Source organism: Triturus cristatus, chromosome 6 (assembly GCF_964204655.1).
Source record: "Triturus cristatus chromosome 6, aTriCri1.1, whole genome shotgun sequence".
NCBI lineage: Eukaryota > Metazoa > Chordata > Amphibia > Caudata > Salamandridae > Triturus > Triturus cristatus.
In genome coordinates, this window is record NC_140589.1 from 322,090,355 (window position 1) to 322,348,801 (window position 258,447).

General features: G+C 44.8%; 1 protein-coding gene across 4 annotated transcripts; it reads left to right on the top strand.

Annotated features, from left to right (window-relative positions):
- Window positions 1-9,053: 9,053 nt before the first annotated feature.
- E2F6 (E2F transcription factor 6) lies at window positions 9,054-237,460 on the top strand. 4 transcript variants are annotated; one of them, XM_085610688.1, is made up of 8 exons: window positions 9,134-9,240; window positions 71,947-72,001; window positions 101,060-101,163; window positions 128,849-129,065; window positions 167,988-168,140; window positions 168,398-168,512; window positions 208,686-209,130; window positions 236,683-237,460. In XM_085610688.1, exons 3-8 carry the CDS (start codon window positions 101,145-101,147, stop codon window positions 236,685-236,687), a joined length of 954 nt encoding a protein of 317 aa, XP_085466814.1. In that variant the 5' UTR covers window positions 9,134-9,240; window positions 71,947-72,001; window positions 101,060-101,144; the 3' UTR covers window positions 236,688-237,460. The 4 variants fall into 4 exon arrangements, with proteins under 4 accessions (XP_085466817.1, XP_085466816.1, XP_085466814.1 ...); XM_085610689.1 differs by having other exon boundaries at window positions 9,218-9,289; XM_085610691.1 differs by lacking the exon at window positions 101,060-101,163 and having other exon boundaries at window positions 9,054-9,240.
- Window positions 237,461-258,447: the final 20,987 nt, after the last annotated feature.

Here is a 258,447-nt window from a genome sequence, read left to right on the forward strand (position 1 = left end):
ATATACTAGACTAGAGAGGGTTCCATCCCATTGCGTTTTGCGTTTTGCTTTCTTTCCAAACCTGCGTTGGTGAGGATCGATGCTGAGAGGACGGTGACTTGGGAGATTTCTACTGAGAGACTTGTCCTGATGACCCATTCTGACATTTAGCTAGAATAGGTAATTATGAGAAAATGATTTATTCTGATTAATTTCTTTTGACTAATTTTAGATAACGAATCATAATTTTAAATACGGTGTTGGTGATTATTTCTTGTCAATTATTGAGTACTCTATTTGATTATTGATGTATAGATTGTTTAGATTATGACAATTGCAATAGCTAGGTCTTATCGGCCTCGGTGTAGATGTGGGGTTTAGGAGTTTAGGAGTTTTCTTTCCACAGGATCAATGCTGGTAGAGTATTTGAGTGTATGTTAGTGAAATGGGCCCTAGTGTATGGTGAGTGTATGTGCGTGTAACTGTGAAATTACTCTATCCGTGGAAGTAGGGAGATTTTGTACACCCCAATCTGCATCACCAGCACCACTCCCTGCACCCCAATCCACGTCAGTGCCAGGAGAGGAGCTCTTACCTTAACTGTCTTTAACTTCGAGTTGACTTCAACTCAACCTCGATGAAACAGTGCACCAATGCCACAGCGGCGCAGTTTATAACCAATCCTTCATAGTTGGAAACCTAAAACGGGGCAAAGCTCATACATTAAATCAGCTCTTTGGATCTGATTCTGATAATAATGACTATGATGAATGGGACGAATTTGCATCTCAATACAATGAGAATCAGAATGGCAAACTACAGGATTCCAGTGACTGGAGCACCACTTCAGGCACTGAACTTGTCTCTCCTCCTGGTACTGCCCCTGAGGAGATTGCCTCTCTTGCTGGGGTCATGAGGCAGGCTTCTAAAGCCTTTGACCTGCAGCCCACTACAATGAAAGTCAGAACTAATGTCTTTGCTGAGGTTCTTCAGCCTGTCCAAGCACTTATTGAACCTGTCTTGCCCTTCAGTGAGGCCTAAACAGCTCGTCTCTTAGGCACTTGGGTAAAGCCATGTTCTGCCCTCCCTCCCCTGATAATAGACAGGGAGTCCATCACCATAGACAGCACCAGGCGATCCTGACTCCTTGACACAATACCCTATGTTTGAGAGCTTGGTGGTCCAGACATCCACTAGCGCAGTCAAACCCAATGCCTTTCCCATGACTCCTCCTGCAAACTTTTGGCAAGTGCATGTTTTCATCAGCTAGTCTTGCTTTGCGCTCGGTTAAAGCCTTCTGCCTTCTAGGCTGCTACGGTCATGTCTTATGGGATGCAGTTGGTCAAATTTGTCGGCAGTCCCATAGGGTCTACATGCACCTTTAGCCCAAACTATACATAATGGCTGGGATGTGGCAACATTTATTATATGGCCTGGATTTTATATAACTGCTCAAGTCAAGCTACGGACACAAGTGGGGTGCTTCGGTATTACGCCTTGATGTGGTCTAAAGGCTTCTGTGGGGATGTCTAGTCAACTTTGATGAACATACCATTTGATGGCTCTCGTCTTTTTGGTGAGAAATTGAACTCATCCAGCGCTTGTGCCACTGTGCATTCCTTGGGTCTTTCTACCCCTACCAGACAATTTCCTCTGCAGTTTTGCCCCTTTCATGGCTACACTAGGAGTTTTCAATACCACCATCACTGGACCCTGCCGCTGGCACAAAAGCCTGCTCAAACATTTTGTGCCTGAGGCTCCAGCCCCGAGAGACAACATTCAGGGCATCAGGGCCAATATACAGCTCAGTCTCTCCCCCTCCCACAAACACCAACACAAAACCACATTAGTGTGCCCTCTTCAATACACACCTGCCCTGTAAGAGGCAGGATCAGACATTTCCATGGCCTGCAAGACGCATGTGTCTTCCAACTTGTCAAACAGAGCGTAGCCCTTCCATTCCTTTATACTACTCTGCACTTGCCGCCCTCATCAACGTGGCTGATGGAGGAAGATGCCTATTTTGCAATAGGCAGTCTCTTTGCGTAGGAAAGTAGGATCTTTCTGGCATAGATACCCCCACTTCTTGCCTAGTGTCAGTGTGTTTTGACTATAGTTCACTGGGATCCTGCTAACCAGGACCCCAGTGACAGAGCTCTCTCCTCTAAATTCCATGGTAAGTACTTTGTACACTGCACCATTGGCATACTGGGGTACCATTATAAGTCCCTAGCATATGTGTAGGAAAGTAGGATCTGCTTTTATGGTTACCCCCACTTTTTGCCTGGTGCAATGCTGTTTTTGACTAGTCTGACTGGGATCCTGTTAACCAAGATCCCAGTCTCTGTGCTTTCTCCCCTACATTGGTTCTGGTAAGTACTTAGGTACATCCCAGATTGGATTCTGGTGCACCCTTATAAGTCATTAGTATATGGTACTGAGGTACCCTGGGCATAGGTACACCAGGGGTCCCCCATGGGCTGAAGCATGCATTATGCCAACCATGGGAGACCACTCAAACTGAAGCTACAGGCCTGCCATTGCAGCCTATGTAAGTTGGTGCTAGCACCACTCACGACAGATATAGTTTTCCCTATATCTAAGGTCACTGCACTTAAAACCTATACGTCACCCCTAAAGCAAGCCTTTCAGTCCCTAAAGGCAGGGTGCTTGGTTCTAAGTGTGAGGGTGCCCCTGCATGAGCAGGACACCCCTACAATGTTCGGAGTCCATTCTCCCGGGTTGTAAGTGCATCAGCCAGTACGATACATAGAGTGACCATGCGTTATTACGCTATGACCATCTCTAAACTGGTTGGAATGAACCCTGTCATGTTTGATACCAAACATGTTGGAATCATACCCCCTCAGTGCTCCTGGTACCAGTCTTCTAGACCCGGACAGCACAACATGGCTGCTGCCCACCAGAGACTTGATTCTGCCCTCCTGCTCTGAGCCAAGCTCGAGCAGAGGAAGGCAGGACAGTAGGTATCCTGTCGGTTCCCAGACTCATGGAAAGGCTCGATCTTATGCCCAATTTTTAAGAAAGGAGATCCCTCCCTTCCAGCTAATTACCGACTCATTGCCTTATTAGATTTTTAGGCTAAGGTATATGCCCGGTGTCTTCTTAGGTCGCTAGAAAAATAGGTAGCGGAAAATAACATTTTACCATACTTTCAATCTGGGTTCCGATCTTCGGCCTCCACAATAGACAATATCACCGCCCTAGCCATCCTGAGTCAACAAGCAGCGCAAAAAAATCAACTCCCCCTCTATTGCTGCTTTATAGACTGCAGCGCCGCCTTCGACAACGTGTCATATAACACTTTATGGAGGAAATTTGACAAGTGGGGGATTCTACAGAGTCTGCTAGGAGCCCTTATCTCCTTGCATAATGACACATGGGTACGAGTCAGAACTGGCCCAACGATAGTCTCTGCAAAAATTCCAACTTCAGACGGCCTAAAGCAAGGATGAGTTCTTGCTCGCCTCTTGTTCAACCTTTACACCGCCGACCCGGGGAGATTTCTGGAGAAAAGCAGTCCCCTTCCGCCAAAACTGGGCCTCGCAAAAATGAATCTGCACATTCTGCAATACGCTGATGATATTGTTATAATGGACCAGGCAAAATCTGGCCTCCAAAGAGCCTTGGGTATGCTCCACAAATACAACACTGCTAACGCTCTAAAAATTAACCAGGATAAGTCCAAGGTCTTGATTTTCAGCCGTAGCAAGAAAAAGAAAAGTTTAACATAGAACATTGGGCCCGCAAAGATCAAAACAACATCAAAATACAATTACCTGGGGGTCTGGTTTAGCGAGTCTTCCAGATCATCAGTCCACTTGGCCGCCTTGAAAAAGAGAGCTGGAGCAACTACATACAGCCTGACTCGACTCAACCATTCCCTGAGTAGTCCTTCTGCCGAACCCATTCTGAAGGTGATTAAAGCCACTTTTCTCCCTGCCTTAAGTTATGGGCACCAGGCCTTCTCTGGCGCATGCTCGGCCAGTCTCGACCACACCCAGGTTTCCATTTATAAAAAAATGTTCCATCTCCCGAATTACATCCACAGGGCAAAACTACGACTGGAACTAGGCCTTCAAAGACAATTGATTTTCTGTGAGACTGAAACCCTGAAATACTATATAAGGACATTAAAAGCAGCAGATAACATGCTTAAAACCCGGTTAAGAGAAACTTCTGCCAGCTCTGGGAATTCATGGAACCGACAACATGTAAAAGCCATAAGAATGCTACATATTGACGAATCATTACTAACTACTGACTATATTCCATACACAGTTTGGAAAAGGGTTATCAATAAGCAGGTTAGACAAATTTCCTACTAGATGGACATTCAGATCCTAAAAACAACAATTATCCTGCTTCTCTTGAATGACTCATACCTCCCTGGGGTACCTCAACCTTACCTTCTGGGTAGTCTGAACGCAGTGGCCCGTAAAAATATAATGTTCATGCGTCTCCTAGGTTTGCGCTCCACTGCCTTCAACTGATGGGCTCCAACAAGTGAGGAGGGGGCTTGCAGACTGTGCAACTACAGGTCTGAATCATGCTATGTTATGTTATGTTATTGAGTTTTATAATGCCCACAGCTACTCCTGGGAGTGTCCCGGTACGAGCCTGAGAGGTGCAGGTGGAGGAAGCGATTATAAAAGAAAAGATTTGAGCTTTTTCTTAAGCTGCCTCAGATCCCGGATGCTACGCAGAGAAAAGGGCAGAGAATTCCAAGCCGTGGCTGCCCTAACGGCCAGGGACCATCCCCACATTCTTTATAGGCGCACACGGGGTATCTATGCAAGCAGCTGAGATGCGGACCTCAAGTGTCTGGCAGGTGTGTAAAAAGCAAAGCGCTTCCTAAGGTATTCGGGCCCATCAGCATGCAAAGCACGATGCGCTATGACCAGGGCCTTGAACTTAACACGTTTCGCGACAGGTAGCCAGTGCAGATGTTGCTTGACGCTCTTTCTAATGGGAATATTGAGCACAAGCCTAGCTGCCGCATTCTGGACCACCTGCAGTTTTCTGAGAGTATAATCAGGAAGGCCCATATACAAACCATTAGCATAGTCGACGCGAGAAAGGATCAGTGCCCGGGTCACTGTTTCCTTCGCTGTTCTCGGAAGCAGTGGAAGGAATTTCTTAAGGGACTTTAATACCCCAAAACAGCTCCTGGCCAATTTTTTTATTTGGGTCGAGAAGGACAACTGCTCGTCGAACCAAACACCCAGATTTTTTACTGGAAGGCCAGAGGATGATGGCATAGGATAGTCAGGTGGCCATAGAGATTCTCTGAACCGGGGAGTGGGGGGGGGGGAACTTTCCGTAGAGAAGGATTTCTGACTTATCCTCATTACATTTGAGCTGAGCATCACAAAGCCATTGAAAAATAGCTATCAGACACTCTTTCGCCTTCACAGTAGAGAACTCCGATTTACCCCAGGTGAACAAAAGACGGGTATCGTCGGTATCATGGTTGCATCTTCTGTGCTATTGTCCCACCCTCCCAGAAGACTTCTTTAAAACCCTTATATTTAAAAAGGGGCATCAGTACATGTTGGGAGGCATCTGCTCTCTGCTTTACTTCCCCAGATATTCAAGTGCTTGCAAGGTCTGGAAAATATGTGAGACTCTTAGACAATCTGCTTTCACCCTCTCCTGCCCCTGCCCTACCGGTTTACCATAAAAACTTATCACAGACTTTTTTTGCACTTTTCCCTAGCGTCTCTGTACCAAATTATTTTATCCTTGGTTTTGGAAACCTGTCACATGATTACAATAGTACCTACAAGACTGCCACATCATGTGTATGAATTTAAATTTGATGGTTTGCTTCGTTTTTGCTTTTTAACGTGGTAACAGCGCTATGATGACATTTTATTGCAATGGTTCTAATTAACTGTGCTAATTTAATGAACTAAACTTAACTTCACAGGAAAGGGAGGGGGGGTTGCCAGCGCCACTCATTCTGCTTGAGTGGCACATTTGGTACCCTCCTTGCATAGTCCAGTTAAAACCAGCTAAGGGAGCTGTTGACTCCTACTCTGGCTCGAAACTGAACGAAGGACATGGGAGTATCCTCCCCACTGTCCAACCCTGGGAGGTAACCCTGAATCGTCCCGACCCTTTCTTTAGGGTACTTAAGGGCTTACCTGCAGTTGGGTCCCTAGATTTGTCGTGGGATTCTATTCAGCTCCAACTCTAACTTTGACCATCTGAACATTCTAGCTGAGTCATGCTGACTGAGCCATCCATTACTTTGGGACTGAGACTGCAACTGAGAAGACTCCGTCTGCTCCTGCCCTCGTTATTCTGCATACTGCTGCACCATCAGTGCCGAAGCTCCATACAGGTTCCGTCCTGAGCCTGTGGACATCTAAAGACATCCAAAGGAATCTGCCTTGGAGGGAAGGAGTCACTCCCCTGCATCTTCAGGCTCCGCAACAAGATCGACTGGTGTGCCGAACCTGGGCTCCCACGGACTCCAAAAGGCTCGGCAACACAGGTGGTGGCTCACATTCCCTCGAGGCCTGAGTTGTTCTTAAGTCGCGTTGAGACCAGCATTCCTCGTAGAACATCCTGAAACCAAACCCATGTGTACCGCGTCACAGCATTGCTTAATCACACGCTAACTGCATTAGTTACCTCGACCAACTCGTATCAACAGAGTTGGACGCATCAAGAGGTTCTGTCGATGAGTCTGTCCCTGCTATAACTGACCCATGCCGACGCGGTTGGTTGGACAGACGGACTGTGTTGTCTTCAGCATCACGGTGGCTTGGGCTGAGCTACCGATTTGGTGTGCACGTACTTGAAGCCTCTTCATCAACTGACCTGTTTCACTGAACTTGAGTGGAATTCGTCTTCCATGCTTCCTGGATATCCTGGTGTGGCATAGACTCTGTACCCTCTGCTTTCAGGTACTTTTTGACACAAACCTGCGTCCGAGTTCCAACAGACTCTTTCATCCTTCTGCAACAGCGGTTTCGTCCTGAAGTCCTCGACAGTGGTTGTCGGTATCCTGAATCCGAGGGTTTCCCGGTGGGGTGGCTCCTCAACCTCCTGTCTTCCACGGGGTCTGTTCGGAGTCCACTGTGTCTGCAGAGCTACCATTGCAGTCTGCGTAAAATGATGCTTGCACCTTTCACTTTAGATATAAGGTTCTCCTTATATCCTGGTCACTCAACTTTTAACCTAAAAGCCACCCTTATGATAGGTCCTTCAGTCCAAGGGCAGGGTGCATGATTTTAAGTGTGTGGGTACCCCTGCACAAGCAGAGGTGCCCCTACAAATCCTGGACTCCATTCTCCGGGCTTTGTAAGTGTGGGGAAGCCATAATGAGGTATGTAGTGGACACTGGCAAGTTGAGATGTCCAACTACTTAATGGCTGCTCCAAACCTGGTCATGTTTGGTATCAAACATGTTGGAATCATGTAACTACGCCGATTCCAGTGTTAGTTGCATGATACCATGTACTGGGGGGCTCCTTAGATGACCATCCCAATACCTACCTGTGTAGCCTTACAGGGTCTGCCTGCCAGCCTGCGCTGCCAACCCTAGACAGTGTCCGCACCCCCGCTGATGAGCTTAACTCAGGTAGGAGAAGCTGAACAAAGGATTTCCTGTGAATGAGGTGCGACCACCTCTCCTTCAGAATTAGGTGAGGTGGGCGCACTTCCGAGCGCCACCAGACTGCACTGAAGGGCACATTTGGTGCCCTCCTTGCATAAATCAGTTTAGCCCAGTTCAGTAGCCCTTGGCTCCCGCTATGGCGCAAAACTACCCAAAGGGCAGCGGAGTGTCACCCCACTGTCCAGTTCCTCCCTAGGGATGTGCCCAGAGCTCCTTCAGCTGGCTTCTTGATTCTGACATGTTGAATCTTGGCTCTTTGGAGTTTCTGACTGGCTAGGCAAGCTGAGTAGCATCCTTGACCCCCTTCTGATAGATGGGTCACCAGAGAAGAGGTCCTTTCCGTGGCATAGCTAGGATTTTGTCGCCCGAGGCTCCTTTATTTAAATAAAGTAACTTCAATTTTAAGAAACCCTTTTGTGCCTCTCTGCCTCATTCTGTCAAGGTGACCCACCTCTTCATGCTCTCCATTTTTGCCCTCACCCCCAGGGTGAAAAAACAATCTTAACTCTGCAGTAGTACCACCGTTCACTATTACTTTTGAGGTAACTTCAAAGAGATTTATTATAGTTCTTTCCGTCTCATCGTTTCAGAATCGAAGTATTTTCAATATTATACACTACAAAGCCAAAGTTGTTGCCTATTTATCTTATGCATATAAAAACAACCATTGGCAAATCGAATAGTCCTGGCTTGTACGTGTAACATTACTTTTTGTATTATATATGAGGATGCAATGATAGAAGCAGCAACATACCAGACTTTTAGTATAGCTGTTGTAGTCCACGCCCTTAATTACATCGGCCACGCCCCTTTGAGAGACCACTCCGGAAGTTGTTTATCCCACTTAAAGCCCTGGTTACCAACAATTCTTCGGGGGTGAAACCATGAATTTTCCATCGTCGCCAAATTGTAGTGTAGAAAGAAGTATAGTCGCAAGCAACAGAAGTAGAACTCAACAGGTTTATTTGTATGGTCGAGATTATTTGTCAATTAACAACGCCCAAGAAAAGCAAGCAGTAGCATCTGGAAACGCTGCTGTCCAAGCCGATCATCCAGTTGGAATGTCACCACACCAGGGAACAAAATACACAACCAAAAGTAAACATGTATGATGACAGGTGCACTTAAGGAACGCGTGCATATGAATAATAAAAAAAAAAGCCCCAATAAAACACAGGGATAGATAGTACATGACTCCAAACCCAAAGATGTTAATGGCGGGCTCTCTCGTTGTTGTTGTATCTTATCTATTAGAAAAGGGTGCGATACGAGTGCGTGTTTTGTTGTTAAAACGTTAGGCTGCAGCAAGGGGGTGTAGACCGGCACTGGCCGCACCCCATAATCGCCCCGTAATAACTTTGCTGCTCCTAACATGGCTGCCCTTAGGCTCAGCTTTTGAGTCGAGTGACGCGCGCTCCAGTGCCTGGTGGTTCCCTGACAGGGACTGTAAAAGAGTCTGCCTGTTAGTTGTCCTATGTCTATTTTGGCGTCGTGCAGCTGCGTGCCGAGTGTTTCTATCTACGCCAGGGCAGGCGTGGGGGAAAGTGCGCGGGAGACCCTGGTGCTCTGTGGCCATGTCCTCCTCCAGGACCCATCCAGAGAAGTTCCGGGTGAGTGCGCTGCTCAGCCTGCGGTCAGACATAAGGCCCTTCACGTGGGGTGAGCTTCTTATGTCTACTACCGGTGCCGCTACTAGTACACTTAGGAGGGGTATAGCAATCCAGCAGGAAAATAAACCACTGTAGTCGAGCTCCCTGCAGCATGAGGTGCTCCGCTACCCAGCAGCGCTCATTGCTTTACATGTTGCTAGTAGTTCCATTATTTTTGCCCATAGGTTAGTAAAGTCAAAATGATAACTCTGAAATGTAATGCACCAGTGAGGAATAAACTACAAAGTTAAAGGAAGTGGACAAACTGCACAGTCCGCAAATCAGTCTAAAAGTTGTTGTGATGATGTGTGATTCTTACATTTGTAACGAGGGGGGCTCTGACTGACATACAGCTGCGATAGATTGAAATTAATGTCTTTTTTTTTTTAATTTTTTTTTTTAAATACTGGTTACGTCGCAAAGCCAGTTACCATGCAATAACACCTAGCAGGCCATCCCAGCGCCCTTAAGCTTACCAGTGAGTTCAAGTTTTACAGATTTTAAACCTTGCAGGAGAATACTTAAAATATATAGGATTTTTATTCAATTTCAATTATTTTTATTATGATTTGAAACCGTGAAGATTTCCGCATAAAAACATATATCCAGTTTATCAATTTACCCATCACTTAAAAGGGGAAAATTCTAATTACATATAAAGGACAGTTCGACAGTATATGATAATTAGACAAAGTGGAACAGTAGGAACAAAAAATTAATTTCAAGATCCGTTCAAATGGGGGGGCATGGTCAACTGCCGATGGGAATGGCCGCATGCTGCTGCCGCCCAAGGTGCGGACAACATTTGGGGTCAATTGCAGGTTCTAGTGGAGAACCGTTCCAGACACCGTCTCCACCAGACGCGGCCACGCCGGCAGGAAGTGTCGCTGTGCGGCGTAGGAGCGCAATGTGACACCGCGCATGAGGCCTGGCCTGCAAGAGTTTCGGAGGGGACGATCGAGCGGCCCCCTCACCCTGAACGGAGTGCGACGATCCAACGCCTATCAATGAAGCACTACGGCGGGTTCGTGAATGCAGCGGTGGAGGAAATAACCAGACTCTGACTTTTGCTGCCCCTTTTGTGCTGCCGCATATCCAGAGAGCCGTAAGGCCACCGACCCGGGCAAGACCTTCCCCGCAGCCTCCCAGTGCCCGAAAAGACTCCTGTCCTGCAAACCACAGCACATTTGGGGGCGATCTGGTGGGTGGTCGTCACCTTCTGCGAGGAGGCCTGCTCCAGCACTGACAAAGCCCCAGAGTATTGCAAGGCCGCTCTGAATCACGCGATACCCCGCATGCAGCACTGGGCTCCCGGTGGGGTCCCGCCGATCTACTAGCTGCTTGTTGAGTGTTGTGGCCTAATAGTGAATCACCGGTGGGGCCCATGGGCGTCTGTGATCTGGCAAGGGGTTAAAGGAGCTACGCAAGCAACCATTGTATAACACAAGGGGGAAGGTGTGCAGTACTATCCTGGCTGGTGCATTGCCCTGAGACTGGAACACTTGTGGATTCCCTTGGGCTTGAAGGACAGAGGGTTATTGGCCCAGTGAGCCGCATATCGCAACCGAGTTCCCCCGAACAGGGCCTCGTGGTGAGTGACCTGTGCCCCCGGTTGCGACTGAGGGGTGCTTACCAGTGCTTCAGCGGCGCGGGGCTGAGGAGCCAGTTGCCAAATCCGACCGGCCAAGTGGGGGACACCACGGCATGCGTCGGTGAGTAGCTGTTGCTTCCTAGCCTTGCATCGTCACCCCTCCCACGGAGCTGGTATGGCGACGGGCCGCAGTGGGCGAACTGCAACGCAGGCTTAGCTGGAAAAGTTTGCATGGCAAAAGACTCAGGAGGAAAGACCAGGCAATGTCGTTGCCCATGGCGAGGACTCAGAGCTTTCCAACTAAGATCTCCTAGCGGCGATTACCACCGTGCGGACCTCTCTTGAGAACCGAATTGACACTGTCGCCACGGAAGTGGCCCAAATGAGGGAAGACAGGAGAAAAATGGCTGATCATGTGAATACTATTGAGAGCACAACTACAGAACTGGTAACTGATACAACCCTCCTTAAAAAGCAGGTTACCGACCTGCGCCCTTCCCATGAGGCGATGGCCATACAACTCGACGAGTACGAAGGCAGAATGAGGCGCAATAATGTCTGAATCCTAGGCATTCCGGAACGGGCGGAGGGGCCAGCTGCTGATCTTTGTCGAGGAGCTCATCCTGCAGCGTCTCCAGCCAAGAGGCCTCTCCAAGTGCTTTTCCATTGAGCGAGCCCATCGTGTGCCAGGGGGTAGGCTGAAACCGGGAGCCCCCCCGTCCGCTTCTTGCCAGAGTATTTAATTATCGCGACGTGATCCTGCAAACTGTGAGAGCGGCCCCCCCCACCCCATTGGCAGTTGAAAACAGTAAAGTATCATTCTTCTCGGACTTCACCTTAAGGTTCCAGAAACAATGCCGGAGTTTCCTGGAGGTGAAACGAACTCTCCGAGACCAAGAGATCAAATATGCCATGTTATTCCCAGCGAACTCCGAATTGAATCGGATGGTAAATTGTGGTTTTTCACTAGACCTGAGGATGCCTGGGATTGGCTTGACGGCTGGCATGTAGTTGGCAAGAAATCACACAAATCGACGCCAATAGCCTGAGGTACTAATGAGTGGTGTCAGCAACGACGGTCCCCGCCTCCCTCTGAGTCGGGTTCCCAAAGCCCTACGGGATGATAACGAGCAATTGACCTCTGAGGAGGTCTGAATGGTGCTTTTTTTTTCTGTCTCTCATGGCCTGTTAGGGCTAAGTGTTGTATTCCTGCTATGGTTCCTTTTTTGGGTTGCCTGATGGATATACTGGTATGTCTTTGATCTTCTGATGTCCCGGCGATATCTGGCGTTCAGGCCTTAAGTTGCTTATTCTATGTATTTTGAACTTCACTGAAGTAGGTTTCACCCTCGGGGGTGTTTGGGCCGGGGCTAGCTTTCTGACCTATTATTTTATGCCCTAGGGAGTGGGGTTGTACACGTTCCCGAAGTTGATAAGGGTGGGCGACAGGCACTCTGCAAGTTGGGGGTGGCGGGTGGTTCCATGCTCGTTATGCAGGGAGGCAGGGTGGGGGGATGCAGGTTCGTTCCGGGAAGGGAGGGGGGGGGTTGTTAATTATGTTTCTTTTGTGTTCTATATCTCTACAATGCGGGGTTCTCCATTCTCACAATTGGTTTTGATGTTATTAGTACATATAACATCCAATTAAGCGTCTTCTGGTCCTCTACAATACTCTATTCTGTGGCGGAGGGGGGCCCCGGGGACCCTCTGACAAGCGAGTTCAACTGGCTTTACTTTTTTTTCCACTGACTTGACTTGATGACTCCTGGCTTAACTCAATTTGTCCACGTGGAATGTTAATGGCATTGGGGACAAGATTAAGAGGGGTATTGTATTACAATATATTAAGCGACATGAGCTCGACATGGTGATGCTGCAGGAGACGCACTTAGTTAGAAACTCCTGTAGGGCCCTGAATAGAAAAGGTTACTGAATGGTGGTTCACTCCTGATTCACCTCGGGCTCCAGGGGGGTGAGGAATCTTCTCCGGAAGGGCTGCCGTTATGTCATTCATAACACCTGGACTGACGCTCAGGGTAGGTACTCAGCAGCCATGGGCTCCTGGGAGGGATGGGTCCTTAATGTTGTCTCTGTATATGCCCCCCCAGGGTTACAACGACTGACGTTCTGTGACATAGGTACCCTACTGTTGGAATAGCCATTGGGGGTGTTAGTGTTGGGAGGAGATTTTAACCTTACAATGGATGGTTCTCAGGACCGTCTCCCACCCTGGGAGGACCTGCTGAGAAGCTCGCATCTATATGAGTTCGCTAACGCCTTAGGGATTGTGGACATTTGGAGGTGGTTTACCCCGCTGCACACACGTTTCCCATTTCAATCAGGGGCACATGGTAGCCAATCTCGACGAGACTACATATTCACACACGCCCAGGATATCCATGCCTTCACAAGCTCCAATTGCCTGGCTCGTGGGAACTCCGACCACTCCCCCATCCTTACGACTTTTGGCGTACAACGGGCAAGGTGCCCTGGTACCATTACTATACAGCCATGGGCGTTAAAAATACCGCATATCAAAGAAGCTTTCCGTAAGGATACTGAATATTATTTTGCCGAAAATGTGGGCTCCGTTGACTTGGCAGTCAAACTATGGGGAGCTTTTGGACCAGTCATAATGGGCAGGGTATTGTCATTAATGGTGGGACAAGGGGCTGAACGATCTACGAGGGTGGCTGAGCTGGAAGCGGATATATCGGATCTGGAGGAGTCGGTTGCACGAGACCCCAACCACGCTGCTCAGCATAGCCTTACGATCAAGAGGCAGGATTATAGACAGCTTCTTTTGGAGGAGGCCACAACGCGTTCTCTGTCTTCCCGACATAGGATCTATGAGCAGGGTGAGCGAACAGGCAAGCTCCTGGCATGTCTGGAACGCAAGGAGCAGGCTACCAGATGGGTACACACGATAGCCAGCCCAGAAGGTACGCTTCTCACTGACCCTCAACTAATTACTGACACCTTTGCGGCCTATTTTGAGGAGGTTTACACAAGTTCGCAGACATCTCAAGCCCCGATGTCGGCCGATCTCCTAGCCACTATTGATGTGGTCAGCATCTCCCCACAGGACAGGGAGGCCACAGAGGTGGTCATCACGGGGACGGAGATTCAAAAGGCCATACAAGATGTCCGATCGATGGGTCCCAATGGGCTTCCCGTAGAGCTTTTTAAACCCATGACAACATTATTAGCGCCTCATTTGTTGAATCTATATAATGAATGTTTTGCGTCGGGACTCCTCTAGGCAGATATCCGTACGGCTGCTATAGTAGTCATTCATAAACCAAACCAGCCGGTTGAAGGTTGTATATTTATACCGCCACATCTTCCTCCTGACGGTCGAGGCTAAGATCCTGGCCAATCAACTCCTCCCTTATATTACCGACTTGTTTTATCCGGATCAGTCCGGATTCATGCCAGAGAGAAACACGGCCCGGAGTCTGCGACGGGTGCACGGGGCCCTCGGTGGGATTAATACCAAAGAGGAAGATGCGATCCTACTATCTTAGATGCCTCCATGGCGTTTGATACCATAGAATGGGACTTTCTCTTCTCCGTGTTGGCACGCATGGGGTTCGGACCGCTGGATATGCTGGATTAGGCTACTGTATACATAACCCTCCGCGCATGTCGTCGTTCATAATCATCGCTCTGCCACTTTCATCCTCCGCCGTGGCATGAGACAGGGTTGTCCTTTGTCTCAATTACTCTTCGCCCTAGTCTTGGAGCCACTGGCCGTTTGGGTCTGGGGATACGGGGGCTCAAATGGACAGCGGACCACGAGGACCGCATCTCGTTATACGCTGATGATATTCTCCTATATCTGGCCTCTCCAGCGCGATCTCTGCGACGGGTGCTCCATTTCTTTCATATTTTAGGTTCCCACTCTGGATACAGTATAAACTGGTCCAAGCCCAGATGTATGTGTTATGGGGCGATTTCCCCCATCGAGTCCTCTGGGTTACGAGATACCGGTGGCTCCCCGTGGCTTTCTTTACCTAGGCATTTTTATCACCCCAGATGTTGATCTCTTTTTCGAACAAAACTTGCTTGGGTCTCTATAACGTCTCAAATCTGATACCCTACACTGGCGATCTCTCCCTCTCCTGAGACGTGCGTCCCTGTTTAGGATACTCGTACTTCCACGCTTTCTTTATGCATTGCAAAACACCCCCAACCCTATCCCAGATTCTTATTTTTCCCAAATCGATGGTGTATTGCGGGGCTTATTGTGGGAAGACCGTATGCCGCGGATTGCAATGAACAAGCTCACTATGGGATGGTATGACGGGGGCATAGGATTACCAGATTTACGACTTTATTATCAAGCGTCCCAGCTTACTGCAGTCAATAGATGGGTGTTCGGCCCCCACGATAAGCCCAATTTTCGAACAGACCATTGGCCTATGGGACGGGGCGGCTATAACGGGGCGCTTTACACCAATCCCCGTAAACTTAATTTAACCGGCCCCACAGCCCATACGGCTGAGACTTGGCACGAGGTCACCAGAAAATTGGGTTGGCATAAACGTCTGACAAAGGCGACTCCACTTTGGGAGCCTGATATCCTGGGCCACCTCAGTCAATGCCCGGGGTTTCACAAGTGGGATAAAATTGGGATATCCAAGGTTGGGTACATGTGGGTGAGAGGGAAATTGGCCACAATTGCTGACCTCCAGACAAAATATCAATTGGCACAATCCGAGACCTTTAGATATTTGCAGATTAGTCATGCTATTTCACCGCTCTCGGACTCTTTCCCCCCCCCCCCCCCCCCCCCCCCCCGAGGACCGTTTTGTTATTGGACCCCATGAACCACAAGGCCATCTCACTTACTTATAAGAAACTGGTGAATAACCATGCAGATCCGATGCAGAAATTGAGGGTTGGCTGGGAGAAAGACCTGGGAAGTATAGAGGAAGAGGACTGGCGAGACGCACTGGCCTCCCCTAGGGAAGTGGCCATTCCCATGCGTATGCGGCTCCTCCAGCTGAAAATGCTCCATCGGGTCTACTTTGACGCTAAGCTCCTGTTTAAACTAGGTAGACGTCTGGACCCAGTCTGTCTCCAGCGATATAATCAAGTCCACATATAACCTTTGTCCACATAAGGGAATGCCCACAAATCCAGTGTTATTGGGAAAAGATTACCTGCCAACTTGAGAGGACATGTGACAAACCCCTAAAGCTGTCTCCCCAACTCTGCCTGCTTAATATTTGCGGGGCGACTGACCTCTCCCAGGCTGAACAGGCTTAGGCCTCGATGGGCTTCACCATCGTGAAGTGCAACATTGCATAGAAATGGGGGGTGGACACGGTCCTGTTCTTGGGTGATTGGGCAAAGGACATGAATACTGCAATGATTGCAGAGAAGACAGTGTTTAAGGGACGAGGATGCCACAGGAAATGGGACCATAAATGGGGAAAATGTAATAAGTACAGAGGGGACATCTGCATCTCCCCTACGGTGGAGCTGCGGAGAGAAAGGCGAACACTGATTGCTCAGTTGACAGCAGAGGTGGTGTCTTCTCCTCCTCCCGATTAGCAGATATACGGCCACCAGGCCTCCATCATTTATTGTACCATGATCTGTAGCTTTTCAGATAGCAATGTATCTTTGTGGTTGGTTGGACACTGAATGGAGGCAGTGAACTGCAAGGATCCTTGCTTAATTTATATGTGGATATAAAAGTGAAAAGCAATGTATTGGAGAAGCTACTATGGTAAAGATGTATGATTTGTACCGCTACCTTGTTGTTGAAAATAAAAAGTTGTACAAAAAAAAAGCCGTTCAAATACAAATATTTCGGGGCTAGGCAGATCAGATTAAGCACTTTGGTTTTTAGACGACTTCAACTGTGCATTTGCTAAAATATGTTTATAAAGAGATTGCTATACAAATTTTAAAAAACGTAGTATATGTGCAATAACTAGCAGCAACAAAGAAAAGGAGTAAAGTGCAAATGCTCAAGTATCAAAATATTACACTAGTAAATGATTGGTTGTGCAAAAAGCATTCGTAGCAGCATGTGGGGAGACAAAAGTACAAATACAAGGTTATTATAAAATTCTAAATATGCATAATATATATACAATAACTAGCAGCAGACCCAGCTTAACACAGAGAAAACTAATAAATTGCAAGTGCTCAAGTATCAACATCTTAGGATAATAACTAATCAGTTGTGAAAAACGGCAATCATAGCAGCATATGAGGGGACAAAAGGTCAGATACAGAGCTATAGCATTAGCATCAAAAGACCTTGTTAAAATGCGACCGTAGCATAGATAGAAACAAGCATAAACAGTACAATAACATTTTTGTGGTTGTAGCCTACCAATAATGCTACCCAAGAATATTCATGAAAAATCCATTAAGTACAATACTAATGGTGCCCATCCAGCCTATTGAAAATATGCGGGGCAACCAAGCACTTCTCTAAAATGTATTCAGGAATTGTTTAAAAAGCTAAAGATTTTAAAACAAACAGTTTCAGAGGGAGGGGCCAAAAGACATTTACGGGCCTCCTCACCTGTGTCGATATTGTACTTTAGAAAAAAAGGTCTCCTATATCTATGTCGTAATGGTTGTAATACAGGACAGACAAAACATGATTTAAGTCTTGTACACATGTGCCACATAAGTGACAAAGTCTTTACAGCTTCGGGAGACCCTCCCTAGCGCCCGTTACTCTGATTGAATTTACTCCGTTTAAGAATTGTAACAAAATTACTCTACGTACTCCATGTTGAAGATTCCATAAGACGTAGGGTTGTGGTCTTTTATAAATACTGCTCCCCACTGTGAGATCATTATTCGGACGCTGTGCACCCAATGCTGAATCTCTTTTTTGGGATACGCCATAGATTGTTTTCTTAATTCTGATTTTCAAGACTTGTTTGGGGAGAGCACCTGAACAGACCCTTTCAAGATCAAATAACTTTACCGCTTTCTGGTAATTCCTAAAAAGGATGCTCTTCCCTTCAAGTTATTAAAAATGTCTTCACACATTGCTACCTGCAGTGGGTTCTCAAGGCTGTTCAATAATGTATTACCCCAACTTAGGCACGCAGCCATTGAGAACACATAAGTGGAGAGTAACCCAAAATCAAGCCGAATCGCTGCTATAGGTGCTGCAGAAAAATATATAGGAGAATAACTATCTGGCCCCATATGATGCTCTCTTCACTTTAGATAGTAACGTTACGAAACATCTATGGGCGGCTTTAAAAGAAACATTTTATTTATTTGTTTACTGGTATTGGCAATATTCTTTCTTTTAAAATGGAAAACAGTATACACAATTTACAAATGAGAATGACATTGACTAAATAACTAGTGCCAGTTCTCTCTTCTGTTCTTTGCTACGTTCTTAGTACTTTACGTTAAGTATTTTTGTATATAATTATGAGTAGTGATTATATATAATGTATGAACTGTGACTTGTGGGAAAAATGACACACAGACAATGAAAAGTCATACTATGAAAAAGATGATCTACAGTTAAAATCTAGGTAGCGGTGTGATTTAGGGTGGTTTACATTCACGTTAGGTAGGTGTGGGATGACGTCTGCACAGATAACCTCGTAGGGTGGACTAAATCAGTTAAAAGATACATTTTCTCCCTGATGAAGCTGGACAATTTCGATGGTATATAAATGGCACACTCTGTTCAACCATTGAGAATGTTATGGTACCTTCTGTTTTCCTTAAGGCAGTGATTTTGCTGTAAGAGAAGCTAAGCAGAAGGTTCTTGAGTTTCATTTGGTGAGGTGTGAGAGTGTCAGGTTAGTGAGAGCAAGTACTCCCAAAAGGAAGAAATTCCAGATAAGGGAAGATCTAAAGAATAGAGGAGTGTTGGGACTCAGCTATGGACTGTTGTGTGTTAACATAGTTTAGGAATGTTAAGAAAATGTAGAATCTTAAGAAAGGCTGTTGAATTGGGAGGTGGTGGTGGTGCAGTTCAGAACACAAAATCTCCTCCTGCTTCCACGGACGGAATGATTCCTCAGTCACACACACATACACACATCACACGCTTGTGGGGCCCATAACACCAACATTCATTCACATCAAACTATCCGTGCCTTACAGAGGAGAGAGATCCTGATCCCGAACTACAGCTATTCACTTTGGATAGAGGAAACACATCTATTGACTTACTCTAACAGCACCTCCATCCGGAGGTCAAATAGATCATTTAGTTGGTTTGGAATTTGATGGAAACACTTTAACTCTCATATTAATCAATGAAATATTACAAGAAATAATCACCCGACACAGTTCTTCAAATAATGATTTTCTTTATCTAATTAATTTCCAAGTTAAATCCTAACAATGCCATATTATCTTTTGTCATATTTACCTATTCTGGCTATTTGTCGTTTTCTAAGTCGGCACCAGTCCTCAGAAAGATCATCAGTATTCTAACGTCCCGTCCTCTTATGTCAGCATGGGGTGTCGCATAGAGTAGCATCGATCAGGGTGCGTCTCAAGCTCCAGGGATGGTGACCATTTCCCTCTCTAGACTACTAATATTTATACCAAAATTTACATATAATAGTATCATTTTCTTTATTTCCAGGCCGCTGATTGGCTGAATTCAGCCCCGTCCCAATACTTTAAGAAACATTCTCAAAATTTCACACACGGATGATGAATAAACTAGGCGTATGGGAAAGGCTGTTCCCAGGTCAGGAAAGTATCAGTCTGTTGTGAATAGGTGGCTTTTTGGTTCCCAAATGGCAACGATTCTTCCATGTTCAGGGACATTGGCATCTCGCCCAGAGTAGTCTTCATGGACATGATTCGAAAGTTCATGGAAAGGCCACGATGAAGTCAGTGCAGGCGCCTTCCTCCATTGCTTAATGTATGAAGTCATGTACTTTAGTGAGGATTCAGTCGGCAGCCATCTTTTAGTAGGCCAAAATAGTCAACTTAAGTAAAAGAAACACAAAATCGTAATTAATACATAGAAATGACTTAAACAGTGTTATTCCCTTACTAATACCCTTATGTGTATGCATTTATCTAGCCATATGCAACATTTAAAGCCGTTAATGCTGGTTTATTTAAGCACAAATCACGTTAACACGACTTAAGCCGAACATATAAATTTAATATGCGTACAAACTTAGTTTACTTATTATTTTAGCCATGCAAATGCATTCCCACGTGTATTCTCTTGGTTAATAGAGTTGATTAATTCAATAACACCCCACTCAATTATTCATTAGTATTAGTATTATTCATTTTAGTATGACTTATATAAATGGATTGGGTATACTAAATTTTTTTTATTTTACCCGCTCCATCAATCCCCCCTTTGGTGATTTTATCACCACAAAACCCACAAAATTTCAATTTTCCCCTTTAACAGAAATTTGAAATGTCTTCTTGCTTAATTAAAATTCTGTTTCCCTTTCGTCTGCTCTCTTAGTTTTGTCATACATACTCTCCTTCCATTCTTCCAATTCTATTCCTTTCCCTCTTTTTGTAAATTTCTCGTTTTACCTTCTTTTTATTTCTTCTATATCTACAACACATACATCCTAATCTAAGTATTAATAATATGAAAATCACACAAATTAATGGAAATATTTTCCCTAAAATAGTACTACCTAATTTACCTAAATAAGCTTTAATAGCAGCCATTTTATTACTAATTCTAGTAATACACCTCCAGTAGTTTTATTTCATCATGCAATTCTGTAATATTCTTTATATAGACTTTTTAGATCTCTGCTTTCGTCAGGAATGTAAGTGCAACAATGTTGAACTTTCAGCATTCCACAGACTCCACCCTCTTTGGCCAATAAGATATCAAGGGCAAGTCGATTTTGCATAATCATAGCATGCATGGCAACCAGCTCAGTGTTAACCAAAAGAAATCCACCAGCGGTGCTTGTTGACAAGCGATCCACTATGGTTGACAATTTCCGAATATTATTTGCATTCCAAGATACTCCCACTGCTGGTATCAAGGCTCCAAAAATATCACCTACAATTTCTAACCAGGTTTCTCTTCTGCTACGCATTAGTAGGATATTTGGTCAACTATTTTCTACTCTATCCATGTGAAAAATCTTTGGAAAGACCAGGCCGACATAACATGTGCCATACCAATGGTCGGGCAACCTGTAGTAAGCCTTGTTCCCACAAATATAGTACAGTCCAGGGAAAACTGGATCTTCTCCACCTCTAAATCCCCATCCGGATGCAATGAAATATGTATCATGACACTCACTTGTCCCTATATAAACATAATCATATTGGGATCTTTCCCTCATGATGCATAATTTGCCTTTCTGGGGTGAGTCTATAGCTATTGTCGGTTTAACTCCACCCGGTGTCTCCTTTTTCCCATCTATTTCCCAAATGTTTTCCTCCTCTTTATGTCCCTTATTCTTGTGTATTTTCAATCTTCTTTCTTCAACCATATCCAAAAATGTTTTCTCTTCTGTTTTCAAACTGCAAGTTAAATTGTTCTTAAAAATATATTCTAGAGTTAGTCCTTTAGTTTCTATAAAAATTTCTACTAATACATTAGCATCTTTCGCTGGATTTAATTCTTTATTCATGGGCAATCGTCCAAGAATATTATCTATATTAGACAAATTATACTCTTAATTTCCCTACTTGATAAAATATACTAGTTAAGACGCTACATGTTATTCCTTAAGTTGCTGGGAGGTGATGATAATTCACCCCTTCTGAAACAGATGTAGGTAATTGCATACATGCGTAGCAATCCCTTACGTCCATTGTTTTTACATATTCATACAATAATTTTTAAAACACATTACTAGAAAAATCAGTTATTGACCTATCTTGATGCACATGCTCTGTGCTTGTTCTAACCGGTATTACCTTTTGTGAGTTTTTCACTATATTAGTCATATTCTCAGTATGCCCTGCTAGTGTATCTAAAGTTACTTTGAAAGAGATCAAAAGAGCGAGTTCGCTCCAAAGAAGCATTAATAGTCCTGTACAACAGCAACATGTCTTGCACCATCTTCTCATGAAGGTACATCTACTCTTGTTCTCATCTATGTTAGCCATCTTGTTAGAATTAAGTGTCTTTTGACCTAGCCTCTTCTACTCCTCCTCTTGTAGCTTTCCTACAAGATCTAAGGTTTTATCAGGTGATCCAAATACTTCAATTTCTTATTCAATCCTGTGTATTCCTACAAGGATCGATTTAAATTACTCAGCTCGGCCTTTCGTCGTTTTTCACTTCTTTCTCGTCATCCACATGCAGGATTTCCTGATCTTCTGCTTCTTCTCCGATGTCGGATAAGATAACTCTCAGGATTTCCCCTGTTTCTTCTTCTTTTATCAATCTCAGCAAAGTCTCCTCTGGATTTCCTTGATTATCTGCCTCTTCCCTTGTTCAGGCAGTGCCACATATGTCCATTCAGGTGACTTCTACTTCTGGTTTGGTTTTCTTGCTCGTTTGTTTGCTTCTGACACTTCTGTTTCTCCCTCTTTCTCTGGATGCTGACTGGTTACTTCATTCACTTGTTCAGCCTCTGAGGGTTTAACTCGTGTCAATCGATATCTCAGCTTCTTAATTTTGTTTGGCCAAAGATCACCTTTAGCATTTCTTCTTGGTTTGCCGTTTCTTTCCTCAATCCAAGTTCTCTTTCTCAGAACTCGACCCTCTGGTATTTCAGTTTCACTGTCCTCCGATTCTGTCTCATTTGATTTTTCTTTTTCAGAAGTCTCCTTTTCCACCTCTTGGGTTGGCCCTACTTCTGTCCCTCCTTGGGTCGCCGACACGCAATCTCCCTGCTGACTACTTGTCCCTTCACCTAGCTGGGTGTTGCAGTTCCCTACACCTCCTCTGGGTTTTTCCGCAATCTGTCCCTCTCTTTCTGTGACTGTCCCTTCTTCTTCTTCCAGTATTTTCTCAGGTGGAACTTCTTCTACTCTCTCATTTGGTGTAAATGTTACTTCTGACTGGACATTCTTTTCTTTTCTTCTTTCTGTGTTCACCACTGGCGTTTTGCTCATCTCCAGAATCTGAAGTATCTGAAATCTGCAATCTTTTCCTCAGAATTTCTTCTCTGGGGGTCTGAACTAGTCTTGGCTCATTTTCCCCCCTTTCAGGATTTTCTTTTGACTTTATATTCTCATTGCTTGACTCATCACTTGATTCTGATTCGTCAAAGTATTCTTTTCCAATGCCGTCTGCTAGATTTGGAACTCTCAAAGTGTGACTTGCATGTATCCAGTTTTTCAGTCCAGCACACTTCACAGCAGTTGTTGTGGTCAAGATGACCTGTCTTGGCCTTCCCCACCTTGGAACCAGGCAATTTCTTCTTCTGTGGACTTTTATCCTCACCCAGTCCCCTGGGCTCAAATCATGGGCTGGTTTCTTGTCAAGTGTGGTGGCATCCGCTCCAACTTGGTGAAACACAGAATGAACTGCGTCAGCCAGGCCTTTACAGTAATCCAAAATCATGTCATCAGTTATACTCATCAGCTTGTTGACTGGTACAAACACGTGTCTCATGGCGCGTCCCATGATGATCTTGTGTGGACTCAAACCTGTGGTTCTGTCTGGAGTAGACCTAATGGTCATCAAAACCAGAGGCAAGACATCGGGCCATTTCAAACCTGTGGCTAAACACATTTTCCCTATTCTGTTTTTGATAGTACCATTCATTTGCTCGACCACACCAGAAGCCTCTGGTCGGTAGGCACAATGCAGTTTCTGTTGTACACCCAATGCTTCACAAATAAATTTCATGATCTCATTGTAGAAATGTCCTCCTCTGTCTGATTCTATGGTTATTGGGAACCCGTACCTTGGGGTGAATTTCCTCAACAATAGCTTGGCCACTGTGATTCCATCATTTCTTCTGGTCGGGTATGCTTCCACCCACCTAGAGAACAGACAAACTACCACCAACACATACCTTAGTTTGTTAAAAGGGGGCATTTCAATGAAATCCACTTGCATTCTGGTGAAAGGTCCTCCCTCCCGGCCTATGGTGCCTAGACTCACCACAGTTTTCCTTCCAGGGTTGTACTGCTGACATGTCAGGCATCTCTGACAGAGACTTTCTGCTATCAACCTGAATTTTGGATTGTACCAGGTCTGCTTAAAAGCCCTTATCATGGCATCCCTTCCCAGATGTCCTTGGCCATGATACATCCGTGCCATGGTTGACATCATGCCATCAGGCATTTCTGGTCTTCCATCCCGATAGACCCACACATGATCCTTTTCCCTGGGTGCACATCCTGCTTTTACCCACTGCCTCATCCTGCAACTGCCTCACTTCATCCCATGTTCCCACAACGTTAGTAAACATTATGGAGCAAGAAGACATTTCCCTTTCTTTTGACCGATTAATTGAGTATTTGTTTCGGGCACAATACTGAGCCATGTCATTGGCAAAACGGTTTCCGGTAGTGATGTAATCACTACCTTGTCCATGAGCAGCACATTTTACCACAGCCAATTCTTTGGGCATTTGTATTGCCTCAAGCCATTTTCCAACCACTTCTGCATTCCTTATGGGAGTTCCACTTGAGGTCAGGAAACCTCTTTGCAGCCATAATTGGCTGAAGTCGTGGACAACTCCGAAGCCATACTGGCTATCCGTCATCACAGTCACTCTCGCATTTCTCCCAATTTTGCATGCCTTGATTAATGCCATTATTTCTGCTACTTGAGCGGATTTAACTCCTTTCAAGGGTGATGCTTCTATAACTGCTGAAACTGTGCATACTGCATAGGCTGCGCTCAACACTCCTTCATCCGTTCTTAAACAGGATCCATCCACAAAAAACACATAATCCCTTTCTGGCAGTGGCAGATCTCTTATATCAGGTCGAGGTTTTGTGCAATAATCAAGCACATCCAGACAATCATGATCAACCTCTTCTCTTATCTCCACTCTCTCTGCATCAGGCAAAAGTGCAGCTGGATTCACATTCACACATCTTTCCAGACTCACATTGTTTGCACCTAGAATGACCTTTTCATACTTAGTCAGCCGACTATGTGACGTGAACTGTGTTCGACTCCTTGTCAAAAGGATCGCCACACTATGGGGTACAAACACTCTTACTGGATACCCCATCACGATTCCCTCACTCTGCTCTAGGCTTCGGCATGTGGCCGCTACTGCTTTCAGACATCCTGGCAGACCTATCGCCACTGGATCTAACATTGACGAGAAATATGCCACTGGTCTCCTTTGCCTTCCATGTTTCTGTATTAACACTGAAAGTGCGCATCCATTTCGCTCACTACAGTATAGCTCAAACTCCTTTTCTTAGTCTGGCATACCCAGCGCAGGGGCTTCACAAAGACTGTTCTTCAACTGTTTAAATGCTGCCAATTCTTCTTTGTTCAGTTCAAGGGGGTCTTTTACCTCACTTTTTGTCAATTTCACCAATGGTTTGGCAATCAGGGAAAAATTACTTATCCACTGACGACAGTAACCAACCATTCCTAGGAACATCCTCACCTCTCTTTGGGTAATTGGAGCTCTCATTCCTCTAATGATTCTGATTCTGTCTATGGTTACTTTTCTCAGGCCTTTTTCAATATTATGACCCAAGTATGTTACTTCCTTCTTACAATATTGCAATTTGGTTGGAGATACCTTCAGCCCTCCATCTGCCAAATGATTTAACAAAGCTATGGTGTCTGTTTCACAGGCCTCACGTGTCTTTGACGCCACCAATAGGTCGTCAATGTACTGGACTAAAACTGAACTTTCAAGTATAGTAAGACTTTCCAGGGAATTCTTTAACAACTGATTGAAAATGGAGGGGCTCTCTGTGTACCCCTGTGGGATTCGGCATCATGCCAAAATACGGTTTCCAAACCGAAATGCAAAAAGCGGCTGGCTGTCATGATGCAACGGAATGGAAAAGAAAGCATGACACAAATCAATTACTGTGTACCATTCTGCATCATGTGGAATCTGATACAAAATTACTGAGGGATTTGGAACAATTGGACAACATGAGACGACAATCTTGTTAATCTTTCTCAAATCTTGCACAATCCTGAATTTCCCACTTGGCTTTTTCAGTCCCATGATAGGCGAATTACATGGACTGCTCATTATCTCCCTCAACACTCCTTGCTGGATCATTACTCAATCAAAGGGGTTACTCCTGCTATTATTTCAGGTGTCAGTCTGTACTGTGGAATGTTTGGGTAAACGGCTCCTTCCTTTACAGCAATTCTCACTGGGTCTACATTTCTCATCAAGCCTACATCTTTCCCAGTGAAATCCCAACTTGCTGCTTTTACTGTCTGTTTCAATTCTGGGGGCAATTCATCTGGATTGAATACTGCATAGGTTCCAGCAACCTCACACTCTCGATTAGCTATGGTCATTTTGTGCAGAACATCTTCATCTGGTGTTTCAAAGGCTACTCCGTCTGGTGTACAGAATATGGTGCAATTCATCTTGCACAACAAATCCCTTCCTAATAGATTCACAGGACCGGTGCAACACACCACAAATTGATGCATGTCTGAAAATTTCCCAATTCTGACCTTTACAGGATCAGTAAGGTACGTTTTAATCTGGGTGTTAGACACACCAACTACTTGGATTGTTTCATCCAAAAGAGGAAGATTTTTCACATCTGCTGATCTGACAGTGGATCGTGTAGCTCCAGTGTCTACTAGAAAAGTAATGTTTTCATCATTAACTTTCCCATCCACAAATGGTCCTGTCTGATCAATTTCTAGAGATGCGCCAAGTACGCACTCTGCTTCCTCTTTTCGGCACCGTCAATAAATCTCTTCTGGCTCACTTTCGTCATTTTGCAGCCAATACTGTGACACAGCGCTCGCGCGTTGCGGTTTGTTTACCTGTTCTTCATTGTAGAATCCTGTTTCTTTGCTATACTAATGTGTGCTCCGGCTCTGTGGTAAGGGCGGTTTTGGCACTTGATTCTGTGGATTAACAGCCTTCTGCTGTTGCGGTGGTGGGCCACTGCCCTCACACTGCACCTGTGGATTCAATGACGGATTTTCATCATTAGTACCTGGTGGATATTTACACTCGGATTTCCAGTACCCTAATCTTCCGTAATTGTGACAAGGGAACCTTTTCTTGGCTTCTTCTATATTACCTTTTCCCTTTCCTGGACCAAATTTTGATTTAATGCCTGGATTATTAGCTTGTTCTATCAGCTGAGCTTCCTGTCTCTCCGCCACCTTCACTTGACCCCACATTGCCTTTTCTTTTAGTTTTCGCTGCTTTGCCTCAATCTCATCACTAAAGTATTTAGCATGCCTCAGGATCTCATCTATTTTCTTGCTCTGCCAGTCCACGGTGTGCTGCTTAATCATATCCCCAATCTCGGGACGCAGACCATACACAAATCTGTACACAAAATGACTCCGGTCCTTCTCTCCCAGACTCATCCCCACTAAACTGTGTGAAAGCCAAAATTAGCCTCTCATAGTATGCGTGGACTGACTCTTTCGCTTCCTGATGTGTTCGCTCTATTTTAACCCAGTCTGTTTCTTTTGGAGGCACTTTGTTTTTCAAGAATGCCATGACCTGTTCGTATTTCTTCATTACCTCTGAGTCTGGGGCTCCTGTTTTGGGATCTCTCGGGTATTCTTTGGTGGGCCAATCTATGACTATCTTACATTCTGCCCACAAGTCTGCTGGCACTATTATATCAAACAGACTATTCAAATCAATCCATTGCACCTTTGACAATTTCACAAATCTGTCTACCTGTCTGTACCACTCGACTGGTTTTTCCCGTAATCGAGGGAAGTCATTTGTAAATGACAAAATGTCCTGTCTGGTCCATGGCACATATCCCCCTCCTGGAATCTCTCTCATAGGGAACTCCATCACCACCTTCTCCTTTTCTCTCACAGGAAACGCTGGATATGTTCTGTCTGAGGTGTCATCACGCTTCCTATACCACCTGCTTTTCCATTTGTCCACGTCTCCCCATTTCCTCAATACCGTGATTATGTCCCTAATCTGCCCTATCCGTCCTGCAGCGTTCAGATTCTCTGTCTTTTTCTGTGAAATCCACTCGGTATGGCTTCTGTAAAGCTTTTACCTTGTCCATGTCCATTCCCATTTCACTCGCTATTTCTGCTAGCCTGTCATGTAAATTCTTCGCTCTCCAAGTGACACTTTTACAGAGGAACAGCAGTTCCTCATCTTGGTAATTTTTCAGCTTTTCTGTGGGGATGGTCCCTACAATCAACTCTTCCAATACCATCCGTAATTTTGCCACATCAACGGTATGAGATTCTTTTTCTTTATCCTGCAAGCCTTTCAGCCATTCATTCAATTCTTAAGTAGTTATGCTCACTGATTTCTCTACATTCCCTGGTTCTGTCAATCTCTGTGGTTCTAATATTGATCCTCCTACCATTCTGCTTCTCCCGGCAGTATCAGAACAATACAATGGGTTCTTTGACACATGCAATTCACCTTTACCCATAGTATGTCCCCAGGAATTCTCTTTTGCTCTCATCAGGGGCTGTTCTTCCTGTCTATTGTTCACATACGGGACCGTTAGTCCGTGCTCACTGTCTTTCTGCTTCTCAAAAATAGGCATAACAGGACCTATGGTCACAGGAACTGTAACTGCTTCTAGATTTTTCGTCAATTCTCTTATTTTCTCTGTCAGCTCTAAAGTGGTTTTTGCTAATTCCCTAGAATTTTCACTCTCGGCCCTATTTCCCTTCTCTTTAAGTGAATTTCTTCTCTTTACTTCTGGGGTCACAACTTCTGTTTTAATGATTCTCAGAGTTTCCCTCACTGGTGTACCTGCGGTTGGCGTTTCCGGTTCCTGCCTGTATGGAGGTGGACTTTTGTAAAACATATCATCTAGGACATCGTAGTCCGTTTCGTTAGCCCCATACCTCCGGGTTTCTACATGGATTTTTCTTTTCTAGGCATTTCCTTCTTCCACTTTCTCCTTTGTTCTAACGGGAAACAATCCTTCAGTCATACTAGCATCTCGCCACCTTCTCATTCGGTCACAATGAGTTTCACGATCGTTTGGCCGTCCTACTGCCATTTCTCTGTTTCTCTCGCTCATGCATCTCATCTTCCCACTCTGTCAATGCCTCAAACTGCGTAGGCCTAGGTCGCGGATCTAAGCTCATCATCCTCTCTCGTAAGTTCCTCAATATTGCCAAATTAAAGGACCCATCCTCTGGAAATGCTAAAACTCCGTCTTCCTTTGTATACTTTGCCCAATTGTCTAACCAGATGCAAGTATGGTACCCATATTTCGCAACCATTAAGGATGCGGGGGTTTTCGCTGGGGGAAGTAACTGTCCTTCCCTAGTCACAATCTCTTTGTCTTTCACAAACCAATTCGGCATTTTACTAAATAATGATTTTTTTCTTCTTTTCGGGTGAATGATAATACATTTTCCTTTCTTTCATGAACCCTTTTAATCCTCCCTACCACAGTACAATCCTTAGTCCAATAGCAATGCGACTCTCACTCCTGCACCAATCCTGGCGCGTCTACGTCACTGTCACAATTTCCAATCCTTGCGCGACTCACACTAACGCACCAATCCTGGAGCGTCTACGTCACTGACTAACTGTCCAATGCCAGCGCGGTCCACTTGACGTCAACAGTCGCTGCAGCAGCTCCTGCTCCTGTCTACAGTCTACCACTCCTTTACAAGACTACTCGGTAGACTTTGTTTCGATTTTACAATACTTGTTAGTTACAACATACAAACATCTCCATTGTCTGCTTCGCTAACCACAGAATAGCAAAAGACCTTTCCCACGAGAATTCTGTCTTCCCGAGAGCAGCGCTTACCTCTGCCCTACTACAGAATAATTACGTCCGTTAGCAAAGTAGCGCATCCCTCTACTTCACCCTTCTATCAAGCATCAATTAACTGTTTTCCTCCGGAATTAAAACATAGGTGGAAACGCAATGCTCCTGAGAAATAAAACCAGAGTTCCGCAATCAATCCGAATGCTATTTTATTCACGCACTTTTACACAAGAAAATACCGTTCATTCACACAGAATCCTGCTTTCCCGAGAACAGCGAACAGTCTGTCCTACTACAGAATTATAACATACGTTAACAAAGCAGCGCTTACCTCTACTCTGTCCTTCTAACAAGCTCAGAGAACACCTGCTACCTTTCAGTAATAAGCGTTATCGGCATACCAATTGGTTTCCTGGTACTTAAGACCAATATTTCACAGGTAACCCTTTGCTATCATACGCACTTCTCTCACACAGAAATTGTCTCTAATGGCAACACACAGCGATGTCACCGAATCGAACCCAGACAATGCGACGCGCAACTTCAATTGTCACACGTTTTCCCCGTATACCTACGGGCAACCACAATCCCGTTTTTCCCGAGAGCAGCACTTACCTCTGCCCTACTACGGAACTGTCACCGACTTCTTGCATCCCAGAAGCCATACAGACTACATAAACTCAATACGACTTCAACATATAGTGTTAATACATACATCAATACCAATCAATAATCGATAAGCTATATATATATATATATATATTCACTGAAAAAACCATGGGTTTCACACACGTTATAGTTAGGAATTAGCATTTAAAAAACCTTTGAAATTCAGTGAAAAAACCATAGGTTTCACACACGTTATAGTTAGGAATTAGCATTTAAAAAACCTTAGAAATTCAGTGAAAAAACCATAGGTTTCACACATGTTATAGTTAGCTGGACATTTTACTCGTAAAAAACCAATGAAATTGCCCCGTTATAGTTAGTTCAGCTAACTATAACTCGCGCGCCCGCAATGCACTGCTGATGACGTCACATATTACATCACTCATGACATGGTCAGTGACATCACTCATGACATCACTGATGACATCTCAAATGACATCACTGATGACATCATCCAGTGAATGTGGGTTTTTCTGAAAATTAAATATGTTTTATATATGTATATCTCAAGGTCAATGGAAGAATAAATGGGTATATAAGTGTCTAAATGGATGATTTGTTTTTGAAAAATTGATTGTTTAACTGACTGATTAAGTGTATCATAGTGAATACATGTTTTAGTGAGTAATGTTTAAATATGTATATATCTGTATCAGTCTCTCACTTTGTGTATAAGTGGCTGCATGGGTTGGTGAGTAGATACATGGGTGTCTATATAGGTTATTAGTTGGTTTTTTGAGTATCAGTCTGAGTGTCTGCATGGTTCGGTGGGGGGTATTACGTAGTGCATAGGTGTATGAATGAGTGACTCACTGTTTGTATGTGTTGAACACAGCATGTGTGCAGGACTGTATGGGTGGATGAGTGTGTGCATGGATGTGTTATTGAGTGAATGACTGTCTCAATAGTGTCTTTATGAGTAACTACATATGTTTTAAACTAGTATATGTGACTATTGGTGTATATATGTGAGTATATGTGAGAGTGAGAGATTGAAAGAGTTCTTGTATGAATAAGTATGTGTTTCTATAAGTGATTGTTTAAAAGACTAAGTATGTGTAAGTTTCCGTAGAAGTAAGTGTGGTGGTGTGTGTATAACTGTATATGCAAGTAAATGTATGTTTGATTCTTTGTTAGCATGAGTGACTATGTGTGTGAGTAACTCTATGGATGAGTGGCATTGTGTAACAGGATGTATAGGTGTATGAGTACATATGATGAGTGAGTACATGTATGAGTGACTGAATTGGACTGTTGGTGAATGAGTGGATGTGTATGTGGATCTTAGAATTACTGAAAAGGTTGTTTTAACTGGTATTGGTATGTCCATTGTTTTGAACATTGTAGTTTCTATTTTTGAATGTGTGTGTCAAAGGTTATATTAGGGGAAGAGGAGGTCTGCCACTCTATCACAAGGATGATGTCATCAGTGATGTCATCAGTGATGTCATTTGAGATGTCATCAGTGATGTCATGAGTGATGTCACTGACCATGTCATGAGTGATGTAATATGTGACGTCATCAGCAGTGCATTGCGGGCGCGCGAGTTATAGTTAGCTGAACTAACTATAACGGGGCAATTTCATTGGTTTTTTACGAGTAAAATGTCCAGCTAACTATAACATGTGTGAAACCTATGGTTTTTTCACTGAATTTCTAAGGTTTTTTAAATGCTAATTCCTAACTATAACGTGTGTGAAACCTATGGTTTTTTCACTGAATTTCAAAGGTTTTTTAAATGCTAATTCCTAACTATAACGTGTGTGAAACCCATGGTTTTTTCAGTGAATTTGCAAGGTTTTTTAAATGCTAATTTTTTTTTTATTCTTCAATTTTTTCAAACATATTTTTAATTTAATTTACTTACCTTTTATAAAGACTATGCTTTAATTTTTAAAATCCTTAAATATTTTTTTTTAATATATTTTTTAAAATAAACATGTAAAATTTATTTCCAGTTCTTTTTTTTTTTTTTTTTATTTTTTTTTGGTACGCGTACCGTAAGCTCACGGTAAGCGTACGGTTTACGCAACGTCCGTAATCTATCTACGCTGCTTGCGTATACTTACGCACTTTGCGTAGCCGCGCGTACTGCGCGTGGGACGCCTGCGCGCTTACGCCACACGCGCACGTTACGCGGAAGTGCCGGGGAGTGACTGTTATGCGCATGCGCGCAAGCGCGTGTCTTTTTTACGCGCACGCGTACTTTTTGCCGTAAGCGTACCGTAAGCGTACGGTAGGTCATGTGATCTTGAAACACAACTTTTGATTGGTTGAAACTACTTTCAGTTCTAGAACTCTCCTACACCACACCCATTCCCCTCATTTCTGCTTGTGATCCCTTGGGAGAAGGAGCTGGTTTGTCTTTGGGATACGATGGCAGAACAGCAGAGCTCTTCTGAGAGTGAGGCTAGCACTAGCAGCACTGTCTTGAGGCAGAGATCGAGGAAACAAAAGCCTTCTTATGTTTGGGATTATTTTACTTTTCCAGAAGGCCAGCAAAAGGTGAATGCACCCTTAGTTACTTGCAAGCTGTGTCAGCGTGTACTTTCTAGAGGTAATCCTAACAGGAAGTATTCCTTTGGGAATCACACCATGAAGAGACACCTCCAGGATGTACACAGAAGGACACATGGTCATCTTTTTGGAGGTAACTCTTCAGAAAGACGAGCCAGTACATCCACAGCAGCTCAGCCTGGACCATCACCTGCAGGGCTTACTCCTTCTTCTGCAGGTCAGGTGAGCCCTTCATCTGTGGGGGGAGAATCTCCTTTTGCTGGCCCTCTGGAAATGAACCCTCGATTTCGGAAGGTTGATATTCATTGCACATTTTGTAAAGATCTAATTTGCCATAGGGAGACCAGTGTTTCCCTAGTGAACAACAAAATAGATCAGCACATTTGTCGCTTTGAATAATTTTCCCATGCTTCCTTTCCTCTGTCCCTGCATGAACACAACGGTTCTTTTAAGAGCCAACCTTATCTTTCATCTTTTTTTTACATATGTTTTTAAAAACTTTTTTTTTTTTTTTTTACCGTACGCGTACGGTGCGCGTACTTTTTTTTTATTTTTTAAAAAAAACACTAAAAATCATTTATCACATTACATTGTCCTTGAGAGACTACAATTATTATTATTGACTTACCATACTCACTGAAAAAATATTTATTCATTTCTTTTTTTAAAAAATAGTTTTAAAAATGTTTGTAGTTTTCGAAAATTTTCTATATCTATCTGGAAAAAAAGAAAAAAGTATTAATATTTTTTAAACATTTTATAATACAGTACACATATTTACATTTTTTACCAAAAAATCTTTTTGCCTTATTTTTGCTGTTTTCAGAATATATTGCATTTCACTATAAATTGTGAAAGCAATTGCATTCATCATTTTACAGCGGGCAAAAAAAAATACCAATCACAAAGATTGTATTAAAAAAGCCCTGATTCTTTTTTTAATTAAACTTAACATTATAGAAATGCATAATATTGTAAAAAAATATCATCTAATACCAATACTTATTTCTTTAAAATACCGTCTGATATGTTTGTTTCAGAACTATAATCACAATATTATATCTCAAATAACTCCAAAATACATCTGATTTCATTTCCTTTAGGCCAAATAGTAATTTTAATTTTTTTTTTGGAATAAATTTCCAACGGAAATCCAATAAAATTCTAAAGTTTAATTTGTCCAGATCTCACCGATTCTCTGTAACATTTTGGTTCACGAAAATTTTTTGAATAGTTTATTTAGTCCACAATAGAATTGGTTACTTTTCCACATGGCCAAATAGTAATTTTTTAAATCATTTTTGAAAAAATTTCCAATGGCAGTCCAATAACATTCCAAAATTTAAAATGTGCAGAAGTTACCGATAATCTCTAAATTATTGGTTTTTCAAAATTGCATTAAAAATTAAAAAAGTCCACATTACAATTGGTTATCTTTCCATTAGGCCAAATGATAATTTTAAAAATCTTTTTTTTACAAAATTGCAATGGTAATCCAGTAAAATGGTAAAATTATTTTGTCCAGATCTTGCCAAGTCTCTCTAAAATTTAGGTTTCAGGAAGATTAGATAGGAATTTGCTAAATCAAAAGGCAAACGTTGTTTGAAAATCAATTGGGAATCATTACACAGTGTCCAGCCTTTTTCACATTTTAGATAAACTGTGTAATGTCCAGAAGTAACAGTAGGTCCATCATGGAAAATTATTACAACAGTTACAAAAGTTTTTCCTGAAATTGATAATTGCTGTCCTGTAAACTTCTGTATTAAAGTATCCAATTTTGAACCATCAGCTCTACATCGTTGCATCATTAAAATTACATACTGTCCGTATTCCTTTAAAATTAATGTTGAAAACATGTCAGAATTACACTCACCACATTTCATGCTATGATTAGCATCTTTAACTAATTTTGCAAAAGTGACTGTTTTACTCTCTGGCAATGTCAAATAAATAAACCTTTCATTATCAACAATAGAGCCACATATATTATAACAATTATCACAACTATGTTCCCATTTATAAGAGAGACCAAAAAAAATGTCAATGGGAACTCCTTCTTCTTCCACTACCTGAAGAAAATACATCAAAAATTCATGTGCATCTTGCTGTTCATTTTGAGAAAACTGTGTTCGTCCTGAACATACATCTAAAAGTTTTCTAATGTCAGTAGCACTTTCTATTTGAGTTTTATCTTTACTCAACTTTTGAAAAAGGAGACTCAGCTCTGAACAGAATCTTTTTCCCTGATTTACTATTATCTGCTCTTGCAAACTTTCCAGATAAAATGCAACATTCAGCACTACATTTGCGTAGCAGTTGACACCAGAGCTATTTTCAAAATGACATCCTACAACCTGTTCTTCATTTTCCTTTTTCTTTTTGCTTGCAATTACATCACTCCTCTTTTTTTTCCTCTTCTCTACATCTTCACTACAGATATTCTCATTTTTTCTTTTACGAGAAACTACACGTTTCTCCAACACAGGATACTGACCTAAATGAGGAGCATAGCTTCTTCTTAATCTATTATACTCCTTTACACAATTTGTATCAGCACTAACTTTTGATTCTTCAAAGTCTATCATGAATAAACCTGATAATGTTTTGACTCGTGACAAAGCAACATATGCCATACCTTCTTTGAACACAGTTGAACCAATGTTCACAAATGCACAATCTACAGTCAATCCTTGAGACTTGTGAATAGTTACAGCATATGCTAGAGAAAACGGAAACTGCTTCCTACGTACATATAAGTCTTTCACAAGCATAAAACGAACTGTACAACGACAAATATCTTTAACTTCATCTATCTGATCAAATTTTATTTTTAAACATTCAATTCCTTCTTTTTTCTGATAATTAATAAAACCCACAACTCTTCCCATCGCTCCATTAACTAAACCTTTCTCAACATCCAAATTTCTCCTTAAAAACACTCTACAGTTCATGCAAACATATAGATTTTTTTCTAATCCAGCTGTTTTGGAGATGTTCTTCTCTAGTGAGTCCAATTTATTTTTCAGTTTGCCTGTTACTGTGACAGTAATTCTTCCATCCTCAATTTTGTCCACTGCTTCCAATTTCCTGATCTCTTCCTTTTCCAATTTCAAAAGCTCCTCATTGAATATTGAGCATTCACGTAGAGTAGGCATTAAGCAGATGACACTTTTGTTTTCTGCAATGTTCTTGTATATCTTCTCTGCAACTATTTCTTCCTTTGGAAATAAATTATGTAGCAGCCGAGTCTGTAATGCTTTTTTGCCAGCTTCTGTGAGTAGTCCAATCCTGATATCTTTCAGAATACTTCCATATTCTTCATCGTTTGCTTGCCTCATATTAGTTGTAAGTTCCTTGTACTCAAAGAAGGACCAAATATTTGTATTACCGATACTTCCCAATGACTTCTTCGTGTCTTCATGTGTGACAGTATTAAACACTGGTTGTCCTTTAACTGGAGTAAGTTGCAAAAGATCTCCAAAAACTATGACGTGTTTTCCACCAAATAACACATCATAGTCTGTCTTCAAAATTTGCTGCATTCTTAAATGCACAAAGGCAAGCATTAAGTTTGATACCATGCTCACCTCATCAATAATGAGAACTTGCATCTTCTTCAATACTCGTGAAACTTCCAAGGATGCTTCTCCAGTTAGCTTGTTGAATTGTATTTTGTTCTCATGCTCCACTGGTAACATTAGCAAACGATGTAAGGTGATTCCTTTTATGTTATATGCTGCTAACCCAGTTGGAGCAGTAACCACACAAGACAAAGTAGAATCCGTTTTTTGCTTTAGGTAGCTTCTGATGACTTTAATTAGGAAACTTTTTCCAGTGCCAGCTTGTCCGCTTACATACATCCTGATTGGATGAAATGATGTGCATGAGCACTCTTTTTTTACATGTAGAAATCCGTGATCAATTTTGTTTTTGATCTCTTCATAAATTTGTTGCTGCTCTTGATTCAGTTGTCTTTCCAAATTTTCTAAGTCTATAAATTCTTCTTGAGCTTGATTCATAGCTGTTTCCACTTCATTCATGGCTATTGATGCTTCATTTTCAACGATTGGTTGTCCTAGGGGATCTTGACTGTGTGTTCCTGAACTTTGGCTGTCCTGAGAACTGTCTCTAGCTATTTCTGCTGCAATTGTAGTTTCCTGTTCAATTTCTTCATTTAACATTTGCAGATAAGTTGTGAATGTATTGCATTGTATGCTGTCTTTGCAAGCATTAAATGAATCCTCATAGCTTTGAAATTCTCCCAGTAGTTCATCCTCTGTACGCCATGGTTTAAACAACTGTAAAAGAGCCAAGTAGTAAAATTCTTTCTTGTCGGTAGTGTCGCAACTCAGCTTCCGGTGATTTATCAAACTTCCTTTGGTTTGCTTCACCAAACATCCTTCTTCACCAACAACTTTATATTTTCCATTATTAATGTCTTCTGCAGCTTTCCGTGAATAAATGTAGTTCTGCAACACTTCATAGAGACACATGTTCTCCAGATGATGACTTCTCTTGGGATAATATGTGTCCAACATGTTTGTTTTCAATATATCTGTACTTTCTGGGTCATTCTCGGCCAAATATTCAATTTCTCCAACAGATTTCAGTACCCGATTTCTCATTGCTGCAAGGCCTAAACTTGCCCAAATTATTCTTCTTGACTTCGAGTAGAGACTTGCAGAAGATAACCTATCTGAACATTCGTAGGATCCAATTTCTCGATGCGATAACATCTTCAAACTGAAACTGTACAGCTTCTTACTGACAGTCTTCTCGTGAGAAATCTCTTCCCACATTTCCTTCAATTCTGTTTTTTCTGATTTCGTAATGTAAGACGTTACATATCGTGCAACAGCAATGGAATTGTCAGCTACATACTGTATATCCATGTTAGCGTTCCACATGGATAAAATGACTGGGTTGTAGTCATTTATATTTTTTGATTCTTCTTTTCTTTTAAGGTTGTAGGTATTCTTAGGTGATTTTCTTGTGATAGTATGTCTCACAGCTGACATAAAACTGTTTACTCTTCCATTTGAAAGAACAAGTCTAGGAAATCCAAATCGACATTTAGTGTAGTATTTTTCTTTGCTCTTGTATTTCCGTCGACAGTATTTTCCACACCGATGACTTTGGAAACGTAAAACTTGCTCCTTTAACTTGTTCTCTTCTGTGCTTTTTGGTATACCACATGTTGCATATTCTTCAATGTAAGATAACACTGCTTCATCAGTATCTGTTCCAAACTTTGGGGCATCCTTGATCCACAACAGCATATGAATATGAGGAGCACCTCTTGCCTGGTACTCTTTTCTCCAAAAGAAATCCACTACTTCTCCAAGGGGTGGATTTTTTTAATTGCAGATGAAGGACATCATAGCCTCAAATCTATGATTGAAATATCTGCAAACATTAACCGGATCCAATGAGCACAGTTCTCCTGCTGTCTTGTATTCAATGTTTTTAATGTTTGAATTGGCCTCTCGTAGAAAATCCAGTAAATCATCCCAAGCGTACTCGGCACAGCTTAGGGTAAGGAACCATGTTGGTGTTCCTAAATTGCGTAACATGCATTTTAGTTCACCATGGCGTCGGTACCAATATTCATTTGTCCCACGCTGACAAGCCATCAGATTGATCAGTTGTGTTTCCAAATGATCATCTCGGTGCTGCACTTTCTCCATAAAATCCTTAGCAGACACATTTTGTAAATGTACTCCACTTTTTAAAATGTGATTTACTGCATAAGACAGTGCAGACAAGTCGCTTTCAAATAAAAGATGAAACAAATAAGGAATACTTTGTCGAAATCTGGGATCTTCAGCATATAGTCTTGTAGTCCGATACTCTGAAGCTGGAATCTGTTCTGGACGTTCATCGTATCGTCCTCCTTTTCCCGTAGGAAACAGCTGGGGAAAACATCGAGCTTCCAAGCTCTCCTCCCATACACTCACGGGAGTTCCTTTTGCTTTCTTCATCTGAAAGAGATCAATATTGTCTCCCATAACTTCTTTCGAATGAAGAGGATGTATGCTAAAATGTTCATAAATTTCTTCTTCCTTTGTCTTGTCCACTTTTTCAATTTGTCCAGTTGGTGTTTCTGTGTCTTCTTGAAAATCTTCGTCTTCTTCTTCTTCTTCTATATAAATTGATTCATACCATTTGTTATTTTTTTTCAAATACAAATTTGCTCTTTGTACTTTCCGCACATCTACCAGCTCCTGCCAAATCTTCTTATTCTTTGTAGGTACACCATTAACCAGAATAATTAATGGTTCAGTTTCCAAAGTATCCGCATCAATAGTTTCCATATTTTTTTTCAAATCCAAGGGCAAATACACCACTCTACCTTTTAAACCTCTCAGTAAATCTGAAGGAGGTAATTTACCAGTTTTGGGCTCCATACGTACTATGGTCTGGAACGGATGAACACATTGAATGAGTATAGACTCATATGTATTTAATTCAGAAAGTTCAGCAGGAATAGCATCCAATTCTAAATTATTATGTACAGCTCTGGTCGGCATTCTATTTTCCTCTAACTTGTTGTAACAGTATTTACAAATACGCTGATCTTCACCCAATTCAAAACAATTTTCAAGAAATATATATGTGGCAAAATCCATCCACTTATAATTATCTTCATTTTCACTCTTTCTGTAGAGATCAACATTCCTAGTTTGTTTTCTATAATGAGTTCTGCGGCAACAAATACAAGTAACATTTGGTCTTTCATTAGAGACTATTGCAAATTTTGTTATGTGATGATTAAATGTCTTACTTACAGAAGGTTCTACATTCTCTTCCACTTCTTCCTCATTTACTGTGTCCTTCTCTGCACTGTTTTGTTCAGGACCAAAGTAACAAAACTGAATTTCATCAACAACCTTCTCTACATCTGATACCGTTCCTCGGAACAGAGCCCTATTCAATTCATTTAACTTTATTGCTGGACTTTTGGCAAAATACAACCGTCTCACAAACTTTCTCATTTCAGTATGATGAACAGCCAGCATCCTAAAATGATGGAAAACACTATTGCACACTTTTCTAGATAGACAAGCCAGAGAATGACCCTGCAAACCAGTATTCTCTCTCACTCTGCATGGATCCAGACTTTGAAGCACCTTAATCTTCTGTTTTACACTTTTTTTACTATATTCTCTTAGAAACTCTCGAAATCTGTCAATAGATTCCTGACGCACAGTGCAAATACTACTACAATTCCAAGTGTACACTGGGGCTTTAGGACGTCTCCCCATTGCCTCATCTGCCATCACTTGTACCTCATCTCTTGGAACCATTATCTCCTTCTCCATTATGCAACCATTTTTTACTTCGTATGAACGACCTCTGGTGTCAACTGCATGCAGCAAACTATTACTTTGAAAATAGCTCTCTTCATTAAAAAAAGGTTCACTACTTGAACTATGCATCCACTTTCCTAAAAACACTTTACAAAAGTTTGTTCTGTTCACTACTCTTTTGCTTTTGCTTTGTGATTTCAGTACATTAACCATTTTATCTAATGTACGCATCCTATTCAAAATTAATATGAATAGTTTCCTTTTTAATTCTAATGCTTTTGCTGCAATGGCTTCAATTTCTTTTTTTCTCTTGTAATATTTTGCCTTTTGCTTATATTTCTTCACATCCTTTATCAAATTGGACATAACTCTTCTCTGAAACATTTTTCTACGTATCTCTTTAAACGCTGTTTTTCTGTTTATGTAAAACTTTTCAGTTGCAGAAGGTATATTTGCATTAACTAAATTCTCAATTTTTTGCTGTTCTCTTCGTTTTGTTACATTCTTCCCAGGACAGACATTTTGTACATTTTTCTTTGTTTTGAATATTTTTTTAAGAAATTCTTTTTTCTGCTTACCAGAAGATTTTTTCTTTTTCCCAACATGAGCATCTTCTACTAACTTTGGTCCTCCAGTTGTCTTCAAATATAGTTTTTTTTTTAGCGTTTTTTGAACTCGAGATTTTGTAGGCATCTTAAATTTTGTTCACTGTTCTTCAGCAATACCTGAAAAAAACTAAAAAAAAATCCTTTATTGTATTTAAATATATTACTACATTTCTTTTCACAATAGTCACAAAACAAAATTTCTTTGCCAATTAGAATGCACACAAACTGCTCTTTTTTTTGGGCAAGTGAAAATCTCTTTTACAAACTGTCACATTATGAATCCACTTTTCAGATTTTTTAAAAAGCCCATGTCCAGAGTGCTACACTCCAGCAAGGGCAACCAGCCTTAGTGAAGCTCAATGTATTTGCATTACAGACTGAAACCTGAAAACCCCACTCGCTTCTAAATACTGTGCATGACTATACACGGCAAGCACATGGGTGTGTGCTAAGACTCTGCTTCTTCCCCCAAAAATTCACTCCCTCTTTCCATCTAATGCAACTGTGAAATCACCAGAGCAAGACGCAATAAATCTCTGCCTATAATTCCTCTATGCACACAGAGTCATGTTTTCACATTAGTCCCAAAACGAAATTTCTTTGCCATTTTTAAAGCACACTTACTGCTCTTTTTTTTTTCGGGGCAAGTGAAAATCACTTTTACAGACTGACACATTATGAAACCTTTTTTTTTAATTTATTTAATTGCACTTGTCCAAGCTGTTTTTTTCAGACCACCACCATGTGTATTCGCGGTGACTGCCTACACTCCAGCAAGGGCAACCAGCCTTAGTGATGCTGAATGTATTTGCATTACAGACTTAAACCTGAAAACCCCACTCGCTTGTAAATACTGTGCATGACTATACATGGCAAGCACATGGGTGTGTGCTAAGACTCTGCTTCTTCCCCCAAAAATTCGCTCCCCCTTTCCATCTAATGCAACTGTGAAATCACCAGAGCAAGACGCAATAAATCTCTGCCTATAATTCCTCTATACACACAGAGTCATTTTTTCACATTAGTCCCAAAACGAAATTTCTTTGCCATTTTGAAAGCACACTTACTGCTCTTTTTTTTTTCGGGCCAAGTGAAAATCACTTTTTACAATTGGAAATCACTTTTACAGACTGACACATTATAAAACCACTTTTTTTGATTTATTTAAATGCACATGTCCAAGCTGTTTTTTCAGACCACCACCATGTGTATTCTCTGTGACTGCCTACACTCCAGCAAGGGCAACCAGCCTTAGTGATGCTGAATGTATTTGCATTACAGACTTAAACCTGAAAACCCCACTCGCTTCTAAATACTGTGCATGACTATACATGGCAAGCACATGGGTGTGTGCTAAGACTCTGCTTCTTCCCCCAAAAATTCGCTCCCCCTTTCCATCTAATGCAACTGTGAAATCACCAGAGCAAGACGCAATAAATCTCTGCCTATAATTCTTCTATGCACACAGAGTCATGTTTTCACATTAGTCCCAAAACGAAATTTCTTTGCCAATTTGAAAGCACACTTACTGCTCTTTTTTTTTTCGGGGCAAGTGTAAATCACTTTTACAGACTGACACATTATGAAACCACCATGTGTAACTACAACAAAAACAATTCCCATTTCTATTATTCATTTCTTAAGTTACCACATACATCCCCTCTCAAACTGTAAACTCACCTTTAAAATTAGTTAGTTGTGAAAGAAATGTGACACTCAAACAGCAGATTATCAGAGCCAGGATCTCTGTTGTGTTCACCTCTCTCCTCTCAGCAGAACCAGATAATGGCAAACTTTCCCTCTATTTTTCCACACATATACATGTAAGTTTCAAATCTCAGTGCTTCCCCCTTTTTTTCAAATGTAATCACACATTTCTATTGGTTGAAAACCAACCCTTTTCCAAAAGTACCCTTCCCCCAACTTGACTTCTGCCTAGTACCCTTCCCCCAACTTGACTTCTGCCTGCTACCATAGCAACAGCTCATGGAACACTGCTGTGTAGAGTTAGGTCAGAAGTTCGACACACAATGTTTCAATTCCACAGAGCAAGAGTGCTTGACTTTTCAAACCTTACAGCAAATCCATAGTACTGTTCTTTGGTTACACATTTTTTTGTACCAATACAAAACATGCTTCTATTAATTTACACATACAGCCTAGTTTTTATTCTAGAATGGTATGAAACAGCCAATCAGTTCTTTTTGTTTTGAAAAAAATATGTATGCCTCCATTTCCAAACTGTCTTTCTTTTCATATTGCCATTCTACTGAAAGACACCTCCTGAGTGCATCCAGTTCTCCTTTGAAGATGTTCACAGTGTTTATTGTAGGGCACAGCTATGTCTTCTGGAGTGAAAAGTTTGCAGAGAAAACAGGTATGGTGAGAGACCTTGCTTTGCCAAATGTAGACATTAAATGGATTGGTCAGAGAGGGTTAAAGTGGCACCAATTGATGCCATTGGTGAAATCCTTCATTCAAATCCAACACCCTGACCTCATAATAGTGCACTGTGGTGGCAATGACCTAGGCACTTTGACTGGGGTAGGTCTGGAAATGCTTATGAAGGACACCTTTGCACAACTGTTTACACTTTTCCCTAAAACTGCCTTTGTGTTTTCCAACATATGCCAAAGGCAAAAATGGAACTGGTCCAATCATTTCTGTCCGCAGATTGACAAAGCAAGAAAGCACGTCAACAAATCTGTTTCTGCTTTCCTCCGTGACTATGGTATGGGTGCCATTTACCACAACAACTTGCGTTATGACATGCAAGACATTTATAGAGGAGATGGTGTGCACTTCAATGATGAAGGGAACAGAGTCTTCCTCTTGAACCTTAGACTCTGCATCGGTACTTACTTGTAGGTACCACTAAAAAAATGACTTCATAAACACAACAGCTCTTTTTAGAGCTCCCTAATTTCTAAACTCTTAAATCTGCTTTTCATTTATTTATTTTTATTTTTTTTACCGTACGCTTACCGTAAGCTTACGGTACGCGTACCCCGTGATTTTTTTTAAAATCAATAAATGTTTTTTTTGTACTTTTCTGTCCTTCTTTGACCCCCTTACAAATGTTAGGGGGTCTGTAACTCTCCTCATTGCCCCCTTTCTTTGTTTTCTCTGTTTTTTTTCTGAGTGAAACACACAAAATGGCGGCCGCCGCTTCCTGGTTTCGGCCGATTCGAATGTTTACTAAGATCTATGGGCCAATCAGAATCTCCTTCGCGCACGCCATGTTTCTTCCGTACGCTTACCGTAAGCTTACCGTACGCGTACCCCGTGATTTTTTTTAAAAATCAATAAATGTTTGTTTTGTACTTTACAGTCCTTCTTTGACCCCCTCACAAATGTAAGGGGGTCTGTAACTCTCCTCATTGCCCCCTTTTCTTGTTTTCACTCTTTTTTTTTCAGAGTGAAACACAGAAAATGGCGGCCGCCGCTTCCTGGTTTCGGCCGATTCTAATGTTTACTAAGATCTAAGAGCCAATCAGAATCGCGCTCGCGCACGCCACCGTACGCTTACCGTAAGCGTACGGTAAGCGTACCGTAAGCGGGCTCAGATATATATATTGATTTAAAGGCTATTTTCTCAGAATCTACTGAACAGATTTACACCAAACCTACAAAAGGCACTTCCTTGACCTAGGGACTACCTCTCTGCCAAATTTTGAGTAATTCTGTTCAGCCGTTCGGGCTGTAGCTCGTTCTAAAGGTCCTATGGAAAAATGCATGGGAAAAACGCGTTTTGGGACCCCCCTTTTATCTCAGCCCCCGCTTGACGGATCCCCCCGAGACTTTCAGGGTAGGAGCGGAGCGTAGCGCCCCACCTATTTTGAGAAATTCGCGAGGATTCGTCGACCGGCGCCAAAGTTATTCAAAATAGAATGTTGAGGTTTTCCTATGGAAACGTGGTCCTCACTATAACTACCTACTGGCGACCGCCAGTAGGTAATATATATATATATATATATATATATATTACCTACTGGCGGTCGCCAGTAGGTAGTTATAGTTAGGACCCTGTTTCCATAGGAAATCCGCAACATTCTATTTGGAATAACTTTGGCGCCGGTCGACGAATCCTCGCGAAATTTTCAAAATAGGTGGGGCGCTACGCTCCGCTCCTACCCTGAAAGTCTCGGGGGGATTCGTCAAGCAGGGGCCGAGAAAAAAGGGGGGTCCCAAAACGCGTTTTCCCCATGCATTTTTCCATAGGACCTTTAGACACAGCTACAGCCCGAACGGCTGAACAGAATTACTTGAAATTTGGCAGAGAGGTAGCCATAAGGTCAAGGAAGTGCCTTTTGCAGGTCTGGTGTAAATCTGTTCAGTATTTCCTGAGAAAATAGCATTTAAAAGCATATATATATGTGGGCGGAGCCTAACCACACATCTCATCCTGAGATCTGATTGGCTGTCAGCACTTCATCCAAGAAGTGTTGGCAGCCATCTTGGGACCAATATACATGATAGCACCTCATTAAAAAGCATTGCAGTTAATAGAAGGTTTTAAGACTTTAGTTACATTATAAATCATTTGTTGATGGTACCATACTCATTTTAGGAATTGTGGTATGTTCTAAGGTGATTTCACCATGTGAAAAAGCCTTCTGCTGGGATATCATGATTGAGAGAAAAATATTTTCTCATGCTTTTACCACAGAGGTTTGGAAGGTGATCTATAGGCTAAACTGAGAGCTTATTTTCTGTAAATTCACATTATCTTTCTCAGTCATGTGAGAATGAAGTCTGACATTCTCAGTAAAACATGTACATCCAACAAGGGCAGAGACTGTCAGTTGATTCCTTTGTGTTCTACTGCAGCTTCCCAGAGTGTTCCAAAGAACTACTAGAGCGCTAACAGTCCTACTTATGATAAACGTATGGCACACCTGAAGCCATCTTGCTTGGATTAAAGTGGTAACTCTTAAAACATTTAATTTAAAAGGAACAAAATGAGGGGGTTCATTTTTCCATAAAAAGTATGATTAGTGCTGCAGAAAGAAAAATTAGGGCACATTTTGAGTGACTTCTCAAATCCTCTTCTATTTGATTAAAAAATTCTGACATGCAGACTGAAACATGCACTTTCAATACCAGCAGCAGTTTTCCCTGGTGAGCAGTAGCTTTACTACAGTGATCTAATGAGCAAAAAGAGTGCTAACATTCTGAATTTATGGCAAATGTGTGACACATCTGAATGCCTTCTTGATGGAATCAAAGTAAAAATCTGAAAGTATTTCCTACTGAGGAGACTGCAGTAAATAAGGAAATTAGGAAACTTCATAACAAATAAGTCTCCCAAGATGGCCACCAGAGACAAAAGAGCCCAAATGTAGCCCAAATATCACCCAGATGTAGCCCAAGTATAGCCCAATGACAGAATGTCCCAGAATGTTCTTAAAAACAACTAGAGCGCTTACTGTCTTCATTATGACAAAAGTATGGCACACCTGAAGCCATCTTGATTGGAATAAACTGGTAACACTTAAAACATTTAATTTAAAAAGGAACACAATGAGGAGGTTCATTTTGCCATAGAAATTATGATTAATGCTGAAGAAAGAAAATGAGGGCACATTTTGAGTGACTTCTCAAATCCTCTTCTATTTCATTAAAACATTCTGACATGCAGACTGAAACATGCACTTTTAATACCAGGAGCAGACTTCCATGGTGCAGTAGTTTTACTACAGTGATCTAATGAGCAACTAGAGTGCTAACATTCAGAATTTATGGCAAATGTGTGACATATCTGGATACCTTCATGATGGAATCAAAGTAAAAAACTGAAAGCATTTCCTACTGAGGAGACTGCAGTACATGAGGAAATTAGGAAACTTCATAACAAATAAATCTCCCAAGATGGCCACCGGAGACAAAAGAGCCCAAATGTAGCCCAAAATCACCCAGATGTAGCCCAAATATAGCCCAATGACAGAAGTGTGCAAAACACTTATTATTTTGTGTTTTTGCAGTGTTATATAGTGCAGACTTGTCAGGTATTGGAGTGCTTTACATGAGCATTGGTTACATCACACAAGAACAAATTCATTTTGGTTGTAGACATGGGGAGACTAAGTGATTTGACCAGAATCACAGAATGTCGAGCTGAAGCAGAAACTTCAACCTGGTTCCCCAGTTGCAAAGTCTGCAGTTCTGGAAGTAACACCACATCCTCTCCCCTAAGTGCAACATTTAATCAAGTGGTCAACTGGATAAAAAAACATAAAGATAACAAATAATTTAAAAGTGCTTTGTCGCTATTTGAAAACTCAGAAAATATGTCCTTATTTTAGTCTTTTAGAGCACTAACCATAATTTTGATGCCAATAAGACCCTCTCATATATGTAATTTCTAAAGGAAATGCTCTAGGTATTACAGTTTTGATTACATCAAGATGATGTCAGGCGTTCCACACTTTTGTAATAAATATAGAATGTTAGCAATCTAGTTGTTCATTAGGATACTGTTGAGAGGCAGAGGCCAGGGGCACGGACTCTGAAAATTGAAGGCAGGTAGGAGGGTGCAAAGGCAACAATTTAACCACACTGAGCAGGCAGGAAGGGCCGTGGAAGCACAACAGACTATGGAGGGCAGTGGAAAGGGGGGCAGGGGCAACAAACCAACAATACAGGACTTGCAAGAGAGGCTGTTGGAGGGAAGATCTATTACGGGTCAAGGAAGCTAGGGGCGGTCCCCAGATCCCCGGGAGCCACCACAGAACTGAGCAGGAGAGTGAGTCAGGGACAAAAGGGGCACCTTAATTTGAGCCGGGGTGCCTAGGAACGCTTGCTCCAAAAATGAAGAAAACAGACATATGAGACATGGAATTGGAGGCAGAATACAATGGCAGTTTAATGAGAAGATGCAACTTCAAAGAAACCGCAGAATAGAGACATAAAGTACAAAATACAGAATCCAGATAATCATACAGCTGTCATAATATTCTCTGTATCTCAATTAATGTACTGACAGAGAGAGAGAGAAAACACATCTATAAATGCATCATGAGAAACAAGTTACACCAAGGAAAATGTTACCTAGGAACACTCACGTTTACTCTTAGAGCAAGCATTCCTGCAATTACAATACAAAATCTTTTAAATGCAAAAGTAAAGAGAACAATGGTTAACCCCTTCAGTGCCCCGCCCTTTCCCCGCCCTGTGCCGGGCGTTACATTAGCGGGCGGGGTTCATGACGAGACTATCTCGTCATGGGCACTGAAGAGGTTAAACATAACATGACATTTCATATAGGTAAAATAGAATAAGATACTTCAAGCAAAGCAGAGCAAGACATTTTAAGCAAAGGAAGACAAGAGCTCCCAGCTCTTGGGGAAAACCTGCACTGCCTGTTAACCTACATACAGACGGCGAGGTAGTCCGTCGATATCTGTGGGTGCTCCCTTTTTATATCATTTTGTGGGCTCCTTTGCACGCTACATCTACCTACGTATGCTACCCAAAAGCTTCGTCTGCAGATTTTACCAGACATTTCGTCATTTACCCACTTAATGCTGACAATGGACTGGGTGAAAAGGTCAGTCTCTCAGGCCAATCGCTTATCGTAAGTTCCATAGAGCAAGCAGAAAATAATGGGTATTGTACGGGAATTCAATATATTCATGTATAAAATCTCCTCAGTTCTCCTAACTTGACGCTCTGCGGTTGCCACTTCCTTAAAAGCGGGAAACCTGCCCAGGAAGCAAGTACCAGTCCAGGATGCAGCCTACTGTATGTCGACAGCTTCAGGGGGATGTTGAACTTTGATACCGAGCACGGAGCACTCGGGTAGGGTGGGGGCTACTAGTTTGGATCAGAAGGCCTCGCAGACCTGCCTTCAGACTGCTATACACTAAAATTGCAGAGCTATGGTCAATTTAACAAAGAGGCCTACATATTGAACAGAAGGGCCTACACAGGGGTTTTATGCTGGCTGAGTGGTAAGGATGTCTCAGGATAATTCTATAGCAACACAGGACCCGCTGGTCAATTTAATACGGCCTACAAATGCAGCTGGCAGGGCAAGGACAAGGGTCTCATACTTCAGGTGTGGACAGAACGGGCCAGGGGCCCCCTGTGATACAAAATCTACCCTCCTTCAAGGCTGTGGCAATGTAATAGACCATTGTGGGCAGAAGGAAGAGGCAATGGTAGTACAACCATACATGCCAACAGACCCGATTCAGCCAGGAAACGTCCAATGTTTTTAAGCTCAAATGGGCTTTATTTGATCTGTCTCCTGTCTACAATATCCTCTTTTTCAATGTAACTCAAAGGGGAAAATCAATACCCCAGTTTTTTTTCAAAATCTCCCTCTTACCAAGTTCAAAATGTTCGCAAGTATGGTACATTGGATCATGGAAGGAAATGGGATAGGGACATGGACTTGGATAACAGAGGACAGGAGGGACATGGAGAGGTGCACCAAACTGACCCTGCAGGGCAGGCATCAGGGTTTGCAGCAGCACAATACACCACACAGGGCATGCAGGACGGGAGTGCAGCACAACAATCCATAGAAAGCAAGAGGGAGGGGACAGGACCATGCACATGGACAACAGAGAACAGAGGGGCAAGAGGCAATGGTAGCTAGCTGACCATAATGGACAGACAGGAGAGAAAGCTGCAGCATAACAGACCATAAAGGGCAGGAGGGACGGATCAGGGGCATTACAATGGAACAGACAAGCCAGGAGGGAGGGAGTAGGGCTGGGGGCAAGGGGGCAGGGCAGGAGCAGCAAGATAGCCATGGAGGTCAGGCAGGATGGGCACTAGAAGCAAGACACACCATGAAGAGCAACAGTGAGACTGTGATGGCATACACACAGACCATGGAGGGAAGGTGGGAGGGGGTCAGGGGCAGCTAACTGACCACACAGGGAAGGTGGGAGGGGCCATGGCAGCACAGAAGACCATGCATGGCAAGTGGGAGGGTTAGTGGCAGCACAATGGCTATGATGGGCAAGAAGGAGGGTGGAGGGGCATGCACAAAGGACGATGGAGGATAGAAGGGAGGGTCAGGACCTGTGCACAGACAAGAAAGTTCAGGGGAAGGGACCTTCACAACAGACCACACGGGGCAGGCAGGAGGAGCAGTTGCAGCACAACAGACCAGGGAGGGCAGAAGGGTGTGGCAGTACAATGGACCATGTAGGACAGGAGGAAGAGGATAGGGGCATGGCATGTGGACAGGCAGGGTGGAGGTGGCAGGGACAGGTTACAGTTATCTGACAATGCTAGGCAGGTGGGAGGGGAGTGGCAGCTCAACAGAACACTCAGAGTAGATAGGAGTGGCAGGTCCATGGGACATGGTGGGCAAAAAGGATGGAGCAGGGGCATGCACAAAGACATCGGAGGGCAGGGGGAAGGAGAATAGGGGCAGCAAGCTAAGCACAGAGTTTAAGCAGGAGGTCAATGATGGGGCATAGAATTGGGCAATGGAGGGCAGGAGGAGTGGACTGGTACATCATACTAAATTGAGGGCAGTGGCAGCACATCAGACCATGCATGGCAGGAGGGAGGAGGCTAGTCCATGGATTCACACAACAGAGGATAGGGAGGAAGGGGATGGGGCAGCAAGCTAACTGTTCAGAGAAGGCGGGTATTAGGAACTTTATTGTTTTTAAAACATTGTGTCTGTGCGAACTACTTAAAATATGAACAAGTATGCAGCATAATCTCACTTTTATTCAGGAAGAAGAGGACGTTTGTGACTGTGACTCCGGGCTCACTTGGCAGAAACACCCCCTGACCCTCCACCCCCTATCGCAAAATGTAATGCCCGTGAAAAGGGTAGGTGAACACAGTGTTATATAGAACATAGTCCTGAGAGCACGATTGAAAATGAAAACTAGATATAGTGTATGGTATAAACTATGCACCAAAAAGTGTGATATAAGATGAACCGGGCGTGAAATATAATATGCAATACATTGTGCGCAATGACAGATTCATTGGAGAGCGCGAGATAGCACAGGCACTAGCGTGTGCTATGCGATATGCGCCTTGGAGTGTAATATGCACAGGGCAGTGTTGTGTAACCTAACTAGTCTCTAAAGTTGTAATATAAAATATGTGCTGGGGAGTGTAACGTTGCATATGCACTGTGACAAAGATATGGATCCCAGATTGTAATATGTATGGCATAGCACTGTGCGTTATAACATAGGCATCGAGAAAGGCACGTTAGATGGGGCAATATAACCCGTGCAAAGACAAGTGTGGCATGACATATTCACGGGGTGGTGTTACAGTGCACATGGGCTAGAGAGTGTCATAGCATATGCACTAGCTAGTGGAATACAACACAGAGGTGTGTGGCACTCGGCAGGCAATGGTGGGTGTAACACAGCATTGGGCTCTGTCAGGAGCACGCTGTGACTCTCAAGTGATGTTCGTCCCCTTTCCAGAGAGTAAAACAAAAAGTATTACACATCCGGCAGTGGATGTGTGTTTTATTAACCGTGAGGGGGGTTTCTTGCATAGTTTTGGTCGAATTTTTGTCGAATCCCCTTTGAATGGCTTGGTGTGCATGTGTATTAAATGTGCCCGTCAATAGCTACCCATGTTTGTATAAATAAACGACAAGGGTGTCTACCAGGATTAGGCACGGTAGGGCATCAGACATGTCAGAGCTTCACTAGTGGTGTAAATACATTCCACGTGGATTCATTGCATGCATAGTCGCCTTTTAATGAATATCACGCAAATCGTCATGGTGATAGGTACGTACGGTTTGTCCAGCATGTCCTAGGTGTTTCTATAAATATATATTTTTAAAAAATAATAAAAAACAGTGGCCGGCCCTGGAGATTGGGGTCAAAAAAATATAATTAGGAGACTGGCCCTGGGGGATGGGGTCATCAGGGCCAATAAATTAGAATAAGAAGGGGAACCAAACAGCCCCCCTTCTTAAAAAACTAAAATAAATAAAAGACTGGCATCGTGCCGGAGGCCATGCCCCCTCCGTGCAGCACTCTGCAAACGCGCCCCCAACAGGCATCTCCAGTATGCGCCAGGGAGCTGCGCTGCAGCCAGGTGTTCTGAGGCCAAGCCCCTTTTTACACCTCTCTGCAACGCAGCTCTGTGGCGCTTACTGGAGGTACCTAGTGGTCTAGTTTGACCCTAGGGACCCTTAGGATTCAAGGGGACTTAATCTCTCAACTTAGAACAGCCACAGGGCGCGTTTACACAGTGGTGAAGGGAGGGGACGGGGCCTGAGGTGACGTGTGCAAACACGCACTATGGCACGTTTTAAATTGGGGATATAATTTCCCTTCAATACTGAGGGCCCCTGGGGGCTAACTAGCCCACCAAGTGCTTCCAGTAAGCGCCACTGAGCTGCATTGCAGAGAGGTGGTCCAGGCCGTGCCACTTTTTACACCTCTCTGCAACGCAGCTCTGTGGCACTTACTGGAGGTACCTAGTGGGCTAGTTGGACCCTAGGGACCCTCAGGATTCAAATGAACTTAATCTCCCAACTAAAAATGGACACAGGGCGTGTTTACACAGTGGTGAATGGAGGGGACGGGGCCTGAGTTAACGTGTGCAAAAATGCCCTGTGGCCTGTTTTAAGAGGTAGTTTTAATCCCCATGCCCTATTATATACTAGGGGCTTACAGAGGAGGTCATGCTAATCACAGGGGGACCCCAACGCATAATGTTCCCTAGTGTATGTAGGTGTTTTCACTGTATTCTAAGTGTCTTTTAACATAGCACTGGCTCTAGGACTGGTTAGTCAGACTCAGTTACCACCAGTATCCGTCTGAAAAAGTTGAGGGTACAGGATGAATTTGCAACAAGGCTTCTTTCTGCTCTTCTTTTTGTTCTTTCTGCACGTTATCCTTCTTCCTGCACTTATCTTCGTATTTGAGGACTTCTGTTGCTTCTTTCTGCACTTCTTTTGTTTCTTTCTGTGCATTTTTTCTTCTTTCTTCACATGTCCTATCTCTGTAGGCATAGTTAGAAATTAGCATTTAAAAAACCTTTGAAATTCACAGAAAAAAACCATAGGTTTCAGGCACGTTATAGTTAGGAATTAGCATTTAAAAAACCTCAGAAATTCACTGAAAAAACCATAGGTTTCAGGGGTGTTATAGTTAGCTGGACTTTTCACTTGTACAAAACCATTGAAATTCCCCCGTTATAGTTAGTTCAGCTAACTATAACTCGCGCGCCCGCAATGCACTGCTGATGACGTCACATATTACATCACTCATGACATGGTCAGTGACATCACTCATGACATCACTGATGACATCTCAAATGACATCACTGATGACATCACTGATGACATCATCCTTGTGATAGAGTGGCAGACCTCCTCTCACCCTAATATAACCTTTGATACACACATTCAAAAATAGAGACTAAAATTTTCAAAACAATGGACATACCAATACCAGTTACAACAACCTCTTCAGTAATTCTAAGATCCACATACACATCCACTCATTCACCAACAGTCCTATACAGTCACTCATACATGTACTCACTCATCATATGTACTCATACACCTATACATCCTGTTACACAATGCCACTCATCCATAGAGTTACTCACACACATAGTCACTCATGCTAATAAAGAATCAAACATACATTTCCTTGCATATACAGTTATACACACACCACCATACTTACTTCTACGGAAACTTACACATACTTAGTCTTTTAAACAATCACTTATAGAAACACATACTTATTCATACAGGAACTCTTTCAATCTCTCACTCTCACATAGACACATATATACACCAATAGTCACATATACTAGTTTAAAACATATGTAGTTACTCATAAAGACACTATTGAGACAGTCATTCACTCACTAACACACCCATACACACACTCATCCACCCATACAGTCCTGCACACATGCTGTGTTCAACCCATACAAACAGTGAGTCACTCATTCATGCACCTATGCACTACGTAATACCCCCCACCGAACCATGCAGACACTCAGACTGATACTCAAAAAACCAACTAATAACCTATATAGACACCCATGTAGCTACTCACCAACCCATGCAGCCACTTATACACAAAGTGAGAGACTGATACAGATATTTACATATTTAAACATTACTCACTAAGCCATGTATTCACTATGATACACTTAATCAGTCAGTTACACAATCAATTTTTCAAAAACAAATCATCCATTTAGACACATATACCCATTTATTCTTCCATCGACCTTGAGATATACATATATAAAACATATTTAATTTTCAGAAAAACACACATTCACTGGATGATGTCATCAGTGATGTCATCAGTGATGTCATTTGAGATGTCATCAGTGATGTCATGAGTGATGTCACTGACCATGTCATGAGTGATGTAATATGTGACGTCATCAGCAGTGCATTGCGGGCGCGCGAGTTATAGTTAGCTGAACTAACTATAACGGGGGAATTTCAATGGTTTTGTACAAGTGAAAAGTCCAGCTAACTATAACACCCCTGAAACCTATGGTTTTTTCAGTGAATATATATATATATAATGCCAAAAATCATCAAACCAAAACAATAAAAACCATCATCTCTCTACCAGAAATACTGGTGCAGTTCAGAACACAAAATCTCCTCCTGCTTCCACGGACGAGATGATTCCTCAGTCACACACACATACACACATCACACGCTGGTGGGGCCCATAACACCAACATTCATTCACATCAAACTATCCGTGCCTTACAGAGGAGAGATATCCTGATCCCGAACTACAGCTATTCACTTTGGATAGAGGAAACACATCTATTGACTTACTCTAACAGCACCTCCATCCGGAGGTCGAATAGATCATTTAGTTGGTTTGGAATTTGATGGAAACACTTTAACTCTCATATTAATCAATGAAATATTACAAGAAATAATCACCCGACACAGTTCTTCAAATAATGATTTTCTTTATCTAATTAATTTGCAAGTTAAATCCTAACAATGCCATATTATCTTTTGTCATATTTACCTATTCTGGCTATTTGTCGTTTTCTAAGTCAGCACCAGTCCTCAGAAAGATCATCAGTATTCTAACGTCCCGTCCTCTTCTGTCAGCATGGGGTGTCGCATAGAGTAGCATCGATCAGGGTGCGTCTCAAGCTCCAGGGGTGGTGACCATTTCCCTCTCTAGACTACTAATATTTATACCAACATTTACATATAAAATAGTATCATTTTCTTTATTTCCAGGCCGCTGATTGGCTGAATTCAGCCCCGTCCCAATACTTTAAGAAACATTCTCAAAATTTCACACACGGATGATGAATAAACTAGGCGTATGGGAAAGGCTGTTCCCAGGTCAGGAAAGTATCAGTCTATTGTGAATAGGTGGCTTTTTGGTTCCCAAATGGCAACAATTCTTCCATGTTCAGGGACATTGGCATGTCGCCCAGAGTAGTCTTCATGGACATGGTTCGAAAGTTCATGGAAAGGCCACGACTAAGTCAGTGCAGGCGCCTTCCTCCATTGTTTAATGTATGAAGTCATGTACTTTAGTGAGGATTCAGTCGGCAGCCATCTTTTAGTAGGCCGAAATAGTCAACTTAAGTAAAGAAACAAAATCGTAATTAATACATAGAATTGAATTAAACAGTGTTATTCCCTTACTAATACCCTTATGTGTATGCATTTATCTAGCCATATGCAACATTTAGAGCCGTTAATGCTGGTTTATTTAGGCACAAATCACGTTAACACGACTTCCGAACATATACATTTAATATGCGTACAAACTTAGTTTACTTATTATTTTAGCCATGCAAATGCATTCCCACGTGTATTCACTTGGTTAATAGGGTTGATTAATTCAATAACACCCCACTCAATTATTCATTAGTATTAGTATTATTCATTTTAGTATGACTTATATAAATGGATTGGGTATACTAAAATTTTTTATTTTACCCGCTCCATCAGTGGTTGCAGCATGTATTGAGAAGTCCTGCTGTTTACTGTATTCTGTAACTTGAATAAACTCTAACCTGTTGATCTCCGACTTTATATTGGCAACAAGTTGTTAACTCAGCAGGATGAGCAAGAGATCCATGCGTGATTCCTATATCCGGTTTAATTAATCTCAGTACCAGTCAGAGAATCCCCTGCAGCTCTGTTCTTAGTAGAGCGCCTAAGGCAGTGTTCATCTATTGCCACCGAGACCCTGGGGCTCTCAAAAGTGTGCAAATATGCCAGAAAAACGTACTGTAATTAAAGCACTTCTCTCTAACTAAGGTTCGAGGCATTCTTCGCGCCCTGAACTCGAGTGAGGTGTTTATGGCATTCAATGCTACATGCAGCCTATATTTATGACATCGTGCTTCATGTCCCAATGTTGTATGCAGAACATGCCGCTGCCATCCTTAATTGGGGCATGCAGAAAGAACTGGAAAATACTGCTTATCGACCTACGATAGAAACGCCTCTTTTTCGGCTATATTAAGTGTTGCGCACGTTCACGCCACATCAAAGTGCCCCTGCCATATTTAATTCGGTACCATGCATGCTAAAGCTTTTTATGGTTTAATTCAAACAACCTGGCTCAGTTCTGGGCTGCGCAGAGCCCGGTTATAAAATCAAAGCATTGAGCTGATAAATTGACGAACACAACTCCCAGCTTGCCCACCCTTCCTCCATTTAACCCTGTTCTGAACTTGGAAAGTTTTTAGAATCGCTATTCACCATTGCTACTCCGAGGCCCATGGTACCCCGTCTTCTGGTAACGGTAGCAAGAGCAAATATCTGGGGTACTTAAGCTCACGGAACTCGTGTGTCAATAGGGACAGAATGGAAGCTAGACCTCGCGAAAGTATGCACCTTTTCTGGCAAGTGTAAATTTTATTTTTTTCCATTCCCAGGATGTGCCATAAACGAGTTAACCAGCCCGTGTGTGGGGGTATTTGGTGGGTTCCCCAATGTGCAAGGGTGTTTTGCATGGCGGAACCCAAAGCTGTCAGACGCCCTCTCCTAGACTTCAGTTGGTAGGCACATGGATCTGGTACTCCCAACAAAATATGTGCAGGAAATCCAAGTAATTGAGTCTCAAGATGATGGTCGATTTCATCAAGTACTTGGGTCCAGTAGTTCTGAATTTGGGGACATTCCCACAGTAGGTGTACCAGTGTACCTCTTACCACAGTTTCTCCAGCAATCTATGCTAGCTGATGGGTTGATCTTGTGCATTCTCTCCGGCGTGTAGTACCAGTGAGTTTCAACTTTCGTGAGCGTGTCTGTCAGGGCCATATTACTAGGAGTGTGGCGTGCTCTGTGACAGATGCCTTCTGACTCCTTATTGCTTAGGGATCTCCCTATGTCCTTTTCTCATCTACCCCGTCCTGCTTTATATGTGTGTTTTGTGTGTTCGGCAACATATGTAAGTCGGAGATCATTTCCTTGTCTGAGGACTTTGACAGAAGCCATCTCTCATAGAGAGTGAGGTCATTGTGCGGCATCTTTTTTTTTTTTTTCTTTTTTTTGTGGCTTCATGACCCAATGTCTAAGTTGTAAGTACCTTAAACAAACTGTTTCTGGAATGCCGTAGTCTGTTTTGATTTGTTGGAACAAGAGTATCCCCTCAACATTAAAAAAGTGACACATGGCGCGACACTCGGTGTGACGCCACAATATAAACTTGGTATCCCCTACTCCTGGCTCGAAGTCCGGGTTGTCAAATAGTGGGGTTACAGGCGAACGTAACGTCGTAAGGTTGTGTTTAATGTTGGTCTGGTCCCACGCCGTCATTGTTGTCTTTGTGATGCCAGATAAGTAAAGGCTCCGTGGTCTGTGGGCTTTCTTTAAAAAGGGGATTTTCATCAATGATATACCCGCCACCGCCCTATCTTGGTATAGCCAATGGTTCTCTGATTTTGTTCGATTCCATTCCACTAAATGCCTTAACTGTGCTCCTTGATAGTACAGCTGGAGATCGGAGATTGCCAGCCCACCCTCGCCAGTTGATAGAAAGCTAAGGCTCTCTTTCATTCATGTTTATGACCCTGCCATATGAACTGCCTGATCTCAGTTTGTAGTTTGGGAATCATGCCCGGTGGTGGGAGCAGTGGAAGTGTCTGGAACAAATAATAAAGAATTTTGGGTAGGGTTATCATCTTAATAACTGCTATTCTGCCCAGGCAAGAGATTGGATGGTGTTTCCATCTACGTATATTGGTACGAACTTGCCTGAGTAGGTTGGTATAATTAGTGGTGGCGGTAGTGTGTGTAGACGCGGCTGTTTGAATTCCCAGGTAAGGAATTGTGACGTGTGACCATTGAAATGGGTGTTTTCCCCTAAGTTGTTCAACCATCTGAGGGGGGACAGAGATGTTAAGAGCCACAGATTTCCCTACATTGACTTTAAATCCGGATGCCCTGCCAAAATGTTCTAATTTTATGAGAAAGGCCCCTAGTGATGTATCCGGTTTGTTAAGGGTCTCTAAAACGTTGTCCACATAAAGACTTATGGTATGTTCATCCCACCCAAACTGGACTCTAAAAATCTGTGGATGTGTCCGCACTCTGTACGCCCAAGGCTCCATGTATAGTGCAAATATCAGGGGTGACGAGAACATCCCTGTCTTGTACCTTGGGCAATCTGGAGTGGGGCTGAACTATGACTATTGACTATCACATTCGCTGTGGGAAAGCGATCTCAGTTTAGAATCCGAGTGCGAAATCATTCCCCAAGGCCAAAATGGGACAAGACTTGTTCCAGATAGGGCCAGTGTACTCTGTCTATTGCTTTTTCAGCATCTATTGTCAGCATCATATAACTGTCTGGTAATCTGAAAACCTTATCTACTATGTGAAGGACCCTCCCCGTGTTATCACTGGTCTGTCTCTGGGGTTTGAAGCCAGCCTGATCGGGGTCGACTAAGGCTGTGTGCCAATATACCTGTATATAGCTTTAGGTCTATATTGAGCAACTCGATGGGCTGGTACGAACTGCAGTGTGTTTTATCTTTCCCTGGTTTGAGAACGACCGTTTTAACAGCCTCAAGCATGGAAGGTGGAATAGCACCTGGTGTAGAGAATGAATTAAAAAGCCTGGTCAATATAGGAGCAATCCCTGGTCAGAAGGTTTTTATAAAAGGCCGCAGTGAAGCCATCCAAGCCTGGTGAGTTGGCCAGCTTTAGCCGGGATATTGCTGAATTCACTACCTCAATTTAGATTTCCTCCTCGATTGCGATTTATCCCCCCCACATAAAGAGTTGCGCAGTCGGAGGGCTGCGTGTTCAACTCTGTCCAAGTCTAATGCCACTACAGGGATGTGCAATTCCTATAGCCTGACGCCCTGGACATATTGCTTGGGGTCAAGAGCAACACGTTTTCATGTGTATTTTGCCTTAGGGGCAAGTAGGCCCAACCCCCTGCAGCACAAAACCCTTTGGCTGCCAGTTTGCAGTACCACATTATGGATCATGGAAGGGCACTGTCTGCAGTAAAGGTAATATTTTTGTCCATATTAATGCTGTTCAAACTTGTATTTATGATTCATTAACCCCTTCCATGCTCATGACGGAACGGTTCCGTCATGAGCATCGGTTGAGCTGTGCTCATGACGGAACCGTTCCGTCATGGCCCCGCCCGCGCTCGAACCCTTCAGCACCGCGGAGGAATCCGCGCAGCGCTGAAGGGGTTAATTGAAAGCCTTTATTATTAGGGTGTGCACTCTAAGTAAATATAAGCTCAGACTGCACTACTGACAGTGGTTCCAGTATAAAAATGTATACACACATTTTCAAAGTTTAGCAATATGAGTCTATGTATAATGCTCCCAGAATTCTTTCTCATTTGCAGAAGCTTGGAAGCAAGATTGATTATTTATTTGCTTTCAAAATAAAATGTTAATTAAAAAAAATGAAAGCAGGAAAAAAATACATTTTGCTAAACTACTGTAAAATTTCAGGTACCATTTCTTTGCAGCATCATTAGTAACATCTGTTGATGCATGCTAGTAGTTTCCAAAAGTCTGTGTAACCAGTTTCAATAAGATTATGGGAAACAAAAATAAACGAGCATTGGCAAAGCCAGTAGGTCTGAAATTGGTGGTCAGCTTTTTAGTTTTGTCAATGTGTGACTTGTGGTGGCATGGTTTTTGTAATACCTTATTGGTGTGGGAGCTGCTGGGCCCTCACCATTATAACAAACATTGGCAAAAGCAACAATTGTTTTTGGTCTCAAAAAGTACACACTGCCACAGTAGTTACTGGCACTGAACAAAATTACTTTGAGTGCCGATATGCTCCTTGTGAAAGAGCAGAATGCGGTCACTCGCAGTGAAGCCAGCTGATACAGGGAGAGACTCAGCATTTTAATAAACGCAAAAGGTCATGCTCCATTCCGGACCAAATTAGGGGAGGAATTATTAAAGAACGTCTCAAAAGTGCACCAATGGTATATGTCCTTGCATTAAGTGCAGCTATACGGCTTTCTTGAATTCCCAAGAATTTGCAGAAGTAGGACAAGAAATAGTACTCCTAAAAAATATTTGTGAACTGCGTTTTAGCATGAGCAAATATGCATGTGTAGATTTGCTCATGTGAAAATCTGAGTGTTTGCGAGTTCACTTTCCCTCCAACCGTTTTTTTCCCAACTCTGGAAGAAGGTTTTCGTCAGCCATTGTCAGGAGTACATTTCCAACATTTCTCAGTATGAGAAAAGATTAGACGAGTTGTTGAAAACCCTTTAAACATGCAAGGTAGTAGGTTTGCACAGACTCAAAAGGGCATTCTAACCCTGGAACTATTGCTTCCCACTATCTTCAGCCCTAGTATGTAGATCTGCAGAAACGTGGCAACATAAGGGGATTGCAAGTATTCAAACACTATGGTTTGAGCTCTGGCATAATCAGAGAGGCTGTATCGGAGCTCTTATACAATGAGATTACTGCCATAATTTGTCAACTCCCTACATGGCACCAAAGGGACAAGTGGATTTTGTTACAAGACAAGTAGATTTATGAAGCAATCTGCCCCATGTACAAGTAGCTATATTATTAAATTCCACACCCCTGCGCTAACTGTTTGCATAATGCTGAGAGTTATCACCATACCCTGGGAGCCCCAGTCCTCTGATGTATGCTTTCTAGTTCCCTGACTTGTAGGGATAAGCTCTCTCTCTCTTCTCCCTCCTCACCTTATTGTCTGCCGCCGATATCGCTATAAATTCGCCGCGTACCACCGTTTGAGTGCCCCCCTCAGGATGGATATTTCGGTCTCTGGGGTATCATTGTAAGAAAAGTAGTCGTCCAATGTACGTTTAATTTGATCCACTACCTCTTTGCACTGGAGTAAAGTCTCTCAGTCGCCACTGTCTGCAGGAGTGAGTCTGGGGCGGAAGCGACACCACTGTCTCCACCGCCGCATGATCTGAAACAGTAGCTGTAAGTATTTCCATGTGAGCTGCTAAAGTGTATACTTCTCTAGTTCCCAGTAGATAGTCCAGCCTGGCATATGTTTTGTGGGCATTGGAATAGTAGGAGTATTCCTTTGCATGGGGGTGAGATGCCCTCCAGAGGTCAATTAGCCCTCGTTCCCACAGTCAAACATGCCCCTCCTTGGACATTGCACCTACTTGCCCTTGTCGTGGTGCTGATCTATCTGCTGTGTTATTGAATACTAAGTTAAGGTCCCCCCCCAGTAGTATGTTATGCTGGTCTGTGGCAAAGACCTCTGATAGTGCGGTTTGTAAGAAACCCCCGACCCTCGTTAGGGGCATAAATCGTGCCCACTATTAATCTCTGGCCTCCAACTATAAAGCAGTAAGTAAGCAGTCTGCCTTTGATCTCGGCTGCTTTCTGAACCACCCTACCTTTTTGAAGGGCCGCGAAACCAAGACGGCCACCCCGCCATTTTAGTTACCTGGAGGAGAACAACTGGATGGGGAATGCCCTTGCTTTGAGCCTGTAACAGTCCTTGACTAAAACGTGAGTTTCCTGTAACAGGCAGATATCTGCCTTCGTCTCTTCCTGATATGATAGCACTGCACAGCGTTTAATCGGGTTATTGAGTCCCCTCACATTAAGTGAGAGAGTTTTGAACTTGGAGGATTACATACTCCATGTTCAAACGTGCCCTTAGCCTGCACCTTCTTTTCCCCACAAGTTTCTACTGGGCTACCACCATATCACTCGTAATCTCAAGTGCGTGTGTAGTGTGCTTTGTAATTGGGTTGCAAGATGAATGGAGGCCTCCTAACGTTGCCCCCAAAATAAAAAGAAAATAATAACGGAGAACAAAATAAATATCCCATAATAACATGAACTAATTTACCCAACTTGAAGCTCGAGATCAGCCCAGTGGCCATACAAGGCCACTCTGTAAAGGATATGGGGTCCATGTTGTAGCCAAGTTTTCGCAGCTGTCCCTGCCACTCGTTAAGAAAAACTCCATGGTGAACCCCCACTAGATGTGCTTAGTTGTCCTCCGCTTTCGCCAATGCAGACGGGATAAATTCTAGGGTCGCTTGCTGCCTCTTTGCGATTTTTGCTGGGTCTGGTTTGTTCGGGTTCTGACGACGACCTTGTCTCCGCCAGCATGATTGCTGTTCCCCCACGAGCCGAAGACACCCGATCTCTGTCCCCATGTTCACCAGGTGGTTCCAGTCCCAGCAGCCGGCACGCCTCCATCAGCGAACGCTGCTGCCGGAGTCTACCCTCCCAATGGAAGATAATTCTAAAGGGGTGGCCCCAGGAATATGCAATGTTCTGGTTCCGCAGGTAAGTAGTCACTGGGTGAAAGTCTCTCCGCTTTAGTTTGAAAATCATACATGCAGACTAGAATAACTGCCGGAGAAGCTTTGTCAAAGCGGTGAGCTCCCACCCTATGTGCTCTTTCCATTTTGAGAACAGTGTCGTGCGGGTTACCCAGTATGTGGTTGAAATGGTCTCTCACAAACTCAAAGAGATCACTTCCCTCTGCTTTTGACGCCACTCCTCAGATCCGCACGTTGTTCCTTCGGGATGGATTCACAAGATCCTCCAGATGAGATTGTAAGTCTGTGTTGTTCTTGGAGACGGATGATCTCTTGACTCATGGCCTCTGTCTCTTCCTCCCGATTATCCCCTTTGTCTTCCAATGCTGCCACCCTGTCACGGAGCGCATCCGTGTCCCTTCTAATCTCCTTAATTTCTGATGTCGGGTCCTTCTTGACTGTTTGGCAATCCTCCTTTAGGGACAAAAAGAGGGACTCCAGAAATGCCCGGGTCACCGGCTTTTCCACTGTGTTAGTCACTGAAGTGTGTGGCACTTCCCCCATTGGCTGCTGTTCGGCCATTTCACCACCCGTGTGGTTAAAGAATATCTTTAACTGGGCGGTCTTTCTTCACCCTGCCAGACCCCCACCCTGCCAGATGACATTGTGATTCCACCCACTTCAGGCCGAATTGGGGGGTCTCGCTCCTTCACCTCTCGTGCCTGGGTTAAGCTGCCCCTAGTGCTTCTAGGTCCTTAACCCTGGGACGGACCCCTGTTCCCTGACCACAACCTCCTCTGTAGTGGTAGTAGGATGGAGAGGTGGGTCAGCAAGGCCTCCTGTCTCAGGTCCCCAGGCCACCAGACTATCGCTGCCACGTGCGCCGGTCGCTCTCCTCCAGGGCCGGACTGGCCGCAGCGGGCACCGGGCATTTTTCTGATGGGCCGCCAGAGTGGGGGCTGGTTTTTGGCCCCTGGGGGCCGTTCTCGTTACCGGGGGCCGGGCATATCAACCCCCGGTAACAAAATCAGCCGAAACCGGCCCTAGAAAACTGCTCGACTGCACCCCCTTCCCCTGCAGGGGTAGCAGGACGAGCAGTTTGCCTGGAACGGTTTCGGTTCCCAGTCCGGCCCTGCTCTCCTCCGTTATCTAGACTGTCCTTTGCTTAAACCCCTGGCCTCAGGCGTGTGACTGTTGCAGCCTCAGGGCCTCCTATTAGTCTCTGCTGGGGCCGCCTTGGGTAGGTCCGGTGAGCCCAGGCCCCACTCGCAGACGAGGACCAAATATGTCCAGTTATGGCTCGATCTGTTAACTAGGCGGGGCGCCTCCCCAGCTCCTCTGCTAATTGTCTTGTGGGCTCGGGCTGCCGCACCCTCAGTCCTCACCTCAGTGCTCCTCTCTGGGTGGAGCGAAGATTCCCCGGACGCCCCCAGACCAGCTCTCAGTGCCCCAGGCCCTGCTGGGCCTCTGCCACTTCGGCCCCTCTGCCTCACTTGTTCTCTTCTCCACAGGCAACTGTGGCTGCCTGGGGGCCCCACCAGTCCGCTGTTCACCTCTGGCTTAAGTACGGTGTTGTCTCGTCATGCCAGAGCATTAGGAGCGTCGCACGTGGCCTGTGCCCCTCTCCAAGCTCCGGCGACGTTTTCCTCCGGCCGCACCACCCTCCGGGCTTTTCCGATGTGGTTCATAGGGATCCGCCGCCCATGTCTCGTCGCCTCCTCCGCAGAACCCTTCGTGTAACGCCCCCGGCGCCTGCCGTGATTCCCAGGATAGGGCGTGGCCTCCAGCGTTTGTTTCGGCGGCACACGGTCAACAGCTGCCGATCGCTGCACCGGTGTCCGTTGTCTCCTAGCTCCCCAGTACCGGGCACTTGTGCACCGGGAGCTTATCGATTCTTCGGCGTTTTCAGGGCTGTGTAACGCCGAAGAAAGTGCTTTACTACAGCGGCGGTTGTGAGAGACAGCAAGGAGCGTCCTACCTCGCCGTGATCTTGGCCACGTTCCCTGCTAAAGCATTTGAAAGTGGTTTATAATGAATAATTGAAATGGTTCGACACTCCTTTCAAAATGGTATTAAATCTTATTTATGATAATTTAGCACAAGTTGATAATATGCCATGCATGACTTCAATAATTCACATTCTCCAATAGCTGAGGTTTGAAGATAATTCTTTATTCATGTTCACATTCTTCTTTTTGTTTTTTTTGTTATAAAGAAAGGATAACCACAGTAGCCAACGCGTTTCTGCTGGACTTCTTTAGGGCTCTATTCAGAAATAAGTTCCTATTAAAGATAGTATTCATATGGAACTGGTAAAGTTTCATGAAAGGACTTAGATTGTCCTTGTGCTAAATGTATGAAAAAGGGGCACTTTGTCAGGGTGGGGTGCTCATATCTGAAAGCAAAATTGACTCTAACTAAATTATCCCTCCACTAGTGTCCTTGAATTTGATAAGAAGACTTTTGTGTATGCTAGTGATAAACTAGGTAGAAGTAAAAGTTATGGCAGACTCTGGATCTCCAATCACCTTGTTCAGCGAAAAGAAATTGAAGCGGTAATGTAATTCAATTGAAAAGTTCTGTTATCTGGCCTATTGGGTATGGAGGCAAGCCAATCGAGGTGGTGGGAGAGTTTGAAGCAGACCTTAATTTAAAAAACAATATAACACCAGGCGGTTTTTCTGTGACTAAAGTCGATGCTTGTTTATTGGGTTGGCACGACCAATAGAATTTGGTAATATTGCTAGATCCCAACAATCCTGCTCAAGTAATACTGAAGAAAGATTATGTCCACATTTTATCTATAAAAAAAAATATGGGAGGAAGGTTATCCTGACCACTTTCTAATACCACAGAGATGCTATCCACACTTATAGGAGGTAGGGAATTTAGTTTGCTCAATGTGGCCTCGGCATACCACTAGATATTATACTTCCTTCATAACCCCAGAAGGCTTGTATCAATTCAATCGCCTGCCCTTCAGGCTAGCGTCGGCCATATTATAAAGGGTAGTGGAAAGTCTGTTTAAAGACATAGAAGGTGCTGTTGCATTCCAGGATTATGTGCTAGTTTTTTGGAAAAGATCAGTTGCAACATGATGAATACATCTGGTGCTTTCCATTTTAGAGAGCAGAGGGGATGACGCTCAGTGCTTGAAAAATGTAAATTCAGCACTCCCATCATTGATTATTAAGGCTACCAGTTGTCAGCCAAGGGGGTCGAACCAAAAGCAAGCCTGGTTAAGGCCATTGAAGATTTCAGTCTACCAGAATACAAAGATCAATTACGATCTTTCATGGGATCAGTTGAATTTCATAATAGATTCATTCCCAGTTGTGCAGAAAAACCATATCTTATGAGAAATCTTTTAAAAAAAGAACACCAAATGTGAATGGAGTGGAGAGTGTGCTCAAGAGTTCTTTCTGGTTAAAAGTTAGGTAGTGCATGCATTGAAATATTCGAAAGTATAATCATGACTGATGCCAGTTAATTTCATAAATGGCCCCGGGGAGGAGGTGGTCCCAAGGGCTTTTATAAAGTCTTGAAGGGGGGGGCTCCATTTGCTTCCACTCCTTTATACTGGTAATGCCTGCATGCCCCCGGGATTTGGCCCACTGAGGGGGAGTGGGGGGGCTTCCTTACAAAGATGCTCGTGAGCTTGTACTTTTTTAAAAATTTGCTGCAGGTCCACCCGCTATTTTGCAGCAAAATTGATATAAATTTTTGTTTTAACACTCAGCCTGTGGGACCCTAGCACCAGTTCTAGGGCGTCAGGATAGTCCTATCCTTCCTCTCTTTTGTTTATTTTGAAAAAACAAAAAAAAATTGTGGTACTCAGCTCAAGCCGAGTCCCAAGATGGCTGCCAACACTTTCTGGTTGAAGTGTAGGCAGCCAATCAGATTTAAGCACGGGGACTGTTTGCTCCGCAGAAGAACCATATCCCTGTAATTACAAATTTGTTTTCCAGTTATCTCTAACCTAGTACTACAGAACAGATTTACACCAAATAAGTGAAAGTGTGGTCTGTGTAACCAAATATGCCTTTCGCCCAAAGTCAGTGTCATTCCATACTGCTGTTCAGGCTGTAACCTTGTTCAAAGGTCCTATGGGAATTAACATAGGAAAATGTATTTTAACCCCTTGTGTGCCCATGACGAGCTGGACTCGTCATGGGCCGCGGTTGCGCTGTGCCCATGACGAGTCCAGCTCGTCATGAACCCCGCCCGCTAATGTAACGGCCGGCACAGGGCGGGGAAAGGGCGTGGCACACAAGGGGTTAAAGCCCTCACACCATCTTTTTTCAGCTCCTGCTTGCCGGCTGAAACTTTCCAATCACAAGCTGACGTGAGGAGAAATTTGTGAAGATTTGTCAACCGGCGCCAAAGATAGAGGCAACAGAAAAACTTATTATTATAAAACACGTTCTACCTATAACTACTTACTAGAGCCATAAAAAGGAAGAATGTGGTTAGGGGGCTGTGGGTGACTGCCCGCTTTTGGGGTGTCTGTGGCCTCGCACATAGAAAGGGGTTGGCAGCCCTCTAGAGGTTAGGTGTCTGCCTGGCCGAAGGACTAGGTCCTGCAGCCAATATCCCATTGCGCATATGGGGTGTAGATCGCAAACCTATTGTAACAATGTATTACTTTGTGGTAAAAAAATACAAATTCACAGAAAAAACAAAGGTTAAAGTGCATTTTACATGTGATGAACATAGTTAGATTTAACTTGAGTTTTTTTTTATTTTTAAAAAAGCACATTCGAAATTCACTGAAAATGTACTACCATACAAAAAACCCTGAAATTTAGTCAGTTGTATGTAACTGACATAAGTATAACTTGCAGTGGTGTGACGCTGCTTATGAGCTCACATATTTCATCATTGATGACACCTGAAAGATATGGTGGTGCAAGTTATACTGACAGCACTATTTTCGAGTTGTGAACAATGGCAAGGTCCCTGGCACTTGTGTTTGGTTGATTTTGAAGGGTAATTTTGTATCTCTGAGTTTCTTCACAAATGTCTGCTGCATCGTTAACGTGCAGAGTATTGTTGGTAAAAAGCAGTGTAGGATCTCTATGCTCTCAAGGTGGCCCAACCAATCGAGATTCAGGGGGAGACCCTTCGTTTAGCATTTGTTGAATAGATTTTGCTCAGAAGTTGTTGGTGTTTAAAGTAGCATCTAAATGTTTGGCGAACTATAGTGCAGCTGTGAGGGAGTGTGGCCAAGTGAGCTGCCTTGAGTAAGCTCCTCACAGAAGTCAAGGCCCATACTATCCATAAATTATCCATCTACAGGGTACATATGTGCTATTTTCAATGCTGCAGGATCAACAAAAATCTAACTCTGCAGAGGGGAGTGGGAAAGACTATCCTGGCTGGTGTCATTGGCAGCAGAACGGTGAGTACTTTTCGAGTTTCTGGAGCGGTGAGGTCAGTCCTCAAGATGACCATGTCGCTCTAGCTGCAGAGCCGGAAAAGGGAACAGACAGCAAGTACCCGTCCGTGATCGTAGTGGTGACCGTACTAGACTAGGCGGTGCCCAGGGTCTAAAAGCGCGTAGTGGGTGCCAGAACTGCAATAAGGATGGTGAACTACAGGGGCAGAGGGGGGGGCGACCGCAGGCCATAAGCTGGCCTTGGAATGATCCTGGCAGGGCAGCAGACTGTGTGGGCGGACTCAGCTTCTTCCTACTACAGAGAAGATGCCCCTAGAACTCGGGCATGTCCTACACTAGTAGTCCTTTCGGACCCCTCCCCCCTTGGTATATAGATACTGCTGCCAGCAATATAGGGCATGGATCCCCACCTGGCGGTTACCGATCTCCATGTTGCAAGATAGGGCACACATGCAAAGGCTTCAGGAAGAGTTAATACACTATTTAAGACATAACAACAATTCCATGGCTATCAGGGGTTCAGAATGGGCAGCAATGAAGGTGGTTATGAAAGGGCTAATAATCTCCACTGTCGTCACCACAAAGAGAGGACGCCTGAGAGAGTTTAAAACACTAGAACAGAGACTAGGGGCCCTTCAAACCTGACCAACTCCAGGGGACACAGCAACTAACCAGGAATACGAAAAAGCTGAAATTTTGTGGAACAAGCAGACCAAGAGGAATTACATAATGTTCAACACCGTCCGCTGGTAGGAGGATAGGTCTAGAACGTTACTGGCATGGCTTCTCTGTCATGAAATTGCCTTTGTCACTATTACTGCACTGCAGAAGGAGCAGTGGGTCACAGTCCATACGCAGCTGCAAATCAATGAGGCTTTTGTAATTATCACACAATGCTTTACAGTCAAACGCCTGTTCCGCAGGAAGAGAATGGTTACCTGGTGCAGCGTTCATAGTCAAGACGTAAACAATCGCACAAACAGAATGAGTCCCTAGCGACACTGGTCAAGCAGGTGGAAATCAAGGTGGCAGTAGCCGATCTGATTACATCAAAAACTCCTTGACCAAATGGCCTCCCGGCAAAGTGGTACCAAACATTCCCAGGGATATTGTCTGAAAAGCTCATGGCGGTATATCCGGAATCTCTCTAGCGGATGAACACACCAAGATGATGAGAGAGGCAGCCATTCTCTTATTGAAATAGGGTAAAGAACTGATGGATTGTCAGGCATATAGACGCTTGTCTATTCTACATTCTCAGTAAAATGTCGGCAAAGCGCTTGAAAGGTGTTATTATGGACCTGGTGCATACCGTCCAGAAAGCATTTCCAGGCTAGCTGCATTAAATATTAGACGTTTGGCCAATGCGCTGGGTGAGGTGGAAATTGGTCACGAAGATCTTGCTTTAGTATCGCTAGATACTAAGACAGTGTTCTCTTGTGATGCCTGTTTGCTACCGCGGAAACAATAAATTTAGATCAGAAGTTCATAAGACTGGCCTCACTCTTGTATACAAAGCCACTGGCCGGGGTCAAAATTAATACATATATATCCCCCAAGTTGGAGCTGGAGAGAGGCTTTAGACAGGGATGCTCTTTATCCCTCTTGCTGTTCACCTTTGCCGGTGGTGTGCAGGTTGAGGCAGGTTATGGATGCTTGGCCTATCAAACAGTGGACGCAGCAGCATGTTGTGTCCCTGTACACAGATGATACACTTGTATATGTAACAGACCCAACACACTCCATGGGGGTTTCTCCTAACTGAATTGGATCACTTTGGCAGGCAGACTTGTTTGAAAGTTACTATGAAAAAACCTCCCTATATCCCTTTAGAATGCCTAAAGCGTGTGCCCCATCTACATTAATACAAACAGCCATACCTTGTGTGAAAATGTGCCTTTTCAGGGGCACACCAGTGCAGGGTTCACCCTTAACTTTTTCTACGGGTCCTTAGACTAACAAAGAGATTGGCACTGAAGCTGGAATTCAAAATAACAAGTTTATTAATCACTCATGAATGGGACTACATCAGTACAACACCCTCAGGTGCTGTAGGAGGTAGTACATGGAATACAGAAACCATGGGCCTTTTATACACAGTTTGTTGCAGAGTAAGCATGTAGTTACAAATAGAAGGTACAGGCCCACACAGGAATAGCTATCGACTAACATGGGCAGATGGATATCACTTAGGCAGCAAAGTGGGCGGGAAACGGAACTGCTTACATCAGTAGGATATGATAGACCGTTACATTCTCAAACAGGTGCATCCTAGCAGCTACAGGCCTTTCTGAGCTCATTCATTGCTCTGGCTCAGTACAGAAGGAGTTAACTAAGGTTGATGACTAGCAGAATAGAAAAGCAGGCAACAGTGAAGACGGCAGAATCGCAATGCTAACAAAATGGATGCTGCAAACAAGATGGCTTCAGCTCATGCTAACAGCAATTATTTTCGATTTCCACACTTGGAACATCGAAACAATATATGGAAATAGCTGCTACAAGTGAAGAAAATAGGTGGCTGGAGATTAACTCGATGCAGTCATTTTCAAATCTATGTAAGAATGTAGTTTGCTGGTTGACCTGGCTTCTATCACTAAAACCACTGTGCTGGCCCAGGGACTTTCAGAGGTTTCAATCACCCCCAATCACCCCCAGCTTTGATGCACCCCTTAACTTGGTCAGATTGTCGATAGATTTTGGTCTTGGTGATCGGTACACTGTCCCCAGTGTCCACAGCCTGGGTAGACCAGTGGGTCTGACCAGGGGTTGGGGAGAAGAGCTCAGCATACTGTTGCAGGACAAGCTTGCAGTCAGCCTGCTGTTGGGCAGTGTCGGTTTCTGAATAGATAACACTTTCAACTGACCCATATAAGGGACTATAGAGGAGGTCACTTTCTATCTCCTGATCTTTTTCAGTGACCAACAGCATGGACCCATCCGCCTTGTCATAGTAGAGTCTCAGGCCGTTTACATGGATCACGGTCTTGGTGTTCCTGCTGGTGCCCAGGTCTACCAAGTAGGTAACCTCACTCTTTTTCTGAAGGACAGGGTAAGGGCCACTCCATCTGTCCTGGAGGGGCCTCTGTGCCACAGGCTCAAAAACCCAAACCTTCTGGCCTTGTTGGAACTCCATCAGTGCAGCCTTTTGGTCATACCACAGCTTCTGGAGCTGTTGGCTGGCCTCATGATTTTTGGATGTCTTTTCCACGTACTGTGCCATCCTGGAATGAAGGCCTAGCCCGTAGACCACCACATCCTATTTAGAGTCATGGAGAGGCTTCTCCCAACCTTCTTTTCCAAGTTCAAGTGGTCCCCTCACAGGATGGCCTAACAGAAGTTCAAAGGGGGAAAACCCTTCTCCCTTCTGAGGCACTTCCTGTAAGCGAAGAGCAGGCATGGCAAGAGGACACCACTTCTCTTTTTGAGTTTTTCAGGGCCCCCATGATCATGCCTTTTTAACGTCTTGTTGAATCTCTCAACAAGGCCATTGGTTTGTAGGTGCTACGCAGTAGTGAATTTGTAGTTCACGCCACATTCATCCCACATGTTCTTCAAGTATGCAGACATGAAGTTGCTACCTCTGTCTGACACCAATTCCTTTGGAAACCTACCCCTGGTGAAGACACCAATGAAGGCCTTGGCTACTGCAGGAGCTGTAGTACTCCTAAGGGGAATTGCTTCAGGATACCTGGTAGCAGGATCCGCTACTACCAGTATGAATTTGTTTTCTGAGGCTGTGGGTGGTTAATGCTTTGGTTACACGATAACTAAATATTTGCTCCCACAATCGGCTAGCTCCTCAAATTGCTATATTATTGTAGAGGTATAGGGACTAACATAACGGAATTACTTTTTGTGTCATGGTAAATGATGTTTCATTCAATCCTCGAAATAATTAAGACTCCACTTTTAAATAAGTCTGTTTTTTTTAACTGATTTGTTGAAGACAAATCATTTGTTTGTTCCGGTGAGAAAGTATTAATAATGTGTTATAAACAATTTACAGAGTGTTTCTTTTATAACCTCAATTGTAAACTGTTTACATTGACGTTTTATATTTTTCTTTTGTACTAGCCGATAACAACTGTCTGTGATGCAGATGAAGACCCAACATCCAGGTCTTTATACGGTAAGTAGCTCTTATTTTCTGGTTGCTGAATGAATAATCTTTCAAATGAATTGTGCTTGGATATCGTTAGTTAATTTTTTGTAAAATTCTGGGTGTCTTAATTTTTGAGTAGGTGTTTTGTTCAAGTACTTCGTTAGGGACTAAGTAGTTTGTAGAAAGACTTTCCTATCTCCCGTTTTTGTACAAACAAAATAAAGTCGGTGCTGTTTCTATTCTCGCAAGATTCCCACATTCAAATTGGAAAAAGTACAGACTGCTAACTGTTGAAATCCCACAACTGCATTCCTGCTGTTAACAAGCAGAATGCTAAAATTCAGCATCTACTTTAGTATTCAGTTACAGTAAATAGTGTCTAGGGCTTATCGGCACTGCTCCCAACTCTATTCCCAGTCCCTATCATATTGTTATAAAAATACATTCAACCACATATTGAGCTCTGGATTAGTCCAAGAGGCTCTATTTAGTTGAATACCCCCAGAAATTGTCTCCCAGTAATTGTTTTCCTCCTCCTCCAGTTCATGAGCTCCTCCATCTTTTGAGCGTATGCCCCTAGCATGCTCAAACATGCCAACATTTCATCTTCTCAATAGCCCAGTAAAGATCTGGAGGTACTGGTGATGTCAATCTCACTCGAAGCTTGACTTTCCCCTTACCTTGAATAGAACGATTACCTTAATTGTTTACTAGTCAGAATTCTAATCCAGTGGTACTGAAAACACGTACATGGTTGTTAGGATAAGAAGTGCTCACCACCAGCGCTCAAAGTTTCATGTAGCAGGATCCTGCTCAGTCGCCTTGTGGCCTTTGACTCAGTCGATCATTGTATACTGTTAAGTTGTCAGAATAAATGCATAAACATATATGTCTGTTCTAAATGGTTTACTCCTTTTCTCTACAGCCACATCCTATCCACAAAGTGGAATATGTAACCTTTACATACTGAACAGTAATTGTCTTTTGTGACTTTGTTGACTCAAACACTGTGGTTTTACAAGATTGGCGACCATTTGTATATTTAGGGCATCGATCTCAAGCTGCACAAGGGAGAGGTGCACGTCATTAACTGTCATGAACTGTGTCCTGTATATCAGGGACTTGAGCACTAATCCACCTTCTCCAGAAGCTAGTCGAAAGGGCTATCTATTCATGGTGCTGTACCCATCTTATACCGTCTACCTGTCGGATTAGTGATCATCCTGACAGTGTTTCTTTCATGATTTTAGTATAGCAATGGAATCTATTCTGGACTGCCAGCAAACAAATCGAACAATCCTAGAGCTAGTGCAAATCTATGCTGCCTACCTCATTTTTGGTTTAATGTTCGTTCACAGTATCTCTCCAGCATTGAAGGCCTCTGTATGGCTTGCAAGAAAAGAACCACATTGGATTCCAGATGGTTTGTCTGACTCTCAAAGCTGTCTTATGTCCTACTAGCTTGCTGTTGCACTTTATGTTAAGCCGACCACAGGGTAAGGGCAGACTCTAAACCTTGCTTAGTGTATTTACCAAACAAAGCATGATAATTTATAGGTCAAAACCTCCCAGACAGCACAGCTGTCTTTAGCAAACCAGACATCTTGGGGACATTCGGAAAGCTTCGCTGGAAATAATTCAACCCTTTGCTTACCATTGACTTTGTTGTTTTTAATTGATATTTGCTGGCTTTATTTGGTTTAGGCTGTCTAGCTTGAGTTTGTCCATGATGAAGAGCATTCTTTATTTAGTGTATCCTTCTGAATGCTTTCTGTAAACAGACCTTTAAAACCTGTTCTTATCTTGTCCCATTTGCTGTGCATTCAAAGACAAAGGTCAGGTTCTGTCTTCCAAGGGATATTGGTGTTTACTTTTCTTTCTCTGACTTCAAAGTGAGTGGGTGGGAAAAGAGGGGGATAAGGGGTAGCAGTGCTCAGTCGTAGGCACCTGACCACAGAAGTGGTTGTAGCAGAAAGTTTGGATGGGGCAGAAGTCTTGGGGGTAAAAAATAAGCCTTAAGCCCTCGTGCCTGATAGTAGTGGTAGATTACCCCCACCCCGCAATCAGCCCCCACCTCCCCTGGCCTACCCCTCTATTCAATGACCTCCTGTATGGAAGTGATCAGTAACCTATGCTCTAGATACCAACATGTTATGGTGGTGGGAGACTTTAACTATCACTGGGACCAGGTACCAAGAGACCCCAAGGCCAGTATATTTGGAGAAGAGATGAGCTTGCTGGGGCCCCCACCCACGATAAAGGCCATAATCTGGACCGGATCTGGCCAATTCTGCCTTCTGTAAAGTTGTTGGAGATTGAGCCATGTAGTTAGTCAGATCACCATCTAATCAGACTCATGATCCCATTGCCTAGCCAACCAAAGTACTAACCCCCAGAGCAGAGGATGGTTCAGAACTGGAATAACATAGAGGAAGCCAAGCTAAAGGAGGCACTAAAAGAAGCCATGCACCCAGGGAGTCATGGAAAGGACTAGGATCAGGAGAGCGAGAGGTTCACAAGAAGGTTGACAGAAGCAATTGAGTTGACCAGCTTGCCCCTAAGCGGAGCGAAAGAGTAAGGACTAGAGATAAGGGTGCACCCTGGTAAACAGATGAATTAGGGGAAGGAAGCAAATATTATGCCAATTTGAAAGAAAATGGCGTAAGCAATATGATCCTGAGGCCTCCGTGGAAAATGAAATGATGTTAGCCTTATATAAAAAGGCCATCATTGCAAGGAAGTCAGCATTTTATGAGCTAAGTGTGGGGATTTCTTTAAGATAGGATGTTAAGTTGGTTGCTAGGATAGAATGTTGTCCTATGAAGTGAAGTTAGTCTGAAGAAACTGCTGAAGCAAGCTGGAGGTATCTGTTACTTTCGCCTGCTGATAATAAAGACCATCAACCTTACCGCTGCGTTGGATGAATCTTTACATTGGCGACGAGTGAAAGTGTGCGCAGGGGGCACATTTCAACTACCTCCACCACTGGATTTTATCCCGTATGTATTTCAAATTTACAAGGAACCCAGCGTTTTAATGCGTGTGAAGCTAGCTTGGACTGTTTGCTTATGAATGAGAAGTGTATTCTCACAACAAGCGTATTTTGGAAGAGCTTTCTAATTTATGGAGCATGAGTGAACTTTTAAATGAGCGCGTTATCTCAAGCGCTGCCAGTGTGGTCAAGCTGCCTACCTGTGACCTGCTGGATGTAAGTGTCAACCTACAATTGCCTCAAGACACATTTCCTACTGTGGGTTCAAGCGTGGCAAATTTCAGGACTTTGTGACCTTTGGAGTGCAATTGAATCGGCACATTTCTAATTTTATTTGCCGAGGGTCGAAACATGGCAAATTTAGAAACTTTGAGACCTTAGGAAGGCAAGTGATTCGGCGTGCCACCATCACGTGTACATGTAATTTGGCAAATCTGACTGGCGTTAACAAAGGATAAACGTTCATACCGTTGAAGTTAATTTGCATCTTTCGAAGCTCCGAACGCTGCGGACAGCTCGCCTGCATTTTGCTTAGCTCCGAACGTGAGCGCCCGAGTCCATCTTCATCCCCTGGTAACCACGCTGTAGATTGTGCCCAACCAACCATAGCAACAAGCGTGAGCGTCATTGGAACCACGTATTTCATGCGCGGCGGCCATTTTGAATTGGGAAGAAAGCTCATACTTACGAGAGCAAAGAAAAAAGATTTAAATATGAGTAGTTTGCTGTTTTCGTGATTTAAGAAATAATTCTACACGCATCTTCAACTACCTTGACATTGATTCATTATGTTAGTTTGTTACTTCAAAGGACTTTAACATACTCTTTCTTTCTAGGTAAAAAATACATTCACAAAAGGTTTAAATACGAGTAAATTGATATTTTTATGATTTAAGAACTATTTCTACACGCATTTTCAACATACTTTAACTGAACTCCCATAATTTGTATTAACTCAAATTATATATTCTGTGGCATTGACAATGAGTGATCAGAGCATTGCAGCTCCTCCTTCTTTTTTACCTACTCCTGGTGATCCGCCTATCCCTTGGAAAGAATGGAAAAAGTTATTTTTAACCTATATCCTAGCAACAGGTGCAGACAAGTATGGCCCTATACGTAGACAAGCCATTTTACTACACCATTTGGGTGTTGAAGGGCGTCGTCTTTATGAAGATCTTCCCGAGATTTCTTTGGGGGTAGGGGAGGGACATCCCATAAATGTTTATGACATGAGTATGCAAATGTTGGGAAAGAGGTTTGTTTCTAAGATCAACACTGTGTTAGAAAGACATCAATTATTTTGTCGTGTACAAAAGGTACATGAGGATATTGCAACTTATGTTGCTGCGTTAAGGGGATTATCATTAACCTGTCATTTTGAAGGTTTGGCAGATTTGTTAATACGTGATCAAATAGTTAGATGCACCAATAATAAAAGAGTAAGAGAAAAGTTGCTCATTAAAGACCCCACGTTGGAAGAAGCAGTGCAAATAGCAAAGGGACTAGAACATACTGATCTGTGGATTAAGGAAATGGATAAATGTACAAATTCAATTGTATCTAAAAGTGCTCCGGAGAGTTTAGTGCCAAAAACATCAAATTCTAAAGAATTAGAGAACCAAGCAAGTGTTAATGAAACCAAATCCGTAAAACCCATGGGAAGAGTGCAACCTAAGTCTGTTGGTAAGCCTTCTGATGTTGCACAATCCGGAAACTCAATTTCACGAAACAATACGCGCGTCTTCAAGTGCTACCGTTGTGGTGCACCAGGACATATTGCTTCCAGCGCCAGGTGTATGGCTAGAAATGCGATATGTAGAGCGTGTGGGAAAAGAGGTCACCTTGCCAAAGTATGCAATTTCAAAACCCAATACGTGCATGAAATTGATGACACTTGTGAAAATGTCCAAGAGTTTGTTCTGTGTAGATGGTTTCTCCATCCTAGGAGATTCTTCTAACAATATTTGTGGCATAGACATTATTACCGAAAGTACTGATAAATTGGAGAAACCACACAGTATTGTAAGCTTTGATATGAATAATGTGAAGATGTTAGTTGACTCAGGCAGTTTATACACTTTATTATCAAAGGACATGTACCTTAAAGTATGGGGAGACATGAGCGATTTAGAATCCTGGTGTAAACCAGATATTAAAGCAGTGGGTTATGGGGGCAAAACCATTGACATTGAAGGATTGAAGTGGATGGTAATTGAATTTGCTGGAAGGAAAGTTTATGGACGAGTTTATTTGACCAAACAAGGTTCTAATTTGTTAGGATGGCGTCACCAAAAAGACCTTGAAATAGTTTTAAATCCAAATGCTGTTGAACCTGTAAAATCTACAGAAGTCCATGTTGTGGATAATTATGACACCAGCATCACTGATAAATTTCCTAATGTTTTTTCAGATAAGCTGGGGAGACTAAAAGATTTTGCCCATAAAATTATCTTAAAAAGAAATGCAGTCCCAGTAGTTCATAAAGTGAGGAATGTTCCACATTTAATGAGAACGCCTCTTAAAGATGAACTAGACAGGTTGTTGAGAGAGGGTATTATTGAACCCATAGAAGCTTCAGAGTGGTTGGCACCCATAGTAGTCGCACCCAAGGATGGTGGTGCCAAGATTCGTTTGTGTGTTGACTTGCGCGACTTAAATAGAAACATTTGGGTCGACAGGCAACCTCTACCCAATATCTCGGAGATGTTGACAGCTATGGGTGGAGGTGTGATTTTTAGTGTCATTGATATGTCAGCAGCATACTATCAAATTGACCTTGATGAAGGATCAAGGCACCTTACTTCGTTCGTTACGCCACTTGGTGCGTTTCGTTATCGCAGGATATCATTTGGTTTGGCGTCTGCCTCTGCAGTATTTCAGAGAGTTATGGAAAGAGTATTTGCCAATATGAAAAACGTCTTATGTTTTCAAGATGATGTATTGATAGTTGAAAACAATAGTGATCATCATGATGAAGTGCTTCATAATGTTTTAAAACGTATGGAAAGTCATGGCTTAACGATAAAAAGAGAGAAGTGTCAATTAAAAAAAGTAGTGTATCTTATCTAGGGCACGAGATATCCTTAGAAGGGATAAAACCAAAAAAAAGTATTGTTTCAGCTATTACAAATGCTCCCATTCCTCTTAGCAAAGATCAACTCAAATCTGTTTTAGGATTAGCTGAATACTGTTCTAAGTTTGTAAATGGATTCACGGAAATTGTTGAACCGTTAAGGTTGTTAATGAAGAATGGAGTCACCTTTGAATGGGCACTTCAATGTAAATGCTAGGACTTTCATCACCACTGATGCAAGTGCTGTGGGAATTGGGGCTGTTTTATCCCAAATATATGATTGGGTAGACAGAATCATTGGATTTGCCTCTAGAAGGCTCCAAGGAGCTGAGGTATCATACTCAGTGATTGAAAAAGAAGCCCTAGCACGCTGTTGGGGCATCAAGCATTTTAGGTATTTTGTGTGGGGATTGCCTTTTAAAGTCCGTACGGATCATAAACCATTGGTGCATCTGTTTAGAGGGGGAAGAGGTCTTGAAGGGAATGTAACCCCCAGGATTTCTAGGTGGATATTGTCTGTGCTTGAATATAATTTTGAGATGGAGTACATGAAGGGATTAAAGAATGTAGTTGCAGATTGTTTATCCAGAATGCCTGTGGATGTAGTTGAAGAAGATTTGAGCGATAGTGTGGAGGCAATCGAATGTAGTGAGGAACAAGCTTTTGATAAAGAGGAATGGAATTCTGCCATGTTGAATGATGGAACTCTTCAAGAAATTATGAAGTGTGTATCAAATGGTTGGAATGAGGTTAGCAGTCAGGATGCACGTTTTAGAAGCTATTGTAACGTGGAGAGTGAATTGAGTGTGTCTGAAGGTAAGTTGTGGAGAAGAAGTAATTTAGTACCACCAGTTGGTTTGAGGAGCAAGATAATGAACATAGCTCATGAAGGGCACTTGGGGAGAAACATGACTAAGAGACGGATCCGTCAATCTTTCTGGTGGCCAGGGATGGACAGAGACATAGAAGAGGGTGTTAAAGAATGTCATGCATGTGCGAGAAGTGATAAAACAAAGATAGTGAGGCAACCTCCACTAGCTTGCGTGGAATTCCCAAAACGTCCTTGGGAGAGATTAGCAATAGATTTTCTTGGTCCGATATCTAGACTTGGTTCACGTAACAAATTTTTCATGGTTCTTGTAGATTATCATTCTAAGTGGTTTGTTGTGGAATCTACTGACTGCATTGATACAGAAAGAGTGATTGGATTTATGGAAAGGACTTTTATGAATGAGGGAATACCTAAGGTCCTTGTATCGGACAATGGAGTTCAATTGGTCTCTAGAAGAATGAAGGATTTCCTTTGCAAATTGGGTGTTATCCACGAGAGGGTTGCTATATTCAGACCGCAAGCGAATGGGTTGGTTGAAAGAATTAACCGGTTGTTAATGGATAATATCCTAGTTTCATTAACTAATGGATTGTCGTGGTCTGAGGAACTTAAGAAGTTAGTGTGGTCTTATAGAGTGACGCCACACTCAGTTACGGGTGTTTCTCCATGTGTTTCCCTCAAGGGACGTGAGCCTGGTGTAAAGGAAGTTCCTGGATGGCTTAAAGATAAAGAATGTGTGTGGGTCAACCGTGCTGCAGTTAGAAAGAGCGAGGAGGAACAACAAGAGAGCGCAGCGAATAGTTATAATATGAGAAAGGGGGTGAGAGACACTGATATAAAAGTTGATGATTGGGTTGTTGTGAGGAGAGGTGGCATTGTGATTAAAGGGGAAAGCAAATTCACCCAACCTGTACAAGTAAAAGCAGTTAAAAGAAATGTCCTTATTTTAGCAGATGGATCTCCTTGGAGTTCTGGAAATGTTTCTAAATGTCAAACTCCTTGAATTGTTGCAAAAAATGTATTACTATTTTTATGTTCCTTATGTTAGTTGTATTTGTCATCTAAATTGTATTTTATGTAGGGGGGAAGATGTGTGGGGATTTCTTTAAGATAGAATGTTAAGTTGGTTGCTAGAATAGAATGTTGTCCTATGAAGTGAAGTTAGTCTGAAGAAACTGCTGAAGCAAGCTGGAGGTATCTGTTACTTTCTACTGCTGATAATAAAGACCATCAACCTTACCGCTGCGTTGGATGAATCTTTACACTAAGAATCGGGGAGGTTCTGCTTAATTTTAAGGAAGCTATGGTAACTCCCTTCTGAAGAAATTAGGGGCAGACCCTAAAACCCTGAAGAACTATCGGCCCACATCTAGGCTCTCCTTCCTAGAAACAATAGTGGAAGAACATGTACTCAGCACTCTCTCCCTATTCTTAGAAGAACATCGGCTGCTTCACGCGCGGCAGGCGGGCTTCAGGGCTCACCATTGTACGTAATTGGTGATGCTCTCAGTGCTGGATGAACTGAGGCTAGCAGCGCATAAGAAGCAGCTTTGGTGCTGATCCTACTGGATCTCACAGCCGTTTTGACACGGTGGACCATGCACAGTTGCTGAACCGTATTCAAAAACAGGGAATCATAGATGTGGCTTTTAAGTGGATTTCCTCTTTTATGAAGGATCGGACACAAAAGGTTCAGCTGGGTGGCCATGTATCCAGCAAAGAAGCACTGTTATGTGGAGTCCCCGCTGTCCCCACTGCTTTTTAACCATTACCTCCAACCACTGGTGGCAGCACCAGCTCAAATGGACTACCAAGTGTTCAGTTATGCGGATGACATAACTGACACAAGCACAGTTTAGAGCACAGGACATCCTCCTGTTCACTAATAACTGGTTGACTGCTAACCTGCTTAAAGTAAATCCAGACAACACTGAGGTCCTATTAGTCTCCACAGGTGGCAACCCCTGGTCAAACTCTCCTGGCCACAAGAGTTAGGTGTCACCCCTACACCGGCGCCCGATGTAAAGAGCCTAGGCATTAAACTGGATAGTAAGCGGACACTGACAAACAGGTGATGACAGTGGTAGGGAATTGCGTAGGCATTCTGAGGCAACTTCGGAAATTGGTACCCCTTTTATCCTTCTCAACTATGCGAACTGTGGTGACGGCACTGATTGTGTTGTGAATGGACTACGGTAATACGCTATATATTGGGCTACAGGACAAGTGGCTAAGTAAACTGCAGGTAATTGTGAACAATGCAGCAAGACTTATTTTTAATCTCCCAAGGCACTCACATGTCACACTGTTACTGCAACAACTGCATTGCATCCCAATTAAGCAGAGGAGGAGGTTTAAGGGCCTGTGTATAGCACATACTGCCCTGTACGGAGCGGCACCAGATTACATCAAAGACCGTCTAAACAAAGATGAGCCGGGACGATGCCTACGTTCGTCCAAGGCAAGTCTGTTGTCTTGCCCACGGTTTGCAAAAGCTACCATGGGCGGACAAGCCTTTTCAGTTTTGATTCCCGAGCTATTGAATAAGCTGCCGGAGATTTGCAGGGGACGCCACTCTCCTTCCATTTAGGAAAAAGTTGAAAACCTTTTTATTCACACAGGCTTTTGGAAAAGATCCGCTCTAGCAGAGTGGTACTGTGCAGATAACTTCTGAGGTTGTTACAGTTCTCTCACACGCACTAAGAGACCATTGGTGATTATGCCCTACACAAATGAGATCTAACATAACAAAACATTTATGTGACAATCTTTCTGTGAAAAGCTTTTTTTCTACCACATAAAGTTTAAATGTCAGTAGTGAATTGTGCAGACATTTCAGAGTATATCGGAATTTGGAATGTGCAAATAGAGTAATAGTTTTGTAATTCTGAAGTGTGGTGAAAACAAACATTTTAATACTATCAAAACAAATCAATAAACTAGGTGATTACATTTCCACACAGTATCGTTTGTGCGCTGCATACTTTTATCAGTTAAACGGTATGTCAGTGCGTATGTGAAGCTCTTTTCAACTGTAAATATGTTCTCTGTAATGGGAGTGCGCTACCACACCATGCATACTACACTTTAGGCCGCTCCATGCCATTGCACTCCACTCTGCACCACTCCACGCTATTGGACTCTACACCACTTCACTCTATGCCTCACTTCTCTACTGGTACGCCTCTACTTTGTCCATGCCCTCTGTGCCTGCGCCACTGCCCTCTGTGCCACTCCAGAGTAGAACACCCCACTCTAAACCGCCACGCCACCCTGTGCCGCGCCACCCTGTGCCGCGCCACCCTGTGCCGCGCCACCCTGTGCCGCGCCACTCTGCGCCGCGCCACTCTGCGCCGCGCCACTCTGCGCCGCGCCACCCTTCAGACTGCGCCGCGCCACCCTTCAGTCTGCGCCGCGCCACCCTTCACTCTCCGCCGCGCCACCCTTCACTCTCCGCCGCGCCACCCTTCACTCTCCGCCGCGCCACCCTTCACTCTCCGCCGCGCCACCCTTCACTCTCCGCCGCGCAACCCTTCACTCTCCGCCGCGCAACCCTTCACTCTCCGCCGCGCAACCCTTCACTCTCCGCCGCGTAACCCTTCACTCTCCGCCGCGTAACCCTTCACTCTCCGCCGCGTAACCCTTCACTCTCCGCCGCGTAACCCTTCACTCTCCGCCGCGTAACCCTTCACTCTCCGCCGCGTAACCCTTCACTCTCCGCCGCGTAACCCTTCACTCTCCGCCGCGTAACCCTTCACTCTCCGCCGCGTAACCCTTCACTCTCCGCCGCGTAACCCTTCACTCTCCGCCGCGTAACCCTTCACTCTCCGCCGCGTAACCCTTCACTCTCCGCCGCGTAACCCTTCACTCTCCGCCGCGTAACCCTTCACTCTCCGCCGCGTAACCCTTCACTCTCCGCCGCGTAACCCTTCACTCTCCGCCGCGTAACCCTTCACTCTCCGCCGCGTAACCCTTCACTCTCCGCCGCGTAACCCTTCACTCTCCGCCGCGTAACCCTTCACTCTCCGCCGCTTTACCCTTCACTCTCCGCCGCTTTACCCTTCACTCTCCGCCGCTTTACCCTTCACTCTCCGCCGCTTTACCCTTCACTCTCCGCCGCTTTACCCTTCACTCTCCGCCGCTTTACCCTTCACTCTCCGCCGCTTTACCCTTCACTCTCCGCCGCTTTACCCTTCACTCTCCGCCGCTTTACCCTTCACTCCATGCCGCTTTACTCTACTCTGAAACACCGGTTCGCGCACACGTTCTGGTTACTTGCCTGTTGCTGTAGAATATGGAGCCAGATTACAGAACAATGGTACTACCTAATTTTGGAGTGTAAATATTCTTATGAAGAGGAAAATTACAACTGTTAAACTAGTCTATAAAGATACTGAGGACTTAATCAGGTTACAAAACGACCGGACGTTATGGAGTGATATGACATAAGCACTTGTGTCAGCCAGCGGCTTATACACCAAATGACGAAACACGTGTTGGCTACAGGATCGCCTCAAGTGGTTACCTGATTCATTTGAAGATAACTGAATTCATGTGAAGAAGAAGGAATAAAAGACGAAGAAAGAACACTCTGTTTTGTACTGACCTCTTTTTGGACATTAGTTGCTCAGGGGTTATATTTTTTTGTTTAAGTTGAGGACCACTGTTCATTTATGATTTGCATGAGGGTACACATAGGTTTGCGCAACTGATAAACTTGCCACACAGTGTCTGTACAATGCTTACTGGGCCACATGGTCTACAAGAGCAATAACGTGTAGGTTAGTCTAAACCATCCTTTTTTCTCTGGAGATCTGTGTCCCAAGCCTTGATTAGTTGAACGCAGAATATTCACCGACCAAATGCTGGTGATGATTTTGTGCTTTGGGTCGATGATTATTCTACGTTCCACTAATCAAATCCTTCTTTGAATATACTGACTGGACTGATACTCTCATATAAATGGTGATGACCAACGCATATAAAGAGAAAATGCTATCAGAACTATTTTAAACTGGGCGAAGAGACCAAGTGATTTGCAGGACTGCGCACAGAAATTGCCATAACTCTGACAAAGTCGGTATGAATGGTTTGGCCCAGCTGACCGATCTAAAACTTTAAAGAAAAATAAAAGAAGAATTTACCACATGAATGCGTGCCTCCTTTGCTATATTACTTATGTCTCTTCTACTAAATTGGCATTGAAAAGAGAACACGCCACTATCATTGCTTACTGAATATCCCTTAATTGGGACTGATATTTTTGTAATACAAGCGCTTCTGTTCCCATCTGTTTTTCTCTTTATTAATGTACCCCATTATTAAGTGGTCCAGTGTTCCCATACATGGATTTCTTAGGTGTGGGAATACCAGACCTGATTTTACAAGCTGACAAATCCAGCCAGTAAAGTCTCTTGATTTCGGGCTGCAAACCTATTCCTACCCCTGGCCCAGCCTGACACACTCCCATGGCACAGGAGGAGCCCTGGCGCCCTGCTCCTTACAATACCAGCTTCAGTTTACCACCTCTTCAGAGCAGGTGGTAAGTGGAAGCGGATTCATCCAAGTAATGTGTACACCATATTCAGATTTAGACCAGGTAATTCACTCCAACACTATCCATGCTGTCATCTAATCTCTGTAGCACAACTTTGGTACTAATAGGATAACAAAGGTATTATCCTTGCATTTTTCATTTCACCGAGACACTACCCCTGCACTTATGCAATTACCAATGCTCTACCTATGTACTCATGCAAGGCATTTCTGTTGCATTCAACCTTTTACACAAGGCACTACCCATGTACTCATCTAAGCAACCAGACATTAGCCATGCACTAATAAAGTAACTCTGGGACTACCTATGCACTCATCCTATCACGGAGGTACTACCCATGCACTCATGGAATCAGACAGGCACTACTCTTGCACTCTAGCATTCACTTCGGTAGTACCCATGTACTCATCCATTCACTCAGGCACTACCCATGCACTCATCTAATAACTCAGGCATTACTCTCGCACTCCTACTTGCACTCATTCATCAAATGATCCAGACATTAACCTTCCACCAAACCGTCCACTCAGGCACTACTCATGCACTTATCCATTCACTCAGGCAGTACCCTTAAACTCATGCTGTGCAGTCAACACTGAGGGGAGCACAAATTGTGCACTGCATGTACCATGATGCAAAGGAGAAAACTTTTCTGGGTTTTGATGTAGTGTCTGGCCATACCTTTTTCCCTGCCCAAACTGTTTTTCATGACCTCCTCTACCATTTATCATACATTCCTAATGTTCCTTTTTGTAAAGTTGCAATTCAGCCCATTGATTACACTTTATCCGGCCCCAGCCAGAGATTACGGCTCAAGCGGGAGAGTACGCTCCTGGTGTGGAGAGTACGCTCCGGGTGCGGAAATTCCGGCCAGAGTGCGGACGTAAAGTTAGGAGTCGTAAGTGCATTCTGTGAATACCAAAAATCGTAAGTGCCTTCTGTGAATACCAAAAGTAGTAAGTTTAGGATTTTGTCTCAGATTAGTTCTGTGAATCTGCCCCCTAGTCTTTTGAGAATTCGTATTTTACCTGCATTAAAGTCAGAGAGCTCCTTTGCAAAAGTTTCAAACCTATTTAGAGGAAAAAATGCATTTACTGATTTTCTAAAAATGTAAGCAGTTGATTAAGGGAATGGTCAGATGTGTGTTTGAGAAGAAGAATGTGGGAAAAAAATCCCAAGAAGCAATAGGGGTATAAAATAAATGTTGGGCTTTGTGTTTTACCAAAAGTGACGACCGGAGGCCACACTTGCTTCAAAAAAAGCAAAATGCTGTTACTAGCAGTGTAAGAGGCTGGCTTAGTATATGGTGCACACTTAAGTAAGTGAAGCACCCTGCACTTATCCAGACAACCCTTATGGTGATTTTAGTGGTCTTAGAAAACCTTAGAAAGCTCTTGAAGTGGTAGCTGTGGAGAGCAGCCTTAAGGCTTAGTCCAGAAGGAGTGTTAAGCAGCTTGTTTCACCAGTACTAATCAAGTAATGTAGGTGAAACAAAAAAGAACTACACAGTGTAGTAATAGTAATATTTACTAAACACTCTCACTAACCTATTGGTATATCTCCCACCCAGAGATATAAACACAATACACCAAATATGTTAAAAAGAGAACTGGTAAGTAGCACAAATACACAGTGGTCTCCAGGGGAAGATCAAACCATATACCGATAAAGTGGAATGCGAACTCCGACCGAAATTGAGACTTGACTTAGAAGAGCTGGGGACCCAAGGAATCACCCAAGGTAAGTACCCAGGAATCCCACGGGGGCTGTGTGCAGAGTGGAAACACAGCTGCATACTCAGTGCAAGTCAGTGGGGAAGTTGTGGTTGCAGTTTTGCAGAAGGACCCTTTCCAGAGTACCCTGAAGAAACCCCGTAGAAAACAGAAGGTTGAAGAGTCACCCCACCTGTGGATACCCCAGGAACCACGATACCTACACCAGGGAAGCTGGGTGCATAGTTGCGAAGTGATGTCAGAAACCACCGTGGACCCAATGGAGTACTTCAGTGATGATGCCGCTGGCAAAGAAGGTGAAAGAGTCGGGTGGAATCCAAGGGTGGATTCTTGAAGAGGAGTACCTGCAAACCGAGGGGACAGAGTCTATGCCACTCAGGAGTGACCAGGAGGCACAGAAGACCAATGATCATCAATAACGGAAGATGCAAGAGGATCGATGGTTACCTTGTTGCTGCAGCTGTGAGGACCAGGCAACACTGTGGAAGACCAGGAGCCCTTCACTAGCTGTCCCTCGTCGGAAGTTGAGAACCAGGGGGTCGGTGTCCGGGGTGGAGCACCAACAAGCCTTGGCAGCATCAACACATTTGGGAAACGAAGAAGGTGCAGTGTCGGGACCAGCAAGGTCCAAGGGACTTGCTAAGTGCAGGAGAGTCAGAGCAGGCCCCGAGCAAGCAGGGGAGCCCACAGGAGCCAAAGAAGACCTGCAAGAGTACCTCGAGTAGCTCAACAAAGATGCAGTCCCATGGTGCAGAGGATGCGGTGAGGACGAAGATCTTGGCAGGAAGAGATGCTGGAGGCTGGAGCTTCACGAAGCCCGAAGATCTCTGGAGAAGAGTCGACAAGCCTTGGCAACGACAAGTCGGCGCGGTGCACACGGGTGCTGTTCCATTAGTTCCGACGAGGGATACTGGCCTCGGACTCGGTGAAAAGACAGTATAGTCCTCGAGGAAGTTGCAGAACCACCACCTGTGTTGCTAGGCCTTTCAAAGTCCGGAAGATGTCAGGAGCAGCAGACCTATCGACTCTGTTGCGGTGCTTGCAGATGCAGAGGAGTGACTCCTTTACGCCAAGGAAGATTTCTTCGGTGTCTTTGATGCCCACAGGCCTGGAGAAGAACCTGGATGAAGCACAGACACATACGACGCAGAAGCCTGGCAGGGGGACGAGACCATGAGCAGCAGGAGTCTTCCCAGATGCTATCGGTTCCCAAAGCGAAGTCCGAAGTTCCCATACGGTAGAAGTGGAATTTGTTTCGGACCTGAATCTTGTTCCGTGACTAATCTCAAAAGCCACCCACAAGTAAGCCTTTAAGTACCCAAAGGAAAGGGTTGCGACGATTCAGGGGTCCCTCGCAGGGGAGTGGCTGGAAACAGGGGAGGATACTCCATGTCCCTTGTCCAGTTTCGCACCAGAGCAGTAACCAACGGCTCCCTGAACTGATTTTAACTGGAGTATGCAAGGAAGGCACTAAATGTGCCCTACAGTGCAGTTTGGTGGCGTTGGCAAGTGCCCCTACCCCAGCATAATACACTAAGTCCTGTCTGAGAAGTGGTCACACTGCCTGTGACAGGAAACGTATTGTTCTACCTTCCCCTGCTCGAGCCTGGCTCAGTAGCAAGAGGGCAGAATTGTGTCTATGGTTGGCAGTAGCACTAGCTTGCTGTTACACCTGAAAGGCTGGCACCGGGAATGGGGGGGGGGGTGTTCTTGGGGAGCCCCCCAGTACATGGGGTCCTACATCCAACACTGGAATCGGTGTTGGGCTAGGATTCCAACATGGTTGATACAGTTTTCGGTGCAGCCAATATATAGTTAGACATCTCGTAATTGACTTAATGTCCACTCTATGTATAACATTGCTGTCTGCACAACGTCCGGAGAATTGACTCCTGGGTTTGTAGGGGGTGGTGCTCATGCAGGGTACCCTCACACTTCTAACCAAACACCCTGCCTTCAGGATTGAAAGGCCCACCTTTGGGGTGACTTATAGGTTTTAAGTGCTGTGACCTCAGATATAAGGAAAGGTATATCTGTTGTGAGTGGTGCTAGCACCAGCTCACTCAGGCTGCAATGGCAGGCCTGTAGTCACAATTTGAGTCATCTCTCATGGGTGACATAATCTATGCTGCAGCCCACGGGAGACCCCTGGTGTACCTATACCCTGGGTACCTTAGTGCCATATACTAGGTACTTGGCAGGGTATACCAGTAGCCAATTAGGAAGGTACCAAAGTACTTGCCATAGTCCAATTTAGGGAGAGAGCATAGTTACTGGGGTCTTGATTAGCAGGATCCCAGTCAGATTAGCCAAAAAACACCAGGAAAAAGTGGGTGTAACCATGAAAGCAGATCCTACTTTCCTACAAGCAGTCTTCTCATGCCCGCACGTACAGGATAAGTAGGGCCAAGTCCTTCACCTTGCAGGCTGGGGCACTCTGGTGCTTAAAATCAGAGTTCTTGTAGGGTGACCAGAGTCCTTGTTCCAGGGAGTTGGGGGAGAGCTTCTCCTCAGCTTCTCTGCCAGAGGACCAGGTTTTTTTTCTTTTTCCCTCTCCCTCTCCCAAGACCAATGATGATCTGATCTCCAGAACGTTGGAGCCCCATGAAATAGTAGTACATGTGTAGTTGCTGGTACAGGGCCTGGGGCCTATTCCTGTACTATGCCCCACATCGCTATAAAGCACTGTTACCATCTTATGGTAAGAGCAATCTAATGAATCACTATTCCATAGGGTTTGTTTTTGTAAACTGGCAATAGACTTTCTATTGCAAGAGAACTGCTTGCAAGTGTTTGTTAAAATTGATGCGCCTCCCCTGCATACCAGTAGGAAACCCATCTAAACTTCTTCTGTTTCTCTGTGACTGTCTGACTAACTGAAACTACCCAGGCAGTTGGCCAGTCCCATTTAAAAGGGAGGCCCACACTAACCCTTAGTATAAGCATGGAATCTTCACTGGTTCCTACCACTGCCCAGTGGCCATTTGATTTTCAAGCCGCTTTTCCCCACTCACATTCTTCAGAAAACAATTCTCCCCATCTTCCTATTAGTGATGCTCCTGCATCTAAGCTCTCCTCCAAAGACCCTTTATGAGGGCCATTATACATTTTTACCACGTCAGCTTTAAGTGAAGAAAGCTTAATCTTAAGCAGTATTGGTAAAGCAGGCTTCAGCTTGTTCACTGTCGGAAATCCAATCGTCCTTATACTAACCCACATAATAATAATAATCCACATTTGTAAAGCGCAAATAATCACCCGTAAGGGTCTCTAGGCGCTGGGGGCCGTCAGGAAGATTAAGCAAGCTATTGCCCAGAGTCACATGGTGCTGGGCTAATCTGCCGCCAGCGATCGAACCGTGATCCCCAGATTAAGGAGTCAGTCGCCCTGGTCGTGGCGCCACACCTCTTCCACATAGCCTTGCACACACGAAGGAACCTTAGGTTTTTCAACATGGCAAAATCAGCTTACTTTGTGCCGCTTTCACCCACTTTAGTTTGGAGCTGCAATTTTATCTGTGCAACCGTGCTTATAGAATCCCTCATGGAGAGGGTGTAAATCCACACTGTGGCTCACGCAACACCAAACACTTATGATGGTGGTGCATTTTCGTATTACCGTAACCATGTTGGAACCCAATATGCCAGTAAGAATTAATCATTGGTATCTTGTTTAAAGCGAAGAACACGTGCCCATAACAAGCTGTTTAGCCGTCTTTTCTTGCCCAAAATCTAGCATGCCATCAAATCCAGTAAAAGCAAAGGGGGAACCGCTCCAAGAGATGTGGTTTGCTACAGGTGGTGATCGGAAGAATTGTTTAGTGGATAATCATTTAGCCTGTACTACAGTGAAACGTGACAGAACGGTGGAGATGGAAAGGGATCATTCCAGAACCACTACGATTAGCTGGGAAACCGTTTCAGGCTGTCAAGACGGAGTATAGAATTTTGCGGATGATGGTCTTGATAAAATGTGGTAGAAGAGAAAAACGGTTGAGAGGAGACTACAAAATAAATGTGTACTGAAGTGTATGAAAAGTGGGGAAGAGTGATGCTAAAGATAAAAAGTATGATCGTGTTTTTTTTGTTTTGTTCCTAAGCTGAGGCAGCTGCATGTTACTAACACTGCAAGCTCAGGAAATAAAACCAGCATTTGCAATGCAAATAGGTCTCGGATGTGTGAGTTACAGCTATTGACATTGTAAATGGCAATGTTTTTTTTTGTTTTTTTTTGAGTGAATGTATGTAGTGTGCACAATCCCTTGGAAAGGTCCTGCACTTCGAAAATAAATATATTGAAAAAGACGCAAAGTGTGGATTGTGTCAAAAGTTGCTTGGCACGCACCTCAGTGGTGAAGTGTTGCCACACATGCACACTGTGGTGCTTTACTAATGCAAAACTCATTAATAAAAGTAGTGCTTCCAGACTAACCAATGCAATCGGTGCATGTGAATCCGAATCCCGGCTTCTCTTTCATTTTCTAGACTATTTGACTCACTCTCCTGCATCTTCGTTATCCTCCAAACACTGGGAGCAGTGCTTAATTTGTAAAATATGAAGTGCAGGTGCTCAAAAGTTTTTTGGAGGCCACACAACTTTTATCTTGCACCACCCACTTCCTCCACTTTTTCCACCCACTGTGGGTGACATTACCTGCTGTGACCGTCACTCACTCCACCACCACAGTGCACATTATGCCTTTGCAAAAGGTTACTTCCATACCCGCACGCCCAATATAAACGCAACTTTGCAACTCTAGGTCACATCACATGAAACATAATCTTAAGACCACTAAATTGCAGGAATGTGCAGAAAGTTGTTGCTGCTGGAATGTGGGGCTGGCTCTTTAAGCAGGAACCAAGCAAGACTGTTGGTGCTGCTTCAGCTGTACTCGGATGCATGCTGAGTAAGGGGCCAGGCTGTAATGTGTTGAGCATGGGACTCTGCAACACTTGAGGCTGACGCACTCCTTCTCGGAGGTGGGGGCACTGCAGGCTGACAAAAAGCCCTCTTAAAATATCCCATGAAAGAACACCTGAGGCTGGGACAGAGCACCCCTGGATTGTTGGTACACTTGGAGCTGGCGTAATCCTCTTCCTGTGAACAAAGAAAGTGAGCACACCTGATGGAACCATTGCCCAATCGTGGGTGTGGGGGCCAGCCCTGGATCTCTATCACTCTTTCTTTGGGACCACCTCAAAGCTATTGAGGATTCATTGCTTGAGAGTAAGCATGCTGGGAATTGCAGGCATATGCTTATACCAGGCAAATGAAACTACATGTCTCAGCATGCATCATTATTGAATGAAAGCTTTCATCGTGTGGCATTCTCACCAGTGAAATGCAGCAGTCGGCTTATGTCAGAGTGTGGTCATGGTGATATAAGAAGTAAACACACCAGCTGGAGTGTTTTATTGGTTTTTTACCTGTCCAGTCACGTGCTACTCACTATAGACCAGTAAGTGTCACTAGTACCTTCTCCAGTCTTATTTAAATTATTTTTGGCACTAGGTTAGTACCCTTCAATTTCCGGTGCTCTGCAGCAGTTCAAAGAAATTCTTAAAGAGTCTCATTTCTCAAATGGGTGTAATTTTTTATATTTATGGGTTTCCATCCTCTTCATGCTTGATTTTCCTCACAAGAAAGTGTCACTCCTAGTTGAAAAATGTCACTGATAATTACACTGAAATCTTGAAAACGTCACACATAACAAGCAACCTGAAACCATGGCAAGTATGACTTCGCTTAGTTTAATTCTAAAATAAACAACACACAATCGTTCTGTTCTCTTCAGTTACGAGAGAGAAGTTATTTCTTTCTTATGACCTTTTTATTCAAGATAACTAAGGACGCGTTGATTCCAGGCAGTCGGTCAGATTAAGCAACCCAGAGAAATGCAACTGAACATCTTGTCCAAACAACACCCCGCCCAGCCCCCCATCAGAATAAATACGCTGTGTTCTTCTTACAGGAGTTTGTTCAGGGTCAGTGTTTACTGTTTTGTCTGATCTCTGATGGATTCCGGGGACCGGAGGCACGCACCCAGATACAAATTTGCGTTTGTTGGTTTGGCATGTATGCCACGCTACGGCACCGCCACCCAAGGGTGACATCATTATTCATGACCATGTATGGTGGCATGGCAACGGCTACGATACTAGTAGTTACTTTAATTAACTTCTTCTGTACTACTGCTGCTGCTTAATCACTGTGTTACTGTTTTTTACAATTACACTAACAATCAAGTGAAACTTTAACGGTGCGGGCTGGTCACACTGATTGCAGTGTACTGCCACTGCTTTAGGCTGCTGCGTGCGCAGTGCAGCTTTTAAGTTGACTGATTGGGCCTACCCTGCCAGCCAGGGCCTGCCTTGCACTCACCTGGTGCTGTTACTGGTGGTGGCCAGACAGTATAAACTAGTACTCCGTGTCCGTGACCGTCTCACTGGCAGTGGCGGGCGCGCGCCTACTCCTCAACGCCAAACAAATGAAATAATGGAACCGCAACAACGTGGTCCGGCTGGGCCAGTCGCGCTTGCTTGCCGCCTGTTTGCTGCCTGTTTCTGAGACTTTCATGAAGAACCGACCGAACAGTTCGGTTCTTGAACCACTGAACTCCGGCCGCGCTGAACCACCCACGATGACTCTGTATGTGGTGGGGTGCAGGCGTGGGTATGCTGGGGCATGGCGTGGCAGTGCAGCAAATGCGCGCAAAATGAATATAAAAAAATCTGCGCTCACTGCCTACTCCTCAAGGGCAAGGTCCAGGTTGCGCACACGCCCACTGACCTTAGTGGAACGGCCGTGAACCTCAACGATGATGACTTGGTGGGGTGCGGTCGCATCGCGTGCGTGTATGCTGGGGCGTGGCAATGCAGCGAATGCGCGCTCAATGAATCTGTGCACGCTGCCTGCTGCTGCACACAGCCCCAACCCCCACAGATGACCAAAATCCAGCCCAGCTCCCAGTGTGCCGCCCACTGGGCCGGCAACACTTAATTAAGGGCCGCGGCTGCTGGGCCGCCAGTGCCGCTGCATGATCAACAGCATTTTAGAATGGTTGGATTGAGAATAACTTGAAGAGTCAAACACTTGGTTCAACACATTACTGGAACACTCTGTGCCACTGCCCAGTCCACTAGCAGCGTAGTGAGGTGAATTACTATTAAATCAATTGTTGTGCAGCAATGCGTGTAGACCTGGCCCTGATAATTAAGTTCCGTGCTAAGCACCGGCACAAATTAGGCACTGACTGGGAGGCAATGAAGTTTGCCAAGGGGGCGGGGAGCAGGGGTGCTTTGGGGGGTACATGAAAATGTATTCTTTGCCTAGTTGTCAAAGGTCGCCCGGTGCTATTAGTTAAGTGTGCCGATTTCATTAAGATATTAGGAGTACTTTACTCATATCTATGAGAAAATCGACATTAACTAAACAAAATGGCAGAATGCGTGCCAGTTTTCACATCATCCAAAGTGGGTTACCTAACCCCAAAGCCCCGAGTTGTTAAATGACCCAAAGAAGGGAGTGTTTTACAGTTGAGCAAATGTGTCCAAATGTACTTTTGGTTGTGCCATGGAATGATCATCCAATGAGGTACTCGATGAGCAGGCATTTAACTACACTTTCAAAACGTACGGTATTGTGGCTGTTTGTTTGTACACAACCACCTCTCTGAATGTGTTTATTAACACAGAGCTTCATCTACCAGACAGTGCTCACAGAGGGGCGACTAAAGCACAGAACAAAATGTATTCTTTTATCCTGAGTGTGAAGGCACCCGGAAGGCTTGGGTGCCCGCCCGGAGAGGCTAGGTATCCCAGCGCTTCTACAGACTCTGCTGTGCTCCGCTGCACCAGCAGGGCACAGCTCAGAATCTGCCGCTTCTGCTAAGAATAGGTGAGGGGGATGAGGTTTGGGCTTGCAGGAGTTGCCGGTAGATTTCCAGGTCATTGAAAGTGATGATTCTGACATGAGGCAATGGAGACTGACTTTGTCTGCACCAGTCTATTTCTCTACCATCTACCGGACTCACTGTCATGTATCCATTCATCTCTCTGTTAGAGGTGCGCGAGCCAATATATTAAGTAACAGGTAGAGCCAGCCGGAGATGAGCCAAGCGAATACGAGCCAGTGGCCGAGCCTTGAAAATGATCGGCATGTTAATACCGATCATGTTAATTGTAAACATGATGTAAATGTGCGATAATCTGTTCAGATTTCAAAAAAGTGCATTTCTTTAGCGCGTCACCTCAGTACACAAGATTATAGCACTGAATTGAGAGGAAGGTATTAAAAGTGCTCGTTTTAAGCATGAGTTAAAACACTGCTGCTCCTCCTGCCCGACAAAAATGCCATTTGTGAGGCGTCAGTTGGCATGCATACCCCGAATGTTGCTTAGAATCTTATTACATTTAGAGTAACATTAAAATCTAGTTCATTAAACACGAGAAGTTTTTGTACAGCACGCATCCTGAACTTGCATATTTCAAGGTGGCAATAATAAAAATGAAAACGGAAGTGCCGGGAGGCAAGAAAACACGAATGGGAGTGTGGGGCGAGGTGGGGGGGGTGCTGTGTAGAATGAAAAGTCAGACTGAGGGGGGGGGGGTGGGGTGGGGAGACAGGGAAGAAAATAGTGCTAGGAGTAAAGGGGCCAATAGCTGTGGAAGGATACAAATGATGACTGAGGAGGGACTAACAAGCCTGAAACCAATCGGAAGGCAGCATTTAAGACAAAGCCAATGGGCAGAGAGTGGGTGGAGCTTCCACGAAGCTTCCAAACTACAGTATATACTGCATGTCTCGCAAAGCTATGGCAGCGCATTCAAGCCGCAACGCTAGGCGAGACCTAAAAAGGCAGCCTCCAGGTTTGGGAAATGAACAACGGGGCACTGAGATGGGAGGCACAGAAAGACACTGTCTGCACCGATACATTGCACAAATAAGTGAGTATTTGTGTCATTTGAGTTAGCACATTAAAGCTAAACCTGTTTACCCAATCATGTCTGGTGTGGGTATGTGTGGTCTTCAGATTTTACCATTTTGGTCTCCACTTAAATATGGGCAGAGTGGTCAAGGTGCCCAGAAAGGCATCCAGAATTGGTCTGATCAGACCAATATGAGAGGGTTAAAGATTTGTATGTGGTGGTTCATTATGAAAAGCTAGTCCATGGTAGAGCACTGACATGAAGGATTTAAGGAGGAATTTTCAACTACCTTCTTTTCTCAGTCGAGGTTAAAATCTGTCAGGAAGATGTTATTATGAGGTAAGATGAATTCCTCAGTATTTTAATCCTCAGAACTATGAATAAATGTCTTGCTGCCAGATTGGTGTTTCAACATCAGTGGTTTAAGTGTTAGCATTTTAATCTCCACACTGGTCCATTGTAGCCAGGAACAGTTGAAGTTGATCATTTAGTTTGAAATCTTTCATTGATGTGCGTTGAACGAGGTGTAATAGTGGCATAGGAGAGCACCGGGTTGTTCGAGAGTACTTCTTCGACAGAGAGAGTAGGGTTTTCTGACTTTTGTTTCCTCAAAGGCAGATGCTTCAGGTTGCTATCAAGCTGTTTGTTTCAGGGAGTCTACGCAACATTTGTGCTCTTTTAGTAAGTGCCTATATTGAAATATATGCTTACTAATTACCTCTCGTGAATCAGCCCATAGTAGTCAAGTCTTTCTATGGTAAGTCCATTTGTGTGCTGCTATTTTGTTCCAGAAAGGTTATTTGACAAGGAGGTTATTCTGAGCACATTGGTGGCTTCAGGGGGAGATATGGGTTCTGTCCATGACAGTATTTCAGTCTGTGTTGCGGTGGGAGGGGCTTTACTCTGGGTTGTGGTCAACCTTCCAGCAATACCTCTCCTGGCCTGCAAAGTGCTGCGTGATCGCAGTGGGATGTGATTGCTTTATGTTGACACTATAAACCAGGGAATATTTTTGAGAGGAAGAACCCCCCAGCCCCCTGTCCCTTTGAGCCATGGGGCCATCCTCATATAGAGACCGATAATAGTCAAGGAATACTGTTTATATCATACGGAGTATGCTTGAGGCGCGCCTTTGTGTCCTGAATTTGCATAGTGAATTCCACCCCCCCCCCGATCTGAACCCACAAGCCATGCCAGCAGTCGCCCAATTTTGTCAGCCTCATATGCTACCGTTCCAGGTATTTCCTATAATTAGTCTTTTAGCCGCTCCACGTGTGCAGCATGATTCTCTCTTTTTAGCTGGTAGTGTGCATTAGTCTGAATTGATGACTACTGCTCTCTTCAACTGTCTATGGTAATGCTCCTTTGTTGTCCATTCCCTCTCCATCGTCCGAACTCCCACCTGTGCCCCAATACAGCTGCCTCTGAAGGTATTGAATGTCTCCCATTCGACACCCGGGAGGGGCGCTGCACCCTGGTTCTCTTAAAAATAGATAACTACCTGCCTCTGCTCCTCTCAGAAAGCCTCGTCCAAGAGCAGAGCACTCTGGCACCAGGGGATAGGGCCTGCCCCACTGCATGTGTATCCACAAAGGATTGTGGTGTGACCTTGTCGACCCGGATATTCTGCGTGTAGGACCTTTGGGGTCGGCAGTCTGGAGGCCATTAACCTATCCAATCGGACATGCAGGTCAAGAGGCACAGAAGGAAAGGAGTACTCCCTCTGGTTGGCATGACCCATCCTCCATACATCTTTATTATTATTATCATCATTATTATTCATTTATTGAGTGAAACTATCACCCAACGGGAATCTTGGCGCTAGTAACTTATCAGAATAGAGGAGGTTCTGTGAGTAGTTACAGATGAATAGTTTGGTAAAATGTAATTTCTGAGGAAAAAGCCAGGTTTTCAAGTTTTTCATATCACTCAACAGATTGGAATCTGTTCTTAGAGAGAGCGGTAGATTATTTCACAGTTGAGCTGCTTTGACTTGGAAAGCCCTGCCTCCAAGTTTCTTTTTGAAAGAGGGTACATATACCAGACAAGCATAGTATGATCTTAAAGTACATGTGGGAATAGGGACCAACTTTCTGTTGTAAAGACCTAGGTCCCTTGCCATTTAATGCTCTAGGCATTCTGCATAGTCTTAAAAATGCACCTTTCCTTCACTGGAAGCCAATGAAGTTCTTTCACCGGCATCCATCACCCGAATCCTTTGAAGTCGTTTGAGCAGATAGTCTGGATTTCCTATAACCAATGAGTTACAGTAGTCCAATGTGCTCTGTACAGTATCCTGTACGATTAACTTCCTAGAATTCTGTGGAAGCATAGGGACAATTTTCTTCAGTTTTTTAAGAAGTCCATGGAATACAGCTACTTTTTTATTGACGTGATCCTCCATTGAGAGTCTATCATCAATTTAAACTCCAGGATTTTGGTACAGAATGTGCTATTTCTAAATCTGAATGCTTGGGCCACGGGCAGAAGTTAGCTGGGAGCTGCGGTTGTGGATTCCCTGGCAACCAGTAAAAAATTTTTTTTTTCTCTGTTGGATTTGAATGTGTTGTCGTTAAGCTATTTGGCCATCTCTTTCAGACAGACATGATTGTTTAGATGATTTAGGTCTTATTTATCCAGTGATGATATTGAATATCAGCTGCATAATTTACAAATGATATCCCAAAGGACTTGATAAAAGTCCACAATGGCCTTAAGTAAACGTTGAACAAAATGTGGCTCAGGGCCTTAGCTCATGACAAATTTCTTTGTACTCAGATGCAAACCTTGGGAAGAGATATTGCTTGCCATTTTCCCGGTAGGTAAGATTCAAACCATTTAAGGAGTGTACCTCCTATCCCGATCTCTTTTAAACCTGTGAGCAAAATTTGGTACTTGAGTGTCGAAGGCGGCTCACAGGTCCTGCAAGAAAAAGTACCGCCATTCGACCACAGTCAACTTTAATCCTTAGTTCATCAGTAGCTAAAACTAATGCCGTCTCTGTCCCGTGTGCCGGCCAGAAATCCATCTGTTCCAGTTCCCGCAAATTGTTCTGTTCAAGAAAGCCCACCAAGATCTTGGTAAGATACTTTAAACTCCTGTCTTGGAGCCATTTAGTAAATAGCTGGCCACAGGGGACGAGGGCAAGGGTGGGTGTGAATGATCGAACCTCACATCAATTACGCGGTTAAGATCACTCCCCAGAAGCTGCTGCACCAGCTGCCTACTTTGCCATCAGTTGTTCAAAGAAAGCAGCTTGATCAGTAGTGGGGGGCACACCGACTACCCAGGACCTCATCCTGACTGTCCAACCTCACAGTAACCAGGACATACCTTCCTTCTGGGTCCTTATCAACCTACACTACTTGAAAGGGGACCCCTGGCCTCATCCACATCAGAATGCCCCTAGCATAGGAGGAATAGCCAGTAACTTACACCTGACCCCTCCAGCATTTGTGAAATTTGAGAACCTCATGTGGTGTCAAATGAGTTTCTTTTTGGACCCCTCCTCTTTAAGTAGGCATCACCCATAAATCTCTTAATCATCGACCCCAGTCCTCTGGCATTCCATGTCCAGATTGTGCATTTTGTGATGATCATCCTGGCATCTGCAGGTATATTTTACCCCGTCTAGGGCCCTCGAAGCGCTCCCCCGGGCCTGTATTGGCTAGCTGTATGTGGACATGTAAGCAAACTGCATGGAAGGTCTACCCAATCGATCCCGTGTGGTGAATCTGTATAACAATTCCCCCAACTCCTAATCCCATCACTGCTAGAATGCGGCTCTGTACTTCAGCGCCAAGAAACCTTTCTGTGTATATGCGCTATACAAATAACTTGTAACATAACAATCCCCAGGACTGGAAGCAACAGCCACCCGTCCATTACCAGTTCTTATAGAAGGTGAATAACTTGTATACTTCTCTACACAATGTGGGAGAAGGAGTGGAGGGTCTGCGTGAACCACCAAATGTGTCCATACTCTCCCATCCAACCACCCATCTCCTGTTTTCATTTCAATTGATTGCTATTGCCCAGTCCCTGGCCCTCACAGTGTACATTTGGGCCATGAATGTTGTCCACATACTATGTCCCAGGTCTCGGCACAGGGTTGTCCCCCACAGTTACCGCAGAGAGATGAAGATGACCACAGCTCTTGCCTTCTGTGTCACAAGTCTTCCGCAATGGATGATGTGAGGGCAGGTTAATCCATTGTTTCGGACTCATTTGAGTCAGCCCTGGAATCCTCCAGGGTTGTCTATTTTTTACCTCCGTGCCCCCCAGGATCTATTGCCAGCGCCCCCTTGGTCACGGTCTTTACATAGGAGACCAGAACAGATCAAACCAGAGACCATGCTAAGCCAGTATGGTGTTCACAAGGTCCTGGTTTGATCTCTCCCTACTGCGGGTGCTAGGCACAGCCAAGTGGGGTACCAATTTTGTCTGGACAAGTATGGGAAATATCCTACCACCCAGAGTCCAGAATGTTCTCTTCTAGAAATGTGAGGATAATGTTTGTTATTTTTGGTTGCCAAATGTACTCGTTTGAATGTCAATGGGGGTAACACAACTTCATGGGATCCAGTCAAGGCACACCATTCTGGACTCCTCTGAGTGTCTAGTTTTCATATTTGTCTGGGATCGGTAGGTTTCCCTGGGTGGCGGCTAAGCACAGGTCCAAAAATCACAGCTTACTACATAAAAAAAAAGGGTTGGTTTTAAGTGTAAGAATTTGATCAGTCCAAATTGCTTTTTGGGGACTTTACTGTCATGGGCGCTGGCCTCACCCACACAACTGGGATACTGTTTTATTAGTACAAGTTTCGGAACTCTTAGTGGTAAGAAATATGTGGATATCCACAGTTTCTGGAACTTTCTCTCAGAAATGTTATGAAAATATGTGTTTTTGCATATGTTAGATACTGTGAGTAAAGAAAGTTAGGAGTCCATACATGTGAGACTTTCTTGGGTGTCTAATTTTTAGAAATGGCTGGGTTTGGTGGGTAGGTAGGTTTACCTGGGTGGCAGCTGAGCCCTATCCCCAAATCCACAGCTTCCCACTGTAGAAAAAACACATTTTTTGATTTTGCTTGGTGAAATGCAGTGTTTTCATATTGCGTTTTGCATTGCTTTCCGTCTTTGCCTCTAGGCCCAGCCACTCAAGTGTGGTACTGTTTTTATCGGGAAACATGGACACAGAATAGTAGAACATTTTTTATTACCTGTTGACTTTCTCCGCATTTTTAGCTTGCAAGTGTAAGCTAGTGTGCAAGAAAGATGACAATTTGCAAAATGTTTCCTGGCTCACATGGTCGTATGGGAAACCCCAAATTCAGACATCCACAAACGACCACTGTTCCTAAACTCCGTGTCTTCTGCACATTTCAGAAATTCATAAATTTTGTTCATGCCCATTTGTCATTCATTATATATTCCCAAATTAATTGAAAAATCACTATGAGCTGCAGCTCGGTTGTTGGGTCTAGATATTTCATGTTTTTAGAGAACCCACAAGCTATCTATATCTATGGCCAGAATGGTGTATTGGACGTAGCAATAGATTGCCTTCGTAAATGTGCTATCAGGACAAAAATGTACAAATGAAAACAGTCGCCAATTAATTAATTTAATTATTTTTTGTTTTCGACGATTAGTTTTCAGTGGGGAAAACCTTGTGGGATCTAAACAAATGACGCCTGGCTGACAATAATGTAGTGGCTCTGGGGAGAAATATGAAACTGCTTAGAATATACCATATGAATGACGATACAATGCAGCGAGTTACATATTAAGCTTTACTTTATTACAGGCACGGTAGCCTTCAATAGGATTACGGTGAGAGCACAATGGGACCAGCTAAGCTTTGACTTATGTAAGGAAAATGTCTTTAAAGAATAATATAGTAAATAATTTTTGTTAGTGTGTCACAAGTTAGTTCATGATAGCATTATTAATATTTCCCTGGTAGGTAAAGCAAAAGAGAAGAACTTTGAAGTCAGAACAAGCTTGACACCTTAAAATCGGATGTTAATACTCCATATGTTACAAAACAAATGCCGTTAAGAAATAATGGTAGGTACATTTTACTTCTAGGTATAATAAATTGATTAAGTGGGGCTAATGCAAAGGCCAAATGGTTAATACTTGAGTACGTTTGGAGACATCTATAGTCTGACTATTTCTAGAGGGTCTGTCATGAATTTTGGAAGTTAGCTATACAATACGCAACTAAATTAGAGCTTATAGTCCAGAATTACACTTAAAAGCTTAGGACACTAAATAAAGATCAAAATAGGCCCCTAAAATCAACAGGTGTCGGAAATTTGGAGTATGTAATGCCATAGTAGGAACTCAATTTGACTTGCCTTTATGCATTGAATATAATAAATGTTATTACCAACCCAATATTAGCAATTTGGGTAGTTTGTAAAATCATTTGACACGGTTTGCCAATATTTTAAGTATTATATGTAATGCAAAGTGCTTCTTGGAAGCATCTTCTGTCTTATTGGATAATGTGTTTTTTGCAATATAATGTGTTAATTGAGTTGTAACAATAGTATTATATATGTATTTTTTAAATGACTTTTACAGCCCTGACAAAGTTGTTTGTAAAAGAACGAAACTTGTTGGCTGCCTAAGAATTGTGAAAATTTAAAGAAGAATAAAGACAAATTCATTTGAAACAATACACAGTACTGGATGGACATTTTTACAATTACTGCTTTTGTAGACTGGATAGAGTGGTGCGACCCACAGTGGGTTTAAAATTGTTTATAACATTACTTTTTAAAAAAATGCACATTTGGGGCAGGAGGCGCTCGCGTCCCCCAAGGAGGTGGCAATATCCTCCAAATTCAAATTAGTACACTTGAAAATTTTACATCGTACATATTGCACGCTCCTACATAAGATTGGGCGATGTGACACGCCACTCTGCCTCCTTCAATGCGGGGAAGCAGGCACATTCTTACATACGATCTGCCATTGTCCAAAGATAGTGAGATATTGGAGGGCGGTTATGTGTACAATCTCGCAAGTTACAGAAGTCACGGTTCCTTCAGAACCAAAGAGATTCTTCCTCAACATTTGGGAACCCACAGACCTCAACCGCATGACCCAAGAATGGGTGACACTCAGTATAATGGTGGTGAAGCGAAACCTAGCGCAACGCTGGGGATCCCGACAGGCCCCTGCCCTTTCTCAATTGTGTTGTGACATGGATGGTACAGTGGTGGTTGAAAAGTCGGTGTACATCCATAGAGGATGTTTCAAAAAATGGACTTGAATATGGGGCAGGTGGAATTCTTTCCGTGGCCATATCTGTGAACCCCCTCGAACAGAATTACAGCTGCAGACAAGTGATTGATGTCGTCAACAAAATGATATGTACAAAGTTCGGATTCCCTTTTGTCATCCAGGGATAGTTACTAAATACCATACTTATTGCATTGACTATGACGCACTGAAAAGTACTGTAAAGAAACGGGATACATGTACACATGTTAACTTGATCTATAATACCATGTTGTGTTATTTGCAAAATGCCAATAAAAATATTTTTAAAAAAGAAATGCACATTTGGCGTGGATATCTTTATTGTGGGATAAAAGTTAGAGGTTTAGCTACCACAAACATCTCATAAAATGACCTCTCGACTGGAGGGCGGAAGCTTATCAGCATTAAGGTGCCAAAACAGTTGGTTTGGATAATCAGGAGCGTTGTTTCACATTTAGGTGCAAAAGTGGCTAGCACAGAGAGAATTGGATGAAACCGGTGCTTTTCCCATAATAAGCAAATTATATCTCCCCAGGAGAGTAAGTTCTTTGTGTAAAGTATAAATAAATAAATTAGAATTAATTTAAAAAAAATGTGGAGCTTTTAATGCAACTGACTAGTATTTTGTTTGTAAATGGCTAAGGTTTCCAGGTGGGCTTTCAGTTTGTGGTATTTGAGATAGGGAGCCTGGTCACAAGATGGCTGCACAAGCCTGAGGCTCTGCAAGTCAGAGAACACATCTTACAGAGATTCTCCATTATAGTGCCAATCTACAGCTACTGCTAACTGCATTGTTGGCCAGATAAACCCTGGAACACACTAGCCATATGGATACCAGGAATTTTATTAGCCAGATCGGGCCAAGAGGTGGTGGTGGTGATAATGATGCTGCACCGCTGTGTGTCGAAGAGAGACTGGCGAGAAGAGAACTAGCCTGAGTTCGGAGACTGCGCTGCTGGAAGTAGTATACGTTGAAAAGGCCGGCGGATAATGTAGGTAAGAATGCGCAGCCCAGTGGGACCAACAGATCGGAGTCCATAGATGTTAAGACCCAGTCTGTTATAGAGCGGGTCTGAAACGGAGTGGTGGACATCCCAGGGTCTACCGCTGAGGTGACATTCCTGATTCTAGCTGTCTGCGTGGGTACTCAAAACGGAGAGCTGTATGGTTTTGCCTTCCGCTCCCTTGGACTCTCCGTTTGTCATCGTAGAATGCGTGACTGCATGCGACCTACTGAACCGACACAGGGCTATGGTGGTGGATGTTGAATGAGGGAAGGGAGAAGAGACTGTTTCCCCATTCCCACTACACCCCACCCAGTCCCAGCTACATGATGGTGAACCTCTGCTCTTGTGATAACCAAATATCTGGTTGAACTTTAGTGTGCTCGTCTACCCCCAGGCCCCGGTCGCTCCTAATGATCGACTAGTGGGAATGGTGAGGCAACCTCCTGTGGAGAGGGCAACAGGACTGGAGTTTTCACTAGGAAGTTTAGAGTCTGGATGCTTAGCTGGTGTGACCAGTGCAAGTGCTACTGCTGGTGCCTCCTTAACGTTCTACTGTGATCCCATGGCTGCTGCTGATTCAATGGAGCAACTGTAAGTGATATGCTATACCACTACAGCTACTGGGCAGTTACTAGCTTATGGTGTTTTCGTCAGAGAATATCCAGATGCATACAAGCATCACCATGGGTAAAAAGGATGGTAAATGTGCAAAGCTACTCTTTGAGTCTAGGTGACCAAGCTAATCCTTAAAGCAAGAATCTGCTGCGGACAATGCACCCTCCCAATTAGTCAGTGTGCAATAACGCAACGATGTTCAATGAAGAGCAACAGTTGAAAGTACAAATCATGAAGCACAGCTTAGCAAAAGTAGACTCAAAAATAGTCATACCAACTGATGATGACTGCATGAAAGAGTTGGTAGATGGACATAACAACCATATTGGTCACCTCGAGTAACGAGGATCTGACGTGGAGGATGGTGCAAATGGCCATAATGAGAAACTACTAAAGATAGAAAAAGTGCTGGAAGTCATAAAGGCAAAAAATTAAATGTTTGAGATCTAGTTCTGGTGTAATAATTTATGTATTCTAGGGCTCTCTGGAACTGCTATGGGGAGTATGGAAGACTTTATAGAGCAAATGCTGAAACAGTTTGAAGCAGAATTCACCGCAATGTTCTTAGTTAAATGTTGTAAGTTAAATGTCACTAGTGGACTGTAGCACTTATGTCACCTCTGCTGTGCCAAAGAAAAAATATGGCTCTAGGTCTGCCACTGCAGCCTAGTCGGCCAGCTTTTACACTGTTAGCTTGACATGGCAAAATAACCCCGTATTGCCAAGCCCAAACCTTCCCTTTTTAGAATGTATAAGTCACCTCTTAGATGAGCCTTAGTAGCCTATAAAACAAGGTGCCAAATATAATAAAGACTGACTTTTTTCCTATGTTTTACTTGTCTTTACAGTGAATACTCGCCATTGTTGTTTTCATTGTAGCATGCTGGTAGTCACATTGGCTAACATCGGGTTTCACTAGCCCATCCTCTAAATGCTAACTTCCATTTGGGACCACCAAATATAGTACTTCAAATTCATTTTTACCTTAAACCCGACTTATTGCTGAAGTCGAATTGAGAAAGTCACCGCTTTCTTACCCCAAAGTTCTAGTAGCTGTTTCTGATTCAGTGCAGCATTTGTTACCCAAAACAGCCTCCTGCCAGGAGGTCTAGATGGCTCCCATGAAAGGGGAACAAAAGACCTGTTGGAGGGACCAGGTGTGACCCTCCTGACAGGATGGCCAACGGGCTGTGGCCGCAAATGGCTTAGCTTTAAAGGGCTAGTGGTCTGTCACAAGCAAATGTACGTCCCTCCAGCGGTAGCCCTACCCACTGTTCATAGAACTGTTTTACCTCCTCCCCCACCCTATTGTTGGTTTTGGGTCCAGTATTAATTTACTAGCGATTGACTGTCACTGGTTGGAAGCGTAGGAAGCTGGCTCCTTTGCACAGTATACCTCTTTTTGCTATACTATAAGATGAGTCCAGGTATTCCCTTATAAGGGAACAGGAGCTTGCTCTGGCAACCCCAAGGTGCTCTTTCAGGGGGTAATATGGTTGTGCAGTCTTAGGCTTATCAGAGAGGAGTGTTACACATTTGCAGTACACACAGTCAAATGATGCACACTACTCAATAAGGAGATCCACACCAATGTATAAAAATAACTCTTATCTTTATATAAGTTCATCAAAGATAATCAAAATCAGGTAAGTGTGTTTAGAGTTAGAAAAGCTTTTAGATTTCAAAAGTCAACACTTTGTGCAATTTTTAGAGGTGGCAATGTTTTCCTAGGGAGGAAAAACATACACTCCATACAGGTACTTTACAGCGACTTACGGGACCAATCTCCTAGACTTAAGGTAAGTGTGGGGCAAAGTTCAAGGCAGCACCAACAGGGCACCTGAGGCGACACTGGGGCATCCGGGTGTAGAGGTGTGTATCAGCGTCACATGGCCAATCTTAACCTATTGGGGGAAAGGCAGATACTGCATTTGGACACTTCACAGTAACTTACGGGACCAGTCTCCTGGACTTTAGGTGAGTAGCAGGCAATGTCCAAGGCCACACTAACAGGTCACCTCAGGAGGTTCTGGGGCTTCCGTGTGCCGAGGGGATCGATCCGGTTGGAAAGAGGCTGCAGGTTTGGTCGGGAAACCAGTCAGTCTGAACCAACAAGGGGGCTCCGGTCTCACGATGCTCTGGGACGTGGGGACACCTTTGATCCACTTCCACTGGAGACAGGGGGGACTTTTGCAGAGGTGTCTTGATGTCTGTTTTTTCACAGCCGAGTCACTCATGGTCAGAGGTTGTTGCACAAAGATGCTGCAGGTGGTATCGAGGAGTTTCCTGGCAAACCCAAGGTGGGCGTCTTCTCTGGAGGGCTGGGAGAGAGCGCTGGCACCGTTTGCCCACTTTTACTCTAGCTTGGGGTAACTGATGCTGACCGGTGTCTGGTTTACACGGTCCGGAGCCCTCACAGTTCTTTCTTTGTTACCTGCATTGAAGCAGCTCCGCTGCTCCACGGGAGTTACTGAGTCTTGGCAGAAGCGCTGGGTATCTTCCCAGGCTTTGGAGGCACAGCAGCGTACAAGATGTGTCAACTTTGCCGCAGTTGTCGAACAGCCAACAGGCCAGCAGGGTTGCCGCCAAGTCAGTTGCTCCTTCCACAGATCTTGCCTTTCGCGGCTCTTCAGTCCTCCTACTTTTAGGTCAGCAGGATCTGATTTCCTGGTGCCAGGGGTTCCCCTAAATAATAGATTTATAGGCGTATGGGGAATGTAGGGTAACAGCCAATGGGTTACTTACTCTTGGGGTCACTATTCCCCCTATATGACCACTGCCTGTGGGACGTGGGCATAACCCTGTCCCAGAGTTCCTAAGTTTGTCATCACAAAGATAGCAGACTTCTGATTTTTGTATTCGCTTCAGGTAGCCCACCTCCGCCTCTCACTACTAATTTTCACCTGTCACGGTGTCGAATAGGCCCTGGACAGGAGGGGTCGGCATCCTCTCCTGTGAGGGAAGCCATATTTGCATACCAAAGGCGTTAGGCTCTTTGAAGTCCCCTGCCTTTGAATGCTAATTCTCACTTCGTCCTGTGTGCGGGGATGACAACACCCTCTGCCCGAGCAGCCTTTGTTCCTGTCCTCCTGAGAGCAAAGGCCTTCACACCTGGGGGTCTACAACTAGTCTATGGTGGCAGGCTGGCTAGAAACAGTCAGGCAGCACACTAGTAGTTGGTAGGTTTCAGTAGGTTTCAGGAGGTAAAGTGCCCTCTGGCTGCATGTATTAATAAATCCATCAACGCAATCAGTGGGGGGTTTAAAAATACGAGTTGTTTGGTACCAAACATCCCTCATTTAAGTAAAGCCGTCATGTAGCTGGTGAACCGATTTTTACCAGTGTCCAGCACATGTCCTTAAAATGGCTTCCCTGGTCACCCATACTGGCATTAATAAGACTGGTCAGTACAGGGGCATATCTGCATGTGCAGTTATGCCAACACGTGTAGTAAAGTGCACCCTGCTTTAGGGCTGTGAGGCCTGCTGTAGGGGTGACTCACCTAGAGGACATGCAATGTCTGCAGGCATGACCCACAGGGCTATGTGCATTGTTGTGTTTTCACTTTTGTCTGCACCAAGGCATGCAGCATGCCATGACAGACTGCATGAGTATGGTGAGAGGTTGGACCCTCCAGTGGCATCCCACTGGCTAAAATCTCTAGAAAACTGGGCACAGGCGGAGAGCACCATTCTTCACAGAGAAGAAACAGCTGGGCTGCGCAAGTTTCCTATCGCACAAGCTTGGGATGGCATGTTCAAAGTTCTTGCGCAGGCGGCTGAAGTAATGTGTGCTCCCCAAGCATTGCAAGAGGGAGAAGAGGCCTGAAGAGGCTACCCGGGTGGGGCAGATAAACCGTGCACACACGGCACCCTTGGACAGGACTATTAGGGTAGGCAATGACTCCACATTCCTTCATATTACGACATGGACACGACCCCAGGTACAGGACACATTGGACTCCATACAAATAGACTAGGGACAACAACCCATGCTTAACAAACCATGCGCGGCCCCCAATATGACCTCATTTACACGGCACATAATATTCTAGATGTTGGATGCTTTGTATACTTGATATCTCACAGTTTTGCTGTATTTACTTTTATAATTATTGGTTATGATTTTCAGGTTGGAAGATGTAGACATCCGGCAAATTAGCGATACTGCTTGCCTCCTAAAATCCATGTGTTATTGTTCATTGTTTCCTAGAAATTGTACCATACACGCACTATATATTGATGTGTTGACAGGCATACTCGCATTGTACTAATGGATGTAAGCAGAAGATGCATAAGATAGACATGTCCTACCCCTCAATCAGGGGTGACGATGTATGTGGGTATTATACACCCATATCAAACTACTAACGCACGTTAACTGATGAGAAGAAGCGGTAACATTATACTGTGAATGTCATAGGAGAGGATTTGTATTTATGCAAGTACTGCCGCAGTGATACTTACCTTGTATATCAGTGCAGTATCGGACTATGATTGCTTGGTTTGTATTAAGAAATTGATGAAAATTTAAATAAAGATATTTAAATAATAATGAGTATGGTGAGAGGTTCCCTTAGGGTGGCACAATGCGTGCTGCTGCCCTTAGGGACCCTCTTTAGTACCCCCAGACCCTAGTTACTAGGAGCGCCATTTACTAGGGACTTGCATATGGTACTAAAGGTATTGCCAATTGGGGAAACAATTGCAACATTTAGAGAAAGCTATCTAGCACTAGGAACCTTGTTAGCAGGAACCCAGTGCACTTTCAGTCGAAATTGCATCGAATACCAGGTAAAAAGTGGGGGTGACCATGTCGAAAAGGGCACTTTCCTACATTAAGTTGCACCTACTATCAGTTGATGCACAAGTTGGTTAGTACATCATTCAAATGAGTGATGGTGGTAATGAGTAGTGACTTTTTCGACAGATCAGAGAAGTTGATGTGGTCGGGGGGGGGGGATACTCACCTAGAGAGTACACTTTAACACTCATTCAGGCTAAATATGTCCCAAAAATGCAGTTTTAGTGCTTGACCCTACCCAGAGTTTATTTTTCAATAAATCTACTGTGCCCTCGATTGGATCTTCATGGACTTACCTTAAGTCCTTAAGGTAGAGAACGTCTACACTAAAGTTTTTAACTTAGTCCATCCTGGTCTCAAATGACATTCTGGACTCTCAAGCTCTTTGCCTACATTCACAGACACGGAATAGACAAAGGGAAACGCATCTAACTCACAATACCGAATGAAGGCTTCACAAGAAATTCATGGCATCTTGTCTCTCATACGCTTGTGGTGTAGCCATTATTGTAAAGAGAGGTTTTTCAACCAATCACTGACACTCGTTTATGGCCCTACTCTAGAAATCTAGACAGCAGTTATGTTATGTTACAGGGGTATTTGTAAAGCGCACGGCTACTCTTACGAGTGTCCCGGCGCTGACTTAACCCCATTGACAGAGCAGATGGGGGCGACTACGGGAACTCTGCACTCATTGAAACAACCAGGTTTTTAATTTTCTTCTAAAGCTGAGGAGAACTTGTTTCTGTCTCAGGGGAGGCGACAGGCTATTCTACAGCTTAGTGGCGGTCACCTGGAATGAGCGTCTGCCCAACCGAGAGTGTACAAATTTTGGCACGACCGACAGCTTGTGAGTGGAGGATCACAGCGTCCTAACAGGGGCATATGGCTGGATTCTACTCCTGATGTAGGGGGCTCCGACATAGTGAAGCACCAGAGCCTTAAATATCACCCTTTTCTGCACCGAAAGCCAATGTAGAAACAACAAGAGTGGCATCAGTCACTTTTAGTGAGTTCTGGAATAACACCACACGGTTAAACTCGCAAACAATTTTCTTTTTTAATGTATGCTGCGTCCGGTATCCAACAAAATGGATGTGCACATGCTACTTTTCCACACATGGTCTCATCTGTATTGTCTGATTACTAATCATGCGTGCTCTTGGACCACTAGGAACTTACACCTACCCGGAACACTTTCCAATCGTTTCTCAGTGCTGCTAGAGGTACTGCTAATGAGCCTTCAACATTGACCATTTTCGTGGAGAGTCCCAGGTGACACATTGCAAGTCCCTGTTTTTACAAAGGGTATTCAGAATTAAATATTAGACTACTTCTCCTTGGTACAATATCGGCAACAGTGTGGAAAACTATTAGCGCATTTATTTTCAAAATAGCCCTGGGTGTAAAATAAGCTGCACTGTGGTATCACAGTAAGGAGCAACCTCGCAATCAGGTTGAATTTGTTTCTTTTTAACATGAAATAGAAGAGGAAAAAACAGTCTTCAATCTGGATGACTTCTTTATCCCATTAATAGACCTTAACCGTCTCCGATCCCTGCCGATAACCATTTTACCATATGCCTCTTGTCGTAAGATAAAGGGAATTTAGCTAAATTCTGGCTCTCTTTTGCTATAACAATTTCACTATTGCATCATGTAATCTCATTCTTAGTATTGTGAAATAATTTAAACCACATCCCACAAGACCAAAATAAGACTTTGATTTCCAGTGTTGGAAGATCTTTTTATTGGCATGCATAGGCTGTTGGTGTCTCGGGGTCACCAAGCTACAGTCTGCAACTGTTTGCACTTTAGAGCTTGTGGGGCTCATGTCCTTATCCTTGACTGCAGCGTTTGTGACTGTTTCTCTTCCAGCTACAACAGGACCATCCCCACATCTGCTTGCTTGCCTTCTGAACTTTTAGTGGGTTGAGGTGGAGCTTTCAGAACTAAAAGTGGTTGCTCCAGTTCATCCCTAGGATCCCCATCATCTGTGATAAATATTAACCTCTTTTCTTGGTTCTCTCTCTTTAGGGATGTCTGCATCCCCAGGATCTCTATTTTGGTGCAGTTCCACAACATCTGGAATTAGAAACCTAACCATAGAAAGAACAGGGATTCCACTGAACATGTGTGTAAAACCCTCTTTCCAGAAAGAAAAATTCTTTTCTAGAGTCTCCTCACCCACCAGGGTTACCCTTTGGTGGCATGCTTCATCACTGGGGTCCCCTCAATCCGCTGCGGATTGAGGCGTGCTGCGACTTGCGAACTACAATGGAGCACTTTGTTTTTGGAAAATGTGTGGTGCAGTGATGTGGAGTGGGAAAAATAGGTTAAAAATACCTAGCTAGTGAGATAATATTTTATTCCTGCTCCTAGTCGGTATGTTTTAAAATCAGGGGTTAGTACTAGCGAAAGACCTAACTGTAATGAGTATGGTGTCCCTAGTACTGTGTCGACATGTTTCGAGCTTTGCCCTACAGCTCTTCTTCAGGACCACACAAGGGCCAGCCCCATGCGTACCACTCCTAAAGAATCCTGTGAATAGGAAACAATGGGGTGCACACCTAATGTGTGTTCACCTGATATTTAATACATACGGTTGTACACTGACATGCTGTATCTGTAGGATCTAAAGCAAAAGGAAAATTTAAAAAGCCTACCAGCCGATCAATGTACTCTTCTATAGTGGGTGTACTTAACAGCTATTTTGTGCAATCCTCTGTGGTGGAAGAAAGCAATCACAAACAATGTCTTTGTGAAGAAAAGTGGTTATGTACAAATTGCAGTTTAAAAGCACTCTTGAAAAAGACACCATGTGACATACAATATATAACAAAATAATAGTATTACATATCAATGACACATACTTTTGTTTAGGCAGAAATATGCCTTATGATCTGCCGGGGTAGAGGGGCTTGTAGTCAAACCCTAAAATGGTAATGGGGACATAGAGATAGTCATTAGAGTTTCCTAAAGGTAAATGAGATAGGAACGGGTTAGAGAATTCCCTGTGCCTTGGCTTATCCTGGAAGGAAAATAGAAACCTTATTATTTCCTTGGAAAAATGAGAAATCTGGTCAAACCGATCTGGCTGGACTTTCTCCGTCAAAACACTCCTCTCGGACAATGGCCTGATGGCACCCCTGGAGACCGCATCTTACCGCGTCTGTCTCCTGGTGGCCATTAAATAGACCCGGGTCAGCTTAATCATGCTTACTTAAAAAACCAGACTGTCTCTCTCACAAAATGGCCGCTTTGACTGGCAATGGAGCAGGGCCATCTTAGGCGAATGACCAAATTGTTGGGTATTGTGGACAAAAAGCTCAAAATAAAACTAACAAGGGGGGTACATTTAGACACCGAAGTACAATGAGAGTAGTGATTTGTGCAGTATGTTGCGAGCGCAACACTACATTTGATTGATGCGCAAGACCCTTAAACATAACAGCTTGACTGTGCTCTTTTCAGAATTGCTTGTATGTACATCATGAAATGACTAAACCTCACGTCGTGTTAGGGGAATGCCAGATTCCTGGATAATGATGTACATCAGAATGATGCGCAAGACCCTTAGACTTAACAGCTGGACTGTGCTCTTCACAGAATAGCTTATATGTACATCATGTAATGACTAAACCTCATGTCTTGTTAGGTGGAATTCATAAATAATGCCCGATTACTGGATAATGTAAGATATCCTGTATGGAATAGTAGACTCTTAGTTGTCAGTTGGAGTCCGAATGCCTCCGATAGGCAGTCTGCTGTTCACAAAAGAGCAGCTGCTAGTGGAATAGTGATGGGGCCTTCCTGAGTAATTGGGCATTCTAGATGAAATGGTACCCATGTGTTATTAGCGTTATGATTTACTTTAGTGTGAGTATCACGTGCGGTTGGACCTTTACTTCTGTTACATTGTGAGAAGATTGGTATACTCAAACAATCTACTAAGTCTGGCAGAAGGTGTGTTCCTGATTCATTTAACGAGCTACCCCCACAGGATATCCTCATTCAATCCTTCAGTGTCCGTGTGCCATTTATACACCCACCGCTGCTCTTTCTCTAGCAATCTTTTTTCTAGATTGTCAATGTGTTTGAGATGTTCTAACACTACCCAGTGTAGATCGTTAGAGGTATGTTTCACTTCATTGAAATGTGACCCCATTTTTGTGGTGGCCCGGTGGCACCTGATGTTGCTGCTCTATTTTGGTGGCCTTGTTCTCGAAAATGATTGATGACCAGAAAGTAGTCTGAGTCTTTTTAAAGACTACGAAACGTCTACTAGGTTTTTCAAACTATCCTTGACGTTTTTGACCATACCTTTCTCAATCTCCCTTAAAGTTCCTTTCACTTCATGTAACATTGTCATAATGAGGGATTGTCCAAGTGTTAAGGGAGCCCTTTCAGACTCTTGATCCAAGGTCATTAAAGAAACTGTACCTATAGCTTACATTTGTAAACACCTCTTTAGGAGAAACTGGCCTGAAGCTCCAATCTGCTTCTTAATCCCAACTATAACTATCATTCCCTCACAGAGCTTTTCTGTTTATTTCCATGCATGACTGCGCACCATGATTTTTCAGTCTGTTCCTGGGACGTTCTCTCCCAGAGTACCCTCTTAGACATCAACACAAATGAAATGTAAAGACCAAAGCACACTGTACAGGCAGCTATGCTGCAACATACTCTAAGAGAACACTGAGACTTAAACCCAACTACACAGACTGCTTCTTCTGCAAGCATAATAGTTGCACAAAAAAACTTAAATATAGTGCCTCCGTAAAAGCACACCATCCCTGGTTGGTTAAAAAATAAACGTGGCAGTATAAAGAACACTAATCATTCGTACAAGATTGACAGAATTACAGTATGATTAAACATTGGTGTTCCATTCATGCTCATTTAAAGTTCACCACTCTGTTGCTGCTTTAAAATCCTTAGCTATTTATTCTTTTAATCCACGTTCACATTTTCGTGCGCCTGTCAAATGGGAAACCATCGAGTGACACTATTGGTTACCTCCACTCTTAGTATCCTATCAGAATGAAAGCTGTCATCTGATGTACATGTCAATCAAAAATTTGATTTTTCCTTTTTGCTTCCCTTTCTCCAGACCTAGAGTATTCCTTGAAGTGCCAACTCCTCTAGGAAAAAGATCCCTATGCAAAATTAGGGTATACCTCATCTCACAGACCATCTTTCTTGTTGAAAATTGAGCTACCACTTCAAAGTAAAACATTTTTATTAGAAACATTTACAGAAGTATTATAAATACATAAATGTTGTATCCTTGTCTGCACTTAACCTTTTCTTGACTTCTTCAAAACTAATGCCCTAGCCAGATGAATAATTTTCTTTCCTCACCCATCATCTGGCATTACAAAAAAACATTTTATGCTAAACAAGGACATTTTACCTGTAAATGAAAATAAGAGAACGATTCCTACACAAATCCATTCAAATATTCCTGTAGGTACTCCTACATTTCATACATACCATTCCTTCCACAGAAAGACTTCAAATTGGCGGTACAAGCTATAGTTTTGCCAAGACTATACTACGGTAGTTCCACACAATTTGTTCTCCCCAAACTGAGCCTGGCCCCGCTAACTGCTTCCCTTAATGCCGCAGCTAGACTGATTACTGGGACAAAAAGAAAATAACACATTTCCCCAGCCCTCAAATCCCTAAACTGGTTACCATACGAGGCCAGAAGTCACCTAAAAATTGCTTGCATGACGCACAAAGCCCTTCACTTCAAGACCCCCATCTATCTGGCTCAAAAACTAGAACTATCAGGGGGCTGCAGAGCATCTCGAAGGGCAAGTACAATGCTCCTGAAACCACAGCTTTTCCATAAAAAGAGATTGAGTAACAGAGCCTTCTCTGGCATTGCCCCAAAGACTTGGAACTCTCTTCCTCTGGAAATCTGTACAATCTACTCGACTGCCTCCTTCAGAAAGGAAGTGAAAAAAATCCTAATGCTCAATTTCCCGCCTGAATAGACCTTGACTACTTGACTCCATACTGCCCTCTATTCGGTCTTCTTGATTAACTTTGATTAACTTTGGACATGATTATATACCTGGAAATAACACTGTTAGCATGCTTTGTACATACATATGTTTGAATGTTGATCTCACCCATTGCCGTATCCGCCCTACCATTATGTGAAGAGTTCTGACACCTACAGAAGTCTTGCACGCCTCTTGCATAATTATGTAACGTACAAATGTTTTGCTTCCCAATACTGTATCCCTCTTACCTAAAATTGTAAAGTGCTCAGATACCCATAAGGGTCATGTTCGCGCTATACAAAACTTTATAAATAAATAAAATAAATACATGTCAAGTTTGTTTTATGTATTGTTGTTCTTTGAGGAAACTTGTATTCAGTCTAATTTTTCCTTTCTCCGTTTTGAAGTATTAGGAAACCTCACTCTTTCCCTTCTTGCCTTACCATGGAACCTCTCACTCCTTCCCCTATTGTTGAACCTTCTTGTTATCGTTTTAAAAGCACTTATGTCCTTTCTTCTTTCATTGTCAAGTAATTAAGCAAGCATGATTATGAATTCCTGTACTCCAGGCTTGAACTGTCTGTTCATGGTGAGGGAGGAGTTGAGTATGATGCCGAGGTTTCGGGCATGGTCTGAGGGGGTGGGAGGGTTGCAGACGACGGGGGGCCACCAGGTGTCCTCCCATGCGGAGGGGGTGGATCCGAGGAGGAGGACTTCCGTTTTCTCCAAGTTGAGCGTAAGGCTGCTGCTGCTCATCCAGGATGCGACGCCCTTCATTCCTTCCTGGAAGTTGTTCTTGGTGATGTCGGGATCCTTGGTGAGGGAGAGGATGAGCTGGGTGTCATCGGCGTAGGATACTCTGCTGAGTCGGTGTTTTCGGATGATGGTCGTGAGGGGGGGCCAAGAGCGTGGGGCTGAGGGAGGATCCTTGGGGTACTCCACATCTGATTTCTGTGGGTTCGGAGCGGAAGGGCGGGAGTCTTCTTCTTTGAGTTTGGCCAGCAAGGAAGGAACGGATCCAGTCCAGGGCAGTTCCTTGTATGCCGGCGTCGTGGAGTCTGACGGCTAGTGTGCAGTGGGAGACTGAATCGAAGGCTGCTGAGAGGTCTAGTAGAATGAGGGCTGCAGTTTGGCCTTGGTCGAGGAGTGTGTGGATGTCGTCCATGGCTGCTAGGAGGGGGTCTTGGTGCTGTGGTTGCTGCGGAAGCCAGATTGAGATGTTTCGAGAATGTTATTGGTTTGTATGAAGTTCATTAGCTGGATATTGATGATCTTCTCAGTGACTTTGGCTGCGAAGGAAAGGAGAGAGATGAGGCTGTAGTTCTTGAGGTCCATCTGGTCTGCGGAGGGCTTCTTAAGGAGGGGTTTGACTTCTGCGCGTTTCCAATCGTTGGGGGAATGGGCATGTTTCAAGGGTGCAGTCGATTGTCCGTCGTAGTTTGGTGCGATGGCGGCATGGTGGAAGATGTGCGATGGGCAGGGGTCGGTGGGAGCTCCGGAGTGTATGCGCCTCATGGTCTTTGTGATGTCTTCTGTGGTGACAGGGGTTCGGACAAGGATGGTCGGCTGAGTGGTGTTGCTTTTGGAAGGTGTTGGGTTGGTGCCTTGTTCATGTTCGTCGAAGTTGTCATACAGTGCCCTGACCTTGTGGTGCTCCCGAACCGGAACACCAGCAACCCAGGACCGGTTTTGCCCTAGTTTTTTTGTGCAATTGTTATCTTAAGTGCACCAGGTATGCCCAGACGTGGGTCCTGGGCTCATTGTGCCACTAGAACAAAGCTATACCTGACTGAAGAGCCCTTAACGAGGGCGAAAACATGCCCATGCTAGGAATCTGTGTGGCGTTCCAATCTTCAGTGATGGATTTACAGAAGCATCTTCAAACTACCAACATACACGTCCACTCCCAAGACCAGATTGAAATTTGGTCTTGTTAAGCAATCCCTGGCTATGCAGGCAATTTTGTGAACTGCTGAACCAACTTTAAATCAGCAAGCAAAGGACTGTTTAAGTCACCATCTCTGGCTCGAAATACAAGACAGGGCGTGATCCCCAGAAAGAGTCTATCTAAATTCAGCCATAACTAATTTGGGCCTTAACTCAGACTGAGAGATACAACTGAGCAGGCAGGGGTTTACAAAAAATTACAGAATGCAGCACTAAGCCCCTGTCGCTCTTGAAAGATCCGCTCTAGCTAGGTGTAGTCATGACTGGCTAACTCTCAACAACTACATGAAGTTCAGGCCCCAGTGCTACCTAAAAGAGCTTTATAACAACTCAATAAAGGAAAAGTTTTTAAAATATAGGCTGGGAGTCCTGAAAGCACTGAAGCATGATCCACCATGGGGGGAGAACAGAAGGTTTGTTGATCTGTGCTGAGCAGGTGCTAGGCACTAAAGCACTTTTAGTTTTATTACAATATCTGATGTACAGCAGGGTTTTAAGTCATTTCATTTCAAGATTAACCAAAAGATGTTCACAATGCAGTTAAAGAACCTGCTTGTATGATTCGACCTAGATGGATGCTAGGCATCAAGGCAATTTTACATCATTGCGACTAATTCCTGCATAGCAGCGTCTGTATCATTCTTAATGTCATTTTATATCTAAAAGCTACTGCCCATTTAAATTGTAAGAGCTGTATTTAGGAATGTTTCGCTACTGAATTTTCTTGTAGCTGCTATGTACTGAACTGTTCGCATCAAGAAGAAGCAAGACACAAATGCACTTTACTTTTCCAGAGTTGTGTATTGGCATTGCCATGCTAATGACGGTTCTGTGGCTCAGTTTATATTCCTTTTTACCACTTATGTTGCTTTGAAAGATTGTAGTTTCTCCAATGCCAGTAGACAACCTGTTGGCAAAACTTTGTGGACCACAAACCGATGTTTGGACTAGTTTGACTGATGCATTCCTTTGGGCTTTTAACTCCTGCCAAACAATTCTCCCATCTGTTATGCAAATTTAAGGGGCAGTCCAGGCAGCTAGTTAAACAGTTTGTGATGCTAGCTGCCTGGACTTCAATTTGGTCTTGACATTTATTGTATTTACACCCTTCAAGCCTATGCATAGTTTCCCATTGCATGTCTCCGCCTAGAAAACAATTTTTATCATTGTGATTACTCCGGCTTGTTGCTTGAGTGAACTTAAGCAACTTTCAGAGCAGCTATCCAACCCCACCATTATTCTGGACAAATTGGTGCTGAGGACCTGGCCGGTATTATTATTATCCTTTTTTTTGCCAAAGTTTGTCACTCCTTTCCACGTGGACAATTAATCACTCTATTGGTGTTATTTGGTCCCCCTCTTACATCGGAAAGAGGACAAGAGCCTCTATGGATTGAACGCCATAAGGGCTTAGAGTTTTTATATCGATCTTACAAAGGCCCATCAAGTAAACGATCAGCTCTTTGTGGTGTTTTCTGGAGTGAAGAAAGGGACCGATGTGCAGAAGACTACACGGAGGTCAATAGTCCTCTGCATCAAGATCTGCTAGGTACTGGCCAAGAAGGTAGCCCCCTGAATTATTGACATAAGGGTTGCCTGTTCTTGAAATCTACCGGGCTGCGATATGGATGTCCAGGAATACATTCACAAAGCACTGCTACCTGGACAGCCAGGTATGACAAGGTCACTTCAGTCAATCTGTCCTGTAGGACTTTATTTGAGGGTGCTGGTTTGATAACTATTTTTAATGTGAAGAATCTGTGTTTAGAAGTATCCCTCACAAAAACAAGTTACTTAGCTTGGGTAACGCTCTTTTACGTGGATTCTCTATCTAACCACTGATTCCTCCCCAGTTTCCCATTCTTTAGAGTGGTCTCCATCCACCAAAAAGTGTTAGGGAAAGTAAAAGTAACTTGATCATTTAAGTTAGATGAGAAGTGCAAGAATATGATGCTTCTTAAGTTTGGTATGGTGGCTAGACACTTGATGGAAGAAATCTTGCTGGTCACCACAGTTTGGTCATTGTAAAGTCTCTAATCAGTCTGCATAGTGTGAGCAGGAAAGGGTGGCATTTCATGTAAGTGCTTGTAGACCGCACCTTTTTATGACATCATAAATTCATACATATGTTTGGACTAATTTGGTGCGAAAGCAATGTTGGAAGTGTAGTTTGACCTACATATGTGTTAAAAACACGATTAAATGCATTAAATGGTCCTTAAACTCTTGTTTTGCTTAAATTATAAGATCCTTATATTTCATGTTTTGAGGTTACTATGTACCTTTTTGAATTTAAGGTGAACGAAAATGAGGTCACACATGAATGTTAACGAAATATGTCCACTGAAAGTAATCTATTTGTTTAACAAAGTGATTTAGAGTCCCTATATCCTTGGAATATTCAGAGATTTGTCAATCTTCGTAAGAGTGAGCAAATATGTGACATTGCTTCTTGACTCATATGCATGTCTTTTTCTTGGTGGACTTAGAGCTCCACAACCATGGTGTGCACATTGATTGCGTCTCTACTTTGTAATTGTACTAATTTACTTATATTGATGTGCTAATTTGAGCACATTGGCCAAAACATTAACTGCATGCTCACTTTCCATTATACCGGCATCTGATTCAGTGTTTTGTAATTGGCACACACTCATTAGGATTGTAAGATTGCCTCTAATTCCATTTGTCCAAGAAAAATGATCTTACTGAAATGTTACAGCTCTGTTCCAGACTGCTGGTATCATGACAATACGTTTATTGCATATCTCTGCTGAACCTTTGTTCACAGCACAAGCACATTGTGATCTTTATCAATCACTATTTTAGACAGTCTATAAAGATCACCTTTCTGCAGGTGCACAAGACAATAGCTACAAAACATGTTAGCGTTTAAATTGCCTTGGTTATTTTTACGATTTATTTGACAATGGGGTAACCCGAAAGACCACCGGACCCGGGTAAATTATAGTATAAGAAACAATGGTTGCAGTGGTACACAATTCAATAAAAACAATGGAACATCACCAAGAAATCAAATGTTACAATCTGTCATATTCTAAGTATGCTGACTTATTCAGTGAAACAGCATGAATAGTCTGTACATTTTCATATAAAATGCAGGTGCTCGGAGGAAAAGGAGAAGGTGCTCAGAAAGAGGTGTGCACTTGTGAGGGTTGTAGGAAAGGAAAGGCAATGTGCAATAAATAAATCAATGAACTGATAACCTAACCAGATGCATGAAGGCGAATATTACATTTGGACATAGTAACATCGTGACATAGACAATTAATTTCTGTTGTCTCTACTCGTCCACTCAAAGACCGTTGACGTTTCGACCACCTTGTGTAGGTCGATTAATCCTTACAATGGGGTCTTCATCAGGACGGGGGGGGGGAGACACCTACAATTAATTAATAAGGTCTCATAAGTCGGGTGATGGAAAAACGAATATTGGTAATAGTTTTTTGAGAGGGCAAAAAATGTGTTTCCATTCAAGACCTGCTTGAAAAACCAGGCTGTCTTTTTCAAAATGATGGGGCCCCTAGGCTCCAACATGAAAGAGGTGAAAGGCAAGGACAAGGAATTAGCTGTGAATGAAAAGAACACGTGTAAGCACCAGTACACAGATCTAAGAGGCATATCTCACAAGGGAAAATTGCCATAGCCACTTACCGAGTCATTTGGTTATTGAGGCAAACTAATAAAGTTAATGTGTCCCATGGCTCATCGTTAGAAATTGCCTCTCACCATGGGTTCTACTGGTCATTAATCTGAATGAATAATGGAATAAATCAGGATGACCGTTGTAAGTTGTAGTGGCAAAAATGTATATACATTAACCCGATGAGTCCCATGCAGTGGTTCATACCATCCAAAATGAACTTACTCAGTATTAACATAAGGTCCAGATGCCCCGTGACTCGTGGCCTAATAGTTAAAATCTAGAATACAAAACACGGGGTAAACTCGTGAGGACCTGTGTCTCGGGTAAATTGGTAGATGTGGAAAGAAGCAATAGGAAACCGTGACATACCTTGTAACCTCATCACGGTGGAAGAATCAATGAAACTTTATGGACATAGGTAGGAAAATGCTATTAAGGCCACCATTCTATGTAGGAACTGGGGTAAATGACTTTGCTCAGCCCAAAAATTCAGAAAAACTAAAAATCCTCAGGGAACTGCCAGTTACCTAGCCGTGCGGTACGAGCGCCTCCAGACACTGACAAGCGCACACGGCAGAAGCTGCTGTTTAAAGTGTGTAAAAATTGTCATGCACGCTAAGCACGTACCACAGGCAGCCGCTGAAAGCCGGAACGTTCAGAAGGAACGGCCTGCAGACACTGATTACCGATATGGACTCGACTGAGCCTGTGCGTGGCGATCATTTATGATGTGGCATTCATGTAAGAAAGGATGACACAAATCGATCTAACCCTAGCGCTGTTACTTAGGGGCTGTCGTATATGACGTGACATTAACCATAAAAATTTATCCGTGCTCAAGGGGGAGGCATAGTTCATAAAAGAACAGCGGGATGGTGTGAATACATTCAAAATCAAAGACGGAAAAATTCTATCTTCACATGATGAGAAACATAGCGTGCAACTCAGTTTATGTGCGTGACATAGATAGTGAATACAGCACTCTTGTAAGATTATCTCATGTGATCGTTTGACAGGGAAATAAATAACACAATGTAGTTACAACAAACCTGTAAGGAAACATGGAATCATTTGACAAAGAGATAAATCCGTGACACATTACAGTTGTGGTTGATCTGGGATTTGGCTCATTACAAATAATCCCATGGAGAACTATCTAATTCTAATGACAAGAAGAACATAGTGGCATGCAGTAACCACATTTGTGAATTGCGTGACCACACACAATGTGAATGCATACATATTAATGGCAGAAAGCAACCCACCCGGGCTCATATGAAACCAATCTTATGTATCTATGCTTGTAAAGGGAATCTGGTCTGCATGGTATAAACAAAATCATTAAATGACCATACACCTTTGAACTTCCTTCACTGTAAAAAAAAAACATTGATGGGATACACCACCATACGGAACATATAAGGTAATACCATCATCCGGATGTCTAGAGGGTTTTTAATTAAAAACACAGTGAAAAACAAAGGCGCGTCAATGCCTAGATCATGTTTGACAGGGAGTTAACAAGTGGGGCTCTGTATGAGGAACATGAAGAAGGAGAGCTTCAGGATACCCAATCTAATCGGGACGAATGGGATGATTACATTCTTCCCTGTCCAGCTTCTCCCGTTCCTACCACAGCTGACTCTCCTCCAGAGGACGTTGGAGGTTTTCATAACATCGTAGAGTGAGCGCTTTCAAAATCCTATGCCCTCGCACCAACAGGATTGTTTCCTCTATGCCATCCGAAACCGGACTCCGTCATTACCCAAGCCGCTCAGAGAAAGTAAAAAAAATCCATCTGCTTTGCTGACTGCTCTGCCGGATAAAGAGGGTAGGCGACTGGACAACATTGGTAAGCGCTTTTCGTCCATGTCTGCGTTGACAGTGCGTGCTTCCAACTCTTTAGCACTGTTGGGACGTTGTAATCGGCAGATGTGGGCAGATATTGCGCCATACCTAACGAACTTACCTGAAGAGTCGAAGGAAGAGGCAAAGAAGATCTTATTGGAGGGGGAGAGATCTGCCTCTGAAATTATAGACTGTGCAATGGATATTGCCTCTACCGGATTTCGCCAACTCGTGGGCGCAGCTGTGTTACGGCGCCAGGGTTGGTTGAAGGCAACTTCCTTCAGACCGGAAGTACAAACCAAGGTATTGGACATGCCATATGATGGCCAACTGCTCTTTGGCACACATATAGATGAGGCATTACAAGGTATTAAGAAGGATACTGACACCGCTAGGGCTTTGGGTACCCTGCGATTCCGGAACCCCTCTTTTCGAGGCTCAAGAGGGAGAGGTTAGACCTCTACTAGACGAGATTTCCAACACCGATCTTCCTTCCCATCCTCTCAGCAATATCGTCCACAGTATCAGCAGCGTCAACAACACTCCTCCTACACTAAATCTTCCTTTCGTGGCAAGGGAGGGAGACAGAAGGACGCCACTCGGCGACAATGACTTTCAACTACCGCTGGTCTCCAACTCCTCTCTGCCCTCCAGAGTTGGAGGAAGAATTTCCCACTTTCTCACAAATTGGAAGAAAATAACTACGGACCGCTGGGTTCTACAATTGGTTCAATTCGAACATTCTCTAGAGTTCATCCAAATTCCTCCCCAAACCCCTCCCCATCCTATGCTTCACAAAACAAAAATGTGCGTGTTTTACTCCTGGAGGTGGCACTCATGCTCCAGAAGGGAGCTATAGAGAGGGTTCCCCCAGGTCAAAGGGGAAAGGGGTTTTACTCCCGTTTTTTCCTCATTCGAAAAAAGGAGAAAAAATGGAGACCGATATTGGATTTGAGGAATCTAAACAAGTTCTTGAAAAAAGTCGTTTCGTATGGTCACCATTCAGGAGGTGCTACAGCTTCTACATGGTGTCTTTAGACCTGCAAGACGCCTATTTTCATATTCCAATACACCGCAACCACAAGAAATTTCTGAGATTCATGGTGGCGGGCAGGCATAACCAGTTTCGGGTCCTGCCGTTCGGACTCCAATCGGCGCCACGCATTTTTACCAAATGTCTAGCTCCGGTGGCTGCATACCTACGACAACATGACCATCAAGTCTTCCCATATCTGGACGACTGGCTCGTCAAGTCACCCTCTCTAGAAGGCGCGTCCAGGTCTTCCAGCGCCTGTCTGAGGCTTTTCAATTGTCTTGGACTGACTCTCAATCAGGACAAGTCCGTCCTGCAGCCTTACCAGCGCAACCGTTTTCTGGGTGCTACCCTCGACACCATACAGAGGAAGGCGTTTCCATCACAGGAACGCAAAGACAAACTTCATTCCTTGGCACTCTGTATAAGTTCCAAGAAGACGCTGTCAGTGCGCCTCTTCAAATCCCTACTCAGGATGATGTCTTCTTGCATCCTGTTAGTTCCGCACTGTCGCCGTCACATGCGGCCTCTCCAAGAAGCGCTCTCTGATCAATGGGTCCTGTGTACGGGGTCCTTCGACGACATCATCAAGGTGACCCCTATGATCAACAAAAAGGCTCTACGGTGGTGGACTTGCCCACAGAACCTTTCTCAAGGCTTGCCTTTCTTGCTTCCTGCTGCTCCACATATCACCACGGACGCCTCTTTAGAGGGCTGGGGAGCTTTCCTTCAAGAACTGCAGATAAGCGGAAAATGGTCCCATTCCGAGAAGAAACTTCACATTAAATTTTCTGGAGCTGCGCGCAGTGTATCTCGCTCTTGTGGCTTTCCTTCAACGAATCAGAAACTCTCTAGTGCTTGTCCGAACCGACAACACCACGACAAGGCACTATTTGAACAAGCAGGGCGGAACTCGTTCTCCGACACTCTCTCACGAGTCGCAAGAAATTTGGAACTGGCTGCTCAGTCACAACATCTCTCTTCGAGCAGAGTATGTTCCAGGCACCCACAACGTGTTGGCGGATTCTTTGAGCAGACGGCAAGCAGCCTGTCACGAGTGGGAGTTGGATCAGCGGATCCTCAACAGCATATATTCGCTCGATGGGGCACCCCTGTTCTGGATCTCTTCGCTACTCGGCAGAACACCAAATGCCAACACTTTGCAAGCTGGCATCCCCAGCAAGGGTCTCTGGGGAATGCATTTTCGATCGCATGGTGCAACGTCTTTGCGTACGCCTTTCTGCCAATTCCCCTGATTCCCAGGGTGCTCTGGAAGTTGAAAGCGGAGCCTTGCACACTCATCTTGATAGCTCCAGCTTGGCCACGCCAACATTGGTTCACAGAGCTTCACCTTCTTTCCCTGGAATCGCCGATCAGGTTGAAACCATTTCCATCTCTCCTTACGCTTCACAACCAACAAGTCCAGCATCCGGATCCGGCATCTCTCAAATTTTCAGCTTGGCTCCTGAGTTCAGAGAGTTTCAGAGTTTAGACATTCCTCCGGACTGTAGACAAGTTCTAGCTCGGGCCCGAGCAGATAGTACCAACAGAACGTACTCATTAAAATGGAAGAGGTTTTGTATCTGGTGCAAATCAAACAAAATGCACCCTCTTTCTTCCACGCCTGAGCAAATACTGCTGTACCTTCATCTGGCAAAATCTGGTCTTGCTCATGCCTCCATTAAAGTCCACCTGGCAGCAATATCGCGCTTCAGGAGATCCTCCGCAGGTCCTTCTCTGTGGTCTCATCGGCTCATTAAGCAATTCCTTAAAAGGACTGTTAGAACATTCCCTCCGGTGAAACCTGTACCTCCTGCTTGGCATCTCAACACCGTTCTGGCTCAACTTATGAAACACCCTTTTGAGCCAATACACAGAGTGGATCTTAAATATCTCTCCTGGAAAACAGCGCTCCTTCTAGCCCTTACCTGGGCAAGGCGAGTGGGGGAGCTCCAGGCTTTCTCAATCCAAGAACCTTTCCTTCAATTCAGACATGACAGGGTCATTCTTCGTACAAATCCGAAGTTTATCCCTAAAGTTTCTTCACAGTTCCATCTTAATGAGCCTATTGTGCTGCGTTCATTCTTTTCAAATCCGCAAACAGTGGCAGAAAAGACCCTGCTTTCCTTGGATCTTCAGCGCTACCTAAAGTTCTTCATCGACAAAACGAAGACATTTCGTAATCTAACCAGCTCTTCATGGCGTACAGTCGGCCTAGAAAAGGTCTACCACTCACCAAGCAAAGTATCTCCCGCTGGATCTCTTCATCCATTACTTTCTGTCACCAGCAAGCAGGGCGTCCCCTGCTCTCCACAGTTCGTGCCCATTCCACAAGGGCAATGTCTACTTCCATGGCACTGTTTGCAGGAGTGCCCATTGTGGACATTTGCAGAGCGGCCACATGGAAGACGCTGCATACATTTACCAAGCATTACTGCCTGGATACGGAACTCATGAAAGACGCTGCAGTGGGTCAAGAGGGGCTCCGTCCTCTATTTCATTAGAGGTGAGCCCTTCCTTTCATCCCACCATCCTTTCTTCTATACGCACATTTCTCTACTGTGATTTATGCCTCTGCTATGTCATTGTTTCTGGTACTTTCTATTTTTCACATTGATATGTTATCTGGTGAATATTTATATACTGTACCTTTAGAAATGTGCTTTTCATTGCTTACTATTCTGATTCAGGCATGTGAATCTATAAAAGATACCCTAATACTGGATAAGGAACGCGTTACTTACCTGTAACTGCAGTTATCCAGTATTGGTATCTTTCATAGATTCACATGCAACCCACCCACCTCCCATGGAAGGACTCTCTTGGATCGCTCAGTGATACAACTACTTAGCACTGCGCTTACAAAAATCTGAGGGACTAGAGCTCCTTCCAGGAAGGTTCTAGAGTGGTACTAGCTGATTGGCTACTCTCCAAAGTTTGGTCCTTTTTTACATAAGGACGTGGATATGTTACTAAGGTAAGGCCTTTTGGGCCGATTACTCTATATGTCTACTGAGATATTGCTTTGTTTATTTACCGGGGACTCCCATCCCGGCGACGGGGAATGATTCAGGCATGTGAATCTATGATTCAGGCATGTGAATCTATGAAAGAAAGAAAGATACCAATACTGGATAACCGCAGTTACAGGTAAGTTACGCGTTCCTTTTCCGTCGTTGATTTTAAATGTATTCACACCATCCCGCTGGTCTTTTCTGAACTATGTCTCCCCCTTGAGTACGGATACAATTTTATGGTTAATACCATGTCATATACGACAGCCCCTAAGTAACAGCGCTAGGGTTAGATCGATTCATGTCATCCTTTTTCATGAATGCCACGTCATAAATGATCGACCCGCACAGGCTCAATCGAGTCCATATCAGTAATCTGTGTCTGCAGGCCGTTCCTTCTGAATGTGCCTTCATTCAGTGGCTGCCCGCGGTACGTGCTTATCGTGCATGCCACTTTCTCATGCTTTAAATAGCAGCTTCTGCCGAGCGCGCTTGTCAGTGTTTGGAGGCGCTTGTACAGCATGGCCAGGTAAGCGGCAGTTCTCCTGAGGATTTTTTGTTTTTCTGAATTTTTGGGCTTAGCAAAGTCATTTACCCCAGTTCCGACATAGAATGGTGGCCTTAATAGCATTTTCCTACCTCTGTCCAACAAGTTTGATTGATTCTTCCACCGTGAAGAGGTTACAAGGTATGTCCTGGTTTTCTATTGCTTCTGTCCACATCTACCAATTTATCTGAGACACTGGGTCCTCATGAGTTTCCCCATGTTTTGTATTTCAGATTTTAATTCTTAGGTCACGAGTCACGGTACCTTATTTTAATACTGAGTAAGTTCATTTTGGATGGTATGAACCATCGCATGGGACACTAATGTTAATGTATATAAATGTTTTGCCACTACAATTTACAATGGTCATCCTGATTTATTCTATTATTCAGATTAATGACCGGTACAACCCATGATGACCTGCAATTTCTAATGCTGAGCTATGGGACACGTTAACTTTATCTGTTTGCCACAATAACCAATTGACTCTGTAAGTGGCTATGGCAATTTTCCCTTGTGAGATATGCCTCTTAGATCCGTGTACTGGTGCTTACACGTGTTCGTTTCATTCACTGCTAATTCCTTGTCCTTGCCTTTCGCCTCTTTGACGTTGGAGCCTATGTGCCTCATCAATTGAAAACGACCTCCTGATTTTTCAAGCAGGTCTTGAATGGTAACACATTTTTTGTCTTCTCAACAAACTATTACCAAGTTTCGTACTTCCATCACCAGAATAATGAGACCTTATTAATTAATTGTAGGTGTCTCCTCTAACCCCCCCCCATCCCGCCCTGATGAAGACCCCATTATAAGGATTAGTCAACCTACACAAAGAAGGGGGTAGAAACGTCTGGTTTTTCTTGAGTGGACTAGTACAGACATCAGAAATTGTCTGTCCCGATGTTACTATGTCCAAATGTAATATTCGCCTTCATCCGTCTGGATAGGTTTTTATCAGTCCATTGATGTAATTATTGCGCATTGCCTTTACTTCCCTACAACCCTCACAAGTGCATACCTCTCTTTTAGCACCTTCTCCTTCTCCCCTTGAGCACCTGCATTTTATATGAAAATGTACAGACTATTCATGCTGTTTCACTGAATAAATCAGCATACTTAGAATATGACAGATTGTAACATTTGATTTCTTGGTAATGTTGCATTGTTTGTATTGAATTATGTACCACTGTGACCATTGTTTCTTGTACTTTGATTATTTTTACAGCATTGAAAAAGCTTATTGTCACAGACAAGCGTCTGCTGAGCATCATCTCAATAACTCTAATCAAACTCATCAATTTTGCTGTGGCATAATTAAAGCAGGTTGGATATCCCATTGAGCCAATCTGTGTAAAGAGAGTCTAACTCAGGATTTTTAAAGAAGCCTCCTCACAATTACATGGTGGGTTTCTTAAAATACTTGGGGAACATGCAAGATCCTATTACCCATTTATTAGTTAACTGGGATAAAAAGTCTATACACTGCAGATTAGGCACGAATTGTAGTATACAAAAAAAAACTTTACATTTGGTGGTCCTATTCACTGCCACTTAACCTGAAATCCATCTCTGCTGGAAGATATCTGTATGGTCCATCAGCCTTCTATTATTAGGGACCATACCAGTGGCTCCTAGCGCTTAACACTTAGAATCCCGGGTCCAAATTCAACGTTTGTTCAACTAAAATGTTTGTTGGCACATCTAGTGTGCGAGGAGCCCAGCTGTATAACTTTCTACATCTTGTTGTGAGAGGTGACTAACACATCTTAAATTCCAAAAGGTTAGCAAAACTACCATCTTGTTTTATATCTCAATGAATGTTGGCTATTTGTTCTTTGGGAGAAAGGGTGGGGGGGTGTTTAATGTGTGCACCCCTTAATAGTGTGTACTGAAAAATGAAGGGGCCTCTTCTAAGTAAAACCAGGCAGAACTTCTCTCTCCTACGTAACGAAATAAACTGTTTTGTTCATCTCCATAGAGCAACCCAGTTGGCGAAAACCTCGTTTTGATGTATCTCTAGTACACCTTACCAAAAGGTTTATGGAGGTGATCAGTGCGGCACCAGATGGTATTGTCGACTTGAATGCAGTAGCGAAGACGTTAGGTGTGCGGAAGAGGAGAGTTTATGACATCACTAACGTGCTAGATGGAATCCACCTCATTCAGAAGAGATCAAAGAACCTCATCCAGTGGGTGTAAGTCTAAGGAATGTACTTGTTTTACCATTCACATTGTATTTGTTTATTTTCTTGATTCAGTAGATAGGTGTAAAAATTATTTTGGGTGTCCAGGCACCCTGAAAGTGTTTTATCAGTTCATGCATAAACGCTAGAGGGCTGATTTTGTTGTACCAATACAGTAAAGTAGAATTTTATTACATTTAGCTGCAGATTCCTTACCTTAAAATATTCCTCAGCTAGCTGGCTGGATCTGGAATCTTTTGTCGAGCAGTACCTAGCGTGCCGGTAAGTGGCATCGTTTGGCTTCGTGTGGCGTTATCGGCATCGTTCATGCTGAAAGTGACATGCACAGTGCCTATATAGGCGCCACCCCAGCACGCTGACATCAGTTCTTTTCTTTTCGCACCAGTTGGTGCAGATCTGGAGAAGAGCTACCAGAGTAATTTTTTGACTAACATTTTGTCAAATATTTTTTCGAGAGTTTGTCTCCTGGTGCGATAGGGATTTCCACCAGAAAAGCAGAGCATCTTTCAAACCTTGCGGAGCCTGTCATCAGCAGATGTCGGTCACTGATCTTCTCTTGGTTTGCCTCTGGTGTCTGGAGTGTGACCACGACTCTTAAGACATCAGAGGACTGCTGAACCATGCATCCAAGGCATTGAAGGAGCGGGTCCCTCAAGCTCCTCTACACTGGTCAACTCCGGGATGCTCCATGTCTCGATTGTGAGGAAGGTCCAGAGATCGTTTGCAGAGCTACTCCTAGAAGTCCTTGTTGTATTTGAAGTCTGGTAAGTCCCACAAGAAGAAAATAGTCAAAGAGGTCCTCTACTTTTTTGTGCAACTATTCTGATGATGGGCGGGGCCGTCGGCACTCAAGGCCTAGCTCTGTGGTGGAACCTGTGCCTGGGCCTCTCCACGCCTCCTTGACTTTCCGGAAGCCAAAGCTAGACCCTGCACAGCTTAAAGAACTTTGAGGCCATGCACCTCATTTTTCGGCAGCCAGACCCCTCTGGTCCTTCCTGTGGCCCCAAGGGTCCTTGAGGGGCCTCTTCTGGTCGATCGCTGTAAGATTCGTCCTTGGCGGCCGTTGGGACCCAGGGATCCATTGACTGATCCGGAGTTGCCAGTCAAGTGACCTCTATCTTCCTTGGCACCTGCTGCAGCACTGACGCCCCAGTGCCCATTGGTTGCTCTGTCATCTCCACTGTCATTCCCGGCTCAAAAACGGAGCAAGATGGGCTATGTCTGGTGCCGCCAGGTGGCAGACAACCCAGATTGGAGGCAGTGCCTGGGCCTGGATTGGGTGATAAATGGGAAGGGCCTATGGACCCTTGTGAATACCAACCCTTAGAAGACCCTGAGGACAATTGGTATGAGGAACCTGCAGATGCAAGAGGACTGTACACCTTCCTCAGACACTGGCTTGGTCTCTTCCCCCTACGTTGCTATGGATTGTTATTCAGTGATTCTTTTTAGAATTCGCACATTTTGTCCAAAGTTGCCTAAAATGCATACAATTGTGTACTGTTTTCTCTGCTCGGTCAGCAACAGCTCCATACGTTTTAGACATAACACATGACACAGCTGCAGCTTTCCAACACAGTCGTTTTTATTGTATAAACTGTCTCATCCGCTAGGGAGCAGAGCGGAGAAATTTGGCAGAGAGACTAGCCTGGAACTAACATCCGCAAAGCCTGACTTGCAGCTTTGTGTAAATTAAGTTTACACCCATGATGCGGACCACCTAACCACGTACACCAGGTATGGGGTCGTTGCCAATCCCAGAAATCTCTCATACATCCCCGAGCTCACACAGTAAGGATAGGGGCCTAGACATAAAGATAGTTTACTATAGTTGTGATGTTTATTTTAAACAGCCTGATAGTAATGCAAAGTACTTTGTTTAGTTGTATCTGCCAAATAATGGCAGCACACTTGCATCATGATAGACTACAATACTTTTGATAAATGTGAACTTTCTTTGTCTGTCTTCTGTTTGCTAAGGGCATGCATGAGTAAGTGGTGAAAGGTGAGGATCTGATTCCACGGTTCTCTTGGGGACTTGATGATCATGTTCTAGGTTGCCAAAATCACACGCTACTCTGGGAAGTTTAGGAGTTCAGGTGAGGCACTGTGAGCTAGCCAGGATTTAGGCCGACAGGTACTGATGTGGTATCACGGATTAAGATCCTCAGGAACAGTACCTCCCCAGAGGCCCATCTTCCGGCAGCTCTGTCTCTGTATTATTGACACCAGAGAAGCCAAAGGGAGGAAAGGGAATGAGGAAAGGTACATCTGGGGGGAAACCTGTGAAAAGAAAAAATATCGACAAACAATGGACTTTTAATATACTTTTGGATCTAAATGCTTAGCCTATTATCCACAAGACTGCGAAAATCTGAACTCACATGAGTTTCAGTGTACAAATCCGAAACAAAGTAAATAAGCGAACAAGAGTTAAACACAGCACCATGTCCTGCAAATGCAAACACACAGAACTTGAACACTGGTAATTTGCTTGTGGAACGTCAACTAAAACTTCAGATTGATGTATCCATGTAATAGATGAATAGCACACATAAGACACTGCAAGAAATGAAAGCGCCTAATTCAAATATAGTTATAGATCCTCTCCAGTAAAATGAAAAGTCATAATGAGAATGTTCTCCATCTTTTCTAATTAGCCGTATTAACAAGCAGTCAAAGTTCATTGAAAATTAACTACCTTGTTATTCCTTTATCCATACAACAAAAGTCCCTCCAAACAAAGGTAGCTCTGTTCTACAGCAGAAAGTTACAACTGGAGATAAGATCATCTGGGCCTAAACTTTTCTACATACGGGTCGAGTAGTCATCGAACAGGAATCCGAATTTCCCAACACACACATGAAAGATAATTACTCCCACAAATTCATAAGACAAAAAAACTGTAAGCAGCTGCTTAAATGAAAACCCACTGCCACTTATCTGGAGGAGGAGTACAATTTCACAAAAAGGATGTGGTGACACTCAAACGTTGGATCAAATACCCTACCAACATGATCAAGCTGCCGAGCAATGGAAGGTATTCTGACAGTAAAACCTCAATAGCAGATGCCTGCCTACATTTCCGTGCGGTTAAATGCTGGATCCCGAGGCACATCCTAGACGGTAAAATGACTTCCTATATAAGCCCTGGATGCGGGATGGGTAGGGGTACAGCCGATCAGGATGTCCTGTCATCCCAAGGCACAGTTCTGCTTTACCAGCAGAACCTCTACGACATGGCACCCAACGTGGGACAGGTACTTATTTAACAGGTTTCCTGTGTAGTACTGGTGTGTGCCCATTGTACCATTACACCTTCTCCAGAGTGTCTGTGGTGTTGGGGATTAATCCTCCACACTGTTTTAGGAAGCACCTACTTTTTTCGGTTGGTTGTTCAAGCTTGAACCTTTAAAAGGATTTCCCATATTAGTGTTTGGTCTCTCATTACTGTTTTATTAATGGCAGCGCCACAGCGTATACCTTTTAGCTGACAATTGCAAACCTGCAGTCCATGTACATTTACATTTTAATGCCCTTGGCAATGCTGGCTTGTTTGAAACCCACGATGCCTATTGTTTGGAAGTTTTTTTTATTCTTGGGTCAATTTTCTGGCTATGGATGCAAATATACCGACAATTATGAATACACTGATGTTGCACCACCGCAAAATTACGGAGCGTATCAGCTTTTAGAAATGTCTCTTTCGCATTGTGAACATCAAAATTGGTCCAGAGACGCCCTAATGCACTCATAAACGTATGGCTCACCTTAGTAATGACAGGACCACCTTGCCAGCTTACAAAACCTCCATGTTCATGATCTACAGCAATTATACACTGGTCTAGTTAGACTGTATAGACACTTAACTTATTATGTTTTGTGCAACTTGATGGAGAATGTTCTTCTATTGGTCGTAATACTTTGGGTGCCAGTCCCAATGAACCACAGCTTGGCAAGCCTGGTTCTGATGAGGACACTGCCAAACAGAGCCCGGAGATTGCAAAAAAAAAAAAAAAAATGGGACTAACCCAAAACTAAAGAAAAAGCTAGGTCTCCAGGAGGTTCTCCGCCATCGGAGCCCTCTGCCAGACGCTGAAATGTGCGTGGTCACATACAGTTGAAATCACCTGATAGGTATCACCCTTCTGATAGTAGTCTTTCTCATTACTTTCAGGACTCCTCGGAAAAACCATACAGGAGAGGAGGGCATTCTGAGCACAGACAGGAAGAGTATGTGAAACCGAAAAAGGACTTACAATGCACGTCTGACGTAAAGATAAAGGAGGAGAAACCCCTGCAATTCAAGACCCAATTTCAGAAAAAGAAAGTTGCAACGATATCCGCAAAATATGCCACAAACACTGAACTCTCCATCTGAACAGGCGGTCTCCATCTGAACAGGAGGTGGGTGGTGACTTTCCTCTACAGCGCGGTAGAGGTCCCTGTAGCGCACCGGAACCTGTAGGAGTTTCTGGCAGCGAAAGCAACTGATCAATATGTTACAGTTGAAACCCCAGGCAGGCATGCAGCCCCTCCATATAGATTATATAATTTGAATTACAAATTAAGGGTGACATACAGCGCACCATTTGGGTAATATTGTGGCAATATTATCATACAACCTTCTCTTAGCGGAGGTCGATTGGCCCCAGGAGTTCGTACGAACATCCCCACAAGCTGAAGATATTATTATACCATCCTTTTCTGCACTTGTCCCTCATGAGGTCAAACAAGCATATGCTGCAGAATGGGCTCTTGCACTAGCCATGGCAATCGTGTAGGCTGGGATAAGAACTCTCATGTTGTACCCATACGGTTCAGCCCACAAGTGCAACCACAATACCCAATAGGATGCTAAAGCACTTGCTCGAGAAATACTCTCACAGTTGGAGTACCCGGAAGTACCCGGACGTAATTGAGCGCTGTCTCCCCCAAATGAATAATCGGCTTTTTCCGTTCTTAAAACCAGATCATTCATATTATATGGAGTTAGGCTATAGACATTTAAATAGTCGTACATGCACATTTGCAATACAAATGCACTTAGTATGGAACTTATAAATAATATAGTCCGTTAAAAATTTAAGACAACCTTGGTATTTCCAATACTTTTGTTAAAGTGAATGTGCCCCCTTATCCCGCAGTCTTTTTTCCCCACGGATTCACAATGCCGTCGTTACAACGACCGCGTTGTGATTCCGCATACCATTACTCTGCAAGTCGGAACGACGACTTGCGGAGGGGGGGGCGCTGGATGTTGGAATAGTATAATTTACTATTCCAACTCCAGTCTGTGCGGACAGTAGGGAAGGTGTTGGATTTTAACGACCGCGTTGTGATTCCCTGCGGAAAAAAGTTTATTTATAAACGTTGTTTACCCCTGAAAGCGTGGACTGCTTTCTCAGCCCTATACTTTCAAAGTCGCTTCAGTCTATTCCCCATGGGGTATAAGAACAGTCCGGGACTGTCTGCTGTCACATTGTGTCAATTCTGCGTGACATTGAGCCAGATGCATTTTCCTATATAGATGATATCTACCTAACGGATTAGATTGCATAATATTGGGATATACTGAATCTGGCTACAAGTTCAACGTTGAGAAATCTAATATACCATTTCTCAGTGTCCTATTTCTAGGATACAAACTTGCCCATGAGGGAAAAAGCTTATCGCAACACTTCATAGAGAAGTGTGGTCTGCTACGACCCCGAAGTTTGGCAGAATTTATGTTGGATTTCTGTTAATTCGTAATACTGCTGCAAATGCCACCCATATGACGGAGGTGAGTACTGTACTTGCTGCTGCATCCCCTGCAGATGATTTTGTTTATAATGATCCACCCCTTGTGGAGTCTTGTATCCCGAGCTGTTGAGAATGTCCATTGGTCCTCCGATCAGGCTGCCCCTTCAGGAGGAACTTCTGTTACAGCAGTAGAACAGAGTTCTACACCCGAAACGGTCTATGCTCTGCCTTCTTGCATGGAGGGAGATTCAGCGGCGATAGCTGGCAGCTTTTGTCCTTCCTCCCATAGTCTACAATGTTATTCTGGAAGACCGGTGTCCCTCCGTCAAGATGGCAATCGCCTGCAGTTGAAACAAGTTTGTGGGATGGTGTACAGACATGAACAGACAAAAGAAATTGGTCGTTCACAAAATGTAACCGTATCCTTGCAAAGTCATTAAAGTGCTAGGCATCTCAAAAAATTTAAAGGACTGTCATCCCACACCATCAGGTGTCATGCTTCATCATTGGCAGTCCTCGATTTCTAAAAACCACGTTTGATAGAGAACGGACCTACACCTGGAGACAGTGAAACACTTCTAATGATCTAAGTGGGGGCCTGTGAATAAGTCATTTTAAAAACCAGTGTAATAACCCAAGTACATTTATTCGCTGGGTACTATTCGGTGTTAAAAACGAAAATGTGGGGATTGGGGGAACTATTACCCCATCACCACCCTTATCGTCGACATGTTTCTGCCGGTGGCCTAATTGGGTCCGTGGCATTCATCAGGACGAAAATAGGGCTCCTATCTTACCAATGCGGTTCAGATGTTTCCACTATGTTAGGGTGACCTGTGTCATCCTCTAACTGAACGGGAGTTCCTTAAACCTGTAAAACAAATATACGTTTTTCAGTAGAATGTGTAGTTATATCGAGGAGGACTAGGAAACCTGCACACCCTACATATGCAGAAAATGCATGGGAGTGTGAAACCACGTGACACTTCAACCGTGCAACATATTGTCAAAAAGCAAAAATGAACTTCATTAGTTTTGTGAGACCATCTCACATTCTTAACCCAAAAAAGGGTCCCAATTGCCCCATGGGAAGAGGGTAAAGGGACCCCTGTAGTCCGACTATGGAAGGTAAAGATGGTGATTTTAAAAAGTACATAATAATGAATATAAGCCAATCCACATCCCAAAATGAGCATTCCAAAATTATCGGTCAGGAGAGTCCGTAAATTACAGGCAAATTACAGGCGCTGTCAGTGCACCCTCTGCATCTGACTTTCTATCATGACACGCTGATCCTTTGGACACTAGCTCCCTTCTTACCGAAGGTGGGAACCCTGTTCCACGCAGGCCAGTCCATCACCCTGCCTACCTATTAGGCTCTGCATCTTCCCTCTAAAGAAAAGCAGAGACTCCACCGGCTGGACCAAAAAAAGGGCATTCTCATTCTACCTCGACCTTATAAAAGAGTTCCGGGTAAACGATCAACTCTTCTTTGGGTATGTCGAAGCCGAAGGTGATGCACAAACAAACCATCTCCTGATTGATTGTGCTACGCAGTGGCCAAGAAGCAACCCCCCTGATGGCTTATGTGCTCACTCCGCCTGAGCCAAAGCTGTGAACACTGCATTAGTGCGGGGAGTTCGGTCCTGGACATAAGCTAGGCTGCAAAGTGGGCTTCATTGCACAGGTTTGCGAAGCATTATTTCCTGGACAGTCAAGCCTATCAGGATGCGCACTTTTCCCGTTTGGTACTGCAGGACTTTCTGGTCTGAATCTGTTTCGCAGGCCCACCTCTGAGGAGGTATTGCTTGGGCATAAATCCTAAAGTAAGGAATCTGCGGCTAGAAGTGTTAATCAAATGAACAAGTTTCTTACTTTCGGTAACTCCTTATCTGGTAGAGACTGTATATAGCTGCAGACTCCTTACTGAGCCTCCCCGCAAACGGATTATAGTGCAAAGGGTTTTTCCCCCTTTCAGGGTTCTGGCTTACGCACCAGTAGTCAGTGTTCTTCGTGGCTCTTCACTTCTGGTGTGGAAAGTCGCAAATAGAAACGGACGTCAGCACGCTGGTGTCGCCTGCACATGTCATTAACAGCCAAATGATGCCAAGCGAAGAACAAAGCCACCACCTATTGGCGCGCAGGGGTGCTGCTTGTCAAAGGTTTTCAGATCCAGTCTGATGCCTGGGGAATTTTCTAAGGAAAGAAATCTGCAGCTAGATAGTCTCTCCCAGGTAAGGCGTTACCGAAGGTAAGTAACTTGATCAATTTGGTATTTGCTCTGCATCTACTGATATAACACAGTAGTAGTGTTAAATGCTTAATATAGTTATTTTATATAGTGATTAGGATTTGATACACAAGTCTCGTTTCTGGTCAATGTGAGCTTCAGTTTGGTGTGGTAGTGGCCAAATCCCAGCTTTCTACTGTAGGCTTCTGTTTTGACGTTCTATTTATTTGTGTATCCTTCCATGATACATTACTATAGTGACTTGTTAATTATTTGGTTTGTTTGATTTATGAGCATTTGTCTGTGCATTACAAGCAATAAACTATACAATGCATCACAGCATGAACTGGATCTAAATGAGTGACTGAGTGCCTTACAGATGGATACATTAAAACAAAGATGATGCATTTACAAGATAAAGTATTATGTTCGGGTGGGTTTTAAAATGTAACAAAAATGAGCACAGAATTTTATATACATATGCACATTTACAGTAAATTACATCAGACACCTGTATGGTTGTGCCTGCTGCTTTTGTCAAGGTGCAAGTAATGAAAGTGTGACTGAGTAAACGCAAACATCTGATCGAAAAATCTAGCCGCAGATTCTTTACCTTTGAATTTCCCAGGCATGAGACTGGATCCGGAAGATATTTCTACAAGCTATGCACCAATAGGTGGTGATGGTCGGCTCCACGTGGTGTAGTCTGCGCTGTAGTGACATCCATGTCACCTATATAGGCACCACCTCTGCGCGCTGTCAGTTGTGTTCCGTGCCAGTCAAGCGCTGGTTCATGAAGAGAGCTACCCTCCGTCACTTTTTGACAGGCTTTTTCCAACTTTTTGTCGAACCCCTTTTTGTGGTGTGTAGACTTTTTTCCATCATGTCTAGGAAGACTTCTTGATTCAAACCGTGCAGCGCCTGTCACCACGCCATGTTGCTGATGGATCCACACCTGATTTCCCTCTGGTGCCTGGAGCATGACTACGCTCGAAGTTGTGCTCTGACTTCTGAGCCAAGACTACAAAAGCTTTTAGAGAGCGATCTCTAAATCTACTTGTGGCCAGGTACTCAGCACTGTGTCACACAACTCCTAGGAGGTCTCGTTTATGGTCTTAGTCAAGAGGAAGCCCCAGGCACTGCTCTGAAAGTCCCAAGTCTTTCTCCTCCTACTTGATGTCATCAGGTAGGTCCGGTAAGAAGCATAAGAAACCGAAGAAGACAAAGTGTGCTTCGACTTCTCCCCATCCGTTGGCCGACACAACGTAGCAGTCTCTACTTTCTAGGCCTTGTTCTACAGAACCTGCAACTGGGTCGGCTCTGCCCCTCACCGCTTTACCTGGAGCCACAGAGACCACCGACCAGTGTAAAAATAATTATGATGCCATATGCATCCTATGTGGGCGGCCTGACCCGACTGGCGCACCTTCGAGCCCATAAGGTCAGAGGGAGATCCGTTGGGTTCTGCCCTTGTGTGGATGTCTCCCCATGGATCTGGTAAGGATGCGGTCTGACACCGATTCTCCTGGCGCTGCCTATGCCAGCCCCATTCTGATTGCTGATGACCTGGAGCCAGTACTGTGTCGACCGACGCCAATACCAGCACCGAGAACCTCCAGGTCCAAGGTCGTTTCCTGAGCCCTATTCCAAAAGGCTAGGAGTGAAAAATTATTTGGAGGTGTCAAGGGACACTTTAGAAGACATCCCGATCATGTAATGGACTGGTGTGAGGAGTTTGAGGTCAGTGGACTGGACACCTCTCTAGGTTCTGGCATTTTCTTTCCCTACCATGGCTACAGAGGGGGAAGCATCATTTGCTATGGTGGTGCGAAGGACAGCTGAGGTCCTGGACTATCGGATCCCTTCGGTGGTGGTCAAGACTAATATCTTGCAAAAACCAAAGGAAATGATGGACGGAGTGTTGAACACTGCAAGCACTCACCCCCAGTCAACTGATCTGGGTTTAATCCATCACCGTTCTTTAGCCCACTCTGTCACCCCAGTTCAGACATGGCCATATGCAAATCAGTCTGACCCTGTGCCTCATGGGACAGTCCAGCCCGAACTGCCAAGCCATGTCTTCCCTGGACCGGAAACAAGCTTCCTAGGACCGGTTTCTGGCATTTCAGCCATCTTCAGCCAGGCTTGCTCGAATCCAGTGGCAAAGTGAGCAAGGGACTCACGTCTGAGCATACCCTGCCAACTTATGGCGAACAAAGCAAAAACCAAAGGAAATGATGGACAGAGTGTTGAACACTGCAAGCACTCACCCCCAGTCAACTGATCTGGCTGAAGACGGCTGAAATGCCAGAAACCGGTCCTAGGAAGCTTGTTTCCGGTCCAGGGAAGACATGGCTTGGCAGTTCGGGCTGGACTGTTCCCATGAGGCACAGGGTCAGACTGATTTGCATATGGCCATGTCTGAACTGGGGTGGCAGAGTGGGCTAAAGAACGGTGATGGATTAAACCCAGATCAGTTGACTGGGGGTGAGTGCTTGCAATGTTCAACACTCCGTCCATCATCTCCTTTGGTTTCTGCAAGACTAATATCTTGACAGATCTTGCAGCCAGGTGTCTCCTCTTCGGAACCCTTGCTACCCATTGATGAGACCCTTACAGATGTCAAACTGGGTACCTGGTCCAAACACAGCATAGAGGCTCCTATGAATAGGATAATCGCCGCCACTGCCCTGCTCCCGGCTACTCAAGCTTCCTTACCACCCCTTTTTCCCCAGAGAGCTTGGTGGTCCAAGCCTCTACCTCCCATGGTATGTTCCCTTCCGCTCCCCCAGATAGGGAATCCAAGTGGCGGGATAGTTGAGGTAAGACATTTTCTTTCACCAGCCTTGCATTGCGATTGGTGAACACTGCATGCTTATTGGACCATTATTCCCACTTCCTGTGAGAAACGGTTTGCGCAAGTGCTGCCACAGGTTCCGGAGGAGGCCCGGGCCATCCTCTCCCAAGTAATATCGGATGGGGTAGATGCAGCAAAGTTCACCAGCCGTTGTGGTCTCGACACAAACGACTCGCTGGGCAGAATGAGTTAATAGACGTGGCTGTTCGACGCCACACCTGGTTGAGGGCTTCTGGGTTTTCGGGGGATGTCCAGGTCTGTCTCATGGACATGCCTTTATTGGCACCCATCTCTTCGCAGACATGGCTCTGAAGCACTTTAAGTACTCTCAGGATACGGCTAAGTCCTTGGGCCTCTCATTTGCCACTCGTCCCCAGTCTCCCTTTTGCCAGCCCTACCCTAGTCATAAGACCTCACAGGTTCAGCAACCTCCGTGTGGCAGAGAGCGCAGCTTGTTCTAACCCAGTGGGTTAGGCAACCAGAGGTCTGGTCAGTCCACCGCCCCCCTGCAGCCTCAGTCCCCCAAACCCTCCTATTCTTTCCCTTCAAGATCATGGGCGGCCAGTTGGTGGCAGGATCTGCCATCACCTTCACGACTGGCTCGAAATCCCATCAGACAGGTGGGTCCTCCAGATAGTCAGAAGGGGCTACTCCCTCCTCTCTGAGACTACTCCTCGCTCCATGTCTGGATCGAACACCAGGACATATCCCTGGTGATTCCACACCTGGCAGGTTCGCTGAGCGCCAGAACAGACTAACTTAGCCGTCGATGTCTAGCGGATCATGAATGACCTCTCCATCCTGAGATGACGCAAGGTCTCTTAACAGCGGAGAGCACATTGGTTAGATCTGTACGCCTCTTCTGAGAACGTGAATGTCAGCAGTTTTACACACTGGAGTTTCCAAGGTGGCTCTCGCTCGGAATGGCTTTTCTCAAGTGGAGCTCAGGCCTCCTGTATGCCTTTCTGCCCATCACACTCCTGCCCAGAGTTCTCAAGAAGATCAGAACCGTCCTTGTGGCCCAGAGTCTGGTATCGCAAGCTTCCCCTTGGGGAGGATTTTCCGTCACAGCAGCAGGTGAAGGTTCTCCACCTGAACCTATTAACTCTATACCTTCTTGCATGGAGATTGAGCGGCTGCAGTTGACAGCATTCAACCTTCCTCCCGAAGTCTGTAATATTATTTTGGCAGCCCGGCGTCCCTCTACCATGTCGGTGTACGCATGCCGATGGAACACGTTTGTAATATACTGTACAAAAAAAGTCTATTGACACACTTTTGCTTCCCTACCTGATATTTTACTTTTTATTTTAACCCTTGCCCAATGGGGCTTTGCTCTGGGCACTCTAAAAGGGTACCTTTCTGCCCTGTGTGCCTTTCTGTGACTGCCAGACCAACACTCTTTATTTAAATCCCCCATTGTAAATCGATTTTTCAAAGGCCTTCTCCATATGTTCCCACCTTTCCCTTTTATCATGTCTCAGTGGGACCTTAATTTGGTTCTCACTTTCCTAATGTGCACTCCATTTGAACCTCTGCACAACTGCCCCCTCCGGCTGCTTACCATCAAGACAGCCTTTTTAGTTGAAATCGCATCATCCGGGATTGAGAGTGAACTTGAGGCTTTGTTATCCAAGCTGCCTTACCTGACAATATTCCCGGACAAGTTGGTCCTTCACAGTAGGGCCTCATTTCCACTGAAAGTGGTAGAACACTTCCATGTGGGGCAATCTGTCACCTTGCCCATTTTCTCTGCTCCTCCGCATCCCTCTAAGAAAGAGGAGCGACTCCATTGTCTGGTTCCAAAAAAGAGCGTTGTCGTTCTACTTTGACCGCACTAAAGAATTCCGTGTGGACGACCAACTCTTCATGGGGTACATGGGAGCTAAGAAAGGTCGTGCAGTGCAGAAGAGGACTCTCTCTCACAATGGATGGTCCTCTGCATCAAGGTTTGCTACGCTCTGGCGAGGAAGCAGCCTTCTGAAATCTTAAGAGTTTATTCCATCAGAGTTAAGGCTGCTACCAAGGCGTTGCAATGTGAAGTTCCAGTCCTCTACATTTCAGGAAGCAATGTGGGCAACCCTGCACACGTTTACCAAGCACTACTGCTGGGATAGTCAAGGCCGCAGGGATGGCCTTTTTGGGTGCGCTGTCCTGCAGAACTTTCTGTTTTAAACTTGTCTGCAGTCCCTCCTCTGGGGACAGTATTGTATGGGTATCTATTCAAAGGTAAAGAATCTGTCGCTAGATGTCTCTATCGGATAGACAAGTTACTTACCTTAGGTAATGCCATATCTGGTAGAGACATGATCTAGCCGCAGCTTCCTTACCGTTTGTAGGAAGCTGGACTTGTATATACTATACCAAAAGAGGTATGGTATGGTATGCACAGAGTCCAGTTAGTCCCCAAAGGTATGGCAGAGGTTAAAACGGATGATACCTTACTCTCAAGTTAATAGTAGCTGGGCTGAGCAGTCCGAGGGTCGTGTTAAGCTTTTATTGTACACACTCAGGCAAGAACTGATGTCACACACTCAGACTGAATCCAGACTAATTGTTTGTATACAAAGTTGTTACTTTATTTTAGTACTAGAACCAAGAATCAAATAGTGCAGGTAAGTTATACAGTTTTGTCAAACTGGCAATACTTTTCAAGAATGCAGTATTATTATTATTATTATTATATATAGACTTATTAAGCGCACAGCTACCCGTAGGTTTCCCGGCGCTGGAGGCACAAAAAATGACACGGGCCAGCAACAATGTCAAAGCAGGTTACAAGGAAAACAACCAGGTTTTAACTCCTTTGCGGAATTTAAGATAGCAAGTTTCCGTCCGCAAAGGGATGGGAAGCGAATTCCAAAGCGTGGGCGCCAGATAGGCAAAGGAGCGCCCACCAACTCTAGTACGCTTGAAACGGGGAACTGAGAATCTACACTGGGAGGAGGATCTGAGAGTACGGGAAGGACAATACTGATGGACTAAGGTGGATAAATAATGAGGGGATTTGCCAGCTTTAATACGATGCATAAAGCATAAAGCTTTGAATTTGGACCTCGATTCAATGCGTTGCCAATGCAGGTCGCGAAGAGAAGAGGAAACAGACATGGTTCTAGGCAAATTACAAAGTAAGCGGGCGGCCATGTTCTGAACCACTTGAAGTTTGCGGGAAACCACCTTGTCGGCACCCAGAAGTAAAACATTTCCGTAGTCCAGCCGTGAGGTCACTAAGGCATGGACCACTGATTTCTGCGTGTCGAGAGGAAGCATCCATGTGATCTTCAGCCACCTGATGATGGTAGTACAGGTGGCTGCGACTTTCACCACATGTTGCCTCAAAGATAGTTGGTTATCAAGGAGGATCCCGAGATTACGTACAGTAGTTGCTGGGGCCGGCAAAGGACCCATTTGCTGAGGCCAATGTTTTGGGCCCCAGAGAGACGAGTCTGGTCCGAACAGAAGCAGCTCCGTTTTATCGCCATTAAGCTTCAATTTGTGCGTTAGCATCCAATTGGCGATAGCAGTAAGGCCAGAGCGCAGAGAGGAGGAGGAAGAAAGTTGATTAGAAGAAAGAGAGAAGATGATTTGAGTATCATCTGCGTATGAGAAAATAGACAGTCCAAATTGTTCAGCAAGGAAAGAAAGGAGTCTGACGTAAAGATTAAAGAACAGCGGACTGAGAATAGAACCCTGGGGGACACCAAAAGGAGCGTTATGAACAGTGGACACCGAAGAAGAGGAGAAGACATGAAAAGTGCGATCAGAGAGAAAATTAGAAATCCAAGCAAGTGGAGAACCACATATCCCGACGGACCTTAAGGCAGACAGAAGTATGGTATGGGAGACGGTGTCAAAAGCCGCACTCAAATCCAGAAGGATGAGTGCCACCGTCTCCCCACCATCAACCCGACGTCTGACTGTCTCCGTGACAGTATGGTTTTGTAAATGCAATAAATACTTTACAGTTTTAAGAAAGCTTTCTGTGCATGTCAATCAAATACAGTTTTAGACTTTGCAATGGCAAAGATATGCAACTCAGTGATACAGTTCAATGTATTCATATGGAGGAAAATAAGATAAGAGACTTACAGGTAAGTACTCGGTTTTGTGGTTCAGTCTCGAGTTGGTAGAACTTACATAGAGCATTGGTCAGGTAGATAAGGAGAGTGCACCCTCAGCAGCACAGAGGCGGCTGGGTTTAGAGGTCGAAGGAGAGGTCGGGCTCAATGTAGTGCTATGGAGACAGGAAGTACTCTAAAGAGCACCGGTCACAGGTTTCTGAGTCAAGGCCCAGGGTTCAAAGGTAGGCTCAACGGGGGCCACAAATAGACACAAAAGGCGCCCCTCTAAAGGCACTCGGGCGGCAGAGTGCACATTAGGCATCGGAGGCTTGGAGAAGGGACCCAGCAACTGGAGTGTGAAGTTGGAGTGTTGTTGGACTCTGGGACATAGTTGGTCAGGCATTTCAAGACAAGGGGGCTGCAGGTGCAGGGGTGTCGTGTCGGGTTTTCTCTTCAAATCTGGTCGCAGTCGGGGGGACCCTTAAAGGTGAGGATGCAGGCGTCTAAGGTGGTCTCCCAACTTTGTATCCAAGGTCAAGATCGCCGAGGGTACCTCGCTGGGGTGTTGGGCCACTCTAACTCGGGCCGTGGGCGTTGGGTGCAGAGTGGTGCAGATACCTGGTTCTGTCTGGATCCTGGTGTCTGAGCTGGAGTTGGCTGTTGGAAAAATTCTGTGTCCACGGAAGATCAGAGTCTTTCCTTGAAGGCAGAGCAGGTCCCAGGGATTCTTGGAGGCTGCTGGCTGCAGGAAACGCTAAGCTTGCAGGGGTTCTGAAGCAGGAGACCAGCCGGTAGGGCTGAGGACAAAGCTGCTGTCGGCCTCTCTGCTGCATGGATCCTTCTTGTGGAAGAGGTGTGGCGCAGCAGCCAGGGCGACTGACTCCGGAACCCGGGGGCTCACGGTTCGATCCCCGGTTCGGCGGCAGATCAGCCCAGCGCCATGTGATAATGGGCAACAGTTCGCTTAATCTTCCCGACGGCCACCAGCGCCTTGACACCCCCTGGTAATTGTTCGCGCTTTACAAATACTGGATATTCTTCTTGCCTTATCGAATCTAAGGAGCAAGGTTCAAGGGTGTCCTTAAATACCAGATTTAGGAGCGTGCAGGTTGGGACCAATGGGTCCCTTCCCTGGGTTGTCTACATCCCCTCTTATGCCACCCTCCAGTGGGAAGGGGGGCATATGCCTCGTCCTGATTGGGGGAGTCCCCCTCTTTTTCAAGGTGGGAGGGGGACTGAGATGTGTGCTTCACTTCACCTCCCCCACCTGTGTGGTAGGGTTGGCAAAGGTGGGCACATATCCCTTTCTCGTTAGGTTTTCCTGCTGATTCTCCGGCCCAAAGTAGGGGCTTAGAACTGGTTGGAGCCACTGCTGATAGCACCAGAGGCTGGGGATAGCTAACAAAGGCAGCAGGCCTTTGAAGCTTCCCCTTTATGGACCTGCCCATCCTTGGAGGAGGCAAAGGATGTGCTTTGTTTCAGGACCCATAGAGGGGAGGCTCTCTACCCAGGGGTCCAGAAATCTGTCTGGTGGCGGCAGATGGCTGGTAGCCTGTCAGGAACCACACCTGGTTGTTTTTCAGGGGCATCTCTAAGATTCCCTCTGAGTACATTTTTTCGTTAAATCCAACACTGGCCTCAGTGTGGATTTAATGTGCGGAGAAATTTGATACCAAACTACTCAGTCTTCAGTAAAGCCATCATGAAACTGTGGAGTTTGTGCTAACAAACTCCCAGCCCATGTACCCAAAATGTCTTCACTGTACTAATGTATGTGAATGGCACAGACCCTGTCTTGGCATAGTGCTCATGCAGCTATGCCCTCACATGTGGTATGGAGCAGCCTTCCTTTTAGGGTTGTAAGGCCTGCTAGAGGGGCGACTTACCCATGCCATAGGTAGTGTGTTGGTAGACATGGCATACAGGTATGCGTGCCTTGTTGGCACTTGAGGTTTGGTCTACACCAAAACACGTAGCCTGCAATGGCAGTGTGTGGGTGTAAAGTTGAGCGATCTCTGAGGGTGGCACAATACATGCTGCAGTCCTCCGAGGTCCTCTGGTCACGAGGCCCTTGGTACCAGGGGTACCTTTTACAAGGGACTTCCATATGGCTTAGAGTTGTGCTAGTTGTCGGGACAAAGGTACAGTTTTGGGAAAGACACGGGCGCGCGGGCTTGACAAACACGGGCGGGCGTGCTCGACAAACACGGCCGCACTAAAAAATGATGCTGAAGTATGTAATAATGTTTTGTGTGCCTTTTTTCCACCCATATTAACTTTGATGTAGTCTGGCGCCCACAAAATGATCATAACCCTTTGTTGGCTATTTTCCAGTAGTCTGTGAAACCGGCCAAGGCCCATGCTTTATATAAGGAATACGTGCCGTGCATTTGGTGGTCCCACATAAATGGTTTGACAAGAAATGCTCCCAGGCTCATAGTGCTTCGGGATCGCGAAGAAGTCAAGGGACCTTTATCGCCTTGCATGTAATGAGAGAATGAAAGCCCTCTGCTCAAGCCCGGGCGGGATCCCACCCAATTGGGGTCCTACCGCCCCCTTGCTCTGCTTAATGCGGATTATAAAATTTTGGCTAAGGAGCTGGCGGAGCGCCTGGCGCCAGTGGTGCCGGCACTGGTACAGGTCGACCAGAATGGCTTCGTGCCTAAACGCAGCACCTCCCTTAACCTGCGGCGGTTCTTTCGAGTGGCGTCCGATAGTGTCCAACAATGGCCTAGGGCGGGCTGCCTGGTTCTAGACCTTGAAAAGGCCTTCGACTGCCTGGAATGGGGATATCTGGTGGCGGAATTGTCGCACTACGGGCTGGGCCTCGGCTTCCTTCAACTGGCGGACCTTCTGTACAAGAACCCTACGGTGAGAGTGAGAACCGGGCCGTACATCTCAGATGCTATCCCTATTGGCCGCGGCACTAGACAGGGGTGCCCGCTCTCACCCCTCCTGTTCGTGCTCGCATTAGAGCCTCTGGCGGCCACACTCAGCAGGGAGCTAGCTGGCGGCATCCCTCTGGGCGATGTGACACATCAGGTATCGCTGTATGCGGATGACCTGTTGGTCTTTGTCAGGGATGTGTCTCACATCCCAGTTGACCTGGAGCGTATTCTATCTAAATTCGAGGCCCTCTCGGGTCTCGGGGTGAACGCTGCTAAGTCCTGCCTATACGCGTTCCGAGCCGACACTCAAGACCCGAGTTATCATCTTAGTGGTGTGCAGGTACAATGGCGACCGGATACCTTTCGTTATCTGGGTATCCAGATATATCGTCAGCCAGCGGATCTTGTGGAGGGCAACTTGGGCAGAGCCATGTCCGCAGTCAAGACTCAGATGCGGTTCTGGGGTACGCTTCCCCTCTCGGTCACGGGCCGAATAGCCTTAGTCAAAACGGTGATTTTACCCCGTCTCCTGTATTATTTCGCCAACCTGCCCATTTATATCCCGGCGTCCTTTGCGGTTTTGGCGCGGTCCCTCAGACTTTCTGTGGGGTACTACGCGTCACAGTCGCGTTGCCCAAGTTGTACCTTCCCACTGACCAGGGGGGGACTTGCAATACCGTGTTTTGAACATTACTACCTGGCTGCGCAGCTACAATGGATAGCCCGATGGCTGGCAGACAGAGGCCGTGAGGATACTGCGACCGCGGCACCCCCCCCCTCTCACTGGCTGACATCATTAAGCTTTTCCACCCGGCCGCGAAGGTATCGAGGCCTGTACCTCTTCTGTTAGTGGTAGCCCACAAATGCTACCGTTGGTGCCTCTACCTTACCCGGACCCCTTATGCCCCGGCCATACTGCTCGAGGGCTCCCCTAGTGGGCAGCGGGTGCTCAGTGCTTCGGAACTCGAGGACTGGAGCGCGGCAAACATACAAACAATGGGGGATCTTTATCGGGACGGGACCCTTCTTTCGTTTGCCGCCCTGGCGGAGGCGACTGGGTTGGCTCCCGGTCACTTTCTTCATCATGGGTCTTTAGTGGCGACGCTCACGGGCTTTTGGGAAGACCTCAGGGAGGAGCCAGAACAACATCTCACGGTGCAATATCTCCATGTCATGGGGCGGAGGAGACATCTGATTAGGTGGTTCGCGGCGTCCTTGCGCACACATGCGGCGATCAGTTTGGCACTGCTACGTTGTAAGTGGGAGGCGGACCTGGCCCGACCCGTGACTGACAGAGAGTGGGACAGGGTGCTGCAGGGCCCGACGAGAATCCCCAGGAACATGCGCTTCGCCAAATACAATTCTTCATCTTACACAGAACATATCTCACGCCCGCCTCTATTAATAGATACTTCCACCGCGTGGATGCATGCTGCCCCCGCTGTGCGGAGCTGGACGTTGGCCTAATTCATATGCTGTGGAGCTGTCCCGTACTGAGTTCATACTGGCAGGCAGTGAAGGAGGCGCTGTGCGAGTGTACAGGTCGCGATATCCCAATTCAATTTAATTCAATTCAGCTTTATTCGGTACAAATTAATGAGCATAAAAGCATACACCATCACAATCACAAATACAAAATATGAACGACTTAAAGCAGACATGATCACATATTACTAAATACTATAATCAGTTAAAACAATAATTTACACGTTTAAAATGACATATCAACATCTAAAAACACATACTTTTCCTCGAATTGATGCATTTGTTTAAAAAAGTAGCAGTATAAAAACAGATGTCCGCAGATTGTAAATTAAAAATCAATTTCATTGCGTGCTCAACCGTACGTGTACCGTATTTAACAAACATGGGTTTAAGCAAAACGATACGGAAATTAGAGTACAGCTTGCAGAATAATATAAAATGCATTGTACTCTGCTTGGAGATCCCATCGCATCTACAAGGTCCTAAGGGATATTTTTTCATTACTGGGTGGGCCACCAGATGATGCACTATTCCAAATCTCAATCTGGTCAGCACATATTTATGTGTCGGCCTGGTGACAAGGGTTAAATAGACAGGGAATCCATCCATGGCCGAATATCTGTTATAAAACATAACAGTGGACAAAGTACCAGCAATAACTGTTCTCTTCCTCTCAGCAAAAGCTAGGAAGACCCTTTTTAACTCATCCTTGGGGATCAATAAAACAGCGTTCGGATCATTTACAATATTCAGGTTAAAAATATCTGAGAAACACACAATAATGTATTTAATCCAGGGTATTGCTATGATTTTATCTAATCGCAAACAGTTCTGGATAATAGACCTTGTGAAGGACTTTTCCTCATTCAACCAAATAGACCGCCAAACCATCAGAGGACTAAGTGACAAAAGGTCAGATAGGTAATTCACAGATAGCTCTTGATGACATAAGGCATTAGAGGCCGAAGTGGGTAAACATAAAAGTTTTTTAAAAAAGGAATTCTGTTCCAGTTGCAATTCATGTACGCAACTGTAACCCCAGATTCCTGCCCCATACAATGCAGTTGATACACATCTAGCCTGATAAATTTTTACCATGTCTCTGGTCCTACGATCCCCAATTTTCTGAGAAAATCTAAAAATTCCATGGGCATTTTGTGGTAATGTGTTTCTCTATGTTGTTCTAATGGAATGTGATGAGCTCATGGAATTAGAGTGTTGATGGTAGCTGCTAGATTCTAAAGGAGTCAGTTGCTCCTGAGCCCCTTCTAAGATGGATGTCAGTCTTTATTAAACTACATGTTTCCAGCAACCTACACAAGTGTCTTCATTACAAAAGTGGCGACGACAGGGATTTGAATCCGAAGAACCGAAGAGCAACTAGAAGGGGCCAATCATCGAAGCAGTATTTCGTTTCTGAAACAGTTAAGCGTCGGATGCGTCTTTGTGAACTGTTTTTGCAGGCAAAGTGAGGATTTCGGAGGTCCGTCCTCTGCTTCGCCTCTGCTTCGCCTAAGTGAGAGCAACTCAGCATTTTTCGACGAGCTGCGGGGTTTCACGACGAGCCGGGAGCCGGGTGCCGATGCATTGCCATGGTAACGTATCTCAAGTCGAGAAGTAAGGTTTCGCTTCAACGAGCGTCAACAGTTTTGGAGGAGGCGCGCTTGAACAGCTTGCCCATGCCCCTCTTGACTTGTTCTTTGTGTGTGTAACTTCGAGTGGTGTATTCGTGAAGGCGTTTTCACGCTGGCGCCTGCCCACGCGCGCCATACGTTTTGAGCCTGATCGTGTCTGCATCGCGCGTGCCCAGCTCCCCTGCATAACTTGTCTAGTGACACCCCTGAAATAACAGCTTCTGTCTAAGGATTGAAGAAGGAGACTCTTACCTTGTCTTGATCGTCTTCCACACCGACTCTAGCAACCATAGAGTTGCTGTCTGCACGTCTTCTGGTTTTTCCTGTCTGTAGCACCCCCAGTGGTGTGTTTTGGATTTGCTACTTGTTTGCACACTCTGCTTATAAAAAAGAGAGAGAGAAGTTTGTTGTTCAACGTTGTGCACACATCTTTAAACTATATATTTTTTACAAAGAAACAGCTGTGTTGTATAGCTACGTTTTTTTTAATGGTCGTTTCAGCAGTATATTTGCTGTTTACTGCAGTGCTGGTTATTTAGCTTGTAACTTTACTTCAAGATGCAAAACATCACAGCGCCAGCCGCTTTCTTGCAAGATCCTGGTGATCCTCCTTTAGAGTGGAAACTTTGGATTCGCTCATTTAAAGCTTATTTAGTGGCTATTGACGCTACCAAATTCAAACCAGAAAGAAAAAAAGGGTTAATGTACTATCATCTTGGTGTAGAGGGTCAAAATGTTTTTGACCACCTTCCTGACTATGATGGTTCTGACGACGACATTGATGAATTTGATGCAGCTATCTTTCAACTTGACAAGTATTTTGCTAAATCTAAGAACTTGGTTGTCCACAGATTTAAGTTTTTCACCAGAACACAGAAACCATCGGAGAGTATTGATTCTTATGTAACTGCTCTGAAAGTTCTAGCGTCTACATGTGAGTTCGAAGGGTTTACTTCTCAGTTGATCAGAGATCAACTGGTGGCTAGGTGCAGTTCAAAAAAGATACAAGAACGCTTGCTCACGTGTAAGAATCCGTCTCTTGATAAGGCTATTGACATAGCGAAAAGTATTGAGGGATCAGGTCAAGATGTCAAGTCTCTTGAGGAATCACTTAACAATCTTGCATCTCGGGGGCTGTTGTGAATAAGCCCACTACGTCTGTTGAACAAAAAAGACAAACTTATACAGCTAGATCTGGTCCTCAGAACTTTGCACAGAGGAAATTATTTTGTTTTAGGTGTGGTTCACCTAATCATGTTTCTTCCTTTAGGTACTGCCCAGCGCTTGGCCAACAATGCAAGAAATGTAATAGATGGGGCCATTTTTCGAAAGCGTGTAGGGGTGGTAGATTCAATAATCCTGTTCGTTCTGTGTCTACTGAAGATAACGATGTAGAAAATGAAAATACTGGTACCAATGTTGAGTTAATGTTGGGGGTTAGGTGTGTGAAAGAAGTTAATTTCTCTTCGGTGGCTGATCCTGAAGTGGAAATTTGGATTAATGAAGTGTCCATCAAACTCTTGGTAGACACTGGTGCTCGCATTACCATCATTGATTACAAGAAGTACATTTTTTCTTGGGGTAGTCTTTCTTTGCTTCCTCCTGATGTATCTACGGTGGCATTCGAGGGCAGCAGAGTGGATCTACTGGGGTATTTTGTGGCCACTATCAAGTTCCTCGATTCTCACATCAAAGGCAAGGTTTACGTTGCTCGCAAGGGTATTAATGTCCTGGGGTTAATTCATCAAGCTGAGTTGAAGTTAGTTATTAGACCTGGTTCAACTAACCCTGTTACTGTTGAGAGACTTCCCCCCAGCTGTGGTTGTTGTTCTGTAAATGTGTCTGGTGACAGTAAGGCGCACTTTGGTTCTAATTTGATTTGGGAAATGAAATTCGAAAAGGTTTTCCAAGATAAATTGGGGACGATTTCAGATTTTGTTTTTACAATAAAAGTCAAATGTCAAGTTGTTCCAGTGAAACATAAGTTACGTAATATACCTCTAAGTGTCAGGAAAGAGCTTTCAGATATGCTTTTGCTCCTGTGTGAACAAGGCATTATTGAAAAGGTGGAAGGCACCCTGTGGTTGTCTCCCATAGTTCTCGCGAAGAAAAAAAATGGCGAACTTAGGATGTGTGTGGACTTGAGGTGTGTCAATGAAGCAATCTGGGTGGATAATTTTCCACTGCCCAGGATTGAGGACCTCATTACCAAAATTGGTCACTCTTGTTGGTTTACAAAGCTGGACCTTCGGTCAGCTTATCATCAAGTGGTATTAGATGTATCTTCTCGCCATCTGACTGCTTTTGTTACACCAGAAGGAACTTTTCAGTTCTGCAGGATGCCTTTTGGCATCGCCTCTGCGGCAGCAGTCTTTCAAAGGTTGATGTCGAGTATGTTTGATCATCTTTCCCAAGTAGTGGTGTTTCAAGACGACATCTTGGTGTTTACGGAAAGTGAAAGTGAGCATGACACGGTGGTGGGAAATGTTCTGAGTATACTAGAAGCAAGAGGTGCCACCCTAAGGAAGGACAAATGCATTTTCAAATCCAGGGAAATAGAGTATCTAGGTCATGTCTTTTCAGCTGAGGGTATCAAACCTAAACCGTGCCTTGTTAAAAGCATTGTGGATGCCCCTGCTCCAAAGAACAAAGAACAGTTGTTATCCTTCTTGGGTCTTTGTGAGTTTTATGCTAAGTTCTTAAAGAATTTTGCAAGTTTGACAGAAGCATTCAGGCCGTTGCTTAAGAAGAATGCAGAGTATAATTGGTCTGATGCTTGTGAGCAAACTTTTAAAGTGATAAAAGAAAGGATCGTCAGTGTCCCAGCATTGCAACCTTTTTCAGAGAAAAGAGATACCGTTATCACTGTAGATGCATGTGAATATGGTTTGGGAGCTGTACTCACTCAATTGGATAATGGACGTGAGTTCACTATTGGGTTTGCCTCACGCACCTTAAGGGAGGCTGAACGTAAGTACTCTGTGATAGAAAAAGAGTTGCTGGCTTGTGTGTGGAGTGTGGAGAAATTCAAGGCGTATGTTTGGGGTAGGCATTTCACACTAAAAACTGACCACTGCCCATTAGTTAATATTCTTTCGGGTAAAAAGATCAAACGCACTACAGCCAGGATTTCAAGACTTGCTGCTAAGTTGTTGGAATTTTCTTTTACAGTAGAATACATCCCGGGGGGGAAAAACTCCCGTGCGGATTGTCTTTCTCGTCTTCCCATTAATGAATGTGACAGTCTTGATTGGGAAGAAGAAATTGAAGAATGTTTCATTGCTTACATTGGTGACGCAAGCTTTTCGGAAAGTGAATGGACTTCTGCATTGCTTTCAGATTGTACGTTGAGTGAAGTTGTCACATTTGTGCAGTCTGGTTGGCCAAAAGAATCTTTGTTACCTAAAGAGATTCAACCTTTCTGGAAGGTTGCTGATGAATTATCTTTGGAAGGTAATTTGTTAGTCCGTGGGGAGAAGTTAGTAGTGCCTTCTTCTCTTTATCAACAAGTGATAACATTGGCTCATAGTGGGCATTTGGGTTCCACTCTCACTAAGAGGAAGGTCAGGGAGAGGTTTTGGTGGCCTCGTATGGATTCACAGATTGAGGATTTTGTTTTGAGTTGTACTAAGTGCAAGTCTAGTGATAAGGTATTGATAACAGAACGTGAAGTTGAATCCGTAAATCTGTGTCCAAAAAGAGTGTGGCAACGTATTAGTGTTGACTTCCTTGGTCCATACCAGATTTTGCCTCACAATTTGAGATATTTTGTTGTAATGGTAGACCATCTTTCCAGGTGGGTCGAGGTCGAACCGGTATCAGAACCATCCACAAGGAAAGTCCTGGACTGTTTTTTGAAAGTGTTTTCTAGAGAAGGTGTTCCAGCTGAATTGTTGACTGATAATGGGGTTCAATTTGTTTCCTCTGAAATGTCTTCTTTTCTAGAGAAGTGTAAGATTAAACATTTGAGAACACCTCTCTATCATCCCCAGAGTAATGGGAAAGTAGAACGCTTCAATAGGGTGTTGGTGGAGTGCATTCAAGCTTCCATTAAGAGTAATGTGGATGTGTCTCAGTCGATCCATGAACTGGTGTGGTCCCATCGCACTACTCCGCATTCTGTCACTGGTAGGTCTCCTTTCGAACTCATGAGAGGTAGGGAAGCTGCAACAGAATTATGTCCGTTTTGGATTCTTAAGAAGCTGCCAAAACAAGGAAATCTTGGTACTTGGTGTGAGACTGCTGTCTATAATTCAAATTTGTTCAGCTCAAGGAGATTGGAAAATAAAAAGGATGTGGGGTTGAAATCTTGCAAGCTAAATGTAGGGGATTGGGTACGCGTCAGGAATCCTGTTTTGGTTGGAAAGGGGTTCTCCAAGTTCAGAGATCCTGTCCAAGTGTGTGAGATTAGGAAGAATGCTGTGAAGCTTTCTGATGGCAATTGGTGGGGTGTGTCCCGTGTTGCTTTGATACCAAGCGATGTTTCTCTCCCAAAAACGGTTGCACATTCACCGAGAGTTGAGTCGGTCCCTCGAAGGAGTGACCGTATTCACAGGAGGCCCATGAGGTTCAATGATTTTGTTCCTTGTTAAAATATTAAAGGGGAGGGAATGGTGGTATTCATTTAGGTGTCTGTATGGGTTTATATTTATTGTTAATTTAGATTTGTAATTGTTTAGAAATGTATTTGTGGGGTTAGTCGTTTTACCACTTTCAATCTGCTTGTTTTGTTTATGCTAAAAAAAAGGGGGATGTGTGGTAATGTGTTTCTCTATGTTGTTCTAATGGAATGTGATGAGCTCATGGAATTAGAGTGTTGATGGTAGCTGCTAGATTCTAAAGGAGTCAGTTGCTCCTGAGCCCCTTCTAAGATGGATGTCAGTCTTTATTAAACTACATGTTTCCAGCAACCTACACAAGTGTCTTCATTACAAAATTCTAGCCATTTTATTGCGTATATTATTAAATTCATGTGTCCACTTTTTGTCATTGGAAAAAGTTATACCTAAATAACAGAATTTGTCCACCTGCTGTACTTTTAACTTATCAATAAAAAACCCTTTCACTACATGTTTAGATTTCTTTGGGCCGCAAATCATAGTGTACGTTTTACTTTTGTTAATAACTAATTTTTTGTCGTCAATAAAGGAAGCAAAACTATCCATCAATCGTTGTAACCCTATCGGAGTTCTTGACAACAATACAGCATCATCGGCGTATAGTAACACCGGTACAGGAACACCATTAATCATTGGAGCATCTGCGTGTACTTCCTTTAAAATTGCATCAATCCCATTTATAAATAAAATAAATAAAAGAGGGGCTAAAACACAACCCTGCCTTATACCTCGTTTTGCGCTGAAGTTCGGGGTACATTCTCCCTTCCTACCAAAACGTACGCATGCTTTTAATCTCTCATACATCCTGGCAAGAAAATAAATTATGCCCTCTGGCGCACCCAATTTCAACAGGGTCGACCACAGAATAGAGTGGTCGACCATGTCGAAAGCGCTGCTTAGATCAGCAAAGCACATATATATATGGCCAGATTTGGCTTCACTATACTTCCCGATCAATAATTCTAAATTGATACATTGATCGAGCGTACCCCTGCCTTTTCTAAAACCATATTGGCTATCTGCCAAAATATGATCTTGTTCTGCCCATTCTTCCAATCTTACCAGCATAATCCTGCTCATAACTTTTACGGAAGACTGGTCGGTAGTTTTTAGCCTCAGACCTGGATCCTTTCTTATATATGGGTACGATTATAGACTCCTCCCATGTCGACGGAGGGTCTATACAAACTGCGGCGTTAAAAACAACAGCCAGCAAAGGACCCCATACTTCTGGCGCATCCTTATACACGTCGCTTGGAACCCCATCCGGGCCTTGGGCCTTTCCTCCCTTACTTGCCCTAATCCCCCTTTCAACTTCTTCCACAGTAATATCAAGTGGTAATATAGGCCATCTATCTGACCCATTATTACTATTTTTCCCTGAATCAAAGATTGTTGAAAAATGGGTAATCCAGCCTTCGCATGAGACATTTGCTGTTAACTCGGGTGTATTTGTCTCCTTAAGGAATGGGGAGGTGACTGTTGCCCAAAATAATACAGAGTTAGAAAGTTCCGCCGCTTGGTTAAGAGAATCCCATGCCTGAAGCTGTAGAACCGTCTTCCTAGCTGTAATGGCCTTTTTATATTCTAGCCTCAAAGTTGTTACTAATTTTTTATCCCTAGGTCTTATTGCTAGGGCCTGCTTAAGATCAGTCAGAGCAGCAGAACAGGTTTTATCAAACCAGACAAAACCAGGTTTTGTACCACCCCTACTACCACTTGTGAACTTTGCGTTAATGGCATTGTTGATTCCTATAAAACTAGATAAGATCCGCTCATGATCCAATCTATTTTCTAAAATAAAAACAATGTCTGCTAAATTCTTCATAATAATGGATTCAGTCAATTCGGATGCTTTTGTACCTATCCATCTCAACCTTACCCCATTAGCCCGATGGGCTTCGATATTTCCAACCGTGGTCCCTGTCTCTCTATCATTCTCCCCCCACAAAGTCATGGGCACAATGATACAATTGTGATCACTAGTGTCCATTATTTCCATTTCCAATGGGGCAAAACAATCGGCAATACTAGAGGATACCAACACATGATCAATTACAGACTTGGAGCGCCAATTCCTAAATGTGGGGATAGGTAAACCATTACTGTCCCTGCAGCAATCCAAAATTACCAGGTCAAGGCACCCCATTAATGTATTCACATTTTCCCCATACATATCATTACCAAAGTGTGGGACCTCCCATCCGTCATTATTCGTAACCCCACAAGCCTTTGTAGATAATAACTCACATAACGGTGTATTGAAATCCCCACACCAGATAATATCAAATACTACATTGGAGTCCAAACTTAAGGTATCAATAGCGTTGGCCAGTTCGGTTATTATTCTGCCCCTGGTGCTATCAAAAATGTTGTTATAATAATTGATCAGAAGGATGTTACGACTTTTGCCTTCGCGAAACCAGATCATCTGTATTAGATCGCCCACCGGCACATATTTTTCCACCAGCATCTGGCGATTGACCGATACAAGGGTGAGTAAGCCCCCTTTAGCTCTTCCCGGGCCCTCTCCATATGCTGGTAGGTTATATGAGACAAATCCCTCATAATCAATATTATCTTTGCACCAGGTTTCCTGGAAACATAAAATATCGTACCTATTAATAAAGGGTTCCCAACCAGGGTCTCTACTTTAAGATTTCAGACCAGCTACATTCCAGCACACCATCCTGGAACATTTACCTGTTCTGGTGGTAATCCCACTGATAGAACCTCGGGCATTTCCCTCCATGTTGACAGCCCCACTTGATTGGCCTGCTTCACATTCGTTCATACTACCCTCATAATTATTCTCTGCCTCATTCTGATCAGGCACAAATCCGGAGACCATAGAAGTTATTTCAGGTACAAATCCGGAGACCATAGAAGTTATTTCAGGTACACAGTCATCCATATATTGATCCCTGTCGGGACCCTCTTCCCTTGCTAAACCCATCTCCATCTCATTTGTGCGTCAATCATTGGAGTCCAGGGAACTAAGTGCATGAAATCTGTTCTGTGTAGGGATATCAAAATGAGGTTTAAAAGTGGGCGGGTAAGTAGAGATTCTAGTATTGTTCCTCCGGTTGACATTAAGGTGATTGTAAAAGTAACCTAGTGCTCGGGCACATACATTGCCATCGTTAATTGGGAGGGATGCCGCTCTTAGGAGGACGGTAGTAACATGCTGTGGGTGTTTGAAATTAATAATTACACAGTCCCCTTTTGAGCTTTTCCTATCATTCCCGATCCAATTGACTCTTCTGGTAGTCAGGACATTATCATAGAAATTCAATGGGAAACCACATTGTCTATTTAGCCAAGATAGACATTTATTTTTTAAGGAATCATGGGTTTCCTGGTGACCCCTGTTATCAAGCGGCGGTACATTTGTGAGTACCACCACATAAGGAGCACACTCAGGTGGGAGGTTAATAGCGCACTTTTTGTTAGTTTCCTCCCATCTATTTATGTTATCTATGGCAGGCAAAGCCTTGCTAATTAAGTGCATGCTCCTTTGAGGTGTTATGGGGTTAACACTATTGTTCCCTTTATTTCCTGTGGCTTCCTTAGAAGAATCTCCCTGTCCCTGATGCTTATGTTGATTGCTAGTAGTGTCAGTTGCAGCAATTGTGACAGTAGTAGCAGCGGACACCTCTCCTGGTTTGTCTAAGACCTTTCTAAGCAAACCACCCAATCTAGCAACTTCTTTTGTCAATTCCTCAATTTTTAAGACTAAAGGATCTATAATGCCTCTAATCTTTAAACCAATAATCTCCTCTAGGTTAGTTACTATATCATCCTCCACTCCCACCTTATTAGATTTGCTCATTACATTAGTATCTGCGACTTTATCTGGTGAGGCTGCTCGTTTCCGCCCATTCCGCAGTGCCCCCTTTTTAATAGGGAATTTCCTACATGTTCTAACTGCCCGTACTTTTGGAGTTGGTAGACATTGTTCCACCATATCAGGGCAGTCATCTGTTCTTAACTCATTGGGGGTAGTTTGTTGTCACATCTCTACCAACTCTACCCCTTCCGGAATATTAATGTCAGAGTGATTGTTCGCATCCTCCATGCTAGATGCTGATGAACCCCCTACAGGGCTTTCTAATTGCGGGGTGCTAATTTTTCCCAGCGACAGTCGCCTTTCAGAGTTTATCTTACTAACCTTCTGGACCAAATAATTATCCATAGTACGTGGCCCAGAAAGGGGCTTAGATCTAGACATTTTATAAAACGGCACAACCCCGTCTAAGCTTACTGAATTGTTATAACGGTTTCCCCGTTTATATTTATCCTATATTTAAAACTTTAAAACAATAGCACAGTCTTAGTAGCCCACTCAATGTCACCCCTGGAGCTTGTGTACCATATATGTTCAGGAACAGCGTCTCTGGCCCAGCCCAGTCTCTTCTGGGCTCTGAGGGCCACAGAGGGCCCGCCCTTTGCCCGGGCTTAGCCCGGCGCCGCCCGCGCGCGTCCCGCGACGCGGAGGGAGCCTCACAGTTTTAAGCGCCTCCGGGCGCGCAGGGAAGCGGAAGCGGGAAGTGCCGCTAGGGACTCTGGGGGATGTAGTCCCCAACGCGGCGTCCAGCAAGGTCTTTGGCGGCAAAGAAGACCACAGCGCCTCCGGACCCCCGGGCTATGCAGAGTGCGCAGCGGAGCGTCCACCAGCCAGGTATGTTCCTCGTTATGCCCCCGCTCCACCGAGGGAGCCTCACAGTTTTAAGCGCCTCCGGGCGCGCAGGGAAGCGGAAGCGGGAAGTGCCGCTAGGGACTCTGGGGGATGTAGTCCCCAACGCGGCGTCCAGCAAGGTCTTTGGCGGCAAAGAAGAAGACCACAGCGCCTCCGGACCCCCGGGCTATGCAGAGTGCGCAGCGGAGCGTCCACCAGCCAGGTATGTTCCTCGTTATGCCCCCGCTCCACCGAGGGAGCCTCACAGTTTTAAGCGCCTCCGGGCGCGCAGGGAAGCGGAAGCGAGAAGTGCCGCTAGGGACTCTGGGGAATGTAGTCCCCAACGCGGCGTCCAGCAAGGTCTTTGGCGGCAAAGAAGACCACAGCGCCTCCGGACCCCCGGGCTATGCAGAGTGCGCAGCGGAGCGTCCACCAGCCAGGTATGTTCCTCGTTATGCCCCCGCGATATCCCATTTGAGTGGCCAGCCTACCTATTACACCTCTTCCACAGAACTCCTTCCACAAAGGTTACTTCTCGGTTCATTGACTTGGGGCTAGTGGTGTCGAAGCGGCTACTCACCAAGCGCTGGAAGGCAACTGCTCCACCACACACGCGGGCATGGCGCAGTTCATTCTTGGTGTGGGCTAAGGCGGAGGGCACGGACCTCTGGAGGGAGGAAACGCTAGGCCTCAGAAAGACACCCATAGCAGCCCAGTGGGAGGCGCTTTTGCAGACCATGATGCGCTCAGAGGGGGATCCCGCAGAGGCCTGTCGGGTACGTGATGAGGACGCCATCCCGGGGAGTAAGGAGCTAGTTCGCCCTGAGGAGTGTCATGGCGTACAGTAGCGAGGGCATAGCCAGGGTGGCGGGACACAAGAGCGAGCGCGAAACTGTCTATGCAGTGGCCCGGGTGGGAGGCATGGGACTGGGGGGGGACGACCTACGGGACGTGGGCAAGCAATACTTGACCAATGGCCAGACCTTGCTGCTGTTGCTGTACTGGTTGAGCGTTAGCTGTTTGGCCCCTGTTATTTTATGATTTGCTATCTGTTTATGGAGAAATCCTAGGAGAGAATAGGTGAAGTATTAGTACTCTTTCTCTGGGGTCGCCCCCTCCTGTGGTAGGATTCCAAAAGCGGCTTTATAGTTGTCGCCACAGTTGAGAGGACTTTTACGGTGACAGGAGACCAGGAGGTATACCCGTTCTCCACAGACAAATGTATGCTCGTCCGGGTGCGTAACCATGGTATAAATGTTGCTGTACATTATTCTGTTTACATAATGTGATGTACACCTTTTCAAAAACAAAAAAAACTCAAACAGATTTATAAATGAAATGAGAGAATGAAAGCCTTAAAAAAAAAAACAAAAAAAAAAAACATTCAAAACGCTATGGGAATATCTTCTGGGAGCTTGTGCCTTGCGGGACAGTGCAGCCTTTTGGGGGTATAGTAAACCACCCTCTGCTTCGTTTAGGGCAAACGTCGGTGCAAACTCTGACTTTAACCCCAGAGGCTTGGTTCGATCATTTTGTGGCTATTTATGGTCTTAATAGTGGGGATTCACAGTATAGCGGCTGTGAGGACTGAATGCTCACCCTCCAGTGGGAGGAAGTTAGGAAAGCCATCTTGTCCCTCTCTGATAAGGCTCCTGGACCGGATGGGATTCTGCTGGACCGGTTTAATTCTGCCATTGACCTGTGTGCCCCTATGGTGCATTCGGCATCTTCATACAGCTACTTGTTTCCAACTAGTTGGTCCCATTCCATGATTGTGCCCATTTTTTTAAAGGGGACTATGATAGACCCAGCATGCTATCGCCCGATTTCTTTGTGGGATAGTGAAGTGAAAATGATAAGCCGGTCCTCGTCATCTGTGGGCTCAATATAACATTGTACTATCCGAGATCCAGGGTGGGTTTAGGGCAGGGGCTGTTGAGCAAAACCTAAATCTCGATCTGTTGATCTTTAAATATACAAAGGTGGTGGGGGTCGGGGTGGGGGGGGTACAGCCACTTTTCCTTCATGGATCTAAGCTCCTCCTTTGATAGGGTTAGCAGGGCTAAATTCAGGGCTGTGTTGGGGTCAATGGGGGTGCAAGCCGGCTCTGGTCACCTTCCTGTATGAGGGCCTTATCGCCTCTGTCTGGGTGGGACCAATGGTGAAGGTACCCAGTCTTTAATTTTAATAGAGGGGTGCGCCAGGGTTGTGTCCTTTCTCTTTGTTCTCTATAGTAATGGTTTGAAGTCATCCCTATAAGAACTTGAGACTGACGTCCCTTGTGTTGACGGTCACTCATTTCCCGCATTCTTGTACGCAGATGATGCTGTTCTATTAGCAAGCATGACCAACGTTCTGCTGAGTCTCCTAGATCTTTGTCATTTTCATGGATGTACTCGTGACTAACTATTCCAAGTACCATGTTATGGTTATAGGACCTAGAAATACTAGCTCCAAAACATTTGTGGTGAAGGGTCACCCTGTCAGTAGGGTAGAGACCTTTTCTTATCTGGGCATCCTACTGGACTCCCATTGTTCTTGGCAACCTTTTACTCAAGAAAAATACCATGCTGTTTTAGTGAACAGTATCAGTGTGGTATTGAAACGCCTAGGCCAGACCCACGTTGAGTTGACTTTCAAAGTGCATTCCTGCAGCTAGTTTAGGGTGTTAAATATGGGGCTATATATAATCTGTTCACTTACTGGTGGCTAAAAATACTTTTATGAGAAGTCTCTTAAAATGTCCCCCAAAATATCCCCATTGAGAGAGTGCAAGAAGAATTGGGGTGGCTTCAGGAAGAATTAGCAGTGGGGTAAATTTGTTATCACGTTCGCCTTCGGCCCTGCTTTTATGGTTATCCCCTTGACTGAAGGAAGAGCTAAATCTCAACAGACTTCTAGTTTGCAACTGTATGACTTTGGGTCACATATCCCGTATACCCTGGTTGTTTTTTATCGGGAGAACATTTACTGAGTTGGGCAAAGATTTTTTTTAACCTGACTGTATAGTGAAAGGGGATATTGCCTGACTAAAGCAGGCTTTTCACTCCAGGGTGGCAGTAGAAAGAGAGGCTGTTGCCTTGATTAAGAGCTCGTAGGCCATTTTTAGGTCTCACCTAGCATTGTAGCGTGCATGCGTTGCTTGCTCTGCGAAACATATTGTGGAAAAGGAGATTTCTGAAGGGGACTTGAAGCCCCGCCCATCCTTTTCATTGGTCAGCGTCATCGTTTATGGTAAACGGTGGCCTCTGATTGAAAAGGAGGCTTATTTGTTACCGCTCTGTCTCCTTTTTGGACGGCCCCTCCAGACTGGATCGCTTGGTTGAAGGCTGTCGTGACGATATTTCTTATCTTTGAAGGCGTGTAGTAACGGATCATGTTTCCGCATCGTTTGACTTGCATCAAGGTTCAGGCAGAGTTCAAAAAGCTCAGCTGTATCGGCGCCGCACCCAGTTTTGCTTTCATTGTCTTGTTTACCCGGGCTCCTCCATCCTCCCCCTCCTTTCTCTGTCAAACAATGGTAGCTGCGGAAGTACATGCGAGTTTATTTAGAAGGCACCACGCTGAGTTTGGTTGTTTGATATTGGTGGTCTCCGTCCATCTCGCGAGGGGTGTGTCGGGCTCAGCCTCAGTGGAGCATCAGCTTTTCGTGGCTGCCGTGCTTGGCTGGGGTAGGTGGTTTCGGGGCGGGAGGCTGTCCCACTCAGACATGTCTCGAAAGATGATATAAAGCCCTCCCTGGGCTGGCAGTCAGGCTTAAGGCGAGCAAGAGTGTGGTTTCTGACGAGACGGCCATGTGCGTTCGCAGCACAGGAACCCGGGAGGACTTAGAGTGGGTGTGCACTGTCCAGCCACACACCCAGCAAAGGAAAGTGATCATAAGTGATGGAGCTGTGGAGCTTGGAGAGATCGGTCAAAATATTGGTTTCCAGACTAAACGGAAAACATGTGATCCTGGCCAAAAGTCTGCGGTGCTCAATTTCTGCATCTCCCAAAACATTCCGAACTTTAATGGCATAAAACATGGCGCACACATAAGATATCCTTTCTAAACATTGTCGGTGTGAAGGACTTGCAAAAACTCAGTAGTACCTCAAGTATGCCACACCTATCCAAAGAAAGCCCCATCCCTTTCTGTGCAACATCTACCTCTCAGGAAGGTTCCTCGTGGCGGTTTCAAGCGGGGAACACATATTGACGCTGTGAAGTGCATCATACTTATAAAGCAAATCACCCCGTAGAGCTTCATGACACAAGTCCTTAGGACGTGCTCTTGGTCGGCTTTACTGCACATTACACCTCTGGTCATTATCAATCACTCAGACCAGAGTTGGAAAGGGTAACAGCAGTCAAAGCCTCTCTTGCATGAAAATATGCATGTCACTGTCACAGACATCTAGAGTAAAACTGTTACCGATGCGGAGACTCTAATCCCGTTCCCAACGTCGAAAGTTGGCAGCTCCGGAGGTTACTCCACAGTCTCTCTCCTGCTAGACATCAGTGTGTTTGGCTGTAACTTTAATATTGTTCCCCCCTCCCCCCCCTCGCTTAAAGCGAGCTGTCGATGGAAAAGCCTGCTTCTGGGGCTGGCCTTGATTATCCTTCCAGCACCATGCAGCCACTCTATCTTTTTACCTCCTCCAAGGCCTACTCCCACCGCCGATATCCTGCCCGTCCATACTAGGCGCCTTCATAGCAACATGGCGGTAGCTTAAGTCGAGAGCTCCCGTAGGCGGGAGGGTTCGAGGCTCACCACAATCCAGGGCAGCTCACATGTGCGCGGGGGTGCCTCCGAGACCACAGAGGCTGCTCTCACCTCCAGGTTGTGCCGTCAGAGACCGCACAGATCACTCTTGACTTTAAGAAAGCCCCAGCGCTGTTAGGAGACCCGCAAATTCACCCCACAAGCCTCTGGTGGTTTGGAGGGTTTGTGAAGGCGTTGCGTTTACTCACAAGGTAATGACTTTCACTCGCACCACAACTGCACATTTTTACAGTTTCTGATATCTTTTGTAGCACCAGAGTCACCTTAACTGGAGTTAATTTCAGCCACACCTCCTGCCTCCTTGGGGCATGGCTATTTAATTCATTCAGTTACCGCCGCCAGCGGCGAGTTGTGTAATGTTGCAATCTTGGCGTTGCGGAGCAATAATTTTCTAGCAGTTTAACTCGCCATCTTTGTTTATGCCACAGCTTCTGCCATTATTAGACACAGCTATTTTGACCATTACGGTTGCCGTGGCTTATTTTAAGCAGGACCCACAGAGCCTACTTCTTTTCGTGCACTAGTTTTCACTTTGTGCCTGTGTGAATCGCTGGTGCCGAGGCATTTTACTACTCGACTGGCTAGAGGTGATATGTAACTGATTTCTTCGCATGCAGTGATCATTAAAGAGGGGCATCTAGAGCCACGGCAACGCTGAGCCGAGCTGGTGTGCTGCAACATGCACCACCTCAACTGGCTCAACCCTGGACACTAACCCTTTAAAAAGAGGTGCCTGTAACTGGGCTTACATACTGTGTGTTCGTGTGGACCTCGTAGTATGTCATGCTAGATTCTAACACTAGGTACTCCTGTCACCATAGCACACCTGTCTTTGCTGGCCACTTAAGCACCCTCAGGTTTACTACTTTACATAACCAGTCATCATGACTTTACACCGCCCTGCACTATGTTTCTTCATGGCATGCTGCATGCCCGTGTAAGCGCCCCTCAATGCAGTGTTCCAACCGCCTATAAGCATCCATCTTGCATGCCGTGCTACAGCCTCAAGCGCACCCCGATTCTATATAATATGCCGAAGGTGCACTTTTAACATAGCACACTTGGGAGCACCCACCCACGTGCAACTGTGCACATGGTGTGGCACATCATCCCTGTACACAATAATGGTACAGCATGGATTGACCTCCCCTCGCCCCACTAGCAGAAAGCACTGTGTTCAAAACCTTATTTAAGAGGCACACTTTTTTACCTGGGCCATCTCAGTGGTGGTTATTAAACACATGCCACAGCAGGGTGTGCACATTCCCAGGTCCCGGGGAGGCCACTCCTCTCACACAATGGCATTGTCATTTACAACACCAATAGCTCTCAATTAGGCAAATGCGAGACCTATTGCATTTCCAATGCTTGTTTTATGGGGCTGTCCAGCTATCCCCTCAGGTTGTTGACCTATTTTAGATTAAATCTACCCCATTAGCTGATGTTTTCCAGGGGGATGGGGGTTAGACTACAACTGCACAGCTCCCTGCCTGTACCTGTGATAACATTTCCATTCTTGATACTTCATACATAGTACTGATATGTCCCAAAGTAAATCAGTTTACACCATCAGCTTGTCCGTCAGCTGCTCTTAACTTTGAATCTCAGTCAGGTGAGACCTGCCCTTCTGTTTTTACAAGTCTTACAATCGCCCGATATGTGCCTATTTGTGTCACAATTTTTATGTGCCATTTTACACTGTAGCTGAACTAATTTAACTATTGCATATATTGATGAGTTGTTATTTAACTCGTTGTTCTTCAAGTGGTCGTCCGCTTGCTTTATATTCTGATTGAGCATGTGCATCTTCTCCGATGACTCTTATAATATCTGTTTGTTGTGGGTTTATGTGCTTTTATTCAGTGAATGTATAATTTTAAGACTAAATTTAATAAAATTTAAAAAAGTTATTATTCCTTCATTCATAAGTGGAATGTTTTTGAATTCCCTTCTCTTATACACTGTTATAAAGCCTTCCTGAAAACTTGCAGTTCGGTTTTAGGAAGATAGAGCTGCAGTGCCATGCTGATGTAATTTGCTTGGTTACATGTAACAGTGCCCTGTGGAAAAATATTTTCACCTTACGGGGATATCCTTTCATTTTAAAATCTAACATGTGCCTTTTTTGTAACTCTTGAATTACTGAAATGTAAGCACAACATTAGAGAATAGTTGGCTGAGGAGCAGGGAGAGGGAGCGCGGCAGCGAGGCGAACGCGCGCTGCTGCACACGCTGGCCACCGACTGGAATAAGCATTGCAAAGGCGGGACATGCGCCCATCTTTGCCCAATCGCGTGCTTTTAAAAAATTTAAAAAAAACACGCTAAAGCCAATGGCGGGCGGCGAAAGCCTGCTCACACGCACGAGTGTGTGAGCAGCTTTCAGAACCCCCTTACAAGAGGTCTCGCGCTGCGCGAGCAGTGCTGCGCACTGCAGCGCTAGGCGCGAGACCTAAAGCACAATTGGTTAACTTATTCAAGAATCAATCAATCAATCAAAGACATTTATAGAGCGCACTACCTACCCGTAGGGTCTCAAGGCGCTGGGGGGAGGGGGGGGTGTGCCGCTACTGCTCGAATAGCCAGGTCTTGAGCTTCTTCCTGAAGGAGAGGTGGTCTTGGGTCAGGCGCAGGTCGGCCGGGAGGGAGTTCCAGGTCTTGGCGGCCAGGTAGGAGAAGGACCTTCCTCCTGTAGTGGCTCTGCGGATGCGTGGGACGGCGGCGAGGGCGTGGCTGGCAGATCGGAGGTGGCGTTTGGGAGCGTAGAAGTTGATGCGGTTGTTGAGGTAGCTCGGGCATTGATCGTGGAGAGCTTTGTGTGCGTGGGTAAGGAGGCGGAAGGTGATTCTCTTGTTGACCGGGAGCCAGTGCAGGTCTCTTAGGTGTCCGGAGATGTGGCTGTGTCGTGGGATGTCGAGGATGAGTCTGGCTGAGGCGTTCTGGATGCGCTATTAAATTGAGTCCATCTCATTGCAGTGCAGACTGGATAAAATAATGGCATGTAAGCAAGTGGAAAAATACCAAGTTACTGCATCGCCTTAATATTTCAATCTTCCTTTGTCAGCCAGCCAATCGCTACATTAAAAACATTAAGTGCAGAACATTTTTCATACAATAGCATGCAGGGAAACTCTATCACAAGGGAAAACCCTCACCTTATGTCAACCTAACAGTAGATGTAAAAGTTGATCTTCAGATGTTGGAAGTCAGAGGCCACCCTTGATAAACAGAATTGGCCTAAAGATCTTTTGTTACTATGTAGATCTGAACAGATAATGTATTTTAAATCATTAGGTCGAATTTTATATACATTGGATGATTTCTGTGAATTGTATGCATGCACTTTTTTCTGTATGGTGCCAAAACGGGTAAAACCTGTATTCTACTTTCTCCTCCCCTTTTAGTGTGTCTCCCCTTTGTAGTCTGGTTAGTTGTCAAACCGTTCATTCTTTTACAATGGATATATTGCTGTGGGCACTAGTCTTTTTCCTGCGATATTTAGTCTATTTCATCTTTCTTGCAGTTTTTTATTTGATTATATTAGTTTCTGTGCACTGTTCCTCTTGCAGTGCGTAGTTTAACCTTTCAATAAAATATAAAGCAAATAAATAATAGCACATCTCGTGTCACTACTGCTCGGTCTGAATCTAAGCATAATATGGTAATTTGTGGAATGATGCAGTGTGAGGTGTGTGGGTTCGTAAGTGATGCAAAATTACTTGACCATTCATCCCCTAACACGACCTTCTTTATTCTCATTAATGGTCAGTTGATTTGAACTTTGAAAAGATTACTTATTACATTTAACCTATTAATTACTTCTTATTCAGCTCTTGTGATCTGCATTGTGTGTGTTGTAATATAAATTTTAAGTTCAATGAAATCCATGCCAACAGTGTGGTATTTATAGACCTAAAGTATTTGTGTGTTAAATTTGTGTTTTTTGTTTTAGAGGCTCTGAGGCCAGTTATCTTGCTGCGAATGTACCAAAGGCTACACCCAAAGATTTATCAGATTTATCCGCAATGGAGGAAGCTCTGGACGAATTAATCAAGAATTGTGCTCGGCAATTATTTGAAATGACCGATCATAAAGAAAATGCAAAATATCCTTTCAGGGTGACCAACTCATAGAACCATGTCAAATTTTTATGTTTGAATTTTTATTACATATTTTTAAACTGACAGAGTTGTAACTCTTGAACATGTATTTCAGAGCAAGTATTTTTGATTCCTCCTCTTGTAGTCTCTAACGTTACAGGATTTTCTCTACAGTAATGAAAAACGAAATCCTATTTATGCAAAGGAATTGGAAAATGTTCTGCATGTTTTTTGTGTATCTGTTAATCCTTAACTACCGAACTCTAGCTTATGTAACATATCAAGATATTAATGGCATTCAAGCATTCAGCGAGCAAATAGTCATTGCAATCAAAGCTCCAGAAGAAACCAAACTGGAAGTACCTGCTCCAAAAGAAGTAAAAGATTTTCTATTTGTAATTTTTAATACATGCTGTTGAAGAAATGTGTTCATTTGTTTGTGAATAGTGGTTGAAAGTGATCCTACCAAAGGGGTTGTTGTCCACACTAAGAACGTTTCTGAAAGCAAACTCTCTAGAAACCATCAGTAACAAGCATTTGCAATGCAATAGGTCTCGAATTGACATGATTTTGAGCTATTGGCATTATGAATGAATGAATGAAAGGTAGGTTTATATAGCGCAACTGTCACTCCAGACGGAGCCTCCTGGCGCTGAAAGATAACCAGACTGACTTTTAGTATGCGAACTAAATAAGGGCAAGAGAGTAGGCGTCAGAAAGACCAAAGATCCAGGTCCTAAGGGCACGTCTAAACAGATCTTGCTGTTGTATTGCCCTCAGTTCCTTAGGTAAATGATTCCATGCCTTTGCTCCAAGTATCGTGACTGATTTCCCTCCCTTTGTTGACAGTTTAAACCTGCCCACTGCCAAAAGATTAGCCGAGCTTGATCGTAGTGTTCTGGCAGTAGTGTAAGGTTTAAATCTGGCGGACAGATAGGCAGGTCCGACTCCTCGAACGGCTCTAAAGGTCGTCAAAAGAAGTTTAAAAAGGATTCTTTTAGGAATTGAAAGCCAATGCAGAGTCTTCAAAGCAGCTGAGGCCGATGATTTACAGGGAAGTCCTAAAGCCAGTCTAGCAGCTGCATGTTGGACCACCTGAAGCCGTTTTAGGGAAGATTTGTTAGTCCCAACGAGAAGGCTGTTGCAGTAGTCCAACCGCGACAGTATAAGAGCTACTGTTACTGTTTACCTTGCTGCTGGTGGAATGACATTGAAGAACTTTTTCAGTGTACGAATGTGGCTAAAGCAGGTCCCCGTTAGTTTTGAGACATGAGGCTTAAATGAAAGTGAGGAGTCAAACAGAACTCCCAGATTTCTAGCAACCTCATGACAATGCCTTCTATTTATGTTTTGAGTTTTAAAACATAAATACAAGGTATTGTTATTTCCAATACTAATAGCTTAAAATCGTCCAGTTTGATTACTGCATTGAAGCCGGTGGACACCTGTACCTAGCGCTGGGACACCTCTTGAGGTCTCCCTACACCGCACTGATTAGAGGCATGATCCTCGTTCTGATTCCAGCTGCATTAGCCTCCCCATAACTTTACACCAAAGTAATCTCATCAAATTCATACAGTACTTTCTTCCCCCATCCAACCGGCTCCTCTAACTTACTTTCCGGACACTGGCTCTTAGCGCTGCACGTCCTCCTTTTGCTGATTAGCTATCTTTCCCGAGCATGAATATAGTGTTGCTGATCGGCGTTTGCTGGATTCTGGAAGCGTGGCCCTTACGTGACTTGCTAACAGACTGGCCTCAGAAAGCACAACATGGTGATGGAGACCTGCGGAGCGACATGTGGGTGTCCCCAAGAGTGACTGCCTTCTGGGACAGGCAGGGAAGTGCATGTAAATCACCAAAGAAGAAAGCATCTAGTTACCATTAGAGGAAGTGCCTATTTGGTGAAAGAGGTTGACACATGTCACCCTTTCTAACTGTCCCATATTTACCCCATTATCTGGTTATCCAGTCCTCATGAAGGAAGGGCTCAGGAACCCCTGTAGTCACACTTTTGTCAAGGTACGTGCCTCTCGAGAAACCTGATCCCGTCTGCTCCTTCCTCCCACCTGGCGGTGTGTGAGGACATCCCGTCACATTTTTGTGTATTTACAGCTACAGATGCTATGACCCTGACACCGATAATCGCTTCGCACTGCGTGGCTGTGTAAAAATGTTGCTTATTACCTCTTCTCTTGTGCTGCTAAAACATTTTTTATTAGTGTGATACTCTTTTTAAACAAATTGTTTTTAATCATTACCTTCGTTTTTCTGAAATATTGTGTTTTTACCTTGTTGGGGAATTTCTGGTGGGTCTTTTTAAAAAGAAATAAAGAGGGAATCCTGACTTGATCCTAGTCCAGCCTCTGACCGTCACCGCCTGCCTGTTGACTGCGCGGTCTAGTTGTTTGACAAGCAGGCATTACTTAAACGTGACGCTGCTCGCGCGCGCAGCGGGCGCGCCCAAGGCAAGCGCGTCCCGGAGGCGGACAGAGCAGCACAGGACGTCGGTTTATCTGTGAATCAACGTGCTATTATTACATACAGTGCACAAGATCTTCACAACATCCGTAGGTGCGTAATGTGCCGTCCACACCTCTATGCCCTCGATAGCGAGTTGGTTTCGGGGTGTAAAGACTGTTGTTGGACTCCACAACTTGTTTTGGATTCATCCAGGGATTTTGTCTCTTCTATGTTGCAAGGTTCAGCTCAGGAGCCAAAGGACAATCATTTAAAGATGTTCCTGTTAAACACACGCTCAATGAAGAAACATGAGTTTCATATTTGCGACTTATTAGCCGACCTTAACCCTGATGTTATGTTCCGAACTGAAACGTGGCTTACTGAAGCCTCTAATCCGACGATTGCCAATGCTATACCAGCAGGGTACTTGATTATGAGGAAATATCGTCTTTTAGGTGGGGCGGCGGTTTAGCCATTATTTTTAAAAATTCCTTTAGCTGTACCTCTTTAGCCCTATCTGATTTAGATGGCGCAGAAAGTTTGGGTTTTCTGTTGAAGGTTTGAGCCCATCAAACGATAGCGGGTGCTCTGATCTATCGGCCCCCTGGCCCGATCCAATAGATTTTTTGAATTTATAGGCCAGCTGTCGGCTTCTATTGCGGCTAATTATAGCCAGTGTCTTGTTTTGGGTGATTTTAATATTCATATGGATAAGGCTCAGGTTCCCGCTACTATACAATTGTATGAATCCCTGGACACTCTTAATCTTACCCCTTACCTTAAACTAGCCCCCCATGAAAAAGGACATATCTTGGATCAAGTCTTTTCCTCTGTGAAGATCATATCTGAGACCCCACTTGCTCTAACGTGGTCAGACCACTACTGAATAAAATTCAACATCGTGAAAGAGTTAAATAAAGTAGGGCCTACGGGCAAGTCTATTTCCCGGAGTAGTTTTAGAGCTTTTAACCTGATGACACCCGAGGCAATTCAGAGGGCCTTAAGTATGTGCCCTCCCCCATTGTGTGGTCAGCCTGATCAAGATGCATCATCTTGGGAAAACTGGCTAAATTATCAGGCTCAGATTCTGGCAACCCCCAAAATGAAGATGGAAAAATTTACAAGAATGTCAGCCCCATGGTTAACAATCACTTTAAAAACTATCAAAAGTGCCTGTAAACATCTAGAAAGGCTATGGCGTAGACATTATAATCCGGCAGATAAAGCCACTTATATCCAAGCTTTGAAGGAATATTATAAGAAAGTGCGTGAAGAGAAAAGATTGTTTTTAATGACAAAAATTGAACAGGCAGCTAACAAGAGTAGGGAACTCTTCACAATTGTGAAAGGCTTCTCCTCCCCTTCTTCCACGAGATGCCAGTTTACCCCCTCAAGTGATTGGATCAAACGGATGGCTAGTTTTTTCCATGATAAAATTACGGACATCCAAAACTCTTTTAAGAGTAAACCTTGCGAAGAGAAGACACAGGATCCCAGGCAAGTCAAAAGTCTTACGCAATTCCCTAGCATTAGTCTTAATCAGTCCCTCTCTATTATGAAAAATCTTAAATTTGATTCTCCCTCTGACCCCTGTCCTGCTAAAAATCTATCAGCCATAGCGGAAGTGATCAATCCTATTGTGAATACAATTTTAAACTCTCTCTTACAGGAGGGCCTTATGCCACAAGTCTGGAAAAGTGCCAAAATGTTACCACTTTTTAAAAAACCTAAGGCCGACCCCGACGATGTCAGCAACTATAGACCGATTTCTTTGCTATGCTTTTTCGCCAAAGGGCTGGAAAAATTTGTAAATAAAGTCATTACTGACTTCTCCGAAGCGAATAATCTTCTCCACCCCAGTCAATCTGGCTTTCGAGACAATTTCAGCACAGAAACTGCTCTGCTGGAGATGGCCGAGACTATTAAAATAGTGTTGGACAGTGGCGGCAGTGCAGTGTTGGTGCTGCTCGATCTTTCTGCGGCCTTCAACACTGTCCCTCACAATCTTTTATTACAAAGGTTGGAGAGGGACGGGATTGGAGGCCTGGTCCTGAAATGGATGAGATCCTTTCTCAGTAACCGGTCTCAAATAGTGTGGGTACCCCCTTTCTCAGCTGAAATTCCAGCCTTGAATGTCGGGGTTCCACAGGGATCTATCCTTAGCCCTACACTTTTTAATCTGTACATTGCCCCCCTTGCCCTTTTGGCGGAAAAACATGGAGCCAAAATAGTATTCTACGCATACGTTACTCAGTTGTTGTTCACCTGTGAGAAGGGTTCGGAGTTTGATGGGGAGTGTATAAGAAACTGCCTTGGGAAGTTTTTTCCTGGTTTAATGATAACCAATTAAAATGTAATTCCGATAAATCGGAAATAATTTTCTTTGGCCCCCAAACCCACGAGGCTTGGCTCTCCTGGTGGCCACAGGATATGTCTCCTCCGCTCTCGGAAGTGAGACTTGTAAAGAATCTGGGGGTTAAATTGGACTCTGCTCTTTCTATGAAGACCCAAGTCCAATCTGTCACTGGTACCTGCTTCGGGATTTCGAAGATGTTGAAAAACTTTCTTCCACTTCTTCCGGTTTCGCATCGAAAAACTGTGGTACAGACTTTGCTGCTGTCAAGACTCGACTTCTTTATACTTGGGTCTCCCCGAGTATTTATTAAGTCGGCTACACATTATCCAAAATGTGGCAGCCAGGGCTATCTTTCTCATTAAGCCCAGAACTCATACTTCGCATCTGCTCTCTTCACTCCACTGGCTTCCAGTGAAAAAAAGAATTTACTTTAAGGCTATGGTTTTGGTTTTTAAATCCCTCCACGGGATTGGGGCCCCTTACCTACGAGAAAGACTTCTACCTTATACTCCCCAACGGTCTCTAAGATCCTCCTCCCAGTGCCTAGCCTTAATTCCCAAATTTAGGCTCTCACGGGTCGGAGGAAGATCTTTTCAGGTCACGGCTTCTCGCCTTTGGAATGGTCTTCCCATCTCACTTCGTCAGAACTCTGATCTTTTGTCTTTCAGACGAAATCTGAAGATGTGGCTTTTTCAGCTCTAGTCCTCCCCTTTTTAATCTTTAGGATGGTACCTTGGGGCCTATCTCTGCAGCTTTTGTTGGGTGTCTGTGGTCTTCTGTAGCGCCGGGACACTCTTTGGAGTAGCCGTGCGCTGTATAAATCACGAATAACATAACATAACATGTTGAGTAGAACCATTCGGGATATATAATCAAAAAATAAAATCTGATAGCTCTTCTGTGTGAAAACATGTTTGGAGGTCAGCCCACCCTTGAGGCCCCACAGTCTCTCGTTCCCTACCGTGAAGAAGTTCCAGTAGTGTGTGTTTGTGGCCTCAGCACGTACACAGCAGGAAGGAGAAGAGCAGCAGAGCAGAGAATGGCAAGGAGCAGGTAAGTTATTTTCGTTTTTTCAGTTGTCTGTACATCCGTTCCCCCCCCCCCCCCCTCCCCTCCTCACCCCAGACCCCTCCCCAGCCACTCTGCTGCAAGATAAGCCGCTACTGGTGGCGTGTGGCTAGTGCCAGAGAGAAAGGGGTATTTGTTCATAAAGCTTAAATGCCCACTATGCTTGTTATTTACTGTTGTAAAGCACTCTGATACCTTTAGGCCTAGCTGGTGCTATATAAAACTCTCAAATATTAAAAAGGCGTAGGTACTCCGTACCAGACAGTACCTGCCATTTAAAGTACCGAGCTGCATCAAACCCCCTTGTCCAGCATTTGCCTAAAAAAATGCTGGGACACTAGTTAAAACAGTCAATCAACTCATGTTGAAATACGGTAAAGGGAATAGGGTTGATGGGGGCAAATGTTATACTTCAAAACTTTGTTGGGAGACATGTATGTAAGGGTGCGATGGTCCTGGGGAGGGAGTTAGTGGCACGCAGTGTGTGTCCCCCAGGGAGGGGGGGGGAGATGAGGCCATCCGGAGATCGGAGCCTTACTTCCTGTACAAACACTGACAGTCAACGGCCCTCCACATTTGTATGGGGGATGGAAAGGCTTGTTCTAGGTTTGATGGAATCTTGCATTGATGCAGCCTGTGATGCACCTGTTCTGTGTGTACTAGACAAACCTGGGAAAAGCTTTCGATGCACAAACGTTAATGACTTACTGATCTACTAAATGGAGAAAAACTGAAAAGCCTCACCCCCTCACTCCCGCTACTCCCCGGACACTAACCTCATACATGCAAAGCTCGATGAATGAAACATATCCCAGGATGACTAACCCTAAACCTCGGAACTGTGGGCGGCACTTACACAGCGCTATGAGGCCTTAATAATGACAGGTTGAGCGCTAAAAGATAACACACGTTTGTCAATGACTATGCCGTTATAGTAGCAGGTCGTTGCTCAGTGCACACTCTGAATGCCGGATACTGGCACAGTGAGATGCAGAAGTGCTCCACAATGAATGTGCAGACTGCCCTCTGGTAGGTGCGAGGGCAAGGGCTCTCTCTCCCCCTGCAGTATGCCCAGGCTTCCCCAGAGAGAAGCACGGGCCCTCCCCCCACTTACCCCTGCTGCAGGATGCCCATTGGTTGATTTTACTGTGAGTGTTTTTAGAAATAACTTACCTACTCGTACAGTTTTTGAGGCAGACCTTGCTTTGACAGCATGTGTGTATTTTAACACGGTCTCACTCAATGCCTTAATAATTTACTTTATATCCCATTTCCAAGATTTATTGCATGGGACGCACTGCCCGTTGAGAAATGTAAACAATCACTCATTAAACCGTTTGAGCTTGAAACAAGCCAACCTGGCGTGCATGTCCGTGATTTCATGAGCGCTAGAATATTCCCCTGTATGTTACACTGCTCCACATTTCATGGAGATTTCCATATAAAGCTCATCAAAAAGAGACCGAATGAATCCATGCAAGCGCTAGAAAGCACGAGGCTGTGGGATGACTCGCTCCATCAGTTACCACCGACGCCCAGCTTGGAAAAGCCCCCGCCCGGACCCCCAGGCAGCATCTCCAGGCCAGCAAATGTCTCTTGTCTGCTGTGCGCCTTTCTGTTTTTGTGGTGGGTCTCGGCGCATAGAGCGCTTTATAGCGCTTCATACCGTTCTCTCAGCGTTTCCCATAGATTAAAATGGAAATGTAAAACGCGTGTTTCCGTTAACACTCTTTCTTCGTGCCAGAGTAAATCCCCCCCCCCCCTTTATTCGATCACCCCCACGACCACTTACCTTGCGCGGCGCCCCAGCCCACCAGCCCTCTTTGCACTCAACTCCTACAGCAATGAACGCTATCATTTATTTATTTAAACATTTGTATATAGCGCGCAGTTTGCCCGGAGGTGTCAGAGCACTTACAATAGAGCGAAGTACATTACAAGTTTCATGAGGCCTTTAATTTTAATTTTTCACAATCAGTTGCGCGTTTGACAAAAAATGCATGAATCTGAAAACACACAATTGTAAATTTTTTAAAGCGACAAAACCGCACTTCCCATTAACAAGCCGAGAGTGGAAGCACCCCAAAACCGAAAGTGATAAAGCCAGTGCATACCAGAACAAGCGCTCACCATTGGGGGAAGGCAATGCTGTTTATATTTGCATCGCGCTTTCACTTTCAAAAGCGCAATGCGAAAATAAACACAGGGCGCCCTGTCTCCTTTTGGGAGGCCCATCAGGACTGGATCAGGGGGTTGTTTACATAACCGCCTCCTTAAGATAAGAAATTGCTTCATGACAGCCGTGAAGCAGGAGACCCTGGCAGGATGGGACGTTCCAAAAGGAGAAAGGGAGGTAACTAAGAAGCCTCATTTTCAATGGGAAGCCACCGTTTACCATAAATGCTGACGCTACCCAATGAAAATGAGGGGCGGGTCTTCAAGCCCCCTTCTGAAATATACTCACCCACATAATGTCTCGCAGACGCGAGCAGCGCATGCGCTGCAACGCAGGTCTGCGAGACCTAAAAACTGAGTTCTCAGATATCGCCATGAGAACAAATGCATCTCATTGATTCCCTCAACCATAATATCTTGGAATTAAACCGCTCCTAATGCCTAGATCATTGTATCTTTCCTGTTAGGTCATAACTACTCACAACGCTAAAACATGACCATTATTCTTATCACTCTAAAGTGATGCAAACTTTTGAAACAAATTTGATTTTGCCTTCTAGTTACTGTTACTGAGATAGGCTGAAATATTGTTAAACCATAGGCTGCTGTCTCTTGGGTGGAATCTCTGCTTTCGCTTAGTTATTGCCTCTGCCATTGTAGGAAGCTTTCCTTTAAAGTTTGAGATTTTGTTCCTCACTGCTTATCGCATATTACGTACTAAAATGTTGATACTCTCTTGCTCTGACTGAGACCAGTCGACTTCCATATTTGGTTCATTCTTGTGATCATATACATGAATTCTGTCATTAGAACCCATTGTAAATGGCTGATTTGAAAGTGGATGTTACCAATTATGGATGTACTTTCACAGCAATTCAGAGCATCCTGTTTTGACTGGAGTTGTCCCCTACATGCTCTGAAGCGCATGCACCCTTGCCCTCCCTGAGTTTGCCATTTAGCAAGTCTGTGCTTATTTTTCACCTTTGACTTCAACACATACGGCAAGCATGTATGTGCACGTAAGGCCTGCAGAGAAACAGATTGAGGTGTAGAGCGGAGCTCTGTTTTCTGGAGGGGCACACCGTGAGCACACTTGCGTTTTTTGTCTGTGACTGTCAGCTCACTGGGCTGTAGAGGGCTCCTTGCAATAATACGCTGCCCTATCTAAAATGTTCCACCAGTCCCCTGCAGCTCGGTTTTTCACACGATCTGTCTGCGTAACTTTAAAAAAAAAAAAAATCGGTTTATTAGGCTTTACATAAGTTCAATAATAGTGCATTAGCATTTCTGAAATTCCAGTCCACCATGCCTATAAGGGGGGTACATATGTACATCAACCCCCAGAACGTGATATCTCCATGTAACAGTTCAATTTTGGTATTAGAGCTCAGAGAGGGACCCTCCCTTCCTCTTTTGACATGGCGTCAAGACAGTCATGCCCAGTGTTCCTTGTGGATAAAGTTCAGAATAGACCTGCAAGCTTGAACAGTAACAAAACAATTGGGTCTAGGCTTGGCATCACCCTGGGTCCATTTCGGCTTGTGCATGAATTAGAGATAGGAGAATAAGCCCACCCCCTCATTGTAAGGTAGGCATTATCAAGTGAGAACCATCAGGGGCACTTCATACCAAGCTCCTGTCCTTCCATAAATCCGCTATCCGTCGCTACAGTGGTCTCACATCTCAGCCTGGAGATCTTGATATAAATGTAGGTAGTGTTGTGTGCTCTAAACTACAGCTTGTTTCCTCCTCCTGTGCCCCGGTGTATTGGCTGATGACCCGGTACCTCCCTCAGGTTTCTCAAAGGCTTCCAGGACCTCGGACCGAAGAGGAGCTATGGGTCACCTCTTTACCTGCCTGGTTTTCTTTTTCTGAAGCGCTAATTCTTCCGCCATAGCCCATTCCTCAACTACTGCTTCTCACCTGGATACCAAGGGCCCCCTGCTGACTTTCATGGCAAGTTGTCTTTTTACCAGCGCGAGGCCACATCTATGAGCCTGTTCCTCAGTTTCTTCCTTTTCGGCCTGGGAAAGGATCCCAGGATAAACACCTCCAGAGTGCAAGTCATAGTACGGTGAAGCCTTCTATTCAACCTCTGAACCACAGTTCGCCAGATCTCCTAGGCATATGCACAAGACCAGGTCATATGACTGAAATTTGCTTCATCAAGTGAACAACAAGGGCAGTGAGTTTCTTGGGCGTCTGGTATGTTTTCTGAAGATAATTGAATATATTTAAGACCCATATTGCGCCTGACCTTCTGTGGGTAGGCCAGCATTTCTCCTATTCTCGATCTGATCTATCCCTGCCAAGGGCCCCCTCCCACTTTGTTTGCAATGCCAATAGGGGTTTCCTGATCATCCCGTTAAAATTTGAGTAAAACCATTTAACCCGGTTTTGCCCCACACACATGGACAGTATCATTTGGAGAACAGCATGTGACTCCTGTTCTTCCCTAACCATATCCCAGAGAGCCATAAAAGTACGAACACGCGCTTCATATCTGTCTGTGTAGCTTTGTGAATGTGTTCTATGTATCCGCTACTGCCCATGAATCTGTTTTGAATATCCTGTGCATGGATTGATTTAAACATGTTTGTTTTGGTTTTTAGTGACATGTACACATTGTTTCTTTTAGTCTGCTAGAATATCCTAGTATTGAGCCTTCGTGTAACAATTGTAACTTTTATCTTGCTGCTTCACACAGTTATTACTTTTGTTATTTCATTGTGTAATACATAATGTGAGCAGTTTAACCAATCAAAAATGCTGCGATTGGTTAACTCTAGTTTTCGCCCTGTTGGAAGGACTGTTCTCTCGAATGCTAAGTAGAACATTTGTTTATTGCAGCCTGAACAGCAGGCTGTCTAATTTAAGCTAGTGTTAGTTCCTTCAAGTGTGGATAGTAGCATACATTGCCAGATGGAGATAATCTTCCTATTGAAGTATAGGGACAGTCCTTTCCCCCCTCCATGCCCCATTCTTGCCAAATGTGTTATGCCCAACCGGTTCTAAGCTTTCTGATTAAAGAAGCTTGTGCCACTTTTATACCTTCATTTTCATGGGGATTTTACTGCAGCACCACTCTTTTCCTGCTTGAGGGAGGAAACACATTGACCGTTTAGAAGGAATGCGAGAGGCGCTCTTGTAGTAGGGAAACATTTCCTATAAGAGATGGGTTGATGAGGAGCTTTGCCGAATGAACTAAGCATGGATCATTCATAGCTCAGGGAAGGATCTGCACCCCCAGATCATGCATTCAGGCTTCAGGACTGGTTCCCCCCAGCTGTGTGCTCCAGAGGGAGGTTACTTGCTCCCTGAATATGTGCTTTCACATGGGCACCTAAAGCCCCACACCTCTCACATTCCCCACCACCCCCTTCCAGTCCAAGAACTACTTCAGAAGATGCTGGTCCGATAGTAGCCTATATTTAGTACAGGCTTACTCTGCAGCACAGTGATTTCCCTGAGATATAACTGTGTGCCTGTGTTTACCATCTGCATTTCATCAGTAGTCTTTAGTTGGTTGATACTAACATACATCTGCTGTTTGATTTATTCAGTTCTTAGTCTATCCCATACCACCTCCCTTAGTAAGCCTTTGGATATTCTACCACACTATCCTCAGGTCTTGGGCTAAAGGGATGTAGTTGTTCATTTTTGGGTACAACAGTAGGTACAGTAAGCCACAGAGCTAAAAGGCTCTCATTGTTACGAAGTGAGCCAGGCAAACTCATGAGGAAATAAACTCTATGAAGACTTTTTACATGAATAAAGCAGAAACTTATCTTATCTAATGCACATTTACAGAGCACATGGCTACTCTTGGACATCCCAGTGTTAGAAATGCAACACAGATTACACCACTACACTTAACGGGGTCAAAGCAATGTTTTGTTGTCAAATAGCCAAGTTTCCAAATTTCCGAAATGCCAGTTCATTGTCCATTAGCCGCATGTTATGAGGAAGGTCTTTCCATATCTTGGCCACATTCCAGCTGAATGAGCGCCCTCCACTTCTCGCTCTTCATATAGTTGGGACCGTGCTGAGTCTTGCTTTGGTACATCTACTCAGGGTGTAAGGTGAGACCAGAGGTCGGAGGATGGTTACGGCTTTTGATGCTCTTAAATCTAGGTAATTTCCGTAGACCAGGCGGGAAAGTATTAGTGCCTTTACCACAATCCTTCTGGAAAGGAATGGAAGCAGATGAAGGATCTTTTTATGAAGGATACGATTCTCTTTGGAAGCGAAATATTAACCAGTTCTAACAGAACAGAATAACATCAGCTGCTTTGGTGAGAACATGCGGGGGAGCTGGGTCATAAGGGGATCCAGATTTAACTTGGCTGAATAGGGTTGCAAAGCTGTCCAGAGTTAGGAGGGGAAAGTCTGTGAGACTGCTTACCTCCCCTCCCTGCTTACCCTTAGTTGAACTGGGGGCTGAGTCTGTATCCGACTTGTGGAACGCTGAATAAATGTCATTGATTTATTTATTATAGAAATTGCGCTAATTCATTGCAGCAAGTTTGTGTGCGCTCTGGGGAGGAGCTGATGGAGGCGTGCTCCCATAGCGATTTCACTAGTTGAAAACTTTCTCGTGAAGAGTTGTATGCACCATTGATTTTAGTCTCCTAATATGCTGCTTGGGCTTTTTCATTTCAAAGTGGTAACCCCTCAGGAACTCTCGATACTGTGTTTTACTAGCTTGCCCAAAGTCTTTCCTCCACTACCTTTCTGCTTTTTGCACCTTTTTTTGCGTTTGGAGCTGTGGGGTACAATAGGGGCGGAGTTATTTTGTTTTGCGTGAAGTTAGAGTTGTTATGGGAATAGCTAGGTCCAATGATTGTTTAATCCACTGGTTGAGCTTCTCATTTTCTCCTTGAGGGTCCAAAGCCCAGATTGGTCCATGTTGCGCTAAGGGTGAGTTTCCATTCTTCGCTATTTAATATTGACCATCCGCGATCCCTCTGGGTAATTGGTCCCGAGTTGAGTATTACAACTCGGGACGTTTATGGTAAAGGGAATCAAAACATTATCTGACCATACTACAGGGAGTTGGACCAACACATTAGTAAAGTCATTAATAAAGATGGGGTATAACAGGTAACATTTTAGTGTATGGGGCCCATTTGTATTGCTGAGAGATCTTGCAAAAAGGCTTGCAGGCCTACTGGTTCTTCCAAACATAGTTTGAAGCTATTCAATATGGTGGAGTTTGTTTTATTAACAGTCCAACTGACAATTGCCTCAGGGACTGGATATACTGGCAACATGGGCCAATGCAGGATGGGGAGGAGGGTGGTAAAGGAGCACCGCGGTAAAGGTCGGAGACCTAGAAATTGAAAAAGCCATGCTTACTCATTCTGGTAGTTGTAAGGGTTCATGGGAGTATTTAGATTCTTCCTTCAGGAATAACACCTCAGTTTTTTTCCTCTTCTGGAAAGATAAAAGGTTCAAACTTGTGACCAGGCAGTGATCAACAATTTATTATAAATATTCACCAGTTTGTAGCTGTGCTGCTGGCGACCCCAAGCTCACAGCAAAATTAGATCTGAAGTGCCTGAGTAAAGAGGAATCTATGTAAAACCAAACCCTGTTGGCTGTGACAAATGAGACCTAGTTCAGGAGATCAAATATCCATAATTGATGGCTTGGCTGGAGACAGTTGCTAACGGTTACTGCACTCTGAACTTATGTAAATCATATTGCAGAGTGGCATTATCCACTCTGTAGTTATAGTTAGGATTTCCATTAATAGCCATTCTTTGGATTTTTGCTCTCTAATAACTTTGCCTCCGTTTGACGAATCTCCACAAAACTCTTCAGACCAATAGCTTTTTCTATATTTTTTGTAAACTTTTTTTTTTTTTTTGTCCTCATATCACCATAGAGTCTGCAAATTTCCAACCGCTCTGTCTGTGCACCTCTCAGTCCGATGCATTTGCTCTTGACCCATCCACTCTAACCTGACCGAGCGGAGCATTCACCTAGGGTGGTACCTCATTGTAATCATAGGAACTCTTAATTCTGTCTAGGCATAGTCCCTAAGTCCCACTCCATCTGGAGAAGTCTGCCCATATCCTGGATGTGCTTCCTGTTTTACATTCCAGGTCCGATTGCCAAACCCAGGTGGCCTCTTTGGTCCATTCTGTGACCTTCGGGGGTGATGGATCAATCCACTGCTTACAAATTTCCCTTTGTGTGATGAGTATCTGATAGAACAAAAGACAGCTGTACTCCCAACGCAAAAACTGTGTGATACTGTATCCACTCCCAGCAGGACCAACTGTAAGTTTATGGCTATTGTTGCCCCATAGATGTCTTTTAGGATACACTTTATGCCACTCCAGAACGCTGTTATCCTGGGGCACAGAAAGAAAATGTGATCATCATTGACTTTTAAAAAACTACACCTTATGCACTTGGGGGTGGGTGATATGGTAAATGTAGCTATTTTTAATGGTGTCCACTACAATCCTATTAATGTTAAAAAAAAAAAAAAAAAAAAAAAAAAACATTTTAAAAATTGGTTTAGCCTCATTTGCCAGCTTCACAACTGAATATAATAACTTCAGGAATCGTACTGGTCTTTATAAATGTTTTTTAGGTTTTCTATCCTGGAGGGAGAGCTCTAATTCCCAGTCTCCCTCGCCCCACATCTCTAGTTTCGAGGCCACAAACCATGAAGACAGTTGCACGTATTTGAACCTGGATCTCCAACTTTCGCTCTAACGACTTCCCAGGGCAACACCCCTTGAATTGTCATTCTCCCCAGGTGGCAATCCCAGCCAGTCTTCATGGAAGACTCAGCCAATCCTTAATACATTCCGGGGAGTCTGATGTTGGTGCAAAGTCAGAATAGTATCCTATACTAAGCATTTTTCTCACTCTACACCTGAGACTAAGTGCGGTCCTTAAAACATTCAGTCGCACCTTGATAAAAAACATTATGAGCACCAAACTTGTACAAAAACCCATCGGCGCTCACCTCCCTTACCCTTTCTCCTAATTGCATTCCCCAAGTGGAATTATCGGGGTTCCCCATTAGCATCCGAATATTCTTGAACTGGAATGCTATACAGTACATATTTAGATCTGGGAGAGCCAAACTGCCCTTATTGAGCCTCCGCCTCTGATTTTTCCATGTGACTCTTGCACCCCGAGAGGCCCAAATACTATCTATTTTCCCCTGGATTTTGTCTTTACTTGATCTTGGAAATGTAAGGGGGATACAATTAAAGAGATATGTCAGTTTAAGGAGGATCGACTTCTTCATTAAACTTACGTGCCCGTAGATTACGGGCAGGTTCTTCCACCTAGAAAGCAATGCGTTGACCTCCCTGGCGACTCTTTAAATTGCGCTGGGGCATTTCGTCCACCATGTTAACAATCGTAATCTCTCCATACTTTATCTCCGGGCTACCCTCTTACTCCACCCTTCTACATTACAGCACATTATTTCCTTTATGAAATTATTCACTGAGTACCCCGAAAGGGCTCCAAATTCTGCGACCACCTGCTCCACTCTGGGCACAGTTATATGTGGGTCTGACGTGCAAATTAACAGAATGGCAGCATACAGCCAGATCTTACTACTATAAGTTGAAGAGCAGAAAGGGGCAAACCTGTCTGTCTGTCATTAGCTGTTGTGCCATGGGTTCAATACAGATATCGAACAACAAAGGTGACAAGGGTCAGCACTGCCGAGTACCCCTTTGTATGCTAAAACAACTTGTTAAAGAACCATTAAAAAGTATCTTGACTGACAAATTTTCATATAGCTTCTGGAGAGTGAATGTAAAACCGGGGCCGAATCCTACAGCACCCAGGACCTCCCACAGATATGTCCAACATACCCGATCAAAGGCCTTAGCCGTGTCTATCACGGCCAAAGGAATTAAGCGAGTCGTGGTAAGGTCAATTGTGCTTATCAGTTGTTGTGTAAGCTCCTGGATTTGTCTCTTTGGGATAAACCCTTTCTGATCCGTATGGAAAAGCAGGGAGGCAAGCTTGGCCAAACTCCCCACTAAAATACTCATAAAGATTTTATAATCTGCCTTTAGCATGCACATTGGTCAATAGAGTCTGCTTTCCTAGGATCCTTAGTAGGTTTTAAAACCACAACAATTTTGGCCTCTCTCGATGTGTTTGGGATCTGCCCTCCCTGTCGGTATATTGAATTAAAGCAGACCTCCCAAACTATTCTGTAGTAGACATGACCTAATATCTTCCTTGGTGATAGGGGCTTCTGTACATTCTCTACCCTCTGTTGTGAATCTTGTCATTTGCGCTTTTTCTAGCCAGGCTCGAAGCAACTCTGTCAGGATGGACCTCACCTGTATACAACTCAGCAAAAAGGGATACGAGAAAGGCTTGCATTTCCCCTGCCTTGTCTGAAACATCGCCCTTGGGGTTAATTACGAGTTCCCTAATATAATTTCTTGACCTATCAGCCCTTGTCTTCCATGCTTGTAGTGCCCCCGCTTTATCTCCATCCATGCTCAAAATTCCTCATACACCCAGATTGCTATCGCTCCCTACACTTCATGTCCAGTTTATTCCTATAATTTAGCCTTGCTTCTTCCAATTGCATTAATAATTCCTCCCTTTATACATTCGACCTGAGGCCCTGCTGTTAGAGATTCACGTCTAAAGCCCCCACTCCATCTTCCATTCTTTTAAGATCCAATCTCTGTCTTCTTGTTAAAATGGGCCAGGTTTTGCAACACCCCTCTGATGGACGCCTTAAAAATGTCCCAGACTACTTCAGAGGAGGATGATCCCACATTATTTTGAAAAAAACTCACAATAGCTTGTTTCAGAGCTTCAATTACCTCAGGATTTAGGAGAATGGCACTTTTCAGCATCCACCTTGGACGTGGCCGGCCGCTGCAACACTTAAAGGACATACTAACCCCAGCGTGATCCGAAATGTGGCCTGGTAGGATATGGACCGCCTTTACATTTTCCACCAGGGTTCTATCCACAAAGATGTAGTTCAATCTAGAGAAGTGACCATATTTTTTTTTACTGTGAAACGTAACGCTCCGCCTAGCCCCCTTTGTATGCCTATATACATCTACCAGGGCTAAATCCTGAAACATACTTTTTTTTTTTTTTTTATGGTTTAAATAATTTTTATTGATATTATTGCAAGCAATAACAATACGCCCACCTATAACAACTGGCCGGGGAACAGTGTAAGCATCAGTCAATTTTAAAAGGGAGAGTCAAGAGAGTGAGAAAAGAAAAAAAAGACAAAAGAAATTGAGAAGAGCAAGAGAGAACAAGGACAGGAATCTACCCACAGCCCTGAGTGTGACATGATAGGGCTCTAAGTCTCGTGCGGTGGCCTCTCCTCCTGAGGGGGCAGCGTGTCAGCGACAGGGAGCAGTGGGAAATCGTAGGACCCATAAGTACTTAGAGCAGGTAAGCTGAACGAACTCCGAGGATCGATAAGCCACAGTGGACCCCCAGGTCTTATCAAATTTAGGCAACATGCGATTAATCCCCGCAGTGATCCTTTCCATCCCCACCACCTCCCACAGTCTATGCAGCCAGTCTACTTTAGTTGAGATGTCCTCTCTAACCTATTTGCTAGAAGAACCTGCTCAGCCGCCCTCGGAGCTAGGGTGATCGCCCCCCCCCCTCCCCTACAGAACCTGAGAGGGTATGTGAGTGGATTGGGAAGTCCCAATAAGATGTAGCTAGGGAATCTGGGCAGCTCTGTCTGGTATATATGGTCAACTGAAAGTAACATAGCGTCCCAGTAGGCTTATAACTTAGGGCAGTGCCATAGAATGTGTGACAGTGTGCCCTTCTGCCCGCATTTGCACCAACAAAGATCGCTGCTGCGTGGTTTCCTCTGGGCGATACGCGCTGGGGTATAATACCAATAATGCACAATTTTTAGGAGGATCTCCTTCCCCGAGGTACTGCGCGATGAGGCCTGGGCCCGGTGTATGATGTCCGCCCACTCCTTCAGGGAAAACTCTCGACCCAGCTCCGATTCCCACCTATGCTGCGCTGGATACTTGGCGTGGTTCCTAGCCTTGTTGAGAAAATTATAGATATCTGACAAGAGGCGCTTATTTGAGGTGCGGGTGATAGACCAAAACTTTGTAAGGGGCTGACCTGCGTGAACACTGACATGAGGCTGCGTGACCCAGTGGCGCCGCGCCAGGTACTGCCAGTTCGCTTCTTTGGGGATCCCGTAGCCAGTTACCAATTGGGGAAAGTCCATGACTCTCTGCGTATCGAAAAGATCGCCTAAGCGTTTACAATTTGCTTCCTGCCATTTCAAATATGCGTTCCCTACGAGAGCTAGAGGAAAGTCTAGGTTCCCAATAAAGAGGGTCAAGGGTGACACAGCAGTTGACAATTGACATCTCTCCTGTACCTTGTCCTACACCTTCATGGTGAGATGTACACGCTCTGCGGACGATTACGTTTGGGAAGCCAGGGAACCTTCCAAATGTGGATCCCTGCCACACCCCTATCAATGAAGCACCAGTGTTTCTCCGACTCCAATTGGTACCATTCTATCATCCAGCGCAATTGCGCTGCCTCGTAATAGAGCCCTAGGTGTGGGACCCCAAGACCCCCCTCCTCCTGTCTCAAGTACGTGAGGTGGCGAGCCATGCGTGCTTTCTTTCCTCCCCCAGATGAAGCCATCGAGCAGTTGCTGCAGTTGGGCTAGAATCGTGGGCGGCGGGCATAGGGCGAGTTTTTGCATTATGTAAAGACTGGGCAGAATCGTAATTTTAACTGTGGCTATCTTTCCCAGCCATGAGAGTACCTGCTTCTTCCAACTGTTCAGTTATTGACGAGTCTTGGCCAGTATCTACGTGTAATTCACCTGGGCAATCTTCGCGGTTGTCGAAAAACCCGGATCCCCAGATGTCGCTAGTGGCCCAGGCGAATGGAAAGTGCATTGTGAGCTGGTGCTGGTCCTCGGCAGGCAGCGTGAGGCTGAGTCGTTTTTAGGTTAATTTCAAAGCCATCGACCTCCGCCAACAAGGGGGGAAGAGACCGCAACGGGCGGGTTAAAAAAAGGAGCACGGCGTCCGCGTATAATGTAATCTTGTGCTCCCTGGTGACCGCAGAGTGCTGCCGTACCCTTTCGGCAAAAGGCTCAATATAGAGCACGAACAGGAGAGGGGACACCCCTGCCTCGTACCCCGCCCGATCTGGATGGGATGGAAGATCACCCCATTAACCCGGATGTGAGCCTGCGGACCCTGGTAGACACAGTTCACCCAGTTCCGGAATCTCTCCCCCTGACCCAAACCGGCGAAGGACCTGATGCAAGTAAAGCCAATGAACCCGGTTGAAGGCCTCTCGGTGTCCACCGATAGGAGTATCGCTGGGGTCTGGGTGCGTTGCGTCTTATCCAAGAGGTGACCTAGTCGTCTGGTCCCATCTCCGCAGTTGCGGTCCAGGATAAAGCCGGACTGGTCTGGGTCCACCAGGCCCTGCATATGAGGGGCGAGCCGGGACGTCAAAATACTGGTGAAGATCTTCAGATCCACATTGAACAAAGATATGGGGCGGTAGGGAGCCCACTCTTGTGGATCCTTCCCCGGCTTGGGAATGACCACCACCTTGGTCATGGACATCGATGGGGCAAGTTTCCCAGTCGTGCTAAAGGTGTTGAACATGCGCGCCAGGAGTGAGGCATGGTCCGAAGCGAAGATTTTATAGAAGTCTACCAGAAAGCCATCCTCGCCTGGGGCATTTCCAACAGAAAGTCCCTGGATGGCCCACAAGACTTCCTCAGGTCTAATATCCGCGTCCAAGCTAGTCGTGGCTGATTCCAGTAGCGGAGTCACCAGCGCTGCTTGCGTGTGCGACTCGGCCGCAGTAGGGTCATGGCGTTCGGCCGAGGTAAAGAGCAGTATAAAAGGCCTCGAATGTCTCTGTCCGCCCTCGGAATCTCTCCTCGGCCATTCTTAATTTCTGTGACCCGATGTGCCGCCGTCTCGACCCGAAGAGCACGTGCAAGGAGTCTCCCAGCCTTGTTCCCCTCCCCACCCCCCCTCGTAGTAGCGCTGCTTGGTGCGGAGAGCGTATACGGGATGGTTGAGTTCAAGCGCCCTCTACTGCTTCCTCGCCTTCGTGAGTAGTCGCCGTGTTTGAACCGCCCATGTGCGGCGATGGACCCCCCTCCAGCTCTTTGATTTGGTCTTCCAGTTCCCCCCTCTTGGCCTTACGATCCTTGTTCAGACCCGCCACGATAGCAATAAATCCTCCGCGGAGGACTGCCTTCAGGGCGTCCCAGAGCATGTCTACCCTGCCAGAGCCAACGTCTTTCACTTCCAGGTAGGCTTTGATAGCACCCCGCAGTTCAGTAATATTGGCATCATATGTGAGCAATTTTTGCTTTAGGCGCCACGAACCCTGCCGAGGAGAGCCTCCAGGGAAGAGCAACGTTAGGATTTTCGGGGAGTGGTCGGAGAGCGCCGCCACCCCGATAGATACGTTGTCGGTGGACGCTGTGACACTAGGCGAGGTCCAGAAGAGATAAATGCGGGCGTACGTTTGGTGTGCCGCCGAGAAAAAGGTGTAGTCCCGGGCAGACGGATAGCGGTGATGCCAAGCGTCTTTCAGACCAACCTCCCTTAGTCTCTGAAGCATCGAGTTGGAGATCGATCCTGAATGTCCCACCCTGAGTGCCGACCTGTCCAAACTTGCATCCAGGACCAAGTTAAAATCCCTACTGATTACTAAGTCTTCGTCGGGGGACTCCAGGAGCCAACTCATCGTATCGCGTAAAAAGGCATCCGGGCACTCGGGGCTATAAACCGAAGCGATCATGTGCACGCGCTCTCCTAGCAACACTCGCAAGGCCAAGAGGCGACCAGCTACTTATGTGTGGGTACCCACTACTGTCCCCTGAAACTGCATGGCCACGAGGATCGCCACACCCGCCTTCTTCCCTGTCCCCGATGAGAAGTATGGTCTATTGAACCATTTAGACCTAAGCCTCTTCCAGTCGTCCCGCAGGAGGTGGGTTTCTTGTAAGAGACAGATATCGCATTTAGGATCTCTCAACAAGGCAAGAAGCGCTCGCTGCTTTACCGGTGAGTTAAGACCCTGCACATTGAAGCTCATGATGCCTACTTTAAGTTGTGTCATAGGAAGTGGTGGGGGTGTATGCTTCCACACTTATCGAGCACTTTGCGCACAAAGCCAGCAGCAACGGGGTACATACTCGCCCCTGCCAGTGGACAGCCTCCCCTTCACTCCAGTCCCCTACCCCCGCAGCGCCACACAGCTTCCTTCTAGCACTATGGAGCAGACCCTATATGTGTGTGGGTGGGTAGGTCTAAGGCGCCAGGCTGAGCATTCAGCATCACCTTCCAGGGAAAGAGCAGACAAAGTACGCAGCCAGTGCGCCTCCAGTGATCGCAGCGGCCCATCCCCCCACCCATGTGATGCCCTACCTCCCCAGCGCCTGCTCGCCGCCCCTAGCCACCAGTATCAGAGGTTCACCCTACCTGTCTGTGGGAGGGCTGCAGAACTCTCATGGGTAGAGAAGAAAGAGAGGGAAGGGAGATTAAGAAAGAGAAGAGAGGATGGACAACACCAGGAGACTTCAATGTTTTTCTTCCAACAGTAAAAAAAATCGCACCTATGTGCAAGGGTCCATGTGTCCGACGGTCGGTCATCACCATTCCGAAGGTGGGGCTCCCCCCACCAAGATGGCGATCTCAGACAGCTGGGCTCGGACCGTTCTTCCTGTCACCAGGTCTCAGGACAACGACTGCTAGGATCATTCAATGGCTTGGTCACCAGTACCCTCCCGGTCCTGCATCTGTCGCAGCATGGCTTCCCATTCCATCCGGCGCGCCTCCTCTGAAGGTTTCGTCTGGACGCCCCTCCTAGGGCCACGTCTCCTGCCTTTTCTCATCAGCTGGGCCTCCCTCAGTCGCATCCAAGTCGTCAGCCATTGTCAGGGCGCTCCCAGGTACGGCCTTCACCTCCTGTAGATTCCGCACCCCATTAGTTTCTTTTATTCCAGATGAAGGACAGTCGGAACGGGTGCCCCCACCTGTAGCGTATTCCCTGCTCGTGGAGGAAGGTCATGGCTAGTCGTAGCTCTGCGCCTCTGAGGGTGAGGGGCGAGAAGTCTTGGAAAACCCCCACCTGGAGGCCCTCAAGTTCCACTTTTGGACGGTCATGCATGGCGGCCATAATAATCGTCTTCTTCCGGTAGAGTGTAGGCAAGTTAGGAGGTCTTGTGGCTGGCCGGGGCCTGAGGCGGGCTGCCCGGCGCGGTGAGGGCTATCCACGTGACCTCCTTGTCTCTCCGCTCAGGAGCCATGTGTTTAAAAAGGCGAAGAACCCAGTCTTCTAGCTTGCCGCCGTCCGCCTGAAGATGTGGATGTTCGAGCGCCTTGAACGGTTTTCCAGGTCTTCCAGCTTGAAGTATAGCTCCTCATTCTGCTCGCGGAGGTCGATTAGTTCCCGAGCCTGTTCAGTGAGCTCTACCTATCGCCGATCCCCATTGCGCTCCAGGGTGTCCACTCTGTCACCCACCTCACTGAGCTCCTCTCTGAGCTGCTTATTATCGGAGGCCATCTCTTGTCGCAGTCCAGCGAAATCATCCCGTAGCGAACTAAGGAGCTGTTCCATAAACTCTCTTGTGACCGGTTCGGCAGCATGCCCTGTGGCTGAATCCTTCGTTGCGTCGCCGGACTGAGACCTGTGGGGGTCGGTGTCGGGCCCCCCAGCCTTCTTCCCACCCAGTTTCTGGAATAGGTCCTTAATGGAGGATTCCTTACTCGTGATGTCTTTCAAGCCTCGTTGTGAGGCCATAGCTGTGGTCGGTTGGGCACAGGACGAGGAGGCTCACACACTGCTTATTCGCAGAAGGGGGACAGGTGCTCCTTCAGCTGCTACTGGTCCTGGTCGCTAGGGGTACAGCTGACGCTTGTAGGGGGGGGGGGGGAGGACTCCATGAACTCGGCGGCTATGTCTTTATGCAGAGTCCGTCGCCGATGTGCTCCCACCAGTCTGCCCACACACCAGCATGGTCGGGGCTCAGTGCTGGACCGCCAGGATGGCGTCCAGAATGCGCTCTGCCCAGGCCCCACCGACCCTGTGTGGTTCCCCAGCCCTGTCGTACCTTCCGGGATGGCCGTTGAGAAAGTGACTATGGGAGGCCCAGTTTGCGCTCTCCACGTTGGTTGTGCGAGGGGTTCCCCACACTGGAGAAGTCGCTTGGTGCGGTAGCCTGATGCCACTTCCGAGCTCCCGGCTCTTCTAGGTGCGTGCAGGGCCAAGTATTGCGGAAGTCCAGAGGCCCTATATATGGGCTCTCTCTTCCCCCCCCCCCCCCCGCTCCGCAGTTTCAGGCCTTCCTTCCCAGAAGTGGGGAGGCCTCACCACTATGACTCCCCGCTCACCCACGAGCCTGGCGCAGCTGCAGGACCTCCGAATACCACCAAAAGCAGCAAGGGCTAGTGTTCACCTCGCTTCACCCGCTGTGTCTGATGCGAGGGCTCCACGTTTCAGAGGCCTCAGGAAGTATAAGGCTCGTGTTGCAGGGCCGATACCATGCAGGGCCTTCTAGGCCTCCAGGACGCACCACCCTCCGCAGCTGCTGTGACATCTCAACGCTGCATGTGTGCGGCGATGACCGCTCCGGGCCCACGGGCCCTCACTGCTCCGGTCCCGCAGGCCCTCACTGCTCTGCCTCGTCTTCTACACAGCGGAGCTGCGAAAGTTTCCGATCCCGGAGGAGAGGGCTGCCCACGCTGCCCAGGCCACACCTCCCCCTCCTTAGCTGTCACCAGGCCTCACCTCCGCTCCGTCGCCGCCTCGTGGGTCAGAATTCCGGAGCCGGCTCCCTGAGATGACCTAGCGTAGCACACACCTGATGGGTCCCCTCAGACGCTGCTCGTTGTTGGGGGCTCCCCGCAGACGGTCTTGGCAGCTTGAACCGTGGGCACCGCGCTCCTCACCTGCCAAACGGTGCTACTCCGCCGACATCTTGGCCATGCCCCCCTGAATCATACTTTTGAGTGCCTGTCTCACACTGGTGCATGGGCATAATTCTTTGGGGAGGACCTATCCAGAATAGGATGAGGGAGAAGTCCCCCCCTGACAATTATTGGGGATGTGGCCTCCACTAGGATCCACGCCAGATTGGTTCATCGATATTTGGGCCTTAAAAATCCGCACATACCAACTCAGAATCCCCGTATCTCAAAGTTGTAATAATCCATCTTCCAGAGCCATCAGTTTTTGAGCATTTTATCTCGACCCCCAGCTCCCCTCCTAATCAGAATTGCCACTCTCTTACAATGCTCTGTTTGCTCAGACACTACGTAGCTTTCTACCCATCTACACTTTAAACAAGCATTGAAAATGCAATAGGTCTGGCCTTTCATTAAGTTAAAGCAATTTGCTTTGCTATACAATAGCAAAGCAAATGGCTTTAACTTAATCAAAGGCAAGACCTATTCACCACTCACTCTTCACAAGAGCTAGCGAGCAGCCCCATCCCCCTGCGCACATTGAAATGTATACTAATACACTATGTGTACATTGTAATGAGCCAGGTGCCTCAGCAGAGATGGCTACTGTGTTAACAGCAACCCTCAAAACAAGTCGGGCGGCACACTATGGTAAGCACAGATTTTTAGCTTAGGTGTTATAAAGCCACGCCCGTCGGCCACGCCACTTTGCGAGACCCCCATGTTTTTTTCATCCCAATTAAATCCCTGCTCTTAACACAAAGTAGATAGCTGGGGGTGATTGTTGGGTGAATACTGATTCCTTGAAAAAGGGGAACACTGGTTTCCATCAACAGGCTTGCTTCTTGTGTAACATTTTACAAGCGGATGTTGTTTTGAGTGACGCCTACACTAGTTCCTTGCTTTTTACCCAACAGCACTTTGCATGTTGTTTTTTTAGCGAAAACCTACGATCTTAATAATGAACTACACTTCCCAGAATGCAACATGTAGTTCATTTAAAACCGATGACTTGCGACAGGCAGAAAGTGCCACACACCTGACGGGGTTACATCCACTCGGCAGTTAATCAAGCTTTTAGCTCGCTTTGCTGTGTGTGGCGTTAGTCTGAGGGCCCTTTGCAGCTCGAGGAGACGCTTAGCCAATGCACCCCATCTTTACGCAGTAGTACTACAGCTCACTCGTACGCGAGTCCTGAGCTGCAGTACCCCCCTCCTACTCCAGTACTGGGGACCCACAGACCTACAGCACAGCATGCTATTCTGGTATGGGATTCCCCCGGAGGCTTTACCGGTGCACCGCAGTCCTCACCAGCAGCTCACGCTCATTCCAGTACTGTCACTCAAGCTCACTCTGCCAATGCTCCTCGACTACAGCCCTTCCTTCTGTTCCAGTACTGGAACCCAAACAAAGCTCTTTCAGTGCACCCCAACATTGTCCCGCACCTCTTTGCCTCTCCAGTAAGGAAATCCACACAGTGCTCGGACAGTGCAGCTCAATTTTGCCTACACTACCTCTTTCTGTCACTGCTCATTCCCCAAAACATCTCACGCCAATCCAAACAATATAAATATAAAATATGTCCACAGAGGCCCCTGGGCCAGAGCGAGTAAACCTCTGCCAAGTGATTCAGTAATCGTACGGCCTTTCTCATTCTTGGAAATTAATTGGACTCTGCAGTCAAATTACTCGCTTATCCATCACAATTTGCCATAATAGAAAAGCAGGAATAAGGGGGCTTAGGGTTTCAGATCCGTGCTCTACCACAAGTGACACACAGTGTGATCTTAGACACATTAGGAGATAGTGGGAGTCGCCATAGCAGTTTGTCGTAATAAAGAACAATGGCCTGGGATGCTGTCAATTTGGGAAAACCGTGGTGCATAATGTTGCTTTAAATGACAACATGGAGGGACACATACGAAACAAGCGCGCGCGCCTCGCGCAGCAGCGGGGGGAGAGGAGGGGGCCTGCGCGATTCACTTGCGGAAGCGAGCGGCTGGCGCCGCGATAATTGATAACATATGGAGCCAGCTGCTCGCTCCCACAAGTGAATCTCCAGACCTTCACACGTTGCCATTGAAGGCAATGAAACGCGTGCACGTTTTTGGCTGAAAAGCCGAAGCGATCGCTAAAGGTCTTTTTGCCTATGCAGTGCATGCGCGCTGCGTAGGCGAGACCTAAAAAAAGGGCTCTACTCTTGCTCGCCATTAAATGTGTTTCTTGTAAAAGGATGACATGGGCCAGTCTTTCTTCAAGATACCTCATAGCCAGTCTCTGCCTGCTATTTGATCTGAGGCCATTTACGTTCCATGACAGCATAGGGAGCTTGTTAATCCCCCCCCCATTGTTATCCTTGAATACAGTATCCAAACCTTCTCGCTAATTTCTAGACCAGCTTACTGCATATTTATATATAACTAGGTGATATCGAGGACTTATTTTTTATCATTATTTCTCACTGCTCCCCACCCAGTGCCCTTGCCCATCCCCAACCCCATGCCTCTCTCCCCATCCCACGCTCGGGAAATGCTTTTAGGCAGGAGCACTCCTAATTAGTTACACATTATGGCAGGCCCTCCCCCGACACCACTCCTCCACCTGGTAAAGTTCAAGAACCTGCACCTTTTTAGGTCTCGCTGAGCCAGCACATGCGCTGCTCTGCGAGACATTTAGTATCGGGGTTTTCAAAGTGCTGCCACAGGCTTTTGGTGGCCTAGAGCTTACGTTCACGCGAGCGTGCTCGCGGGCAGCCGCCATCTGCCTCCCTTCCAGCGCGATCACTTCCACTTTTTCGTGCTGCTGCGCGCGCGCGCATCACTAGCGTATTTTTATTTTTAATATTTTTACATTACTACAAGCTTCGCGCGGCCAATGCTTGTTTAAATTGATTCCTGGTGGTTTCAGTTGCTGTTACAATGAACCACTTTCACGCCCATTATCCGGCATGCTGGCGGCGCAGATTTGCTCACTAGTAAACTGTCAAAGTTTCTTGCACCACATTATGCAGCTAGCAAAAACTATTTGGAGACACTGTTATTAACTGTAGCTTCCAAGGGGTGTGTGGCGCACCCGTGATGGACTACGTGCATTTTAAACCAACACAAGCTTCACTAGTTTTGGCTTTCTTCTCAACACTGGCCATAAAAGCTTGGATGTGTTGGGAGTGTGGTATCCGCCCAGTATTAGTTGTTTGTTGTGCGTGTTGTTGGAAACGTCCTTCCCTTTGCAGAGAGCGGTGTTTGCATTCTGATGTGGTGACTCAGGATATTGCACATTTCAGTTGAGGCAGTTGACTCTCCTCGCACCGACCACGTGGCCCCTCCCCCACTTGGCTACCTGTTGTTCTGGGGGGTGTTCTGCCAAAAATCCAGACGGTGACTGCTGGGAAGTGCACAGTGGGGGCAGGGCCTGTAATGGTGTGTCTTTGTTGGGGAAATTTCTTCTCCTGAGTTTCACTCTTTAAAACGATTTGGTGTTGTTTGCCGTTAGTCATCAGACCTTACGGAGACGAGATGCACGTTATGTGTCTGACTACATAGTAATAGCTGCAGTGCCCGATACAATTCTTACGGGACGACTGGTGCAACTACTATTTTTTTTCACACACTGACTGTTGACACATGTCCTTTTTTTTCCAGACTGGTGGCCTTTAAAAATTGGAATACACCAATTTTGCATGATGCAATCTGCTAAATGTCTGAGTCAGTGGGCGTCCCTCACACATTGGAATACTCACCATCAACCTCAAAAGTCCCACAAACTTTAGTCAAGTACCACGCCTGTTAATTTGGGCAATCATTTTGGAAGGAAGGTCACGGGGATCTCTGTCTGTCTATCTATCTATCTCCGTCCATCGTCTGTCTGTCAATTTTAGCTCACCATCGCCTCTTCTAAGGGCGCGCCTACGCAGCGCGCAAGCGCTGCTTTGGAGTGACCTCTTGGAATCACTCCGTACTTTTTGGGAAACTCTTGCATGTACTGCACTGTTTCCAATGAGTACTCGTGCATGTACAGCGTTTACCTTGCAGGAGCGAGCAGTGGTGCCATTTGTTTGCAATTATCGCGCCTGCCGCTGCTTGCTCCCGCAAGGTAAACGCTTTACATGGACTTCTGGCTGCTCTCCACTGAAACCCCTTTGAGTGGTTCCCTCAGCATCTACAGGCATCCAGTAAGGGCCCGTCGCTGCTCGCTCCCGTCGTAGGACACCTAAACATGTTTCTCTTTTCTCGGTCTCCCCTCTGCACGTCGCTTTAACTTTTGCGTTTCTTGCATAACTAACTGATAAAGTGCCTACCTAAAGAGATCGCCCTTGACTCAAATCCCTGAAATTCAGCATTAAGGATCAACTGTTGCGTTCTGCACTAAACAACTTCGGGCGGATTGTAATCGGCAAAAGTTAAGCAGCAAACCGTGTGGTATTTTTGCACGCGGTTTCTGAGTTGCCCTGAATGAGAGCACGCGCAGCTTGCTTCTTTAATTGCTGCTTGTGGTTTCCAGCACATTCCTAGTCATAGGACACGTAAACATGTTTCTTTTTTCTCTGTCTCCTTTCTTTGAGCTCGCCTTAATGCAAAACAATCTAGGGAGAGGAATCATTATCTGCAGGCTTCAGCTTTAATCCATCTTAGACGAATTAATCTTCTTGCCCAGTGTCTCTCCTCCTGACCCCCTGACCTCAATCTATTCTCTTCATTTAATTATACTAGCAACTACGAGGGCTTGCAATTTAAAATTTCTTTATTATTCCCCTCACTTTTAATGGCTAATCTCTACTGCCTGCTAACCACAGTACGGCATAAAATTTGAATTTCTTAGGCTATTCTCTTCCAAATTTGCCCTTCGCTGCTTCCCCCTTAGGTGATATGAACAAAATATGCTATTCATTTAGGGTCTAGAGTTCACTGTACAGCTTGCATCCCTTTTGGTGGCACTTTCTTAACTGGCCTATATCCTTATTGTGATTGGCTGCACTAGCTTTCTGTGACTACCTGCCAAGGCGGGCTTTAGAGCTGTAGGTGCGCGGTGTGACAATCCTTTTTGGTGCCCCCCCCCCCCCCCCTGGGCCAAACGTATTTTGGGGGCCCGTGTTTGGGACTGTTTTCATTTATGCTCCAGTTACAGATTTTTTCATACCCTCGTTTGCCAGGTCACTGGCGCACTAGTCCAAATTCTAAATGTTTACATCTAATACTCTAAGCTAGTGATGTGTGGTTCACTATTGTAACGCAACAGCTCACTAATAATACTGCACATATTCTCTGGAACACTCTCTCATTTCTCGCATGCGAGGTCCTATTTTGATCTAAAAGACATTTCTTTTATTGTCAAATGTCTATAATCTACTATCATGCATCACCCACATTAAAAATGAATGAAAGGAAAAACAATATTTAAAAGAATCTGTGTAAGAATTATTCAAGGTCATCAGGGCAAGACGCTCTAACAGAACAGAGTTGGCTCTACCAGGGGGCCCCTACTAGGCTGGGCCTCGGGTCAGAGAACACTTTGCCCATGCCTTAAAACGGCTCTGAAAGTGCCCCTTATCTCTCCATAGGCCCTCTCTAACATACATGTCCATTTATTTTAAAGAATTGGTGAAGCTAAATGTATATTTAACCAAACAAACCCTTTTCAGTAACATTAGGAATAGATAATGAAACGCTGGGGAAAAAAACTGAACGTCCTAACCTATTTTGGTACATTATAAGTGTTTAGCCATGCAGCATTTGATGTTGCACCAAGGATATTGTGCTGCATAATTAAATACTTATAAGTTCCCAAAGGCGAGACCTATTGGCTATGCCAATGCTTGTTTGTCATGAGGTCAATCAATCCATCCACTTCTTCCACTGACCGGAAGTTATACATATGATTGTTCCACACTAACCGAGGCATTGCCAGAAACCTCAATTGTGCTTTCCCACAGAGTATATACAACTACACCGTCCTCTTTCCTAGTTCCATTGCTTCTGGTCAGTGGCTTGACAAACATCTGATCTGATGGAAAAAGAATAAGAGCTACCCGAGTAGGGGCCATTCCTTAAGGCCTCACTCGGGATCACCTCCTTTACTGTATATAAAAGAAAGTTTACAATAATTTTTTCTTGGCCTCTGCGGATTCCTTTTGAAGGGTTCTCTGTGCACCTGCCGAAACTCGGAAACAAGATTGATATCTGGCCTATCTTTCAAAGCTGTATCTCGTAGCAACGAGCTTACAAAGGCCTTGATATCAGATCCCTGTGCAGACTCTTGAGATATTAATAAGCTTGAGGTTATTTCTATGAGAATGGTTTTTAAGCCTCTCGAGATCTTCCTTCAAACCTTGGCTTTGTTTAGACAGGAGACTTATACCAGAACTATTTTTTTTACTATATCCTGCCTTATAGAGGCCACCTTTTCCTTCGATACTCTCATCCGAGAGGCCACCTCCTCGAGTTTTTTAGCCAAGGCTACACATCCGGTCTGGATATCAACCTGGTTATTCTCGGAAATATTAAATCTGTTCTTCATCTCTTCTTTTAAACCTAAGAGGGTGGAGGCCAAAGACTACTATGGTGGTGCCCTGGCAGCGCTCCCCATATTTATCTCCTGCTGACTGCATCCTTCGACAGGACTGGACTTGTCTGCGAATGCGAGGACATCAAATCTATTTGAGGTAGGGACCTGGGCTATACTATTAACCACCACAGTTGATTCTTTATTTACTTGCGGGAGCAATCAACTCCTTAATGTTTTTTCAGCATCTGCTGCAGATTCGCTGGTGACACTATCCATGCTGTAGCACTGCTGGCCTTTTTCCACTCTAGCTTTTCCTATCTAGGTGGAAGATGGAAAGTTTAGCTGTGATTGGTTAATGGGTGTAAAGCAAAAAGGGGGGTCACAAAAAACATTTTTCAACAATGTATTTTCCATAGTCTTTTGTATTGTGCATAGCACAAACGGTTGAATAAGTGGAATTAAATCTGACAGGAAAACAGATTGTTGCGTAGATGATCCTTTAGGGTAATACAGGTAATACAGGTGGTAAGGGTAGGTATTTTAGAGTTATAAGGCATTTTAACTTGGTGATATCTGTTGTCATGGTAGCTTCATAAAATATTGCTGATCCTGTGAAAGTACTGTAGTACATAGCAATAACAAGGCATTACATGATTGGCTAATGACTTTCCTTTACAGAAGCTAAAGATGGTCATGTTAATCTAAGGACACTTTGGCTGTATACTGGGGTTTGGCCTTAGATATGGGTAAGTATTAAGTTTTATACTTTATTCTACCTATTGCCACGTTATTGAAGTCTTAATAAGTGGGAAAAGTATTTATAAGTATCCATATATTTAAAAATAAATGTACGGAGTACCATGGTACTTCCTAGGCAGTACTGCAGTGCTAAACTATATAAATTAAAATGCACTGCACTACACTGTATTGTACAACTATAGTGCACTACAGTGTATTTTCAATTAATTGCATACTTCATTCTTTACAGACCAGGCTGTGGAGTACCCCGGTAATGCCTACAAATTGCAGCACTACTTGAAATTTTTTGTTTAAAAAGCGTGGTTCTCCCTAAACTGCTGTCATAATATATAGAAGCATATAAATAAATTTCACTACCTATTACCACTTTAATAAACTCATAATAAGTAGGGAACAGTCAAACCTAATACCTATATATATATATATATATAAGGCCCTAACACAGAACGTCATGAAAGCGTGCTGAAAAAAACATGGCTGCATATGCACATTTTGTAAAGACAGCCATTAGCCAATCAGATACTGCCTGGTCATTGGCATGTACTACGGGACAATATATCAGTAAGTTTATAACTTTAAGACTACATGAACGACTTAAACCCACAGCCAGAAATTGCCATCTATACCTCATAATCTATTTTCCTGCCACAGTACATCATCTGCTCACCCACTTTCACGCTATGTCTGTTCCAAGTACCCCGCTCTGCTCTGTTCCACTCCATGCTACTCCACCCTACCCCACACCATTCCACCGTATGCTATTACACTGTCTGCCTAGTCCATTCAAAGAGAGTCCATTTTGCCCCACTCCACTGTACACCCCTTCACTCTATGCCACTCTACGGTCAGAGCTATTCATTTTGTGACTTTGCTTTTTCTGAGAGTTCTTCTCTTCTTTGCACACACAAATTACCGCTGTGATTCCCTTGATGAGTGGCACTTTCCCACACAACTGGCAGCCAGAAACAGCAGTTGATTACTAGTTCAGACCATGTGAGCAGCACTTCCATCGCGTGGCCTACACAAAGCTATATGTGATGCGACTACGAAAAACAAAATGGTGTTTTCTGATATAGACTTATTGCTGCAGTTTCCTCACTTTTTGAATATTCCCCAGGGGTCAGGCTAGAACAGGAAACGTTCCCATAGTACGTGTGTGAGCTGAAAGGTGGCGTGGGTGCTCAACACTGACACAGTTCCACTCCAGAAGTGATGTACGGGCCTATATAGGCACCACTCCTGAGCGCTGATGCCCGTTCCTTTCTTTCCATGCAACCAGACGCAGATCCAGAGCTTCATCTCATCCCTCAGAGACCCTTACCTTGATTTTTCTTCTCAAAATGTTGCTGTTTTCAGTGTCCAAGGAATGTTGCCCTCTAAGACGACCAGTTTTAAACCCTGTACGGACTGCCTCAAGTAGATGTCTGACAGATCTTCCATCAAGCATGCTTTTAGAGTCTGGGGTTGGTCCACAACTTCGTCGGCCCATGGCTCCAAGACCTGGGGAGACTGCACGTTGATGAACCCCGAAGGCTTTAAGCGAACACAAGGCAGAACTTTGTTGCCAAGCACAAGAAGGCGGCTCCAATGCTTGATTCTGTTTCTGGAGTCAGCAGACCTGATCTCAAGGCTGGTCTCCGTCATGTTCCACGTCCTCCATTAAGCACAAAAACCCCAAGAAGTTGGAGTTCCCTCCTTCATGCCATTCCCACTCCCCTGAAGCGCATGAACAGCACCAACATGCCTCGCTCTTGCTTTCAAAGTTGGCTAAGCGACTGTTACCAAGGTGATCCAATGATTCTATCCAGGTTGGCAAGCAGTCCTGTCTGGCAGGTGGGTCTTGCAGATTGCCTGCAAAGGTTATGCCTTACATTTCCTTTCATCCCTGCCGCACCGTTCACCCAGCGACTGATGGAGGACCATCTCTCCATTTTGTGGCAGTAAGTGCAAACCCTTTCAGCTAAAGGGGCTGTTGAGAGCATACCAGCTCCAGAAGTAGAAAGTGGTTGTTATTCCTGCTACTTTCTGGTGCCCAAGAAGAACATAGGTCTACAACATGTTCTAGATCTGCCCCCCTCAACACCTTCCTCTGGGAGGAGAAATTCAGGATCCTCACCCAAGTCTGGTCTGCCTTTGACCCTGGTGGCTTGATCGTGGCATTGGACCTGCAAGATGCTTATTTCCACATACCCGACATTAGAACAGGAGATCTATGAAATAGAGAAAGAGGCAATAGCCGGAGGGAGCGCAGACCAGCGTCCTAAATTAGGCCTACACTAACAGGAACTACATGCCCTAGCGGAAAATGAGGCGGGGTGTACGCCCTAGCAACGCAACACAGATTATACGACGTGGGCGTCAATGCCTCTAAGCTACTAGCCTGGCTTGAAGAAAGGGATAGGGAGCGATCCTGGGTGGCCAATATAAGTTACACAACGGGGACACTTCAAACGTCCAACGCAGAAATAGCGGAGACCTTCGGTACCTATTATGAAAACCTATACTCGCCGGTAAGCGAACGCTTCAAGAGCGATTGCAAAGGATTATCAACGGCCATTGGGTCCCTAAAATCAGTTAAAGCAACCGGTCCAAACAGACTACCTGTCTGACTTTAAAAGACTAGCCTCTAAAATAATCCCACCATTGAAAAGTATGCTAGTGGAATCCAGGGAGGAGGGTTAACTACCAACTTGCCAGCGTACAGCCACAATCGTAGTCATACATAAGTCCGGTAAACCCCCAGATCTATGCAGTTCCTATAGGCCAATCTTCTTATTAAAAATGGAGGCAAAGGTGTTGGCGAAAACACCAGCCAATAGATTAGTGGCTGTCATTTCAACCATCATCCATATAGACCAATCAGGCTTCATGCTCCATAGAAGCACTTGCCATAACCTATGACCCGTCTATGGCGTCCTACACCTCACAAAAAAATCTTTCACCTCACCGACAACATTGATGGCGCTAGACGCCGCGATGGCCTTTGATATTATAGAATGGCCCTACTTATTGGCCGTTCTTTGGAGGCTGGGCTTCAGCCCTAAGGTTTTGCGAATGGGTAAGACTGCTCTACTAGAGCCCACAGGCCTGAGTGAGGGTCAATTGCGCACTATCCAAACTCTTCCAGCTGCAAAGAGGCACCAGACAAGGTTGCCCCTTATCACCATTGTTGTTTGCGCTGGAGCCATTGGCGCATTGGATCAGGACGGATGCATTATTCGGAGGTATCGCTGCTCCAGGGGGATGGGAGGAGCGCATCTCCCTGCACGCGGACGACATCATTCTATATCTTTCATGACCATATTACTCCATTGCAAACGTCCTTCATATCTTTGAGTTTTTTGGTAGCTATTTGGGTTACTGCATAAATTAGACCAAGTCGGTTGTATTCCCGTTGTCGGGCCCCTCTCCGAAACTGCCAGCGAGGTGCGAGTCCCAAATCGCAGTAGACAGCTTTAAATACCTTGGCATTCAAATAACCTGAGATCATCATTTGTTCCGCCATAGAAACCTCACCCCCCAGTTGGACAGGCTCCACGCAGATATACTACATAGGCACACCTTGCCATTGTCCCTCATGAGCCGCCCTATATAAGATGATGACCCTACCACGCCTCCTGTACATCCTGCAGAACACTCCGTACCCGGTTCCTCCAACCTTCTTCAAACACGTGGCACAAGAGCTCCGTACACTGCTATGGCAGGGAGGCGTGCCTAGGATAACATTACACAAGCTGTAGAGAGGGATCTATGAGGGCGGCCTTGCCATCCCGGACATCAAGCTATATTACTGGGCATCGCAACTTCTAGTTGTAAACGAATGGGCGTATGCAGACTAGGCAGGGCCAGCGTACAGAGTAGATCGAGATGCAATGCTGGGCAGAAGTTATGAGCCACTCTTATACACCCGCAAGCCGCATCCAGAATGTCCAGCACACACGACCACTGTGGTCACATGTTGGACTGAGGCTAACAGGTTTCTAAGATGGCATGGAAGGTTGACGGGCATGACCCCCTTGTGGGTGGGGGACCGGCTGTGGAAAGTGGCCACACACACACACACACACACACACACCCACACACACCACACCACCCCCACACACCACACCACCCCCACACACACACCACACCACCCCCACACACACACCACCCCACCCCCACACCACCCCCACACCCCCCCCACACACCCACACACCACACACACACACACCCCACACACACCCCACACACACACCTTGCAATGACACATACGAGGTACGGCCATCCCAAACTGCTCTCCCTTAGAGGACAGGTTGCTAGGCGACCCCATCCTCGAAAAAGGAACATCAACAATATACTGTAAACTCATAAACAATGCACCAGATCCCCTGGTTTCTATTCGTAACACCTGGGTAGATGACCTGGGTAATATAGAGGATGACAATTGGATGGAGGCCCTCCAAAGTCCTAGAGAAATCACAATTCGCACACATTTCAGACTGATCCAACTTAAGGTACTCCATCGCTCCTTCTACCCATGCACACACCTTCATAAATGGGGAAGGACACAAACAGCGCTGTGTGTGTCAGAGGCTGTCAGCAGGAGGGCTCCTTTTTTCATATCCTATGGCAATGTCCCAAGATCAGTTCATTCTGGCAAAGAGTTAAGATGACAATGTCAAGGGTAACAGGGATGGAGGTCTCGATGGATGCCAGGTGGCTCCCCCTAATGATTCAGGGAGAGGTAGACTGGCTGAAACACACTAGGCTCTGGCTGGCACTGGCAGCAGGTGTCTCATAATGAAATATCGACGGGCGCTGCGGGGCGCCCTTCCCCCTGTCAGCAATAGAATGGGAAAAAAACAGACTGGTGTCAGCGAGCAGAAGTGGTATACAAAAGTAGAGGTTGCGTGAAAAAATGGGAAAAAAATATGGTCTCCATGGTACAGGTATAGAAATGCATAGTGAGGCCTGTTACCTGTGATATTGTTCCATTCACTTTGTAATGTATGACAATGTACCCGCCGTTAATTATCTCCCGGTAAGAACTGTTCAATACCATGTTTACTCCTACAGAGACCGTTTATCCCACTCCCCCATCTATGTCTTATCCTTACTATCAGTCAATTGAATGGTGTACATGCCTATATGCTTCATAATGTTCCGCCTTATGAGTTTGTTTAATACAAATAATGTAACTTTTTTTTTTTTTAAGAATATGGTCAAAGAAAGCTGAATTAACTGCCTGGGAAATCGACGTAAAAAAAAATATATGCCTTTAAAATATCCACAAACATTAAGGAAAACTGATTCACACTGAACAGTTCAGGCTCTTCATTTCACAAAAACTACATTGGCAACTGAACCAAACTTTGCTAACTAGTATATTAACTTCAGGAAGAGCTTTGATGGCGCTCGACAGATCGTACTTGCATAACTTGCTGAGGATCTACTGTTAGTGTTCTTACTCTAACCCTCAGTGAGGCCAAAAACTGTCTGGAATATGTTCCTAGATGATTGTTTGGATTGATCGTCATAGATTCTAGTGAGAACACCTTCAAGGAATTCTTATTCAATTACAACGTCATTTGTATGCAAGAATCATGGAAGCGTAATCCTTTTAAAATCTCAAATTATGAGACATTTGAAGTGTTGGCAAGGAAAAACACAATAGGACGTCAAAGTGAAGATCTCCCTGACATATCTTTTAAACTGACTGTCCTTTAATACCGGAATGGCCAGAAAAAAACATGCTGCGTCTAGTAAACTCTCTTTGAGCTAGATTATTGAACTCTGAACTGATGAATCCCAGGTGAGCAACCTGCTCAACTAACATTTCACATTGAATTCTGAGAGTATAATTGACTACTCTCTTAATTTTTCACGTGTGACAACTTTTAATATAGTCCAAATATGTGAGAGCGTTCATAAACCCCAATCAATCCTTTTAAGATGGAACCATCAACCTTCACAACAAATTGATAAGTGCAACTGTGAGTTCCACTGTCAAACCAAAAATTCAATAACGTGGAATAGTGCTCTAAACACAAAAATGGCTTCATTAAAATGCCAAAGTTTTATCACAAAATGTCACAATACAGACGTATTGCAACGTAATACCGTGTTTGACTGGATTAAAGAATCAGAACTGTTCTTGAATGCAGTTTTCAATGTTATATTTACAAAAATATTCAAATTAGGGAAAGATTTCACTGATGGATGAACAATAAGGCAAAAACAGACGGCGAAAAGACTACATTGAAAACCGATGAGGCTACTCCAGAGGAATACGTCATCCTCTGAATGGGACAAACTGATTAAAGAGGAGAATAAACGGTGCAACATGGTAAAAAATATTGTTGTACAGATATCTCGTCAAGAAGCATTGTGGGTTTATTTGTCCACCTCTGTTTAGGTAAAAAAATTCTTAATTAAAAATAAATTGGAATATAGTGGGCCATGGAATGGGCTTTCATTAAACAGCCTTAGATTCCTATGTCCCTTTTAACAAATGGCAATTGCACATTAACAAATTGTATATGCCCAGTCTTTGTGATAAGATCAGTCTATAGCAACACAAAAAGATGATGTGCAGAATACTAAATACTGTCAGACATTCACCCCCAGTTACAGATCTGGGTTAAATCCATTGGCTGGGGGTGAGTATTTGAAAAGTTTCAGCACTCCGTCCATCATCTTGTTCTGTTTGCCATGTTTGCCCTAAGTGGCCATGGGTATGCTCAAACATGGATCCCTTGCTCGCTGTGCCAGTGGATTCAAGCTAACCTAGCTGATTAGGGATGATACCCCGAAACCCGTCCCAAGATGCCTGTTTCCTGTCAAGGGAGGACCTGGCCTGGCAATTCGGGCTCAACTGTTACCAGGGGGAGCAGGATCAAGACCGATTTGCATATGGCTGAGTCCAAACTGAGGTGGTATGGTTAGCAAAAGCACAATGGATTTAACCCAGATCTCTTGACCAAAGTGAGTGTTTAAAAAGTTTCAGCACTCCATCCATCATAGTGTTGTGTTTGCGATAAGATCTGTCTGCCAATTTATACAAACATGTATCTGAGTTTTACGAAGAAGGAAATGTATCTAATAATTAAGAGTCCAAATCGTCTTTAGTGCGAGAACTAAATGGGTTTCCAGTCAATATCTTATATTTTGATCCATGGCTTTGAAGTCAACTTTTATTCAATTTATTTTAAACAATTCTCCACATAGGCCAAATCCCTCTTTCTTGGAGCAGGTCCATAATTCATCCTCTGTTTAAAAAAGGTCCCAGAAGAGATGCTAAATGCTACATTCTAATCGTACTTTTAGATGCTGAAGGGATATTGTTTTGAAAGTTCTAGCTGAACAAAATCTTCGATTGGGCCATTGACTTCCGCTTATTACCATTTAATCAAACCAGTTTCAGGCCTGATTCTCTGTCTCATTTTTTGGTATTGTTTCACGAAGACACCTCGCTTCAAGTACAACTTGCAGAGAAAACGCTATATCCAAAGCTGGGCACGTTTAACTGTCTAAATAAAGAATGCATTTTAGCACCTTTGCTTTTCTCCCACTACACAGCAGATTTGTTCTCCTATCTCGATAACCCAGAGGGTCTCTCCACAAGCTTGGTTTGAAGCCAATTTCATATCTAGCATAAGCAGATTATATCATCATCTTTACTTTGGTGCCAGCCGGTTTACAATTCTAGCTGCTAAGACAAATGACTTTGGAATTAATGTAGGAAAAATTAAAATCATGTAATTTTGTAAAATCCAAGAAAAGCATAACATTAGAATGAGAAATCAACCGAAGTTTTATTCAGCAAGTAACTAATTATAAATACCTGCAGCTGACTATGGGCAACAGATTGGCATGGGATGTCCACATTGCAAAGACACAGAAGGTGAACGTGGTGGTGAATTCTCAATCTGCTGCCATTTAACAAGCTAACAAATATCTTGCGATCAAATCATTAATATCAAGTGAAGAATGACCTGAGAAGAAATAGCAAATTAAACTCCACTTTCTCCAGTCTTCCAGATATGCTAGCTTTATTTTGGAAACCTATTCCAACTCTAAACAGCATTCTGTTCTCGTCACTGAAGCCGGCTTGGAAAAAGGAGTATTTCAAGTCCTGACTACTCTATATCCCAATATTCCAGTTTGAGGGAACCTGGAACCCAGCGTTTGCCATCTAATCTTTGCAGGTTGTGTAGTTATAAGGTTAACTCTATTGAACACTTAATCTGTTAATGCCCGACCTTCCTTGATATTAGGAGGAAATACCTAAAAAAAAAAAAAAAGTTAATTTATTAAAGCTGACATCAGAACTGATAATGGTTTTATTGGTAAATTGATGAAGTTCTTAGATTTAGCCCACTAACGTAATTCAGTATCAGGACTTGAATGATCTTATCAACTCCTGTCTAGCTGATTGTTTTAGAGACCATTTTACATATTGTGATCGTTTTTTGTAACTAAATATTTAATTTTGTTCTGTGCTAATAAAAGAAGCAACATAAGAAACAATTTAAAACCCGAAAATATTTCACAAGGCTTTAAAAGGGATTTCTAACTGGAAAAAATTATATATAATTTATGATGAGTAGTAACATATTTTCTGCGACCCTGAATGATGTGAACACTTGAATAAAACAATTTTAAATAGTGAGGCAGGAACAGGGGATGGGCATTGTTCAGGGAGCCAAAGAAGACAACACCAAGTACAAACAAGAAAAGGTGGTGGCTCATTTCTGTTTCGGGCTAGATCGTAACCAAGGTACTAGTTACAAGTGCAAACTGCTATTTGTTAACCACTTTTTGCTTAACATCTATGACAGTGGCTAAAACAACAGTTTTTTTTGATTTTGGTTTTATATTCCATTTCTCAAAAGGCGTTCTCTGTAAGGTGTGCGCAGTCTTCGATTCGATGGGCTTTTAACCCCACAAATAAAATTTAAGAAAGGGTTATTCAATGGGCCGCGATTCCCCAGCTATTCGCTAATGATGTTTGTAATGGTTATTGTTAAAGGTGGGAGTAGGTTGTAGGTAAACCCAGCACTTTGTTGTCATAACATATTTTTATGCTTTTGAATGAGGGCTAAAAGGCATTTGTTGGTAAATCTAACTTTTGAGCTTCCTTGCTATTAATTATTTTAAATGTACACAGCATAACTGTACTATTGATAATTTAATATGTCGAATTTATTTAGAAATATTACTTCCTTTGACACCCCATTAACTTAATAAATATTTGATTTTTACAGACTTGCATAGAAGTGCATATTAAGAGCTCAAAAGGACCAATTGATGTTTATTTGTGTGACATGGCACAAGCCAACACTGAAAGTAAAACATTTGAAGATTTGGACACTTCACTAAAGAAGGAGCATGGTATTATTGAAAGTAAAACTTTGGAAGATTTAAACTCTGCACTGAAGATGAGAAAATTAAAATCTGAAAGTAAAACTTCAGAAGATTTGGATGCAAAGTTACCAGTGGAAAAAACGACATTAGAAAGTAACGCTATTGATGATTTGAAAACTAGCAGTAAATCAGAAAATAAGACTGATGAAACCATTGACACCTCACATATGATGGAAACCAGTGACACCTCACATATGATGGAAACCAGTGACTCACAAAATGAGACTTGTGAAGAGTTAGAAACATCATTGAAGGAGCAGCAATCCGATGTATCTATGAGTGAAGGTAAATGCTGTGATGCTAAAATGTATTGTGATAGGAAATATGAAGAGATATAAACCACTTTAACCTATATGTGATAATGAATTGTGTATGGTTCGAGATGTTAAACCACTACAACAGGAAAAAACTATCCTCCTGAAAAATGATGTGTCCCCAATAACGACTCTATGTAAGAATTTATGGAGTTAAGTATATTTAAAGTATACATACCTATACTTACCTTGCGGATATCTTGGTTGTTGATCTGTGGATGAAGGAATATTTTTGCATGTCGCCATTTCGACTACAGTATTAACACATGAAACCTTAGTACTAGGACCTTTTTGACTGCAAAAGGAGCTAGGGCTTTTTATCCTGAAGGTGCAAACTGTAGGCAGTGTAAGCACTGTGCTGGTTAGTTGCAGGGTAGTCTTCATGCAGTTTGTGCCATGGCCCTAGTTATACACACCCCCTAAGATAAATGCATCTGTTTCACACAACACAGTGTTCTTTCTTCACCTTTGGACATTCAAACTGCGTTTTGGAAACATAGAGCCGTGGTAGACACTTTTGTAGCATTGAGGCCCAAAACTCTTCTGTTAGATGCACTGGGTGTGTGATGATTCTGATGGAGACTTTGAACTTCAGATTCCTCACCTTATGAATACTCCCCCCAACCAGCAGACCGGATCCGTAATGTTTTCAGCAGAACCCCTGTATGCCGGCAGGTGGCTCTGGCAGCTCCACACTGCTACCGCTCCTCCTCATGGGACATGCACAGGCCTATATATCAGTTCCTTTCCTTCTATGCCAATAGTCACAAATTTTTGATTGTATAAAATGTCCCAAGTCTACAGGGTTTAAACCCTGCAGGGAATGTCACAAACAAATGTCTGACAGACCCACATGTGGTTTGGCTGTGGTGCCTAGGGTGAGACCATCACTCTTAGGCCTGCAGTGGTTGCATCTTGAAGCACCTGAAGGCCATTCAAGATGGGAAGCTAAGCTGTTCGTGATGAAGCACCGCAAGACCCCCCACACCAGGATCAGTCGAGGTCTAAAGATAGATGGGTGCCTATCCAATTGCCGAGGTTGCTTTCTTCGTGCTTTAACTCCTCGGGGAAGAAGAACAAGAAGTCCAAGAGGGACTCTGCCATGTTCTCACCACTCTTCTGCCCCGAGTTGGCGTGAGGCCATCATCTTGCCTCCAGGTCATACTTCAGAAGTCTGTTTACTTGGAAGTCAATGCCGATCCTGATCCCGCGGCAATCTGAATTTATAAACCTGTCGGCAATACTGCAGCGAATGGGGGGTTTCCCACAATGTTATGCTGCTCCCTTTTGGCATTTTAAGGCTCCCTTTGGAATGCTTATCTGCCCCATGGAGCTGAGAGGCCTTCCATTTGGACTTCCACTGCGGGTTTGACCTCTGCTCTAGGTGGGCGCTATGCATCTGTTCAGGGCTGTAGACTGACTACGGTACCCGTTTCCTCCCTCGCGCCATAACCCATGCTGGAACGTGACCCACCGATGCGGTCTACTCCAGGCGGTGACCGCGAACCCATGGTCTTGTTGAATGAGAAACTGCGCCGCTCTGACCTCGATTGAGGCCGCATGCTTCTCTTTCTGAGCTGCAACCCTTTTATCGCCCTTCTGACTCAGACTCACCCCCTCGACCTACCTTAGAAGAAAGCACCACCTTTGCAATGCTTCTATAAAGAGCAGTGGAGGTCCTTTAGCTTCACCTTTCTGCTCAGGAGGTTAAAATCAATATTCTGACGGACGTGTTGCAGTCTCACCAGCTGAGTTCTGAGGCTCTTCTCCCATTTATTGAGGATCTCCGAGATACGCTCATGGGGAACTCGGCCAAACTTTGCAGAGGCTTATCTGTGCGTCGCCAGACGTCATTGTCCTGCTCCAGGCAACCCCGTTTTCTTCATTAAGCACCCCACTCCTGAAAGCTTTATGATGCAGGCTTTCGTCAGCAGAGTGAACCCAAATGCTTTTGACGCAGCGACTCCTGACAGGGAATTGAAGAGAATAGAGACCTTTAGTAAGAGGGTTTTCTCCTCTACAATTTTGGTTGTTGATTCCATGAATGCCAGCTGCCTTTTCAGCTTTAATTCACACGCTTGCGGGACTTGGTGTCCCAAAAGTTGCCCATGGTGTCGGCAAAGGCCTGGGCGATTATCTCTCAGGCCATGCAGGATTGATGTAATGCAGCTAAGTTCACCATATGCTGTGATCTGTATACTACTGGTCCATCAGTAGCGATATTGGCACTAGCGCACCCATGCTCAGACACGCTTGGATGTGTTCAGCTGGCTCTTCGTAAGACGTTCAGGCCAGTCTTATGGACATGCCATCCAATGGTTCCCAACTGTTTGAAGAGAGGTGAGACAACTCTAGAGCACTTTAAATATAGCATGGCAACATTGTGCTTCTTGGGCATGCCAGCCAAACCAGCAGACTTGCCCTACGTGAACTTTGTAGCTGCTCCCAATACTGCGTTGGCGGTACCCACTGGAGAGAGGGACAGTGGCCAGCCCAGTCTTCCACACCCCCAGCTGCCCTCCCCTCCTAGCCTTTTTAGCCTGCCCTTGTAGGCACACAACCACCTTGTCGGTGGCACGATTCAACACTTGCTGCCAGGGTGGCATTTATCACTACAAACACTTGGGTACTATAAATTCTTCAGAGGGCTGAGTCTTTACTAATTCTTGGAAAACTGCTGCACCAACCACCATCCTCAGAACAGCTGACGGATGACCATCTGTCCTTTTTGCAGCAGGAAGTGCAGGCTCTTGTGGCCAAAGGTGACATAGAGAAGGTCCAGACACCAGAAGGTGCTCATTATTGTTATTCCTCCTACTTCCTGGTGCTGAAAAAGGATAGGGGCCTCATTGTATATTAGACCTTCGGCCTCTCAATGCCTTTCTGAAAAAGGATAAGTTTAAGATGTTCACCCTGGCCCAGATCCTGTCTGCTCTTAACCCTGGAGACTGGATGGTAGCCTTGGACCTGCAGGATACTTTTTTTCACAACCCCGTCCTGCAGACCCACAGGCGTTACTTGTGGTTCGCAGTAGGCTACTAACCTTCAGTTCTCTGTCCTTCCCTATGGCCGCACTAGCATCCCTCTGGTGTTAAGGAAAGTTTTGGCTTAGGTTGCGGCATGTCTTTGGAGGGCAGGGGTTCCAGTCTCGCCCTACCTCAACGACTGGCTGTTAGAGAAATGCTTGTTCCAGGTAGTAGACTCCCACCTCCATACTACCTTGAACCTCCTAACATAGTTTAGGTTCACGATCAACAGTACAGTTTCATGCCGGTCACCGGAGAAGAGCGTCCAGTATATCCGAGCTATGACCTGGTTTTTCAAAATCAGTCTGGGATCTCACGGAGGATGACTCCGAGGCTGGTGGTACTGATGGCCTTCTATATGAAGCTGGGCAAGCATGCCAGATGGCATATGCAACCTTTGTTGTGGGCACAACACCAGGAGGATCCTTCCGATCTGGTCCATATTTCAGAGGGGACGGTAAAAGATCTGCAGTGGTGGCTGCAGGACAGAGATTGGGGCTAGTGGCAGACCCCTCTCCTTACCACACCCAGAGCTCAGTGCAGTGACTGATGCATTGCTTCTGAGTTGGAGGGGCCATCTAGAAGAGGTGGAGATCAGTAACATCCAGCCTTCCTCAGAGGCCAGGCTTCATATCAACTTTCTGGAGCTGAGAGCCATCCGCTTGGCGTTGAAAGCCTTCCTGCCATTCATCAAAGTGAAGCTGGTGCAGGTACTCTCAGGTTGCACCATCTCCATGTGGTCATGTAACAAGCGAGGTGGAGTGGGTTTGTGGACCCTATGCCAGGAGGCATTGCGCATCTCCGTGTGGCGAGGATGCCAGAGCGGACGATTTAAGCCGTAGAGGCCTTGCGAATCAGGAATGCCAGTTGCATCCAGAGGTGGCGCACGGTCTTTTCTGCGAATTGGGAGAACCCAGGCTCGGTCTCTTCATGACTGCTGGGAACGAGCTATGGTGGCAGGGACTTCTTGGCTAGTCCATTTTCCAGAGATTGGCATAAATGTGAGAAGTGTGATGGAAAAAAATAAGTTATTCCTGAGTGTGTGTGTGTGTCCAGCTGGGCCTCTCACCCATTTGTCTTAGGAGTGCTACTCTGAGCTGAGACACTGCAAGGATCACGTAGAAACCAAACTAGAAACTGAAGAGGATGTGAATTAATGAACCAATAAAAAAAAGGTTAAGTCACTAGGCCAAGGTACCGAATAGGCAGCATAGTTTCTAAATTATTCAGGCAATGTGACTGTAATGGATGTGCCAATGTGGGAGAACCCCTTTAAGATTTAGAATCGTACATTAGAATATTCCTGCTGACGGGTACGTTTAAGGTAAAATAGTCACCCAAACTAAATTGTACATGGGGTTAGCAAGTTTAAGGGTTTAGTGGAATTCCCCTACCGAGATACATTAAAAAGTAGAACAAAGGGAGAGAAAGGCCATAGTGAAAGGGCACCCCAAGATGGAATCCTTGTCAGTCAGGGTGCTTCTACATGAGGTGCAGGTGTTGTTTTTTTTTTTCCTTTTTTATTTTTTTTTACTGTTTACGGGATCACATGGTGAGCATATAGGTGATGAATAAGTGACCATTCTATAGCAGTACATATACAGAGCTATTAAGTGGTATGGTGATATTATATGTTCAGTGCAGTGTTATCTGCAGTATTTCCCAGGAAAGTATAAATATGGGTCCTAGTTATATATTATTGCGCCACTGTCATTGGGGCATATCCATGTATGTGTTTTATGTTAAAGTGGTGGAATGTAAAAGTTCCTAACCATAGTAATGGAACATTTCTGATCAATTAAAGACACGTGGGTAAGCATTATCCACTACTTTCTCTGTTTTATTTGCTCAGCAGCCCAAACATAACGCTGTAACACAGTGAGTAGGACTCCCATGAGTACTTGAAACAACCAACAATTCACCACCAATCCTGGGCTCCCTTAGTATATATAAAAAGTCTCCAAGGAAAAGCATGTCCTCTTTCTTTATGCTCCTTTGTCCAGCTTCTAATTTTCCATATTGTCCATTAACAGTCCTGCTGTTAATCTGTTCCAAAGATAAAATATACTTGAGAAAGCAGCCTTTCTACCTTTATCAAGAAATTCAAACTCAAACCGACTCGCCAGTACCTGCATTAATTGAAATTAATAAGCTGACATATACTTCTACTCAGTGTAGTCTGGCGTACGCGTTTTCCGTGGGTGGGACTCTTCCCTGAAGTGCCTGGTGGGATAATCCTCACCTATGTGTCCTTAATAGAATTAAAACCTTCCTTCATGATATCTAGCAAACTTGTACGTCTGGATCGCAGGCTCAGATTCTGCTCAAATACACTTTTTAGGTCGAGGACCGTCCGGTCTGCCGAAGGCAGAACCGGAAGTCGGAGATTTAATGTTTCTGAGAGTGGCTCCTTAGCCCGCCTCTCTTTTTGCCTCTCCTCCATTGGCTGGCTTCCTAAACGGAGGCCAGCCATTGGAGGAGAGATCCGTCACTCCAAATAGGCTCCGTCTTTTTCAGATTCGGGGGCGTGTTCCTTGCTGTTCTTTCCACTTTTTAGCCACGCCCCCGAATCTGAAACCGCTGCTGCGTTTCTCCGAGGCATTTCTGCTTCGCCTCGGAGAAAGGCGGCGGTGTTCATGGCGTCCTCTCCCCCTGCTCTTGGCTCCCGTGTTGGCTGCTGCTCTGGTCTCGTCCCTCCTGACCGAGCCGCATAGGATCCTAAGGTAGAGGTAAATTCCCAAGCAGGGACGCACAGACATCCTCAAAAACAGCTCCTCCGACGGTGTGGAGGAATAAAGGTTGGGAAACGCTGAAAAATGAATAGAAGGCGCCAAACTCTAGTTTACAAATAGATAGGAGAAATCCGGACTCGTTTGAAATTAGTTTTCCTACACTTCGTCCACGAAATAGTGTGGACGGGGTCAGTTTTCGGGTAGGGGCTCTGAGGGCCAGACTGGGGAACGAACAGCAGCACCGACAAACAAAAGCAGGCACACTCCCTTCGCCTACTCGGGCAGTCGCTATCCACCTCTAACGCGTTTTCGCCGCTCTTTTCTCCCTCTCTGAACGCGTTATTTCCATCCTCTCTTGAAGCCTTCTAGTCAGTATCTGCTTCAGTTTATGTTTGGGGGCTGGATAAACAGAGGTCACAGGAGCGGCCCTGGGCTTTTACAACCGGCCCCGGCACACTGGGGAAATGCCCGGTAGAATAAAGGGGCCAGCCTTCCCCCAAAATATCGAATCTTATTTTTTACCATTTTTGAATGCACTTTCGCACATTGGTTCTGTTTCACTCTTTGCTCGATTTGTGTCGGAGGACTCACCTGCAGTTCTTTCACAGGCAACTCAGAGCAGTACATCCGGTCCAGATTTTTTGTTGGCTTGGCATTCTGGGGCGCGCAGTCCTATCGTCTAATCTGGACCTCAAGTCCCAGAATGCAAAGCACCATTAACAAGATGAGCTACTTAAGCCTGGACTCGGCAAACGACTTCGGTCTAATACAGTGTTTCCCAAACTGGGGTCCGAGGACCCCCAGGGGTCCGTGGCACATTCCCAGGGGGTCCTCAGCCAGCAATTTTAAAAGCACTGCAAAGTTCTTTGTGAAATTAGCAGTTTTCGAGCAACTATAAAAGTGTCAAAAAAATGCGAGTGATTAATGTACCTGCTGGAGAGAGATGAGAGTTTTGTCCAGTGGCAGCTTTGACTTATCTAATGTGACACAGAGAGTTAATATGCCTACTGCAAAGAACGTGTACAATGCATTTTAAAAAACAGTATTTTTCATGTGCATAGGTCAATGGGTTACTGATTTTGTCACAGGGATTCTTTCGTCACTGCAATTCATAAGGGAAAATCATAATCTAGCAGTGTCCTATAAACGGTCATCAAAGAGCTGCTTGCAAACTGCATGGTAAAAGTTAGCAACATATGTTTATTCCCAGTCTATCATTATCCTGATGCTGCTATGTTCCCACTTCCTGCACATGAACAATTTTGTAATGCTGTTTTGTCACTTCTATGTGTGCTGCCTAATGCAGCACACATGGAAGTTACAAAACGTCATTTTTATTAAAGATTGTTTGTGCAGGAAGGGTCACCTTTCTGAACATAAACAATCAAAGGTGTTTTGCTTTTTCCATTGGAAAAAGCAAAAACGAGGAGAAATAAGGCATTTCTCCTCATTTAGCAAAGTTAAGACCAGGTTTTTCATGGTCTTAATTTGGGTGCTGTCTCCTATTTAAGCTGACCTTGTAAATAGAGGGCAGCGTCAAAATCAATGGGTGTTGGAGTGAAACGCCCACTGTAACTTCCATTGCCCACCTTTTTCACGCTAAGCATTGCGCGATAGGTGGCCTTATTTACAAGGCAGCGTTAAGCCACAATAAGTGGTTTAACGCTGCCTTGTAAATAAGGCGAAGCCCCTGTTGCCACAGGAACATCGCTAAAAGTGACGTTCCCATGGCAATAGGGACTTGTAAATATGCCCCTGAAATCCTTAGTAATTCGAGTATTTGTTTTGTGTGCACACGTGTTTTTATTTTTTTTGAATTACTGTTTTAATGTTTGAAATTTAAATCCTACAAATTGCTTGGGGGTCCCTGGCCTTCAGTGGTGACTCAATGGGGGTCCTCAGGAGTCAAAAGTTTGGGAACCACTGGTCTAATAAATATTTTCAGTGAAATAGGGCCCACCAATAGGCTAGCAAGGCCGTGCTACACCTCCTCTGTCAATCAGCAGCTCCAAGCCGGTTATATAGGAGGATTTGTTGCTTACCTGTATCGCCGCTTCTTCGGTTTGGGTTTTCTATTCTCGGCCCCTATAATCCGCCCTCGCCTCATTGCCCGCAGTCTCTGTCTCATCTTCAAAATTCCCGCCCTCCAACACTGTGTCTCTCCTGCGCCACTTAAAAACCTGGTGCAGGTAGGGGCCGTTTTAAAAGAGCACGTTACATCGGTTAGCTTGAGTTGTTTAGGGTCGGTCCCATAGCACCGCTCTGTAGGTTTGGCCAAAAAGAAAACTGCATTTGTTGCTGAGCCCTAACTTTGGTAGACACTGATGAACCTGTGACCTGAAATTCCCAGACGAAATTTTAGTAAATTCCTTGATCGAGGGTACTGGCATTCACAGGACTGGATTGTGCTGCAGCATTTATGCAGCTCCGTGAATCACTGAAGCGCTTGCCTACGTGAATAGCGCTCTACATTTTGTAGGGTGTGTGGTTGGACGGATTGTTCTTTTTGTTTTGATCCTATATTGCAGGTTTTTGGATGTCGTGCGTGATGACCACGAGGTTTTCCAATCTGAGATTTGGTATATAGTTGGGGTCCTGAACTTTCATGTTGAATGTATTTCTGATCGGTTCTGAGCACCACACCCCGTGCCGGCGTCCACTGTCACCCCAGTGACACGGCCGGCATGGCGACCACTGTCACCTGTTGTGACACGGCCGGCATGGTGACCACTGTCACCCACTGTGGCACGGACGGCATGACGACCCCCGTATATTTAAAAAAAAATAGTGAGAACAATAATTTCAGCTTGCATTGTAATTTACAGCTAAATCTCTTTTTCATATTTTCATCTACCAATCGTTCATGTAAGCATTTAATTGCGTAACTATTAATCACTTATTTCTCTAATACAACTACAATCGAAGATGGCCACCAAGAGAGAGAACCTGTCACTAAACTCAGCAAGGCGCTGCGTGATTGTGTCTGTATTGTTTATCAGTTCCTATTATGTCTTGACATTTGTATGACAACAATTAGGCAGCTGTGCAGCTTCTGACATTTAGCAATCTTACCTGCGGCGTACTTGCGGCTCCTTCATGTAGGACACACTGCTTAATTTGTTACGAATTTGTTACGAATGTATTGTGTTACACAGAACGACCTTAAACCAGCGAGGTTTCAAAGAAATGTGCAGAGTAGGTTTAAGAGAACAGCGTATATGCATTGACCGAAAATTAATAAGATGCAGAGTTCAGAATTAGAAGCTCACAACCTCACAACTTCACTCTCTCTCACTCACTACCTCAATCACTCTGTATGTCACTACCTCACTCTTTTTATCTCACTAACTCACTTTCACTCTCTTTCACTACCTCACTCTTTCACTACCTCACTACTTCACTACATCACTCTGTTTCTATCTTAATACCTCACAACATCCCTCACTACCTCACTCTCGTTCACTACCTCAATCTTTCTCACAACATCACTCACTGTTTCTATCTCACTACGTCAGAAAATACCACTCACTTTCACTACCTCACTCTCTACCTCACTCTCTCTCACTACCTCACTCTCTATTTCAATACGTCACTCTCTATCTCACTACCTCACTCTCTCTCTGCTAATGCAATAGGTATCACATATGCAAAAAAAAAACAATGCCAATAGAAATGACAATGCCATTTATTTAGGGATACAAAAATCATAAAAAAATAATGAGCAATACCAATAGCTCTACCTAGAATGTTGCCGAGACCATTGCATTGTAAATGCTTGTTTAATGTTTAATCTGAAGACCATATCTACATACTAAGGGGGAGGTTTAAGAGACCAAGGGCCCGATTCACAGAACTAACTAAGTGCCTTCTGTGAATACCAAAATGGTAGTAAGTTTAGGATTTTGTCTTAAGTTAGTTCTGTGAATCAGGCCCCAAATGTGCATCATTCCCCAATAGTTATACAAAGCACAAAGAGATGCACATGGTTTCTGAGACCAGTGTAGGTTATTGGTTCTCAGAAATCCTGTGATGAAGCATGCAACCTGAGGGTGGATGAGGGTCTTTGTCCTAAGCATAGTTAATTGTTGAAAGTTACCGAAACTAGTTACTCTTGGAACCAACAACCTACATTGGTGTCATGGACCTGTTTTTTAAAATCTGAAGACCAGTCAGCCTTATTCAGAATGTCTTCCAAGCGGCTCCCAAAAGTAAATGAGCGATACCCATAATGTGAAATATCAATACCTGCTTCACTCATTATCCAATTGACCATTCTTGCGATTTTAGGAGGTGAAATAGATTTGTATGGTTTCTTAAAAGAAATCAACAGTTTATTTGCACCTACTGGCCTCGCTTCTTCAGTGATGTTTTTAGAGACCTTAATGCACTGTACCACGCACAATTTCAGACTATCCAAAAATGCTGGTTACCGAACCAATATCTATTTGGTTCGAGATACCGTAAAAATAAACAAAATTCTAGAAGATGATATATTCAGTGCCCTGACATCTGGCATGAGATGACATAGTAACATGAGCAACTTAACTGAAATTTGTCTTCTGGACAAAAATCTCATTATCCTGCTAAGACTCCAGAAACCTCAGAAGCACATTCGCATCCCACAACGTATTGCATCAGGCCTCCGGTGTGTCAGCTAGTCATACACCCCTTGGCAGTCTACAGACCATTGGATGATGTTCCACAGGTATCCCATGAATAGGTACATGTCCTGCAATGATTGCTGACCTGCAAAGCATTAATTGTGCGATAGGCCGAGTCTGACAGAAAATGCACAAAATGTACTGCATTTGCTCCCATGGGAACCATACTCCGTTCCACACACCAACGTGACCATCTCCGCTATGCGTAGGTCTATCGTTAACAGTAGTGTTCGTCCATGCTTTCCTTATGAAGCTAGTAGATTGCTCTGAAAGGTCTGGGTTATACCAGCGTCTCCAGTAATCCTTCAGGCAGTTGGTTGGAATGTTCCTTTCAGTACTAACTAGTGAAATTTGCCTTTAACAGCGCCTTCAGAATGTCCGAAAAGGCGGAACAAGGATTGGAGAATCCAAAATAAGTTACAAAGCAACTGGAAAAAGGAAGTGGAAACACACTTGCGACCTCCATAAAAGGGTCACCAGCATCAGTTTTTTTTAACTTGTGCTGTAATGTCTGGTTATCATTGCAAAAGCTGGGAACATATAATTTAGACCCAAGCTCCAGTCCTGGAAGAATGCATTTGTTGCCTCTACCAGATGATTTGGTCTCCAGCTGTAGAATCTCCGAAGTTGATGGTCTGGCCGGAAGTCAAATAGTCCTACCTGGCCAAAAACCTTCTAGATCCTTCTGAGGTTTTGATTTTGTTCCCCTCCAATCCATTTTATATACTAGATGGTCGACTCGTTGTCCATCTTCAGTAGGATGGAACAAGAAACCTTTTCCATTGTCATGCACTTCGACACAGATGACCCCGCGAGCACTTCCAGGCAGTTTGTGAAATCTTTTTTTCTCTTCTGAGCATGATCCTCCCGTGAAGCTGTCCTCTCATCACTCTACCCAGTCTGAGTGACTTGCATTCAACTCTATAACCATATCTGTTACAAAGCTGAAGATGGCTTTCCCATTCCAGGTCTTCAGATGATCCAACCACCGTTGGATCTCTGTCCCGGCTTCCCCCGTCTAGGGATTCTCTGATGCATATGTTAGTTCTTTACGCATATGTGAAGCCTTCTATCTCTGCAGCGCCCTGTAATGCAGAGGGTCCAAGAAGATTAATTGTATTGAGGATGCTAACAGCCCTTCTGGCCACGCCAACTATCTCAATGAGTCCCGCCTTTTCTCTAGAGTTCATATTAGTTCTCGTCTAATGAGAAACATCTTCCAATCTATGATAAAACCCAGAAAATTCTTTTGGGATGGTGTCAGTTCCGACTTCAATGTATTGATGACAAAGCTGGTATCCTGCAACAACCCTTTCGCCATGTCATGTTCATTGCCTAGACGTATTGGGTCTTGCTTCACAAGCAGGACATTGTTGAGGTAGACAGTAATCCTGCTACCTCTTAGCATCCCCACAACGGTCTCAAAACCTTTGTGAAACAAGACGGTGCAAAAGAGACTGAAAGGTAAGACCTCAAACTTGTACACCTGATGCTTCCACAAGAATTGGACAAACATTTGAGGTACGAAAATGGAGATCACAAGATATAAGTCTTTCAGGTCCAGTTTGACCATCCAGTTGAAAGCAGAACTTTGAGAAGATGAATTTTGAAATGCCAGTAAACCAACCACTGACTTAAATCCCTCAAATTGATTGCTGGTCAGTGGCCTTGATTCTTCTTTGCCACCCAAAAAAATGTTGCAGAAGATAATCCTCAGGAGGAAACATATCAAAACTATTACATTCTTGTGGAACGACTGCCCGTTCTGGTCTAGGAGGATGGCTTCTCCTTTGAAAAGGTAAGGGTAACAGGTTTCCACCTAGGCATACTGAACCATTCTATTCTGAAGCGTGATACCGTCTGGAGGACCCATACATCCTGAGTAATCTCCTTCCATTTGTGTACGATAAGGTGTAATCTTTCCTACCTTTGTTTCGGGTGGGGGGAGAGGTCTTCCTTACGGATTTAAACCCCGCGCGCATTAGCACCCACTCGGAATGTTCCTCGACTTCTGCTCATGCCTCTGGTCGGGAAAACCCCCCAAACTTCTTTTGGTCCTACCAATGGAAGGACCTTCTGGTGTGCAATCTCTGGGAGGTTGGAGTGCTCATACAGGTGGAGAGCCTCCTTCCTCTACTCGCCCTCCTAAAACTTTTTGGCCGAAGACTCATTACATGGACTGTAGTGCCTTGTCCAAAAATGAAAATGTGTAGCGAACCTGCCAAGTCCTTAATGAAGTGGTCCTTGAAGAGACTTCCTTTGGCCAGAGGCCCTGCTTCTGCAGTGACCATTTTAGGAGGGAACGCTGCCTCACCAAGGTCAGAGCACAGTTTGCGTTTCAGAGGAAACCTAACACCCTTTGGGCCCAGCCGAACTGAGTATCTGGTGATATTATGTTGGCAGTTTTCCCAGTCTTCTCTGTCATATCAGAAATTTTCATCAGTGGCCCCACAATAGCCAGCAACGGTTGAGCCTTTTTTTTATGGTCTTTCACTAATTTAGTCATACGTTTCACCGTCTTCCCATCGATTTCTGTGACTAGCACCACTTTTTTTCCCCTCCAAAAATGATGTTGCACATTTGGCTTTAAGGCATCCCCTACCCTCTTTGTCCAGGGGTATTTGATTCTTCTGCTCACTTAAGCAACCTTGGCCTCCGGTGTTCATTTTGAGTACCGCGGGTGATAGTTATTGGCTAGATCTAGCACATTGATGGGATCCTTAACTCCCTTGACCTCTTCTACAGGGTTGGTATCCATCCTGGGACGCTTGGAGCTACCTCTGGTCGCCATAGTCGTCTGGGACCCTGTTTGTCATCTTCTCGCACATCTGAATATTCAGTTATCGAGGTACTCTGGTTAAGGCTCAAGGGGGTAATTCTATGGTGTTTTACATCCAGCTAATTTTCTATGGAGCTGGTGTGTCTTATAAGGACAAGCCTGTTTAAGGCAGTGGTTCTTAACCTCTGGTCCGGGGACCCCTGTGGGTCCTCGAAGCCTACTCAAGGGGGGGGGACCGCTACTGCTCAGGAAATTAAATTATTATTAGCAGATTAATGAAGCATATATAAAGAAGCAACATTTAAAATGTAACTTTTTAAAACATTCTGTAAAGGTGAAGGAAATAGAAATTGGAGGCTGATATCTAAGTTTGTAAGCTCCAATTGATTAATGTTAGCAGAGCAAGTGCATCAAACAGAATATAGTATGGATGATGAGTGGCATCAATTGAATTTAGAAATGGTCCATCCTTCCCGCTAAAATTGAAGCCTATTTTTTTTTTCTTTTTTTTTTTTATGTATTTGCTTGTGAACTAAATTAAAATATTTAATCATTTGTTTATGTATTTGTTTGAATGCTTGTTTCTGTATTTTTAGGTATGGTTTAATTTCAAATCAGCAAATGCTTAAGCTGGTGTTCCTGCCTTCTAATAACGACTCACTGGGGGTTCCAGATTCCAGTAATGATTTAGTGGGGGTCCCGGGATCCAGTAATGATTTAGTGGGGTGCCACAGAAGAAAAAAGGATATGAACCACTGGTCTAAGGTATTCAAAGGCAGCAGGTGAAAGAGAAAAGTCTTAGCTTTTGGCTTCCGCCTTTCCTTTATTCCTTGGAACAATCGAAGGGTCTAACCATCGATGGGTCAAATGGCCAAAAGGCCCTGGATCATCCCCCTACTGTGGATTTCATGCAACAGCTAGTCGCAAGTAGTTGGACTTTCTCCTTTAGGCAAAAGGCTGCTGAACATGCCTTCTGCAGGGATGAGTCAATAGCACCCGCAAACACCTCATCAATGGAGAGAAAGAGTTACTCATCTGCCTCTTGTCTTGAGTCCCATCTATAGGCACCGTCCATATTGTTCTGGTGTAACGACCATTTATACTGGCTTATGAGGCTGTCTTATAATTCTCTTTACCGAGCAATACACACTAAATCTGAGTTAATGGCTTTACACGTTCTCCTGTTGAACATGGAGGGCCTAAACAGTTTTACCCCACCAAAAGTAACCTTGTCCGTACCAATTGCACTGATTATCTACCCATAGTCCAGCAATCTTCTCTGAGTCGCTCTGGAACTCTCAAGCTAGATATTGCCTTGTCCCTACTTTGTTGTGTACGGTGTCACAGTGGGCATATAATAATCCTCATGCAAGGTATAAACGTTGGCTCTTCACCCCCATCATCTCGCTTTGGAAGTAGAGGCTTATAAGATAAGAGGAGAAAAGCAGCGTGTTCTGTGTACAAGTCACCTAGCAAGTCAGACACTCTATTGCTGCCTGTCAGGGCGGTCCCCGTTGCTTCACTTGTCCACAGAGCATCCATTCATTTCACTGATAACTCTGAGATCAGCTAAGCGGCCCACAGAACATTGCTAGCACTGCTATCACATGAGTACCATGCTTGTTTTTAGCTACAAAAGACTGCATATGTAATCCCTACTATCCATGCTAATAGCCACTTACTAAGATATTGCGCATACTACTGCAACATGGCACAAATAAAACCGTAACCAAGGAAAAGCTCTTATCTGGCTGCTGTGCAGGAAAGAAAGAGGACGTGCTTTTTAGATCTGAAAGAGACAGTTAGTTATGGATTCCTCACCTAAGAATTACACCCAGGTGTCAGACTGGCTCCGGGGAATTTTTCTTCAGCAGTACCCCTGCGCATCAGTAGGTGAAGTCGGTCGACTCTGCATTCGTCGTTGGTGTCGTGGTATCTACTTAGACAACGCCCCTGTGTGCTGGCGTCTGTTCTTTCTTTTTCCGCGCCAGCCAGCGCAGATCTGGAGAGAGCAGTACCTTGAGTCACTTTTTGACTCGATTTTTGCGACTTTTTGTTGACGTCTTTTGAGTCGTTACAACACCTTGTGCACAGGGATGTCATCTCGGCCTTGTGGCTCCTTCCGCAAGCTGATTTCGGTGACGGAACGCCATCTTGTGTGCCCCTGCAGCGCAACCACAACCCGAAGTCGTCCTCCGACTGCCAGGCCATGGCCCGAAGTCTTTGCGGGAGCGGTCCCAAAAGCTTCTGGAGGCCCGGCAGTCAGCTTTGCGTCTCCCGAGGTCCCGGTGGAGAGGGAGGTCGGGGGACCGGGTGTTGAGCCATCACCACCATCCCTCGTCTTCGTTTTCGGGTAAGTCGAAGCACAAAAAGAAGACGAAAAAGCATTGTCGCTCTTCGCGTTCTCCCCTCGCCGACGCAACGCGGGATGTGGTTGGTAGACGGCCGGCTCAACCTGCTGAGCCTGTTGTGTCGACTCAGCGCCTCCCTCCCTTTCCGGGAGCCGGAGTGACACCTGCCCAAATTTGTTGTTTTTATGAAGACATCCATTCTATTTTTGGGCAGCCCGACTCCGCCGGCGTGCTTTCGGGCCCTGCAGACTCGGCTGGGGGCTCTAGGCCTTCGCTGCCAGCGGCTTCAACTTAGGCGCCGCAGGTCCCCAGGGATCCAGGCCTGGCGCCTGTCGACCTCGTGACCCCTCCGGCGCCAAATCCATTGGCAACACCTCTGCCCCCTCCGCGGGTTGTCCCCCCAGTGGGCCCCGGCCTCCCCCTCAATGTGAACATGAAGCCTGACTGACGTCGCTCGACATCAGGACGGGTGCTGACCGGTGCTTTTGTACCCTTGTTCTCCCCTGGTGTTCCCAATCGCCCTGAGTGGCTACCAGAGGAGGGTGAGGAGGACTGGGAGGGGTCTGTGGCTCCTCTGGCAGACCAGTTGGAAGAACCGGACTGCAGAGAGGAGTTGGGTGAGGCCAGTGGTCTTGACACTTCTCCAGAACTTGGCATGCTTTCTTCCCCTACCATGGCTACGGATGAGGGTGCACATACGTAGTGGTGTTGCGGAGGTCGGCTGAGGCCTTAAACCTCTAGCTTCCTACGGTGGCGGTTAGGACTTACCTGCTGACCGAGGGGCTTCAACTGGCAGCGGCCTCTTCGGAGCCCCTGCTACCTTTCAATGAGGCCCTTAGGTACATGTCAGGCGCTGAGCCTGGGCGCCTACCGGGAACTCGTAGGGGAAAGAACTACATTCCCCAAAAGCCCGGCTGCTGGAAGGGGAGGAGCCGCGGCCATATAATCACAGTAACGCGACCGAGCCGGTGCGCGTAATACTGTTTGTGTGTTTAGAGCCGGATGGACTATCGGCCTACGGACTACTTGCCCCGAGCCTACAGCGTCTACAGAGGTGTTTCCAGGGAGGCGATATCCGGATTCCTGTGGGCGCTGACGTAAGCGCCGCCGATTCTTGCATGGTGCCTTGCCGAGAAGTGGGGTGAACGGCGGACCATTCATTCCCTACGGGGCGCTGATGTAAGCGCTGCCGTACTATGTCCGCTTTGCTCCTTGCTTCCACGGTATTGCGGAGAATGCCTCTTTGCCGACCGGAGTAGGGGGTGCACTCCCATGGATACTGCTTCGTGAATTTCAGGTGGTGCTGACGTAAGCGCTACTTGCTTGTGCAGTGTTAACCAGGGAGAGAAGGAGAGGAGGTCTAAGAACAGAAACCCGCCTGCCAAGGGAACCTGGTCTCCAGCGCTACTCGGGTTTGGGTTGTGGTGGTGCGAAAGCAGGTCTAGTGCAGACGAGACTGCAGAACAGGTACTGTGTTACTACATTGTTTATTCAGGACTCAAGAGACTTAAGAGGAACAGTGCTTCCTGTAACTTTTGGTTTGGTTCTTCTGTCTTTCATGATTTAGGGGAGAGGAATAACTTGCATCTTGGGCCGCCTTTACTTTGCTCTTCCTGATAACTCAGAAGTGCCAGACACTTGAGAATCACTGGCCTTCTAAACTTCTGTGCGTTTCTTCTGTGACAGAAGGGAGTAGCAGGGTACATATGTATGGGTGTATGATTTATTTTGGTCTGATAGGGGAATGCAGGGAAGGTCTGATGTGTTTGTTTTATGCTTTATTGTATTACGTGCGCAGTGACACCAGTGGAGAGACGCATCTCTTGTTGACACACAAGAACCCAGTGCACGCTAAGAGAGAGCTGCAGGTAATAGGCGCGTGTAGTGAGACCATATGAGAGTAGCAGTCTTGTTCTATGTGTGGTAATCGTGTATTCTTTTGTTACAGGTATCCTCATCCCCGTTGCTCCCTCCCTAATTCCTTTCCCTCGCCTGATTGCACTATTACTCTGTGTGGGTTTAATCCAGAGTTTGGGACGTCTGGAGGTGGATCCCTTTGTGCTTTGCCCGGATCCTAAGGAGTCGCAGTGGATTGTTACAGTACATCCTTTTGGGCACTTGGTCCAAGTCCAACACAGGGGCTCCTGTGGACAGGATGAGAAGCCCACCGCCCGGCCCCGGTCGACCCCTTTTGCCTCTACCAACACCCCACCCCTGAGAGCTTGGTGGTCCAAACCTCTACTTCCAAGGGCGCATTCCCTACCGCTCTACCTGATGGGGAATCCAAGATGCTGGAAAATCTTGGGAAGAAAATGTTTTCTCCCTCCAGCTTAGGACTGCGGTCAGTGAACACCGCATGTCTCTTGGGATGTTACTCCCTCTCTGTGTGGGACATGGTCGCGCAGGTGCTGCCAGAGTCCGCGGAAGTGGCACGGGCCATGCTCTACCATGCAGTGGCCGAAGGGAGAGATGCAGCAAAGTTCCCCATACGATTTGGGCTGGACACCTCCGAATCACTAGGCAGGACGACGCAGCACTTACACGCTACGCCTGGGTGATGTCCAAACTACACTTTTGGACATGCCCTTTGATGGCTGTCGCCTGTTCGGCGACAAAGCAGACAACACATTCGAGCTCTTTAAGGACTCCAGGGCTATGGCCAGATCCTTGGGCCTCGCTTCTACCTTTCGCCCCACGCAGTCTGCTTTTCCCCCCTTTTGTGGCTACGGAAGGGGTGCCCCGCCATGTTCCACCCAGAGCCACAGGCCTGCGCAAGCTGTCCAGCCTCTGCGTGGCTGGGGACATGGGTCCCACTGTCGTGGGTTTGGGAGTCATCGGGCGGGCCAGTCCTCCAGCGCCCCCTCTGCAGCAGCCTCCAAGCCCTCCTAGTCTGACCTTTCAGGGCCACCAATCGCCAGTGGGCGGCAGGATTTGCCATTTCCTCCCCCACTGGCTCAAAGTCACATTGGACAGGTGGGTTTTGCAGATAGTCTGAAGGGGCTACTGCCCTCCATCCATGCCACCTCAATTCCATCGCATGTCGGAGGATCACCTGGCCCTTCTCCAACAGGAAGTTATGGCTCTCTTGGCCAAGGGAGCCATTGAGCGAGTTCCTGCTCCAGAAGTAGGTCTTGGTTATTATTCCCACTACTTTCTGGTGCCCAAGAAGGACAAGGACCTGTGTCCTATCTTGGATCTCTGGAACGTCAACCACTTCCTCCAGAAGGAGAAGTTCAACATTTTGACACTGTCTCAGGTCCTGTCTGCCCTCAACCCTGGAGACTGGATGGTAGTGTTGGACTTGCAGGACGCTTATTTTCATATCCCTGTCCTGCCGGCCCATCTGCGTTACCTCCGGTTCTCGGTAGTCCACAAGCACTTTCAGTTTACTGTGCTCCCCTCCGGCTTTACCAGCACCCCTCGGGTGTTCACGAAGGTGATGGCGGTGGTCGCAGCTCATCTGCGCAGGCAGATCAGGGTTTCCAGTTTCCCACCCCCCCCCCTCCCCTATCTCGACGACTGGCTGTTGAAGGCGGGCTTGCCCCAGGCTGTCGTCTCCCACCTCCAGACTACGGCCGACCTACTGCATTCGCTGGGGTTGACCATCAACGTGCCAAAGTCACATCTGATTCCTTCTCAGAACCTCCTATTCATCGGGGCGGTTCTGGACACAGTGCAGTTTTGGGCTTATCCTCACGAGCAGGAAGCCCGATATTCAGGCTATGATTCCGATTTTTCAACCTCTACCCCAAGTTTCAGTCAGAATGACCCTGAGGCTACTGGGCCTCATGGCCTACAGCATCCTGCTGGTGGACTATGCCAGGTGGCATATGTTGGCTCTGCAGTGGGACCTGAAGTACCAGTGTCTGTGGAATAATACAATCTGTATTTGTAATAATATGCACAATCGCAATAAAGAGGGTTTGGCTAATGTCCGAGGGGGGAAGAGACCACATAGACCAATGATTCAGTATTACACAGTTTATAAGTTTCAAAAAAGTAGAAAAAAGGGATATGTACACTGTTAAAGATTCATTGAAAAACATTTGTTGTTCATAGTGTCCCAAGTGAACAAAGGAACCTAAAACATAAGTGAGAGTGTAATAATTATATTCGAGGTTTTCATAATTTCATACAGGTCGACCATTATAAATTATATTCAGTGTGAACAGCAGCTATATACAATGATATGCGCTGGGTAATGGTTTGCTTCTATTGTGTGTCGACGTTTCATCCGTCGATTGTCAGCCTCCCCCTCCCTCACATTGGGTACCCGGCTGGGTCCTCATCATCTTTCCTTTCATTTCCGCATGTGGCACATCATCTTCACTATGCTGCGCAATTGAACACACGGTTGTTCCAACATCAGTCAGTCCTGAAGAGATCCTACACTGATTAGAGGGTCGAAAAGTCGTCGACACTCAATAGAAGCGAACCATTACCCAGCGCATATCATTGTATATAGCTGCTGTTCACACTGAATATAATTTATAATGGTCGACTTGTATGAAATTGTGGAAACCTTGTATATAATTATTACACTCTCACTTATGTTTTAGGTTCCTTTGTTCACTTGGGACACTATGCACAACAAATATTTTTCACAGTATAGCTCAACTACAGTTCTCAGTCATAGAGAGAGTTGTTCAACATGTAGACATGGATCACACTAGATCCTTGCTCTAAAGGGAAACATTTTGGATAAGACGTCTGGATACGCGATTTCCGAAGGGTGTGAATGATAAAATTGATTATTCATGTTTCTTATAAATGTAACATCGTTTTAAGATGTGTTATGGTACTAACACTAGGTTATGCAAACATCCGTGTATGTACTCAGATTTAATGTAACTAATAGGTTATGTGGTTAAAAAAATCTTTTTTTTTTTTTTTTTTAGCACTTTTTCTTTGTTCACCAAATAGTTTTGGTAGGTCGATCGGTTTCATTTTCAGAGTATTTTGTTCTGAAATTGTTTAGTAATTGATAGTAGTTCCACGTTGAGAAGTACCTCTAAGATGGCGGCTGTATTAGAGGTGTGGCTGTGAGTCCGTTGTTTATGTTTACGTGCGTCATCAACGTCCGGGTTTCATGGGGTTTAAACGTCGGGAGCAGTGGCAAGCAAGAATTCAGCTGGTTTAACGTTCGAGCAACAGCATTTCTTGTACATGGTGATCTTTGGTCCCTGATGAGGTGAGAGAAAGGTTTGGGCGGAATAGGTTTTTCTAAGATTTCGGAGCATGCAGAGGCGCATTTCTTACATCAGTTCGTTTGTTTACAGGATAAACTCTTTTGTTACTGCGGTGTTTCGACAGAAGGATTCGTCCCTAGAGGTACGAGGACTTTTTGCTTTCTGTTTAAATAGACCAATAGCACTTGGGGAGTATGAACTAAGGTGTTTTATGGTTTTTCATTTGTAGATTTGGTTAGCACGCAATTCAGGTTTCAGTTCTGAGTTTAACAGAGAAAGTCACGTGTTGGTGATGGGTATTTGGTATAAGCACTGGCACTTTCATTTTTTTATTTTATCTCACAAACCTTGTTGTTACGCAAAGCATTTATGATAGAAACGATTTTGCTCAAATCATGGTTACAATGTATTTCAATGTATGTACTGATGCTTCATAAATTTTCTGTTTGTTTAATTATGAACTTGATAGTTTAAAATTCTAAAATTGTTATCTATATTCATTTATAGAAAACCAAGGCCCCCGATGAAGGGCCAATTCAGGCCCAAAATGTATTGGGCAATTTGAAAAATGTTGAATGAGTTTCTGGATTCGCCACAGTACTTCAAGAAATTTATGTGTATGAAAAGCAAATGAATGATTTCATGTTATAGAATATATTTCAGTTATTGAAAAAAGGACATCTCAGTGTGATGTTTATCATGTTATTTTTTGTATAAAGTTTTGTATATATTGTTAAAAATCGAGTAATAAGAGTCTAATAAGTTTGGTGGTAACCTACCTTCGCAAAAGTGCACCGGGGTTGAACCGAAGAGGTTTAAGGTATGTTTCGTCACCGCCCCACCCATCCTTCCCGTTCTGAGAACTGACTTGTAGAGTAAGGGACTTCCCTAAGAGGGTCATAGTGTTGTGCACCAGTGGTCAGTGTCTTGCATGGCTCTGCGCTTCTGGCGTGGAATGTCGTGTAAAGAACTGACATCTGCGCGCAGGGGCGGCGTCTAAGTAGATACCGCGACGTCATTCCGGCGACCACGACGCCAACAACGAACGCGGAGTCGACCAACGCCACCTACCGACGCGCAGGGGTACTGCTGAAAAAAATTCTCCGGATCCAGTCTGACGCCTGGGAGTAGTTCTAAGGTGAGGAATCCATAACTAATCAATGTCTCTTACAGATATATTGTCACCGAAGGTAAGTAACTTGTTCGTCTCGCCTAGGTAACGCATACGCTGTCTCAAAGAGACATATAGTATCTAGATATAGGCTTCAAAAACAAAATGGTGCTGCATGCCTAAATACTTATAGCTTGTAGGTATACTTACAGCTGGTTCTCTGGTCTCATCTGTAATTCCTCTTCCAAAGTCCTCTAGGTAGTGCTGCAGCTGTGTCTGTTCCCAGTGGAAATTCCTCATTCTTAGTCTTCTACATAGTGCTGCTAGCTGCTTCTCTGGTCCGGTCTAATTGGAAATTCCTAATTCTTAGTCCTCTAGACAGTGCTGAAGCTGCTTCTCTGGTCCTGTCAGTAATTCCTCATTCTAAGTCCTCTAGACAGTGCTGCAGCTGTGTCTCTGTTCCCAGTGGTAATTCCCCATTTTTAGTCCTCTAGACAGTGCTGCAGCTGCGTCCACTACACTATAAACCAAAACACATATTGTCATTTACAACACCAATAGGTCTAACTCTAAAAAATGCAAGACCTGTTGCATTGCAAATGCTGTTCCTTGGAAGACTGTTTATATGGACTAAGGGAGCCATGGATAGGTGGAGCATTGTTTGTTTCAATGACTCATGGGAGCTGTAGCCTTGTGCTGTAGTGTTATGTCTGGGCTGATGATCAGACAAAACAGAAAAAGTAATGCATCATCTGAGCCCTCTGGTCCCTGCCTAGAATTCAAGGCGGTACTGTGCTCCAGAAAAGCTTGGTATAAATATCCATGGTAATGAAGACTGGGAAAGTTGGAAGCTTGCTGATTTTTATTTCCTCCTCTCAGATCCTGCGTGGAATTAATTGCTTATCACTGCAGACTTCTTACTGTTTGTTCCTCAGTGTTTTGCCTAATGCCTTCCAGAGCCATCAATTGCTTCCCATCTGCATGGTGGGCCGAGCCCCTCAGTTCTTTAATCTTTCAAAGCAAAACCATCTCAGTAGGTACTTCAGTTGCTCTCTGTGACATTGGGGATATCGGATCGTGGTCAAGCAGTTGCTTTGAATGCACGATCTAGCCAAGGATTTTCATAAAGCAACAAAATGAGATGGCCATACAGGGCAGCCATATGGTTGCAAAGAAAATACCGGCTAGAGCAATGTAGGTCATGGTATTGTTGACTGTGTTCTGAAGCAGAAGGCGGGTCAGACAGGGAGGAATAAAGCAGCTCTGACAGGATGCAGCCTGTCTGCATGGATGTGGGATAGAATACTACACAGCAGCATGGTAACCAACGAATATGGTGGTGTTGAATTAATGGTCTAGACCCGTAGGCTTGCCTGTGGGTCAGTGGCCTGGTACCACAGTGTTCGAACCTGCAGACCACAGATGTAGTAAAGGTGTTGTCAGAACAGGTGAGTATAGGGTAGGGTGAGCACGCACATATGTTGCCCCTGATGAGGGAAGTAGAATGCAGTGCATTGTGCTGTGACAGGAAGACAGGAGAGGATGGCTAGTGTGGCATTCATTTTGCTGCATAGGGATTTATAAAAGTGAAAAGCCAGAGTTTGCCATTCTTTGCGGCAAATAAGGAAAGGACATTGGAGCACATTTGTGCAAAAAGGTAAGTGTAGAATCTTAGGAGAAGAGGGCTACCATTTATAAAGCCCTCAATGAGGCATTCCAGTGTGCAGGAGCTTGGTACAAGTTTGTGATTGTGGCGAGTAGGTCATCTCTGAATCGGAGGAGAAGAGACTTTAAAAAGGCTTATCTGGAAGCACGATGAGCTGGGTCTTATTGGTCAGGCTGATGGTGATGCGATTTAGGATGCCCAAGAAGGGTGAGTAAATGGGGAAGTTCAGGAGGATGAGATGAATAGTCCAGCTGAGAATAGAAGAAATGTGAAGAATATTAAAAGTGCAGAAGAAAATACAAAAAGACCAGCGATGCCTTTAGTGGTTGGGCAAAGATAAAGGTGTCTCCTGTGAGACATCAATGGGCTTGAAGCATCACAGTTGGTGCAGCAAAATATCTAGTTTAAAAAATTGGAGGCCATATTGGCAGTGCTGGTTGACTTGTTGAAACTGCGAAAGGCTAGACAACATTCACTATTCAAATTAACTGGGTGTTAATAGGAGTGGAGTGACAAACCCTTTCATATATTATGGAGGACTAATTTGGGAGACCAGTGTATGGGGAAATATGATCAGAGAAGAGTTAGGACTACAAGAGTTTTGGCATCGGGGACATGATTACGGGTGGGACAGAGAAGGGACATGGGGATTCTCCAAAAGAAGGCAGAGGGAAATATGCTGGTGATGAAGAAGAACCCAACTTGATCTACAGAATCTGTCAGACATCTAGGGGTATCGCATGTTGTGTTACAAGTTATTGTCTACTGTTCTTGTAAAATCGTCAGATCTTAAATGTGTCAACAACTAAAAATGAAATGTGGGTGAAAGCTGGATACAGCCGCATTGCTCAATCACACACCACTAACCTTTTAGTACAGCTCCTTGACGGTTATTCATTAGGTTTACAGCTTGACATATCAGTTCAGCCTGATATTTGCAACCGTATAATGCTCCCCACATATCCGTTTTCCAGTAGGCCTCAGATCGGATAGCTGCTTTTCGGCGTCTCCCTTTCGGTTTGCTTGCCCGGGCCCTCTTGCTGGGGTGTTTCATACCACGAAACTTGTACAGGGTCATCCTGCGTGCAGACCTCGGCCTACCTTAACACACCGCTACGGAATGGAAGCAGCCTTCTCTAGCTTTGCATTGTGAGCTACAGAAATGCATGATTGCCGAATTTGTTAGCCTACAAAAATAAACCAATGTACCTGGGTAAATGGAAGCATAATCCTGGCCCCTTACACTTCCGTCATGCGCTCCAATTCATTCAGTGCATCATAACCATGTCAAGCTGCATCGAGGGCTGTGACACATTACAAATATCAAAAAAAATAAGCGCCGCTGTGACAGTATAGTCGATATTAAATAAGCTTTCCACCTTTAAGCCTGCCCCCTCTCATTCTATGCAGTCATTTTTACTCTAGGGGCATAGAATATGAGAGTAAGCTTTGTTACCAAGTACAATTCAGGATTTTTCAGTTGTGAGATAGCTTGGTTTTTTTTTTTTACATAACTCGTAATGCCCCACTGTTGCTTTTTTCAGTGTTGCGAATACCAGGTGTTAGAATTCCAATTTTTAATGAAATTCAATGAAAACAACTTCTTAAGGATGAAATGATAAGCTGCCAGCTGGGATTCAAACTTCTGAGCTGCAGATCACCGCGTTTTACAGCCTCAAACTTTGAACTCCCCATGTCATGTTGCTGATTGGAAGGAGGTGATGAACTCGACCTGGGAGCGGCGGAAGGGGGTGGGGGTCGAGGCAGTAGATTGGAGCGAGGCAAGTGGGAAAATCTGGACAGACTGAACTAAAAGTTTTTTTCTGTGTGGTTGTTTGAATTGCTAGGACAATGCAAGTTCTACTTTGAGAGGGTGTTCATTTTGTTGGTTACATGCTTACAATGAGGGATTTTATGAACAGATTCTTCAGAAGCACAATATATCTCTGTATCGGAAACCAGTGGGTTGGGAGGCAGCTCTGCTCCAGTAAGTGGGCAGGCTTGTTAGCGGATTGGTAGGTGTAATTGAGGAAAATAAGTTTCTTTCAGTGGGCAGCCCTGTAATAATGAAAGGGCAGGTGGGCTAGGGGACTTCTCCACCAATCTTCCACAGGGCTGTTGACTGTTACTTCCATGAGAGATGAGGACCAATGGGGTCTGTAGAGAGGAACATGGACAGCTGGCCTAATGTGGCAGTAGAAGGTCCAGAGAAGGAAGAAAGTCTGGCCTGCCTTAGATGTTGCATATTTGAAGTAGTTGGGGAGCTTATAAAGACAGTGAAGTAGTAGTTTGTCAGTTGGGGGGGATTTATGGTCATCTGTTAGGCAGCGTGATTTTGCAGGGTCCTTTGTTCCGGAGTTGCAAATGGTAAGCTTGTCTTTGGCTCATTCGCTTATCCCTCAAGGGACATCGCGAGACAGCAGGCTAATGTAGTTGGCTGTCTGCCAGCACTGAGGGAAGAGATGGGTCTTGTAGCAGCCCTCTACTGCCTTAGTCACTTGTGGTGACATGAAACAGCAGCGGTGACATGAAACAGCGGCAGCAACATTCGGAGAGGAAAACGTTTTCTAGTCCCTTTTTCCGTCACCTGTATTTGGTAGTGGTGAGTTGAGTAAAGAAATGAACCGGTTGAAAGTATGAAACTTATAGGAGCACCAATAATACCAATATGCCCATTACTTGCCTGAATAGATCTAATTGTAATTGTATCACATTGTATTGACTCATAGTTAAATACCAGTCAATTAAAATATTATGTAACATGCCCAGCTGTGAATTACTAGGCAGGTGTAATTTTCTTGTCACCAAAGAGAAAAACAAGCATACATCTGTGCTCATACATTTTGAGCATGCACATGAACCCAGGATGTTTAATTAAAATATCTGAAATAACAAACATCCACATTTAGGTAAGCCCTTCCAAGTTTACCTCCTTATCAACGACTGTTCTGTACAAGCTGTAGGCTCGAATCAGGTTGAACGCTGTGAGGATTCAGCCGCTCATTCTCTGTGGTTTATATATTGAGAAGCATTGGGCTGGTTAACAACACCGGTCATGAGCAGTATAACAAAGCAAAATAATGCTGTTATTAAACACAAATTATAATTTTGAAAGATGGAAATTTGCATAAGTTGCATACATACTAAGAATTTCTGGAAATGAAACTACATATAGTTACATAAAACGGAAACCCGTCATTTAGTCCCACATTTTTGCAGGAAATGCATCCCTGCATACATTTTGGACATTTTCGTGCAAAAGAAATAGTGCAAAAACGCAATCGTCGCAAATAGCAGCCTCTCGCCTTCTAGAAGTTTCCCCATGCGCTCACTGTACATTTTTACCAAAAATTGACCTTTTAAAAAATTTTGACCTATGGGCACACTCCTCTATTTGGTCCTGGAACACCTTGGTGAGCTACAATATCCTCATATTGTGCAGCAGGTGGGTACTTTATCCCATTTATAATTGATTTGCAATGCGCCCCCAACAGCCTGGGGCCCTGTGCCACTGCACCTGCTGCACTATTGACCGCTACGTACCAGTTCATTGCCTATGGTCCTTCCACGCTCATCAGAACTTACAATCTGCTAACATTTAACAGCCCTCTGTAAAAAAAATGTATCGATCCCAATACACGGTCTTACCATACAAACATCACAACCAGGCAATTATAGCAGACTCCATCTAAAGTTACAACCTACCACCTTCATGACGCATTGGCCACACCTCCATCACGTGCTCAGCCCAAAGATGCCGACCTTCATGTCTCTGATTGAATCTTTAAATAAAAAAAACAGAATTGCATGATCTACACAGCATGTTGACACCACTGGTTTGCAATGGCTCTTTATAAAAATGTTTTCAATTCAAATTGTCAAATTGGCTTTATACTCTTTTTAATGAGTAATAAATGAATGATTTATTTTATTAAAAAGTTCACTGTGACTTCATGTAAAAGCGAGTCTGGTAACATAGTAGTTTAACTTCTTATCTTGTCCTTTCAGATTGAAATACCTGCAGGCGTTTGGAATTGGGAAGCACCAGTTTGAACTCCATGAGTTTTGTACAGTGTTCATGTTGGATCTTGTTTGCAAATAAATTGCACAGCATTGTGTCCAAATGCTTTAACCGCAGCTCTGCTAGAGACCTATGGTCTTGTACACACTGATCAGTTGTCCTTGTAAAACTGTTGAGGATCGAACAAAGATGGAAAGTTGCAACAGAAAGAAAATGTTTTGTAGCACTGCAGCAGTTTATGGAAATAAGTTAATCTGTAACAGCATTAAAGAGTGTAACAAGCACTTGATATTTTAAGGGAATGCACTTTAAAGCCAGGCTGCATTTTCACCGATTTTCTTCTTTTTTTTTTGTGTGGTTTTTTTAAAGTTAGGATATCAGAATGTAAACATAAATATGGAATATGAGTATTTATATTCTTCTCACCCAGTTTGTGTGGTAAATGTGTTTAGAAAACAGGGAAAACTCCTGTGTTCTTCTTTTGTGCATTCGACTTATCAGGTAGCTGACAAATGACCTGTAAAGTTGGTCGTTTTGTATGCCTTTTTTTGTAACCAGCAATTCGATTGAAATTTCCCTTTGTCTTTTTAAAAGGTAAAACATTACATTCAGTTGGAAGTGTGAAATTTCGAACAAAATGCACATTCGAATGTTTTTATTTTCTCCATCTATCACGTACTTTACACTATTCGGAGTACCATGATTACATTTCTTGTTGCCTTATTGTGTTAAACCAATTAAAGCATCTGAGTAGTGGGCAAACGATTTATCCCCCAGCGTTGTATTTTATTGCATCCATATTCGAAGAATAGGAATATATTCAATTGGATAAGTATTCGCAGAGCGGCTCTGTGTGTTTTTAAGTATTCATACTTAAGAGTTCAGCTGTGCTCTTATGAATTCTGGGCCCTCTTTAGATTGCAGGCTGTCCAAAAGAATGGCAAGCACCTTTGCCTAATGCCCTCACTGCTGCCATTTCTTAAGTTCTTTTCCTCGGATTATAGGTTTTCTTTACTGTTCTTTTGATGTGTCCGATAATTGAATTCTTAAGTTTCTGCTGCCAAGATTTACTTGATAGACATAAAGCGCTGTATCTTGGATTTTTGGACCATAGTCTATGAAGATCCCAGAGGTTCTCTGGCTCGTTATTTCCTAGAAAGAAGCTGTTAGACCCAACTTGAGGGCCCTCCTGTTAACTTCTTCCTTAAAACGATCAGCTGTAACTTGGGGGTACCATTGGGTCTCGCTGTCAGCCACTTTTCCACAACAAGTAACTGCTTATGTAATGTTTCTTTGACTCCTACATCTGACACCCTTGCAACTCTAGAAACTGAGCCATGTACGAGTCCCCAACGAATGTAGCTCGGTGAACCAGTTAGGTGTAACTGCAGCTCAAGTGACGTCCCCACAGATCCATGTGTTCCACTGTGCATTTATGGACAATGAAGTAGGCAATCATAAGGCTGTTCGCTAATCCAAAAGAACAAACATAGCCAGCGGATAACCGAAAACCATTTGCTTGAGGAGTAGCTTCTAAAACTTGTTCATGAGACTCACAATGTACTTACTGATGGTCGTGAGTAGCAGTAGGAGGCTGATGCGAATTGCATTTGGCATTACTAAGTGACAACTGCCAGACCCAAGAAACCACCCCCATTTCCTGCCCCACCCAGAAATGCATTATTTCAGTACTATCCATGAGGCCGAGCTATATTGGAAGAATCTTAAGTTATCTTTTTGAGGTTTTCTTCAGAAACCCATGCTTGGCAAGAAAGGAATTGTGGTCCTCTGAGATGCATTATTTATTCTGGTCATCCTTTCCCCTGATGACAAGACAGCTAACACAACTATTAGCAGGTGACATTTCTCATAGCTGTATTTTTGCAGTTACAAAATTTAAGTCATACAGGTTCCACACACACACACGTTCTCATTCCATCAGGTCAAAGTGAGTATTGGTGCTTTTCAGCTGCATATACCAGCTCAATAATTTGTAAGGCAGCCACAATGGAGGAAAATCATGCTTTCTGTAGGCATTATCCTCTACACTTCTAGTGGGACTTTTTTTCTTGTTCATGAAATTCACAAATTTGTTTTAAGCTTGGTGAGCATTATTTGTCTGCGTCTGCTGGGTCATTTAACTTGTAATTTATTCCATTTACCAATCCTTGTATTCTTACTCTAGGTCTCCCACTGCCATAAAATCACACTACAGACCTGCTGTACGCATATGCTATTAATCGGCTGACAAGTCTGAAGAAGCATGTTCAAAGTGTCTGGGAACAGTTGTTGAGCAATGGGTGTGATTTGTGGAGTCCGATAGGCACACAGAGATATACCCACATGATCAGTCTTCATTCTGTTTAAAGCTGCAACCTCTTTTGGTGGTCTGTTACGAACCGGACTATGGCAGCAGCATTCCCAACAAGTTGTGAATAAGGAAGATTTTGACTAAGAGCGTCATATTAACCAAGAAAACATGCAATCTTTTCTAGTTGAGACATTGAAGAAGTCATTTCATGCCATCTCCCTAAAAGGGACATTGAAAGCGGATGCTCTAAGGAAACACCAATCTCAAGAGTGTGGCTAGGAAACCTTTCAGATGTTACTAAAATGTTGTTCAATCAGGGGGTTTAACAGGGATCTCTGTTATAGTAAAATGTATTCTGAATATTCCGTGCCAGGGTTTTTCGGCCAAAACCTTTCTGCGAATATGGTCAGGGAGATACTGTATTTTTTTCCACTTCATTGCCCTTATTGGGCAGGATGGTTGAGGAGGCGCAAAACGTCAGTGATACTAACAGTGTCTGCTTTGCCTTGACTGAATGAATGCAATTACTTCTGCAGTGCACAGCTTCTCACAAAGTGTGTCTTGGTACTCCAGGTAATAATTGCAGAATAGAACCAGAGAACTACCACACTGATGACACCACTACAATCTGAATAAGAATGTTTTCAGCTCCTTTTCAAATTTATTTTCGTCCGAGCTGGACCTCAGATGTACCTGCAGCTGATTCCACATTCCCACTATTTTAACGGTGAAGGCAGAACCTCCCCTCCGTTGTTTTAGAAAACGGCGGATCGCAATAAGTCTGAAATTACTAGAGTGAAGAGGTCTCCCTGGGATGTATTCCTGTATCCTTTCCTTAAGTTACATAGGTCCCCAATCATGAAGGGCTTGATGAGTTGGGAACAATGTCTTGTCTATACATTATGCGTTGGTGAACTGGCAGCCAATGCAATTCGTCCCTAAATACTGACACTCACGTCTAGAAAATGTATACAATAGGCAGATTGCCATGTTTTGCATAATTTGTAACTGCTGGATCAAGTACTCTGGGAGGCCGAAGTACAAAACATTGGCATAATCCAGCCTGGAAAGGATTAGAGCCCTAACCACAATAACCTGAGCCACATGCGGTAACCAGTGAAGAAACGTTTTCAACATGTGGAGGATCTATAAGCAGGCCTTCACTACAACTGAAATCTGAGCCCCAAACAAATGTTGATTATCGAGCATAACACCCAAATTTCTCACCATGGCCAAAGGAGGGAGCGGCAGGAGATCATTGTTAGACCAAGCTCCTGCCCATCCTAGAAGGGGACCATGCCCAGACAGTAAGATTTTAGTCTTCTCTGGGTTACACTGCAGGCTATTAGCCTTCAACCAGTCAAGCAGAGCCATCATGCAATGAGCAAATGTGACACTTATGTTGGTAGCATCCCATCATACACCAGCAGAGGTTGATAGTCATCTGTATACAGGATGAATTTGATGTTAAAGGATTCTACCAAATATGCCAAGGGACCGTATAAATGTTTGAGTGTAGGACTTGGAGAAGAACATTGTGGCACTTCCCCTTTCAATGTTTTCGCCCCAGAGGCAGATGGCTTCATCCAAACGTTCTGCTCACATCTCTCATGAAAAGAACCCAGCCAGCTCCTTGCTGAACCCGTCACGCCAAGATGTTCTAACATGTCCAACAAGATGTTATGATCTACCGTATCAAATGCAGCTTGTAGGTCAACAGCAACAGCGCCACATTAAGGCCAGAATCCAGATTGAACATAATGGCCTCTGAAACCTCAAGTAATGTGGTCTCCGTGCTTTGACAGGCTCTAAATCCTGACTGCAAGGGAAGAAGCAGGTTATCGGTTAGACAGGTGGTAATTTGTTGGTTAACTAACTTCTCACAAATCTTTAAAGCTGCTAGGAGTAAAGGGACTGGTCTAAAATTAGTCAGGGATTTGGGATCTGCAGTAGTCTCTTTTAACAAAGGGTCACAATAGCTATTTTAACAAAGGGGTCACAATAGCTATTTTCCAGGATGACCCCAGGCCTGAGGGACTTAACAAACAACTCTCGAAATAACGGTGCAATGATGTCCGAAATAGACCTCAAACTATGAGGAGGCATGAGGCCTGTTGGTGATCCTGACTTGCAGTTTACAAAAGCGGGTGTCACTTCCTCCAAAGACGGGGCCACAGAAGTCTCAAGTTTAAAATGTTAAGTTGGACCTATCAGGTTGATGACTTCCGACCCTCTGAGATTGCTGTTCTTCCCAGCTAAATTAGACTGAATTTTGAGGATTCTATCCTCAAAACAAAAAAAACACTGACTAGGCTCCAATGGGGGATAGGTAAACACTGGGGTCACTAAACCTGGCCACAATCTTAAAAACATCTTTCCCATCATTACCAGCCTCCTTAATGCAGGGCGATTAAAAGGAACTGTGAGTTTTCCTGAGATTTATATGGAAGCTTTTAAGGCACATATAGTGGCTTTTGCCAGAGTCACAATAGTGACGCAGTCAACTCATTTCCATTTTCTTGCATGCTGCTCTCTGATGACATTCGCACCCTCCTCTACCAAGGACACACCATGGGCCTGATTCTACTCGACCTCTCTGCAGCATTCAACAGTCTCCCACCGCACACACCGCCAGTCTTCATGACACCGGAATACGGGGAACCGCCCTCTACTGGATTCGCTCGTTCCTCACAGGCAGAACCCAAAGAATCAGACTACCACCCTTCCTCTCTGAACCCAGGGAAATCAACAGCGGAGTACCCCTAGGATACTCAGCTCAGCCCCATGCTCTTCAACTTCTACATGTCCCCCGCGCCGCCATCGTCAGACAGCACAGACTCAGCCTAGTATCCTAAGCCGACAACACCCACCTCATCCTCTCCCTTAAAAAGGACCCCATCACCACCAGACTCAACTTCCAGGAAGGAATGAAGGACGGGCGTCTCATCCTGGATGAGCAGCAGCTGCCTGAACCTCAAGTCGGACAAGACAGAGGTCCTCGTCCTCAGACTCTCCCCCTCTGCATGGGACAACACCTGGTGACCCACCGCCCTCAGCAGTCCTCCTACCCCCACTGACCACACCCGGAACCTCGGCATAGTACTCGACTCCTCCCTCTCCATGACCCGACAGGTCAACACCATCGCCTCCAGCTGCTTCAACACCCTCCACATCCTTCGAAAGACCTTCATATGAATCCCCCCCCCCCCCCCCCCGAATTAAGAAAGACCGTCTCCCACGCACTCATAACCAGCAGACTCTACTACGGAAACGCCCTCTACGCCGGGATCAACAAGTCTCTGCTCTGCAAGCTCCAGACCGTACAGAACACTGCAGCCCGACTCAAACTCTACATCTCTCAACACAAACACATCACTCAACACCTCCGGAAACCCCACTGGCTCCCGGTTGAGAAGAGTTACTTTCAAGATACTCACCCGTGCCTACAAATGCCTACACAACACCGGACCCCAATACCTCAACGAAAGAATCTCCTTCCACCTATCTAAGAGAAACCTCCGATCCAGAGAGACTATTGGTCTTGCTTAAGGCCATACTAGGGGCCAACTGATCAATCGCCTGCCTAAGCCAAGAGTTGATTGCATGGCCTTCCTCCACTACACAGTCTGAAGGTCCAGGAATTGAATCCAGCAAGGTGCTCTTCAAATCAGATATAGTTGTGATCTCTGTAGGAAGACACCTGGAGCCAGGAGGTATTCTTAAGCCATCTTTATTCAGTCTCCAGTTCAGGTTACATCTGTCTCTACTCCAGCCAGCCTAGTGTGGTACCAGCCCCACCAGGAGCAGCCTCCCTAGCTGCTCAGCCCATCTTCAACTGCCAACACTCATCCACTCAGACACCCAGGCATTCCATGCATCACAGGCACACCAACATTCCATGACCATCTCACGCTCTGGCTGAGCAGCTAGTGGCAGCAGTGCTGGACTACAATGTTAAACAATTAAGTAGGATATAACATTATCCCTTTTTCTTCAACAAAAACAAACATGCAAGTGATAAACATCAAAGAAGAACTATCCACAAGAAAAATGAATAGTGGTACAAGTCCCACGGATGCAAACATAAAATAAAACATCGCAGGAGAAAGAACCATTATACAAAGAACGGATAAGATAAATACATTTGAAAAACAATATCTCCCATCCCTTCATTAAAGATAAAAACATTATGAAGCAAGAATAACATTACCCGAAATACATTTGAAGCATTTTGCATTAAACACTGTGACATAATGCACTACAACTCAAAGGGTAAAAGACCCCACTCAACCAATGCCCAAAGTACTAACCTAGAGTAGCACTAAAGATAGCATACTCTACTACAACAATCCCAAAAGAAAGGGAACCAAACATGTATATGGGTCGTCACCCATAGAAACTCCCGTGAAGGGATGTACATTAATACTGCGCGCAACTATTTATGGACTAAGCCAAAACCCAACCCTGTGTGAGGGTTAACCATGAAAAGATGTACATCAATACTGCGCGCAACTAACTATGGACTAAGCCATAACTCTAGCCTGTGTGAGGGTTAACCTAGGTACCATGCATGTAAGGGAACTGAACCAATGTCCCAACCTCCTTGTGGAGATTACGTACCCCCATGTAGGAGTAACCAAACGAAACTGATAAGAGCTCCTGACCCCCTTGTGGAGGTTACACACCCCATGTAGGAGTAACAAAACAAAACTGAGCAAAGGGATGTTACCCACAACCTTCCCTCGTGTAGGGAAACAGTGTGATGACCACCCACAGGACTAATGGAAGACCCTTCCTCAAACTGTAATCCTGTGGCATCACGACATCAACTATACTGTTGAAGAAAATTACAAAAACTAACCTCTAAGAGATAAGAACTCTATAGGATTAAACACAGCACACTAGGCCAAGTTGCGAAGATAATGACATAAATCAACACTGTGAACATTTAGATAGGTAAGCAGTACCATAAGTCATAGGTTATAAACCACACTGTAGTCAAAATTAATGGAGTACGTTCTTGTGTGTGGAAAACCCCTCCCCCCACAAATTTGTTGATACAGACTAACCCAGTCAGATGACATAACTTGCCAGAAATACGGCACAGAATTTTATAGTCAGCCAGTCTATGACAGAACATATTAAGCACACTTTTGAAAAAAAAATGAGTTCAAATACAATAGTAGCTGAGACGTGAAGTTATCGCTGAAAATGTCACTAAGTAGATTAGAAATACAACCTGTTATTTAAAAGGAAGAATCCATTCAGCTTTGAAATTGTAAAAACAGAACCTTCCGAAGAAATGCTGCACAGATGAGATGATAATCAATTACCTTCTCAGAGCGCCACAAACTTGTGTCCAAATGCTGCTCAGCTGATCAGTGTAATTATTTCCTTTTCTGCGCGCCGCTCAGCTGTGAAGAGAAATGAAGAAAGCTTTCCGTGCAAACAATCTTTTAATGCACTCACACGCAGCATTGTGAAGATAAACGGCATTCCAGAAAGAACTCAGAGGATTGATGATTGAATGAAACACGAACACCGTGGTTGGCAAATGGAAGCTGAGTGGACGGCCAATCTGCAGCATACAGGAACCACCAAATTGGAAAGCAATAGCGGCCGCCAGCCACAAGATGGTGGCACGTTTTCAGACGCAGAGCCGAATGGCTAACAGGACGTCTGAGCATACAGGGCATGGAAGCAAGCAGCATAACACAGGTAACTTGTCCCCGGCGTCACAAAGATCCACGGAGGCATCATGGGTGAAGGTAAGACTGCGCGCGGGCTGGAGACAGCGTGTGCCTCCATTTTCAAATCACAAGAAGGCAGTTGAACTGCCAAACGTCGAGGGACTGTGAGTCAAAATATTATAAAATTGACTTACTTGAGCATGAAAAAAACATTTTGGCAGGGAACGTCACCTCACAATTGGCATCCAAACAAACTCGTAAACAATAAGAGCTTCGTTCTCAAAAAAAATGTACACAGCTGCCCCTGTGCTAGCGAAAACAAGTGCCCGTGTGGGGATATCTATTCCAATGTAGACAGGAGCTAATGTGTAGATGCCACAGAGTGCCCGAAGACATAGAGCTGGCACCTTGCCTCTATAGCAGACATCGAGAGGCTGACAGACTTGAAGCAGGTCGGTCCCTTGTCTCTCCAAACAATCTGCTGCACAGTAGTACATTTAACAAAAAAAAATGTAGTCACTTTCATTGAAAATCCATGACTCTCACAATGGTCAAAAATTCTCCATCTGTGCACTAACGCTGTTTTTCTGACCTCTTATTGACGAGGAATCACAAATTGTGCCTTTATCTTAAAAACACTGTAGACTCTGTAGAGCGCTGTGGCTGGAACACCAACAACTGGCTGTAGAGAAGCTACTCACCCAACTCTCCAAACCTTTTTGAAGGTAACAACGTGGCTGGAACACCAGATGTGGCTGTAGTGCAACTACTCCACCAACTCACTGTAATCCTTTATGTGGCTGTAGTATTCCCAGGCTGTAGTGTCCTTTGATGAGGACACTGCTCTTTGGGGCTGTCCGTTGGTGAGGACACTGGTGGGGCTGGCGCTGGCTTTCCTGGGAATTCTTTCTTTATATATGTAGTAGCTTGTAGGATCTCTTGGTTTCTCCTTGTTTCCTTTGTAGTTCCTTTGTTTCAGTGGTTCACCAAGAGTCTCTAGGGTTCAAGTCCGCTCGTCGCCAAAATAAATGTTGTGATCTCTGTAGGAAGACACCTGGAGCCAGGAGGTATTCTTAAGCCATCTTTATTCAGTCTCCAGTTCAGGTTACATCTGTCTCTACTCCAGCCAGCCTAGTGTGGTACCAGCCCCACCAGGAGCAGCCTCCCTAGCTGCTCAGCCCATCTTCAACTGCCAACACTCATCCACTCAGACACCCAGGCATTCCATGCATCACAGGCACACCAACATTCCATGACCATCTCACGCTCTGGCTGAGCAGCTAGTGGCAGCAGTGCTGGACTACAATGTTAAACAATTAAGTAGGATATAACAGGTACCCTACTCCAGCTTCTGTTCTCATTCTCGAACAGGGGAGGGTGGAGTTCCTTCAGATGATCCAGTTAACTAGTGAATGGTCTGACCAAAACGCTGGAGGGGGTGTGGGGGGGTTCCTCTTTAGCGCTACATTGGAAAATATACCATCTATATCATACACACCTATATGAGTGAATCAGTGTAAAAGCGCTTAAGTTGAAAGAAGCTAAAGTTTCCACTAAGCCCATAGTTCGAGGATCTTCTACTTTATCCAGATAGATGTTAAGGTCCCCGAGGATGGTAAAGGTCATATGAGATGCAATGAGGGGTCATTGCCTGGTCGAGTGATGCAGATAAGTCTCCTGCATATCTGGGGGGGCAGTAAATCAATACCCTAGAGAAGCAGTGTTGACCAGCAGTAGATATGCTGAAGCCTAACTCTACCACCCCTATAATCACCTTGGGATTAAAGGTTTTACCATTATAAATCCTTGTATAGACAATTGCGACCCTGCCCCCTCTCCTTCCCACTCTTTCTAGATGCTGATGCACATAGGACTCTGAAATGACAAAATGGCCAGGGCAGGAGACCTGGTTCATCCAAGTTTTTGCTAAAAAAGCACACCCAGACTCCTTTTAGCATATCAAAAATGTTTAGCGTGTGTTTGCGTAAGGAATGTACATTTCTCATAAAAATTATATCAAATTTTCTTTCGCCTCTCGACTCGGCTGCACCAAAAGTAGTCAAACCGACTTGGTTGCCTTTCCAAAATCCTAGGAAGGAACTTTGAATCTGTTCAGCTTTGCTGCAGAAATCCTGCAGTTTGCTTATCTGGGGGTTTGTCTTTCTTGTGTGGTCATCCTGGTGGTGCCCAGACAGCTCTCTGCTATTGCATGCTGTTTTTTTGGATTGAACATTTTTTGGTGTAGTGTTTTTTTCCCTTCTAGTTTTTCCTTTTTTTTTCACCTCTGGGATTTTATTATCATCTAGCACAGATCAGTTTTGCTTCCAGGCTTCATCCTTAAGAATTACCTGAGATTTTGATTCTCCTGCTGAGCCTGACTTCAATAATAGAGAGAGGCATCTCAGTAGGTTTCCTAAAGGTGCAGACCTAATCATCTTTGAGTTATTGCTTTGCATTATTTAAAAACATATTTTTATAGAACATGTTAATCAAGAGTGCTAATCAGAATGGGAGAAGTGTGCTTACCTGCAAGCATAGGTCCCGCCGTGGGGTCCTTATCCGAGGCGCATGCTATCTGCCCAGCCCTCCACTTATCGGAAATGGATTTTCCTGAACGATTTGCCAACAATTGTACTACTGAAAGGCAGGATTATTGCGAGCCTTTCATCTGAAAAGGCCGAGAGTCCTTCTAGCAGCAGAGCTCAGATGAAATAGGAAGACTTGGAAATAGATCGTAATGTGTTCTGACGTGCTTCCCGGCAGCAGCGAGAGTTCGAGCACGCAAATCCGTGAAGGTAATCATGCGGCAGAATCAACACGGGTCAATAACTTCAACTTATTCACCCTCCGCGTTTCTGACAGATGGGGTGGATTTTTGTAATGTTATTAAAATATCATGATAAAACTTACTTTGTAAATTCCAGAACACGGGCAATTAAATTATGTTAAAGGCTGTTCTAGTGAATACAGAGTAGTTGAATACGTCTAGCTCAGAAAGAAAGAAGCATTGTGTTTATGCTTGCAATGCCCCAATCTTGGCGCTAGATGGGGTAGTAAGTCATCTTCTAAGACACTAGCCTGGCTAGGAGATGCACGATATCAAAACGCTGTATGCTTGAAAATAAGTAAATATCACGGTTTTCTGTTTCCTGCTAATTTTCAGTCATAATTTTGTTGCATGTACTTAATGGTTTTCTCAGTACTAAACATTACCAGAATGATTGTTAAGGTCTTTTTTGTGTTTACAGCGCTAGCATTACTGCTATTCCAAAAATTGTTTGTTAATTAAAGCCTGTTAAACAAGATTGTGTTCCGGGTGTTTTTTCTGAATCTTTATAACTAGTGTATTGAGCCTTTTTTTTTTTTAGATTAAGTGTTTTTAGTCCACAAGGCAAAAGGGAAAACCGAGCACAGCACCAGGTTAAACAGCTCATTTGCTGAAATCCATCAGCGCCTTGTTCTGACTGCAGGCTTGGAGATTGTTTTTTTTTTTTAAACGACTATATACATAAAAATTGAGTTTCTATATCACCCATTTGTGCCGACTGCTCGAGATAAGAAGGGAATGCGCAAGGCAGACCAAGAAATTAAGAAAAACTACCAATAACTAAAAGTAATATATCTACTCCTGACCAGCCTACTTCCTTCCCACCCACACCCGAACCCCTTTTCTTCCTCCGCTTAATTCCTAAGGACTAGATCTGATTGTAACCCATTTAGCTTGTTTACCTCGTTCATAAAATGAATGAGGCGACTAATAGCCAAAACACTGAATGCAAAATAATACAGAAGATTCTTCTTACCAGATACTTGGCAAAAGGAACTAGAAAGTGCATCACTTCTCTCCTGCGTACCTGTCATACTAAGTTCTAGGAGGCACCCCTTTGGCCAGCCAATCTTTATTGACCACCCTTAACTCTGAATATACCTAGATCCCTGCTTCTGTGATCCGCTAGTGTTCAGAGATCCTAAGCTTAGGTGTGGATTTCCATTCTGCTCTGAGCATTGGTTCCCTGTACCAGAGCAATACACATCTCATCACAGGTGCGAGTTTCCACATAGTCTGTGATTAATAATCTCCTTAGGGCAGCCACCATTCATATTTCCCCTTCTGACTACTCCTGAATAAATACCTCACTCTAATGTACACCGAAAAGTTAACCAGCTGGCTTCTGGCACCATGGGGGTTTGGTGACCCTACACAGTGGTGACCATGTAGAGGACAAAGGAGTTACTTTAATCAAGATAATCTGGTTGGCAGGAGTGACTTGTGTCAGGGAAGAGGGGCAGGAGTTGGGACATAAAAAATAAAAATACACATCTGCCACACTTCAGGATTGCGCTCTTCTCCACTGCAGGTAGACAAGCACAGGCTCCCAGGCTGCCCTGAGGCCAATCCTGAATCTGCTCATACATGAGAGCTGCTTCAGGATTAGCCTCTGTGCTGAGGATTTGGGCTCCCATACTGACTGAGGGCCTGTGCCTATTCTCTCCAACCCGGCAGTGCAGCGGAGACGGCCGGCCAAACACACATGCACAGTGAATAGTCGTAACACACCCTCTCCAGCCTGTCATCACCCTGACCCAGCCCCCTATCCTCTGCACAAGAAAAATAAAACGTTTAAAACCAATTTTATGATACTTTTATTCTTCACGTTTTGTAGATGTTGGCGGTAGGACAACACTCCACCATAGCTTAGGTGCCTCTGCTGGGCAGATGGCTTGCACCTGCTGAAACAGGACTCGTGGACAGCAGAGCTGGCGTCTGCAATGCCACAGACCCTAAGTAATTTGAGGAATGGGCCGGAGATAATGGTGGTTCCATACCATGAGAGGGAGCAACAGTGTGTCGTGTAATTCCTACCAATCTGTAGGACTGGTGCATTGTTTAGACAACATAGACTAAGGGCTTGGTGTCAAGACTGATTCCGGACACCCCCACAGAATATGTTGGCCTATAGATCAGCTAGCTCACGGTGCCACTGTAAACCCCCACAACCTACCAGGAAGCAAATAGTTTCTGGTAACTACTGAACATGACCACCCTGACCCCGCGGGGATCTTGGAAACAGTACAGAACCTTCCCGCACAGTCACTCGTGCTTCTTGGAGAAATATAGAGATTACACAGTGGGACGATTTCAATATTATTTATTGAGACAAGGTTATTCTTGCATAAAATACATGTGCTGCAATGATTAGTAGATGGAAGCAGATAAGTGATTACAAGCACCAAAAGCATATATAGTAGATATAATTCTACCATGGTGCTAAACAATGTATATATGCAGGGATATTAACAAGGCATTAATCTAGTATACTCCTCTTATGCAAATCCTACTCTAAGTGTACCTATAGTGTGTGTAGCCGTAGAGCCAAGAGTCCCCCCATGGGATGATACAACCCTGTTACCTGATGGGATAGAATGAAGGACCCATCTTGGTCATGAACTGGACACCCCTCACAAGATGTTGGGTTGCTGCTTGGTGATGTCTCGGCATGCAAAGACCTCGGTGCCAGCGGAAGTACCTCCTCTACTAAAATTTCGGAATTTTCAACTTTTCTATTAGAAATCAGCTTTGCAATGTACACATGTATTAGTGATGTTCTGGATATGTAGATCGCCCTGTGGAGGAAGATAGTGATGACATTTGTATGTAGTACGAAACAAGACCTTGTACATGATGTTCAGGGCGTTGTGATAGAGTGCACAGCTAGATTTAAATATATGTTTAGTTTCAGAAAAACGAATCCAACATTGTCGTGCAAGAAAATGTGTGCAAAAGTTCACAGCTGGAATTGTTTGAGGGCAATGTAAGAAATATGCTGCTTCACTACATGGGCCTACCTCAGTAATATAACAAGTGAAGCAATGGAGTCATCCATTTCATGCAGAGTAGTAGCCTCTGTAGCTTTAGGGGATATGTTGGGTTAAAACTCTTCTTTTCATGTTACAAAGCTGGCACGACAATCAGATCATTAGTGGCTGTCAATTCTCACCTTTGACTCAATTCAGGAACTTTGCCTCGTTTAAGACGGAGAGCTTGGGAATCTGGAGCATCCCATGCTGTTTCCAAAGAAGTAAAAGCACTTCTCTTACAAGCTGAGCTGGCAGCTGGTGATACAAATAAGCTTGAATATTTGACAAGACATGGAGAAGCTATGAGGGACAGCAACAGATGTCAAGTGGAGGATTGGTACATTAAATATGTGATGTCTAAACATACTGACGTCTTGAATTTTTAAAGTAGGCATCCAGCTTCAATATATGAAAATCACTGACTTGGAGGACCCGTGCTGTATGGACAATATCAGCCTAGGGTATCACTGGCAAGGAGGGGGGAGTGAAACAAGACTATGAGTAGCAGAGGTAGGAGTGGCAAAAGAAGACGCAGGACTTGAGTTAACTTCACGAACATTTATTTCTCAAGATCGAGGTAACGTAAGGAGCAGAACGTCAGAGTTGCAACCACTGAGAACCACCACTAGCCGATGGAATGCTTCCTAAAATATTTAATTGAGAAACTACTTATAAATCTAGAGGTGTTAGCAAATATTTAAGGTGATCACGTTCATTGGACCAATGGTAAGAGGCCTCCCCATGCATCGTTTCAACGCTCCATCATTAGGCGATAAGAAAAACATGAGGCTAAAGTTCATTGCTGAAGTTGTGATTCAGTTGGATACAACACCAGGCTCCAGACTGGAGCTGGAATAACTTGTTCATTAATGCTTCCTTGCGTCAGTGGATGGTATCATGTGGCTCCACGACGACTCTGTACTGCCCCAGAGGTGAAAGAGCAGAGCTGCAGCTAAGAACCACCCATGTGTACTCATGTCAGTTCCTTTCTGTCTGTGCCCTTTGTAGAGCGTGACCTCCGCTCTCATCTTTGTCGGTTTTCCAATGACTGCTAAATTACATCAGACAGTGTGCCAGGTACAATATCTCCCCAGAAAATGACCTGATTCATGCTCTTAAGTCAACGGCACAACCAATGCCTTTCATGTTTAAGCTCCGGTCATGGCTCAAAGTCGTCCAATAAATGCACCTTAATGCACTTAAAGGAATCTGAGAACATGAGTCAAAACTCGGTCACCGAACATAAAAGGACACATTTGAAACATAGCTGTCCCTCACACTTCGGGTTGGGGGCCTTTCGCGATCTGGTCAAGAAACTAGTCCAGCGCAATGTGCTGTTTCCATGCTCATTCTGCTGGTAAATGGAAGATGCACTATAAGCGCAAGAAGACAAGGCTCCACACCATCACCCAACTCAATCAGGTGAAAATGTGCATGAGTACAAGCATAAAATCATAACCACAAGTGTCTTCAAACTCTAATCTGGTTCAGCAGTTGGTCCTGCATGTCCCTAATTCCCCAGGACGTCCTGAACGCTGCAGAAAATTGCCCCTTCAAGGAAACCTTGATGCACATCTTCGTGCACTTCCAGCTCCCACTGGTGCCACTTTGGGCCCCATGTAAGCGTGAGGAGCTCCAATTGAACTTCTGGTGGTGGACCCTCCCTCAGTAGCAAGTGACCCGCTCTTTGGCCCATTTCAGCACTGGTTCATACTTCCATCCTGGCTCCAGGGTCAACCCGAAGTCCTTTCTGTACCAACACTGACACTAACTGGTCCTGACGCTGGTGTCCGACTCTGAACCTTTTTTGGCTTGCTCCAGGCCTGTAGTGCACTAAGAGATCACAAATGCGCAACATGTCAATTTCCAACTGGACCTTAACACTCTGCAACTGTTTCAATGCCTGCGCTATTAGAGCTTAACCAATGAGTAGCTTGGGAGCTACTAGCAGCTCTCCATCTACCTATTAGAGGCCTTAAGAGATTTAGCAATTTTCTTGCTGCTTTGGATGGTTCAAATCCGCTATCTCCACGTGAAGTATCTGACCCCCAACAATTACCAATTACAGCAGATGTGCCTTGTGACTCTGGCCACATGTGAGAGGTGTTCCCACCCACCATTGACTTCTTCCAATGTGTCTGGTCCAGCCTGGTACTATCAACCTTTTGGAGCGGGTGGAACAGAAGATCTCTGAGGTGCTGGGCTGCCATATTGACTTGGGTCCTCTGATGGCTCTGATTGGTCTCCTGGAGGAGGCCACTGTCTGCAAGGACCTTCATAGGTAATACCTCCTTAGTGGCCAAACAGGACATCACCTGAACTTGGAAGTGACCAGATACCCCTTCTCTAGCTGTAGGAAGAGAGTTGACTGTTGTGCACGCCAGGAGAAACCATTTACAAAGCAAGAGGTTGCCCCTAAAATCATAAGCTATGAGGTGGTTGGTGGGCATATCGTAGGTTGCTGATATGAGGATCAGGGCCGGACTGGCCGTAGCGGGCAGCGGGCAATCCCCCGGTTTCGGGCCCCTGGGGGCCGATTTTGTTACAGTGCCGTTTTTGCAGCATAGCTGCAAAATCGGCCCTGTAACAAAATCGGCCGAAAACCGGCCCTGGCAAAGAGCTCGGCCGCACCCCCAACCCTCCCCCCCCCCCCCCCTGGGGGGCCGGCCGAGCACTTTGCCAGGTCCGGTTTTGGTTCCCAGTCCGGCCCTGATGAGGATGTTCTCAATTATGACTGACTGTTCATTGCTATAATCTGACACAAAAAGGTATCATGTTACAAGATTATTGGTGCATATCGCTTTATAATACTAAACCAAGTAAAAGTTGGTTATTAAAAAAAAACACTCACTAAATTAAACCAGATACAAACAAAGAAATTATACATTCGAACCCACCGCCATGGATCACACTGCTAATCACTTTGACACAGATTCCTTTTTGTACAACTGCACTCTTGACAAATTTTCTTCCTAAAAGAGATTCAGAAGTGGCTAAACTTCTTAGTAACATCAAATCCGGCTCACAGCTGGACCCGTTGCCTCCAAGTATTCTCTTCAGGGGTTTTGAGGGGTAGGATGAACCTATTATCTCTGCACTCACAACACTATGTAATATCTCCTTGTCGTTGATGCCTGCTAGCTAGAAGCAGGCCCTTATCATGCCTTTGCTTGAATAGCTCTTGGCAGACCCTAAAACACTTGCTCTATGTCCAGACCCTACCCATGTGGCTACCCAAAGCCCCCCCTCCCCCTGTATGACTTTGGCCAGATTTTCTTTCTCAGTAGTACTGTTGTCAAAGAGCTTGCTGGTTGGTGCAGGAGCGGTTGGGCTCCAGTTGTTTTCATTTGGCCCAAATGGTTGGTTAGTTGAACTTCCAATCCACACTCTGGAGGCCTACAGGTCATGTGTGCTGAGGCAGCAGATTTCTCATTTTGGGATGGCACACTGGAGCTCCGATTCAACTATTGCGATCACACTTATCTTTTCTTGTAGGTCATCTTGGAGGGCCCTGTCTCCGTTAGCATCTGCAGTTGTCTATATACGGCAGCCTCTATAAAGCAGCTATTGCTGCTCTTCTATTGACTTTATGCTTTTACCTTTGTCAAATGTTCTTAAATTGAACTTTTTTCCACTGGTACCTCCACTGGTACCTCTTGTAAGGGAGCTTGCTGGTGCAAGTTTGTTCTCATTTGCCCACTTGGTTGCTCAGCTGTGCTTCCAATCTGGTTTGGAGTCCTACACACCACATCCCTCACTTCCTCCTCTGGTGGCACCTTTATTAGAAGTGGGAGCGTGCAGCAGGTGCAGGCCGTAGGCACACCAAATACATCCTCTGTGTCTGTTCATGCCCAGAGTGTACCATGCATCACCCACTCTTCAGCTTTCGCCCCATGTAAGGACACTACAATCATGTATGCCTTCCAACTCCTGCTTAATCCTAAATGTGTTCTTTAGTGCCCACACTCATGCTATCACGCCACAAGAAGGCTTCTTCAGCTGTCGCTGGTGCAAATACTCCTCTCTCGTGCTAATATCATATGACCCACTTATATCCCACCCATAAGCTATTGCGCAATCACGGGCTTAGAGCACCATGACTTACTACTTATTATTCTTATCAACGTTCGCTCTACGTTGAAAAATTAATTTAGCATTTGGGATTTCATGCTGTCTCTCATCCGGATGTTTTATTTCTGGAGGAAACTTGGCTACAACCAGCTTTTCCTCCCAACATTGCTCTGGCCTTGCCCAGTAATTATATCTTTTTTCATCTCCGTCAACTCCTTAAATTAGGAGGCTTATTGCCTTTACTCACTGCGCCTGTACGCTTGAAATGGTATCTCTTTCCTGGACTGAATTTACCCTTTTCAAATCCATGCCTCTCTATCTTTCTCTGGCAGATCCCCATATCCCTTCTGTGCTAAGCTCTCAGGCCTTATTACTCCCTATGTTCTAAAAGTATCCAATTTCACTATTCTCTGTTACTTCAATTATCATCTCCACTCAAGGTAAGAACCCAACTCTCTTTCATGGATTATACGAAATCTCTCTGCGTAACCCAGCTCATCAATCAGTCCACCCATACTGCCGGGCACACACTGAACCCTATTACCAATGTCAAAAGAATTTTAACTCTCTCTACTTTTAACAGATCACAAAGCCATACTTTTTTAGGTTACCTTTTTCTAGTACTTGTTTAGATCTAAGCCTGAAAACACCTCATTCCCGTGGGTTTCAAAAGACTGCCTCCCCAAGCAATTTCTGTAGCCCTCCTAATGCCCAAGCAGTGGATCTTAATCCAGTCATCTCCACAGCTGCCAATCACTTCAGTCATTGGATATTTACATCACTTGACAGCATTGCTCTTGTGAAGACCAGAAAATCACGCTGGAACTCTCCCTCTTCCCCATGGACCGCGGAACAGAGTGAAGGCAATGCAAGGTACCGGAACAGAAATGGATATTCTTATACAAACAGCCTGATAAACAGCCTTGCAGAGAACCTATTAAATCCTACCACAAGCTAATCAGACTAGCTCGGAGCACCTATCTTTTGAATCGTATTACAATTTATCTAACTCTTGGCCTAAAACTTTCTCCGGTATCAGTAGATTTCTTAACCCTGATATTGCAGAAACAGGGTTGTAGAAAAGTGCCCCTTTTTAGATTGTGCCTGGGCAGCGCATGCACTGCTGTGAGGCATGCAGTATTAGAGTATGGCTTTGAAGCCCCGCCCCTCTCTGCCCATATTTTTAATTGGCTTGTGTCATTGTCCTTTGTAAAATCTGGCTTCGGAGTCGTTATTAGACTTGTTAGTCTCTCCTTGGTACTGCCTTTGTAACCTCCCAGGACGACTTCTGTTGCGACACGGTATGTCTTATTTAGTCTGTAAGCACCATTTTCTGTAATGAATTGCTCCTACTGTAGGCACCATGTGCGCTTTCACTTTCAAGCAGCATGTACAATGGTGGCAGCTTCTTTGAAGTGAAATAAGTCTCGCATTTACCAGACTTTGAGCTCTTTAATGAGTTTCTCCTACTGTAGGCACAATGTGCTTTCCTCCCCATGCACACTTTCAAGCAGCCCTGGACAATGGCTCCGGCTTCTTTGAAGTGAAATAGGTCTCGCATTTAGAGGAGTTTGAGCTATTGCCAGACAATAGCTTAAACTCTTGTAAATGTGAGACCTATTGCATTGCAAATGTTTGTTTTACTCGGTCAATCTCACTTCTTGCCTGGTATTCAATGCAATTTTGACTGGAAGTGCACCGGGTTCCTGCTAACCAGGTCTCCAGTGGCAGATCTCTTTCCCTAAAATATGCAATTGTTTCCCCAATTGGCAATACCTTTAGCACTCCCTAGTAAATGGTACCCCTGGAACTTCAGGCAAGGAGTCTAAAGAGGTTCCCTAAGGGCTACAGCATGTATTATGTCACCCTAACTGACCCATCACCAAACCCATGCAGACTGCCATTTCAGCCTGCGTGTCTTGGTGTAGACAAAAGTAAAAACGGGACATGACACACTGCCTGGGTGGTATGCCTGCAGACACTGCTTGCAGTGTAGGTAAGCCACCCGTATAGCAGGCCTTACAGCCCTACGGCAGGATGCACTATACTATTCTACATGTGTGGACATATCTGCATAAGAAAATATGCCCCTGTGCTGGTCAGTTAATTACTACCAGAACAAGTGATCAGGGAAGCCGTTTTAGGAACTTGTGCTGGACCCTGATCAAAAACGAGTTCCACCGCTAAAAGATGGCTTCACTAAAACCAAAGATGATTGGTATCAAACATCTCGTATTGATAAACCCATGTACATGCACCCAGAGGGCAACTTAGAGGTGCCCCCTGAAAACCAACCAACCACTTGTGTGCTGGCTGAATGATTCTGACCTGTCTACCATGACAGACAAGTCTCCTACCCCTAGGATTGAGGGCCAACGCTCTCATTCGGTCAGGAACAAAACCTGTCCAGCAGAAGGGGGTTTTACACCCCCTCCAACAGGATGACATGCGAATAAGCATTCAAAAGCAAGGCGCTTCAAAGAGCAATCGCCTTTGGTATGTAAATCTGGCTTTCCTCTGAGGTGAGCGGATGCCAAACCCCTACCCCCCACCCTCCCAGGCCAGGGCCCAGTTAGCACCTGGACTGGCAAGAGAATTAGTAGTGAGAGGCATGTTCACCCTCTGGATAATTCCACCCCTGAGGTAAGCTAATCTGATGTGGACACTAACATTCAAAGTCTGCCATCTTGAGGATTGCAGAACTAGGAACTCTGGGTCAGGGTTATGCCCACTTCCTACAGGAAGTGGTCATATAGGGGGTGTAGTGACCTCCGGGGTAAGTAGCCCATTGGCTATTACTCTGCACTCCCCTAACGCCCCAGATCCTGATGACATGAAAAAAGATGATGAACGCTGAAGAGTCACAAGAACAGAAGACCAGCAACTGACTTGGTGCCACCACTGCTGGTCTGTTTGCTGTCCTTGACAATTGTCCCAAAGACAACTCATCCTGCAACGACATGTGCCTCCAAAAGCCTGGGAGGACTTCCAGCCTTTACCAAAGCAGAGGTTTGCTATTACAGGGCGGGAACAGTGCTCAAGTCTTTACCCAAGACTCAGGAACCATTGTGGAGTAGCAAAGCTGCTCCTGTGCAATGTACAGGCACCCCCAGAAGAGCTGTGAGGACGCCGGGCTGCCAAAACCCAACACCGGAAAGCACCACTGTACCAGAGCTGCCTAGCTCGAGTTGAAGTGGGGCAACCGTGCCAGCGTGGTCCCTACACCCTCCAGAAACTAAGTCCACCTTGGTTCACTACCTTGGGACTTCTCCATGCCACCTTCATCCTCTTTGTGCAGGCTCCCCCTCCAACCAGAAGTCTCTGGTGACAAAAACCTGCCGCCTCAGGACACATGTGTACCCAGTCACCCCGGCCCATGGTGAAGAGCATCAAAAGTGTCCCCACTTGTCCAAGCATTGTGAGACCTGAGCTCTCTTGTTGGTTCAGCCTGACTGGCCTCCCAATCCCCGCCTGCAGTAACTTTTTGACTGGACAAATCCCCATTGACTTACACGGGGCACTCTTATGCTGCACTGCACCCCTGCACATGGCTGCCACACTGCTGCCCGAGGTGGCCGGTTGGTGCTGCCTAGGACCTTGCCCCATAATCAACTTAAGTCATGAAGATTGGTCCCGTAAGTCGCTGTAAAGTAACTGTTTGCTGTATATGTTTTTCCTTCATAGGATTAAATTGCCGCTTCTGAAAATTGCAAGGTGTCACTTTTTGGAACTTGAGAAAAGTTGCGTGAGCGAAGTGTACTCCCAAAACCGGTGATAATTCCAACCTTTTTCTTCTTCTCAAAAAGACTAATCAGCTTTGA

Excerpts from the sequence above, each read along its gene's own strand:
- E2F6 (XM_085610691.1), top strand. The coding sequence starts at position 9,205 with ATGTCCTCCTCCAGGACCCATCCAGAGAAGTTCCGG. Across the intron at positions 72,002-128,848 it reads AACATCCAGGTCTTTATACG|AGCAACCCAGTTGGCGAAAA; the intron begins GTAAGTAGCTCT and ends TCATCTCCATAG. Across the intron at positions 168,513-208,685 it reads AAGTACCTGCTCCAAAAGAA|ACTTGCATAGAAGTGCATAT; the intron begins GTAAAAGATTTT and ends TGATTTTTACAG.